General features: G+C 44.6%; 3 protein-coding genes and 1 long non-coding RNA gene across 4 annotated transcripts; 1 reads left to right on the top strand and 3 right to left on the bottom strand.

Moving 5' to 3' along the window:
* Window positions 1-12,818: 12,818 nt before the first annotated feature.
* On the bottom strand, window positions 12,819-14,049 carry LOC138674068 (uncharacterized). Its single transcript, XR_011320464.1, has 2 exons — window positions 14,004-14,049; window positions 12,819-13,231 (listed from the first exon to the last, which is right to left on the bottom strand). It is a non-coding gene; the product is annotated as an uncharacterized lncRNA (long non-coding RNA).
* A 14,217-nt stretch (window positions 14,050-28,266) lies between these two features.
* TBC1D15 (TBC1 domain family member 15) lies at window positions 28,267-216,393 on the bottom strand. The gene is made up of 17 exons (XM_069764594.1): window positions 216,281-216,393; window positions 205,823-205,921; window positions 205,229-205,303; window positions 196,776-196,914; window positions 167,950-168,160; window positions 155,008-155,110; window positions 117,219-117,419; window positions 90,672-90,800; window positions 78,614-78,717; window positions 48,722-48,816; window positions 44,980-45,096; window positions 38,504-38,604; window positions 36,915-37,014; window positions 36,034-36,131; window positions 35,608-35,724; window positions 35,064-35,150; window positions 28,267-31,987 (listed from the first exon to the last, which is right to left on the bottom strand). Exons 1-17 carry the CDS (start codon window positions 216,302-216,304, stop codon window positions 31,772-31,774), a joined length of 2,016 nt encoding a protein of 671 aa, XP_069620695.1. The 5' UTR covers window positions 216,305-216,393; the 3' UTR covers window positions 28,267-31,771.
* Window positions 216,394-234,973: 18,580 nt separating this feature from the next.
* Window positions 234,974-276,467, bottom strand: RAB21 (RAB21, member RAS oncogene family). Its single transcript, XM_069764597.1, has 7 exons — window positions 276,149-276,467; window positions 252,627-252,686; window positions 244,755-244,862; window positions 243,432-243,495; window positions 242,012-242,066; window positions 241,838-241,926; window positions 234,974-235,664 (listed from the first exon to the last, which is right to left on the bottom strand). The coding sequence occupies exons 1-7, from the start codon at window positions 276,299-276,301 to the stop codon at window positions 235,528-235,530; spliced, it is 666 nt and encodes a 221-aa protein (XP_069620698.1). The 5' UTR covers window positions 276,302-276,467; the 3' UTR covers window positions 234,974-235,527.
* Window positions 263,317-266,403, top strand: LOC138675924 (uncharacterized). Its single transcript, XM_069764595.1, has 2 exons — window positions 263,317-263,975; window positions 264,759-266,403. Exons 1-2 carry the CDS (start codon window positions 263,735-263,737, stop codon window positions 266,216-266,218), a joined length of 1,701 nt encoding a protein of 566 aa, XP_069620696.1. The 5' UTR covers window positions 263,317-263,734; the 3' UTR covers window positions 266,219-266,403.
* Window positions 276,468-288,358: the final 11,891 nt, after the last annotated feature.

Consider the following 288,358-nt stretch of genomic DNA (forward strand, 5'->3'; position numbering starts at 1 on the left):
GTAGATATTTCTGCTTCTAGTTCTTCCATCTTGTTTGTCAGGCTTCTGGCATTTGCGAGCATGCAGTTTAGAGGATTTTGTTTTGTTCCAATCTCCTCGCTGTGGATTGTTTTAGAAATGTTCTTACCTCCCTTCTGAGTATGTTTTCCTGGGTCTTCTTTGTTAATGTTTTTCTTCCCGTCCCCTCTTCTTCTAGTTTAATATGCAAATTAGAGGGTGCACTCCAGCTGTATATATCAGTATAGAGGGGGTGCAGGGCCAAGTCCAATAACAACTATAACCAGAAAAAAACCAGAAAAAAACAGAAAAAAAGACAGAAAGAATGGACTAAAACAGGCTCGCACAACCCCAAAATGTAGAAAAAATAAACACGTTTATTGAATCACCACAACATGATCTAAAAACACTTAAAACTCACAACAAGTGTGTACAAAACACCCCCATAACACAATAAAGTATCTATAGCAAATAAACATATATGTATGAGATATCATGCATAGCTGGACATGTGGTAAAATACATTACAGTGGGGTAATGATCATGACCATAAACCAGGGAAATGTATAAATGCATACAATCATTGCATACCCAACTGGTAACTAAATATCCCTAGTGGACCTAAACTACTCTGAAGATCCAAATGATGCCCACTGTGTGATGTAAATGTGGAAGAAAAAAGTCAAAATAGAGAGGTAAAACTCCTATGAAGCAAAAAACCAGACAGCATAACGCCAGAGATACTCAGCTGTGTCTAAGACGATATAGCCGGGAGCAACATGCTGCTGGGCTATAAATCGCTCCAAAGGTCCACATATCACACATACCCGGCAAGATCAAAAAAGAAGAAGAGGGGGTGTGAGGACAAGACCCCACGCGTATCGCCGCCGCAGCGGCTTCGTCAGGGGAAGTGGGTCATGTGGTAAAACACTCACGTATATATGGAGACCATAATCAATCAGGCGGAGAGGACACCGGTGTGTCGCCAGGACGCAGGGGAAATAGACCGGAAGTCGACCGCCGGCCGCGGTAGGAGGGAGACAGAGCAGAGTAGAGAAATCTCCATGGAGAAGAGCGCATGCGCAGACGCGGCTCAAACAATGAGCCGCACAGCGCAAGCGCCGGGCACAGGCAGAGCCCGCAGATGATAAAGAAAGCAGCGGTAAACTCCTGAGCTAAGCGATGTGAATTAAGAGACAGAATGCGGCTCGATACAGAAATAAATCAAGCCAAATAAAGTGTGGCCAGAGAGAACCTGTATAGGACATAAATGTATAGTTAATGCATATAAGATAAACAATACACATGTACAAAAATACACAGGTCTTGTCCTCACACCCCCTCTTCTTCTTTTTTGATCTTGCCGGGTATGTGTGATATGTGGACCTTTGGAGCGATTTATAGCCCAGCAGCATGTTGCTCCCGGCTATATCGTCTTAGACACAGCTGAGTATCTCTGGCGTTATGCTGTCTGGTTTTTTGCTCCATAGGAGTTTTACCTCTCTATTTTGACTTTTTTCTTCCACATTTATATCACACAGTGGGCATCATTTGGATCTTCAGAGTAGTTTAGGTCCACTAGGGATATTTAGTTACCAGTTGGGTATGCAATGATTGTATGCATTTATACATTTCCCTGGTTTATGGTCATGATCATTACCCCACTGTAATGTATTTTACCACATGTCCGGCTATGCATGATATCTCATACATATATGTTTATTTGCTATAGATACTTTATTGTGTTATGGGGGTGTTTTGTACACACTTGTTGTGAGTTTTAAGTGTTTTTAGATCATGTTGTGGTGATTCAATAAACGTGTTTATTTTTTCTACATTTTGGGGTTGTGCGAGCCTGTTTTAGTCCATTCTTTCTGTCTTTTTTTCTCTTCTTCTAGTTTAACGCCCTCCTGATGAGTGTAGCAAGTCTTCTGGCGAATGTGTGTTTCCCAGGTTTGTTGAGGTGTAGTCCGTCTCTGGCGAGGAGTCCATCGTACAAGTAATTCACACCGTGGTCCAGGAATCCGAAACCTTGTTGTCTGCACCATCGTCTTAGCCAGTTGTTCGCATCAAGGATCCTGTTCCATCTCATGGTGCCATGCCCGTCTACTGGAAGGATAGAAGAAAAAACTACCTGTGCATCAAGTTCCTTTACTTTCTTCCCCAACTCTTCAAAGTCCTTGCAGATTGTCGGTAGGTCCTTCCTTGCCGTGTCATTGGTGCCAACATGTATCAGAAGAAATGGGTGGACGTCCTTGGAGCTGAAGAGCTTTGGTATCCTATCGGTCACATCCTTGATCATCGCACCTGGAAGGCAGCATACTTCTCTTGCGGTTATGTCTGGTCTGCAGATGGCTGCTTCTGTGCCTCTCAGTAGTGAGTCTCCCACCACCACTATGTGAGGTAATGTGGTGGGGGGCGGGATTGTGTGTGGTGATGTGGTGGGAGGGCGGGATTGTGTGTGGTAATGTAGTGGGAGGGCGGGATTATGTGAGGTAATGTGGTGGGGGCGGGATTATGTGAGGTAATGTGGTGGGGGGGCGGGATTGTGTGTGGTAATGTGGTGGGGGGGTGGGATTATGTGTGGTAATGTGGTGGGGGATGGGATTATGTGTGGTAATGTGGTGGGGGACTATGTGTGGTAATGTGGTGGGGGGGCAGTGGGAGGGCGGGATTATGTGTGGTGATGAGGTGGGGAGGCGGGATTGTGTGTGATGTGGTGGGAGGGCGGGATTATGTGTGGTAATGTGGTGGGGGGCGAGATTGTGTGTGGCAATGTGGTGGGGGGATTATGTGTGGTAATGTGGTGGGGGGCGGGATTATGTGTGATGTGGTGGGGGTCAGGATTATGTGGTATTGAGGTGGGGGCGGGATTATGTGTGGTAATGTGGTGGGGGGCGGGATTGTGTGTGGTAATGTGGTGGGGGGCGGGATTGTGTGGTAATGTGGTGGGCGGCCGGATTATGTGTGGTAATGTGGTGGGGGGCGGGATTATGTGTGGTAATGTGGTGGGGGTGATTATATGTGGTAATGTGGTGGGGGGCAGGATTATGTGGTAATGAGGTGGGGGGGGCAGGATTATGTGTGGTAATGTGGTGGGGGGCGGGATTATGTGTGGTAATGTGGTGGGGGGATTATGTGTGGTAACGTGGTGGAGGCAGGATCCTGTGTGATGTGGTGGGGGGCAGGATTATGTGGTAATGTGGTGGGGGGCGCGATTATGTGTGGTAATGTGGTGGGGGCGGGATTATGTGTGGTAATGTGGTGGGGGGCGGGATTATGTGTGGTAATGTGGTGGAGGCAGGATCCTGTGTGATGTGGTGGGGGGCAGGATTATGTGGTAATGTGGTGGGGGGAGCGATTATGTGTGGTAATGTGGTGGGGGGCGGGATTATGTGTGGTAATGTGGTGGAGGGCGGGATTGTGTGGTAATGTGGTGGGGGGGCGGGATTGTGTGGTAATGTGGTGGGGGGTGGGATTGTGTGGTGGTGGCAGAGCTACTGTGCAGGGGGCGGGATTAGCGAGTGTGATGTGGGGGCGGGATTATGGGTGGTGATGGGGTGGGGGGCGGGATTATGGGTGGTGATGGGGTGGGGGGCGGGATTATGGGTGGTGATGGGGTGGGGGGGCGGTCTTTTGGGTGGTGATGGGGTTGGGGGCGGGCTTATGGGTGGTGATGGGGTGGGGGGGCAGGATTATGGGTGGTGATGGGGTGGAGGGCGGGATTATGGGTGGTGATGGGTTGGGGGTGCGGGATTATGGGTGGTGATGGGGTGGGGGGGAGGGATTATGGGTGGTGATGGGGTGGGGGGGCGGGATTATGGGTGGTGATGGGGTGGGGGGTGCTATTATGGGTGGTGATGGGTTGGGGGGCGGGATTGTGTGTGGTGAAGGGTTGGGGGGCGGGATTGTGTGGTGATGGGGTGGGGGGCAGGATTGTGTGTGGTAATGTGGTGGGATTATGTGTGGTGATGGGGTGGGATTGTGTGTGGTGACGGGGCGGGGGGGCGGTATTGTGTGGTGATGGGGTGGGGGGGTGTAATTATGTGTGGTGATGTGGTGGGGGTCGGGATTATGTGTGGTAATGGGGTGGGGGGCAGGATTATGTGTGGTAATATGGTGGGGGGCGGGATTATGTGAGGTAATGTGGTAGGGGGCGGGATTATGTGTGGTAATGTGGGGGGTGGGATCAGCGTCGGACTGGAGTACCTTGGGCCCACCAGAGAAAAATCATTCTTGGGGCCCACCATGCCGTGTAAAAATACCACACAGGATAGATCCTATATACTACACCACACAGGAGAGCTGACAGATCCTCTATATACTACACCACACAGGAGAGCGAAGAGATCCTCTATATACTACACCACACAGGAGAGCTGACAGATCCTCTATATACTACACCACACAGGAGAGCTGACAGATCCTCTATATACTACACCACACAGGAGAGCTGACAGATCCTCTATATGCTACACCACACGGGAGAGCTGACAGATCCTCTATATGCTACACCACACGGGAGAGCTGACAGATCCTCTATATCCTACACCACACGGGAGAGCTGACAGATCCTCTATATACTACACCACACAGGAGAGCTGACAGATCCTCTATATACTACACCACACAGTAGAGCTGACAGATCCTCTCTATACTACACCACACATGAGAGCTGACAGATCCTCTCTATACTACACCACACAGGAGAGCTGACAGATCCTCTATATACTACACCACACGGGAGAGCTGACAGATCCTCTATATACTACACCACACGGGAGAGCTGACAGATCCTCTATATACTACACCACACGGGAGAGCTGACAGATCCTCTATATACTACACCACACATGAGAGCTGACAGATCCTCTATATACTACACCACACAGGAGAGCTGACAGATCCTCTATATACTACACCACACGGGAGAGCTGACAGATCCCCTATATACTACACCACACAGGAGAGCTGACAGATCCTCTATATGCTACACCACACAGGAGAGCAGTAATGTAGGTCCAGTGTGTGTAGTAAAATACTTACCGGTGGCCATATTCCACTGCAATGAAGAAGACAGAAGCAACGACACAGCGGCAGAAGACGGCGACTGCTGCATATTTTATTACACACAGGGAAGGTTTCTGTTGGGGGCAAGACATTGTTTTCATTAGTATGATTTTGGGATAAATGTGATTTTTTTCATCACTTGTTATAGCTTTTTTTGTGGAATTGTGGCGACCCGAAAAAAGGACATTTGGAATTCTTGAGTTGTTTCTGTTTACGGTGTTTACTGATCGAGTTAATTGTTTTTATATTTTGATAGATCGGACGTTGTTTTTTTATTTTTTAAATATATTTATTTTCAATTGACTTAAAAGGGGTGATTTGAACTTTTAGGAATTTTTTAAATTTTGTTTTTACCTTTCACTGGTACAGATAGCCCCCTTAGAGGACATGAGGATGCGATCATCCGATCGCATGTGCTATAATATGCAGTGATACCACGGCATCACTGCAGATAGCAGAAATCACAGTCTCCTTTAATGCCTGGCCACAGGAAGAAGACCCCTGGCTGTCATTACAACCCATCGGCGACCCACGATCACATCATGGGCGCCAATGGGTGAGAGAATGATGCGCACGCATGTTGGCATGTGTTATATGCTGCTGTCAGAGATTGACACTGGCATTTAACACGCGCCATACATGTAAGGCTGATGTCGTAAAGGTGTTACCTGAGGACCCCCTTCACCACTGTGTCACCCAATATCCTGTGGGCCCCCTCCCCCACTGTGCTACCTCTATTTTCCTGTGGGCCCCCTCCCCCACTGTGTCACCTCTATTTTCCTGTGGGCCCCCTCTCCCACTGTGTCACCTCTATTTTCCTGTGGGCCCCCTCCCCCACTGTGTCACCTCTATTTTCCTGTGAGCCCCCTCCCCCACTGTGTCACCCAATATCCTGTGGGCCCCCTCCCCCACTGTGTCACCTCTATTTTCCTGTGAGCCCCCTCCCCCACTGTCACCCAATATCCTGTGGGCCCCCTCCCCCACTGTGCTACCTCTATTTTCCTGTGGGCCCCCTCCCCCACTGTGCTACCTCTATTTTCCTGTGGGCCCCCTCCCCCACTGTGTCACCTCTATTTTCCTGTGAGCCCCCTCCCCCACTGTGTCACCCAATATCCTGTGGGCCCCCTCCCCCACTGTGCTACCTCTATTTTCCTGTGGGCCCCCTCCCCCACTGTGCTACCTCTATTTTCCTGTGGGCCCCCTCCCCCACTGTGCTACCTCTATTTTCCTGTGGGCCCCCTCCCCCACTGTGCTACCTCTATTTTCCTGTGGGCCCCCTCCCCCACTGTGCTACCTCTATTTTCCTGTGGGCCCCCTCCCCCACTGTGCTACCTCTATTTTCCTGTGGGCCCCCTCCCCCACTGTGCTACCTCTATTTTCCTGTGGGCCCCCTCCCCCACTGTGCTACCTCTATTTTCGTGTGGGCCCCCTCCCCCACTGTGCTACCTCTATTTTCCTGTGGGCCCCCTCCCCCACTGTGCTACCTCTATTTTCCTGTGGGCCCCCTCCCCCACTGTGTCACCTCTATTTTCCTGTGAGCCCCCTCCCCCACTGTGTCACCCAATATCCTGTGGGCCCCCTCCCCCACTGTGCTACCTCTATTTTCCTGTGGGCCCCCTCCCCCACTGTGCTACCTCTATTTTCCTGTGGGCCCCCTTCCCCACTGTGTCACCTATTTTCCTGTGGGCCCCCTCCCCCACTGTGTCACCTCTATTTTCCTGTGAGCCCCCTCCCCCACTGTGTCACCCAATATCCTGTGGGCCCCCTCCCCCACTGTGTCACCTCTATTTTCCTGTGGGCCCCCTCCCCCACTGTGTCACCTCTATTTTCCTGTGTGTCCCCTCCCCCACTGTCACCTCTATTTTCCTGTGGGCCCCCTCCCCCACTGTCACCTCTATTTTCCTGTGGGCCCCCTCCCCCACTATGTCACCTCTATTTTCCTGTGGGCCCCCTCCCCCACTATGTCACCTCTGATTTCCTATGGGCCTAGTCAAAGAGGGAAAGGGGAGCCACAGTAAAATAGAGGTGGATGACACAATAGGGGATGGGACCCACAAGAAAATTAGAATATCGCTGTGGGCCCCCTCCCCTATGTCACCTTTAGGATGAATGGGACCCCCTCACCCTAACTGCCTGTGTGGCCGGAGATCTACTCAGGGTGCAGGCATCATAGACTTATTTACTTACAGTCACACTGACTGCAGCCATCAGACTCCCTCTGCTCCACTGCTGCTTGGGTAGGACTCCTGACCAATCACAGCACAGCTCCTTGCCTGAGCTGTGCTGTGAGCTCACACAAAGAAAACTAACGCTGACTGGCTGAATTGCAGCCAATCAGATTTACACTGCTGTCCAGGGCTTTATGGATTGTGGAAGAGGAGCAGAGATAGGCAGCACAGGAAACAGGTGACTATGGGTCGGCTGTGTGTGCTGTCTCCTCTCAGCCTCACAGTCAGCTGTTCTGACTGTGCTGGCTGAAGTGAGGGTCCGTGCACACAGCTCTCCTGGCAGAGTAATGACAGCGGCAGCAGGTGATGTGAAGGAGCTGCGCCTGCACTTCCCATCACCTGTGCAGTCTGCCAGCTGTGCCGTCTATACAATAAAGTGCGCACTGCTGTGCGCAAGCTATGAGCATGATGCAGAGCAGGCACAAATGAAGGAGGCAGGAGCTGGGGGCGGGGCCCACCGGAGAATTCTCCGGTGTCCCGGTGCCCCAGTCCGACCCTGGGTGGGATTATGTGTGGTAATGTGGTGGGGGGGTGGGATTGTGTGGTCATGTGTTGGGGGCGGGATTATGTGTGATAATGGGGTGGGGGCGGGATTGTGTGTGGTGATGTGTTGGGGGTGGGATTGTGTGTGGTGATGTGGGGGGCGGGCTACTGTTCAGGGGGCGGGATTAGCGAGTAATCACGATGCCATATATATATATATATATATATATATATATATATATATATATATATATATATATATATATAGATACCTTGACGATTGGTGGAGCAGCTTAGTATACATTTTTTTGCAAAAAAAGTATCAACTAAATACCCTGGTTTTATTCCATCTATTGACTAGCACTTGCTTATTACTGTGATCTTTTTACAACAGAGTATTTTTGACCTCACTGTGCCGTTTTGTGTCAAGTTTCTTGGTGGTGTGTGTGAACATGTTCTTACAGACTTGTTCAATGTGCAAGTAGCCCACGTGTTTCTGGTTCTATAATTGTTCTCTTGCTTCTACAAGACTGTGGAGTCCACCACTCCGTTGTGGGTTATTTGCACTTAAGCTGTTCCATTCAGCATGTCCACATGGATATTCACTCACTGAACCCTGCTTATACAGGTAGTATACAGATGATCAGGATTTTAAATACATCAGATAGAAATTATATACATTAGTTAGGACTGCGCTATATGGGTATACCTTGACGATTGGTGGAACAGCTTAGTAGACATTTTTTTGCAAAAAAAAAAAAGTATCAACTAAATACCCTTTTTTTATCCATCTTTTGACTAGCACTTCCTTATTACTGTGATTTTTTTTTTACAACAGAGTATTTTTGACCTCCCTGTGCTCTTTTGTGTCTTCAAGTCTTCAAATTTTTGCGATTTAGACGGAACTGTACACACGATGTTGATTTTATATCGCAGGCCCATGAACTCACAAATTGTTTCAAGCAAAGGGGATACCCTAAACGGGTGATATCATCAGTATTTCAAAGAGCACGGCAGGAAGATCAGGCATCACTTTTGTCCCCCAGACCACTGAACACGGACAAGTCTGCCAGATTCATCACGGACTTCAATACTAGTTGGCATCAGGAAACGCACATTATATCTAGGCATTGGACAATTTTAAGGACTGATGCCAAGACGGCGGAGGTTACAAGTGATAGGCCACTTCTTGCAGCAAGACGCGCCCCGAAATTACGAGATCTTCTGACAAATAGTCATTTTTCTAGGCCTACCACAAGACTAAACAGGGGTATTGGCGCAGCCCTGTAATGGCGCTGCCGACACGGAGTCCACCGCTTGTCTGTGGCCACAGACAGACAAGCGATGGACTCCGTGTCGGCAGCGCCATTACAGGGCTGCGCCCATACCTAACTTTATCGAACAGTGCCTTTACATTTTAGGGCTTTCCATACCACAAACTCTCTATTAGTGACAATACTCACGTCACCAGTAATCACTTTATGCAACTGATGAAGGTCAGACATCTATGACCGAAACGTTTTGCGATTGCTGTCACTGTATTTACGCTTGAAACTATTAAAAAGCTTCTTCATGCAAGTGGAGTGCCAGGTTCTTTTTATGCATCAGTATGGTTTTGGAACCTGCCTGGGCACCATCATATTGAGCAGTGCACACGTTTTTTGTCTATAAACAGGGGTATTGTCCTTAAAGGGTCATTCCCCTGTGGGGATTGCAATATATGTCCCCACATTATACCCACACGGAATACTTTTCTTAATCCAGTCGATTCAACCAGTCATCCTTTAAAACAGTATATCAACTGTAAGACCAGGGATGTGATTTATGTCTTAATTAGAGATGAGCGGTGTTCGAGTCGAACTGTTCGCCAATTTCAAATTCGAGCTGTTTTGGGCGGTGTTCGAGTCGTTCGACGAACTCGAACAATTTGCTTAAAACTCGACTGTTCGAGTTTCTGTTCGATAACTGTTCGTTTACCAAAAGCCTAACTTGATTTGCACATTAAAACTGTTTATCATTGTTAATAGACTGTTTCAGTGTATAGTGGGCGGGGGATAGATCTGTGCTGAAATAATGCCGATCTCCATTTTTTTTCTTTCCCGCATTTACAGTGGGGCGGTGCAGTCTCTCAGCCTATCAGCAGTGCACACACACACAGCGATGTGCATGTGATGAACACAAGCAAGGGCATGTGTCATTGGCTGTGTATGTCAGATGTCCTTGCCCTATAAGAACCAGCCATTTGCCCCGTCACCACCATTTCCTCACTGCTGCAGCTTAGTGTTAGATGGCACCGCTGCTGCTGTGGGCGCTATACAGTCTATGAATGTTTTTTGGAGCAAATTTTCAGAGAGATAGGTTTAGGGAGTTGGGACTAGTTGTAATATCAGCCCTTTTCAGGGTAGGTTACAGCAGTTCATAGCACTGTTTGCCAGGCAGGTCTGTGCCAGTGCTGTGCAAGTGTTTGTCACAGCATTTGGTGTAATCTAGCTCAGCCAATCCTTTTGGGCTAGTGTGATGAGGGAACAGCCGCCATCTTGGAACAGGCATACTTACAGATTGGCGTGACTCCATTTTGTCTCCTGGTCTCAGGTAGGCAGCTAGGAGCGCTCCTGGCCCCCACCTTTTCTATGAATAAGGTCCTATTAGTATGCTAACGGGCTGAGCTCAGTGTAAACTGTAGACGGTATTTCAAAGCTCCATGAGGAAACCACGCCACCAGGGGGCTTGGAAATGCTTGGGGGCTTAATTAAAACACGCATGCCAAGTGGCTACTGGATACACATCTATTATGGCAGCCCAGCCAAACCGTCTCCAACATGGAATTGTGAATTATGGACGCATCGTCCGAGGTACAGGCTCATAAAAAATATTCTCCTTACCCTAAAGAAATTGTGCATCCAACAGTGTGACTCCCGTGATGGTGGAAGGTCTGAAACCCGAGATATAGGGATCAGCCTCCCACAGGGACCGAATGGGTCCAGGTTTGATCCCAGTACGACCGGCAGAACAAACCACAGGCGCTGGTACTGCCCGTGTGCTGATCCGATCATCGTGAGGGAAGTTATCCCATTTATTAGAAATTGGAATAAATCTTGCAGGGAGACAGAGGGGGTGGAGATTGCTAAGCCCACCCAGCTGAAGGCAGGGGGGCTCAGCCAAGTATAAGAAGAAGCTGAGGTCACTGGGAGGCTCTCACTCCACAGAAGAACATGATGATGATATCTTAAGGAACAGGGTATGCCAGCCAGAGGGGAGCAAGCACATGCTTTCTGGGGGCTGCCCGGCAACTAAGATTTGGACCTGCGGAATGCTGCGCGCCCCCAGCTTCCACAAGCGACCTTCAACCTGGTAAATTGACCTCCAGCTTTATACCTTTAAGCCTTGTATTATTGTTGTTATATTGTACTCTGACTGTAACTCTTGATATATTGTGATTGTATATTTCTTGTAATTATCTAGTACGCCCTTAAGGCAATTAAATCATAAATTAATTTTGGGCTGATCCCTTTACTCTGATTGCGAATCCTAGAATACCCAGTGTGGGTAACAGGGCAGTCTCCCCGGCGGCCATTTGCTCTAGGTGCAGTTCCTTTACTGACCTGAGAGACAAAGGGGGCGCCGGAGAGCTGGGCCTGGGTAGTGACGTCACGGATTGGTGACGTGGTAGGAAGGGGTAATCCTTCACAGTAGCATTGTCTGATAGTCATCTGAGTAGCCCGCCAGTGAAGCTAGCCACACCGCCTGTGTATCTAAATTTTTACTGCATCTAACCCAGTAAATAGTTTTGGGCCTAGGAGCAGTGTCTGCATGCCTGTGTATCTAAATTTTTACTGCATCTAACCCAGTAAATAGTTTTGGGACTAGGAGCAGTGTCTGCACGCCTGTGTATCTCAATTTTTACTGCATCTAACCCAGTAAATAGTTTTGGAACTAGGAGCAGTGTCTGCATGCCTGTGTATCTCACTTTTTACTGCATCTAACCCAGTAAATAGTTTTGGGCCTAAGAGCAGTGTCTGCACGTCAGCGGAGTAGCCCGTCTCTGAAGCTAACTACACCGCCTGTGTATCTAAATTTTTACTGCATCTAACCCAGTAAATAGTTTTGAGCCTAGGAGCAGTGTCTGCACGTCAGCGGAGTAGCCCGCCTGTGAAGCCAACTACACCGCCTGTGTATTTAAATTTTTACTGCATCTAACCTAGTAACTAGTTTTGGGCCTAGGAGCAGTGTCTGCATGTCAGCGGAGTAGCCCGCCTGTGAAGCTAACTACACCGCCTGTGTATCTAAATTTTTACTGCATCTAACCCAGTAAATAGTTTTGGGCCTAGGAGCAGTGTCTGCACGCCTGAATTTTTGGAAAAAATGGAGACTCTTTTATTTAGTCCCCTTGCTGAGTTTTACATGACGTTGCCATCGTCAATTCCAGGTGGGTGGGGTCGTCTGCAGAGTTGTTTACTCATACTATGGCCTGGGATTCAGAGGTCTGCTCCAAAGCTTCAGTGTCTGCTAGTCAGCAGAGTAGCCCAGCCACCCACCGTCTGTTTACCTAAGTACTATTTTTAACGGCATCTAGCCCAGGAAATCCTTTTGGGCCTAGTAGAATTTGGTGCTACTCAGCAGCATACCCCACCCATGAAGCAAGCTACACCGACTGTTTACCTAAGTACTATTTTTTATCGACATATAGCCCAGGAAATCCTTTTGGGCCTAGTAGAATTTGGTGCTACTTAGCAGCGTACCCCACCCATGAAGCAAGCTACACCGACTGTTGATCTAATTACTAATTTTTAACTGCATCTAGCCCAGGAAATCGTTTTGTACCTAATAGCATTTTGTGCTACTCAGCAGAGTACCCCACCCATGAAGCAAGCTACACCGCCTGTTTACCTAAGTACTATTTTTTAATGGCATCTAGCCCAGGAAATCCTTTTGGGCCTAGTAGAATTTGGTGCTACTCAGCGGGGTGCTTCACCCATTGTAATAATTAGATGGGTACTACGGAATCTGATAGCATGGGATAAAGCCAGTCTGAGAAGAAAGTTGCAACAAAAGATGTATTTACTCAAAAACAGAACAGATATTTCTGCAATTGTAACGAGGTCCTCAGCTCTATATAGAAAATCACAGCAAACAGAGTAGCGGGTCGCGACCGCTAATGTGAACCAGTCCAGCTAGGAAATGATGTGGAAGCAAACAAGACACTTAAACGTGGAAGTCCAGTAAGGTTATTAGTGCAAATGCACACAGTACTTAAATGATTAAGTCCAGCAAAACTTGCTCACACGTGCGCACAGTACTTGTAAGTAAGAGTCCAATTGTTCACAGATGATGCGTCATGTGAATGACGTCCTGGAAAAGAGAGGACGAGGGGAGAAAGAGGGAGAGCGCTATCTAAGCGTAGTAGATGAGTAGATCTTTCTTGGAGAGAAAAGCACAGCTTGAATCTTGCTCACCTGGAGTGGATATACAAAGAGGCACAACACTGGGAAAAGTTTTGTAAACAAAGGAGATCCTTCCACTGGTGTGCTGCCGGTCCCAGCAGTTCCAGAGGCGAGATGTAGATGAATGGGGTGAGGCAGACTACTGAGTAGTGACCAGCAGAAGCAGGGAGTAAACCAGCAAACAGGCAGATGCTCAAGAGCCAGCAGCACAAAATACTCAGGCACAGGTGAACACAAGACCCGGACTTAAATGGTCAGGACAGACAGGAAGTTCCTTGACAGGGCGAGATCCAAGTCTCCATCTTGGATCAGGGCAAACAGACACCAGGAAAGTCCGGAATCCTTACACCCATGAAGCAAGCTACACCGCCTGTTTACCTAAGTACCGTATTTTTCCGACCATAAGACGCACCTTTTTTCCTCCAAATTTGGGAGGAAAGTGTGGGTGCGTCTTATGGTACGGATGTAACGTGTGGAGGGGGGACAGCAGCTCGTGAGATTGCACTGGGATCCCACTTTCAGGAGACAGAAAAATGTCCCTGCCCAGAATCAGTGCTGGAAAACCAGGTGGTCCCGATGATTATAGTGCAGTGAATATTCCTTAGCCGCTTCCCCGCCCACCTGTCAGCTGAGCAGTGAATGGGGAGCAGAAAATGAATACTCCACTTACATAGGGGCAGACATGGTTTCCCTAGCACTGGATTCCTGCAGCAGCTGGGAGATCTGTATCTGGTGGAGGAGGGGGGCAGGAGCAGGGGCCAGAGGGGACAAGATCGCTGCATACCTGGCTGGGGTGGACGCTGAGTGCTGAGGCATAAGGACCTGTGTGATGTCAGGAGTGGGCGGGCTGAAGCATCACATGACAGCACAGAGCCCTCCCTCTTTTGATGTCATCACAGGTCCTTCAGGCTCCCCACTAGGCTTCTTCTTATAACCTGTGCTGTAGAGAGGCAACAAGAGGGAGGACTCTGTGTGTGCAGTCATGAGATGCTTTTACCTCAGCACAGTGGCTGGCTGCCACAATTAAGAGGTTAGTCTTTCCAACACACAATAAAGCACTCTGCCACTCCTGTGGAGAACTATAACTCCCGGCATGTAATAGGATCTGCAGGACATGCCGGGAGTTATAGTTCTTCCAATGGGATCTTAAAGCAGCACTACAGTGTTATTTTGCAGTGCTGGAGTGGTGCTTTCAATATAAGCCCTGTGCCCACATTCTTATACTCACCCTCCAGCATCTTCATATAGTACTTAACAGACACCACACTGGTCCCGCAGCTTCCAACATAATAACATACTACTATATATAATAACACCACATATAATAGTATGTTATTTATGTTATTAAATATTTTACCACATGTTTTTGCTTCAAATATTTTTTTCCCTATTTTCCACCTCTAAAACCTGGATGCGTCTTATAGTCCGGTGCGTCTTATAGTCCGAAAAATACGGGTACTATTTTTTAAGGGCATCTGGCCCAGGAAATCCTTTTGGGCCTAGTAGCAATTTCTGCTACTCAGCAGAGTACCCCACCCATGAAGCAAGCTACACCGCTTTCTTTCTTTCTCAATCTAACCCCTGGGCTCTGGGGTGTCCACTCTCCCTCCAGCTCTCTCCTTCTCACAGGTGGATTACCGTGTGTATTCACACTGTGGCGAATATTTTGGGCCCAGGCATAAGAAGTTGTCGAGGTAACGGATAATATGTGCCGCCTTACAAAAGTCCATGACGACACATTCGAGGAAGCAACTAAACGCCTCAAATAGTGAGCAGGATATGGAGCACCCCATGGGCAAAGAGCGATCTATGTAGTATGCTCCTTTACAGAAGCAGCCCAATGGGAGGACACTATTCGGAGGCACAGGTAGTAACTGGAACGCCCCCTCAATGTCTGTTTTGGCAATTAGGGTGCCCCTTACCAACTTCTTGACCCGCCTGATTGCCTCGTCAAAGGAGGTACAGTACATAGTACTGTACTTGGTTCCGCATCAATGTTGTCATTTACTGACCTGCCCCTTGGATATGACAAATGGTGGATTAGTCTGAATGTATTGGGTTCCTTTTTTGGCACAACTCCCAACGGGGGTACCACTACGTCTTCTAAGGAAAGTGTTCTGAATGGACCCGCCGCCATTCTACCTAAAGATATTTCTTTTTTAATTTTTTTTCTCACGACGTCTGGGTGTTGGCAGGGTGATTTTAGATTTTTACTCCAGCCTTTCTTGATTTTAGAAGGGCATGACATGCCTATATCTGTGTCTCCTCCTCCTTTTACTCCACCTCTTTTCTTTTCGCATGACTATATGTAGTTGTGACTTTTCCAAGTGTTTGTTGTGTCTTCTGAACAGTTTGTCAGCTTTTGGACACCTTTTAAGGTGTTTTCTATGTGTTTGTGTTTGCCTGACATTGGTTTCAATGGGGTTCGACGGTGTTCGTCAAACATTCGACGAACACTCCTCGAACACGTCCCAGTTCCACGAACCGAACTCTAACACTAGGGAGTTGGCTCAACACTAGTCTTAATCTAGATGTCCATGTGGCTTAGCCATATGTAGGACAGACTTCTCAGGAGCTTAGAAGGAGAATTCAGAAGCATATGTCTACCATTCATTTGGCAGCCACAGACCAGAGGAAGGGCACGCCTCTTACCCCAGTAGCCGCGCATTTCTTAGCAGCTCATGGTGGATCCACCACCAACATTAAGATTGTGGGCTTGCAAAAGGTTCCTTATGGAGGTAGGGGTGGCAACCCACGTAAGCGACTTCTTCAGGTAGAATCTAGATGGATTTTTAACTTAAGGTCTGTGGACTGTAGTCCATGTGGACTAAACAAAGAACTTTTGTTCACAGGGTTTTTAGGGTGAGACATTGAGGGTGTCACCTTAATCATATCTCTTATGATATATTTTTTTTTTTTCTTTAACTCACAGGTGGCTTTGGACTCAATCATGTGGAGATTCCTCTCTAATGGTCTTCCTCTTTATTTTTGTTCAGGGGTCAGCTATTCTTCAGTGGAGCATGTGGACTTGTATGCTACACATGGTGACATCATCATTCAACTGCGACTGGATGGATACTTTCACAGACTACTCAGGAACCTGGAATACTATGGACTTGGACCTATGCCGCTTATGAATTGGGATTTTGCCTAAGGGAGCCTCTCTGCCTGGGGCCATTACTGGACCTCTTGTTAACTTTGTTTGACTCCCTCTTTTTCTGTACCCGGGGGTTACTCCCTGGGACTCATATATGGCTGGTATGTGGGACATTGATGATCAATGATAGGCAGTTTTGATATGATAGGCAGCTTTGGTTAGGCTACCGTTTGCCCTTTGTTACTCAGGACTTTATCCATTCAGGTCTTTATAAATGGGAGTTTATTGGGACCATGTAGTCATCATTAAACTCTACTGCCATTTTTGTATGTGCAGCATTAGATAACACTATTTATTCTGGGCCAAGAATATCCTGCAACTTTCTGCTTCTGGTCATATATGTGGCTGATTTTTTCCAGGCTGTACATTAGCCATAATATCCCTTTAATGTTCCTTCTGTGCGGTGTGACCTTTAGTAATGGCTGCCGCCATACAGTGCCGATAACTTGTTGTATTTGTGGGTTCATTGTTGGGGTGATGTTGTTATTTCGTCTTTCCTCCTTTGCGCTATACTTGCAGTTCACCCTTCATTTGGGGGTATCAGCGCTATGACATTACCGCTGTTTCCTATTTTGCTCGCTACATTAGACTTGCCTTACTTTGTACTATATTATATCTCTAACCAGTCATGTTCGTCACTGGCGCCTGTGCATTCCGCTCGTTACAGGGTTGCCGTTGCGCATGTGCTTGGGCACCATGACAACAGCAACACTTCCGGCTGTAGCCACACACGCCATGCTCTCTGCGGTGGCTCCGACAGGCACATGGCGCCATTACTTTGCACCGGTTCGTATTCATCTTGTTTATTGCTCTTATATAAGCCTAATCTATGACTAACAACCTTATTTCACCTGACGAAGCTGCAGTCGCAGCGATACGCATGGGGCTCTTGCCTCACCCCTTCTCTCTCTTTCTGGGTGGTCTTCAGCCCTGGGCACTTTCCGGCAGCTGATACTGTACCTCTCACTATAGATACATTTTTTGATCTCTCCCAATCTTGTGAGACCTTGGACCTTTCTACATAACTGGTATTATACCTTCCATCTTTTACAAGCGTATTTTTTCCTCTAGGCCTATAGACCTCCCTTTTGTAGAATTGTTATATTTCATTACATGGCCTCTTTTTTTCTTTATGTGTTATGCGTACTATACACATTGCTGTCTACAAGTTCCTAATATAGGACAGGGTTGGTGTAGGTCTTCTTTACATTCTACGAGGATAATGTGCATATATAAGGTCTATACTGTGGCACAAAATACCTGGATGCATGATGCTGTATATGCACTAGGACTTGAGCATGCTCAAATTATACTGTGATTTACTTTATGTATGGGGCCTCATATTTTCTATATTGGGTATTTGGTTTGTACTTTATTACATTTATGGGGTTATTTTCTTGACACATTTTGTACAACCATTCAGCTCCACTTGTGCTGTTTCCAGTATGCCATTATTGTATTCAGGTTTCAAGTTACGAAATCCATGAACTAGAGATATTTTATATTGTGCAACTTTATAACCAATTGTATTGTCTGTTTTTGACCTGTATCCACTATATATGCTTTGGTTATGATACTGTATATGGTATATGATTATTTAGGGGGTGATGGCTATTGGTCCTATATTTAGGTCTTTTTAAATGGTTTTATTACATGTTTGTCTTTTTGAGGTTTAAATAAAACTGTTCCATTTTTCTTACCTTCGGCTGGTGTACATACCATTATTAGTCTAGTCTTTACTGTGATTATAATTGACACATCTGCAGGTTCCTCTCAGCTCACAGGCAGACAGGACTGCAATATTCCTGCAATACAGCAGAGCTGAGAGAAACAACCAACATATGTAAAACCAAGGTTGTTTAAAAGGGAACCCATCACCAGTTTTATACCCTATAAACCATATCCATCACCTTTACAAGCATGCACACTGAGTTGCTACAGCCCTTTTATACCTTCATAGATGCTCCTCATTCCTCTGAAAAAGTGTTTTATTCATGTCCCGCACTGCATGCAAATTGTGTATTCCGTTCGGATGGACGAATCCAGATCGCGCTCGGTGCCGTTTAAGTCCTTTCAATCGCCGCCTCTTCTATTTTGATGGAAATGGATGATGTAGGAGATGTCCTCCACACAGTGCTCGAAGTCTCGCGCATACACAGTGGAATCAAGAGACCTGCACAGGCACGCCTCACACTGACCTATTGAACAGCGGCGCCTGCGCTGTAAGTTCGAAGGGCCCTTCGTGGCGATTTCAAGGTATGAGGGACAAATTTGATAAACGATTATTTCAGCAGTGCCAGGAACAAGAACTAAAAGAGCCGCCTTGTCAGAATGCAGCATTAGTGCAGCACAAGGTGGCTCTTTTAGTTACAAACGCCTGGGGGGTGACAGGTTCCCTTTAACTCCTTCACGACCTTGCCCTTTTCCGTTTTTGCATCCTCGTTTTTCACTCCCCTCCTTCCCAGAGCCATAACTTTATTTTTCCGTCAATTTGGCCATGTGAGGCCTTGTTTTTTGCAGGACAAGTTACACTTTTCAACGACATGATTGGTTTTAGCATGCCGTGTACTAGAAAACGGGAAAAAAACTCCAAGTCCGGTGAAATTGCAAAAAAAGTGAAATCCCACACTTGTTTTTTGTTTGGCTTTTATGCTAGGTTCACTAAATGCTAAACCTGACCTGCCATTGTGATTCTCCAGGTCATTACGAGTTCATAGACACCAAACATGTCTAGGTTACGTTTTATCTAAGTGGTACAAAAAAATTCCAAACTTTGCTAAAAAATAAAAAAAAAAAAATAAAAAAAAAAGCGCAATTTTCCGATACCCGTAGCGTCTCCATTTTTCTGGGGTCAGGTGAGGGCTTGTTTTTTTTGCGTGCCGAGCTGGTGTTTTTAATGATACCATTTCGATGCAGATACGTTCTTTTGATTGCCCGTTATTACAATTTAACCCCTTCCCGACCTGTGACACAGCGTATGCGTCATGAAAGTCGGTGCCAATCCGACCTGTGACGCATATGCTGTGTCACAGAAAGATCGCGTCCCTGCAGATCCGGTGAAAGGGTTAACTCCCATTTCACCCGGCCTGCAGGGACAGGGGGAGTGGTAGTTTAGCCCAGGGGGGGTGGCTTCACCCCCCCGTGGCTACGATTGCTCTGATTGGCTGTTGAAAGTGAAACTGTCAATCAGAGCGATTTGTAATATTTCACCTAAAAAACTGGTGAAATATTACAATCCAGCCATGGCCGATGCTGCAATATCATCGGCCATGGCTGGAAATACTAATGTGCCCCCACCCCACCGATCGCCCCCCCAGCCCCCCGATCTGTGCAGCGCTCCCCTCCGTCCTCCTGTTCGCTCCCCCCATGCTCCAGTCAACCCCCCCGCACTCCGATCACCCCCCCGTGCTCCGATCACCCCCCGCTGCACAGCGATCCCCCACCCCGTGCTCCAATCCACCCGCACTCACATCGAGCCCCCCCCCCCCCGTGCCCTGATCTCCCCCCCCTTATACTTACCGAGCCTGCCGGTGTCCGTCTTCTTTCCTGGGCGCCGCCATCTTCCAAAATGGCGGGCGCATGTGCAGTGCGCCCGCCGAATCTGCCGGCCGGCAGATTCATTCCAGAGTGAATTTTGATCACTGAGATATAACCTATCTCAGTGATCAAAATAAAAAAATAGTAAATGACCCCCCCCCCTTTGTCACCCCCATAGGTAGGGACAATAAAAAAAATAAAGAATTTTTTTTTTTTCACTAAGGTTGGAGTTAGAACTAGGGGTAGGGTTAGGGGTAGGGTTAGGGTTAGGGCTAGGGTTAGGGGTAGGGTTAGGGGTAGGGTTAGGGTTCGGGATATGCACACGTATTCTGGTCCTCTGCGGATTTTTCCGCAGAGGATTTGATAAATCCGCAGTGCTAAACCGCTGTGGATTTACCGCGGTTTTTCTGCGCATTTCACTGCGGTTTTACAACTGCGATTTTCTATTGGAGCAGTTGTAAAACCGCTGCGGAATCCGCAGAAAGAAGTGACATGCTGCAGAATGTAAACCGCTGCGTTTCCGTGCTGTTTTTCTGCAGCATGTGTACAGCGATTTTTGTTTCCCATAGGTTTACATTGAACTGTAGTGTGTAACATATAATCCCTTAAAAACATCAATTTATTAATATATATCTTAAAAAAAGGATCATGGCGCCTGCATCCATCCTATATGCCTCCTGATATCTCTGCCTCCTGAGGAACCGTTTTGCGGGGAAACGCGTCGGGGCGACTAACTGGCAGCTAAGTTGATCTGGCCTATGTCCTTCTCTAGCTGTATTATATATCTGAGTATACCAATATGCTGAGGCTGTTAATTGTTAACATAATGATCTGTTTTCAGTCTGGTGCCTAAACAATGAATGGACTTTTCTATTTGACAATGGTAGTGTCTTTCATGTCAGCTACATATGATTGCTATGTTATACTATCTGTCATCTACCATGGCACTATTGGCACATACTATCTCAGGCTGGTCTAATAGGGTCTGTTGGTAACAGTCTGCTGACATACACTGAATCAGGCTATTGTTAGGTTATTTTTCCTACCCCAGTTATCAGGATTATTTTTTGTAGCGTGTAACCTCTTTAGTGTTGGCTGGATTTATGTATTTCTAGTCTTCTTAGCCAGCCCACTATTAGTACAGCTCCTGTGTGATAGGATTTATGCTTGTATGCAGCACACATTAGTAGCTTTTGTTACTGGATGCTATAGTAATACTGGGGCTATTTATTTACTATTTGTGTCTTTTGTGCACCTTAGTTTATCTCTTCAGCCCTTCCTTCATTTCTTTTAATAGCTTATTGTTTTCCCACCTGTAGCTCACTAGACATTTATCAGGGTGAGTCTGGGTCAGCCGGCGTTGAGTGGGGGCGCCAAATCGTTCTATTAGGGTGCCAACCTCCACTGGTAGGTAGGGATAGTAGCTGAGTGCAGGGCTGTTTGACAGGGTAGGTGCACATTTGGATCCTGTTATTTATTTTTTGTTGTCCTTCACTGGGAAGTGTTTTTTTTTAAGATATATATTAATAAATTGATGTTTTTAAGGGATTATATGTTACACAATTGAGTCTTTTTCCCTAGTTGCTTATATTCTTTTTTGTATGTTTAGAATACATTGAACTGTACGCAGCGTTTTCCGCAGCGTGTGCACATACCTTTAGAATTAGGCTATGTGCACACGGTGGCTGAGGATTCACAGCGGATTGGCCGCTGCGGATTCGCAGCAGTGTTCCATCAGGTTTACAGTACCATGTAAACATATGGAAAACCAAATCCGCTGTGCCCATGGTGCAGAAAATACCGCGCGGAAACGCTGTGTTGTATTTTCCGCAGCATGTCAATTCTTTGTGCGGATTCCGCAGCGTTTTACACCTGTTCCTCAATAGGAATCCACAGGTGAAATCCGCACAAAAAACACTGGCAATCCGCGGTAAATCCGCAGGTAAAACGCAGTGCCTTTTACCCGCGCATTTTTCAAAAATGGTGCTGAAAAATCTCATACGAATCCGCAACGTTGGCACATAGCCTTAGGGTTGGGTTGGAATTAGGGTTGTGGTTAGGGGTGTGTTGGGGTTAGGGTTGTGATTAGGGTTATGGCTACAGTTGGGATAAGGTTTAGGGGTGTGTTGGAGTTAGAATTGAGGGGTTTCCACTGTTTAGGCACATCAGGGGGTCTCCAAACGCAACATGGCGCCACCATTGATTCCAGCCAATCTTGTATTCAAAAAGTCAAATGGTGCTCCCTCACTTCCGAGCCCCGACGTGTGCCCAAACAGTGGTTTACCCCCACATATGGGGTACCAGCATACTCAGGACAAACTGCGCAACAATTACTGGGGTCCAATTTCTCCTGTTACCCTTGAGAAAATAAAAAATTGCTTGCTGAAACATAATTTTTGAGGAAAGAAAAATGATTTTTTATTTTCACGGCTCTGCGTTGTAAACGTCTGTGAAGCACTTGGGGGTTCAAAGTGCTCAGCACATATCTAGATAAGTTCCTTGGGGGGTCTAGTTTCCAAAATGGGGTCACTTGTGGGGGGTTTCTACTGTTTAGGCACACCAGGGGCTCTGCAAACGCAACGTGACGTCCGCAGACAATTCCATCAAAGTCTGCATTTCTAAAGTCACTACTTCCCTTCTGAGCCCCGACGTGCGCCCAAACAGTGGTTTACCCCCACACATGGGGTATCGGCGTACTCAGGAGAAACTGGACAACAACTTTTGGGCTCCAATTTCTCCTGTAACCCTTGGGAAAATAAAAAATTCTGGGCTAAAAAATTATTTTTGAGGAGAGAAAACGTATTTATTATTTTCACGGCTCTGTGTTATGAACTTCTGTGAAGCACTTGGGGGTTGAAAGTGCTCACCACATATCTAGATAATTTCATTTCGGGGTCTAGTTTCCGAAATGGGGTGACTTGTGGGGGGTTTCTACTGTTTAGTCACATCAGGGGCTCTGCAAACGCAACGTGACACCCGTAGAGCATTCCATCAAAGTCTGTATTTCAAAACGTCACTACTTCACTTCCGAGCCCCAGCATGTGCCTAAACAGTGGTTTACCCCCACATATGGGGTATCAGCGTACTCAGGAGAAACTGGACAACAACTTTTGGGGTCAAATTTCTCCGGTTACCCTTGGGAAAATAAAAAATTGCGGGCTAAAAAATCATTTTTGAGAAAATAAATTTTTTATTTTATTTTCATGGCTCTGCGTTATAAACATCTGTGAAGCACTTGAGGGTTCAAAGTGCTCACCACACATCTAGATTAGTTCCTTTGGGGGTCTAGTATCCAAAATGGGGTCATTTGTGGGGGATCTCCAATGTTTAGGCACATAGGGGCTCTCCAAACGCGACATGGTGTCCGCTAATGATTGGAGCTAATTTTCCATTTAAAAAGCCAAATGGCGTGCCTTCCCTTCTGAGCCCTGCCGTGCGCCCAAACAGTGGTTTACCCCTACATATGGGGTATCTGCGTACTCAGGACAAACTGGACAACAACATTTGTGGTCCAATTTCTCCTATTACCATTGGCAAAATAGGAAATTCCAGGCTAAAAAATCATTTTTGAGAAAAGAAAAATTATTTTTTATTTTCATGGCTCTGCATTATAAACCTCTGTGAAGCACCTGGGGGTTCAAACTGCTCAGTATGCATCTAGATAAGTTCCTTGGGGGGTCTAGTTTCCAAAATGGGGTCACTTGTGGGGGAGCTTCAATGCATAGGCACACAGGGGCTCTCCAAATGCGACATGGTGTCCGCTAACAATTGGAGCTAATTTTCCATTCAAAAAGTCAAAAGGCGCGCCTTCCCTTCCGAGCCCTGCCGTGTGCCCAAACAGTGGTTTACCCCCACATATGAGGTATCGGCGTACTCGGGAGAAATTGCTCAACAAATTTTAGTATCCATTTTATCCTATTGCCCATGTGAAAATAAAAAAATTGAGGCGAAAAGAAATTTTTTGTGAAAAAAAAGTACTTTTTAATTTTTACGGATCAATTTGTGAAGCACCTGAGGGTTTAAAGTGCTCACTAGGCATCTAGATAAGTTCCTTGGGGGGTCCAGTTTCCAAAATGGGGTCACTTGTGGGGGAGCTCCAATGTTTAGGCACACAGGGTCTCTCCAAACGCGACATGGTGTCCGCTAACGATGGAGATAATTTTTCATTCAAAAAGTCAAATGGCGCTCCTTCCCTTCCAAGCCCTGCCGTGCGCCCAAACAGTGGTTTACCCCCACATATGAGGTATCAGCGTACTCAGGACAAATTGGACAACAACTTTCGTTGTTCAGTTTCTCCTTTTACCATTGGGAAAATAAAAAAATTGTTGCTGAAAAATCATTTTTGTGACTAAAAAGTTAAATGTTAATTTTTTCCTTCCATGTTGCTTCTGCTGCTGTGAAGCACCTGAAGGGTTAATAAACTTCTTGAATGTGGTTTTGTGCACCTTGAGGGGTGCAGTTTTTAGAATGGTGTCACTTTTGGGTATTTTCAGCCATATAGACCCCTCAAACTGAATTCAAATGTGAGATGGTCCCTAAAAAAAATGGTTTTGTAAATTTCGTTGTAAAAATGAGAAATCGCTGGTCAAATTTTAACCCTTATAACTTCCTAGCAAAAAAAAAATTTTGTTTCCAAAATTGTGCTGATGTAAAGTAGACGTGTGGGAAATGGTTTAACAGAATAAAATTTCAAAATGTGAAAATTGCGAAATTTTCAAAATTTTCGCCAAATTTCCGTTTTTATCACAAACACAGAATTTATTGACCTAAATTTACCACTAACATGAGGCCCAATATGTCACGAAAAAACAATCTCAGAACCGCTAGGATCCATTGAAGCGTTCCTGAGTTATTACCTCATAAAGGGACACTGGTCAGAATTGCAAAAAACGGCAAGGTCTTTAAGGTCAAAATAGGCTGGGTCATGAAGGGGTTAATGCAATGTCGCGGCGACCAAAAAACCGTAATTCTGGCGTTTCGAATTTTTTTCTCGATACGCCGTTTAGCGATCAGGTTAATCCTTTTTTTTTTAATGATAGATCGGGCGATTCTGAACACGGCGATTCCAAATATGTGTAGATTTGATTTTTTTTTAAATTGTTTTATTTTGAATGGGGCGAAAGGGGGGTGATTTAAACTTTTACATTTTTTTTTTCATATTTTTTAAACATTTTTGTTTTAACTTTTGCCATGCTTCAATAGCCTCCATGGGAGCCTAGAAGCTGGCACAACTGGATCGGCTCTGCTATATAGCAGCGATCATCAGATCGCTGCTATGTAGCTGAATTGCAGGCTTGCTATGAGCGCCGACCACAGGGTGGCGCTCACAGCAGGCCGGCATCAGTAACCATAGAGGTCTCAAGGACCTCTATGGTTACCATCCTGATGCATCGCCGACCCCCGATCATGTGCCGCGCGGCCGGAAGCGCCGGTTAAATGCCGCTGTCAGCATTTGACAGCGGCATTTAAATGGTTAATAGCGGCGGGTGAATCGCGATTTCACCCGCCGCTATTGCGGGCACATGTCAGCTGTTCAAAACAGCTGACATGTCCTGCTTTGAGGGGGGATCAGCGCCAGAGCCCACATCAAAGCAGGGGACCCGACCTCCGCTGTAATAGTACGGTGGAGGTCGGGAAGGACTCTGAATGGACTGGGGCAGCGCTGTGTGCAATCAGGATTCACCTGTTGGACTAGACAGAGCAATTTGCATGCAGAGCAGGACATGCATAAACCACTTTTTCGGAGGTATGCAGGGCCACCTATGTATAAAGGGTTTTGGAACACCGTTTACATGCTTTTAACCCTGCTGTGGAATGTGGAACCATGAAAAAAATCACTACTTTGGTACTATGGGGTCTTTATGACCCCAGGCTCAAAATCTTCATATTTCATTAAAATGAACATGCTGGCTGTTCTGTAATGATGACAGAATAAAACTTGATTATTCTGAACACAGTTATGAAATCAAACGTAACTTTGATGTGATTTATTTGTCATCATCAAACACAAACTGAAATTTATACCAAAATGCTTTACTAATAAGAAAGTATTCAAATTCAATAAAAAAAGCACAATAACTGCAACTGTGTGGATATTAGTAAAAACATAATGACAGCGAATGATCTGGCAATAAATGTAGCCCTTGCATTCACTGCACGTTCTGCCATGTTCTTCACAAATGAACTTCTTGCAGTCATTGCAAACAAATCTCATCTTTTTGTCCTTCGATCGAGGACAAACATAGCACCGTTTGCGCTGTCCTGCAACACTGCTGGTGTCACTTGGAAGGGACAAGCCATTGTTTATTTATAATTATATTACAAAGCCTGTGAATAAACAGAAAATATTTTAAAAAAAGTCAGATAAAGGTACTGTGGGATCAGGAGGGTCCCAAACACAGAAAACTGAAAATAACTTTGAAACAAAATTGGAAAACAAATGAAAAATATCATTAACGTAAGCAGAAATATGTTACTTGAAAATACAGTACATAGCAGGTCAATGTCTGAGATTGACCAGTTTTAGAAATATTTCAATTTATTCAGCGATGGGGTCTATATGACCCCATGGTTCCACAGCAAGGTTAAAGGTAATGGGCATAGTTTATAATGTTTAAGGCTATGTGCGCACGTTGCGGATTAGGCTTAGGAATTTCTGGTGCGGATTCTGCCTCTCCTGGCAGAAAACGCACCTGCGGATTTGTCGCGTTTTTTGTGCGGTTCCGCAGCATTTTTTGTGCGTTTTTGCTGCGGTTTTCTTGCGGATTTGCTGCGTTTTTTACCCCTGCGGTTTTCTATAATGGAATGGGTACAAAAACGCTGCAGATTCACAAAAAAGAAGTGACATGCTACTTCTTTTAAACCGCAGCGTTTCCGCAGCGGATTTTCCGCAAAGTGTGCTCAGCATTTTTTTCTCTCAATGATTTACATTGTACTGTAAATCAATTGCGGATCTGCAGCGTTTCTGCAAAGCAAAAAGCGCTGCGGATCCGCAGAGACTCCGCAACGTGTGCACATAGCCTAAAACCTGTGACAGATTGTCTTTAAAACCGTTCAGAGTCTTTAAACAACAAGTATGGAAAAAGCCTCAAGTAGATAAGAAAAGTTGCTTTGCAAGAATATGTAATGCCCTAAAAGATTAGACATACCGTATATACTAGAGTATAAGCCGAGATTTTCAGCCCATTTTTTTGGGCTGAAAGTCCCCCTCTCGGCTTATACTCGAGTCATACCCGGGGGTCGACAGGGGAGGGGGAGCGGGGGCTGTCTAATTATACTCACCTACTCCTGACGCGGTCCCTGCAGGTCCCTGGCGCTTCTTCCTGTACTGAGCGGTCACATGGTACCGCTCATTACAGCAATGAATATGCGGCTCCACCTCCCATAGGGGTGGAGCCGCATATTCATTACTGTAATGAGCGGTAACGGTGACCGCTCAATACAGGAAGAAGCTGCAGCGGCGCCGCTCCGTCTTCAGCGTCTTCTGCAGTGACGCTCAGGTCAGAGGGCGCGATGACATGGTTAGTGCGCGCCCTCTGCCTGAACGTCAGTGCAGAAGACGCCGAAGACTGAGCGGCATCGGAACGAGGAAAGGTGAATATTGCAAGTGCCGGGGGCCTGAGCAACGAGAGGGGAGTATTTGATTTTTTGTTTTATATCGCAGCAATAGCAAATGGGGCAAGTGTCTGTATGGAGCATCTGTGGGGCCATAATTAACGTTTGTGCAGCTTTGTATGGGGCAAATGTCTGCATGGAGTATCTTATGGGGCCATAACGTTTGTGCAGCATTATATGAGGCAAATGTCTGTATGGAGCATCTTATGGGGCCATAATCAAGGTTTGTGCAGCATTATATGGGGCAAATATCTCTATGGAGCATCTTATGAGGCCATTATTAACCTTTATATGCAGGACTATATGGGGCATATTTTAATATGGAGCATCTTATGGGGCCATCAAACTGTATGGAGCATTTTATGGGGCTCCTGATTCAATATGGATAGTCAAAAACACTTAACCTACTGATGTCTCAATTAATTTTACTTTTATTGGTATCTATTTTTACTTTTGACATTTACCAGTAGCTGCTGCATTTTCCACCCTAGGCTTATACTCGAGTCATTAAGTTTTCCCAGTTTTTTGTGGCAAAATTAGGGGGCTCGGCTTATACTCGAGTATATACGGTAATTGCTACAACAAAGCTGGTAATATGATTTACATGTATTTTATAAACTCAGTGAGACAATATTTTATAGGCCTCAGTTCCAATAATCAAGATGACTTCATACAGAGCAGAGATAATGAACAGATAATGCCGCACATGGAAAATAAATACTCTTAAATCGTTGCTGTAAACACTTTCAAGAAAAACTTTATTGCAAAGTACCAAACTGCTTGTAAAAGTGACAGTTGAAATAATTACACTGGAGATTTGATATTTACAATTTCCACTATACAATTAATACATGGATTTAGTTATGTACGACACATAACTAATAATCATGCAGCATGACATATGCGTCAGAAGGCTGACTATGACAAAAGGCAAGATGTATTTGAATGACTGTATAAGATGAAATTTAGTTACGGCATTGGAAAACCAACAATAATTGTATACATGGTATGGATAAGCAGGAACTGAGAACGGGCGTCAACTTTCACAGAATGAGCTCCGAAAAAAATGCACCGCAGTCATCAGAAAAGTAGCATCAATCAAAAGGTTTTGAGATCAAGTTTTAGAATTATTCTGCTTAATTTTTTAAAGAAATTCATCTCTGCAACACAATTTTATAAATAATATATACACACAGAAGTAATAATATAATATATGGGATTATGTGAATAATTCAAGATATAACTCAACTGATATAACCAAAGACAAGATTATAAAAACGAGAATTAAATTGCTTCTCTTCCTCAAGTTTGAAATCCGACAGAGCATATTTACTTAAGCCTTATTTCATTAACTTTCTGTGCCCTGATGGTGAAATGGCTGTCGTTCCTGCCTGTCCTGCTGATTCAGTAGAGGGATCCTTGCTGTATGGTACGTGTTAATAGGTTTCCAATCACGGGGTCTAACTTTACCTCGAGAATAAGGGTAAAATTAAGTTTATGGCATATTTAGTGTAAATCCACTCTGGGAAAAAACATAAAACACACAGTTACCTCTTTTTTAAGCGTTTTGGGGTACATCATAAGGAATCTTTTTAGGCTTTTATATGCAGTGGGGAAAATAAGTATTTGATACACTGATGATTCTACAAGCTTTCCCACCTACAAAGAATGGAGCGGTTTTATCATAGGTACACTACAACTGTGAGAGACAGTTAAAAAAAAAACCAAAAAACAGAAAATCACATTGTATAATTTTAAAATAATTAAATTGCATATTATTGCAAGAAATAAGTATTTGATCACCTACCAACCTGCAAGAATTCTGGCTCTCGCAGACCTGTTAGTTATTCTTTAAAAGTCCTCGTACTCTGCATTCATTACCTGTATTAATTGCACCGGTTTGAACTCGTTACCTGTATAAAAGATATCTGTCCACACAATCAGTCACACTCCAACCTCTTCAAAATGGCCAAGACCAAAGAGCTGTCTAAGGACACCAGAGATAAAATTGTAGACCTGCATAAGGCTGAGATGGGCTACAGGTCAATATGTAAGCAGCTTGGTGAGAAGGCAACAACTGTTGGCACAATTAGTAGAAAATGGAAGAAACGCAAGATGATTGTCAATCTTCCTTGGTCTGGGGCTGCATGGAAGATCTCGCCTCATGGGGTAAGGATGATTTTGAGAAAGGTCAGGAATCAGCCCAGAACTACAAGGGAGAACCTGGTCAATGACCTAAAGAAAGCTCGGGCCAAAGTCTCCAACATTACCGTTAGTAACACACTACGACGTCATGGATTAAAATCCTGCAGGCACACAAAGTCCCCTTGCGCACGCCGGCACATTTCCAGACTTGTTTAAAGCTTGCCAATGACCATCTAGATGATCCAGAGGAGGTATGGGAGAAGGTCATGTGGTCAGATGAAACCAAAATAGAAGGAGGAAGAAGGAGGAGTACAACCCCACGAACAGAGTTCCAACCGTGTAGCATGGTGGGGGAAACAGCATACTTTGATGGCGCTTTTCTGCAAAGGGGACAAGATGACTGCAAGGTATTGAAGGGAGGATGGATGGGGTCATGTGATGCGAGATTTTGTCCAACAACCTCCGGCTCTAAATAAAAGCATTAAAAATGGGTTGTGGCTGGGTCTTCGTGCATGACAAAGACCCAAATCACACAGCCAGGGCTACTAAGGAATGGCTCCGCAAGAAGCATTTCAAGTTCCTGGAGTGGCCTTGCCCGTCTCCAGACCTGAACCCCAAAAAATCTTTGGAGGAAGCTGAAACTCAATGTTGCCCAGCGACAGCCATGAAGCCTGAAAGATCTGGAGAAGATCTGTATGGAGGAGTTGGCCAAAATACATGCTGCACTGTGTGCAAACTTGGTGAAGAACTACGGGAAACATTTGACCTTTGAAATTGCAAACAAAGGTTTCTGTACCAAATATTAAGTTCGGTTTTCCTAAAGTATCAAATACTTATTTCATGCAATAAATGCAAATTAATTATGTAGAAATCATACAATGTGATTTTCTGGATTTTTTTTTTTTTTTAAAGATTTTGTCTCTCAAACCTGAAGTGTACCTATGATAAAAATTACAGACCTCTCCATTATCTGTAGGTGGTAAAACAGTCAAAATTGTATCAAATACTTTTTTCCCCACTGTATCTCTGTGTCAGGCTCTAGACAGGACACTGTACTGCCCACTAGCCCTCCAATACACAGCCTCAGATTTCTAATTCCCTCACATCTTATGAACATTTGTTCACTTCCTTAGGAGCAATATTTAACCCATTATCTACCAATGTCCTTTTTTTGGGACGACTAATCTTTAGCTTCTAGCAACTAAGATTTTATAATTTTTATAATTAGGTCCAATTTTTTGTGTTGTGTTTGTAAAATGAATGTTTTCAAAATAGGAAATCATGTCATTGTCATTTTTAAATGAATATTGGGACGCCCTTTTCTGAAAAATCCGTACTTGTAAAAATTTTAATTTGGCAAGTAATGGGTTAAGTAATGGTCTCAAAGACTGTGTATGTTTTGTCCAGAGTATCCCTTTAAATCATACAAACAAGTAAGTTATGTATAATTTTCCCGGAGGAAACCCACGCAAACACGGAGAGAACATACAAACTCCATGCAGATGTTGTCCAAGGTGGGATTTGAACCCAGGACTCCAGAACTGCAAGGCTGTGGTGCTATCCACTCTTTCTATGTACAGGATAATGCTGAATTTGCTATTTAGCTTTTCCCACTTTATTTATCAATGTGGCTGTGGTTATTGATGGTTGTTAATTATAATGAGAAAATAAAAAAGGCCCCTTTGTGACAGAAATATAAACTAGCTACACAGAATCTTGCAGTTCTCCCTTCCGCCAATATGCAGAACGAAGCATGAGTAATTGTGCAGCTTTAACAATCGTTAGTCCATACAGAATGGATCTTAGCATATGTAAAGCTACTCAACGCATTAGCGGATATGCTAGCAGGATGAAAAATAATAAACATGTCCCATATGCAAATTATTTCTACTTCCTTGCTTAAATATAGTGGAATGATCAGGACAAGCTGTTTGGGTTCAGCGTTGACTACAAAAATAATTACAAATCATTAGGGTTAGATCTTCTCTTAAAAGCTTTAATGCAAAGACAAAATATCTGGAGTTTTCCAAAATCTCCAAGATTACCAGCGGAATCACGTATTAAATCAAGTGTCTGTGAGCCCCTCGACAAGAGCAGCTTCACCAGGCTGAGGTTGGTGAGTGAACACTGTTTGGCAGACGTTTCAGGCTTGTATTACTTCTAGTCCCGTTTGGAGGAAGTGCAGGCACTGAGCGATTCGGAGATGAGGAGTTTTGGTAATGTTTTCGGAGAACACAATCTTCAGCCGGGTTCATAGCTGGTGGCAACATATTTTCTTTAAGTCCTAGCACCTCACAAACTGCTGGAGGTAAATCCTAGATGAGAGACACCAAATTGTATATTAAGCATATACGTTCATGCTTTGCTTCACAAAATACTCAAATACTTTGAATAAGAGCAGGCGATTGTCAGTGTGCTGAAATCTCTTCATGCTGCTTAGTTCTGACACCAGAGCCACAGAACTGGGAATGTGTCAGCTTAGGAGCAGACCAGAAGCCATCGGCTTGGCTCAATGGAGTGTTCAGGGTGGGTTACCATGTGCTCCTTTCCATCCTGTAGGATGACTAGTGTCAGAGGACATCTTAGGAGTAATACTTCTTTTATGGGAAGTAGTATGTAGTCATTTTTTCCTATATAGCTGGGTCAGTAACACAAGTCATTTAAACTTTGCAGTGATTGGCCACACACCTTACGAAACACTTGTTTGACAGACTGCAATCTCTCCTGTCCCCTCCCGCAAGCAAATGCATGCTGGACTAAGGTTGCATGTACACTGGAAAATTCTCAGGAATCTGATTATCAGGCAGTGTAGACTAATCACAAAACTGACCAAGCGAAACATTCGTTCGTAGGGTGAAATGATTTTTTTATACTTGACTGAACAGGACATGGGCTGCTGAGAACAAGGAAACTATGGGCACAGAACGATCATATTAGGCTAGTTTCACACTAGCGTTCGGCAGGGCTGCGGATGAAAGCCTTCTTCCTCCGTGATTACTCGCCCACTGCCGCGCCTCTTCCTTCAGTTCCGCCTACATCTGCATGCGTTCTGCGTACCCCATCTTTAATATTGGGTACACAGGCTATATGTATGTATGCAGATGCCTCCGCATGCGTCGTTTTGACACTGCTCTGACAGCAACAAAATGCAACATGTTGCGTTTGACGCAGTTCAGCATAGCGTCAAAACGACGCATGCGGAGGCATCTGCATACATACGTATGGCCTGTGTATCCATTGTTAAAGATAGAGTACTCAGGATGCATGTAGACGTAGGCAGAGCTGAAGGTAGAGGAGTGGCAGTGGGCGGGGCTTAACAGAGGAAGAAGGCTTTCGTCCGCAGCCCTACCGAACGCAAGTGTGAAACTAGCCTTAACCTTCTATCCAAAGAGGCTATTATTAAATTACCTCCACTGGGCTTTTGTGTTGTCTGTTTAACAGCACAATTGACCAGTGTAAATGAACTCTAAGTGCCTAATTTATTCAGACTAGCACTTTGCACAGTCTTAATGAAGGCAGAACTGTACTAAGATATACCTCCTTCATTAAGAGTCGACATGTGCCTCTACCAGAAATCAGGGTGTTTTAGAACCAGAAAACAGGTGAACACACCTTGATAAATCGAGACCGAACTGCGAGTTCTCAGCAGGGGAAAAAGCGACTGTGAGACTTCTCTAAGTTTATCTCCCTGAGAAAAAAGGGATCCATCAGTCCAAACCTTACCTCTCCCTAAATCTACCATGTGGAAGTTGTAATGTCCCCCTAATATTAAGTGATCCTTGAGTTTACATTTAGTATATGGCCAGCATATTATTACATGAGTCGCTATTTGCAGTAGTGTGTTAGGGAACGACACGGTCAGGTGACTTCATCGGAAATGGAGAAAGGCTACAGTTGGGTCTACATAATAGATCAGGTCCCTCCAACCTGGGCAGCAGTGCTGACGATAAGGTAGCTTTAGAGAGCAGTCCCCAGAACACTGGTTCCCAACTGAGAGAGGGGAGTAGGCTTCTGTCAGACACCTCTGGATATGTCTTAGCTCCATTGAGAACAAAGAAGGATAGTCATCTTGGACTTCAATATGGCTGATTCTATCTCCCACACATTTGCAATCAGGTGAAAGCTAGGAAACCCCCTACACATTGGATTAGTTGGTTCAGAAATGACTTTAGGGAACATGTAAGGGAGGGCAGGGCCTACAGGCTCTCATTTGTGCATTGCTTCCGAATGTTATTCTTGATTTATTTTAAAAGACGAGCTGTACTTTAACATTGAAAATTTGCTGGAAAGGTCTGCTAGAAAACTCTACTCTATGAGATGACATAGATTTTTGAGCATACATCTGCCACATTTGCGCCATGCTGTATAGTGGATGCACGAAAACCGAAAGAATCATATCAAACGCACCTTCGTTTTTGTAACTAAATCAACAGAACCAAAAAAAAAAAAACCTTCAATAAAAAATAAATTATAGTAAAACATCCCTGTCTGCTTTAAATAAAAGCACTTTACTTTAAAAGGAAGTAATATTCTGCTCTAAGAAAAGAATAGTTTCACAACAGTAGAAGTCCAAAACTATATGTGTAGTAAAGAACAGTCTTGTGGGATACAAATATAATAAATCCTTCGCCTTTTCCGTATTACATAACTACCTAGGAAGTCTTCTCTGCAACATATCCCCCATACGCAGGTTTGAAGAACCACATACTTGACACAGGCGACTACTTAAAGCGGTTGTTGACCCTTAAGGTACAGGTCTGCAGTCACACTTTGTGACTGCAGACTTGAAAATACTTACAACGAGCACTACGAGGATTCTCCGATGCAGATGCCGTAACCAGAAGTATATGATTTGCATACATGCGATCACATGCCGCCTAGATGGGCGCAGCCTCATTCAATGCAAGTGTATTGAGCGAAACTGGACAAGTCTAGTAGGAATGTGGCTGGGAGTATGCAAATCGAAAACTTGCAGTCACCTGACCACCAACCAGAGTGTGCGCAATGTCCGAATTGAAAAGTCTGCAGTCACATCGAATGACAGCAGACTTGTAACCCAAGGCTGGACAACCTCTTTAACATATAATACCAGGGATTGCCAAACCTGCTAGCTAGTGTCTTTATCCATGAGCACCAGCAGACACAAGTGTACAACTCTTGCCATCTGTATGATTGGTGCACAAGTCTGTCATTTTTGTAATTAATTAAAGACAGGTCGTTTTCTAAGGATCCATCAGTTCAGATACACCGTCACATAACCATAATATTAACCTTTACAGAGCAACTAATAGAATTGCCCTGTGGCTCCAGAGAGTTAAAATTTCCTTCTTTCTGCAGAATGAGATTGTAACACTGTTAAAACTGTAAAGGTCACAGACTACATTGTAATACCTTGCATTTCATCATCTGCAAGGAGATTGCTTCCGCTTTACAGAGAACATCATTTACGTCGAGCTTCATGGAAAGTTCATTGATGTGCTAAAAAACAAAATGAGAGTTAATGGTGGCTTTCAGATGAATCCCTTCTATGTGCCTGGTGTAACAAGTATGTAACATAGCAGAACTAGGGTCAGAGGAATCCCCGGCAACCTTATTTATGGTGCAATGGAGTCAAACAGAGGGGTTATCAGCTATTGAAAAACAGCAATATGGATATCTAGAATAGAAGAAAAAAAAAAGATAAGAGATCTGTAAAATAGAAAATGTGCAATGGGCAGATGAGGCAGAATGACTTGTGAAATGTCTCCGTACAGTATCAAGCTGCAAAGTGAGATGGATGGCTGAGTACTGATAGTCATACATTCGGAGGCAGTGAATGGAGGCAGCACAGTGTAAAGACATTACAGAGGACGTTTGAGCAGTTTAACCCAGGTATGATTCATACACTGTAATTCCATTTAATACTGTACACCGTGTCATTACAACATTGACATACCTTCAGAATCTCATTGAAGCCAAAGTCCCCATCCATTATGTTCTTTTTCTCAGACTCTAGTATAGCGCAGCAAATAAGCAGATGGAAATTCTGACACGGCAAGTCTGTCCACATTACCTATAAAATTGTTGAAAACAGTTTACAACCTTTCACTGGATGATGAGAATCCGGGAGTCATTTACATTCAAAATCTATGAATACAAATGAGCAGCTCAGACAGAGAGCAAGTCATTGGTCCTCTTCACCTTTTCATCTGTTGCGTTTTGCACAAAATGAAGCAGCTTATGATTAGTTCCACATCGCTTAACCATTTTGGAAGCCTGAGTTCGCCATATACAGACTCAACGCAGGGTCGTATTTTAGATAAAACTTGTTTGTTTTCTGATGCATGCTGCATATATTGGGTGAAAATCCACTGGAGCTTACCTCCCACACTCGGAGAATATCATGGAAACTGAATTCCCTTTTAAATCGGATCAGAAGCCACCGGAAACAGAAATACAGATAACCAGAGTCCTGAGATTCTAAATTAAAAAAAAAACAAACAAAACGATATCGGTATAAATGACAAAGTAGGTTTCTGGCATATTAGAGATAAAATGATAGCCAACCTAAGATTAGGGTGAAATGGACATATCCCTAAAGGTTAGCTGCGATCTAGGATGGTGCAGCGTATATCTGCCTGCTGAAACTAGAGGCCATATATTCGGCACATAAGCATTGTCATCCAATTCATAAAAGGGAAAGCATTTTCAGACACCCTTATCCACACCGCTTCAGCAATTTTATGGGTCATCAGAATAGAATATTGGATAGATGTACTCAAAGGGGAACAATTACCAAGACTTTACCTTCCAAAGTGCATAGGAGTAAAATGAGCCAAACGGGGCACATCTGGGCTGTTTCAAGACGAAAAATTACATCTACATAATATAAATTATATCTACAATCTGTTGAAACTATGTGGCTCCACCCCGTTTAATTATGGCTGACCAATTTTTGTGACTCCTCACAACCTGATCCACTTTTGAATAGTAGTGAAATGTGTGAAAAGTCACAAAAATGGGGGAAAAGAAAATGGTGGGAACAAAACTGCCTTCCTTTTTCATGAGAAAAATAAGTGTTAATACAGTATCCTAAAATTATAGAGAAAAATGGTAGGTAACAGATCTTTTCATTATGTTGTCCCGGCAAACCACTGCTCAGCACTTTGGACTACAGCGTAAATTCCAGTTCTACATATATGTTTCCAGCCATTGTTCTATGGTTCCTAATAAACAAACACAGTAACACTGATATATACATACCTAAATAAGTACAAAAGCCACTGTCCAGAAGCCGCAGCAAAGTACTCAACTGGACCAACTGCGTTTTCATTCCCTGCATTTGTTCTTCAAAGTTCTGATGCTGAGCAAAGAAAAAAATTCGAATACAATGTTGGTTAGTAACAAAACCCAACCCAACAGCCAGATCAGTAATCTCTGGCAGCAGGACAGGAGCCCGACAACATCCCAACATTCAGGTTCTTCATTTGATTAGAGAACATGGGGCAATGTCGTGGTTGTGGAATTATGCAAATATGACGTTGTGCCAGGACGGTTAATCAGAATAAGAACTGAGGCTATGTGCACACTTTGTGGATTTTGCTGCGGATCCGCAGCGGATTTGACCCTAATATATATATATATATATATATATATATATATTACTCTGTCCCACCACTTTACTTTACAGACTGCGCAAGCGCAAATGCCTGCGCAGTCTGTACCCCACAGAGTGACGCAGCCGAGAGGTGATCGCGGTATGCGTAAGCACTGAACGCATACCGCGATCTTCGACGGAGAAGCAGGGACGTGCCAGGAGGGTGAGCATGCTATATTCACCTGTCCCCATTCCACCGCTGCGTGCCACCATCTTCCGCGTTCTCTTCCTGTGACGTTCAGGTTAGAGGGCGCCATGACGCGATTAGTGCGCGCCGGCGCCGCCCTCTGGCTGAACAGTCACAGCCAGGCACCCGGAAGAAACAGCGCTGCGGTGGAACGGGGGACAGGTGAATGTAGCAAGTGCCGGGGGCCTGAGCCAGCGGATGGGAGGAGCACATGACAGAATGGGGGCGCAGGATGGAAGCACATGACAGAACTGGGGCAGGATGGGAGGAGTACATGACAGGACTGGGGCGAAGGATGGGAGCAGCACATGGCCGAAAGGGGATGCAGGATGGGAGCAGCACATTGCAGAATGGGGGCGCAGGATGGTGCAGCACATGACAGAATGGGGCGCAGGATGGGAGCAGCATATGACAGAACGGGGTCGCAGGATGAGGAGCAGCACATGAAAGGATGGGGTGTAGGATGGGAGCAGCACATGACAGCATGGGGGTGCAAGATGAGGAGCACCACATGATAGGATGGGGGCGCAGGATGAGAGCACCACATGACAGGATTGGGGTGCAGAATGGGAGCACATGACAGGATGAGGGCTCAGGAAGAGAGTAGCACATGACAAGATGGAGGTGCACATGAGAAGATGGAGGTGCACAAAACAAGATGGGGCTGCACATGACAGGATGGGGGTGCAAGAGGTTGCAGCACATGACAAGATTAGGGCGCAGGATGGAAGCACCACATACAAGGATGGAGACCATATACCAATATAAATCCTCGCCACCCTGGCGTAGAACGGGCTTAATAGAGTGTGTGTGTATATATATATATATATATATATATATATATATATATATATATATATATATATATATATATATATATACATATATACACACACACACACACATATATATATATATATATATATATATATATATATATATATAAAAAAAATAACAGCAAATAGTTTGCACATAAAATTGCCAATGTATCATTAGCTGTACTTTTACCATTTGATCCATGTACGATACAAAGCACCAAAAGGCATCAACTTCATTCTCCATAACGTACAAAACTGGTGAGAGTAAATCGCTCATCCCCTGAACATATCCTAAGATGGGTACAGAACATAAAAGGATGTTAACAACAAGATATGGTAAATATAAAGAGAATTGTATGATTATTAGGCGAACTCCACCCATTGGTCAAGCATATACAGTTGGGTCCAGAAGTATTTGGATGGTATCATAATTTGCCTCTTTACATCAGTATAGTAAATTTGGAAAAGACACAGAGATGTGAATAAAGTGTAGACATTAAGCTTTAATTGAAGGTGTTTTCGAAAAATTTGCATTATCCGATTAGGAATTACAGATATATTTGAAGCCGGGATCGCATGGGCAGCACCAGATACTCAGTTTCTTACTTGGAGATCCTTTGCCAGAGCGTCACTGCAGACATCTTCAGTTTCTGTTTGTGCACCTTTCTGCCTTAGGTTTGCCCACAGTAAAGATGCCTACACACTAGAGCATTATCAGCCAAGACGGATATATGGGCAGATCTGGCCAATTTTATTATATGTGTGGGGGTTATGGACTCTCCCTTGACAAAGTAATTTCAATACCCGATCCACAGGTAGCAGCTTCTTCCCCTCATCCCAATCAGAGCTCATGTATGAGCATGTGCATTTGAGCCAAGCATGCATGGGAGATGAAAATCTAACGGTTATCTAATATGTATGGACACCTTTCATTAAAGCCATGCTCGATCAGGTTCAGATTAGCGAACGTGACCCGGCCAATAAAAAATAATATTCGATAACTTTACCTTAAAGGGAACCTGTCACGTAAAAAAATGCTATTAACCTGCAGATATTGGGTTAATATGCAGATTAATATTGTTCTGAAGCTGTTCAGTGTGCACAATGAGAGCCCAGCTGCAGGCGAGAAATAAACTTAGTTCCTCCCGGCTGCCTTGGTCTTTCAGTCAGAGTCATCACTTTGTACATAGGCAATGACTGACAGCCAGCTCAGCAATAGAGCCCAGCTATATAGAGCCCAGCTATATTCCGCCAATCCATTGACAGCCATATTTTCCTGTTCAATAAAACAACTTTCACCATGATCGTCACCCGATGACCCTATGCTTTGGATCACAAGTCCTTCCTTCACTTTTTTCATATACTAAAAAGACTGGGATAGAAGTATATGTTAATCCTGGTTTTATCTGCCCATAGAACTTGTTCCAAAACTTTGTTTTTGTTTTCCAGCAATGTCCAATCTAGCCATTCTGTTCTTGAGGGTTACTATTGGTTTGCACCTTAAAAAGAGAATCTGTCGCAGGTTTTTGCTACCTCATCTGAGAGCAGCATGATATAGGTAAAGTGAAGCTGATTCCAATGATGTATTACTTATATTGCTGGGTGCAGCAGTTCTGACACAATCAAAACTTTTAGATTTAGAAGGCAGCAGAGCTGAGAAAGCTAACCACGCCCCTACCAGGCTCTCCATGTACAAAGTCAATAAACAGTGAGCTGCTTATCAAAGGAGGGAGTGTGGTCGGACTAGTGGAGTTTAGCAATGTTAATCTCTTAGTGATAAATCCTTAGTAAACAGAAGGCGCTTTGACAAGTGACATATCCCTGAATTCTGTATTTCAGCCTCTATTTCCTGCTGTCTTCAGATTACATGGCAGAAACACCTCCAGTCCCATTAGCTGCCATGAAATAATGAGGTCGATAGTCATGTCAGACAAAAAAATTGGCATATTAGTCAACTGCCTCATTATTTCGAGCCTGCAAAAATGGAGGTGCTGTGTAAAAAATGGTTGCAATTCTTAAACAGTTATTGCAATGTTTTTGTAAAACCCTTGAGTTAAAGCTGAAATTGTACATTTCAATCATTTTGATGGCTTTTTACAGATCCATTGTACTGATATGCAGAGGCTAAATTATGACAATTCTGTCACTGCCCCAAAACATCTGGCACCAACTGCATGTATTACATCTGCAGGTGGAGGGATATATGTGCATGTAAGTCACATGTCGGGAAGTGGTTGAAGCTTTAGGTCATGCATTCCAATATTTTCCAGAACGATGACCATCAAGAGGGTTTTCTGGGACTATAATATTGCTGCTCTATTCATACAATCCAAAAAATAAAAACGGAATCTGTCAGCAGGTTTTTGCCATGTAATCTAAAAGCTGCACTACTGCTGCAGAGACCCGGAATCCGGCGCTGTATCAATTACTGCGTTGCTTGCACACGTTCCAAAATATCTGTAAGGAAAAATATTTTTCACTAATTGAACTTGTTTTACATTTGTAACGTTTTATTTTGAGACCCAGCTATTACGAGAGTCAAAAGGATTCTTCCCGTTCTGTCCATTATCTATTATTCCGTCTTGTTGGTCAGTCATCATTACTGCTTCTTAGATGGGCGCTATATATGGCAATATTTGGCTGTTGTAACAGAGCTTGTTATGTACAAACTTAAAAATATTAATGAAAAAAATCAAACCGAATAATAGCATTACATGCATTATTATTTGATTTAAAAGATTGTGACTTTTAAATGAACGTAAATTGTATTTGTTTGGGCCGGCACCCACGTTTTCTGCCACAACCGAGGCAAAAACAAGAGAGAACATAGGTGTATAACACAACACCGTCACAGCCCAGCACTTTGTTACAAAGAGGAGGATTTGAATGTCGGCCTGATAATATCAAAACAATCAATTTCTCATTACAGCACAAGTGATCTGGATAAATCATCTCAGCATGGTATTTAACACTTCCACTGCTGAAAGGCCTGAGACACTCACCAGGACACTCTAAGTTAATCAGCCAATAAGCCCCCTCCAGCACCGAAAGGATTAACAGATGGAAATTGGATCAAAGGAAACATGAATAACATTTACGCTACTCCATCTTCTAAAGCTTTATACCAGGCACTAATTAAGTGTAACAACCACGTAAAAAACACACCTCAGGCACTAGTCCTTTATGTCAGTGCCTCAGGAGTAAACCGGTCCTAATAACAGTAGGGCTATCAATGAGGTTACCAAATCGCTGGGTTGGGTCTCATGTTGTAGCTTTATTAACGCTCAGGAGGATGAGTTATTACACCAGAAACCGTTGTGGAATGATAAACCTAAGACCATAAACAAGTGTACTTGGCTCATTGCACAACTCCCATAAACCTCGATTTAAGCACATACGAGTCCATCTTATGCCCCTTTACAGCAGTCACTAGGGGACAGTTGCCGTTCACATAAATATCAGGACTGACATGTTTGGGATCTAACATACGGTATATCTAATCATTATACCCGGTCTACACTGGGCTTAATATTTAGTAGGTCCCATTTGTTGTGTCAAAACAGTTTGAACCGCACAACTCATGGATTGTACAAGACCACTGGAGGTGTCCTGTGGAATCCTGATAATTGTCAAGTGGGACTTGTTTTACAACGTGTCCCACACATGCTGGATTGAGGTTGTGCGAACCTAAAGGCCAAGCCAACATCATTCCAGAACACTTTTTACAGTGTGGTGGGATGCAACTATCCTTCAGACAGAGACTACTGCCATTAGGGAATATTGCGAAATAAAGGGGTGCATTTGGTTTCCAACCATGTTTAATTAGGTGGCATATTTCAAAGCAGTGCTCTAATTAGATCGCCTTATGCCAGTGAGTTCAGTCTATATGCCAGGAACTTTCGCAATTTATATAGGGATCAAAGCCATAGGCCACTGGCAGAGGCTTAAATAGCGTTCTTGTTACCATATGGAAGCGTATTAGACTGGGCCACGACTTAAAGTATACTGCACTGTATATTGGTGACACAGTGACATATGCCAAGGAAGACTGCCGACTGGGTGTAACTTGATTGGCAGGACACAATCCAAGTGGCCAGGTCAGTAATATCCGGCTGTTGGATGGAAGCCCAAAGAACCGCCTCCTACATTCCAGGATCTGTGGCTCTTCATCTGCAATGGTGACATTTTGCCAGCCCGGCTAATCAAAACAAGAGCCCTGGCAGAAGCAGGAGGCAATTCTCAGGCTCTTGTTAAGTAGTCAGAAATGACTGATCTGAATGCTGGACTTGCTCCTGCCAGTCGATTTGCACCAACTCTAAAACTGAGGTATGCATCCGTCATAAAAAAGTGTATAGCGCCCAACATTCACATTAATGAATACCAAAAAGAAAATATGTGCATATAGCAAAAATGCTTAAGCATCCCATACTTATTAATGTCAGCTGAACCTGCTGATATTGACCATGTCAGACAACTGTCCAGTGTGTATTGGGACTTCAGACAACTGACCATTGTGGGAGTTAAGGTTCTGGCATATGAGATTTTGGATTGCTGATCCTTTTGTTTTCTTGAGATAAGCCCCCTGCCAGAGATGTCTGCTGGAAGCTCTATTAGGCTGCTTTCACACATCAGTTTTTGACATCAGTCACAATCCGGCGAATATTGAAAAAAAAACGGATCTGGAGAATGTTGCCGCCGGATCCGTTTTTTTTCTCATACACTTGTATTAGGGAGGATTTCGATAGTTGGCCTCACGTTTCATCTGTCGTTCGCCGGATCCGTGAAAAATTGTTTATCCGGCGGCCAGAGAAAACGGACATAGTAACGTTTTTGGTGTCCTTCGCCATCCATCGTTTGCTAGAATGGAAGCCGATGGCTGGTAACGGATTCCATTTTTTTTAACTGACAATGCTCCGATTTTTTTAGGATCCAATTAGCTGGATGAGCTAGTCGGATCCAATGGAAAAACGGATCCGTCCCATCAGTTTTTCACAATCTATGACAGATCCGATTTTTTCAACATTTGATGGATTGGGACTGATGGCAAAAAACTGATGTGTGAAAGCAGCCTTAGGCTACTTTCACTCTTGCGTCGGTACGGGTCCGTCACTAAGCGTCGGGCCGACGTACCGACGCATGTTGTGAAATTTGTGCACGAAGTGGGCAGCGGATGCAGTTTTTCAAACGCATCCGCTGCCCATTCTGAAGTCTGGGGAGGAAGGGGCGGAGTTTCGGACGCGACGGACAAAAAAATGTTACATTGAACTTTTTTGTGACGACGGTCCACCAAAACACGAAGGATCGCGATCCGTCGCTAATACAAGTCTATGGGCAAAAAACGCATCCTGAGAGCACATTTGCAGGATCCGTTTTTTGCCTAAAACGACGGATTGCGACGGATTGCTAAAAACACAAGTGTTAAAGTAGCCTTATAGAGAAGACTGGAGCGCATGGCAGAATGATCGCTCCTGTGTATAGGTGAGGAGGCCAAGATGGCTGAATGATCAGCAGAAGCATCGATCAGTCAACACCTATCTCATGCGTATGACCAGCTTTAGACTACAATTATGAATGCAAGATGCTTTATGTTACAGAACCCCCCAGCACCAAGAATGTTATGCAGTATATGTATGTATAATAGTTTCCATGTGAAATGCATCAGTCCACAGGCTGCGCCCCTGGACAAGATATTCTCTTTCTGACCTCCCCCCACCTTTGTAATTCCCACAGTAAATAGCGGCAGGCTCCGGCCCCCTGCGGCTATTGTAATGTATGTCTGGCCAGCTGGTTTCCTATTGGCCGGCCCTGTGTATCTGTGTTATATATTCTGTGTGCTGAAAATAAAGTGTGTTCTTTTAGACTGGAAATACGTGGAATAGAAGTCAGCTTTTATATGCTCTCAAGTAATCAAGGAATTCCAGCCTGAAAGACGGGGTGGTACTGAAAGAGGTACCCCAGCTTAGTAGACCCCGTTACACTTTATACACTTCTATTACTGTGACTTTTACTCATTTGCTTAAGTATTTTACATTTATCTGTCTGATACCTGTAAACAAGGCTGATCAACTCCTAAAAGAACAGCATTTGAGAAAAGGTGGTTTCATCTAGGCTGAAAGGAACTGGTCAAGCCCCACACAAAACTACACAGCCTAGCGGTCAGCTACACATTTCACAAGATAAAAGCGAAAGTCTGACATTGGGCATTCATCATCATGGGGCGTAACCATTATTAGATGGAAGCAATGTTCTTTTTCTATGGCTACGTGCAGAACATTGGTTTCAACGCCAGAAGAATGCTAGCTTCCACAGTCGTCAATACAAGCGTTATCATTTCTGATCTTATTTCGTTCTCCGGCGATCACATTTGTTGTCTGTCACTATAGTGAGAAATCAACATTCTGTCTCCTGTCCTGAGAGCCATAGAAATAACACATTTGCTGCTGAATTGTGACAGATGACAGAGTTTGGACAGAGCCTGCCAATTGTCACAGCCAGTCACCATGATGAGAAATGAGCCCTCTCCTTCCATCCACGTAAGATGCTGCAAACCAGAGAAATATAGAAAACTAATGGAAGATACACACAGACCAGACTGGCAGAGAGAAAGTTAGATTAGTTAATTAAAAGTAAAGACACTTTTTCCTAGAGTAATGAACATCCACTTACCAAGATCAAAATCGTACATACAATACGTCATCAAAATGTCATGGAGTAGAATTAATCCAGGATTATCTTGGCCTTCGTAAAATTTGTTTGTTCGGTCTGTGCGGTTCACATCTTTTTCTAACATGACGGATAAAGGAAATGACATTAAATATTTGAGAGATGAACTGCTCATTTACAGCAAACCCATATCTTCCACATGCAGAGTATTGGCACACTTATGTCGGAGAGCTTGGAATGACAGCAGAGAAAAATACATTACAGGGCACATCATTCCGAGGGCACTGCTACTTGAAGTCCACTAGACAAGTGCATAATACTCAGATAATGCTGATCAAATATTCCGTGATCTAAGCCACTTTAATGTGCAAGAGTTACATTTAAATAATCAGGAGAACTGCACCAAAATGGGAAAAGTAAAAGGGATAATATAAATATTTAACAGGCTGTCGAAATTGTGAATTTCATTACCATAAAAAAAAAGGTTTCACCGATGCGGTTTTGGAATGAATATTATGATTTTATCCAAACTATGAGGGTCTAGAAAACCGTTAACCCACCTCGAAGCAATTTCTACCAAGATCGTCCCTGTTCACAACATTTTTTTTCTCTACTGTCTTAATTAAAAGAAATGCAAATAGACAGACACACAGATTGGCATGAGAACATAGAACACGCTTCATTTGTTATTTTAGATGCACTGGGACAAAGATTAAAAAATGGCTAACAAGGTAAACATAGCTTTTAAAGTATTAAAACCCTTCTCCCAATTGCAGGCAGAGTTTGGTCTGAGGCCCACAGGGGAATATCAGTATGCGCAGATGAGACATGCTTTTGGGGCTCAAAACAAGAGTGCTGACATCGGGATTCAGGAGGACATAGTATTGGAGTATGTGTGTGGTGACGGGACTACAAGGGGAGTTATTTCCACCCTATATAAGGACCTTATGCACACGTATCTGCTAGATTTCCCTATAAAGGCAAGAGCTAAGTGGGAGAGGGACTTGGGCCCGGTGGAGAATGAAACCTGGGAATCGGTGCTGGAGTGGGTTCCGCGATTATCATTGAGTGAGCCGTACAGGCTGTTACAGCTCTACATTTTGCAGAGAGTATATAAATCTCCGGAAGTGTTACACAAAGCGGGGTTGCGTGCTAACTCTGAATTTCCGAGGTGTGGGAGTGAGAATGCAGGAATATATCATATGATGTGGACGTGTCCTAGACTGGCCGCTTTTTGGGTGGTGGTATTGAGTCGGGTGGAAGGAGCGTACAGATGTAGAGTCCTTAGAGATCCGATAATATGCTTGTTGGGATATGTGGATGAAATAGGAGTGGACAACACCTGGAAGATAGCAATCGCTAGGTTGCTATATATGGCTCGGAAAGTGATAGCACGAAATTGGATAAAGGTAGAACCACCTGCGAGGAGGGAATTTCTTCAATATGTACAACACGGTCTAAAGCTGGAAAAAGGGGTTTATAAGAGACGGGGGAAAATAGAAATGTTTAATAAAATGTGGTCTCCATGGCTTGAGTTAGGATAGGAGTAATAGAAGTTGGGAACTATAAGCTTCGGATAGGTGAGAATTACTTGAGGCATTGGCGACCTCAGGGGAGTATAGATTGGGGATGAGCTGTCCTATGGGGGGGGGGGGGGGGGAGGGTTGTTATGGGTATGTCGGGGTTTCTTTAAAATAAGAAAATGTATGTAACATATTGAAATGTGGATGAGAATGTGATGTTCTTCTTCATTTATTGCTAATAAAAACCTATTTAAATTAAAAAAAAAAAAAAGACATAGCTTTTAATGGTAAAAGAGAGGAAGAAGGAAGCACCTACTGATAATTTACATCTAGATGTCCAGCTATATGGGCAGTACTTCAGTCTTCTCAGAGCGTCACAGACAAAGAATGGAGGGATAGTGCACATGCATGATCACTGCTCCAGTCAATCTGGGGACACTGGACCTACATTCTTGTGATCATGGGGGTTCCAAGTGATGGGAACCACAATGATAATACCTTTATCACTTAGCCTGTAGGTTTTTTACATCAGAACCTGTACAGCAAGCTTAAATTATTATGTTATTTGTCCAATTGTATAATGGGGGTTTAGTAGAGTTGACCAAAAAGATTTGCAGAACCCTGATCTAGTGGCCACAGAGGTTGTCCACGACTACCGGACCAGAGCCCTTACCCCCCAGTATCCTGGTGCCCCTTCTGCTTTGTGGACATGGCATGTAGTCATCCTTGTAATGCATGCATGGGGTCATGTTAGTCCTACTTAGTTAGAAGAAGTTCCAGAAATGTTGGAAGGTAAGGCTACGTTCACATTTGTGTTGTTGGGCACAGCATCGGCGACACGATGCAACCAACAACGCATGTACACAACACAGCATTTTGCGACGCATGCGTTGTCATAAGATCCTACAGATCAGGAATTTCGGCACAGGGAAAACGCTACAAGTAGCATCCTCTGCGCCCTGTCTTGTGCGTCTATATGACGCATGCTTCATAAAACGCAGTACAACTCATACCGGCGCATGTCCATGCGCCCCCCATGTTAAGATAGGGGCGCATGACACATGCGTCGGTATGCGTCGAAGACGCTGCGCCCAACAACGCAAATGTGAACGTAGCCTAAGAGGATGTTCGCAGGGCTATGATCTAGAGGCCACAGTTTACCAATGTGGCCAATGCACTAGGGTCCTGCAAATCTGTTAAGCAAGCTTTTCAAGGGTTACTCCCAACATTGCAAGTTATGATGTATCCTTAGGATAGGTGATAACAAGTTATTGAGTGTCACTGCTCCATTTATTACTGTCTAAGGTCTGTCGGAGATACCAAAGTATGGTGCCAGGCATTCTACATCAGTCTCAGGGACGACGAATGCATTGCCACAACTCCAATCCTATGGAGTGTTCCACAGCCACATTCCAGGTACTGAGAGATCAAAGCAAGCAGCCAAAATCAGATTACAAAGTTTCCACTAGAAGTGCATTTATGCTGAATGATTGTAATGAACAAGTGGGTTCACGATTATCTTGCAATGTAACAGGCTGACGATTACTAGATGAATGTGCTTTTGTGCTGCACAACAAGAGTAAACAGGACTCGTGCTGCCGAAAACCATGCTTACGTGCAATGAGCGATCTAGTGTGCATCGCTAACAATCAGCGGTCATCTCATGCCGCAAATTAGGTAATGTAAACCAATAATGCTTTAAGGATGTCTGAAAATATGACTGTTACTGTTAAAGGGGTGGTGCGGTTTAAATGAAAAAGTCTGCAGTAGTCATTCTGTGTGACTGCAGACTTCGGAATTCCCCCAGCGCACGCACTGTTCACTGCGTGGATTCGCCGGTAACGGAGCCAGGAACGGCGATGGTGTATACAACATGCATTCTCCTGTACAAAAGCAGTCTAGTGGGTGCAGCCCGTTCGCGGCTCAGAAAATCATTGAATCCTTGCAGCACACAGCACATGCGTTGGTGGGGTTAAAAAATGGCAGAATTTTCATTTTAGACCGGACAACCCCTTTAAGTAACAGAACTATAAATTCAGCTCTGGACTAGAATACAGGTAATATTTCAGAATACTGGTGGTATCTCAGTGAAAATAAGTAATTTGATTTATCCAGAAAGTTGGTCAACTTTAAAAATAATCTGTAAAACTGAACTCAAAAGATGGACACGCCAATTATCTTAACGAGACAATATTTCTGTTATGTCACATGCCAGAAAATACCTATTAAACTCCTGTAATCTCTGAGCCTTGAATTGCGCTTTTCTTGCTCCTCACTTACGGATTTCCACTGCAGTTTCATTCGAAAATATTCATCTCTGAAAAGGGGAAAAAAATAGCAATTAAATTAATTACTGCAGAAATGCCATTGCAGACTATAACAATAACATTTCCAAAACACGTTGCTCAACTAAAGAATATCACATTAGGCCTCAATGCATTTATGGAAGATAAATCGTATTATCAGTTTACACTGTGCTCTCCTTGAAGATACTGAAAATAAAACAATAGACAATGCCATGAAATGGCACTTTAATTACAATGTGGAAGTCAGGCCTAATAAAAATGTCAAGAGAAAAAGATTACTCCCCATCCTTGTTATACAGCACCGATGACGAGAAAAAAAAGGTTAATGGAATTAAGTGAGAAAGTGGAGGTTTTATTTGACTTCAAATTACTTTCTCCTCTTCCCTATCTGATCAGTCTGCCCAATGCTGAATAAAACTATTGAATGTAATGAGCCATAAATGCAGAGTAGGTCCGTCTCCCCACAATCTGAAGAACATGCACTTACGATGTGAATGCAATGAATGCGTAATCCTTTATATTCATAAGCTACAACTGATAAACCAACACCTGCCCAGAATGAAGTGGCTAACTTTAATACACAAGCATTTACTTTATCTATCCAATTAACAACAGAATAATTAGGCATTTACAGGGAGTATCCTAATGTGAAACAATCAGAAAGAACGGTATGGTGTCATCTAAAATATAATGGAGGATTGTCCAGACAGATGTTTATATTTCTCTTTACTGGAGAATATTGAAGAATGTTGGAGAATGAGACTTTCAGGGACGCCATGATACCATATTCAATCACATGGAAGAGGGGCTAATTAAAACCAGATTGTAAACCAAGATTACATTATTTAGGGAGGGGCTAATTAAAACCAGATTGTAAACCAAAATACTTTATCTAAAAAACTAATTAAAGCTGCCAAAAAGGAAACAGAGAAGCACATTGCTAAGGAGAGTAAAACTAATCCCAAACTGTTCTTCAACTATATCAATAGTAAAAGAATAAAAACTGAAAATGTAGGCCCCTTAAAAAAATAGTGAGGAAAGAATGGTTGTAGATGACGAGGAAAAAGCTAACATATTAAACACCTTCTTCTCCACGGTATTCACGGTGGAAAATGAAATGCTAGGTGAAATCCCAAGAAACAATGAAAACCCTATATTAAGGGTCACCAATCTAACCCAAGAAGAGGTGCGAAACCGGCTAAATAAGATTAAAATAGATAAATCTCCGGGTCCGGATGGCATACACCCACGAGTACTAAGAGAACTAAGTAATGTAATAGATAAACCATTATTTCTTATTTTTAGTGACTCTATAGCGACAGGGTCTGTTCCGCAGGACTGGCGCATAGCAAATGTGGTGCCAATATTCAAAAAGGGCTCTAAAAGTGAACCTGGAAATTATAGGCCAGTAAGTCTAACCTCTATTGTTGGTAAAATATTTGAAGGGTTTCTGAGGGATGTTATTCTGGATTATCTCAATGAGAATAACTGTTTAACTCCATGTCAGCATGGGTTTATGAGAAATCGCTCCTGTCAAACCAATCTAATCAGTTTTTATGAAGAGGTAAGCTATAGGCTGGACCACGGTGAGTCATTGGACGTGGTATATCTCGATTTTTCCAAAGCGTTTGATACCGTGCCGCACAAGAGGTTGGTACACAAAATGAGAATGCTTGGTCTGGGGGAAAATGTGTGTAAATGGGTTAGTAACTGGCTTAGTGATAGAAAGCAGAGGGTGGTTATAAATGGTATAGTCTCTAACTGGGTCGCTGTGACCAGTGGGGTACCGCAGGGGTCAGTATTGGGACCTGTTCTCTTCAACATATTCATTAATGATCTGGTAGAAGGTTTACACAGTAAAATATCGATATTTGCAGATGATACAAAACTATGTAAAGCAGTTAATACAAGAGAAGATAGTATTCTGCTACAGATGGATCTGGATAAGTTGGAAACTTGGGCTGAAAGGTGGCAGATGAGGTTTAACAATGATAAATGTAAGGTTATACACATGGGAAGAAGGAATCAATATCACCATTACACACTGAACGGGAAACCACTGGGTAAATCTGACAGGGAGAAGGACTTGGGGATCCTAGTTAATGATAAACTTACCTGGAGCAGCCAGTGCCAGGCAGCAGCTGCCAAGGCAAACAGGATCATGGGGTGCATTAAAAGAGGTCTGGATACACATGATGAGAGCATTATACTGCCTCTGTACAAATCCCTAGTTAGACCGCACATGGAGTACTGTGTCCAGTTTTGGGCACCGGTGCTCAGGAAGGATATAATGGAACTAGAGAGAGTACAAAGGAGGGCAACAAAATTAATAAAGGGGATGGGAGAACTACAATACCCAGATAGATTAGCGAAATTAGGATTATTTAGTCTAGAAAAAAGACGACTGAGGGGCGATCTAATAACCATGTATAAGTATATAAGGGGACAATACAAATATCTCGCTGAGGATCTGTTTATACCAAGGAAGGTGACGGGCACAAGGGGGCATTCTTTGCGTCTGGAGGAGAGAAGGTTTTTCCACCAACATAGAAGAGGATTCTTTACTGTTAGGGCAGTGAGAATCTGGAATCGCTTGCCTGAGGAGGTGGTGATGGCGAACTCAGTCGAGGGGTTCAAGAGAGGCCTGGATGTCTTCCTGGAGCAGAACAATATTGTATCATACAATTATTAGGTTCTGTAGAAGGACGTAGATCTGGGTATTTATTATGATGGAATATAGGCTGAACTGGATGGACAAATGTCTTTTTTCGGCCTTACTATGTTACTATGTATTATATTATTTAGGGAGGGGCTAATTAGGACCAGGTAGTAAACCAAGATTACATTTTTTTAGGCAGGGGCTAACTAGGACCAGATTGTTAACCAAGATTACATTATTTAGGGAGGGGATAAGTAAAAACAGATTGTAAACCAAGATTATAGTATTTAGGGAGGGGCTAATTAGGAACAGATTCTAAACCAAAATTACATTATTTAGGGAGGGGCTAATTAGGACCAGATTCTAAACCAAAATTACATTATTTAGGGAGAGGCTAATTAGGACCAGATTCTAAACCAAGATTACATTATATAGGGAGGGGCTAATTAGGACCAAATTGTGAACCAAAATTACATTATTTAGGGATGGGCTAATTAGGACCAGATTGTAAACCAAAATTACATTATTTAGTGAGGGGCTAAGCAAATCCAGATTGTAAACCAAGATTACATTATTTAGGGAGGGGCTAATTAGGACCAGATTCAAAACCAAAATTACATTATTTAGGGAGAGGCTAATTAGGATCAGATTGCAAACCAAGATTACATTATTTAGGGAGGGGCTAATTAGGACCAGATTGTGAACCAAGATTACATTATTTAGGGAGGGGCTAAGCAAAACCAGATTGTAAACCAAGATTACATTATTTAGGGAGGGGCTAAGCAAAACCAGATTGTAAACCAAGATTACATTATTTAGGGAGGGGCTAATTAGGACCAGATTGCAAACCAAGATTACATTATTTAGGGAGGGGCTAATTAGGACCAGATTGCAAACCAAGATTACATTATTTAGGGAGGGGCTAATTAGGACCAGATTGTGAACCAAGATTACATTATTTAGGGAGGGGCTAATTAGGACCAGATTGCAAATCAAGATTACATTATTTAGGGAGGGGCTAATTAGGACCAGATTGTGAACCAAAATTACATTATTTAGGGAGGGGCTAAGCAAAACCAGATTGTAAACCAAGATTACATTATTTAGGGAGGGGCTAAGCAAAACCAGATTGTAAACCAAGATTACATTATTTAGGGAGGGGCTAATTAGGACCAGATTGCAAACCAAGGTTACATTATTTAGGGAGGGGCTAATTAGGACCAGATTGCAAACCAAGATTACATTATTTAGTGAGGGGCTAATTAGGACCAGATTGCAAACCAAGATTACATTATTTAGGGAGGGGCTAATTAGGACCAGATTGCAAACCAAGATAACATTATTTACGGAGGGGCTAATTAGGACCAGATTGTGAACCAAAATTACATTATTTAGGGATAGGCTAATTAGGACCAGATTGTAAACCAAAATTACATTATTTAGGGAGGGGCTAATTAGGACCAGAATCAAAACCAAAATTACATTATTTAGGGAGAGGCTAATTAGGACCAGATTCTAAACCAAAATTACATTATTTAGGGAGGGGCTAAGAAAAACCAGATTGTAAACCAAGATTACATTATTTAGGGAGGGGCTAAGTAAAACCAGATTGTAAACCAAGCTTACATTATTTAGGGAGGGGCTAATTAGGACCAGATTCTAAACCAAAATTACATTTAGGGAGGGGCTAAGTAAAACCATATTGTAAACTAAGCTTACATTACTTAGGCCAATTAGGACCAGATTTAAAACCAAAATTACATTATTTAGGGAGAGGCTAATTAGGACCAGATTGTTAACCAAGATTACATTATTTAGGGAGGGGCTAATTAGGACCAGATTGCAAACCAAGATTACATTATTTAGGGAGGGGCTAAGCAAAACCAGATTGTAAACCAAGATTACATTATGTAGGGAGGGGCTAATTAGGACCAGATTGCAAACCAAGATTACATTATTTAGGGAGGGGCTAATTAGGACCAGATTGCAAACCAAGATTACATTATTTAGGGAGGGCTAAGAAAAAACACTATCTAAACCAAAACTGCATTATTTAGGGAGGGGCTAAGCAAAACCAGATTGTAAACCAAGATTACATTATTTAGGGATGGGCTAATTAGGACCAGATTGCAAACCAAGATTATATTATTTAGGGAGGGGCTACGTAAGACCACATTCTAAACGAAAACTGCATTATTTAGGGAGGGGCTAATTAAAACCAGATTGTAAACCAAGATTACATTATTTAGGGAGGGGCTAATTAGGACCAGATTGCAAACCAAGATTACATTATTTAGGGAGGAGCTAATTAGGACCAGATTGCAAACCAAGATTACATTATTTAGGGAGGGCTAAGAAAAAACACATTCTAAACCAAAACTGCATTATTTAGGGAGGGGCTACTTAGGACCAGATTCTAAACCAAAATTACATTATTTAGGGAGGGGCTAATTAACCCCTTAATGACTGCCAATACGTCTTTTAACTGACCTGAGATATAAGAGAATAGCCTCCCCATACAGGTGACAATCCAGTAGCTGTTGGCTGCACACTATAGCTGACAACTTGCTGCATCAGCCACGATCAGTATTTGCACAGTCCAACTCTGTTTAACCCCTTAGATGCTGCTGTCAATAGTGACATCATTATAAACTTTTAACAGAGTGTGGGGGCTTCCTATTTAACCAAACTGGTGTTCTCAGATCTTGATTTTGTGGTCCTGATGTTTGCCATGGTAATTCATGACCAAATAGTGGCCTTAGAGTCTGATTGCTGTAATATTCTGTTCAGAAGTTAGAGACATTTAGGTGGTAAAAATGCACATTTTCATTCCTATCATGCCACTTTGCATTAATTCCTGTAAAGCACCTGAAGAGTTAATAAACTACCTGACTGCAGTTTTCAATATGTCTAGGGGTGCTGTTTTTAAAATGGTAATATATGAGACCCCTAAAGTCACTTCAAACATGGATAAGTCCCTAAAAAAATAAATTTTGTAAATTTCCTTGAAAAAATGAAAAATTACTGCTACATTTTTAATCCTCCTAAAATGCTAACAAAATAAAATAACATTTTACAAATGGTGCTGATGTAAAGCCGACATGTGGGAAATGTTATTTATTAATGGTTCGCCGTGGTATGGCCATCTGGACTAAAGGGATAATCATTCAAAGTTTGAAAATTGCTAATTTTTAAAACATTTTCTCAAATTTTTGATATTTTTTATAAATGAACACAAAACATATTGACCTAAATTTACCATTATCATAAAGTATAATGTGTCACAAAAAAACAATCTCAAAATCACTGGGATTTGTTGAAGCGTTGCAGAGTTATTACCACATAAAGTGACACTGGTCAGATTTCAAAATTTTGGCTCCGTCACTAAGGGGTTAAGACCAGACTCAAAACCAAAATTACATTATTTAGGGAGGGGATAAGTAAAAACAGATTGTAAACCAAAATAGCATTATTTAAAGAGGGGCTAATTAGGACCAGATTCTTAACCAAAATTACATTATTTAGGGAGGTGCTAATTAAAACCAGATTGTAAACCACGATTACATTATTCAGAAAGGGCTAAGAAAAAACACATTCTAAAACAAAATTGCATTATTTAGGGAGGGGCTAATTAAAACCAGATTGTAAACCACGATTACATTATTCAGAAAGGGCTAAGAAAAAACACATTCTAAAAAAAAATTGCATTATTTAGGGAGGGGCTAATTAAGACCAGATTCTAAATCAAAATTACATTAGTTACGGAGGGCTAAGTAAATCCAGATTTGAAACCAAAATTACATTATTTAGAGAGGGGCTAAGTAAGACCAGATTATAAACTTATAATAATTAATAAAGAGAGTGGCTTATTAGGTGCAGATTCCATCTATGTTTCGGATATAATGAAACATTAATGTTAAAAAGGGCAGCAAATGTCTTGGAGATTAATTCTCCAGTTAGATGGTAACAAGATTTGCCTTGGGGGTCTGTTTTTGTGGACTGACCAAAGGAACTAAACGTCCACTGATTAGTAAAGCTTTACCGATTTGCAGTCTTAACATCCTCTTTAGGGTAAGTTCACACTGAGCGTTTTTGCTGCATTTTTTTTTCTGCAGCAAAACTTGATTTCTTGACAGGAAAGAAGCTGAGGCAAAAACTCATGTTTTGGTGCATTTTTGGTTTGCATTTTTGTTGCCATCTTGTGTCTCTGTGCATGCTAATAAAGTTGAGTGCCCTTAGAGTAAAAAAAAACTACTTCCTGTAGAAACATACCTATAGATCAGGGGTGGGGAATCTTTTTTCTACCAAGGGCCCACAAAGTACATCCTGACTCTGGCATTGGTGTCAGGACATAATCTTTCATTGCATGCCCTTCAGTGTTCAGTAGTGAACTGCGTGTGTGTGTGCTAACAGAGCAAGAAGAAATTAATGAGCTGGTTATAATCAAAATACAGCTCCCTTCCCAAGAATGCGGTCCCTGAGAATCTGCTCGGAGGCCTGATAAAAGGTCATCAAGGGCGGTAAATGGCCCGGGGGCCTGAGGTTTCCCGCCCCTGCTCTAGATCCTTTGAAAAGCCACGTACAGCCACGTTTCATGTGCCGCGTACAGTAAAATCACACTGACAGGTTAGAATAGGATAGAATAGATATGTACACATACAATACATAGATGTATAGATGTCAGTGACAAACACACACAGATATTACATAGAAGAAAAGTCAGCAATTCATGTGCCGCATACAGTTTAATCACAGAGACTGTAGAATAGATATATACACATAGAATACATAGATACATAGATGTCAGTGACACAATACAATAGATAGATAGATAGATAGATAGATAGAAGAAAAGCCGGCAATTCAGAAGCCACGTAGTGTAAAATCACAGCAGGAGCAGACAGGATAGAATAGATGGATTACACACAGTAAATCCATATAGAATAGGTAGCTATACAGATGTCTGTGAAAAACACAATTAGCACAGTGTGTGCAGCTTACTGTACATGTATTTATTAAAAGATTATTTTTCTGAAAAAATGGCGTGGACTCCATGCAATTTCCTTAACCAGCAGAGGGAAACCCAACGGCAGGGGGCAGATGTTTATATCCTGGGAAGGGGGTAATACCCGTAGAGCTTCCCAACACAGCTGTATGCATAGCCTTTACTGGCTTTTAAAATGGGGACTCAAAAAAAACAAACAAAATTATGTAGGGTCCCCCTATAATAACCAGCAAAGGCTATGCAGGCAGCTGTGGGCTGATATTAATGGCCTAGGAAGGGGCCACGGATAATTGAAAGAATGACACAGACTCCTTTAATAATCTTAATTAAATCATACTTACAACCTCGCTTAATTCCACCGAAGCCCTCGTTCTCCTGCAATAAACCAAAAATAAAAAACAACATTCCTCACCTATCCGTTGTTCTGTCCCACGCCGTAATCCATGTCTGGGGGATAAATAGTTTTCAACCTGGACAGTGCCAACATGCGACCGTCCAGACTGAGCACCACTGGTCAATGAGCTGCTGGGTGTGCGGCGTCAGTGACCGGCGGTGACATCCTCGAGGTTACCTCCGGTCACGGAGGATCCGTTCCCAGCTGGGCTGAACTGTGGTGACATCAGTGAGCTGCCCCTGCTAGCACCATGAGAAAGTCGCACGGTGCAGAGGAGAGTTCACCGCAGTTCAGTCAGGCTAGCTCTTTGGTATTGGCCATGGTGGAGAGGCTGGAGTGTGATTGAGTGTTTGGATAGGTGTCTTTTATATAGGTATTGAGTTCAAACAGGTGCAATTAATACAGGTAATGAGCGCAGAGTAGGAGGGCTTCTTCAAGAAAAACAAACAGGTTCTTGGTGTTGGTGGCAACTGGAATTGCTCTGCTGCGGAGCTGTACAGCACAGCTCCATCAACCATATAGTGGCTGCGGCCAGGTACTATACATCCGTCAACTATTTAAATCAATAGGGGGTCGATGTGCAGTACCTTGCTGTGGTCATTATTCCATTGATTTAGCTGTGCAGCTCTGCAACTGAGCACTTCCAGCCGATGACGAAACCGTGAACAGGTGATCAACGCGGGTGCCTAGTTTCACACCCTCACCGATCAGACATTGATGACCTATAAAAAGGATAGACCATCAATGCTAAAGTCCTAGACAAGCCTTTTAAGGCCCAAATATACATTAGATGGCTGTCAGACGAATGATGCTTCGGCCAATTGCTCAGCCAACATCCATCTTGACCAGCTCTCCCATACATAGGCCAGCTCATCCGTATGCTCCTGTGTTCTCTTTGACAAAGCTGCTGACAAACACCTCAGCCGGCGGCTTATCTCTGGAAGAACAATGCGATATACAGGCGAAATCAGACATGCAGGAATCACATTCCACCCTAACACAATCAGTTGATCAACACCCCTACACACCGTGTCGGCGGAACACAGGTTCACAGCTCCCCAGACTAATGTATATGGGGGAGTTTATAGAAAGGATTAAGAAAAAGAATGGCAATCACTAGCGTGATGCTGGACAATCTAGAAGCAGGCGCTCTTTCAGGTCATTGTCCCTCATGACCAGCAGTAAAGGTACCTTCACACTAAACGACGCTGCAGCGATCCAGACAACGATCCGGATCGCTGCAGCGTCGCGGTTTGGTCGCTGGAGAGCTGTCACACAGACCGCTCTCCAGCGACCAACGATGCCGGTAACCAGGGTAAACATCGGGTTACTAAGCGCAGGGCCGTGCTTAGTAACCCGATGTTTACCCTGGTTACCATCCTAAAAGTAAAAAAAAACAAACGCTACATACTTACCTACCGCTGTCTGTCCCCGGCACTTTGCTTCTCTGCTCTGGCTGTGAGCGCCGGGCAGCCGGAAAGCAGAGCTGTGACGTCACCGCTCTGCTTTCCGGCCGCTGTGCTCACAGCCAGAGCAGAAAAGCAGAGCGCGGTAGGTAAGTATGTAGCGTTTGTTTTTTTTACTTTTAGGATGGTAACCAGGGTAAACATCGGGTTACTAAGCGCGGCCCTGCGCTTAGTAACCTGATGTTTACCCTGGTTACCAGCGAAGACATCGCTGAATCGGTGTCACACACGCCGATTCAGCGATGTCTGCGGGAGAGCCAGCGACCAAAGAAAGTTCTGGCCCTCTAGCCCGGACCAACGACATCACAGCAGGATTCTGATCGCTGCTGCCTGTCAAACTAAACGATATCGCTAGCCAGGACGCTGCAACGTCACAGATTGCTAGCGATATCGTTTAGTGTGAAGGTACCTTTACCTGTACACTGCTCCTCTATTTGACATTCATATGACCAGGGTCATCTCAGGAGCAGTCTGACAGCCATTCGATCCTTCCTTACAAAACTACCTTTTATATTTGAATGCGTCTGGTAAGGAATGATGTGAAGTCTGGTACATAAACAAGCGGGGCAGGAGAACAAGAGAAAAAAGGCTGAATGATAGCGGATATGTAATTTTCTATTCCAGCCATCATCACTCCAATAAAACAACTTTAAATGGTTGAAAAATACAGTAAAGTACTGAAAAGTATTGCATTTGTTGCCTTCATCTTACAATGGCCATCACTTCCAAAACACCGCTAGTGTTAATCGCACACTATTTTCTGTTTGCCATGTAAAAAAATATTTATAAGAGAAACATAGTCTTTTCAAGTCAGTAAAGGCGGCTAAATCAGACGTGATAAGCAGAAGAGATGAGAGTAATGGAGAGGGAGAAACACCGTAAGAAAGAAGGCAGCTCACAGGCCCAAAGCAAGCGCAGAATGCATGTACATCAAGAGGGGTAACGGATCCATCCCCCCATGACACACGGCTCCGAACATACATTACTAATATTGCGTTAGGGCAATCTGTTTAACGGATCCGTTAAACGGATGCGCTAAAAATGAGCCCAAATTGTCTTGTATTTTTGCCATCGCGTTCACGCACGTAGCTGCGCGTCTGCCTGCATTTGCAATACAGTTCTACGCAGAACGAACGATTCCGTTCGCCGTACAGGACCCGAAAACGTGGTAGTCTGTGTTGGAAGGTGCGTGACAAACTAACGGACCACTGCAAATGCATGCCGATTTTGACATGCGTTAGGATCCGTTACATTAATGTAAGTCTATGGGTGCGTTATCGTGTCCGTTACATTGCGCTAGTGCTGCCTACAAACGGATCCGTTAAACGGATTGCCCTAACGCAATGTGAACCTAGCCTAAGTGTACAGGGGAAAGACAGGACTAAAGGCTTAACTACAAAGAAAGGACACATCTTACCTTCCTATATTACAGCAAGGACTAGTTAAGAAAAGAGAGGTTATAAAGACCAGGAACAAAGAATGGAGCTCCTTGGATGGGGTCCACAAGTGTGACCAGCCTCATGCAGCACCCCTAAACTGAGAGCAGTATAAATAAGGGACAAAGACCCTGATTCTAGTGAGGCGTCACTTACTGAGCTGCTTAGTGTAGCTTTCATTAAATCAGTGTTTTATCAGCAGGAGGTTATCATAGTAAACCTGCCCCGATGCTCGAATCAGGGTCTCCGTCCCTTCATAATGCTACTCTCAGATAAAAAAACCAGGTGACAGATTCTTTTTAAATGGAATATGTCGCCTACTTTTTCGTATATAAGCTTCGGCCACCGCCATCAGGGGCATTCTGTAATGCTGTAGATATGCCCCTGATGTAAACTGAAAGAAAAACAAGTTAGATTATATTCACCCAGGTGCGGTGCGGTCCGATGGGTGTCACCTTACCACCTTGAGAAAGACACAGGATGTGTCGGAACGCGTGGGTCCAGTAATCTTGCCCGGACTGTAGCATTGTACTTAGGACCATGAGGACGGTAGTGGACTCTGAGACGTGTAGGGTGAAGTATTACCAAAACGCAAGTGAGGCATTGTACTACTAGTTTGCCACCCTCAAAATAGAGGGAAGCACATTTGTGCAAGTTTGTGCCCTAGGGCACTCTATATGAGAAATCACGGACGTGTCCATAACATTGGGGCTCACTATGTATACTAGGGCATTGGTTTCCAGCATCTCAATATTATAAAACTGAGTGTACCACACTCTGAGCTGTTGTCTCTTAGGTGGTTTTTGCGTACCCTATGGACCACTCTAGTCCACAATGAATGGTTTATATCTGTAACTAAGTGCACTGAATTAATAGGGAGTATAACATTGGGTTCTCCTGTATCCAATAATATTGTACAGTCGGGCATTGTTGTTAATATAACTATATACCATTATTCACTATATTTAAATGGTTTGGATCTAATCTATTGTTCAATGTGGATCAAGTTTTAAATGTTTTTAATAGTGTGTATTGTCTGGTCTTTTTTTGGTGTGCTAAATAAAATTTGAGAAAATTTTTTTTTGAAAATTACCTCTTTGTCTTGTGGTGATCCTACAATTATATGCATGTACCTGTCTCTTTTATGGTTTCTGTAGTAATTTTCTACATGCATGGTGGCGATCCCAGACAAGTATTAATAGAACATTATGTGATGGTGCCCACTTAAACTGCTTTTTTCGGTCCGGGTCCGGCACCTCCCATCTTCATACGATGACGTCCTTTTCTTTGCTTCCTGTCACGGCTCCTGCGCAGGCGTACTTTATCTGCCCTGTTGAGGGCAGCGCAAAGTACTGCAGTGCGCAGGCGCTGGGCTTCTCGGACCTTTCTCATAACCTGCGCACTGCAGTACTTTGCGCTGTTGTTTCATCAGACTCTATTCTGTGAGACATGCATTCAGCAGCATCTATGACTGCTAGACTGCCAAACGCTGATTTATAGTTTCTGGGAGGAAGGGATGAAAGAGCACATTCTAAGCAGAGATTTCACATGCTGTGCTCTCAAATCAAAAATAGGGATTTTTGTGTACTCACCGTAAAATCCTTTTCTCTGAGCCATTCATTGGGGGACACAGACCGTGGGTGTATGCTGCTGCCAATAGTAGGCTGACACTAAGTGATACAAAAAAAGTTAACTCATCCCCAGCAGTACACACCTTCCTGCTGGCTCTCAGCTAACCAGTTAGGTGCAAAAGCAGTAGGAGAGCAACAACAACATATGAGAGTATAGCATGCCAAATTATATATGAGAGTATAGCATGTCAATTTACAAAACAAGCAGAAGCTAATAACAGGGTGGGAGCTGTGTCCCCCAATGAATGGCTCGGAGAAAAGGATTTTACGGTGAGTACACAAAAATCCCTATTTCTCCTTGGCCTCATTGGGGGACAAAGACCGTGGGACGTCCCAAAGCAGTCCCTGGGTGGGACAACATTACATCAGGCCCTGTGTAACTGCTACTTACAATAGCGCCACCGCGGCCTGCAGAGTCTGCCTGCCCAGACTCATAACAGTAGAAGTCTGAGAATTATAGTGCTTCATGCGGACTGGACGAACCTGCAAGCTTGCAGGCGTGCTTTATTGACGCCCGGTGCCTAGAGCCCAAGAAACCTCGACAGAGTGGAGTGGAGTTAGGCTGATGTCTAATCCAGAAGGACTCCTGGATGGTGTAACGAATCCACCAGGCTAAGGCTAACATGACCGATGAAATGGCTAAACCCTTCCTGTAACCATCAGGAAGCATTCCTCTGACCGTCAGGAAGCCCAAGTAAGGTGTCCAACCTTCAGAAGGACGCCGAGCTCGATACGTACCTACTCAGAGCACTTACTTCGTCCAGAATATGGAGAACCCATCCCCCTTTTTGTGGACTGTTAACAAGGGACGGGGATGACCTGAGGACAACCTTGCCTTGATGGTAATAAGAAAAAAAGTCTGAAGAACAGAGCGGCTAGCTCCGAAGACTCATCAGGACGACGAGATCGCCGAGAAAAAAGAGGAGACCTTCCCTGATAGTAAAGTCTGCCCGGATCAAAAAAAGTCTACTGTAAGACTCCCAGGACCATTAAGGACCCAAAGATCTAATGGTATGCGAAAGGGAAGGACCACATGTGAAAACTCCCTGCGAGAAAGACCCTACTCGCAGTTTCGTTGGAATAAGACAGAAAAAGTCCTAGCTCCACAAACTAAAAAACCTAACGTGGTCCGTGTGGATCTCCAAAGACCACTGGGGCCCTTCCCACTTCCAAACAACTCTCGGAGGTAGTGGAAGGGGAGTTACGAAAACTGGTACCACGGAAGAACCAGAGCATTCACTGCAACGGTTTTTGGATCTTGAGGCCGCACTTTGAACTCAAGTACATTGGTGTTCAGTCTGGATGTCATCCGATCTACATCTGGAGTGCCTCAGAGAAGGCAGATCTGATAGAAGACTTCCGAGAGAGGTTCCCACTCACTTGAGGCGCGACCCTGACAGCTGAAGGAGTCTGCTGTCCAGAGGTCTACGCCTGGGATGTGTACTGCCGAAATCACCTAATGATAGATCTCGACCCATCAGAGAATGTGAGGCACCTCGTCCATGATGCCTGACCGTGGGTACCTGTTGGAAGATTGACGTACGGAACAGCCGTGGCATTATCTGATTGAATTCAGATGGGAGACCCACCAGAAAGCAGAGGACCTGAGGTAGGACTAGCCGTATCATTCGGATCCCCAGAACAACGATCGGGAGAAGAAGGCTGTCAACAGCAGTTACTAATAATCATTGAACTGGAAGGAACTCTCCTGGATGAGGAAGGAGCTCAGAGACTACCCTCTGAAAGCCTATTTGACCTACCGAAAACGAGCAAAGCGAAGGAAAACAGCTTCCATTGCAGTCACCATTTTTCCTCATGACCCTCCCAGCAATCGAATGGAATGAGGGAATGAGAGGTCAAGTAAGAGAGTTCCGAGTTGAAGAGCCACGGCCTTGTCTCAAGGGAGAATTACCAACCCCCTGGAAGTGTCCAGGATCATCCTTAAAAAGGATATCTGCTGGGCTGGAAAAGAGGAAAAACTTGTCTAGATGAAGCTGCCAATCCAGGTGAGAGGATAAAGCAATTGATATAGACGAATCAGCATAGTCTTGGAAGAGCGGCTAGAAAGTAGACCGGACAGGGCAGGACAACCACGCCTCTAGGGTGCAAGAGGAACATGACAGCCGTCATGACCCTTGCGAACACTCAGGGTGCAGTAGAAAGGCCGAAGGAGCAGGTGGTAACTTGAAAATGCAGTTTGCGAATGGAAAAGCGAAAAAGAGGGGAAAATAGGAACGTGAAAGTAAGCATCCCGAATGTTGGTGGATGCCAGAAACTCCACCCTTTTCCATTGAAGAAATAGGGATTTTTGTGTACTCACCGTAAAATCCTTTTCTCCGAGCCATTCATTGGGGGACACAGACCCTGGGTGTATGCTGCTGCCAATAGGAGGCTGACACTAAGTGATACAAAAAAAGTTAGCTCCTCCCCTGCAGTATATACCCTCCTGCTGGCTCTCAGCTAACCAGTTCGGTGCAAAAGCAGTAGGAGATCAATAACAATATATGAGCGTATAGCATGTCATATTCTAAAAAACAAGCATAAGCTAATAACAGGGTGGGAGCTGTGTCTCCCAATGATTGGCTCGGAGAAAAGGATTTTACGGTGAGTACACAAAAATCCCTATTTCTCCTTCGCCTCATTGGGGGACACAGACTGTGGGACGTCCCAAAGCAGTCCCTGGGTGGGGACAACAATAGATCAGGCCCTGTGTAACCGCTACTTACAAGTGCGCCACCGCAGCCTGCAGAGTCCGCCTGCCCAGACTCACATCTGTGGAAGTGTGGGAATTATAGTGCTTCAAGAATGCATGCGGACTGGACGAATCCGCAAGCTTGCAGGCGTGCCTTGCTGACGCCTGGGTGCCTAGAACCCTTGATAGACAGGGAGATAGGCTGACATCTAGCACGGAAGGACTCCTGGATGGTGAAAAGAATTCACCATGTTATCATGGTCGATGAAACGGCTAAACCCTTCCTGAAAATGTCAGGAAGCCTTCCTCTACCGTCAGGAAGCCCAAATAAAATGTCCAACCTTCAGAAGGACGCTGTCCTCAAGACGTACCTACTCAGAGCACTCACTTCGTCCAGAATATGGGGGATCTTATTCCATTTTGTGGACTGGAGCCAAAAGAGATGAGGGAAGAACTATGCCCTCATAACAGTGGTAATACAGTACCACCTTGGTAACAAGGGATGGAGATGGCCTGAGGACAACCTTGCTTTGAAGGTACCGTATATACTCGAGTATAAGCCGAGATTTTCAGCCCAAATTTTAGGGCTGAAAGTGCCCCCCTCGGCTTATACTCGAGTCACGGTAGCGGTGGGGTCGGCAGGTGAGGGGCTGAGGGCGCTGGGGTATACTCACCTAGTCCCAGCGATCCTCGCGCTGTCCCTGCCGTCCCACGGGCTTCGGCGCTGCAGCTTCTTCCTCTCTTCAGCGGTCACGTGGGACCGCTCATTACAGAAATGAATAAGCGGCTCCACCTCCCATAGGGGCGGAGCCGCTTATTCATTTCTCTAATCAGCGGTGCCGGTGACCGCTGATAGAGAAAGAAGCTGCAGCGCCGAAGACAGGAGGGGACAGCGCGAGGATCGCCAGGACTAGGTGAGTATGTTATATTCACCTGTCCTCGTTCCAGCCGCCGGGCGCCGATCCATCTTCCCGGCCGGCGCCTCCATCTTCCCGGCGTCTGCGCTCTCTGACTGATCAGGCAGAGGGCGCGATGACGCATACAGTGTGCGCGGCGCCCTCTGCCTGATCAGTCAGAGCAGAGACGCCGGGAAGATGGAGGCGCCGGAACGAGACGCTGGGAGCTGCAATCAAGGGAGGTGAGTATGTGGTTTTTTTTTTTATTGCAGCAGTAGCAGCGGCAGCACAGATTAATGTGGAGCATCTATGGGGCACAGTGAACGGTGCAGAACACCGTATAAGGCACAGCTAGGGGGCACAATGAACGGTGCAGAGCACCGTATATGGCACAGCTAGGGGGCACAATGAACGGTGCAGAGCACCGTATATGGCACAGCTAGGGGGCACAATGAACGGTGCAGAGCACCGTATATGGCACAGCTAGGGGGCACAATGAACGGTGCAGAGCACCGTATAAGGCACAGCTAGGGGGCACAGTGAACGGTGCAGAGCACCGTATAAGGCACAGCTAGGGGGCACAGTGAACGGTGCAGAGCACCGTATAAGGCACAGCTAGGGGGCACAATGAACGGTGCAGAGCACCGTATAAGGCACAGCTAGGGGGCACAATGAACGGTGCAGAGCACCGTATAAGGCACAGCTAGGGGGCACAATGAACGGTGCAGAGCACCGTATAAGGCACAGCTAGGGGGCACAGTGAACGGTGCAGAGCACCGTATATGGCACAGCTAGGGGGCACAATGAACGGTGCAGAGCACCGTATAAGGCACAGCTAGGGGGCACAATGAACGGTGCAGAGCACCGTATATGGCACAGCTAGGGGGCACAGTGAACGGTGCAGAGCACCGTATATGGCACAGCTAGGGGGCACAGTGAACGGTGCAGAGCACCGTATAAGGCACAGCTAGGGGGCACAATGAACGGTGCAGAGCACCGTATAAGGCACAGCTAGGGGGCACAGTGAACGGTGCAGAGCACCGTATATGGCACAGCGAGGGGGCACAATGAACGGTGCAGAGCACCGTATATGGCACAGCTATGGGGCACAGTGAACGGTGCAGAGCACTGTATATGGCACAGCTAGGGGGCACAATGAACGGTGCAGAGCACCGTATATGGCACATCTATGGGGCACAATGAACGGTGCAGAGCACTGTATATGGCACAGCTATGGGGAAATATGAATGGTGTAGAGCACTATATGGCACAGCTATGGGGAAATAATGATCTATTTTTATTTTTGAAATTCACCGGTAAATGCTGCATTTCCACCCTAGGCTTATACTCGAGTCAATAAGTTTTCCCAGTTTTTTGTGGCAAAATTAGGGGGGTCGGCTTATACTCGGGTCGGCTTATACTCGAGTATATACGGTAATAAGGGAAAAAAGTCTGAAAGAGCAGAGAAGCTAGCTCCGAAGACTCGTCAGAGTGAGAATATCGCAGAGGAGAACGGGACGACTTTCCCTGATAGTAAAGTCTGCCCGGATGAAAAAGGAATAATAAGGTCCCAATGATCTAACGGTATGCGATAGGGAAGAACTACGTGTGAAAACTCCCTGTGAGAAAGTCCCTACTTGCAGTTGTGCTGCGATAAGGCGAGAAGATACTAGCTCCGCAAACAAAAGACGGACGTGGTCAGTGCGGATCTCTGAGGATCATTGGGGCCCCTTTCTGCTTCCGAAAGGCTTTCAGAAGCAGTGGAAGGGGAGTTATGGAAACTGGTACCACGGCAGAACCAGAGCATGGAGAGCGATGGCTCTTGGATCTCGAGGCCGAACCACGAACTCGAGTACATTGGCCTTCAGTCTGGATGTCATCCCACCTACAACTGGAGAACTCCAGTAAGGACAGATCTGATGGAAGACTTCGGGGTGAAGTTCCCACTGACTTGAGGCGGAACCCTGACGGCTGAATTTGTTTGCCGTTCAGAGTTCTACTTCTGGGATATATACTGCCGAGATCACAGAATAATAGACTTTGGCCCATCAGAGAAAGTGAGGTACCTCGGTCATGGCGCCTGATCGTGGGTACCTGCTAGATGACTGACGTAAGGCACCGCCGTGGCATTATCCAATTGAATTCGGATAGGGAGACCCGCCAGAAGGCAGTGGACCTGATGTAAGACTACCGTTCGGATCTCCAGAACAATGATGGGGAGAAGAAGACTGGCATTGGTAGTTACTAATAACCATTGAACCGGGAGAAAGGCCCTGGATAAAGAAGGAGCTCAGAGACTATTGTCTGAAAGTCTATTTGACTTGCTGAAAACGAGCGGAGCGAAGGAAACCGCTTCCATTGTCGTCACCATTTTTCCTCAGAACTCTCTTAGCAAATCGAATGAAATGAGGGGGTGAGTAATCAAGTCCTCAGAACTCTCCTTGCGTGAGCTCCCTGTTGAAGGGCCATGACCTTGTCTCGAGGAAGAATTACCATCCTTCTAGAAGTGTGCAGGATCATCCTCAAAAAGGATATCTGCTGGGCTGGAAATGAGGAGAACTTGTCTAAGTGTAGCTGCCAGCCCAGGAGAGAAGGTATCGCAAGAGATATAGACGACTCAGCGTAGTCCTGGAAGGGCGGCTAGACAGACCAAACAGGGCAGGATGAGCACGCCTCTAGAGTGCAAGAGAAACACGACATCCGCCATGACCCGAGCGAACACTCTGGGAGCGGAAGCAAGGCCAAAGGACAAGGTTGTGACTTGAAAATGCTGTTGACGAATGGAAAGGCGAAGGAATTTTTGCAGAAGGCAAGCAACCCGAATGTCGATGGATGCCGGAAACTGCACCTTTTTCTGTTGAAGTAATGGCTGAGCGGAGGAACTCCATCCAAAGAAGGAGGACCATGTCAAAGGTTGTTAGAAGTTTGAGGTCCAGGGTCGATCTTACTTTTCGTTCCCCTGTTTGGAACCAAGATCCCTTAGATCTAGACTGTGCTGGACAATCCTTATACAATCCTTTGTCAGGCTCCCGCTCAAAGGATTTGATTGGCCAGTTGTTGCTGGTGTGAATCAAGGTAGTTAAGGTCTCCAGCCAGGAGACCATTGCTCTAGCAATCCATGCGGCCGCTAGGGAGGATAGAGCGCTGGACTCGAAGCCGCAAGACGGAATGAACCAGATTTGCTATCTGACAGTCCGTGGTATTTTTAATTGATGACCCATCAGGTAGGGATACTGGTAGGAATACCACAGGAGATTCTACCCGGTTAATCTGCCCCATGGCAGAATGTGCGGCTGCATCCAGCAGGTCAGTCTCTTGCCATCTCCTCTTTTCACGGTGCAGAGATAAAAATTAGGAACCCTCGATCCATCAACCTCTTAACAGGGAAGTGGAGAGGAATTGTCCGCCTTCTTGCATCATCCACTAAATAGTGGTGATGCAGAGGGGGGAGCTCGTACGCCAAAAAGGGTGCTTCTATATGTCCACAGAGTTCAGGTCTCCAGGTGGACAGGACAGGTTGTCTGGCGTTAGGCCTGGATGCAGAAGAGGAAACATGGAGGCGACACTCCGTGTGCTCGTCTGTTGATGGTGTGGGGAGATTGGTGCCCTTTAAAGGACCCGTCGCCCTTAAAAAACAGGCCAGGCATGGCATCCCACGTAGAGGCTTCTGTCCAGTGAATCGCTTATCCGAATTGAATGGCAAATGCTCTCGAGGGAGTTTAGTCTCTGAAGCTCTGGCAAGCTCAGGCAATATCCAATCCATATTCAGAGCCTTGTTGTCATCAAATTATTGGTTAGGGAGCAGGAAACGAAAAACTTCCGTTTTCTAGATGCCTGTATGTTTCTAGACGCCTGCACGTTTCTAGAATACTTGCGGCCCCTGCTAGCCGACGGCTCCCATGTAGGATAGGGACCATGTATATTGGTCCTGCGAGCACTCCAAACACAGAGGGTACACAGAGGGATTCAATCTCTTGGTCAGAGAACCATGGATTGGTCAGTGAAGAAGTCCACTGAGGGGAACTAGAGGATAAAGCTGGGGTCGGCGGCGGAGGGCTCCTCGGACTGATCAAGCGCCTTTAAGACCAGGAAATATTGGTCATACGCCTTTAAGACCAGGGAATACTGGTCATGCACCTTTAAGACCAGAGAATACTGGTCATGCACCTTTAAGACCAGAGAATACTGGTCATGCACCTTTAAGACCAGAGAATACTGGTCATGCACCTTTAAGACCAGAGAATACTGGTCATGCACCTTTAAGACCAGAGAATACTGGTCATGCACCTTTAAGACCAGAGCATACTGGTCATGCACCTTTAAGACCAGAGAATACTGGTCATGCACCTTTAAGACCAGAGAATACTGGTCATGCACCTTTAAGACCAGAGAATACTGGTCATGCACCTTTAAGACCAGGGAATACTGGTCCTGCACCTTTAAGACCAGAGAATACTGGTCCTGCACCTTTAAGACCAGAGAATACTGGTCATGCACCTTTAAGACCAGAGAATACTGGTCATGCACCTTTAAGACCAGAGAATGCTGGTCATGTGCCTTTAAGACCAGGTACTTCCTTACCCGGGTACTGATGTAGAGTAGATGTGCCCCTTTAATGCAAAAATACTGTCACCCCAGTGTGAGCCGGCCGGGTGAACCAAGATGGCCACCGGGAGCTGCAGAGTTGATAAAATCTCGCAGAGGGCGAGAAGCGCCAATTTGGGGGGCGGAGCCACAGACACGATGTTGAATAGGCCCAAGCCGGGGCCTAAATTTCTGTAGCCGGCGGGCGACACCAGCGGGGCGTTTCAGGCAAGACTTCCAGGATGCGGCCTACAAATCGGCCGAAGCCGGGGACTAAATTTTTGCAGCCATCCAGAGCGTTACCTCAGAGAGGTGGGCCACAGGGAAGTGGCTGAGGCTGCCTGTCAGCATGTGAATATCCCACTGAAGATGGATCCACTCACCATTGGTGCGCGTCCAGGCATGGAGCCGCCGCGGATGTGGGTTTCAGCGCTGTTCTGTGCAGCGTGGACGGTGCAGGGATAAGCCTCAATCCATCATCCGTTTGTTAGGGAGGTGGAGAGGACCCGTCCACCTCCTTGTGCCATCCGCTTTCACAGTGGGGGGACAGTGAGGGCTGCTCGGACGCCATAGAGAGGGGCCTCTGTACAGCCACGGAGCTCAGTCCGGGTGGACAGGGCCAGTTGTCCGGCATTAGGCCTGGCTCCAGGAGAGGATACATGGAGGCGACACTCCATGTGGTCGCCTGCTGCTGGTGTGGGGAGATCGGGACCATGAAAGGAACCGTCGCCCCTGAAGTGAGCTCAGGCATGGCTTCCCACGTCGCAGGAGAGGGTACGGGGAGGTATACTCGCCGTGCTCGCCTGTTGATGGTTCGGGGGAGATCGGAACCTTGAAAGGAACCGTCGCCCCCTTCACTCCGTTAATTAAAAAATAAAAATTTACAGAAAAGTAAACAATAAAATAAAAACGTTGGGGTCTGAAACAGACCGATGTGCCTCCTACAGACACTAAGCAAGAACTGGTTAGCTGAGAGCCAGCAGGAGGGTGTATACTGCAGGGGAGGAGATCACTTTTTTTGTATCACTTAGTGTCAGCCTCCTATTGGCAGCAGCATACACCCACGGTCTGTGTCCCCCAATGAGGCGAAGGAGAAATAGCTGAGCAGAGAAACTCCATCTGAAGGAGGACCTTGTCAAGCTTGGTAGAAGTTTGAGGTCCAGGATTAGTCTTACTTTTCGGTCCCTCTTTTTGGAACCAAGATCCCTTAGATCTAGACAGTCCTGGAAAACTCCACTGCTGGTTGTCTATAGGAAACATGTGATCCTAGGGAGTGATGTCAGAGGCGTTTTTGAACGCAGAGTACACTTCCATTCTCTCAGCTATAATGCCCTTCTGGATGTAATGGTATTTGCTGCTGATAGCGCAGCGCAACTAGCCACATCCGAGAGGCGTGAACCAGCTAGTTTCCTGCTCAAGAAATTTGATTGACCAGCTGTACTGTCTTCGGGAAAAGGTTACTGTTGGGAATCAAAGTAGTAAAGGTCTTCGACCAGGAGACCATTGCTCTAGCAACCCAAGGGGTGGTTAAGGAGAGCACTAAACCCGAGGCTGCAAGACGGAACGAATCAGATCTGCTATCTGATAGTCCGTAGTAATTTTAATTGATAACCCCTCGGGCAGGAATACTGGTAGGTATGCCACAGGAGATTATCCCCGGTTAATCTGCCAAGTGGCAGAATGACCGGCTGCATCCAGAAGGTCAGAAAAAGCCGTCTCTTGCAACCTCCGCTCTCTTTTGACAGTACGGAGTAAAAATGATGAACCCTTGATCCACCACCCTCTTAACAGGGAAGTGGAGAGGGATCGTCCGCCTTCTTGCCTCTTCTGCTAAATAGTGGTTATGCAGAGGGGAGTGCTTAGATGCCAAAAAAGGGGTGCCACTGTACATCCACAGAGTTCAGGTCTCCGGGTGGACAGGGCTGGTTCCGGTGTTAGGTCTGGCTGCAGAAGAGTATACATGGAGGAGACACTCCATGTGCTCGTCTATTGATGGTGTGGGGAGATCGGTGCCCTTTAACCCCTTCCCGACCTGTGACACAGCGTATGCGTCATGAAAGTCGGTGCCAATCCGACCTGTGACGCATATGCTGTGTCACAGAATGATCGCGTCCCTGCAGATCCGGTGAAAGGGTTAACTCCCATTTCACCCGATCTGCAGGGACAGGGGGAGTGGTAGAACAGCCCAGGGGGGGTGGCTTCACCCCCCCGTGGCTACGATCGCTCTGATTGGCTGTTGAAAGTGAAACTGCCAATCAGAGCGATTTGTAATATTTCACCTATTATAACTGGTGAAATATTACAATCCAGCTATGGCCGATGCTGCAATATCATCGGCCATGGCTGGAAACACTGATGTGCCCCCACCGCACCCCACCGATCGCCCCCCCAGCCCTCCGATCTGTCCGGTACACTGCTCCGCTCCCCTCCGTCCTCCTGTCCGCTCCCCCCGTGCTCTTGTCCGCTCACCCCCGTGCTCCAATCACCCCCCCCGTGCTCCAACCACCCCCCCTGCACTCCGATCCACCCCCCGATGTTCCAATGCACCCCCCCGTGCTCCGATTTACCCCCCATGCTCCGATCCACCCCCCCCTCCGTGCTCCCCCCCCCCCCCCCACCTCATCATACTTACCGAGCCTCCCGTGGTCCGTCCGTCTTCTCCATCTTCCAAAATGGCGGGCGCATTTTTTCCTTCCACTAAGGTTGGGGTAAGAACTAGGGTTAGGGTTAGGGTTTCGGTATGTGCACACATATTCTGGTCCTCTGCGGACTTTTCCGCTGCGGATTTGATAAATCCGCAGTGCTAAACCGCTGCGGATTTATGGCAGATTTACCGCGGTTTTTCTGCGCATTTCACTGCAGTTATACAACTGCGATTTTCTATTGGAGCAGTTGTAAAACCGCTGTGGAATCCGCAGAAAGAAGCGACATGCTGCGGAATGTAAACCGCTGCGTTTCCGTGCAGTTTTGCTGCAGCATGTGTGCAGCGATTTTTGTTTTCCATAGGTTTACATTGAACTGTAAACTCATGGGAAACTGCTGCGGATCCGCAGCATTTTCCGCAGCGTGTGCACATACCTTTAGAATTAGGCCATGTGCACACGGTGCGGATTTGGCTGCGGATCCGCAGCGGATTGGCCGCTGCAGATTCGCAGCAGTGTTCCATCAGGTTTACAGTACCATGTAAACCTATGGAAAACCAAATCCGCTGTGCCCATGGTGCGGAAAATACCGCGCGGAAACGCTGAGTCGTATTTTCCACAGCATGTCAATTCTTTGTGCGGATTCCGCGGCGTTTTACACCTGTTCCTCAATAGGAATTCGCAGGTGAAATCCGCACAAAAAACACTGGAAATCCACGGTAAATCCGCAGGTAAAACGCAGTGCCTTTTACCCGCGGATTTTTCAAAAATGATGCTGAAAAATCTCACATGAATCCGCAACGTGGGCACATAGCCTTAGGGTTAGGGTTGGGTTGGAATTAGGGTTGTGGTTAGGGTTAGGGGTATGTTGGGGTTAGGGTTGTGGTTAGGGGTGTGTTGCGGTTAGGGTTGTGATTAGGGTTATGGCTACAGTTGGGATTAGGGTTAGGGGTGTGTTGGGGTTAGTATTGGAGGTAGAATTGAGGGGTTTCCACTGTTTAGGCACATCAGGGGTCTCCAAACGCAACATGGTGCCACCATTGATTCCAGCCAATCTTGTATTCAAAAAGTCAAATGGTGCTCCCTCACTTCCGAGCCCCGACGTGTGCCCAAACAGTGGTTTACCCCCACATATGGGGTACCAGCATACTCAGGACAAACTGCGCAACAATTACTGGGGTCCAATTTCTCCTTTTACCCTTGTGAAAATAAAAAAAATGCTTGCTAAAACATCATTTTTGAGAAAAGAAAAATGATTTTTTATTTTCACGGCTCTGCGTTGTAAACGTCTGTGAAGCACTTGGGGGTTCAAAGTGCTCACCACATATCTAGATAAGTTCCTTGGGGGGTCTAGTTTCTAAAATGGGGTCACTTGTGGGGGGTTTCTACTGTTTAGGCACACCAGGGGCTCTGCAAATGCAACGTGACACCCGCAGACCATTCCATCAAAGTCTGCATTTCAAAAGTCACTACTTCCCTTCTGAGCCCCGACGTGTGCCCAAACAGTGGTTTACCCCCACACATGAGGTATCAGCGTACTCAGGAGAAACTGGACAATAAATATTGGGGTCAAATTTCTCCTGTAACCCTTGGGAAAATAAAAAATTCTGGGCTAAATAATTATTTTTGAGGAAAGATAACGTTATTTATTATTTTCACGGCTCTGCGTTATAAACTTCTGTGAAGCACTTGGGGGTTCAAAGTGCTCACCACACATCTAGATAAGTTCCTTTCGGGGTCTAGTTTCCAAAATGGGGTCACTTGTGGGGGGTTTCTACTGTTTAGCCACATCAAGGGCTCTGCAAACGCAACGTGACGCCCGCAGAGCATTCCATCAAAGTCTGCATTTCAAAACGTCACTACTTCACTTCCGAGCCGCGGCATGTGCCCAAACAGTAGTTTACCCCCACATATGGGGTATCACCGTACTCAGGAGAAACTGGACAACAACTTTTGGGGTCAAATTTCTCCTGTTACCCTTGGGAAAATAAAAAATTGCAGGCTAAAAGATCATTTTTGAGAAAATATATATATTTTTTTTCATGGCTCTGCGATATAAACTTCTGAAGCACTTGGGGGTTCAAAGTCCTCACCACACATCTAGATTAGTTCCTTTGGGGGTCTAGTTTCCAAAATGGGGTCATTTGTGGGGGATCTCCAATGTTTAGGCACACAAGGGCTCTCCAAACATGACATGGTGTCCGCTAATGATTGGAGCTAATTTTCCATTTAAAAAGCCAAATGGCGTGCCTTCCCTTCCGAGCCCTGCCGTGCGCCCAAACAGTGGTTTACCCCCACATATGGGGTATCAGCGTACTCAGGACAAACTGTACAACAACATTTGGGGTCCAATTTCTCCTAATACCCTTGGCAAAATAGGAAATTCCAGGCTAAAAAAATCATTTTTGAGGAAAGAAAAGTTATTTTTTATTTTCATGGCTCTGCGTTATTAACTTCTGTGAAGCACTTGGGGGTTTAAAGTGCTCAATATGCATCTAGATAAGTTCCTTGGGGGGTCTAGTTTCCAAAATGGGGTCACTTGTGGGGGAGCTCCAATGTTTAGGCACACAGGGGCCCTCCAAACGCGACATGGTGTCCGCTAACAATTGGAGCTAATTTTCCATTCAAAAAGTCAAATGGCGCGCCTTCCCTTCCGAGCCCTGCCGTGTGCCCAAACAGTGGTTTACCCCCACATATGAGGTATCGGCGTACTCGGGAGAAATTGCCCAACAAATTTTAGGATCCATTTTATCCTATTGCCCATGTAAAAATGAAAAAATTGAGGCGAAAAGAAATTTTTTGTGAAAAAAAAAGTACTTTTTCATTTTTACAGATCAATTTGTGAAGCACCTGAGGGTTTAAAGTGCTCAGTATGCATCTAGATAAGTTCCTTGGGGGGTCTAGTTTCCAAAATGGGGTCACTTGTGGGGGAGCTCCAATTTTTAGGCACACGGGGGCTCTCCAAACGTGACATGGTGTCCGCTAAAGAGTGGAGACAATTTTTCATTCAAAAAGTCAAATGGCGCTCCTTCCCTTCCAAGCCCTGCCGTGCACCCAAACAGTGGTTTACCCCTACATATGAGGTATCAGCGTACTCAGGACAAATTGGACAACAACTTTCGTGGTTCAGTTTCTCCTTTTACCATTGTGAAATCAAAAAAATTGTTAAAGATAAAGCTAAGCAAGCTAAAAGATAATTTTTGTGACTAAAAAGTTAAATGTTCATTTTTTCCTTCCATGTTGCTTCTGCTGCTGTGAAGCACCTGAAGGGTTAATAAACTTCTTGAATGTGGTTTTGTGCACCTTGAGGGGTGCAGTTTTTAGAATGGTGTCACTTTTGGGTATATTCAGCCATATAGACCCCGTAAACTGACTTCAAATGTGAGGTGGTCCCTAAAAAAAATGGTTTTGTAAATTTCATTGTAAAAATGAGAAATCGCGGGTCAAATTTTAACCCTTATAACTTCCTAGCAAAAAAAAATTTTGTTTCCAAAATTGTGCTGATGTAAAGTAGACATGTGGGAAATGTTATTTATTAACTATTTTGTGTCACATAACTCTCTGGTTTAACAGAATAAAAATTCAAATTGTGAAAATTGCGAAATTTTCGCCAAATTTCCGTTTTTATCACAAATAAACGCATAATTTATTGACCTAAATTTACCACTAACATGAAGCCCAATATGTCACAAAAAAACAATCTCGGAACCGCTAGGATCTGTTGAAGCGTTCCTGAGTTATTACCTCATAAAGGGATACTGGTCAGAATTGCAAAAAACGGCAAGGTCTTTAAGGTCAAAATAGGCTGGGTCATGAAGGGGTTAAAAGGGCCCGTCGCCCCTAAGAATCAGACCAGGCATGGCATCTCGCATCATAGGGAGGTATACGTGGAGGGGATACCCCATGTGTTTGCATATTGGCTGAAAAAAAAGCATATGTTGGTGTCAACCTGAGCCTGCCTCCAGATATTTGGCCGAAAATCTGTGGGACTTACATCTTCCTGATTTAGGCTGTTGTAACCGCGTTTTTCCCAATGGGTTGGCTCTGTAAGAGATCTGACGATCTCTGTCTTGATTAGGTCAACCTGGGCCAGCGGGGTTTGCCGCTATGGTCCACTCGAAAAGACTTAAAAGCGTGCCTGAAACTGGCGACGAAATGCTGCCTAAATGCTGACAAAAACAAAACTCTATGGGGCTGCTTAAAAGACACCTTATGACCGGAAGCCAAGCTGGATACGTCCTCTACTCCCAGGTTTTGGTTGACGGCTTGTATGAGGCTATCAACTGACTCTTAGTAATCAGGCGCCTCTAAATTGAGGGACCCTTCGGAATCGTACTCCGAACCATGTTCACTAATCTCCGCTGGTGAAGGTGAACGAAAGACAGAACTCAGGGATGCAGATGCACCTGACGGACCGGGGGACGTGGTGTGGGTTAGTTTCCCCCGTGTCTGCCTAGTGAGAGAGCGGCCCCTGCAGGCCGGAGGCTCCTGTGAGTCAGAGGACCTCTCCAGGACAGGCGAACCACTGCCTCTCGACCTAGATGGGGTCTGAAGGGACTCAATTGCCTTTGTTAGGGACGCCATAGATTGCGACAAAGACAAAGCCCATTCCGAGGGGAAGACCATGCTTTCTGCTCCTAACACACTGGGCTGAGTGGCATGGGAGGGCTCCTGAGCGCGCTCGGAACCGCAGGCCTCACAGAGACGATTACTCTGGGCAAGCGGAAAAGCGGACCGACAGGCCATACATGCGGCATATATAAAAACATGAGACTGGGTCCTTCTACCAATGCTGGACCTGCTGCTGTTATAATTAGAACTTGGATAAGCTGAAGGAATATATATTGCAGCTGCCAGGCTGGGGGGAGTAGCACTTACCCCAGTCTTGTGTCTCCAGCTGTCCTGTGGAACCCGTCACAGAAGGAAGCATTAGTGATGTCCCATATAAAAAATGTGCCCAATTGGTGGACAGTCCCATTGGAAATGGCGGAGTTTCGACTCGCGGCCTATCGGAGGCCGAAGCCGGGGGGCTACATTTTTCCCCAGCATCCGCCCAAGGATGAGGGGGCGGAGCCACCAGAAGATGATGCGGCTAAAAGGGGCGGGACTTCTGCCTGCGGCCTAACCGTGCCAGAAGCCGGGGACTAAATTATCTGAGGCCTGCCCGAGTATGGAGGGGACGGACCCGGAACAGGGAGGCAGGAACGGGATCTAGGCCCGCGGCCTGGCGCCGCCAGCAGCAGGGAACTCCCAGCACCCGCCCGAGAACACGGGCATGAGGCTGGAGCGAGGCTTCCTATCTTGAATGGCAGGGGAAAACTGTGCCGCAGCAGGAGCCCTCCCAGCCCCCACCTCACATGGCTCCAGAGAGTAAGGTTAGAGGGGCGCTGTATAAAGGACGGTGCAGGCACCCTAGCTCCATCCTCCCTTCAGTGGATGAGGAGACGGACCGTCCGCCTCCTTCCATCACCGTTGTCTGAGTATTGGTGAAGCAGTGGGGGCCGCACGGACTGTCCATATGCGCCTGTACAGCCTAGGGTTTCGTTACCTTAGGCGGAGTCCGGCATAATGTCCCACGTTGCGGGAGAGGATACGTGGAGGCGACACTCCACGTGCTCGCCCGTTGTTGGTTTGGGGAGATCGGAACCCTTCAAAAGGGTCCGTCGCCCCTGTCTCGTCTTCCATGGTGAAAAAGAAAAAAAAAAAAAACGGGAGGTCTGGAAACCCGACCTGTGCCTCCTAAGACACTAAGCATGAACTGGTTAGCTGAGAGCCAGCAGGAGGGTGTATACTGCTGCTGCGGAGCTAACTTTTTTTGTATCACTTAGTGTCAGCCTCCTATTGGCAGGAGCATACACCCACGGTCTGTGTCCCCCAATGAGGCGAAGGAGAAAATGTCCTCTCAGAATCAAGGAGCTCAGAACGCCTTACAAAGTATTTACGGTACTTCAATTTTTTTTTAATCAAGCGACGGGTTCTTTTTAAAATACAGCAGTAAAATGCATGAAGTTTATAATAGTAGCTCACGGTTGGGTTATAAATTTGGTGAATACCAGACACTTTTGTCTAACTTTACATCACCCATTAGTTGGCTTAATTTACCCGTGTAATTTGTGTAAAAATGTGGGCACAGTTTTGATGCAGTGATATATTTTAGACCACAACCTCTTCCTACCAAACCTTGCCTCTTGACCACCAAGTCAGAAAATTAAATCTGAACCCACAAATAAAATGGAGTGTGCGCCAAGTGTTGTCTAGTGCAAATAAAGCCAAAACTCATTGCCATTCTGTTTTGAAGCAAATTAAAAAAAAAAAAAAAAAAACAGCAAGTCAAGTGTCATTTATTCAATATGGAAGTCTGTATATTCACAATGAGAAACTTCCCGCATGCATGGTTACTTACGCTTTTCTTTTTTGCAGCTGAGCTCGTTCTTCTCTTGTGCTGCCCCAAGGAAAGTAATCCAGCAAATATTTCCATGCCTCCTTCCTCAAAGCATTGCAGAGTCCCTGCAGGAAACAGAATTATTTCCAGTAAGACTTTTTTTTCCCCAACCATAAAAATAAGGGGGCACATTTATCACTACTGTCAAATTCTTAGAAACTGCAAACTTAGACTAGCTTTAAAATGAGCCACTCATCACAATGCCTCTTGTCGTTGGATAAATCTCTATTTTTAAGGCCGAATTCACACATCTGTGTTAAAGGCGTTATAGCCTACTAGGACAACCCCTTCTCAATCCATATGTTTGCACCCAGTAAAATAAGAACACATACTCCCCTCCGGTGGAGTTCCAGCAGCGTCGGCACAGTCTCTCCTGGAGCTTGCTTGATATTATTCCCTCACGCGAGTCCTGTGGCAAATCAGTGGCCTCTTCCATCTCCTCGCCTATGGACTTATCACATATAGCCAGAGGAAGTGAGACAGCAACAGCACTAACTTCCTCCGGATGGAAGTAATTTGTATGAAGACTGCGCCAATTGGCTGCAGAGTTCCCATGACAATGTCAAGCATGCCTCAGGAGAGACCGTGCCGCCACCGGAGTAGAGTATAAGTGACACGGTTTTACTGGCGGGCAAACATATGGATTGAAAAGTTGTCCTATAGTGTTGTACCCCTTTAAAGAATGGGCTGCAATGCACAGACTGTCCATAAGTCTCCTCACCTGAATTCCTATATGAGGCTGTCAAGTTTGGGACACATGAAACCTGCGGCCAGTCTGTGATTTGTGACCAGAGTACAGTCACACGGATTTGTAAATTCGGTCTAACACGGTCTACCCTAATTTTACACCACCCATTAGCTGGCGGCTTACTTTGTGGGCCACATTTTGGCACTCTTTTTGACAAATGGATATAATCACAGAGCTGTGGTAGAGATCAGCGCAAAAAATAGGATCTTATCCGAGAGATATAACAGGTGGTATGATCAGATTAAACTTACCTGTTTGAAATATTTTGAAAGCATGTCATATGAAAAATCAGCTGCAGCAGATCCACGGGTCAGCAAATGACCAGCAGACAGCAAAGGGTGAAAACGGGGATAGTGTATGGTTTCCATACTTGCTGAAGTTTAATGAGACATATATCCCAGGAGGGAAAACGAAATGGTGGTTTATTCAATGCGTTTCAAAGAACAAATGGCTTCTTCATCAGGAAAGACCACTAAGTGGTCTTTCCTGATGAAGAAGTCATTTGTACTTTGAAACCACCATTTCGTTTTACCTCCTGGGATATATGCGTCTCATTAAACTATCACCAAGCACAAAAACTGTCCACAAGCCCAGTTTTCACCCTTTGATGACTTTTTCAGCGAGGCCATGTCATGTAGTTGGACAAGTCGTAAAAAGTGTCTAATACACTAATATGGTAAAGGTCGTGAAAGACCATGGTTTGGTGCAAATGATGGCAGAATTCTGATGCACTTAGCGCAATAAAGCTGCCCCACTGTTGGAATATAGAGTAAAATTCAGAATATAGTGAACAGCAGTTTTGCTTACACATCTTATAGCAATGTAATCCATAAAAGACTGCACTATAAGTATAGCACACATTTCAGGAGTGTACGTCTGTTCCCTTTTTAACTAGAATTTGATGCAGCGAGCATTTTGGAGAGATTACCGCTGCCTTGGATCCAAAGGCTGCAGCGCACATTGGAGTGTGCTCATGTCGGAGAGATTACAAGGAGTGCTTTGTGATAAAGGAGGTCAATGAGAAGAGGATTCTCGGTTTACGATTGACATTTTGGATGCAATAAAAGCACATCATTCTGTATTTGAAAAAGGACCAGATGGGTTTTAGGAAAAAACACATTTACCATCTTGAGTGATTAGGATTTCTTTATCACTATCAAATATAAAATCAACGAGCAGTTGTCAGATGCAAAGGCAACTATTCCCAGCAAACAGCAATGTACCAAGCAGTAGAGAAATTAAATGAAGACGAGGACCTAAGGTCAGGAAAATAAACATGCAGAGTGGCACAACAGACTTCGGAAAAGAAGAACAATGGAGTTCATAGATAAATCCCCGATGAGCATAACAAGTAATACCAGGGATTTCATTCACAGAGGGAACAATACTTTTTACTATGTAAAAGCTCTCATTCCCACAAAAATAAAATAAAATCACCTACTAAGATTTAAAAAGACTAAAATCAATCCAATGACTATAGAGGAAGAAAAAAAAATAAATTTTTTTTTCAAATGCACATAAACCTTAAAGTTTAACAATCATTTTAATTTTTATTTCATAAATCAATAGTGCATGTGAAAATAAGAAAATGTATAATATATCATATCAAAGAAATCTGCTTCTTTCTCTGCCAGGACCGATTATTCATTCACAAAAGTCTTAATTTACAGGTAAAACTTGTATTCAGTGAAGACAGAGGGTTACATTACTGAGATAGGAGATGGCAGTTACTGCTAATAAGATTCCATATAGGTGGATTGGGGGAGTAGGCGGAGCCTAGTATCCAGCTCCTCCCCCACCCACCTACAATCTTAGCAGTAGCACCTGCTATCTATCACAGTAACGTGAAAGTCTATCTTACAGCTCTTTTGCCCTCCTCTATTTCCCACCCTCCACCAGTCTTCCCTCTTCTTTAAGGGACCTCAATCTCCAACCCGAGGTATAGTGCAAGCATCATCACTTCCCAGGATGGTGTATGTACTGATGAAGAAGCCTGTTAGTGTCTGGCATGAGGTCTACAGTTTGCAGATGACGCCAGACCGTAACCATCTTCTTCAAAAGGACGACCAGCGTGGGAAGGAGAGCTGGAGTTAAGAAGACAGTCAATATCTGGCGTGATGTGAAAACTATGCAGATAGCGCAGGGAAGCAACAGTCTTCTTCATTGGAACCTTATTCACCGGCGCGTTGAATAATGGCGCATGCAACAGATCTTGGGTAGGACAGAAAAGGTCTCAGTGTCCTGTCAGTCACTGACAGGTGGTGGGCACTGAATAGGGAGGAGGCAGCAGTGCTGTAAGTGCAGTGGTCACCCAATTCACTACAGCTAATTTGCATAACAATTCTACAATAAATTTCTGCAAAATGTAAACTCAGATGTGTAAAGGAAAGGCATGGATGTAATCAGTGCCTTTACCTAGTTGCCAATCGTTTGAGGTATAAAACCTGATACAGGTTTCCTGTAATAGGCATCAAAATTTGAGTTTGTGGCTAAGTGTCTGAACCATGAGGAGTGCATAAGGGTAATTTCAAGTAAGTCTATGTCCATATGCACAAATCTTCACTATAACTGCACTCTTTAGAAATTAAATCGCAACACCAACAATCAATAGTGATGGATTTCTGGAAATCACAGAATCGATAGTCATGTTAAAGGGACACTGTCACCTGAATTTGGAGGGAACAATCTTGCCTTGCGCAGGCGTGTACTATGGAGGACAGAGAATGAACTTCAATCCAATATTGCAGCCAGCATGCAGCCAGCGGGTAAGGAAAAGGTGAATCAAACACCCAAAACCCCCGCCTCCATGGCTGAAGATTGTTCCCTCCGAATTCAGGTGACGGGGGGGCCTGGCTATGTAAGCTAGGAGAGAAGACGCACCTTATGGAAGCTCCGATCATCCTGACCTGAATCCGGCCATTAATCCCCCTGAACTGCAGCTTACACCGGCTGAGACGGTGCCCTGAGACCTCAGGAGACCGGCGACTCCTCGGGCAGCGACGGTGGAATCCTGGAGAGCCGGTATCTGTGGCGGCTTGGAAAAGCGGCAAAAATCCCTGAGCTGCGGCGGCCATCTTTGAGCGCGGCTCCGGCGGGCAGGACGCAGCGCCGGCCGAAGCCGGGTGGATCCCCTGGGAGTGCGACAGACATATGCATACAGCGGGGACGCTGTGGAACACCGGGGAGCAGGAGACAGGTGCCGGGTCGGGAGCGGCGGGCGGGCCCTGGGGGACGGCGGCCATTACTACAGCGCACTCTCCAGCAGTAAGGAGAGAGGCGCTATACAGAACGATCCCGGTGCAATTCAGGAGGTGAGCTACTGGCCTGAAATAATAAAGGGGGCAGAGCGGTGTGTGCCCTGGAAAATTGGGCCCTGCACCCCCCTTATCAAACAACCCCTGCTGGCACCATAACTTTGGAGGGATCATTCCCCCTCCTTGCTGTTCTGCCTAGGGAACTGTGGCTGCTCTGGGACACGGTGCCTGGGCAAATTCCTAAGTTGATACTTTTGCAAATATCTGAGATTCTTTGCCTGGCTCGCTGCCTCCTTGGGGTGCGTCCCGGTGTTTGGCCCTATCCAGTCTGCTGTTGGAGAATAGACTGCCATAATAAGAAGTTCGGTCCTTTGGTGGGGTGTTGTGAATTCTGTTATCGAGCTCCCTCCTGTGGTCATGAATGGTGCTTCGGTGAGTTCTGTCCATGGACTCCCTCTGGTGGCTGTGAGTGGAGTTGCTGGTTCTGAGGTTCCTTCCACAGGTGACCTAGGTTATTCTTAGGCTGGCTTCTCTATTTAACTCCACTCAGATCGTTACTCCATGCCAGCTGTCAATATTCCTGTACTGGTTCAGTTCGCTCTTGGATCTTTCTGGTGACCTGTCTCTTCCTGCAAGAAGCTAAGTCCCCGATTGTTATTTTCTGTTGATTGTTCTCTTGTCCAGCTTGCTTTCGTGATTTTGCTTTGCTAGCTGGAAGCTCTGGGATGCAGAGTGGTACCTCCGCACCGTGAGTCGGTGCGGGGATCTTTTTGCACACTCTGCGTGGTCTTTTGTAGTTTTTTGTGCTGACCGCAAAGATACCTTTCCTATCCTCGGTCTGTTTAGTTAGTCTGGCCTCCCTTTGCTAAAACCTGTTTCATTTCTGTGTTTGTGACTTTCATCTTAACTCAGTTAATATTTGTGGGGGGCTGCCTTTTCCTTTGGGGAAATTTCTCTGAGGCAAGGTAGGCTTTATTTTCTATCTCTAGGGCTAGCTAGTTCTTAGGCTGTGTCGAGGCGTCTAGGCCATGTCAGGTACGCTCCACGGCTATTTCTAGTTGTGTGATAGGATTAGGGATTGCGGTCAGCAGAGTTACCACTTCCCAGAGCTTGTCCTGTATCGGTTTAACCATCAGGTCATTTCGGGTGCTCCTAACCACCAGGTCCATAACAGTGGGGATCTTCTGTCAATCACCATGCATCATTCTAAAGGAGCGGGGGCTGCTGACAAGTTAAGGAAATATGCCAGAGAAGATGCCCCAGATAATACACGTACTCTCAGAAATAATCCCACGCAGAATCAACGCAAAATTGTCTTTCTGACAGCAATGAGGAGGGAGAACAAGACGAACTGACTCTTAAACAAGCATCTGAGCAGTTGATGCAGGCCATATCCCTCACCAGGTCTTCTCTCATTGAGAAAATAGAAGACGTACATACTGAAGTGGGCCGTCTGCGACATGATATCCAAGCTATGAGAGGGCGTATCTCAGAGGTTGAAACAAGGGTGTCTCAGATAGAGGACACCATTGCCCCAGTGGAGGCTAAGCTATCAAAGGCCACCGGCTCTGTTAACGCCTGGAAGCAAAAGGCAGATGACCTGGAAAACAGATTGCGTCGTAATAACATTCGAATTATTGGCCTACCAGAACGCTCGGAGGGTCAGCAGCCTGAGCAATTTCTAGAGGACTGGCTTAAAATCTCCCTGGGAGACGGATTCTCCTCAACATTTTCTGTGGAGAGGGCCCATAGGGTCCCAACGAGACCTCTTCCTCCCGGAGCTCCGCCCCGACCCTTTCTGGCACGTCTCCTCAACTGCAGGGACAGGGATACAATTCTTCGCTTGGCAAGGCAGAAGGCCCCTATTAAATTCAATAACGCCACTATATCAATCTTCCCGGATTTCTCTATGGAACTTCAAAAGCAGCGAGTTCGATTTATGGAAGTTAAAAAGCAGCTCAGGGATAAAAACATCATCTACTCCATGCTTTATCCAGCCCGACTCCGCATTGTCCATGAAGGCTCCTCCTTGTTCTTTACTGACCCGGCGGAGGTGGCCGAATGGTTGCGGTCATACAAGGGGCCTGGTATGCCGGGCTCTTGAGTAGCTCTCCTTGTCTGATGGCAACGCAATCTGGAGCTCTCCATGTGGGTGCTGAGTTTATCAACTATACCGGAAGCTGATTCCAGTGAGGGTATCCCCTTTTCTACCTGACTGTAGGAGTGTAGGATTATACTCCTCCACTGTTCAAATTTTGTTTTGTTTGGTTTTTTACACCAGTTCTGATTGTTTGTTATGTTTGTTAGTCGCCAGTGATAACTTTATGCTCTACGTGATGTTCCTGATTCCGCCCAGGCTGTGGTGTATATTATGCCTTTTCCCAAACGTAGATATGGGATCTGAGATTATATGTATGACGTGGAATATACGGGGTATTAAGACTCCTCGAAAGAAAATTAAGGTATTTTCACAAATTAAAAGGTATCATCCACATATTGTAGCACTTGTAGAGACACATTTGACCAGAGACACAGCTAAGTGCACACAAAAGCCGTGGGCGCAGTGGTCCCTTCACGCATTTCACACCAGTTACTCTAGAGGGGTCTCCCTGTTGGTACATAGGAATGTCAGGTGGGAGGCTAGAGAGACATGACGCGATCCCGAGAGTCGCTTTGTTTTTGTTAATGCTTTTATTAATATGCGGGAATATGTGATATTATGTGTTTATAACCCACCCCCGGCTGGCATGTCGGTTCTCCGCATGGCACTGGGTTTCTCCCTAAATTATCCTAATGCTAGTGTTATCTGTATGGGAGACTTTAATTTAGTCATGGACAATCTTAAAGACAGATTGAAACTAGACGGCGAGATGTCAAGGGGGCCCCTTTCTCAATCTCCCTCTCAATTGGCTTCATTTATGAACGGTAGCGGATGGTTAGACCTATGGAGAACACGTCACCCTGAGACAAAGGAATATACTTGTCATTCATCAACTAGACAGTCTCTATCCCGTATAGATTACATATTTGGATCTAGTGACCTAGCACTATGGGTGAATAGTGTCGAACATGGTAACAGGGGGATATCAGATCACAGTCCAGTTATTCTCAAACTTAAATACGGTCAGTCAAATAATAATATACCTTGGAAATTGAATCCCTTCTGGCTGAAACTGATAGATTCTAGTGATAGAACGGTTGATCAGTTAAAATGCTTTGTCTCTACTCACCTAGGCCCCTCGAATCTCAATCTGTTTTGGGACACTCTAAAGGCATATTTAAGGGGATGTCTGTCCTCTACAATTTCCTATATAAAAAAGGGTGATGGCGGGGGAGGATGACGAGATAGAGCAACTGCTGAAAGACTCAGAAGCCGCCTATGTGGCCAATCAAACTAACGGCAACAGGGTGGAGTGGCTCACTTCCCAAAGACTATACACTCAAAATATAGACACTAAATCGAAACGTAAATTATTCTTTACCCGTCAATCTTATTTTGAATTGGGGAATCAGGCCAGTACACTCCTAGCTTTTTTAGTACGTCAGCATAACACCTCTAATACGGTACTACAGATTCGGACACTTGATGGTTCGTTGGTATCCTCTACTGAGGAAATTCTTCGATGTTTTTGTAATTACTATAAGTCATTGTACAAATCGGGTAGTGGTCTTGGGGTCCCTGAATGTGCAGACTATTTATCGGACATAACATTTCCCTCACTGAGCCCAGCCCAGCAAGCTTTTATGGAGGCCGAGTTTACTCTGGAGGAAGTGGAACATGCTATAATGGACATGGCCACCGGGAAGGCCCCTGGACCTGACGGGTTTCCCATTGAGTTCTATAAAAAATATCGGGACCACCTGGCACCACTTTTATTGAAGGCGCTTCAGAATATATGGGAGGGAGAAATTATGCCTGAAACATTTTATGATGCAAATATCATTGTACTTAAAAAGGAGGGAAAGGACCCCTTGGAGTGTGGATCATATCGCCCCATATCATTGGTGAACGTAGATTATAAAATCTTCACTAAAATATTGACTACTAGACTAAATGCGATCATATTAGACCTTATACACCCAGATCAAACTGGCTTTATGCCCGGGAAAAGTACCTCCATTAATATTAGGTGGGTCCAATCAGTGATTCAATATAGCTCCCTAGAATTGGATAATAATTGGGCTCTGGCATCCCTAGACACAGCTAAAGCGTTTGACTCCCTCGAGTGGCCTTTCCTCTCCGCATGTCTACAGAAATACGGTTTTGGAGACAAATTTATTAGAGGGATAGATACACTATATAGGAATCCTAGGGCACGGGTAATTGTGAATAACTCTATCTTTTATTCCTTTACCTTGCATAGGGGAACCCGTCAGGGATGTCCTTTGTCCCCGGCTCTCTTTGCCCTCGCGATAGAAGCCTTGGCAATACGCATAAGGTCCTCCACGGATATTAAAGGAATAAATATTGCGGATCGTGTGGATACTATCGGTCTTTATGCTGATGATATGATCATATTTATGGATAAAATAGAAGAAACACTACCACGAGTAATAACGACTATTGATAATTTTAGTAAACTCTCTGGTCTCTATATAAATTGGGATAAGTCTGCTCTGATGCCTCTATCTCATGCTCCGATGCCCTGTCTCAAAAATCTCTCGTCACTACCTGTAATCTCCAGTTTCAAATATCTAGGAATTCATATGTCTCAATATAGTCAGCTGGACCTACGACTTAATATTTATCCATTATTAGACCTGGTCAAATCTAAATTTATAACCTGAAGCAAACTCCCTCTCTCCGTTGCAGGTCGCATTAATTTAATTAAAATGATATTGCTCCCCAAATCTAATTATTGTCTCCAACATAGTGCTGTGCCTATACCCAAGTCTTTCTTTGCAAATTTAAACTCCCTAACCACGTCCTTTATATGGGGGAAGACCAGACTCAAACTCAAACTATCTACTCTACAGAGACCGAAAAAGGGGGGTGGGGCAGCCCTACCAGACTTTTATCTATACTATCTTGCCGGGCAGGCTAGGGCGATAAGCAAGTGGATGCCTAGCAACTCCCTACCTAATTCAGAAAGTCATTTAATCCATTCTGCCCGGATTGACTGTCCATTGGGTTTTTTGGAAATGGAGAAAGTCAGTGCTCCCCGTTTGCTGCCATTGCTTCGACAAGCGAGATTAATATGGAGACAAATTAAAAAAGTTATTAAATTTGCAGATATAATAGCCGAAATGCCACTGTGGCATAATAGTTATTTCCCAGAATTACTGAATCACCCATCTACTGAGTTCTGGATCTCATATGGTGTTCTCTCGGTGGGCAATATATATGACCAGGAGGTTTTTGTATCCTTTGAACAATTACGGGATAATTGTTCCGTTATTTACAGCTAAGGTCAGCTTTCCAGTCACATATGCGAAATATGGGTGCAAGTCGAGCAATTTCATCTCTACCCCTTATAGGCATTCTCAAATCACAGGGTCCTCAGGGACTCATTTCCTCTTTATACACATATATATTATCCGTGGGAGATGGGCTCACTATTAACTCTTTAAAGAAGAAATGGGAGGGACTTCTTCCCGATACACTGGGAGAGGAGTGGGAAGATATCCTAGAATCTCCAACTAAAGTTTCTCCCTCAGTTAATAACAGGATGACCCAGCTATATATTATATATCAGACTTATTTGACCCCAACACGACTTTTTAAAATGGGTCACCTCCATACGTCAGACTGCCTACGATGTTACACACGTGGTGCGGATTTTATCCATATGATATGGAGGTGCCCGGTAATTTTTCACTATTGGAAAGAGGTCACGACATTGTTAACATCTTTATTGTCAATCCCTGTCCCACTTGAACCATTGACTTGCTTATTCGGGGTGTGGGATACAGAGACCTGGGATCACCATACTGGGATCTTCCTTCGAGAAACGCTCTTCTTAGCACGAAAGATACTGGCGTTAAGGTGGATGGGTAGCTCCTCCCCGTCTCTCGGAGCTTGGATTGACCTGGTGAACTCGGTTATCCCATATGAAAGAACACTGTACCATAATAGAGGATGCCCAGGTAAATTCGAAAAAATTTGGGGTAGATGGAACTCATCTTATCATACTCTGTAGTCTACGCTGATTAGATATGTACACGGGAGGGAGGGCATGTGGTTTTGGGACATCGTTGCGGAGCAAATTTAAATCTGTTTTTCTTTTGGCGACTTACTACTAATGGTTAAAGTTGTTTAAGTTGTATAGTAGGTATTTTGTAGGTACTAGTGATTCAACATGCACAGTTTATTACTTCTGTGAACTTTGGATATGATGATGTTCTGTAATCATTTGTATCTGACGGTATACTTGATAATGATAAATGTAAATGTGTGCATTGTTTGTTTACTCTGGAATTAATAAACAAATTAAAAAAAAAAAATTCAGGTGACAGTGTCCCTTTAAAGGGAACCTGTCACCCCCAAAATCGAAGGTGAGCTAAGCCCACCAGCATCAGGGGCTTATCTACAGCATTCTGGAATGCTGTAGATAAGCCCCCAATGTTACCTGAAAGATGAGAAAAAGAGGTTAGATTATACTCACCCAGGGGCGGTCCCGGTCCAGTTCTGGTCCGATGGGCGTCGCGGTCCAGGGGCCAGGATGTATCTTTCAGGATACATCGGGGGCTTATCTACAGCATTACAGAATGCTGTAGATAAGCTCCTGATGCTAGTGGGCTTAGCTCACCTTCGATTTTGGGGGTGACAGGTTCCCTTTAATAATATACAAATGACAAAAAAATAAAAACAAAATTTTCGATACATGGCGATTCAATTAGCATAGACTATGAGCGCCTCACACAAAAACACACGCACTTATACACCCTGGTTGCAATCCTTGAGATTATTGGTTGTCTGAGATATGTTTTGCCACACTGAGTGCACTTGAGCAAGCAAATCATCAAGGTCAGCTGCTGACAGCTGCCTTTGCAATTCCCGACCTTTGATGTCCCAGATGTGCTCACAATTTTCAAACTCATTGCTAAGAATTGACAACAATGACAATCAATTAACAATAATTTCCTAATCAAGGTGAAAAATATGCCTTCATTACGGCTCTTTGGTGTTGCAATTTCAATGTTGTGAAGCGGATATAGACAATAAAATCTCTAGAATATAGAGATTAGTAAACATTTCAGTAACTGAGACAACGATTATGTTATGATAATGACCAAGGGCTGATTAGATGCGCAACTGGTGATATGTTCACTAATGAAGTGGAACGCCCACCCAAATAAAAGAGCACATATCCAGATTGAAAAGAGGGGGCGATAACAGGAATGTACCTTGTCCTCTTAGATCATTGAAGGCTGTATGGTAAAAGGCTCTGCTCTTTTTTTCTAATGCCACATCTCCCTTACATACAGATCCAAGAGGTCAAAACTTTCATCCTGGTTCTATCAGACCAGTTCTGTGCCCCCGGTACTTCATCTGAATAGCCTGGTGTGAATTTAAGTCTAAGATTCTGTATGGATGATATGAAAAACTAGAAAACGGATTGGCCTCTCACGTTTGTGGGTTATTGCAAAGCCACAACAACTTTCAATAGGATGTTTGCTACAATCTCCAGGGAAGAGCCCTTTGGTGTTGGCAGAACATACTTCAGCGTAGACATAGTTGTGAAGAAAAGGGGAAAAAAAAATACTTGCAGTGTGAAATTGTCACAATTAGTTAAAGAAAATTTGATCCATACAATGATCACAAAATTAACCTGTATCGGGAAGCATTTCCCTTTCATAGTTCGTATCAGTTATAAAACCTTCGTGCCTTGAAAAAAGAAACTGCTTCCAAGTTTGTGTTACATTTGGAATCAATATATACAATAAAGATTCTTCCCCTACTTCTGTCAGTCATTCTCCTCAAAAGGCAAACGCTGTCTATGAATGCGCGCTCCTGTGTTCTGTTAGGAGAAATAAATAATTCATTTTAAAGGAGCGAGATGAAAAATAAATGTACCCCTTTGAAAATCATGAGCTTTAAGTGGTCCACATTACAAATTCTTCCTCCTGAATCCATGTGGCTGTCCCATTCAGCTGTTGAAACTGGATCTCTCCTGTGAACTTCTGGCCGTGTACCGACATCAATCTATAGCAAAGGTAACAAAATAAAGACACAACAATTAAAGAACTGCAGAACCGAACCTGGCAGTGGAAATGTGTGCTACAGTACACACATACATACAACATATTATATTTAACAATATAAATATTTTGGTTTCATTGGAAATCCTGCAAAAAACTTATTAAAACATTAGCCATCATTTCTCACTAATCTCCACAGCAAATGTAAAAACTGCTGAATGAATGGAAAACAGGGGAACATAGCATCGTAGACTTGCGGTGCTGTGCACCCTGCTGGCAAAAACTCACATGAACTGTAGCATGGGAATTTTTCTGAATATTTTCTCACGCTCGAGTTCATGAGTTTATGCCAGCAGGGGTCGCATCACCACAAGTCTACGATGCTACATTCCCCTGCATTCAATTCATTCCCCAGGTTTTTACAAGCAGGAGCAACAGCTGCATTAGCAGTGCTCCTGGTTGTAAAATTATTTAACCCCTTCAGATGGATTTACAGCGTGGGACATGACTGAGCATCGGAGAGGTATGGGATATTGTTGCTTTTTTCTTTTTTTTCTTTTACAGAACAAGAGTCTTCAGGTGAATTAAGCGTACAATAAAGATTTTACAACCTCATGTGTGTTTTTATTTCATTAAAACACTATTTTTCATGTGTGTGTATTATTAACCCTTTACTACTATTGGATTAATAATGGATAGGTGTCTTATTGACATCTCTCCATTATTAACCAGGCTTAATGTCACTAGCAAGGTGACATTAACCCTTTATTACCCCATATCGCACCGCTACAGGGGAGTGGGAAGAGAGAGGCTAAGTACCAGAATAGGCGCATCTTACAGATGTGCTTTTTCTGGGGTGGCTGGGGGTAGATGCTTTTAGCCGGGGGGGGGGGAGCAATATACATGGTCCCTCTCTAGGCTAATAATATCTGCCCTCAGTCACTGGCTTTCCCACTCTGGCGGAGAAAATTACGCAGGAGCCCACGCCAGTTTTCTCCGTGATTTAACCCTTTATTTTAACAGCTAGAGCCCCCAAATTTTGCACACACACTTTACTAACATCATTAGTGAGGAATATGTAAAAAAAAATAAGGGATATGAAATTGTTTTGTGTATGTAAACCATGTCTCATATCCTGTTGGGTTTGCTAAGGAGATAGCAAAAGCGGCAATTGAATTACCGGCCTCTATGCTATCTAGCTCTGCATTAAATATAAATATATATATATGTGTGTGTGTCTCAATGACATTATATATACATATATATATATATATATATATATATATATATATATGTATATATATATATATATATGTATATATATATATATATATATATATATATATATATATATATATATATATATATATATATACATACACATATATATATACACATATACATACACAGTACAGACCAAAAGCTTGGACGCACCTTCTCATTTAAATATTTTTCTGTATTTTCATGACTATGAAAATTGTACATTCACACTGAAGGCATCAGAAGTATGAATTAACACATGTGGAATTATATACTTAGCAAAAAAGTGTGAAACAACTGAAATTATGTCTTATATTCTAGGTTCTTCAAAGTAGCCACCTTTTGCTTTGATGACTGCTTTGCACACTCTTGGCATTCTCTTGATGAGCTTCAAGAGGTAGTCAATGGGAAAGGTCTTCCAACAATCTTGAAGGAGTTCCCAGAGGTGCTTAGCACTTGTTGGCCCTTTTGCCTTCACTCTGCGGTCCAGCTCACCCCAAACCATCTTGATTGGGTTCAGGTCTGGTGACTGTGGAGGCCAGGTCATCTGGCGCAGCACCCCATCACTCTCCTTCTTGGTCAAATAGCCCTTACACAGCCTGGAGGTGTGTTTCGGGTCATTGTCCTGTCGAAAAATAAATGATGGTCCAACTAAACGCAAACCGGATGGAATAGCATGCCGCTGCAAGATGCTGTGGTAGCCATGCTGGTTCAGTATGCCTTCAATTTTGAATAAATCCCCAACAGTGTCAACAGCAAAGCACCCCCACACCATCACACCTCCTCCTCCATGCTTCACGGTGGGAACCAGGCATGTAGAGTCTATCCGTTCACCTTTTCAGAGTCACACAAAGACACGGTGGTTGGAACCAAAGATTTCAAATTTGGACTCATCAGACCAAAGCACAGATTTCCACTGGTCTAATGTCCATTCCTTGTGTTCTTTAGCCCAAAGTAGTCTCTTCTGCTTGTTGTCTGTCCTTAGCAGTGGTTTCCTAGCAGCTATTTTACCATGAAGGCCTGCTGCACATAGTCTCCTCTTAACAGTTGTTGTAGAGATGTGCCTACTGCTAGAACACTGTGTGGCATTGACCTGATCTCTAATCTGAGCTGCTGTTAACCTGCGACTTCTGAGGCTGGTGACTCGGATAAATATATCCTCAAAAGCAGAGGTGACTCTTGGTCTTCCTTTCCTGGGGCGGTCCTCATGTGAGCCAGCTTCTTTGTAGCGCTTGATGGTTTTTGCCACTGCACTTTGGGACACTTTCAAAGTTTTCTCAATTTTTCGGACTGACCTTCATTTCTTAAAGTAATGATGGCCACTCGTTTTTCTTTACTTAGCTGCTTTTTTCTTGCCATAAAACAAATTCTAACAGTCTATTCAGTAGAACTATCAGCTGTGTATCCACCAGACTTCTGCACAACACAACTGATGATCCCAACCCCATTTCTAAGGCAAGAAATCCCACTTATTAAACCTGACAGAGCACACCTGTGAAGTGAAAACCATTCCCGGTGACTACCTCTTGAAGCTCATTAAAAGAATGCCAAGAGTGTGCAAAGCAGTCATCAAAGCAAAAGGTGGCTACTTTGAAGAACCTAGAATATAAGATATAATTTCAGTTGCTTCACACTTTTTCGTTTTAGTATATAATTCCACGTGTTAATTCATAATGCCTTCAGTGTGAATGTACAATTTTCATTGTCTTGAAAATACAGAAAAATCTTTAAGTGAGAAGTTGTGTCCAAACTTTTGGTCTGTACTGTGTGTGTGTGTGTATATATATATATATATATATATATATATATATATATATATATATATATATATATATATATATATATATATATATATATATAATTGTCTAAGGGGTACTTCCGTCTTTCTGTCCCGGAAATCCCACGTCGCTGAATGGTCTCGGCAGCTGCCTGTCATGGCTGCCGCGACCAATCAGCGACGGGCACAGTCCAATTAGTCCCTCCCCTGCAGTCAGTGCCCGCCACCCGCTCCAGAATCCCCTCCAGTCACCGCTCACACAGGGTAAATGGCAGCAGTAACGTGCCGCGGTGTAACGCACTCCTTTACCGCTGCTATTAACCCTGTGTGTCCCCAACTATTTACTATTGATGCTGCCTATGCAGCATCAATAGTAAAAATATGTCATGTTAAAAATAATTTTAAAAAAACAAAAACAAAAAACCTGCTATACTCACCATCCGCCGCCTTTCCCACTCCCCGGGACGCTCCGGTGATTTAGTACAGTAGGACTTCAACGGGCCTTCGGAAGGTGAGTACGGTATATGTTTATTTTATATTTTAAGTCTCTATACTACGTGGCTCTGTGCTGTATACTCCGCCGCTGTGCAATATACTACGTGGCAGGGCAATATACTACGTGACTGGCCAATATACTACGTGGCTGTGCAATATACTACGTGGCTCTGTGCTGTATACTCCGTCGCTGTGCAATATACTACGTGACTGGGCAATATACTACGTGGCTAGGCAATATAATACGTGACTGGGCAATATACTACGTGACTGGGCAATATACTACGTGACTGGGCAATATACTATGTGGCTCTGTGCTGTATACTCCGTGACTGGGCAATATACTACGTGACTGGGCAATATACTACGTGACTGGGCAATATACTACGTGGCTGGGCAATATACTACGTGGCTGTGCAATATACTACGTGGCTGGCCAATATACTACGTGGCTGGCCAACATACTCCACCCACTCCGTACAGGCCCGGCCAGAAGCGCTGTAAAGGGGACGGAGTCGGCCGGGACCATGGGCACTGTTGGGCCTACCGCGGCAAAACACCGGGAACTAAATTAGCGGCCGTGGCCAGCCAATACAGGCCCGGCCAGAAGCACTGCCAAGGGGGCGGAGTGGCCATGAGGAAGGCAGAGCCGCCCGGGACCATGGGCGCTGTTGGGCCTAATGCCGCCAAAAACCGGGGACTAAATTTGCGGCCGCGGTCAGTGATGACGGCCGCGGTTATTCATAACGGCTGCGACTGCAGGAAACAGCGCAGCACATGCGGCGGTGACAGCTGCGGACGGAAGGTGAGTATATACTCTGTGGCAGTGCTATATACTACATCGCTGTGCAATACACTACTTGGCTATTCAATATACTACGTGTCTGTGCTATATACTACGTGGGCTGTGCTGTATACTACGTGGCTCTGTGCTGTATACTATGTGGCTGGGCAATATACTACGTGGGCTGTGCAATATACTATGTGTCTGTGCTATATACTATGTGGCTCTGTGCTGTATACTACGTGGGTTGTGCAATATACTATGTGGACTTGCATATTCTAGAATACCCGATGCGTTAGAATCGGGCCACCATCAAGTGTGTATATATATATGTGTATATATACATATATATATATATATATATATATATATATATATATATATATATATATATATATACACACACACACACTGCGTGCAGAATTATTAGGCAAGTTGTATTTTAGAGGATTATTTTTATTATTGATCAACAACTATGTTCTCAATCAACCCAAAAGACTCGTAAATATCAAAGCTTAATATTTTTGGAAGTTGGAGTGGGTTATTTTAAGATTTGGCTATCTTAGGATGATATCTGTTTGTGCAGGTAACGATTACCGTGCAGAATTATTAGGCAACTTAATAAAAAACCAAATATATCCCCATCTCACTTGTTTATTTTCACCAGGTAAACCAATATAACTGCACAAAATTTAGAAATAAACATTTCTAACATGCAAAAACAAAACCCCAAAAAATTAGTGACCAAAATAGCCACCTTTATTTATGATGACACTAACAGCCTTCCATCCATAGAATCTTTCAGTTGCTTGATCTGTTTACGATCAACATTGCGTGCAGCAGCCACCACAGCCTCCCAGACACTGTTCCGAGAGGTGTACTGTTTTCCTTCAATGTAGATCTCACATTTTATGAGGGACCACAGGTTCTCTATGGGGTTGAGATTAGGTGAACAAGGGGGCCATGTCATTATTTTTTCTTCTTTGAGACCTTTACTGTCCAGCCACTCTGTGGAGTAGTTGGAGGCATCTGATGGAGCATTGTCCTGCATGAAAATCATGTTTTTTTTGAACGATACCGACTTCTTCCTGTACCACTGCTTGAAGAAGTCTTCCAGAAACTGACAGTAGGTCTGGGAGTTGAGCTTCACTCCATCCTCAACCCGAAAAGGTACCACAAGTTCATCTTTGATGAACCTGTCCCCTCCATACATCTGTGACCTCGCCTCCCGGTACTTTCCTGCAAGCAATCTCCGATCCTCACAAGATCTCCTTCTCTACTCCCCTCTTACCTCTCCTCTTCACACAATCGCATACAAGATTTCTCTCACGCATCACCCCTACTCTGGAACTCTCTACCACAACATATCAGACTCTCGCCTACCATCGAAACATTCAAAAGGAACCTGAAGACATACCTCTTCCGGCAAGCCTACAACCTGCAGTAACCACCGATCGACCAAGCCACTGCACGACCAGCTCTATCCTCACCTACTGTATCTTCACCCATCCCTTGTAGATTGTGAGCCCTCACGGGCAGGGTCCTCTCTCCTCCTGTACCAGTTGTGACTTGTATTGTTCAAGATTACAACATTATTGTACCTGTTTTTTTTATGTATACCCCTCCTCACATGTAAAGCGCCATAGAATAAATGGCGCTATAATAATAAATAATAATACCAGCCCATACCAGTACCCCACCTCCACCTTGCTGGCGTCTGAGTCGGAGTAGAGCTCTCTGCCCTTTACTGATCCAGGCTCTGGCACATCAAGAGTCACTCTCATTTCATCAGTCCATAAAACCTTTGAAAAGTCAGTCTTAAGGTATTTCTTTGCCCAGTCTTGACATTTTATCTTATGTTTCTTGTTCAAAGGTGGTCGTTTTTCAGCCTTCCTTACCTTGGCCATGTCCCTGAGTATGCACACCTTGTGCTTTTTGTTACTTCAGTAACGTTGCAGCTCTGAAATATGGCAAAACTGGTGGCAAATGACATCTTGGCAGCTTCACGCTTGATTTTCCTCAATTCATTGGCAGTTATTTTGTGCCTTTTTTGCCCAACACGCTTCTTGCGACCCTGTTGGCTATTTGCCATGAAACGCTTGATTGTTCGGTGATCACGCTTCAAAAGTTTGGCAATTTCAAGACTGCTGCATCCCTCTGCAAGACATCTGGACTTTTCAGAGCCTGTCAAATCTCTCTTCTGACCCATTTTGCCAAAGGAAAGGAAGTTGCCTAATAATTAAGCACACCTTACATAGGGTTTTGATGTCATTGGACAACACCTCTCCTCATTACAGAGATGCACATCACCTGATTTACTTAATTTGTAGTTGGCTCTCAAGGCTGAACAGCTTGGAGTAGGACAACATGTATAAAAAGTATCATGTGATCCAAAAAACAACTTGCCTAATAATACTGCACGCAGTGTGTGTATATATATATACACACATACACACACACACTAGATGGTGGCCTGACTCTAATGCATCGGGTATTCTAGAATATGTATGTATGCATATAGCAGCCACATAGTATATAGCACAGGACACGTACCAAACAGTATGTAACACAGCCCACGCAGTATATAACATTGCCCACATAGTATATAACACTGCCCACGTAGTATATAGCTGCCACGCAGAGCAAAGTATTGCACTGCGCAGGACCTCTTTGACCTTTCCCGGCGCCTGCGCACTGCAGTACTTTGCTCTGCCCTCAACAGGGCAGATAAAGTACGCCTGCGCAGGAGCTGCAACAGGAAGCAAGGAAGAGGACGTCATCGCATGAAGATGAGAGGCACTGGACCCGGACCGTGACGCCCATAGGACCCGGACCGGACCGCCCTTGGGTGAGTATAATCTAACTTGTTTTCCTTACCTTTCAGGTTACATTGGGGGTCTATCTACCTATTTTTGGCCGCAGCTTATAGGCCAAAAATAGGGTGAAAGATTCCCTTTCATTGGACAGGTCGTTACATCTATAGATATATATGGAATATATCTATAAAGATCATTATATAATATAAATATCTATACGGTATATATATATCTAGATATTTAAATAGGGAGGTGTACATACATACATTCATACACATATCTCCACTAGACGACGCCCCCAGCGGAGTGAGATATGATAGGCTGAAGTTTATGACCAACACAGAGGCAATTGATAGTCCTCTTAGTTACCATAGCAAGCATAGGAAGCTAGCGATCGCACTAGGGAAATGCCAATGGACTGACAGACAGAGCCATCTTTCTTTGTCAAACTCCACACTTGCCACTCTCACTACTGTCAGCACCCTATGAGGGGTTAAACTGTTGCGATCCGACCTATGTGTGGTCTATGTGGGAACCAGTTAGCAAAGCTTGGTCTCAACGCATAGAAGAGGGTCGGCCGGATTCGATGGTACCAAACCCGCCTCCCTGGGACCATCCACTAAAGAGTCAGGACCCATCTTCGGTTTTGGAGTTTTTAGCTGCTAGAGGCAAGGAAAAGGGATTTAGGTTCAGCCCAGCGGGCAGGAGGGGAGTGACCCAATGGCTAGTGTAAGGCCATGTGGCCTCTCTGTTATGCTTGCGGTTCACTTCGAAAGTGGGGACCACGTAGAGTAATGTGCTGTGAAGGAACTAGGAGCCAGCTGGCTGCCTATGCCCCCTCCGACCCAGCACACACAGTCGTACATCAAACTGTTAATTGACGTGATCCATCTGCTTATATCTTTTGCACTACAACTATTTGCATATCTAACCATTATATATGTATAACCATGATGTACATAGAGTATTGTCTAGTGTGCCCTTAAGTAGATTAAATATATCATTTAACCTTGGGCTGCTTTTTTCTCTCGATCCACAATTCTGTGTCTCAGTTTAACCTTCCACGCTACCGGGGTTGGTTTCTAATCCGATATAATCCTGTTTACGGACTGGCTTATATCTAACAAGGAACTGGTGGCAGTCCTATCAGGCTGACCAAGTGCTGTTTCACTGGTGCTAGTGAAAGGGGCATCTCGGCCTGTCAGGGTTGCGAGTGTCAGTGACAGTGTGGGCCACATCTGCTCACTCCCCATGCCTCCCTGGGTCCATGTATGCAAAACCAATACTTATAATTAGTGATGAGCAAATATACTAGTTACTCAAGATTTCCTAAGCACTCTCGGGTGACGACCGAGTATTTTTTAGTGCTCAGAGATTTAGTTTTCCTCACCTGAGCTGAATAATTTACATCTCTTAGCCAGCTTGATTACATGTGGGGATTCCCTAGCAACCAGGCAACCCCCACATGTACGTATGCTGGCAAACAGATGTAAATCATTCAGCTGCGGCGATGAAAACTAAATCTCAGAGCACTAAAAAAATACTCGGAGGTCACCCGAGCGTGCTCGGGAAATCTCGAGTAACGAGTATATTCGCTCATCACTAATTATACTGCAATATTCTAGCAGTGTCATTTGTTTCATGCCAGCTCTGTAGCAGCTCCCCAGTCTGACCACAAGTCCAAAACGTGTTCTCCTGTGACACAGGAAGTTTGTCACTGACTTTCATCAACTTGAGGATAACATCAACATTTAAAAAAAAAAATCCCCCCTGGCAGCAATCACGTTCACTCTTGTTCCTCTTCATTCCCCCCATGCACACAAAGATATAATTTCTGTATTTTTTTTTATATAAAGGGAACAGTGATATTGTAGAAGAGTCCATACAATGATTAGCTGCAGAAGTACAACACTCCACTTATTCATACTGCACATTTACAATATCTGAGTGGTGTATGTAGTATCTCCAGTAAATTGGATGCAGCTTCAGTCCATCTACCTTGCATGCAGCTTTTAAAAACAGACAAGGAGAAATCCATCACACCCAGGAGACAGGGAAGATAGCTGAGGATGCATCATATACAGGTCCTTCTCAAAAAATTAGCATATAGTGTTAAATTTCATTATTTACCATAATGTAATGATTACAATTAAACTTTCATATATTATAGATTCATTATCCACCAACTGAAATTTGTCAGGTCTTTTATTGTTTTAATACTGATGATTTTGGCATACAACTCCTGATAACCCAAAAAACCTGTCTCAATAAATTAGCATATTTCACCCATCCAATCAAATAAAAGTGTTTTTTAATAACAAACAAAAAAACCAACAAATAATAATGTTCAGTTATGCACTCAATACTTGGTCAGGAATCCTTTGGCAGAAATGACTGCTTCAATGCGGCGTGGCATGGAGGCAATCAGCATGTGACACTGCTGAGATGTTATGGAGGCCCAGGATGCTTCAATAGCGGCCTTAAGCTCATCCAGAGTGTTGGGTCTTGCGTCTCTCAACTTTCTCTTCACAATATCCCACAGATTCTCTATGGGGTTCAGGTCAGGAGAGTTGGCAGGCCAATTGAGCACAGTAATACCATGGTCAGTAAACCATTTACCAGTGGTTTTGGCACTGTGAGCAGGTGCCAGGTCGTGCTGAAAAATGAAATCTTCATCTCCATAAAGCATTTCAGCCGATGGAAGCATGAAGTGCTCCAAAATCTCCTGATAGCTAGCTGCATTGACCCTGCCCTTGATGAAACACAGTGGACCAACACCAGCAGCTGACATGGCACCCCACACCATCACTGACTGTGGGTACTTGACACTGGACTTCAGGCATTTTGGCATTTCCTTCTCCCCAGTCTTCCTCCAGACTCTGGCACCTTGATTTCCGAATGACATGCAAAATTTGCTTTCATCAGAAAAAAGTACTTGGGACCACTTAGCAACAGTCCAGTGCTGCTTCTCTGTAGCTCAAAAGTGGCTTTACCTGGGGAATGCGGCACCTGTAGCCCATTTCCTGCACATGCCTGTGCACGGTGGCTCTGGATGTTTCCACACCAGACTCAGTCCACTGCTTCCTCAGGTTCCCCAAGGTCTGGAATCGGCCCTTCTCCAAAATCTTCCTCAGGGTCCGGTCTCCTCTTCTCGTTGTACAGCGTTTTCTGCCACATTGTTTCCTTCCAACAGACTTACCATTGAGGTGCCTTGATACAGCACTCTGGGAACAGCCTATTTGTTGAGAAATTTCTTTCTGGGTCTTACCCTCTTGCTTGAGGGTGTCAATGATGGCCTTCTTGACATCTGTCAGGTCGCTAGTCTTACCCATGATGGGGGTTTTGAGTAATGAACCAGGCAGGGAGTTTATAAAAGCCTCAGGTATCTTTTGCATGTGTTTAGAGTTAATTAGTTGATTCAGAAGATTAGGGTAATAGGTCGTTTAAAGAACCTTTTCTTGATATGCTAATTTATTGAGACAGGTTTTTTGGGTTATCAGGAGTTGTATGCCAAAATCATCAGTATTAAAACAATAAAAGACCTGACAAATTTCAGTTGGTGGATAATGAATCTATAATATATGAAAGTTTAATTGTAATCATTACATTATGGTAAATAATGAAATTTAACACTATATGCTAATTTTTTGAGAAGGACCTGTAGAATCTATCACTGCCAGCCTTAGACAGAAGTCAGAATAAAACAAGTGCAATGTGAGGAGACTATGCCACATCTGCAAAGCCAAATGTATCCTGGAGAATGCAGTCTGTCTTAAGACCCTTAAACCCCTCAAGCCTGCTTTCACAATCATGACAAGGCCAAATTTTACAATTCTGACCAATGTCACTTTATGAGTTAATAACAGATGTAAATCATTCAGCTGCGGTAATAAAAACGAAATCTCCGAGCACTAAAAAATACTCGGAGGACCCCCGAACATGCTCGGGAAATCTCGAGTAACGAGTATATTCGCTCATCACTAGTTATAAGTGATTAGACAACTTTATTCTTTGGGTCGGTGTGATTACAGCGATAACAGATTTATATAGTTTTTTATGTTTGGATGCCCTCACACGAAAAAAATAATGCTTGTTATTGCGCATCACCATATTTAGAGAGCTATAATTTTCATATATGTCTGCTGACAGTCATGTGAGGGCTTGTTTTTGTGGCATGAGTTGACGTTTTTATTGGTACCATTTTCAGGCACATAACATGTTTGATTGCTATCTATTATGATTTTTGGCAGGCAGAAGAACAAAAAGCAGGAATTTTTCTTTTTGTTTTCTTATGCCGGTCCACCTGTGGTAAAATTGATAAGGCAGCTATATTCTTTGGGTCAGTATGATTACAGCGATACCACAGTTATAACATTTATTTTTTGGTGCTTCTACACAAAAACGGTTTAAAAAAAACTTTTTCCATAGCTTTACTCTGAGAGCTACAACTTTTTAATTTTTCAGCTGATTGAGCTATATGGCAGATTGATTCTTGCGGGACAAGATGACATTTTCAGCAACACCATTTTCGTTACAAATTTTTGGTTGCGTTTTATTTCACTTTTTGCTCAGCATATAATAAATACAATAATAAAGCATCGATGTTTGCCATGTTTTTTTTTACGGTGTTCACTGAGGGGATTAACTAGTGGGACAGTTTTATAGGCTGGGTCGTTCCGGACATGGCAATATCAAAATGTCCTTTTGTCTTTTGTTATTATTTTGGTACAATATATTTTAACTTTTTTTTTTATTATTTTGCGATTTCTTTTAAAACATTTTTACAACATTTTTTTCACTCAGCTATGGAACTTTAACTTTTTGCAGTCTGGTCGCTGTTACAAAGCATTGAAATGCAGGAGCATTGCAATGGTTTATAACCTGTGAGCCCTGCAGACACAAGTTAGTTAGATCATGCACTGCACATGATCTAACTATATGGCTAGCGCCTGGTGACCCAAATGTAGTCATGACAATATCAGGTTACCATGGCAACAATCAGGCCCCCGTGATAATGTTGCGAGGGTGCCAATAGGAGGGTAGAGTGTGCTCCCCCCTCTGCCTGCCTTCTAAACGCTGCGATCAATATGGATCGCAGCATTTAAGTGCAGAGAGCAGTGCGGGAACCACTCTTAGAACTGAGTGCCAGGTGTCAGCTGTCAGAATCAGTTGACACCCGGCGGCAATCGCGCGCACACAGCACCTGTGCGTGCAAAACCACCTGGACGTATCCATAAGTCCAAGGTGGGTAAGTACCTATTAACCTGGACGTATGGATATAGCCAAGGTCGTAAAGGGGTTATGGGTACCTACATCAGAGTGAACGGGGATGTAAGCAGCCAAAAAGGCAGACAAAGAAGTGGCACATCAAAGATAAATGAATAGACTTATGTATGTGATGTGTATACTAGAGATGAGCGAGCACTATAACTCGAACCGAGCAATTCCAAATACTCGAACATTAGTTTCGAGTAACGAGCTTAACTGGAGTAAATGGGAATTTCAAGCTTTTGTCCGGTAGATCCTACAAAGAGGTCTGGGAGACAGTGAAAATGTTCAAATGAATGGGGAAATCGCTGAATGGAAGGAGATCAGCATGGGGATGACACCTAGAAGCATCTCTGACAGCCAGATTGCTGCTAAGAACAATGGTGTCACACTTTTAGGCTGGTTTCACACTTGCGTTTCAAAACGCATGCGTTTTAAAAAAAAACGCATGGTGACAAAACGCATGTAAACGCGTGCAAACGCTGCGTTTTTTTGACGCATGCGTTTTTGCATGTGGTGAAAAAAAGCAGCGTTTTGACGCGTTTACATGCGTTTTTTCATGCGTTTGCGTTTTTTAAATGCATGCTGAGAAATGTGTGACAGCTGCCAATCATCAAAATAAAGTAAAAAACCCACTATAAACAGAAATAGTTAGGGTTAGGATTAGGGGTAGGGTTAGGGGTAGGGATCATAACCCTAACCCTAAGCCAAAAGGGATCCTAACCCTAACCCTACCTCTAAGCCTAAAGGGATCCTAACCCTAAAGGGGTTAGGGTTAGAATCCCTTTAGGCTTAGGGTTAGGGGTAGGGTTAGGATCCCTTTAGGGTTAGGGGTAGGGTTAGGATATCTTTAGGGTTAGGGTTAGGGATAGGGTTAGGATCCCTTTAGGGTTAGGGTTAGGATCCCTTTAGGGTTAGGGGTAGGGATAGGGTTAGGGATAGGGTAAGGATCCCTTTAGGGTTAGGGTTAGGATCCCTTTAGGGTTAGGGTTAGGATCCCTTTAGGGTTAGGGTTAGGATCCCTTTATCACCTTTATGGTGGGGGGTGGCATATCAGTGTGTTTTCTGCTTTTTTTTTTTTAAATAAAAACGCATGCGTTTTTAAAGCAAATAAACGCATGTGCTTAAAAACGCATGCGTTTCCATTGACTCCAATGTATTTTTTGACACAAAAAAAAACGCATGAAAACGCATGCGTTTTTATGTGTCAAAAAAAGCCTCTCAAAAATACTACAAGTTGCATTTCTGAAAAAGAATGCATGCAGCAAAAAAACGCATGCATTTCAAAATGCGACCAAACGCGTACAACAAAAAACGCATGCGTTTTCAATGTTAAATATAGGGGAAAAAAACTCATGCGTTTTTTGTGCAAAAAACGCTGCAGACAAAAACGCAAGTGTGAAACCACCCTTACTCCACTTTAAGGACTGATAATAAAGCATTAAAAATCGATGGGAAATGACTTGTTTACAAGGCAAAATTTTAAATGGATTTTAAAAAAATAAATAAATTTTAGTAAACCCAAATTGTTTTTTCCATAAAAAAATAATAATGGAGATTTCAGTTTAATTTATGAAGGAAGCAAGAACTGAGACACACTGATACACCTTTTATTAGACAAAGAAAAGCCTCATCTCAAACATTCTGTTCAAATTCTCATGTATTGGTACTCCTAGACTCAAAGGCTATGCACTAAGTGTAAATCATGCAAACCGGGTCATCCATACACCCTTGAAGGCATCAACTTTATTGCCTCATTCAAATATTGTGGACAAAGTGTAAACTCACAAAGGCTTTGCACAGAGTGCAAAGCCAGGAAAAAATCCTTAGACCCTAGAAGACCACAACTGGCGGGCCTCATTCAAATATAGAACATTAAAAACACTACGTACTGCCATCATCTGATGGTGTGTAAGAGTTGGGTCTTAAGCAGGTGCTGTTCATTGTTAGCAGAATGAGGCTGTCAGCACTTTCTGCGGACAGGTGAAAGCGTCTGTCTGTTATGACCCCACTATGGTACTCAAAATCGGCTCAAACAAGATGCTCGCGGAAGGCCAGGACAGTGCACGCCAGGTGTCCAGTTTTCAAACCCAATAGCTGAAGGTCGCAGAGGAATTAGTGAGTACGCCGATTTGGTCGGCCAGTCATTGCTTGACCAGCTTTTAAAACTTTTCCATCCTTGGCAAAAATACCCAGTCATGAGGGCATAGATGCTGGGAGGATGTCATGAAATTGGCCCAGACCTTTGACAGTGTACCCCTGCCTCTGTGGTACCTGGTGTGTCTCTCCCTCATCTCTACTTCTTGGTTGGGCCAGGATGTTTGCCCACTGTCACTAGTGTTGTCTGATAGGAATTTTTCCAACATATTTTCCACAATGGCCTTCTGATATAGCACCATTTTAGAAGACCTCTTCACCTCGGGAAAAAGATGCAAAGATTTCTTTGCAGCATGGGTCTAGCAGGGTGAACAACCAGTACTCTTTTTTGACCAAGATGAATGCAACGCAAGGGTCACGGTAAAGGCAGCTGTACATAAAGTCGGCCATATGTCACAAGCACCATACAGCCAACACTTCCCTATCTCCACCGTGATGACAACTCTCCATCTCCTCCTCCCTCTCTTCCTCCTCATTTCCAGCCCATCCACGTAGAAGAGACTGGACGAAGGTTGTGTGGCTACTAGCTTCTGCGGTGCTAGCCATCAGCTCCTGTTGCTCCTCATCCTCCCCCTCAGCGTCCACATCCTCATTGTTAACAAAACCACACTAAGCAGATGAGAGGAGGCTGGGCCAGCTAGAATCTCTGCTAGGTCTTCCTCCATACCTACCTGGTCCGCATGCAAAGCTTCATGTTAAATTGTCAGCAGCGACTGTTTGAGTAGGCACAGAAACAGGACTGCTGCATTGACTATGACGACTCAACAAAGATGGTGAGTGGTGATGACTCCCAAAGTCGAACCACTCAAATGTCAGACATCCATGCCCACTCTTCAGTTATGTGCAAAGGCTAACCAGAATACTGATGGGTGGGTTGGAGCTGGTACTGAACCACTGGCCTCTGCTGTTCAGAAAGCCTTGCCAGGATGTGCAGCGTGGAGGCAAAGTTTGTGGTGACGTCGTACACCAGTCAGTCAGTGAGCTGGCACTTGCAGGTGCTGCTGCTGCACTGCCAGAGCAGCAACAGCTGTAGCCAACTTGTGGAAATGGGCACTGACATGGTGTACCTTCACCAGAAGTTCTGGCAAATCTGGGTAGGTTTTCAGTAACTGCTGAACTAACAAGTTGAGCACATGTCAAGCACGGCATGTGTGTCAGCTTACCAAGCTTCACAGCCTCCACCAGGTTACGCCCATTATCACACACGATCATGCGCAGATGGAGGTTCAGCAGCAAAAAACACAAATCTATCGGTTATTCCTTTAACTATGGTGCAGTGTGCTGTTTGACTCCCAGTCAAATTAGATTCAGCAGACCCTGTTGCCACTTCGCTGAGGCTGTGTTACTGAGCTTTCAGCTTCTGGCTGATGTGAACGACGTGATCAGAGATAGCACAACACAGATGGAGGATGAGCAGGAGGTGGGTTAGTAACTGCTGTAAGAGAAGGAAACCCCGACTGAAATAGGGCCAGCAATCTTCGTAAAGGGAGCACATGAGCCAAACCAGGGTGTGACTCGGCCCCAGCCTCCACAATGTTCACCCAGTGTGCCGTCAGAGCAATGCAACGTCCCTGGCCACAAGCACTTGTCCACGTGTCGGTCGTTAAGCGTACAATCCAAGTGTGTTGGTAAGGGCACAGGTGATGTTCCTGGACACACTGAGTCAGGTGCTTAGATGACATGTGCCTGGTCATGCTGGTGGTGCTTAGGTTCTTATTGGTCGGGCCTCTGCTGCTCTTAGCATGGCTCAGGTTTCAAATGGCCATTTTGTTTGCCTTAGAACCCGCTTTAAAAAAAAGTCCCAGACTGGGTAACACCTAACTCTTTGACGGAGAAATTCAGGAGTGTCAGTGCTCTGCGGAACAGTTGAGCGCCTTCTTCCTGTGGTCACCCCACTGCCTCTTCCTCTCTGTTTCGGTGCTGCCAATACCTTCCCCTCAGCGCTGCTGGCCTCACTCTAAATGTCAGCTTCCCAGGTTGTTATTGAAATCCACCGCACTCCCTGTGTGGAATATCTTAGAAACAAGAGGATTTTTTTGAAACTTGCTAATTTATTCAAGTGAAAAACAGAAATCAATCAAATGTGACAGATCAAATAGTAGGTACAAGCGACTCAATCTGATGTGACGTTTCGACCCTCCCGGGTCTTACTCTAAAGTCACACTTAATCCAGGATTTATGATTGGCTCTTATGGTAAAGATGATGTTGTCCCTGTAGTGTCAGGGGGCAGGTTTAATGGATTTGCCAGTTCTGGATAAAGCCTTGTAGAGGGGTAACAGCGGCGCATCTGCGTCTTGCTGGTGGACATGTAGGCTTAATACCCTTAGTGGATGGGGGATAGCACTCCTGCTTCCTGGCAAATCCATTAAACCACATACAACTTACCAGCAATTTAAGGCTGATACGCTGGCACCTGCAAAAAAGGTCGTCTCCAGTGACATACCAACTCTCTATATAAATCGCATATGCAAACAGCAGCAAGACGCTGATGCACCACTGCTATTCCTCAACAAGGTCACACTAAAGGTACCTTCACACTAAACGACGCTGCAGCGATCCAGACAACGATCCGGATCGCTGCAGCGTCGCTGTTTGGTCGCTGGAGAGCTGTCACACAGACCGCTCTCCAGCGACCAACGATGCCGGTAACCAGGGTAAACATCGGGTTACTAAGCGCAGGGCCGCGCTTAGTAACCCGATGTTTACCCTGGTTACCATCCTAAAAGTAAAAAAAACAAACGCTACATACTTACCTTCAGCTGTCTGTCCTCGGCGCTCTGCTTCTCTGTACTGACTGTGAGCACAGCAGCCGGAAAGCAGAGCGGTGACGTCACCGCTCTGCTTTCTGGCCGCTGTGCTCACAGCCAGACCAGAGAAGCAGAGCGCCGAGGACAGACAGTGGTAGGTAAGTATGTAGCGTTTGTTTTTTTTACTTTTAGGATGGTAACCAGGGTAAACATCGGGTTACTAAGCGCGGCCCTGCGCTTAGTAACCCGATGTTTACCCTGGTTACCAGCGAAGACATCACTGAATCGGTGTCACACACGCCGATTCAGCGATGTCAGCCGGAGAGCCAGCGACCAAAGAAAGGTCTGGCCCTCTAGCCCCGACCAACGACATCACAGCAGGATTCTGATCGCTGCTGTGTGTCAAACTAAACGATATCGCTAGCGAGGACGCTGCAACGTCACGGATTGCTAGCGATATCGTTTAGTGTGAAGGTACCTTAAGAGAAAAATCAACTATTAGGCCATACTTGGTTTCAAAGGGACTGTACCTGCCCCCTGACACTACAGGGACAACATCCTCTTTACCATAAGAGCCACTCATAAATCCTGGATTAAGTGCGACTTTAGAGTAAGACCCGGGAGGGTCGAAACGTCACATCAGATTGAGTCGCTTGTACCTACTACTTGATCTGTCACATTTGATTGATTTCTGTTTTTCACTTGAATAAATTAGCAAGTTTCAAAAAAATCCTTTTGTTTCTAAGATATTCCACACAGGGAGTGCGGTGGATTTCAATAATACTGATACTAGACCTACGGTCTGTCTCACCAGCACCCCGATCTAAATTTAGAGTGCAGGCCAAATTATATATATTTAAGCTTCCCAGGTTGGGCCGGTCACTTCGTTGTCCACCACCACATCTTCCACCCCCACACCCTGGTCCTCCTGACTTCGTAACTTAACAAGACTAAGGCCGGTTTCACATTAGCGTTTACCTGATCTGCGGCGGGCTGCGGACTTCCTCCGTGAAGCCCCGCCCTCGGCCGCACCTCTGCCGCTAGCTCCACCTACTTCTGCATGCGGCCCGCGTACCTATCTTTAACATTAGGTACGCAGGTCGTGCGGCTGTATGCGGGCCGCATACAGAGGTAGGCGGAGCTAGCAGCGGAGGTGTGGCCGAGAGCGGGGCTTCACGGAGGAAGTCCGCAGCCCGCCGCAGATCAGGTAAACGCTAGTGTGAATCTAGCCTTAGCGGCAACTGTGTCCCATCATTATCTTCCTCCTTAGCCAAAATTTGCCATTTCCCACAGTCATCGTCTTATGGCCGTAGCTGCTCTAAGTTTTATGCATCCTAAACAACATGTCCTCCTGTCCCTCATGGAGCATGCAGATTGAGAGGCTGCTATCAAGAAATAATTTTGTAAAGAGCTCCTCAGAGTGTCCTAGTGAGGGATCACTAGTCTCCTGGGACTCAACATGAAGGGAGGAAAGTGGATCAGTGTATTAAGTGATCCAGACTTTAGGCTAGTGAGATTGGACTGTGCGGAAGACTGGACAATACTGCCAAGCCTGCTGGAAGCATTATCTGCTATCCAACCGACCATCTGTTCTCTCTGCTCTGGCTTCAGGAAGTGGTATACCGTGCCTTCCTGCAAAGTGGGACTGGAACCTGTGTGATGGGTGTGTGTCTTGTGATTCAGCAACAAGAGTAGTTGCACCTGCCCCATGTCCTCAGCATCTGCGTGCACCATCATCAGCACTTCCACTTTCCTGTCCCTTATCGCACGCCTTGCGCATTTTGTAATTACTAGGTCTCATGAAACCAAGTTTATTTTTAATAAAAGAAAAAAATTGGTCACCTGCAGAAGTCAAAGCAGTTTTTGAGAGTTTAATACCACCAAAACTTGACAGAGAGAACACAAAAAAAGTGTATGGATGACAATCAAATTCAATCCAGAAAAATGTTTCAATGCATTTTTCTAGTGTTATATGCCGCAGAAATGTACCACAAAGCACGTAATACTGTACGGGTGAGAAATTTAACCGGGCAAAAATTTAACGCTTTTTTTCAATTTTATAGATCACAGAAGTTTATCCCAGACCACAGAAAAGTGTACGGGTGAAAAATATAATCCAGCTAATTTGTTTTTACGCTTTTTGGGGGTGATCTATATCATAAAAATGTATTACATGACACTTGAAACTGTATGGTTGAGAAATGTAAGAATGCAAAAAATGTAACGTTTTTTACATTTATTTTTTTTTACCCCAGACCACGTAATACTGTATGGTAGACAAATTTAACTCTGCAAAATTTCAAATGCAGCTACAGGCAACAGACTGAACAGCCCCAATCCCTGTCTACAGACTGGATTCCGTCACTCTCCCTGCTGCTGCGGATCTGTCTCCCTCCCTACACTAAATGAAGAATGTATGTGATACAAACGATTAGCCCTTAGAAGGGCTGTTAGTATAATGGCTCAGCTTCAGCATCTACACTACAGGCTTTCTGATTCGTTATGTGTACACAGGCCTAGACAAGCACTCTCTCCCTCCAACACCAAGTGTCACAGTGCTGTGCAATGGCATCAGTGTGCCGAACCTGGCAGCGCCTGTTCTTTTATAACCCCTGATGATGTCACATGGCCAGCCAATCGCGGTAAAGCCACAACCAAGATGTCTATGCATTACAGTGACTCACAGGCAATCCCTGCATGCTTATTGGATGTGTAACAGGCGCCAAAAATGTGGTGCGGGGATTCGAGTTTTACATAGAGAACTGCCCAATACTTACCGAGTAACGAGTACATCCGGTTACCGTGATACTCGAGTGATAACAGTATCAGAGAGCATGTTTGCTCGTCCATAGTGTATACCTGCTGTAGTTGAAGAGAATCTGTCATCAGGTTTTTCCTATGTAATCTGATAGCATGTAGGGGCAGAGACACTGACTCCAGCAGTGGCACTTGTTGGACTCATATAGAAAAAGGAAAAATTCAGCTCACCCCTATAAGTACTTTCATAGTCCATGAAAGAGATCCGAGCATGGAAGGGCGTTTCTGCTTGACGCTGTAGACTGGTGCAAAGAGACAAAGGTTTCCAGCTCCGGAGGTAAAATCAAAATCTTTATTTCACAATGATAAAAAAGGAGAGAGATTAACTGCTGGACATAGACCGGTGTTTACCGGAGGAAAAATGCCGTTGCATTACTGAACGCGTTTCGAACACGTATAGTGTTCTTAGTCCTCAGTATCACAATGAGAAGTCAGATTCAGAATAAGAATACCTTAATCAGGGGAAAGTCATGCAAGATAATTAACAAACATAATGAAAAACAACACATGTGAATAACAGAAAAAAAGACAAAATGAAATGCATACAAAAGCAAAATAACTGAACAAAAAATAAGAAAATAATAAATGCATATAGTAATAGTGCAACATGATATCCTTTTTTAAATTTAACCCTAGGGGCACCCGAGTATTTAGTAAATAAATCCAATATGCCTCCCTGTCACGTAATTTTTTCTCCCTGTCCCCACCATGCAAGTGATTATAAATTTGTTCTATAGTGCATGATTTGTCTGTTATGAACTTTAATAAAATGATTTGAATGACATCGTATAAATGTTCTCTAATCCTCTTTCAATTTTCTGATGGTGGAACTTACATATAATAATTTGCATTCAAAGCAATCGATTATATACACTACATGATTAGACTTGCAGTTTAAAAAACTTTTTATTTTGAAATTCTTTTGGTTTTTTTGAACACGAAAAAGTTGATGTTTTTTTGGAACATAAGCCGGTCTTAGGCTTCTTTCACACTTCCGTCTTCCAAATCTGCACAGGATCCGTCAACACGTTGAAATGACGGATCCAGTGCAGATTGTGGAAAACGTGTGCACTGGGTCCGTCTTTCTGAAGGACCCATCAAGGCTATGTGCACCTGTTGGGTATACCTCTAAACGCATACACAACACAAACCAGGTTAAAGTTTTTTTTTTTTAAATCGCAGTATTCTCACCTACCGGCGTCCCGCGCAGCGATACTCCCAGCAGCTAGCGTTCCTAGTAATACATTGCGAAATCGCGTGAGAAGTCGCGGGAGCATTGGTGACGCTGCGCGGGACGTCGGTGGGTGAGAATATTGTGATTTTTAATTTTTTTTATTATTTTTAACATTATATCTTGTTACTACTGATGCTGCACAGGCAGCATCAATAGTAAGGCTAAGTGCACACATTGCAGAATTGCCGCGGAAATTTCCACGGCAATTCCGCAACTCCTGCCGCAGGTATATCGCATGTGGAAATGGCATGTGTATTCCCGCTAAACACTAGCGTTTTGCAAGCGTAATTAGCTTGCAGAATGCTAGCGTTTTCCAAGAGATCTATAGCATCGCTTGGAAAACTGATTGACAGGTTGGTCACACTTGTGAAGCATAGTGTTTGACAAGTGTGACCAACTTTTTACTATTGGTGCTGCCTACGCAGCATCAATAGTAAAAGATCTAATGTTAAAAATAAAAAAAATGTTAAAAAAAAATGGTTATTCTCACCTTCCGACGTCCTGATCTCCTCAGTGGTGCACGCGGCGGCTTCCGTTCCCATGGATGCTGTGTGCGAAGGACCTGCGATGATGTCACGGTGACGTGACCGCAACGTCATCGCAGGTCCTTCGCACACAGCATCCCGGGGAACTGAAGCCGCCGCGTGCACCGCTGAGAGGCGGGAGGACTCCGGGGGCCATCGGAAGGTGAGTATATCACGATTTTTTACTTTAATTCTTTTTTTTTAACAATTATATGGTTCCCAGGGCCTGAAGGAGAGTCTCTTCCCCTCCACCCTGGGTACCATCCGCACATGATCCGCTTACTTCCCGCATGGTGGGCATAGCCCCATGTGGGAAGTAAGCGGATCAATGCATTCCTATGTGTGCGGAATCCCCGCAATTCCGCAAATTAATGAACATGCTGCGCTTTTTTCCGGAATGCGTTTCCACACAGGAAAAAAACGCATCATGTGCATACAAAATGCGGATTGCATTCTATTAATAGGATGCTTGATGTGAGCGCTTTTTTCATGGTTTTATCGCGTTTTTAGGGCTAAAAAACGAGAAAAAAACGAGAAAAATCCGGAACGTGTGCACACAGCCTGGAAAGAGAAAGAGCGTGCGAGAATTTCCCTGACGGGAAATTCTTCCACGCATGCTTAGTTTGAAAAGACGGGACCCATCGCTGGATTCCTGCTTTTCACAGTCAGCGACCGATTTTCCGACGTGCAGAAAAAACGTTCCTCTGAACGTTTGCTCTGCCCGATGGACCGCTTTTTTACGCAGGATCCAGTGCACGACGGATGAAACAGATAGCCATCTGTCACAATCCGTCGCTAATACAAGTCTATAAGAAAATGCAGGATCCTGCAAATTTTTTTACAGGATCCTGCATTCTCAAAAATCGATGCATTGTGACGGGAGCTGAAAGACGGAAGTATGAAAGAGGCCTTACAGGGATGTTGTCCACATTTTTAAAAAAAAACCATAGTTGATAACCATTTGGAGGGATTCTTCATTTTATTTGGGTCATAAAGACTAGGGGACAAAGAATTACCCAAGGTTGGAGCTCGTCTACAAACTATTTTTATACAGTTTTTGAAAATTTTGTCCATGGTATCGTCATCCCTTAGGACATTTAAATTACGATACACAATGTCAGAAATCGATTTAACATATGGAATATACGTAAGAACCAATACTGGTTGTTCTTGAAAAGAGTTATTCTTCGTTTTACCTCGATTGCGGACAATATATTCATATTCAGGGGCGGAAGCCGCTGTAATAGGTTCCGACCTGTCTTTAGTAGCAGCGATGTTAATAGCAAGGTCTATACTCCAATTTGGATATTTCCTGTTTGTGAGACGCTTTCTAATATTTTTTCAAGGGTAAAAAATGCTTCATTGCCGCAATTCCTTTTAGCTCTGAGCATCTCACCCACAGGAATAGCAGGAATTGTGTGTTGCGGGTGAAAACTGTGCCCATGTAGTATTGTGTTCCCTGCGGTTTTCTTGCCGTATGTATTACTGCTGATGATCTCAGAGGATTTGCCTGTCAGATGCAAGTCCAAAAATTAATATTTTTCTTACCAAAAGTGTAAGTAAACTTCAAATTAAATGGATAATTATTTATATAGTACATAAATGAAGTTAATGAATCTGGATTGCCTTCCCACACTAGTAATAGATCGTCTATGTATCTGGTGTACCAAGGCAAGGCATGTAAAATTGGAATAATAGGATTCTCAACATACAAATACTGTATTCTGTTGCTTTTTGGTGAGAAAACCCAAACTTAAACCTTCACCTTTTTTATCGTTGTGAAATAAAGATTTTGATTTCAGCTCCGGAGCTAGAAAACTGTGTCTCTTTGTACTTGTTGGACTGCATGTTCTTATTTTGATACAATCACTGTTTTCTCAGCTCAGCATTGAGCACAGCTAGATCTGCAGCAATGCATGACCCCGCCGACACCACTGATTGCTGTGTACACTGTAAATTGACAGTAAGCTGCTAATCAATTGGGAGGGCGGGGTTATACAGAGGCAAAAGACACCTAGTCCTGTAGTGATAATCTCTTGCTGATAACACTGATTTTATTGAAACAGTAAAGGTACCGTCACACTAGATGATATCGCTAGCGATCCGTGACGTTGCAGCGTCCTGGCTAGCGATATCATCCAGTGTGACAGGCAGCAGCGATCAGGCCCCTGCTGTGATATCGCTGGTCGGGGCAGAAAGGCCAGAACTTTGTTTCGTCGCTGGATCTCCCGCAGACATCGCTGAATCGGCGTGTGTGACGCCGATTCAGCGATGTCTTCGCTGGTAACCAGGGTAAACATCGGGTTACTAAGCGCAGGGCCGCGCTTAGTAACCCGATGTTTACCCTGGTTACCATCGTTAAAGTAAAAAAAACAACCACTACATACTTACCTACCGCTGTCTATCCTCGGCGCTCTGCTTCTCTGCTCTGGCTGTGAGCGCCGGGCAGCCGGAAAGCAGAGCGGTGACGTCACTGCTCTGCTTTCCGGCCGCTGTGCTTACACAGGGCAGAGAAGCACAGCGCCGGGGACAGACAGCGGTAGGTAAGTATGTAGTGGTTGTTTTTTTTACTTTAACGATGGCAACCAGGGTAAACATCGGGTTACTAAGCGCGGCCCTGCGCTTAGTAACCCGATGTTTACCTGTCTACCGGCATCGTTGGTCGCTGGAGAGCTGTCTGTGTGACAGCTCTCCAGCGACCAAACAGCGACGCTGCAGCGATCCGGATCGTTGTCAGTATCGCTGCTGCGTTGCTCAGTGTGACGGTACCTTAACACACATTAAGGCTACTTTCATACATCAGGTTTTTGCTGTCTGGCACAATCCGGCAAATTTTGAAAAAAATGGATCCCTTTTTTTCTCATAGACTTGTATTAGCGCCGGATGGCCTCACATTTCATCCGTTTTTCGCTGGATCCCTCAAAAATAGTCGGTCCGGCGGCCGGACAAAACACAAAGAGGAACTTTTTTTGTGTCGTCCTAAAAAAACGGCCAGTAACGGATCCAGCGCCATGCGGCTTTTGTTATAATGGAAGCCTATGGCGCCGGATTCGTCAAATGAGTGAATCCGGCGACCGATTCCGTTTTTTTTTACATTGAGCATGTGCTGTAGTAGCTGAACTTTCTTTTCTGGATTGTTGTGTTGTCTCTCTCTCTCTCTCTCCTAGTGCCCGGATATCAGCTAGTTGGATCCGGTAAAAAAACACGGATCCTTTGCATCAGTTTTTCACAATTTGCAACAGATCTTTTTTTTTTTTTTCAAAAGTCGCCGGATTCAGCCCGATGGCGAAAACCTGATGTGTGAAAGTAGCCTAAATGATACATCATTGGAATCAGGCTCTTGGCTCCTACATCATGCTGCTCTCAGATTACATAAAAAAAAACAGCTGACATACTCCCTTTAGTAACAGCCATTTTTTTACAATATATAGGCAAAAAAAAGAAAAATAGAGGTAGCTGCTTAAAGTTTGGGCGCATCTACATTCCTTGGTGCAATTACGTTAGGAGGTCAGATAGGACATACTGGAATAAGACATAAAGTGAAAGTTGCTTCATTCTACCAGATTGTCATCATTTTATAATTCAGCTCAACCATCACTTGTGAAAATGACATCAGTAAATTTGTGGCGCACAACAAGGGATAAACAGTTAATGTTCCTATTATACAGACCCTTCAGAATCACTTTGCAGGATGCCGGTATATTCTGTTTATTGATACCATTAAATGGTAGATTACACAGAAGACGGAGGCTTAACAAAAGTGAAAACTAACATCTGATTTACAGCAGAGCAAGGCGATAAGTCAACATGAAGCGTGTTACTGCCTCCTCCAACAGATGAGATATTAAAGACATATACTATCTGCCTTGACAACCTGGAACAGCTCCTTGCTATTTAGGACTCTATGTACAATAGGTATTCACGGCACCAAATCCCAAATTACCTCCTCCCCTTCTCTAAATACAAAGCTGGCAGCCGCAGAGCCTTGAAGAAGAAAGCGTCTCATCATTTACCATGTAGACGAGCCATTTCATTAATTGAGAAGAAGCTATAATTGTTGATAAAGAAGTTACTTTCCGAATAAATAAACCCAGAAGCGTACTAAAAGTCACAGGAAAGAAAAAAAGTAATTCACAGAGTGTTTCTCCTCAGTGGCATAAATATATTACATGCGACTCTGTTCTTTAGAAAGTACATAAATCTTGGGAAAATAATCAAGTAAAATAATGCAACACATTCGTCTCAAGTTAAATAAGTGAAACTTGCAGCTGGCTAGAAAAGAAGTGGAGGCGAGAGAGGAGACTGTTTTATTGCCCAAGGAGCTGGAGAGAAATTGGCTGTCAATACTCAGTAAAGCCTCCTGGCAAGAGACTGGGCTAAATAACTCAACATCAGAGATGAAGAATGGATTCAGACAGTTCAGTGTCCTGAACTATCATGCTCAGCTCTACAATGGCAGTCCTGCTCATGTCTCGGGGCAGCATTACCGTCATCCTCCTGGATGGTCTGGACTATGGAAAAATTAAACACATCAATACTTACACGAGTTATGACTTCAAAGCCGGACTCTTCTTCTTGCTGACTCATTTCTAAACCGGGGATCACATCACTAAGGAAGTCCGCCATTTCCTGAGGTGGTCGCTGATGCGTCGAAGGGTCGGTGCCCCGTATGGTGTCATAAAGGAAATGTGTGACTTTGGAAAACTTATCCATGGTGGCAGTATATGGGGACTTCTTGAATTTCTGTAAATAAGGGAGCAATATGTAGTACATCAGGCAAAAAGTAATGTTACTTTATTATTATAGCATACAAAGCGCTATGTCTATTTACAGTGGCTTGCGAAAGTATTCATCCTCCCTCTGGCAACCACACAACCTGGAATTTCTGAGATTTTGTTGAGGGTTTGCATCAGTTCATGTAAAGAACATGCCTACAATTGTGAACATTTGGTTTTATTTTTATTAGGAAACAAACAACAAATAGGACAAAATAACGGAAAACTTCAATGTGCATAACTATTCACCCCCCTAAAGTCAGTACTTTGTAGAGCCTCGTTTTGCAGCTGCAAGTCGCTTTGGTTATCTCAAGGGCTGTCACATTGTAGAAGGATCATCTTTATTCTCATTTGCACAAGGAAAGACTTGAAGCAATGGGATGAAACTGAATGGGAGGAGACACGATTACCGTAGAAATTAGAAAAAACTTTTTGACAGTTAGGGTGATCAATGAGTGGAACAGGCTGCCACGAGAGGTGGTGAGTTCTCCCTCAATGGAAGTCTTCAAACAGAGGCTGGACAGACATCTGTCTGGGATGATTTAGTGAATCCTGCTTTGAGCAGGGGGATGGACCAGATGACCCAGGAGGTCCCTTCCAACTCTGACATTCTATGATTCGAAGTCTCTATGAGCTTTCCACATCTTGTCACTGGGATTTTTGCGCAATCCTCAAGGCAAAACTGCTCCAGCTCCTTCCAGTTAGATGGTCTCTGGTGAACAGCAAGTCTGCGGGCAGCATGTATCAGCGGTCAGGTTCTCTTTAAAGGGACACTGTCACCTGAATTTGGAGGGAACAATCTTCAGCCATGGAGGCGGGGTTTTTGGGTGTTTGATTCACCCTTTCCTTACCCGCTGGCTGCATGCTGGCTGCAATATTGGATTGAAGTTCATTCTCTGTCCTCCGTAATACATGCCTGCACACGGCAATCTTGCCTTGCGCAGGCATGTACTATGGAGGACAGAGAATAAACTTCAATCCAATATTGCAGCCAGCATGCAGCCAGCGGGTGAGGAAAGGGTGAATCAAAAACCCCAAAACCCCGCCTCCATGGCTGAAGATTGTTCCCTCCAAATTCAGGCGACAGTGTCCCTTTAAATATCATCCTTCTGTGCAGCATAGCATCCTGTGTAAACAATTGCTGCCGAAAACAAACAATGCTATTTTAGCTGCACAGAATGATTATGTGAGATCGTTCTGCACACATGAAAGAGCAGTCACATCCTGTCTAAACAGGCTATTAAGCAACAGCCAATTTGCTTTCATATAGCAGATTGGCGATCGTTATATAGGCGGCACTTGGCCAATGATATTGCACACTTAAATCTAGGTACCTTATAGTGACATCTTTTCTGATTGGAGTGCTTCTCATCCTTTATTCTTCATTTGCTTCTAACGCCATGATAAATTTTCACAATCACGGCTAGTCTTTGAAGACTTCCCTTCCCTATACTGAGCCTCCTCTTCACATTGTCCCTACCATGCTTCCCCCTTCTCCATAATAACCCCCCAACACTGGCCCAGCTCTATCCAGACACTCCTATAGTGTTCGGTCTTCATACAGAGCTCACTCATAATGCCCCATTTCTACACAGAGACCCCCCCCATAGTGCCCCGTCTCCATACGGAACCCACCCCTAGTGCACGTCTCCATATGGAGCCCCCATATGTAGCTCCTCCCCTATAGTTTACCATCTCCATACGGAGCTCCTCCTCCATAGTGCACCATCTGCATATGGAGCGACCCCCTATAGAACACGTCTCCATACGGAGCTCCTCCCCATAGTGCACAGTCTCCATATGCAGCCCCCGCCCCACCACTGTGCACCATCTCTATAGGAAGCTTCCTCCCTCCCATAGTGCCCCGACTTCATACAGAGCTCCCCACATACTGGCCCATCTCCATAAAAAGCCTCCCCGCAATACTGTTCCATCACCATACAAACCCTCCCCATACTGCTGTAGCTCAATACGGAACCACCCTGATTCTGCCCCATCTCCATAAAAAGCCTCCCCCCCATACCGCCACATCTCCATATAGAGCACCCCCATAATGTCCCATATCCAAACATAGCCTCCCTATTATAGAAACTTGATTTCAGCTCACCCAGTTGCTCTATGCTCATCCACCTGGGGCTCAGACATCGGCCTCGCCCTGGCCTCACATCAAAGAAAATAGAAAAAATTGGAGCCCGGCTCAACAGGACTGGATTTTCCTTTTCTTTTTCTTTTTCAAAAGAAAATATAGTGCATACAAAAGAAAACATTTTTTACCATGTAAAAAATTTTTTCTTTTGTATGCACTATATTTTCTTTTGAAAAAGAAAAAGAAAAGGAAAATCCAGTTCTGTTGAGCCGGACTCCAATTTTTTCTATAGCCTCCCTATACTGCCTCTTCTCCATTGTGGGCCACCATATATTGACTCATCTCCATACAGACCACCTCCTATACTGCCACTTCTCCATTCTGAGCCACTCTATACTGCTCCAAACAGTGCACCCACCATATGATGGCCCCTCTCCATACTAAGAACTTTTGTATGTCTAGAATAAGCCCTGTCTTCAGGGAGCGCTAGGGAGCGCTTACTGTATCCCAGCTGCCGCTGCAGAGTCCTCCCATTCTCTGCGACGCTCTGGAGTGACATCTACAACATGCTGAGATTACCTCATTGCGCTGCACACGTTGGGCCAGGAAGTAATCCCGGAAGTGACGACACTCATTCATGTGTATTCGTGTGCAAATACAATGAATGCAAAAATAAAATTTCCTACGTTGCCTCCTTGCCCCCACAAAGACGCCAAACCAGTGAAGGACGGAGAAGAATTTTTTTTAACACTTATTTGGCAAGCAAATGCTGCCCTACACAACCCTAGGTACTGGTCCTCCAGTGCCTCATGGAAAATAGGGCCCTGCACCCAGGACTTTTTCCCCATCTAAAAATGATTTAAACAACTGGCTGGAATGCCAACTTACTAGGCACTCATTATTAGCGCCCATCGATAAACATGATCACGTACCATACTAATATCTTCAGCAATAACAGTTCTCTGGCATCCAAGCAGGGCTTCATGTAGGCATGGATTTACCAAAATATGCAGCTTTTTAGGCTATGTTCACACCTTGCGTCGGGTCCCTGCGGGTTCTCCCGCAGCGGATTTGATAAATCTGCAGGGCAAAACAACTGCGGTTCTCCCTGCAGATTTATCGCGGTTTGTTCCGCGTTTTCCGCTGCGGGTTTCCGCCTATACTATTGATGCTGCATATGCAGCAATATGCAGCATCAATAGTAATGTTAAAAATAATAAAAATTGCTTATACTCACCCTCTGATGTCCGGATCTCCTGGGCGCTGCACCCGGCGGTCCGGTTCCTAAGATGCTGTGGGAGAAGGACCCTTCGTGACGTCACGGTCATGTGACCGCGACGTCACCGCAGGTCCTGGTCGCACAGCAACTCTGACCGGACAGCCGCGTGCAGCGCCCAGGAGCTCCGGACATCAGAGGGTGAGTATAACCAGATTTTTTATTTTTTAACCCCAAATATGGTTCCCAGGGCCTGGAGGAGAGTCTCCTCTCCTCCACCCCGGGTACCACCCGCACATTATCCGCTTACTTCCCGCAACGTGGGCACAGCCCCATGCGGGAAGTAAGCGGTTCAATGTATTCCTATGGGTGCAGAATCGCAGCGATTCTGCACAAAGAAGTGACATGCTGCGGGTTGTAAACCGCTGCGTTCCCGCGCGGTTTTTCCCGCAGCATGTGCACAGCGGTTTGCGGTTTCCATAGGGTTTACATGTTACTGTAAACGCTATGGAAACTGCTGCGGACCCGCAGCATCAAAATCGCGGCGGTTCCGCGGTAAAAACCGCTAAGTGTGAATATAGCCTAATACTTCACCACAAGGAAAAAGGATGCAAAGAACCATATGACCGCTGTAAAATAGACTATGCGGTATTATATATATATATATATATATATATATATATATATATATATATATATATATATATATATACACATACAGTACAGACCAAAAGTGTGGACACACCTCATTTAAAGATTTTTCTGTATTTTCATGGCTATGAAAATTGTACATTCACACTGAAGGCATTAAAGCTATGAATTAACACATGTGGAATTATATACTTAACAAAAAAGAGTGAAAGAACTGAAATTATGTCTTATATTCTAGGTTCTTCAAAGTAGCCACCTTTTGCTTTGATGACTGCTTTGCACACTCTTGGCATTCTCTTGATGAGCTTCAAGAGGTAGTCACCGGAAATGGTTTTCACTTCACAGGTGTGCCCTGTCAGGTTTAATAAGTGGGATTTCTTGCCTTATACAGTCATGCCCAAAAGTATTGACACCCCTGCAATTCTGTCAGATAATACTCAGTTTCTTCCTGAAAATGATTGGAATCACAAATTCTTTGGTATTATCTTCATTTAATTTGTCTTAAATGAAAAAAACACAAAAGAGAATGAAGCAAAAAGCAAAACATTGATCATTTCACACAAATCTCCAAAAATGGGCCAGACAAAAGTATTGGCATCCTCAGCCTAATACTTGGTTGCACAACCTTTAGCCAAAATAACTGCGACCAACCACTTCCGGTAACCATCAATGAGTTTCTTACAATGCTCTGCTGGAATTTTAGACCATTCTTCTTTGGCAAACTGCTCCAGGTCCCTGATATTTGAAGGGTGCCTTCTCCAAACTGCCATTTTTAGATCTCTCCAGAGGTGTTCTATGGGATTCAGGTCTGGGATCATTGCTGGCCACCTTAGAACTCTCCAGTGCTTTCTCTCAAACCATTTTCTAGTGCTTTTTGAAGTGTGTTTTGGGTCATTGTCCTGCTGGAAGACCCATGACCTCTGAGGGAGACCCAGCTTTTTCACACTGGACCCTACATTATGCTGCAAAAATTGTTGGTAGTCTTCAGACTTCATAATGTCATGCACACCTTCAAGCAGTCCAGTGCCAGAAGCAGCAAAGCAACCCCAAAACATCAAGGAACCTCCGCCATGTTTGACTGTAGGGACCGTGTTCTTTTCTTTGAATGCCTCTTTTTTTCTCCTGTAAACTCTATGTTGATGCCTTTGCCCAAAAAGCTCTACTTTTGTCTCATCTGACCAGAGAACATTCTTCCAAAACGTTTTAGGCTTTTTCAGGTAAGTTTTGGCAAACTCCAGCCTGGCTTTTTTATGTCTCAGGGTAAGAAGTGGGGTCTTCCTGGGTCTCCTACCATACAGTCCCTTTTCATTCAGACGCCGACGGAGAGTACGGCTTGACACTGTTGTACCCTCGGACTGCAGGGCAGCTTAAACTTGTTTGGATGTTAGTCTAGGTTCTTTATCCAACATCCGCACAATCTTGCGTTGAAATCTCTTGTCAATTTTTCTTTTCCGTCCACATCTAAGGAGGTTAGCCACAGTGCCATGGGCTTTAAACTTCTTGAGGACACTGCGCAGGGTGGACACAGGAACATTCAGGTCTTTGGAGATGGACTTGTAGCCTTGAGATTGCTCATGCTTCCTCACAATTTGGTTTCTCAAGTCCTCAGACAGTTCTTTGGTCTTCTTTCTTTTCTCCATGCTCAATGTGGTACACACAAAGACACAGGACAGAGGTTGAGTCAACTTTAATCCATGTCAACTGGCTGCAAGTGTGATTTAGTTATTGCCAACACCTGTTAGGTGCCACAGGTAAGTTACAGGTGCTGTTAATTACACAAATTAGAGAAGCATCACATGATTTTTCGAACAGTGCCAATACTTTTGTCCACCCCCTTTTTTATATTTGGTGTGGAATTATATCCAATTTGGCTTTAGGACAATTCTTTTTGTGTTTTTTCATTTAAGACAAATTAAATGAAGATAATAATACCAAAGAATTTGTGATTGCAATCATTTTCAGGAAGAAACTGAGTATTATCTGACAGAATTGCAGGGGTGTTATTACTTTTGGCCATGACTGTAAATGGGGTTGGGACCATCAGTTGTGTTGTGCAGAAGTCTGGTGGATACACAGCTGACAGTCCTACTGAATACACTGTTAGAATTTGTATTATGGCAAGAAAAAAGCAGCTAAGTAAAGAAAAACGAGTGGCCATCAATACTCTAAGGCTATGCGCACATGTCAGGATTTCTTGCAGAAATTTCCTGACAAAAAAACGGACATTTCTGACAGAAATCCGCATGCATTTTTTTTTTCGCTTTTATGCGTTTTTTACGCATTTTTTATGAGTTTTTTTCGCGTTTTTTCCCAATTCATTAAATAGCGGGAAAAACGTGAAAAATCCACAAAATTAATGAACATGCTGCTTTTTTTACAGCGATGTGCACAAAAATTGCAGAATGCAGTCTAAATGATAGGATGCATATATATGCATTTTAATGCGTTTTTATAACGTTTTTATCGCGAGAAAACCTGAACGTGTGCACATACCCTAAGAGTTGAAGGTCAGTCAGTCTGAAAAATTGGGCAAACTTTGAAAGTGTCCCCGAGTGAATGTGGCAACAACCATCAAGCGCTACAAAGAAACTGGCTCACATGAGGACCGCCCCAGGAAAGGAAGACCAAGTGTCACCTCTGCTTCTGAGGATAAGTTTATCCGAGTCACCAGCCTCAGAAATCGCAGGTTAACAGCAGCTCAGATTAAAGACCAGTCAATGCCACACAGAGTTCTAGCAGCAGGCACATCTCTACAACAACTGTTAAGAGGATACTTTGTGCAGCAGGCCTTCATGGTAAAATAGCTGCTAGGAAACCACTGCTAAGGACAGGCAACAAGCAGAAGAGACTATATTGGGCTAAAGAACACAAGGAATGAACATTAGACCAGTGGAAATCTGTGCTTTGGTCTGATGAGTCCAAATTTGAGATCTTTGGTTCCAACCACCGTGTCTTTGTGCGATGCAGAAAAGGTGCACGGATGGACTCTACATGCCTGGTTCCCACCGTGAAGCGTGGAGGAGGAGGTGTGATGGTGTGGGGGTGCTTTGCTGGTGACACTGTTGGGGATTTATTCAAAATTGAAGGCATACTGAACCAGCATGGCTGCCACAGCATCTTGCAGCGGCATGCTATTCCATCCGGTTTGCGTTTATTTGGGACCATCATTTATTTTTCAACAAGACAATGACCGCAAACACACCTCCAGGCTGTGTGAGGGTTATTTGACCAAGAAGGAGAGTGATGAGTGCTACGCCAGATGACCTGGTCTCCACAGTCACCAGACCTGAACCCAATCGAGATGGTTTGGGGTGAGCTGGACCGCAGAGTGAAGGCAAAAGGGCCAACAAGTGCTAAGCATCTTTGTGATCTCCTTCAAGATTGTTGGAAGACCATTCCCAGTGACTACCTCCTGAAGCTCATTAAGAGAATGCCAAGAGTGTGCAAAGCAGTCATCAAAGCAAAAGGTGGCTACTTTGAAGAACCTAGAATATAAGACATAATTTCAGTTCTTTCACTCTTTATTGTTAAGTATATAATTCCACATGTGTTAATTCATAGTTTTGAAAATACAGAAAAATCTTTAAATGAGAAGGTGTGCCCAAACTTTTGGTCTGTACTGGAGAGAGAGAGAGAGAGAAAGAGAGAGAGAGAGAGAGAGATTTTTTTTTTTAATACTGCATAGTCTAATCTATAAAGCTGAATGTGTGTGTGTGTGTATGTGTGTGTGTATGTCCGGGATTGGCATCTGCACCGTCGCAGCTACAGCCACAAAATTTTGCACAGTCACACGTCTGGACCCCGAGAGCGTCATAGGCTATGTTGTGAGGCGAAATGTTAACCCTGCGCGTTCCAATTCACCAAACAATTTCGCCCCTATCTACATAATGGGGAAAAAAGTGAAAGGAAAAGTGTTGGAAGCGTCGCAGCTACAGCAACAAAATTTTGCACAGTCACACGTCTGGACCCTGAGAGCGTCATAGGCTACGTTGTGAGGTGAAATTTTAACCCCGCGCTTTCCAATTCACCAAACAATTTTGCCCCTATCTGCATAATGGGGAAAAAAGTGAAATGAAAAGTGTTGGAGGCGTCGCAGCTACAGCTACAAAATTTTGCACAGTCACACGTCTGGACCCTGAGAGCGTCATAGGCTATGTTGTGAGGTGAAATTTTAACTCCACGCTTTCCAATTCACCAAACTATTTTTCCCCTATCTACATAATGGGGAAAAGTGAAAGGAAAAGTGTTGGAGGCAAATTGACAGCTGCCAGATGTGAACAAGGGGGACTTAAAGAATGAGAGCGATGGCGCCAAAGAGTATATACCGATCAGTTGCTAAGGTGGGGCCCCGACATGAGACACTCACCACACATGGGGATATGAACACACACACAAAATGCGCCTCACACTACCACGTGCTTGAACACATATACCACCCTCAGCACACATTTCACCACACATACACCAACCTCGCCACATAAAAGTCGAAACACAAAAGTCGCCGCTCAAAACTCACCACGCGCAAAACTCGCCACATGCAAAAACTAGGCTCACGCAAAACTAGCCACAAGTGCAAAACTCACCTCATGGAAAACTCGCCACACGCAAAACTTGCACATGCGGAAAAATTGCCACATGCACAAAATTTGCAGCACATGCAAAAGTTGCCTCACACAAAACTTGCACATACTCAAAAGGCACCAGACATAAAACTCACCACGCGCAAAACTCGCCATGCGCAAAACTTGCTGCACACAACTTGCTACACTAACCTGTCACATGCAACTCGACACACAAAAAGTTGCTACACGCATGTTGCCACACAAAACTCATCTCACAAAAGTCACTACATGCATGTCGCCACAAACAACTCAACACACACAACTTGACACATGAAACTCGCCCTAAAACACACACAAGTCTGGTATTAGCCTTCAAAAATAAAAATCTGATTAATAAGCAGACAAACTACAAGAGCAACAAATGTACCATATAGGAAATACAGCGGCTGTCAGTCACATGACCTGTCTATTATGTGTATGTGTGAGCTAATATATACTGCCAGGGGGAAGGCTTCCTGTTGGCTGGGGATTTATCAGGCTGCCAATTTATCTTACAAATACTGAGGTAAAAATACTGAGCAAATAACGTGTTAACGAGGTCTAATACATGAGATCACACAGGTATATACTATATACAGGGGAGATGACACACAGATATATACTATATACAGGAGAGATGACACACAGGTATATACTATATAGAGGAGGAGATGACATACAGGTACATACTATATACAGGAGGAGATGACATACAGGTATATACTATATACAGGAGGAGATGACACACAGGTATATACTATATACAGGAGCAGATTACCTACAGGTATATACTATATACAGGACGAGATGACATACAGGTATATACTATATACAGGAGGAGATGACACACAGGTATATACTATATACAGGAGGAGATGACATACAGGTATATACTATATATAGAAGGAGATGACATACAGGTATATACTATATATAGTAAGAGATGACATACAGGTATATACTATATACAGGGGAGATGACATACAGGTATATACTATATACAGGAGATGACATATAGGTGTATACTATATATAAGGGAGATGACAAACATGTATATACTGAGGTGAAAATGAGAGGTGTGAGGTGAAAATGAAAAGGTGTGAGTGCAAAATGAGAGGAGTGAGGGAAAATAGTGTAGTGATCGGAAAATGACAGATGTGAGGTCGAAATGACAAGTGTTAGGGGGGAATGAGAGGAGTGAGGGAGAAAATGAGAGGTGTGAGGGAGAAAATGAGAGATGTGAGGGGGAAAATTAAAGATGTGATTGGGAAAATGAGAGGCATGATGGGAAAATAAGAGAAGTGACGTGCTATAACTAACCACAGATATTTACTATGCCCAGGCAACGCCGGGCTCTTCAGCTAGTCTAATATATAAAGCTGAATGTGTGTGTGTGTATGTCCGGGATTGGCATCTGCACCGTCGCAGCTACAGCGACAAAATTTTGCACAGTCACACGTCTGAACCCCGAGAGCGTCATAGGCTATGTTGTGAGGCAAAATTTTAACCCCGCGCATTCCAATTCACCAAACAATTTTGCCCCTATCTACATAATGGGGAAAAAGTGAAAGGAAAAGTGTTGGAGGCAAATTGACAGCTGCCAGTTGTGAACAAGGGGACTTAAAGAATGAGAGCGATGGCGCCAAAGAGTATATACCGTACAGTTGCTAAGGTGGGGCCCCGACATGGGATACTCACCACACACAGGGATATGAACACACACACAAAATGCGCCACAAACTACCACGTGCTTGAACACATACCACCCTCAGCACACATTTCACCACACATACACCAACCTCGCCACATAAAAGTCGAAACACAAAAGTCGCCGCTCAAAACTCGCCACATGCAAAACCTAGGCTCACGCAAAACTCGCCACAAGTGCAAAACTCACCTCATGGAAAACTCGCCACACGCAAAACTTGCACATGCGGAAAAATTGCCACATGCACAAAAGTTGCAACACATGCAAAAGTTGCCTCACACAAAACTTGCACATACTCAAAAGGCACCACACATAAAACTCACCACGCGCAAAACTCGCCATGCGCAAAACTTGCTGCACACAACTTGCTACACTAACCTGTCACATGCAACTCGACACACAAAAAGTTGCTACACGCATGTTGCCACACAAAACTCATCTCACAAAAGTCACTACATGCATGTCGCCACATGCAACTCAACACACACAACTTGACACATGAAACTCGCCCTAAAACACACACAAGTCTGGTATTATCCTTCAAAAATAAAAATCTGATTAATAAGCAGACAAACTACAAGAGCAACAAATGTAACATATAGGAAATACGGCAGCTGTCAGTCACATGACCTGTCTATTATGTGTATGTGTGAGCTAATATATACTGCCAGGGGGAGGGCTTCCTGTTGGCTGGGGATTTATCAGGCTGCCAATTTAGCTTACAAATACTGAGGTAAAAATACTGAGCAAATAACATGTGAACGAGGTCTAATACAGGAGGAGATGACACACAGGTCTATACTATATACAGGGGGGATGACACACAGATATATATTATATACAGGAGAGATGACACACAGGCATATACTAAATAGAGGAGGAGATGACATACAGGTACATACTATATACAGGAGGAGATGACACACGGGTATATACTATATACAGGAGCAGATGACCTACAGGTATATACTATATACAGGAGGAGATGACATACAGGTATATGCTATATATAGAAGATGACATACAGGTATATACTATATACAGGAGGAGATGACACACAGATATATACTATATACAGGGGAGATGGCACACAGGTATATACTATATACAAGAGGAGATGACCTACAGGTATATACTATATATAGCAGGAGATGACATACAGGTATATACTATATACAAAGGAGATGACACACAGCAGGTATATGCTATATACAGGGGAGATGACATACAGGTATATACTATATGCAAGAGATGACATACAGGTGTATACTATATATAAGGGAGATGACAAACATGTATATACTGAGGTGAAAATGAGAGGTGTGAGGTGAAAATGAAAAGGTGTGAGTGCAAAATGGGAGGAGTGAGGGAAAATAGTGGAGTGATCGGAAAATGACAAGTGTTAGGGGGGAATGAGAGGAGTGAGGGAGAAAATGAGAGATGTGAGGGGGAAAATGAGAGGCGTGATGGGAAAATAAAAGAAGTGAGGTGCTATAACTAACCACAGATATTTACTATGCCCAGGCAACGCCGGGCTCTTCAGCTAGTTTCTTATAAATTTCAATCTTTTATGCAGTCGTGAAGTACTGATTAAAAGGGTTTTCCAGACTTGAGGGTAGGTCATCAATATCAGATTGCCAGAGCTGAAAACAGCTTGTCAATGGGAGAGTCGGGTGCCAGACCTTCACTTATCTGATATTGACAACCTATCCTACGGGAAAGACATCAAAATAGTAAGAGTGGAAAACCCATTTAATATTCTTTCAAGTAGAAAGAGATCTTTTTTTTTTAATCTATACCACAGACAGCAGCTGCTCCAATGTAAGCCACTGTATGGTTATACACTAGAACATGTCACCTATCGGAGTTCATTGGGGGAAAAAAAGAAATGTATAACGCACAGTATGTTTTTATCTTACTGCAACTGCGACGAATAAGGCTTCACTGATGCGCTTGATGTTGAGACTATTACATGATATTAATAAGACATTAAATTATTTCATATTAAAGAGAGTGATAAAGAAAACAGTGGGGCATATCTATCAAAACAGGCCCAGACGTCCATGTTTCATGAATAGCACTTGTACCTATTATGGGGCTGTTCTCATGTCTGATTTTTTACAGATCGAGTAGTCCATGCAAAAATTGCAGAGACGTGTGATAATGATCAGAGTGCTGGATCAAAAATACAAGTCTATGGCTCTGTGAAAATTTCAGACAGCACTTGGATGCCCGCTGTGTGCGGTCTGTTTTTTACAAACTGTTGAACAAAAGCTGGAGAATTTTTATTTTATTTTTTTTTTTTTAGCATCAATGAAAACTTGACCAAATGCTCTCTGACGACACCCTGATCAAAATGGCTGATTAAACTCAGTTTTTTAATCATGTCAGAGAAAAAAGGGGGCCAAATAGTGAATGCAAGAAAAATAAATAAATTGTCGCCATTTTCTGAGACTTGCAACTTTTTCTCATTTTTCTGTCGATGGAGCTACGGGGAGGACTTGTCTTTTGCACCTTGAGCTGTAGTTTTCACCGTTACCATTTCATTTTCGGATTTGGAGGAACTGCAGTGACTAAAAGAAAACGCAAATCTATCGTTTCTATTTTTTTTTTTTGTTTTGGAGTTCAGCCCATGTTTAAAAAGATGTCATGTTTTGATCACTGGACTTCCAGAGATGTCACAATAACAATTATGTTTATTTTAAAACGAGAAAAAAAGGGAGCAATTTAAACTTTAAATAAATAAAAAAAAATTGTTCACTTTTTAGGGGGACTTCATTTGCACACTGCAATTCCACAGCTCAGCATCAGATGAGTGCCAAGCAGGCCCCCAGCTGCCATAGAAACCCATTTGATCCCGACAATTGCACTTTTTAAATACCACCGTCAGTGATTGACAGCGGAATTTAATTTGCTGAATAACCGTGATTGGCGGTTTTGTTGATCGCTACTGTTGGCTATGGGACAGTTCTAATACCTATCCAGCCAGGCTCTGTGCCCGCTCCATACACGCACATCTTACCTGTGCCGTCCATGTATGGCAGGGTGTGTGAAGGGTTTACGGGTAAATGGATGATAAAATATGAAAAAACATCTTTTAGTATCAGCACTGAACAGACATCAGTCAAGCATCAGACATCAGGGTGGTACTAGGAATGGAAAATAGTAGAAAACGTAGGAATAAATCAGAACAGATTTTCACAGTAATGGAATATCCATTTGCAGCCTGTATGCTTGATCATGTCTTTTACTGCACTGCCAAGCAATGCAAGCGGCTTGGTCATGCTGAAAGGTTCCCTTTAAGCTCTTGGCACAAATGGACATAACTGAATGTATGTGCAGGGGGTCTGCATGTGTTGAGGAGGCTCAGGAGCTGACACAGCCGGCACCCACCCATACAGCAGCGACTGGAGCCACCTCAAATACTGACAACAGCATTAAAATGGCTGTGATGTACGATGAGGTCGCAGATTACCATGGCAGTCACAGGCTGGGCTTTATAGCAGGCAATAACTTTTACAATATACTGAAATATCTTAATATTATTCCAAAGTGAAGTACTCAAATAGGGTACCCAAATACAGCCGCATGTACTGAACTTCTAATACTAACAAAGACATCACAGGTATAAACAGGAATAAAGAAGTAGATAGAAAAAAGGAAGGGTCCCTAATAAAAATTCCAATTTTATTGAAAGTACGGTATATAAACATATGCATCATTGCACAAGATGCAATAAAACAGGACAGAACAGTTATGAAAAAACACAGTTAATGCCAACCCCACTAATAAAAAAAACTGCTAAGCAGAGTACCGTAAATATACCAGTGCAATAAGCAAATCAATCACCCCTTGACAAAGCAGGGCGAAACAAGCGTTGGGATGGAGGGACACCTGGCTGATCAGCAGCAACAGATGTAAGATCCACTGTGATTTATCGTCTTCTATTCTTCTTCTTTAGTATGTCCAATTAAAATATAAAATTGATTATCCTGTGCAACAAACACCATAAGAGGGAAAAATAGGGATTTTTGTGTGTACTCACCGAAAAATCCTTTTCTCCGAGCCAATCATTGGGGGACACACAGGACCATGGGTGTTATGCTGCCTGCCACTAGGAGGACACTAAGTTAACACAGAAAGATTAACTCCTCCCCTGCAGTATACACCCTCTCACTGGCCAATATACCACCAGTTCGGTAGTAAAGCAGTAGGAGTATTAAAAAAGAGACCATAAAACTATGTAAAAACCAAAGGAGTAATAACAAGTCAATAGGCTAATAGGGTGGGTGCTGTGTCCCCCAATGATTGGCTCGGAGAAAAGAATTTTACGGTGAGTACACAAAAATCCCTATTTCTCCTACGCCTCATTGGGGGACACAGGACCATGGGACATCCTAAAGCAGACCCTGGGTGGGGAGCAACATAGGCTTACAGCGAAGGTACTGCCGACTGTAGAATGCGCCTGCCATGGGCAGCGTCTGCAGAGGATAGAGAATGAATGTGGTAGTGTTTTGTAAACGTATGCAAGCTGGACCAAGTCACAGCTTTGCAGACCTGTTGTGCTGACGCTTGGTGCCGAATGGCCCAAGAGGCGCCCACCGACCGAGTAGAATGGGCCTTAATCCCTGCTGGGATAAGAGCACCCCTGACACGATAAGATTCCTGAATAGCCGATTGAATCCATTTGGCTTGAGTAGCCTTGGAAGCGGGCAAGCCCTTCCTTTGTCCCTCTGGAAGTACAAATAGGACATCTGACTTGCGGAAGGGAGCCGTCCGTGAGACATACCGTCGAAGGGCCCTAACCACATCGAGAGTATGCAGAACTTCCTCAACGCAATGGACTGGTGCCAGACAGAATGAAGGCAGAATAATCTCCTCATTGAGGTGGAAGGAGAAAATGACTTTGGGTAGAAAGGAAGGAGTGGTCCTCAAGACTGCCTTATCTGGGTGAAAAATCAGAAACGGGGGTCGGCAGGAAAGAGCCGCCAACTCCGAGATACACCTGATTGACGTAATAGCCACTAGAAAAACCACCTTCCAGGAAAGGAAGGTCAGAGAGACGTCCTGCAGTGGTTCGAAAGGGGCCTCCTGAAGAGCTCCAAGGACCAAATAAAGATCCCATGGATCAAAAGATATTTTATAGGGAGGCGCCACATGGGAAACTCCCTGAAAGAACGTCTTAACCGGTAATCTGGTAGAAATTTTTTGTTGGAACAGGATTGACAATGCTGACACCTGTTCCTTGAGAGAGCTAAGTGCGAGACCCGACTCTAGGCTTGACTGGAGAAATTCCAATATGGAAGGGATGGAGAACACCAGAGGAGATCGTCCATGGGCGTAGCACCATGCGAAGAAGATTCACCAGGTACGGTGATAAATGCGCATGGACACGGGCTTCCTAGCACTAATCATGGTGGAGGATACCTCAGGGGAGAATCCAGCTTGGGCTAGAATCCAGGATTCAACGGCCACGCCGTCAAAGACAGTGCCCCAGAGTTCTGGTGGTAAATCGAGCCCTGTGAGAGAAGATCCATGCGATCTGGAAGCCGCCAGGGGACGTCGGCGACCAGCTGAACCAGTTCCGCGTACCATGCCTGGTGCGGCCAGTCCGGCGCAACTAGGATCATCGGTACCCCTTCTGCCCTGATCTTCTTGATGACCCTTGGTAGCAGGGGAAGAGGGGAAAAATGTACGGGAGGCGGAATTGATGCCACGGCAGGACCAGAGCATCTGCTCCAAAGGCACGTGGATCGAGGGATCGGGCAATGAACTGAGGGACCTTGTTGTTTAGCCTGGAGGCCATGAGGTCCACATCCGGGGTCCCCCAGCGATGACAAATCTGCTGAAAAACTTCCGGGTGGAGGGACCACTCACCCGAGGTAAGCCCCTGGCGACTGATGAAGTACGCCGCCCAATTCTCCACACCTGGTATGTGGACCGCCGAGATGGGCGAATGGTTGCTCTCGGCCCAACGGAGGATGTGGGTCACTTCGAGCATGGCCGTCTTGCTGTGGGTTCCCCCTTGGCGGTTGATGTACGCCACTGCTGTGGCGTTGTCGGACTGGATTCTGATGGTGTGACCTGACAGGAAATGGTGAAAACTGAACAAGGCTAGTCTGATCGCTCGAATTTCCAGGATATTGATGGGGAGACGCGACTCTCGAGTGGACCACTGAACCTGTGCTGTGTGTTGGTTGAAGACCGCACCCCAGCCCAAAAGGCTGTCATCAGTGGTCACCACCAGCCAGCGCACTGGGAGAAAAAAGTCCTCCCTGTACCAGGGAAAGTTAAGTGTCTACCACATGAGGGTCTGCCTGACCTGCTGAGACAGACAGAGATGACGGTCGAGAGAGGACGGGTTCCCGTTCCATGCAGACAGCAGCGCATGTTGTAAGGGACGGAGGTGGAACTGCGCGAACGGAACCGCTTCCATGACTGCTACCATTTGTCCGAGAATGCGCATGCTGAAACTAATGGAGTGAGAGACTGGGTGGGAGAGAGTCCGTGCTCCCTGCTCCAAGGTCAAGGCCTTTTCTGGAGGGAGAATGACCAAGCCGCGGGAAGTGTCCAGGGTCATTCCTAAGAAGGAAATCCGCTGAGCCGGGACCGGAGAAGATTTGTCAAAGTTTATCTTCCAACGCAGGCGAGAAAGTGTATCCACCTTGATATCGACGGACTCCTCGCAGGCTGGATATGACGGGCCTTTTATCAGTAGGTCATCCAGGTATGGAAGTACCACCACTCTCCGAACATGAAGAATGGCCATGGCAGCTGTAATGACCTTGGTGAAAACTCTGGGAGCGGTGGCAAGGCTGAAGGGTAAGGCCACAAACTGGAAGTGTTCTTCGCGAAAGGGGAAGCGAAGGAACTGTTGATGAGGAGGGAAAATTGGGATGTGGAGGTAAGCATCCTTGATGTCTGTCTGTGGATGCTAGGAACTCTCCCTTTTCCATGGACGCAAGAACAGAATAGAGAGATTCGATTCTGAATTTTGACAAAGTTATTCAGAAGCTTTAGATCCAGTATTGGTCGCAGCGAACCGTCCTTTTTTGGGACCACGAATAGGTTCGAGTAAAACCCCGTGAACCTTTGGTCTTGGGGAACCGGAATGATAACTCCATCTCCTTGTAGTGCCCGTATGGCCTGGAGAAAGGCCCTTGTTTTTGTTTTGGGAGGACACGACTGGAAGAAGCGTGTCTTTAACTATTTTGTATCTGGAGGACACCAGTTCTCTGACCCACTCGTCGTGGGAGTCCAAGAGCCAGGCTTGGCGGAATGAAAGTAAACAGCCACCTACTTTGTCGATGTCCTCCGGATATTGCAACGACTCATTGATTGGAAGGTCTAAGGAATCTTGATCCCTTAGATCCGGATGACCTCGGTCTGGGTTTCCAGCTACGGTTGGGTCTGTATGAGACCTGGGAACCTCTGCCTCGGCGCGATACTCGACCTGATCCGGAGGATGGAGATGACCAATTAGGATTGTTGCGAAAGGGCCGGAATCGGCGTTGTTGTTGATACCGAAACAGACAGGCAGGTTTTTGTTGAGGGAGGAATTTACTCTTTCCTCCGGTAGCGTCGGAAATAATTTGGTCCAACTTTTCTCAGAATAAGCGACCAGATTAGTAGGGCAGAGATGTCAATGATTTTTTGGAAGCAGAATCTGCTCGCCAATCTCTGAGCCACAGGGCTCGTCTGATGGATATTGCATTTGTGGCTGCTTGTGCAGCGCAATTGGCAGCGTCTATTGAAGCATTAACCATGAAGTCCCCGGCTTGGGCTATCTGGTTAGCCAGATGATCGCCTCTGGAGGGAGATTACTGTCATGGATGGTTGTGGTCAGCACCTCAGCCCAAGCGAACATAGCCTTAGCCACCCAAGTAGCGGCGAAAGATGGAAAGAGAGACGCTCCTGTAGCCTCGAAAACAGAGCGAGCCAGGTAATCAATTTACGGTCAGTGGGGTTTTTGTCTGAAGAACCGTCAGACAAGGATAGGAGCGTTTTGGAGGCGAGACGTGATACGGCGGGATCCACTGAAGTAGACTGTAGCCAGTCCTTCATTAGTTCCAGAGCAAAAGGGTATTTGGACTCAATAGGCTTTTGACCCGTGAAACGTTTATCGGGCCGATCCCTGTGTTTCTCGACAATGTCGTTAAATTCAGGATGAGTGGCAAATACCATTTGGGCACGTTTAGTCTTTTTAAAAAAGACATCACGTGTTCCTGAGCGGACAAGGGTTCCCCATCCACCATCAGGATCTTGTTGACCGCCTCAATAAGAGAATCAAGCATTTCTTGAGAAGTCGAGGAATCCTGGACTAAAGATGCATCAGACTCGTATTCAGAGTCATGTGCGTTATGGTTCTCAGGAGAAGGGGTACGAGAAATTGAGCTCGTAGAAGCTGAAACACAAGCACGGCTGTGATCAGGGGACGCGACATGGGTCCGTTTTCTAGAACCCTGCGCCCTTAGTGACGGAGTGCGCCCTCTGCAGGTGGGTGGATCTGTACCGTCGACCAGAGTTCTCAGCATTCTGACTTAAAGAGAGACCCCGGAGGGAGTCTATTGCCTTGGCCAGGGAAGCCATAGATCGTGATAGGGAAGCGGCCCACTCAGGAGGACTAGGCTCAGCAGGGTCAGAGGCGGAGTTGGTGGTGGCAGGAGGTGGCTGCACACAGGCCAGATCACAATCCGAACATAACGGGGTATTGTGAGCTCGGGGCAAGGCAGTGTTGCAAGTGGCACATGAAGTAAAAAACACTGTGTGCTTTTTGTTAACCCTTTTGGCCTCTTTAGGGTGAGACATAGTGTGTCTTTAGAGATAGGCAGGGTAGGCGTGCAGAGGGGGTTAAGCTCTTCCTGGTACAGCTTACCCATGGTCCTGTGTCTGTGTCCCCAGGGAAAAATAGGACGGCAGACGGGATGTTCGGCGGCCCCGCAGCTGTCGGAGCTGTCAGTCAGCGTGGTGACACTGTGCGTCTGGTTTCCTCACAGGAGTGCGAGCAACATGGCCCCCGAGATTTTGCAGGGCGCCTCTCGTTCCAGACGAGAAGAGCCGAGAAAGTGGGCGGAGCTCCTGTGGTGGGTGGAGCTCCTGTGGTGGGTGGAGCAATGCAAACCGCGGCCTAGTCCGGCTAAAAAGCCGGGGACTAAATTTCTGGGGCCTGCCGGCGATGCGTGCCGGCGGCCCACGACGGAATGCTGGCTGACCGCTGCTGGCACCCGGCCAACAAGGCGTAGGAGAAAAAGAAAGAAAAAAGACAAAAAAAGCCAGAATTGCAGTTGCCATTTTTTTTAACCACTGAAATAGTAATAATAAATACATATCAATGGCACATTATTACCAGACGCCATGAAAATGAAACATAAAAACAATGGTGAAACAATTTTCAGTACATTATTTGGTAAAATAAATGGTGTAATAAAAAACTACAACTTGGCAATGTCGCAATGAAGGGAGGATGAATTCACCAATTGTTAAAGGTGTTACACAAACATTGTCACAGTCATGCACTCGGAATGGCAGCTACGGGGAAAAATCTAGGTTTACTGTGTGCTTATATTCTGCAATGTCTTGTATGTAGAAATGTAGTTCTCGAAAAGCAGATTTTGATGAGGCCGGCTCCTTGCACCGGGGGACAATGAAAGTCTACAAAGAAGCTCATGTCAGCGGTCCCTGTATGTGAATGTATCTAAAGCTTGCTGTAGATAAATGTCTGATCACTTATTTGTATAGTCCCAGGGAAACCCTCATGGTAGAGCGAGCAGTCCAGGTGTAGCCTACAGCATCAGGAGTGTGCCCCGGAGAAACATTTATTGTTATTACTCATATCTTCTCCACAATAAGAAATAAAGGCGATTTTTTTTTTATAGCTTATGACCTCCACCTGAGATATAACACATTGTTTTCTTTGGTTTTAAAAGATTCCTTTGTTTGCACTGGTTATTACATGCGACCTCGACTGATAAGACAGGAGATTGGTTAGACAGTTCTATAGACCAAATGAAAATCCAAAAATCCGTAAAAATTACTAAAATTTGCATTGAAGTTACAGAATGAAGAAGAATCAAAAGCTTTCAGCCACAAAAGACCTGAGATGTGACTGGCATGGAGACTAGTCTGATGCTGCTGAAAATCGGCTCCTGAAATGCTTTCATAACTTGGAAAATACAGGAGCATCAAATGTAGAAATAAAAGCAGTTATTGCCAATAGTTAATTCATGTAGGGGCACCATCAACTGCCCCTTAACCAGCCGTATTGTAACTGTGATTTGCCACCTAAGATCTGAAGAGCAGAGCGGCCAGTGGCATGAACGAATGTTAGTATGCCAAGTGAGCAACTCTCTAACGTGCTCTCTCATCTAGAACATATTAGGCCACATGGACGTCCAGAAAGAGGCAAGAGATGCAGAAGTAGAACACTCGCATTATTGCCCTCTATGTATTTTCAAGGTACTGTACCTACTGGTAGTATCCGGATTTAGTGCCCGTTTCTATTGTTTTCTTACTTTAGAGTGTCAAAAAGAAAAAGGACCCAGCCGTTCAATGGTCCCCTTAACCCCTTAATCCCATATGACGTACTATCCCGTCCAGGTGACCTGGGACTTAATTCCCAGTGACGGGATAGTATGTCATATGCGATCGGCCGCGCTCACGGGGGGAGCGCGGCCGATCGCGGCCGGGTGTCAGCTGCCTATCGCAGCTGACATCCGGCACTATGTGCCAGGAGTGGTCACGGACCGCTCCCGGCACATTAACCCCCGGCACACCGCGATCAAAGATGATCGCGATGTGCCGGCGGTGCAGGGAAGCATCGCGCAGGGAGGGGGCTCCCTGCGTGCTTCCCGGAGACGATCGGTACACGGTGATGTGCTCACCGTGTACCGAACGTCTTCTCCCTGCAGTCCCCGGATCCAAAATGGCCGCCGGGCTGCATCCGGGTCCTGCAGGGAGCACTTCCGGGTCAGGATCAGGCTGCAGCTGCAGCTCTAATCCTGCCCGGCTGTATGTCAGATCACCGATCTAACAGAGTGCTGTGCACACTGTCAGATCGGTGATCTGTGATGTCCCCCCCTGGGACAAAGTGAAAAAGTAAAAAAAAAAATTTCCACACGTGTAAAAAAAAAAAAAAAAAAAAAAAAAATTCCTAAATAAAGAAGAAAAAAAAAATATATTATTCCCATAAATACATTTCTTTATCTAAAAAAAAAAAAAAAAAAAAAAAACAATAAAAGTACACATATTTAGTATCGCCGCGTCCGTAACGACCCGACCTATAAAACTGGCCCACTAGTTAACCCCTTCAGTGAACACCGTAAGAAAAAAAAAAAAAAAACGAGCCAAAAAACAACGCTTTATTATCATAACGCTGAACAAAAAGTGGAATAACACGCGATCAAAAAGACGGATATAAATAACCATGGTACCGCTGAAAACGTCATCTTGTCCCGCAAAAAACGAGCCGCCATATAGCATCATAACCAAAAAAGTAAAAAAGTTATAGTCCTCAGAATAAAGCGATGCCAAAATAATTATTTTTTCTATAAAATAGCTTTTATCGTATAAAAGCGCCAAAACATAAAAAAAAAAAGATATAAATGAGGTATCCCTGTAATCGTACTGACCCGAAGAATAAAACTGCTTCATCAATTTTACCAAACGCGGAACGGTATAAACGCCTCCCCCAAAAGAAATTCATGAATAGCTGGTTTTTGGTCATTCTGCCTCACAAAAAATCGGAATAAAAAGCGATCAAAAACTGTCACGTGTCCGAAAATGTAACCGATAAAAACGTCAACTCGTCCCGCAAAAAACAAGACCTCACATGACTCTGTGGACCAAAATATGGAAAAATTATAGGTCTCAAAATGTGGAGATGCAAAAACTTTTTTGCTATAAAAAGCGTCTTTTAGTGTGTGACGGCTGCCAATCATAAAAATCCGATATAAAAAACGCTATAAAAGTAAATCAAACCCCCCTTCATCACCCCCTTAGTTAGGCTAGGTTCACATTGCGTTAATGGGTTAACGCTAACGGACAGCGTTGCACGGCGAAAATGTCACAATTAACGCCGTGCAACGGGTCCGTTAGCACACCCATTGACAGCAATGTGATTTTCGGGTGCAGCGCATCGCTAGAGCGTGCCATTTTCGGCTCGCGCTAGCAAGGTGCCGTTCTTTTGTGGTGCGCCTCGTACGCTGTTTGCAGCGTCCGCGGCGCGCCCGAGGTCCGATCCCCGATCTTCCAGAGCGGGGACGTTAACGCGACCACTAAACACGACACCTAAAAAGACATTGCGTTAGCGCAATCCGCTAGCGCTAAACAGATTTCCCTAACGCAATGTGAACCTAGCCTTAGGGAAAAATAATAAAATTTTAAAAAAAATGTATTTATTTCCATTTTCCCATTAGGGTTAGGGCTAGGGTTAGGGCTAGGGCTTGGATTACATTTACGGTTGGGATTAGGGTTGGGATTAGAATTAGGGGTGTGTCAGGGTTAGGTGTGTGGTTAGGGTTACAGTTGGGATTAGGGTTAGGGGTGTGTCTGGGTTAGAGGTGTGGTTAGGGTTACAGTTTGGATTAGGGTTAGGGGTGCGTTTGGATTAGGGTTTCAGTTATAATTGGGGGGTTTCCACTGTTTAGGCACATCAGGGGCTCTCCAAACGCGACATGGAGTCCGATCTCAATTCCAGCCAATTCTGCATTGAAAAAGTAAAACAGTGCTCCTTCACTTCCGAGCTCTCCCGTGCGCCCAAACAGGGGTTTACCCCAACATATGGGGTATCATCGTACTCGAGACAAATTGGACAACAACTTTTTGGGTCCAAGTTCTCTTGTTATCCTTGGGAAAATAAAAATTTGGGGGGCTAAAAATCATTTTTGTGGGGAAAAAAAAGGATTTTTTATTTTCACGGCTCTGCGTTGTAAACTGTAGTGAAACACTTAGGGGTTCAAAGTTCTCACAACACATCTAGATAAGTTCCTTGGGAGGTCTAGTTTCTAACATGGGGTCACTTGTGGGGGGTTTGTACTGTTTGGGTACATCAGGGGCTCTGCAAATGCAACGTGACTCCTGCAGACCAATCCATCTAAGTCTGCATTCCAAATGGCGCTCCTTCCCTTCCGAGCTCTGCCATGCGCCCAAACAGTGGTTCCCCCCCACATATTGGGTATCAGCGTACTCAGGACAAATTGGACAACAACTTTTGGGGTCCAATTTATTCTGTTACCCTTGTGAAAATACAAAACTGGGGGCTAAAAAATAATTTTTGTGAGAAAAAAAAAAATTATTTTAACGGCTCTGCATTATAAATTGTAGTGAAACACTTGGAGGTTCAAAGCTCTCAAAACACATCTAGATAAGTTCCTTAGGGGGTCTAGTTTCCAAAATGGTGTCACTTGTGGGGGGTTTTAATGTTTAGGCACATCAGGGGCTCTCCAAACCAGCATGGCGTCCCATCTTAATTCCAGTCAATTTTGCATTGAAAAGTCAAATGGCGCTCCTTCCCTTCCGAGCTCTGCTATGCGCCAAAAAGTGGTTTACCCCCACATATGGGGTATCGTCGCACTCAGGACAAATTGCACAACAACTTTTGTGGTCTAATTTCTTCTCTTACCCTTGGGAAAATAAAAAATTGGGGGCGAAAAGATCATTTTTGTGAAAAAATAAGATTTTTTATTTTTACGGCTCTGCATTATAAACTTCTGTGAAGCACTTGTTGGGTCAAAGTGCTCACCACACATCTAGATAAGTTCCTTAAGGGGTCTACGTTTCAAAATGGTGTCACTTGTGAGGGGTTCCAATGTTTAGGCACATCAGGGGCTCTCCAAACGCAACATGGCGTCCCATCTCAATTCCAGTCAATTTTGCATTGAAAAGTCAAATGGCGCTCCTTCCCTTCCGAGCTCTGTCATGCGCCCAAACAGTGGTTTACCCCCACATATGGGGTATCAGCGTACTCAGGACAAATTGCACAACAACTTTTGTGGTCTAATTTCTTCTCTTACCCTTGGTAAAATAAAAAATTGGTGGCGAAAAGATCATTTTTGTGAAAAAATATGATTTTTTATTTTTACGGCTCTGCATTATAAACTTCTGTGAAGCACTTGTTGGGTCAAAGTGCTCACCACACCTCTAGATAAGTTCCTTAAGGGGTCTACTTTCCAAAATGGTGTCACTTGTGGGGATTTCAATGTTTAGGCACTTCAGGGGCTCTCCAAACGCAACATGGCATCTCATCTCAATTCCAGTCAATTTTGCATTGAAAAGTCAAATGGCGCTCCTTTCCTTCCGAGCTCTGCCATGCGCCCAAACAGTGGTTTACCCCCACATATGGGGTATCAGCGTACTCAGTACAGATTGTACAACAACGTTTGGCATCCATTTTATCCTATTACCCTTGGTAAAATAAAACAAATTGGAGCTGAAATAAATTTTGTGTGAAAAAAAGTTAAATATTCATTTTTATTTAAACATTCCAAAAATTCCTGTGAAACCCCTGAAGGGTTAATCAACTTCTTGAATGTGGTTTTGAGCACCTTGAGGTGTGCAGTTTTTAGAATGGTGTCACACTTGGGTATTTTCTATCATATAGACCCCTCAAAATGACTTCAAATGAGATGTGGTCCCTAAAAAAAAATGGTGTTGTAAAAATGAGAAATTGCTGGTCAACTTTTAATCCTTATAACTCCCTAACAAAAAAAAATTTTGGTTCCAAAATTGTGCTGATGTAAAGTAGACATGTGGGAAATGTTACTTATTAAGTATTTTGCGTGACATATCTCTGTGATTTAAGGGCATAAAAATTTAAATTTGGAAAATTGCGAAATTTTCTAAATTTTCGCCAAATTTCCGTTTTTTTCACAAATAAACGCAAGTTATATCGAATAAATGTTACCACTAAAATGAAGTACAATATGTCATGAGAAAACAATGTCAGAATCGCCAAGATCCGTTGAAGCGTTCCAGAGTTATAACCTCATAAAGGGACAGTGGTCAGAATTGTAAAAATTGGCCCGGTCATTAACGTGCAAACCACCCTCGGGGCTTAAGGGGTTAAAGGAGTGTTCCTTAGGCTAGGTGTTAAATATCAGATTGTCACCTCTCATTGATTAGCTATTATCTTCTCCAGATGGGAGTAAACGGAGCAGAACAGCAAAGCTTTGCACACCATGCAGTGGCCATTTATGGGTAGTGCAGCTTAGCTATTAAACTTAATAGTGGCTGATCTGCAGTACCCAAGAATCGCCGCTACGTAACGCACAGAGCTGTGCTGTTCTGCCTCATTCACCGTTTTGTGCTTCAGATGGGAGTAAACAGTGAATGACGGAGAAGGGCATAGCTCTATACACTATGTAGTTGCCCTTCATTAATACAGCAGCTTAGCTATTAAAGTGAACAGTGACTGATCTCTAGTACCCAAGAATGGCCACTAGATTATTATTATTTATATATATATAGCACCATTAATTCCATGGTGCTGTACATGAGAAAGGGGTTACATCTACTATATAATTGTCTAAGGGTCACTTCTGTCTTTCTGTCCTTCTGTCTGTCACGGATATTCAATGGTTGCGGCCTCTGTCAAGGAAATCCAAGCCGCTGATTGGTCGCGGAAAAAAAGCCACGACCAATCAGCGACGGGCACAGTCTGGAAGAAAATGGCCGCTCCTTACTCCCCACAGTCACTGCCCGGCGCCCGCATACTCCCGTTCCACCACCGCTAACACAGGGTTAATGCCGGCGGTAACGGATCGCGTTATGCCGCGGGTAACGCACTCCGTTACCGCCACTATTAACCCTGTGTGTCCTCAACTTTTTACTATTGATGCTGCCTATGCGGCATCAATAGTAAAAAATCTAATGTTAAAAATAATAAAAAAACAAAAAACCTGCTATTCTCACCCTCCGTTGTCCACCGAGCTGCTTGTGCCTGCCGCCATCTTCCGTTCCCGGCAATGCATTGCGAAATTACCCATAAGACCTAGCGGCCTCGCGAGACCGCTAAGTCATCTGGGTAATTTCGCAATGCATCCTGGGAACTGAAGATGGCGGCAGCCGCGCGCTCATCGCCTGCGCCAGATTCGAAGGTGAGTATGTTACAACTACAAGGGGTCCTCGGATCCGAAGGTGAGTATGTTTATTTTTTATTTTTTAACCTGTGACATACGTAGCTGGGCAATATACTACGTGGCTGGGCAATATACTACGTGGCTGGGCAATATACTACGTGGCTGGGCAATATACTACGTAGCTGGGCAATATACTACGTGGCTGGGCAATATACTACGCGGCTGGGCAAATATACTACATCACTGGGCAATATACTACGTGACTGGGCAATATACTACGTGGCTGGGCAATATACTACGTGGCTGGGCAATATACTACGTAGCTGGGCAATATACCACGTGGCTGGGCAATATACCACGTGACTGGGCAATATACTACGTGGCTGGGCAAATATACTACGTCACTGGGCAAATATACTACGTGACTGGGCAATATACTACGTGACTGGGCAATATACTACGTGGCTGGGCAATATACTACATAGCTGGGCAATATACTACGTGACTGGGCAATATACTACGTGGCTGGGCAATATACTTTGTAGCTGGGCAATATACTAAGTGACTGGGCAATATACTACGTGGCTGGGCAATATACTACGTAGCTGGGCAATATACTACGTCACTGGGCAATATACTACGTAGCTGGGCAATATACTACGTGGCTCTGTGTTGTATACTACGTCACTGTGCAATATACTACGTCGCTGTTCAATATACTACGTGGCTCTGTGCTGTATACTATGTCACTGTACATTATACTACGTCACTGGGCAATATACTACATGGCTGGGCAATATACTACGTAGCTGGGCAATATACTACGTGGCTGGGCAATATACTACGTGGCTGGGCAATATACTACGTGACTGGGCAATATACTACGTGGCTCTGTGCTGTATACTACGTCGCTGTGCAATATACTACGTCACTGGGCAATATACTACATAGTAACATAGTAACATAGTTAGTAAGGCCGAAAAAAGACATTTGTCCATCCAGTTCAGCCTATATTCCATCATAATAAATCCCCAGATCTACGCCCTTCTACAGAACCTAATTGTATGATACAATATTGTTCTGCTCCAGGAAGACATCCAGGCCTCTCTTGAACCCCTCGACTGAGTTCGCCATCACCACCTCCTCAGGCAAGCAATTCCAGATTCTCACTGCCCTAACAGTAAAGAATCCTCTTCTATGTTGGTGGAAAAACCTTCTCTCCTCCAGACGCAAAGAATGCCCCCTTGTGCCCGTCACCTTCCTTGGTATAAACAGATCCTCAGTGAGATATTTGTATTGTCCCCTTATATACTTATACATGGTTATTAGATCGCCCCTCAGTCGTCTTTTTTCTAGACTAAATAATCCTAATTTCGCTAATCTATCTGGGTATTGTAGTTCTCCCATCCCCTTTATTAATTTTGTTGCCCTCCTTTGTACTCTCTCTAGTTCCATTATATCCTTCCTGAGCACCGGTGCCCAAAACTAGACACAGTACTCCATGTGCGGTCTAACTAGGGATTTGTACAGAGGCAGTATAATGCTCTCATCATGTGTATCCAGACCTCTTTTAATGCACCCCATGATCCTGTTTGCCTTGGCAGATGCTGCCTGGCACTGGCTGCTCCAGGTAAGTTTATCATTAACTAGGATCCCCAAGTCCTTCTCCCTGTCAGATTTACCCAGTGGTTTCCCATTCAGTGTGTAATGGTGACATTGATTCCTTCTTCCCATGTGTATAACCTTACATTTATCATTGTTAAACCTCATCTGCCACCTTTCAGCCCAAGTTTCCAACTTATCCAGATCCATCTGTAGCAGAATACTATCTTCTCTTGTATTAACTGCTTTACATAGTTTTGTATCATCTGCAAATATCGATATTTTACTGTGTAAACCTTCTACCAGATCATTAACCCCTTTACCCCCAAGGGTGGTTTGCACGTTAATGACCGGGCCAATTTTTACAATTCTGACCACTGTCCCTTTATGAGGTTATAACTCTGGAACGCTTCAATGGATCCTGGTGATTCTGACATTGTTTTCTCGTGACATATTGTACTTCATGACAATGGTAAAAATTATTTGATAGTACCTGCGTTTATTTGTGAAAAAAACGGAAATTTGGCGAAAATTATGAAAATTTCGCAATTTTCCAACTTTGAATTTTTATGCAATTAAATCACAAAGATATGTCACACAAAATACTTAATAAGTAACATTTCCCACATGTCTACTTTACATCAGCACAATTTTGGAACCAAAATTTTTTTTTGTTAGGGAGTTATAAGGGTTAAAAGTTGACCAGCAATTTCTCATTTCTACAACACCATTTTATTTTAGGGACCACATCTCATTTGAAGTCATTTTGAGGGGTCTATATGATAGAAAATACCCAAGTGTGACACCATTCTAAAAACTACACCCCTCAAGGTGCTCAAAACCATATTCAAGAAGTTTATTAACCCTTCTGGTGCTTCACAGGAATTTTTTGAATGTTTAAATAAAAATGAACATTTAACTTTTTTTCACAAAAAATGTAATTCAGCTCCAATTTGTTTTATTTTACCAAGGGTAACAGGAGAAAATGGACCCCAAACATTGTTGTACAATTTGTCCTGAGTATGCCAATACCCCACATGTGGGGGTAAACCACTGTTTGGGCGCATGGCAGAGCTCGGAAGCGAAGGAGTGCCATTTGACTTTTCAATGCAAAATTGACTGGAATTGAGATGGGACGCCATGTTTCGTTTGGAGAGCCCCTGATGTGGCTAAACATTGAAACCCCCCACAAGTGACACCATTTTGGAAAGTAGACCCCCTAAGGAACTTATCTAGAGGTGTGGTGAGCACTTTGACCCAACAAGTGCTTCACAGAAGTTTATAATGTAGAACCGTAAAAATAAAAAATCATATTTTTTCACAAAAATTATCTTTTCGCCCCCAATTTTTTATTTTCCCAAGGGTAAGAGAAGAAATTGGACCCCAAAAGTTGTTGTACAATTTGTCCTGAGTACGCTGATAGCCCATATGTGGGGGTAAACCACTGTTTGGGCGGATGGGAGAGCTCGGAAGGGAAGGAGCGCCGTTTGACTTTTCAATGCAAAATTGACAGGAATTGAGATGGGACGTCATGTTGCGTTTGAAGAGCCACTGATGTGCCTAAACATTGAAACCCCCCACAAGTGACACCATTTTGGAAAGTAGACCCCCTAAGGAACTTATCTAGAGGTGTGGTGAGCACTTTGACCCACCAAGTGCTTCACAGAAGTTTATAATGTAGAACCGTAAAAATAAAAAATCATATTTTTTCACAAAAATTATCTTTTTGCCCCCAATTTTTTATTTTCCCAAGGGTAAGAGAAGAAATTGGACCCCAAAAGTTGTTGTACAATTTGTCCTGAGTACGCGGATACCCCATATGTGGGGGTAAACCACTGTTTGGGTGGATGGGAGAGCTCGGAAGGGAAGGAGCGCCGTTTGACTTTTCAAAGCAAAATTGACAGGAATTGAGATGGGACGCCATGTTGCGTTTGAAGAGCCACTGATGTGCCTAAACATTGAAACCCCCCACAAGTGACACCATTTTGGAAAGTAGACCCCCTAAGGAACTTATCTAGAGGTGTGGTGAGCACTTTGACCCACCAAGTGCTTCACAGAAGTTTATAATGCAGAGCCGTAAAAATAAAACAAAATTTTTTTCCCACAAAAATTATTTTTTTAGCCCCCAGTTTTGTATTTTCCTGAGGGTAACAGGAGAAATTGGACCCCAAAATTTGTTGCCCAATTTGTCCTGAGTGCGATGATACACCATATGTGGGGGGAACCACTGTTTGGGCACATGGGAGGGCTCAGAAGGGAAGGAGTGCCATTTGAATGCAGACTTAGATGGAATGGTCTGCAGGTGTCACATTGCGTTTGCAGAGCCCCTAATGTACCTAAACAGTAGAAACCCCCCACAAGTGACACCATTTTGGAAAGTAGACCCCCTTAGGAACTTATCTAGATGTGTGCTGAGCGCTTTGACCCACCAAGGGCTTCACAGAAGTTTATAATGGAGAGCCGTAAAAATAAAACAAAAATTTTTTCCCACAAAAATTATTTTTTAGCCCCCAGTTTTGTATTTTCCCGAGGGTAAAAGGAGAAATTCGACCCCACAATTTGTTGTCCAATTTGTCCTGAGTGCGCTGATACCCCATATGTGGGGGGGAACCACTGTTTGGGCGCATGGGAGGGCTCGGAAGGGAAGGAGCTCCATTTGGAATGAGGACTTAGATGGAATGGTCTGCAGGTGTCACATTGCATTTGCAGAGCCCCTAATGTACCTAAACAGTAGAAACCTCCCACAAGTGACACCATTTTGGAAACTAGACCCCCTAAGGAACTCATCTAGATGTGTTGTGATAGCTTTGAACCCCCAAGTGTTTCACTACAGTTTGTAACGCAGAGCCGTGAAAATTTAAAAAAAAAATCTTTCCCCCCAAAATTATTTTTTAGCCCCCAGTTTTGTATTTTCCCGAGGGTAAGAGGAGAAATTCGACCCCAAAAGTTGTTGTCCAATTTGTCCTGAGTACGCTGATACCCCGTATGTTGGGGGAAACCAACGTTTGAGCGCATGGCAGAGCTCGGAAGGGAAGGAGCATCATTTGGAATGCAGACTTAGATGGAATGGTCTGCAGACGTCACATTGCGTTTGCAGAACCCCTAATGTACCTAAACAGTAGAAACCCCCCACAAGTGACCCCATATTGGAAACTAGACCCCCCAGGGAACTAATCTAGATGTGTTGTGAGAACTTTGAACCCCCAAGTGTTTCACTACAGTTTATAACGCAGAGCCGTGAAAATAAAAAATCTTTTTTTTTCCCACAAAAAATATGTTTTAGCCCCGAGTTTTGTATTTTCCCAAGGGTAGCAGGAGAAATTGGACCCCAAAAGTTGTTGTCCTATTTGTCCTGAGTACGCTGATACCCCATATGTTGGGGTAAACCCCTGTTTGGGCACACGGGAGAGCTCGGAAGGGAAGAAGCACTGTTTTACTTTTTCAACGCAGAATTGGCTGGAATTGAGATCGGACGCCATGTCGCGTTTGGAGAGCCCCTGATGTGCCTAAACAGTGGAAACCCCCCAATTATAACTGAAACCCTAATCCAAACACATCCCTAACCCTAATCCCAACAGTAACCCTAACCACACCTCTAACCCTGACACACCCCTAACCCTAATCCCAACCCTATTCCCAACCGTAAATGTAATCTAAACCCTAACTGTAACTTTAGCCCCAACCCAAACTGTAGCCCTAGCCCTAACCCTAGCCCTAACCCTAATCCTAACCCTAGCCCTAACCCTAACCCTAGCCCTAACCCTAGCCCTAACCCTAACCCTAGCCCTAACCCTAGCCCTAACCCTAGCCCTAACCCTAGCCCTAACCCTAGCCCTAACCCTAGCCCTAACTCTAACCCTAGCCCTAATGGGAAAATGGAAATAAATACATTTTTTTAATTTTTCCCTAACTAAGGGGGTGATGAAGGGGGGTTTGATTTACTTTTATAGCGGGTTTTTTAGCGGATTTTTATGATTGGCAGCCGTCACACACTGAAAGACGCTTTTTATTGCAAAAAATATTTTTTGCGTTACCACATTTTGAGAGCTATAATTTTTCTATATTCTGGTCCACAGAGTCATGTGAGGTCTTGTTTTTTGCGGGACGAGTTGATGTTTTTATTGGTAACATTTTCGGGCACGTGACATTTTTTGATCGCTTTTTATTCCGATTTTTGTGAGGCAGAATGACCAAAAACCAGCTATTCATGAATTTCTTTTGGGGGAGGCGTTTATACCGATCCGCGTTTGGTAAAATTGATGAAGCAGTTTTATTCTTCGGGTCAGTACGATTACAGCGACACCTCATTTATATCATTTTTTTATGTTTTGGCGCTTTTATACGATAAAAACTATTTTATAGAAAAAATAATTATTTTTGCATCGCTTTATTCTCAGGACTATAACTTTTTTATTTTTTTGCTGATGATGCTGTATGGCGGCTCGTTTTTTGCGGGACAAGATGACGTTTTCAGCGGTACCATGGTTAGTTATATCTGTCTTTTTGATCGCGTGTTATTCCACTTTTTGTTCGGCGGTATGATAATAAAGCGTTGTTTTTTGCCTCGTTTTTTTTTTTTTTTTCTTACGGTGTTTACTGAAGGGGTTAACTAGTGGGCCAGTTTTATAGGTCGGGCCGTTACGGACGCGGCGATACTAAATATGTGTACTTTTATTGTTTTTTTTTTTTTATTTAGATAAAGAAATAATTTATGGGAATAATATTTTTATTTTTTTTTTCATTATTTTGGAATATTTTTTTTTATTTTTTTTTACACATTTGAAATTTTTTTTTTTTACTTTTTTACTTTGTCCCAGGGGGGGACATCACAGATCAGTGATCTGACAGTTTGCACAGCACTCTGTCAGATCACTGATCTGATAGGAGTGCAGGCTGCTTCACAGTGCCTGCTCTGAGCAGGCTCTGTGAAGCCACCTCCCTCCCTGCAGGACCCGGATCCGCGGCCATCTTGGATCCGGGGCTGGAGGGAGCAGGGAGGGAGGTGAGACCCTCGCAGCAACGCGATCACATCGCGTTGCTGCGGGGGGCTCAGGGAAGCCCGCAGGGAGCCCCCTCCCTGCGCGGTGCTTCCCTGTACCGCCGGCACATCGCGATCATCTTTGATCGCGGTGTGCCGGGGGTTAATGTGCCGGGGGCGGTCCGTGACCGCTCCTGGCACATAGTGCCGGATGTCAGCTGCGATAAACAGCTGACACCCGGCCGCGATCGGCGGCGCTCCCCCCGTGAGCGCTGCCGATCGCATATGACGTACTATTGCGTCCTTGGGAAGTAAAGCCCACCCCACATGGACGCAATAGTACGTCTAATGGCAGAAAGGGGTTAATGAATATGTTGAAGAGAACAGGTCCCAATACTGACCCCTGCGGTACCCCACTGGTCACAGCGACCCAGTTAGAGACTATACCATTTATCACCACCCTCTGCTTTCTATCACTAAGCCAGTTACTAACCCATTTACACACATTTTCCCCCAGACCAAGCATTCTCATTTTGTGTACCAACCTCTTGTGCGGCACGGTATCAAACGCTTTGGAAAAATCGAGATATACCACGTCCAATGACTCACCGTGGTCCAGCCTATAGCTTACCTCTTCATAAAAACTGATTAGATTGGTTTGACAGGTTTGACTACGTAGCTGGGCAGTATAGTACGTGGCTGACTAATATACTACGTCACTGGGCAATATACTACGTGGCTCTGTGCTGGGCAATATACTACGTGGCTATGTGCTGTATACTATGTCGCTGTACAATATACTACGTCACTGGGCAATATACTACGTAGCTGGGTAATATACTACGTGGCTGGCCAATGTACTACATCACTGGGCAATATACTACGTGGCTGGGCAATATACTACGTGGCTGGCCAATGTACTACATCACTGGGCAATATACTACGTGGCTGGGCAATATACTACGTGGCTGGGCAATATACTACGTGGACATGCATATTCTAAAATACCCGATGCGTTAGAATCGGGCCACCATCTAGTACAGAAATATGGATATCATCTACAGTAAACAAATTTACAATGACAGACTAGTACAGAGGAGAGAGGACCCTGGCCTTGCAGAGTTACATTCTACGGGATAAAGGGGAAGAGACAGGAGGTCGGGGTGCAGCAGCTCTGGTGGTGGTGAAGCGGCAGCTCTGGTGGTGGTGAGGCGGCAGAGTGGTGATTGCAGGCTGTAGGCTTTCCTGAAGAGATGGGTTTTCAGGTTTCGTCTGAAGGATCCGAGGGTGGTGGATAGTCGGACGTGTTAAGGCGTGGACTTCCAGTGGATTGGGGATATTCGAGAGAAATCATGTGGAGGTGGTTGTGTGAGGAACGAATAGGTCTTGGGAGGATTGAAGATTACGTGAGGGAAGATATTGGGAGATGAGTTCAGAGACATATGGAGGGGACAGGATGTGGATGGCTTTGCAGATCAGTGTTAGTAGTTTGAACTGGATTCACTGGGGAATTGGGAGCCAGTGGAGGGATTTGCAAAGGGGACAAACAGGGGAGTAGCGAGGAGAGAGGTGGCTTAGCCGGGCAGCAAAGTTGAGGACAGACTGGAGTGGTGCAAGGGAGTTAGCGGGGAGGCCACATAGGAGGGTGTTGCAGTAATCGAGGAGGGAGATAATGAGGGCATGCACAAGAGTTTTAGTAGATTGAGGGGTGAGTAAGGGACGGATTCTGGCAATATTTTTGAGTTGGAGGTGACAGGAGGTGGCAAGAGTTTGGACGTACGGTCTGAAGGACAGGGCAGAGTCGAGAGTTACTCCGAGGCAGCGGATTTTAGGTGCGGGAGAGAGCATGATGCCGTTTACCATAATAGATGGATCGGATAGGGGAGATATGCGAGATGGAGGAAAGATGATGAGTTTGGTTTTGTCTACATTGAGTTTTAGGAAGCGAGAGTTGAAGAAGGAGGATATGGCTGATAGACACTCTGGGATTCTAGACAGCAGAGAGGTGACATCTGGGCCACAGAGGTAGATCTGAGTGTCATCAGCATATATACAGGTGGTACTAGTAGCCATGGAACTTTGAGTTGTCCTAGGCCAAGGATATGGATGGAAAAAAAAGTAGGGGCCCAGGACAGAGCCTTGAGGGACACCAACAGAGAGAAGGCGGGATGAGGAGGTAGTGTGGGAGTGGGAAACACTAAATGTGCGGTCGGAAAGGTATGAGGCAATCCAGGACAGGGTCTTTGATGCCAAGGAAAGAAAGAATCTTTAGCAGTAGGCAGTGGTCGACTGTGTCGAAGGCAGAGGACAGGTCGAGAAGGAGGAGGATGGAGAACTGTCTGTTAGCTTTGGATGTCAGTAAGTCATTAGTAATTTTTGTCAGGGCAGTTTCGGTGGAGTGGTGGGGGCGGAAGCCAGATTGGGGGTTGTCAAGGAGAGAGTTAGATGAGAGGTGGGAGGAAAGTTGGGCATGGACAGCTGGACATAGCAGTTGGGCCAAGGTTTATTTTTTGAGGATGCGTGTGATGGTGGCATATTGGAATGCAGAGGGGAAGGTACCAAAAGATAGTGATAGGTTGAAGAGATGGGTTAAAGCTGGAATGACAGCGTTGGTGAGGTTGGGAAGCAGGTGGGAAGGGATGGGGTCAAGTGCACAGGTGGTGAGGTGTGATTTGGAAAGGAGGTGAGTAAGCTCTCCTTCAGTGATGTTGGAGAGGGAGGTTATTAGGGAAAGGTAGAGGTCTGGTATATGGAGTGGTTGGGGTGGTGGAACAGTAAAGGTTTGCCTTGTTTGGTTGATCTTGTTTTTGAAGTAGGTGGCAAAGTCCTCGGAAGAGATGAGGGGAGTTGGAGGTGGCAGTAGTGGGTGGAGGAGAGAGTTAAATGTGCTGAACAGTTGTTTTGGGTTGTAGGATAATGATGATACAAGGTTTGTGAAATAGGTCTATTTAGCAGAGGTGAGTGCTAATTTGAAGGCAAGTGTATTTTGTTTGAAAGCAGTGAAGTCGTCTGGCAGGCTTTTCTTCCAACACCGCTCCACGACCCTGGATGCTTATCGCAGTTTTTTGCTGAGATTGTTGTGCCAGGGTTGCCTATTGATCCGTTGCACTTTGCCATGCATGAGAGGGGCGACTGAGTCTATGGCTGATGTGAGGGTGGCGTTATAGAAAGCGGTGGCGCTGTCCGTGTCGTGGAGTGAAGATATGGAGGACAGAGGTAGAAGAGAGTCTAAGAGTCTGTGAATGTCTAGGTGTGCGAGGTTTCTGTGAGGATATGGTAGTGGCTGGACGTAGGGGGGTGGGTAAGGAGGACATGGATGAGAAGGTGAGTAGACGGTGGTCAGATAGGGGGAAGGGAGAGATTGTTAGATTAGATATGGAACAGAGGCGGGTGAAGATGAGGTCTAGTGTATGGTCGTCTGTGTGGGTGGCTGTGGAGGACCTCTGAATAAGTCCAAAGGACGAAGTAAGGGACAGGAGTTTGGAGGCTGCTGGCTGGCGGGTGTTGTTAGGGATATTAAAGTCACCCATGAAGATGTCAGCAGAGAGAAAGTGAAGAAGCCAGGTGGATAATTGGTCAATGAAGGCAGTGGCTGAGCCCGATGGTAGGTACGGTATATGACAGCCATTTGAAGATTAGAGGGAGAGTAGATACTAGATAAGGCTGACCAAACGGACATACTGTATATGAGCTGTTCTAAGGATATCGCATCTTTTTATTATGCCCAGCAAACCTTTTAGGATATAGAAAACCTCACACAACTACCTGCTTTCTTGTGAAGGAGTCACTTTCGGCTTAAGCGTTAATGCCTCTGTATCACATTAGTCAACATTATAAGCTCAAAGAATTATAGTAACACCGCACAGTCATACACTCTTTCCCATACCCTGATGGCTATACATATTTATGTAATGGGGGCAAACTATATGGCATGATGAAATAATCAGATGGTCAGGACAGACTGATCTACTACAATGAAAGAATAAAGGTGGTTAATTAATGATGGCAAGCTGACATCTTAAAACGACAAGAAGCTGATAAAGAAGGAACACTGTATAATTTACCATGCAGCTTATTTGGAATGCCCTATGTATTATTATAATGGCTGGACCACACATGACAAGCACATTTGACCTATTGTGTCCCCCCTATTTCCTTATAGATTGTAAGCTTGTGAGCAGGAACCTCACTCCTCCTGTAACTGTTATGTTACTATGTATTATGTCTGTACATGTCGATAATTAATTGTAAAGTAGTGTGGAATATGTTGGTGCTATGCAAATACAATCATCATTATGCAGAACAACATAACAATAACCTTTACATAGTAAATCTGGAATACCCCTCTAAACCCACTAATGTAAAGTCCCTGGTATTCCATATCAATTAGGTAGAAGACAAGGGACATGTTACTTGCTGCTTCCCTTTATGAAGCCACAAACTGCCTACATGTGCAAAAGCCAACGAAGCATGAACTCTGCAAATATCAATCATCACTCGTAGTTCTGTCCAGAAAAATCAAACCTAATAACTGCAAGATGTCAATTCTTTGGATTGCAGATCTTACAGTTGGGCGACTTGCAGTTGGACTACATTCATATGAAACACAATATAATTGGGATTTGAGATGTGTGTACTAGCCTGTAGTAAAGAGTCCGTAGGTTCCTCATGAAGGTTTTCAAAAGACTGGCACAGACTCCGATTCTGACAGTCCACAAGAAGAATTCTGCCATCCTGTTCTGACCTACGATAAATAATAGAAAGACTAAGCAGTAGATCATAACAAAAATTACCTGAAGCAGTGAGAAACTACTTTATCAATCATTGATGCTAAAAATAATTCATACCTGCTCCTCGCTTTAACAGGAAATCTGTGAGCAGGATCCCCCCCCCCCAGCTATCTATATGGGTCATGTAGCAATCATTGTTTGAATTAATATGTAAATGAGGCTGTTGATCTGAAGCCTCTGTCACTCCAGCTCTATTCCCTGCTCACTGCCACCCTCTCCTTCTTGACCAACAGCTCCTTTGCCTAAAGTGACACAGCACAGAAGGAAGAGGTGGCGCTGGGGAGGGAACAAAGCTGGAGTGACAGAGGCCTCAGATCTACAGCCTAATTTGCATATCAAGTCAAATGCCGATTTCTTTCTGTGCAGACTGGAACAACAACAAGACCAGAATATAGGAGACATTGGGAGTCATAGATACATGGGTGAAAACTATACCCAGCATTCACTTAGATAAATGGAGAGATACAATGACATTTTATGAAATCCTCCATGTACTTCTGTATAGACACAGACTTACCTGTCCTACCACCAGAGTCGCTGTTTTTTTAAATATGCATATCAAATTTTGTGGGCCATTTTTGATTTGTATATAGAATTATAAACAAGACTATAAGTTTAATCTATTCCATGATAGTGGGGAAATCAGTGCACTTTAGGGACATAACTGTAATTTGCACACAATAGTAAGAACCTGAAAAGTGTGCCAAAAACAAACGAGTCAACAACTCCCAAAAGTCATAATTGCACACCTTCCCGTGTACTTATAGCATTCACTGTCAGGTAGTTAGTAAATCCTTTGTGGAATCATTTAAAAAATAAAAAAAAGCTGGAAAAATGAAGAAACAACAGAAGATCTGCTATAAAGATTTAATTTCTGGATAAGCCAAATACTCAGGGCCACCATGTGGAAGATTAGTGTCCAACTATATGGAGTTTCTGGGAGAAATGGGGCCAGCTTGACTTGCTAGTATGAAATTGGCCATCTTTTTGGGCATTGCCAGTACTTTGACAGCAAGTAACTTTTACAACACAGCTTAAAGCACAGCTACGGTTGTGAAGAGAGGTCATGACTCCAGGGCAAAAGTGACCAGTTTTTGGCGCTTCCCGAATATTCAGTTTTAACTTTTGTTTTTGTTTTTGGTTTTTTTAAATCCACTGTAGGGCTCCAGAGATTTTGGCCTTTTTAAAAGCTAATTTTTATGGTCTTCACCATAGGGCCATTGCTCAAAGAATAATAATGCAGAGCAGCTTTTAAAACATGCCCCCAGATGAGCGGAAGAAATAAAATAGGGGGATAAAACTGGTCAATTTACACCTGGTGACAGATTCTTTTTAAATATCTTTTCCAGAACATACATGTTCTGCAGATCTGCGGGGGTCAGGGGCCTGAGATCCCCAGTGTTCATCATGATCTAGAACATTTTTTACATTTGAGTGCTCAGCAGGCAGAAGTTCTGAGCACCTACAAGAGTGAGCACAGGGTACTGCATGGGCTCAATAGAAAATCCAGACACCGCTTGTACACTCACTTTTTTTCAGGAGCTCAGTAGTCAATACAGCATTTTTGGAGCGATCGTTGGGAGTGGCTGCCATGACATCCCTATGGTTCCCTGCAATAGCGTTACATAGGGCCAATGGGAGCCAGTGAGTCACAGCAGAATTTAAACGGAATCTGTCAACAGGATTCCCCCTCCAAGCTATTTGTCCACGTAGCTCTTTGAAACACAAGTCCAGCAATACCTTTACATGACCAGCCTGTTCCTTAGTGTCTGAGAAATCAGATTTGAACAGGTAGCTAAGTTAGGCTGCAGAACTATTTGTAGATCTGAAGCTTCTGTCACTCCAACTCTATTCCCCGCTCAGGGCTGCCTCCTCCTGCTTGATTGACAGCTACTTTGCCTGAAATCACACAGCACAGAGGCTGTCAGACAAGCAAGAATAGGAGGCGCTGGGAAGAGAATAGAGCTGGAGTGACAGAGGCTTCAGAGTAGGATTTCAGCCTCATTTGCATATGAATACAAACGTGGAATCCTCATTAACGGAGGAACAGTCTGGCCATGTAAAAGGTACTGATGGACATGTCTATGAAAGAGAACATTCACAAATAAAAAGTTTTTTGAGAGGTGAAATCCTTTTATACTGACTCCTACTCCAGAGCCCTGAATACAAAGCTTCCTATGAATAAGCTCTGTGTTCAGTTACATGGTGTTACCCTTCGGTCTCTACACCGTCGCACCACCCCGTGGCAAGTGTCCCAGGCCATGTACGTCTGCAGTATATTATATATCCTCCTATAAACGTGTATGTTGGCGGGTGCACACAAGCTCCACTTCTAAATGTAATCTGGACATGATGCTACAGAATACTGAGCAAAAATACTATGAAAGAAAAAAAAACTACAAAGGTTTTATTGTAACTTTTCTAATGCTGTGTTGTGTGAGGTAGCCACATTAGGACATGAACACAAGCCAGGTTTAATGGTGTGCATCTCTGATCATTCAGCTTGTGGCAGTGTCAGGAGAATAATGAATGAAGCTTCAGTGTCATTTGTAATAAAGACCGTCATCCCCTATGGAGAAGGCACAGAGTGTGAACACTGCATGCATTAGGAATGCTGATTACACCACCAACATGACACACTACAACAAGCAGCAGTCCTCTCATACATTTTACATTGTCAAATATCCATATCCTAACAGCTCAACAAAACCTTCCCTATAGAAAAATGCATTTAAACCATTTGCCTTTATGCCTGACCTTTTAGTTTTTCACTTTTCTATGGTCACATTCTAGGACATAACTTTTTTTTTTTTAACAAAAGTCATATAAAGGGCAATATTGGAATAGATATGACTTTTTGATCACTTTTTATTACTTTTTTTGAGCCAATATTAATAAAAATGGCAATTATGGCATAGACTTTTCGCATTCAGCGCACGGGCTTAAAACTGATACAGTTTTCTAAAATGTGCAGTTACATACACGGCAATAATAAATATTTGAAAATATTTGACTTTTTTTCTTTTGTTTTGTGTTTTTTTTTTTTGGACAGGTATACCATTTCTTTAATATTAAAAATGTGATTTTATGATTCTTATTTTTACTTTTTTTTTTTTTAACACACCTAAAAAGGAGGACATGCGACGCTTTGATTGCATTGATAACAGAATGAAGTACTTATGCATCGCAGCAAATTATTTTCCCCGTCAGTCTTTGACACTTAACAGGAACAGCCCCTGCAGGATCTGACTGGCTAGGGGACATGGAAGACAGGAGGGCTTGGTCATGCCACCCTGTTGCCATAGCAACTATCAATATGAAAAAACCCACCAATATGGGAAGGGTCGGGTAACTCTAATGTGTTTGGAGGTCTCTCCAATCTCCACAACAGAGGATGTCTGGGGAGAAAGGATCTGACACAATGGAGATCAGACAATGGATGCTTTTAAACGTTTTTTTTCTTCATTTCATGATTAGTGATGAGTGCAAGTGCTCGCTGACAAACACAGGCAATCCCTACATGTTTTGTGGCTGTCTAACAGCTGTGAAACATGTCGATGCGGAAACTCGAACATGTCACTCGAGCACCCATGATACTCGGCGCATACCTGCGCGTGCTAGGCAAACTCGAGAAACGAGCACTTGTGCTCAACCACTAACCATAATCTTTATTAAAAAACAAAGTTAGTAATCTTGCAGTTTTCCCACTGGCCACTAGGGCTTTTATAGACTGACACTTTTTGCACACTCGGGAAGAGTTGCCAGCAGGCTCCATACCATCAGAGGCAAGATTATAAATAACAGGTAGCATCTCTATGCTATACACAACTGATAACACTGGATCCACCAATCACAATGGAGGATGGCACACCTGACCCTTCACAATGACCTTTGCACATGCTCATTAGATGCTGCAATACAAAAGATTACCACTGCGGTTATTGTACATGTGGATTTCCTAAAAAACAAATAAACAGTGACCAGTGTGAAAATTGCAACATTTCTTTTTTTTTTTTCTTAATAAAGATTGATTATAGAAAAAAATGCACAAAAAAAAATAAAATTTAACCAGCCAGTCATTTTCAGATTCCCTTTAATGTATCTCCGTCTCACAGAGACTGAACAGTAAGCTATGACCAGACAACACTTACCGCAATCCTAGAAATATTACATTTTCTTTATGTTTCTCCAATTAAGCAAATGTTTTATTCTGATCCTTAATGTGATAAGTCCCAAAATAAAATAAAAAAAGCAGTGCCAGAACTACAAGGTCTAACTTTAAGTTTTCCTGTCCTTCGTACAATCTACAGTGCCCATCACAGCTTTTGGGAGGCTAGAAAAGAACATTAATAATATTACTGGCCCCAGAAAAAGCCAAGACATGACAGATAAGCGAGGCGGAGGAAGCCTCAGTAGGCGCCGGCATCAAACAATATGTTTATTCTGGTGCACAGCTCTATTCCAACAGCCACACATTACTCTCGTGAACTAAATGCAATCATACCGATATCATCAGCAATTGTTCTGCTAGGGGCAAGGAATGAATTTTCTGATTTCACTTGTTCTGGGACTACCTTGAGTGTTATTAAAGTGCGAGATAGGATCTTTAATAAGTTTTATCTCTTCATTTCCAAACACAACAGGAGCATGGGGTAGCATTAGGAGGTGAGAGGAAATCAAACACAACATTTCCATGCAAAGAGCGAGAGTCGTCACCACACAACTTTCTGCCGCAAAGACCTTTCAAGCACAGTTCTGCGCAATGACACAGACAAAGGCCGCGGACCTCCTGGGGAACTTCAGAGAGGAAAAGAAAGTCACTGGACTACTAAAGATTAATAAAGAAATAACAGACGTAGTTTAGAGGCTGACCGGTGGATACAGAATGCAGAAAGCAGCAGGATACGGCCTGGAATTTGGCCCGTCTTGGGGCTTAGTGTCACATCAGTGATTTTTTTCCCTTTTTTATTAGTCTGGTGGTCTAGTTTTCATCAGTTTTTGGCCCATATCCATTTTCACCTCCTGCTTTAACAGTGTACAGCGCTTCACACCGCAGCTCCATAGACTGTTTACTGGCTGACGAGGAGTACTGTAGATCAGATTTTGGTTTTCCAATAGTAGCTTATCGGTATTACCTGGCCGCGGCCACTAAACAGGGAATACAACTGTCCAGCTGCCCGCCACCGAAGGCGATAACAGCAGATCAGTGGGAATTCCTGATGTTGAACCACCACTGATCTGATATTGTAGATAGGTCTTCAAATATAAAAGTAGCTGAAAACCCCTTGAAGGCATTGGCTACTTGCCTCCGAAGATTTGTTTACCCCTTAGCATAGAGGACTGATTGGTGTACTGAAGGAATACAAGGAGCGTAAAAGGACATTTTGTGATTAAGAGCTCCAGTGTAAGCACTGAGCTACCAGAATCCAGCAATTTATTTAGGATGATAGAGCCAATATTGACAAGCTCACAAAAAAAAAATACCTATTGTTTAAATCAGGCTTTTGTGTTATATGTATTTAAAAAAAAAAATGGCAATTTCCACAATAATCTGTATTTGAAAAGAAAAAAAAAATAGAAATCTTGCCATTTTCATACTTCCCACTGAAGCCATTATAGCCTCTCACTTCCTGATCTTTATTGAACACTTTTCAGAAACCTCATTACCATCACAGGCAGGGCTACAGCGGCAGTTAAAGGGAATCTGACAGCGGATACATGCTTCCTGAATCTAATGGGAATGGGCAAAGATCATTGTAAAGAGAGGGAGAGCAGTGACTTTACTTATTGTAATTGGTGAATTCTGGGCAACCAGCTGTGCATAGAGGAGCTAGCGGGAACCTGACAGTGGATCCATGCTGCCTGCACCATGGGAAGCATGGAAGCGACATTGGCTGTATGACTCAACTGCTGCAGTATTTCACAAAAAACATACTTTAAAAGTCAAAGGAGACAAGCCACCCAGGAGAATAGCTAAAAGGCTGGTCTCCGTGGCTTCTAATGACTGACAGGTCTCTTCCTATACACGCTCGCAGGAAGAGACCCAGCAATTAAGGGCAGTGGGTGAGGAGACGTTGCTGGGTCCCCACCTTTTTCATTATTCTCCCGTGCGACTTGGCTCCCAGCATGCTTTTCTCTGAAAAGCCGCAGTGCTTCAGAGTCAAACATTCATGGCTGAAATCACCGAGCCAGAGGCAGCAGGTCAGGTTCCCTTTAACTCCTCTAAACACCGCTAATAACACAGATACCGCAGATTGCGACGTGACAAAGCAAAATAAAAAAAGATCACCAAATATTTATAGAAAATGCATTTAACCCCTATCTGACCTCGGACGGGATAGTACGTCCGAGGTCAGATCCCCTGCTTTGATGCAGGTCTCTGCGGTGAGCCCGCATCAAAGCCGGGACATGTCAGCTGTTTTGAACAGCTGAGATGTGCCCGTAATAGGCGCGGGCAGAATCGCGATCTGCCCGCACCTATTAACTAGTTAAATGCCGCTGTCAAACGCAGACAGCGGCATTTAACTACCGCTTCCGGCCGGGCGGCCGGAAATGACGTCATCGCCGACCCCTAGAGAGGTCCTAGAGACCTCTATGGTTACTGATCGCCGGTGGCTGTGAGCGCCACCCTGTGGTCGGCGCTCACAGCACACCTCCATTTCTGCTACATAGCAGCGATCAGCAGATCGCTGCTATGTAGCAGAGGCGATCGAGTTGTGCCTGCTTCTAGCCTCCCATGGAGGCTATTGAAGCATGGCAAAAGTAAAAAAAAAAAAAGTAAAAAAAAATGTGAAAAAAATTAAAAAAAATATAAAAGTTTAAATCACCCCCCTTTCGCCCCAATCAAATTAAATCAATAAAAAAAAAAATCAAATCTACACATATTTGGTATCGCCGCGCTCAGAATCGCCCGATCAATTAAAAAAAAGCATTAACCTGATCGTCAAACGGTGTAGCGAGAAAAAAATTTGAAACGCCAGAATTACGTTTTTTAGGTCGCCGCGACATTGCATTAAAATGCAATAACGGGCGATCAAAAGAACGTATCTGCACCAAAATGCTGTCATTGAAAACGCCAGCTCGGCACGCAAAAAATAAGCCTTCAAACGACCCCAGATCACGAAAAATGGAGACGCTACAAGTATCGGAAAATGGCGCAATTTTTTTTTTTTAGCAAAGTTTGGAGTTTTTTTTCACCACTTAGATAAAAAATAACCTAGTCATGTTAGATGTCTATGAACTCGTACTGACCTGGAGAATCATAATGGCAGGTCAGTTTTAGCATTTAGTGAACCTAGCAAAAAAGCCAAACAAAAAACAAGTGTGGGATTGCACTTTTTTTGCAATTTCACCGCACTTGGAATTTTTTTCCCGTTTTCTAGTACACGACATGGTAAAACCAATGGTGTCGTTCAAAAGTACAACTCGTCCCGCAAAAAATAAGCCCTCACATGGCCAAATTGACGGAAAAATAAAAAAGTTATGGCTCTGGGAAGGAGGGGAGTGAAAAACGAACACGGAAAAACGAAAAATCCCAAGGTCATGAAGGGGTTAACATAAAACCCCATTTAAATGATAGATAATCCTCTGATGATACATTCACTTCCAACATAATTGCTAAAAGGTGTTCTGAAAAACGAAGGCGTAAAAGGAAGTGAACACGTCTAGTTACGGTTTGTGATAGCAGTTTGTTCCATAAGGTTGACTAAGCATCTACCACAGGGGTGAGCCACCTCTGTGCCCAACACTGATCATCAGCACAGAAGCCCTTTCTGGAATCCCCTATTGCTCCGCTCATCAGCAGGCCTTACTGGGTTGTCTCCCATAACTGCTAGTGAGGAATATGAGGGAGTAGCGTATTATCACCCTCACCCTGGTTATTCTGATGGGAGACTTAGCTACCGGGGATGCTAGTAATCTTACATCTACACCCTATACTGTGGAAAAGTGACAAAAATGGTTTCTAGAAAAAAAAACTACTTAATAAACCCAAGCTTTTTTTTACATGACCTTCAGGTGAGAATTTTAGGAAATGCCTGCCCTTTAAAGACAGAATAATTAATAGAGAGCCAACTGATTAAGCCTCATTGAGGCGAGTGTGAAACACGGTCAGAGGAAGGGCAGGGATGCACGGACTGCAGGTCTCCGAGCACGAACGTCAGCTTTGGATAGGAAACCAGCAGTTGGCCTGCAGCCTGTACTCCGACCATGTTCTACAGACGTCTGACTGAGGCTTTAGTCATGTCGCTACAGATCGAAGATAACTCTTCTCTACGCACAACTAATCCTCATAAAATAAGCAAAGTTTCATCCTCTACCAGGAGACTTTTGGGAAGAAGTGGAAGATCATTCACATTCTCTCTTTGAGCAGCACAGTCAAGAAAGAAGAATGACGGCAGACGTCACATTGTGGATGTTCTACAAAGCCTGCAGATGTCTGTGTTGTCTGTGCTTTGTAAGGACACGGCTGCTGGATATTGCCAGAATTACTTCATTCACAACAACACTTTGATCCGGATATCAACAGAATATAAATTATTACTAAGGACCGAACATAAAAGGAATGTTGTTATATGTCTGAAAATTCGGAGAGAACAACAAACCACAGAGAACAGGTACCGAAGATACAAGAGATGAGCATGAAGAGACCAGTAGGGGGCACACATCGCTGTCAGTAACAATTAGAGGAATTAGTGCGGCACAATATATGTTCATCTGCAAAAAAAGGAAGACAAGTCGCTTTACTTCACCAGTCACAATCTGATTTACCAACGTGCGGTATCATGATATCACGGATCATTCCTTATAATGCTACACTGTAGTTCTTTCCACATCTACTGAATAAAACCTTATGACACAGACAATCACATATACACATGCTATGTATTAGCTGAGCAGTTTAAGACCCCTGTTAGATGCCAGGCAGCAGCAGTCAATGCGATGGATATGCCAATTAGGGATTGTCGCACAACACTAAAATGATTGATGACATACGTTGCTCACAGGCCAACAAATATCACCCATCATGAAGATATGTGATAAATGCTTCATCATTGGGGGTCCTACTCTAAAACCCACTGAACACTTTAGATAGCCAAGTCTGCCAAGTGATGGTTCGGCAATCCGCTATCTCGCCCGCCTCTCCCAAACACAGGAGCTCCTATGTGTCCTCCATGAGAGAGTCTCTGCCAGACAGCTCAGGCGGTAACTTCTCTCTTAGGCTACGTTCACAATAGCGTTGTGCGACGCAGCGTCGGGCGCCGCTGCGGCGACGCATGCGCCCCTATATTTAACATGGGGGGCGCATGGACATGCGTTGTGCTGCGTTTTGCGACACATGCGTTTTTTTTGCCGCAAGCGTAGGGCGCAGAGGACGCAGCAAGTTGCATTTTTTTTGCGTCTATTTTTCGGCAGAAAAGGACGCATGCGTCGCAAAACGCAGCGTTTTAGCGTGCGTTTTGTTGCGTTTTTGTTTGCATTGTGCGTTGCGTCTCCGACGCAACATCGCACAACGCAAATGTGAACGTAGCCTTAGAAAACAAAGTGATCGGCATGTCAATCCTAATCTTCCCCGACAACCATCTGTCAGGGTAGGCTCGGGGCCCTCACACACAAACTGCCGGCCAATGCTAGTCTAATGTGTATGAGGGCCTTAAAGAAGTTTGTCAGCTTCCCGGGACCCCAAACTGCCCCCATGTGTTTCTTCAGCCCTTAACATTTCTTCAAACGGTCCATTGCCATAAAATGGTATTTATAACTTTGTGTGTGAGATGCTAATTAGTGGGTGACTAGTTATGGGTTCATTTTTTCCCTTGGATTAATCATACCACTAACAACATTGTCCCACCCCTGTGACTGTCCATGATTTGCCGGAACACCATGTCTTTACTTACCTGACAATACGCTGTCAGCAAGGTGAAGGAAACCCTGGCTTCATCAGTGCACTGTGTATGCCAAGGGAGGCAGCACCGACACAGGACACCCAGCTGTGAGATTTGCAGACAGTGCTAACAGATGGCCGAGTCCTACATGATGGCTGCATGGGCAGTGCACTAACGAAGCCGGCGTGCTTATACATATTTATATGCATGGTCTAGGAGGCAGAAATGGGCAAATAAACGGTGGTGATGCTGCCCTTGCAAGTCATGGCTTTCACGCCTAGAGGGGCATGATAACATGATTAGTGGGATGACTAGTCTGGGGAGAAAAACGCCGTCACGACTAGTCACCCACTAATTATCATGCATAATAAAATGATTTTTTGGTGACACACAAAGTAATAAGCCACCAAAAATGGGCTCATATGATAGTGTATTAAGCATTAAATGCTTAAAGATATGAGGGTGATTTATGGGGCCTGGGGAAGCTGACAGGTTTCTATGTGTCCCGGATGAATGGAGTGATCGATCAAACACACAACTGCTTGGTGGACCAAAATAGCCAAGTACCAAAGACTCTGTCAGCCCCATATATTTTATAAGACTATCAGTGGAGTGCTAATGCGAAGGGGTCGCAGCTTCATTAAAGTGGGGGGACCCCAGTGATTATACATTTATCACCTATCCTGTACATAGGAGATTAATACTGATCTTGGCACAATGCCTTAAAACATATATACAGCTCTGGCAAAAATTAAGAGACCACTGCAAAATGTTCAGTTTGTCTGATTTTTCTCTTTATAGGTATATTTTTGAGTAAAATGTAAATTGTTCTTTTAGTCTATAAACGTCTGACAACATGTCTCCGAAGTTCCAAGCAATAAATTTTGCATTTTTTTCCGACAAAGAAAAATGGTCAAAATTTAAACAAAGCAAAAACAAAAAAACATGCTTTCAGACCTCAAATAATGCAAAAAACAAGTTCAGAATCATTTAGAAACAATACTAATGTTTTAACTCACGAAGAGTTCAGAAATCAATATTTTGTGGAATAACCATGATTTTTAATCACAGCTTTCATGCTTCTTGGCATGCTTGCCACCAGTCTTTCACACTGCTTTTGGGTGACCTTATGCCACTCCTCTTACAAAAATGTAAGCAGTTCTTCTTTGTTTGATGGCTTGTGACTATCCATCTTCCTCTTGATTACATTCCAGAGGTTTTCAATGCGGTTCAGGTCTGGAGATTGGGCTGGGCATGACAGGGATTTGATGTGATGGTCCATCATCCACACCTTGATTGACCTAGTTGTGTGGCATGGTGCATTGTCCTGCTGGAAAAAACAGTCCTCAGAGTTGGGGAACATTGCCTGAGCAGAAGGAACCAACAGTTTTTCCAGGATAACCTTGTATGCTGCTTGATTCATATGTCCTTCGCAAAGAACAACCTGCCAAATTCCAGCTCTTCTGAAGCATCCCCAGATCATCACCGGTCCTCCACCAAATGTCACAGTGGGTGCAAGACACTGTGGCTTGTATGTCTCTCCAGGTCTCCGTCTAACCATTAGTTGACCAGGTGTTGATCTGAAGATGCTTCAGCAAGACTGCAATTGGGCAGGTTAATCTTTGCGAAGGACGTATGAATCAAGCAGCATACAAAGGTTATCCTGGAAAAAATTGATTCCTTCTGCTCACGCAATGTTTACCCAGTCTGAGAACTGTTTTTTTCCAGCAGGACAATGCGCCATGTCACACAGCTAGGTCAATCAAGGTGTGGATGAAGGACCACCACATCAAATCCCTGTCATGGCCAGCTCACTCTCCTGACCTGAACCCCATTGAAAACCTCTGGAATGTAATCAAGAGGAAGATGGATAGTCACAAGCCATCAAACAAAGAAGAACTGCTTACATTTTTGTGCCAGGAGTGATATAAGTCACCTAAAAGCAGTGTGAAAGACTGGTGGAAAGCATGCCAAGACGCATGAAAGCTGTGATTAAAAATCATGGTTATTCCACAAAATATTGATTTCTGAACTCTTCCTGAGTTAAAATATTAGTATTGTTGTTTCTAAATGATCATGAAGGTGTTCTTTGCATTATTTGAGGTCTGAAAGCACTGTTTTTTTCAGTTTGACCATTTTTATTTTTCAGTAAAAAAAAAAATAAAAAATGTATTACTTCGATATTCGAAGACATGTTGTCAGAAATTGATAGAATAAAATGACAATGTACATTTTACTCACAAATATACCTATACAAGAGAAAAATCAGACAAACTGAACATTTTGCAGTGGTCTCTTAACACTTTTGCAAGAGCTGTAGCTATAATATATATATATATTCTACCACCATTAACCAAAAAAAGAATCGCTGACATATCCAGTTACAGCATTCATAGATATTTTAGATGAGCAATGGTAGATTATGAGTAGAAGCTACTAGTTCGGCCGACACAAAGAAATATTAACACTATATACATAGCCACGGTACTAGGTATAAAAAAAAAAAAGGTGGGAGACAGAAAACAGATGTGTTGCATGCCCACCCGCTCTTATTAACCATTCAATATCCTCAACGCTTTCTAAAAAGTTAGGCAAAGGAATTTAAAGGTTATGCAAAACTGAAGAGTAGGTTGCATTTTGGGCAGATTTACTGTTCGGCAATGCAGCGGAGACCATATACAAGTTACAAGAACTGATGAATGATTTACTAGACACAATTAGGTTATCACTTGGTCTTCTAGACGTTGATTTTTTAATGTACCCAGATGTGTCGTTATGCATAAAAAGTTGAGAACGTTTGAAGTACAGAAGAAAACTTTGTGCTGATAGTCATTGCTCTATAAATAGTTATATACGGTAGTTTGCGATTCAAAGAGAACAGGAAAAGGCCTAAAGCAGAATGTGATACTTACTCACACAGCACCACATATTTTTCAAGGCACTCAAGCAGAAGCTCGCTTCCTCCTTGATGGAAGTGGAGAGCTGGAAGGATAACATCATCCTTCAAGCAGAAAACAAAATAAGACCAGCCCATGCCTTCTTTGTTGTGTTTAATTGACTTGAGGTCGGTCAGGCTGAAGAGGAATGACCATTTGCTCTGGACATTTGTCGGACTTTGAACACCTAAGAGAAAGTTTGAAGAAACAAAAAGAAATTTATCAAAAACGGACTAACATGTCAGGCAGAAGGTCAGTGGGCCACAATAATGTCTAGATACAGTAAATATTATACAGTATTCTTCCATGGCTTGTTTAACGTCACTATCTAAGCAGAGAAAGGAAACAGGCTAAGCTGGGGGCAGCAATCTTCTACTGCTTTGTCTGCAATGGGAGACCAGAGAAACTATTTTCTATACAACAGAAAGTTTCAGGACGCTAAAAGACTAACCATAAGGTAAATGTTATTGTTTGTTACTTCATTTATTTCTAGGCTATTCAGTTAGTTATTACGGATTGAAATTAAGACGTTTCTCTCAATTACTGAAATCTTCTGATGCTCATCACATGGGTATGGGCTCCAGGGCCCACTCTGTAAAAGGAGCATGCAGTAGTAAAGAAAAACAGTAGGGCGACCACAGAACACCAACATGGCCTCTGAACCAGGGTAGTGTGAATCGTCTCGCCCCTCACTTTGTAGCAGCCTGGAATCCTGTAGATTTCTCGCTGCATTACTTGTCTGAAAATGGCTGACAAATCCGTCAGTGACATTCAAAGACCCCAAAAGAACGAAGGTGATCACTTGTCTCTGTGTTGTAATCAGCCTTCTAGAGGTTTGGCTATAATAAATGGTTAAAGGTACCTTCACACATAACGATATCGTTAACGATATTGTTGCAACGTCACGCTTTTTGTGACGTAGCCACGATCCCGCTAACGATCTCGTTATGTGTGACAGCGACCAACGATCAGGCCCCTGCTGGGAGATCGTTGGTCGTTGGGAAATGATCAGGACCATTTCTTGGTCGCTGATCACCCGCTGTCATCGCTGGATCGGCGTGTGTGACGCCAATCCAGCAATGTGTTCACTTGTAACCAGGGTAAATATCGGGTTACTAAGTGCAGGGCCGCGCTTAGTAACCCGATATTTACCCTGGTTACCATTGTAAAAGTAAAAAAAAAAAAAAAACACTACATACTCACATTCTGATGTCTGTCACGTCCCCCGCTGTCAGCTTCCCTGCACTGACTGTCAGCGCCGGCCATAAAGCAGAGCACAGCGGTGACGTCACCGCTGTTACTGCCGGCGCTGACACAGAAAGTGCAGGGAAGCTGACGGCGGGGGACGTGACAGACATCAGAATATGAGTATGTAGAGTTTTTTTTAACTTTTACAATGGTAACCAGGGTAAATATCGGGTTACTAAGCACGGCCCTGCACTTAGTAACCCGATGTTTACCCTGGTTACCCGGGTGCTGCAGGGGGACTTCGGCATCGTTGAAGACAGTTTCAACGATGCCGAAGTCGTTCCCCTGATAGTTGGTCGCTGGAGAGAGCTGTCTGTGTGACAGCTCCCCAGCGACCACACAACGACTTACCAACGATCACGGCCAGGTCGTATCGCTGGTCGTGATCGTTGGTAAGTTGCTTAGTGTAACGGTACCTTAAGGCCTCAGAATCTAAACCCCTAATAATGCTTACTTCTTACTTGTCTCTGTGATATATCAGAAGCATTTCCCAAATTGTCAATATATGTATTAAAATCTTTAGAAGAAAGTATCTTACAACTATAGTTGAGCACAGTGTTAAAGCCCTGATCTCATCTTGTACATTTATGGTATATTCACAGGGTATGCCACACATGTATAGGAGATAGGACCCCCATGAATCTGGAGAGCGATGCCACATCATGTGCAGCTCTCAGTGGAGAGGTGGTCAGAATTTCCATACAAATGAATGGATAGAATCAAACATGTATTGGTGGCACATGTCCCATCCATGTTCTCTGTGGGTATACAGAAATGTGTGAGATAGAAATACCCTTTTAAAGGTATTTTTACATGGCAATACTACTAAAAGTGAAAGGTAAGAGATACAAGTGCAATATCTGAAGGGGTAAAGGCGTCCACGTATCATCCCTTTGAGCAGCTGACAGTCAGGAGAAATAATGACAGTTAATCACAGTAAAGCCACCTTCATCCTCCTCCAAAACCATCATGTTTTCCCTACCTGAATGAAGCTGTGTTTTCTTGGGGGGAAAAAATGTGGTCAATTTAAGGAGCGCTATCGCTATAGAGCACACTGCAATAGATTAGTGGTAAACAGACCTTTTATTGAACCACTACGCGTTTCGGCAGTGGACAGCTACCTTCCTCAGGGGGATGGTAGCGCTCCTTAACCCCTTCCCGACCCATGACGCCACGTAGGCGTCATGAAAGTCGGTGCCAATCCGACCCATGACGCCTATGTGGCGTCATGGAAAGATCGCGTCCCTGCAGGCCGGGTGAAAGGGTTAACTCCCATTTCACCCGATCTGCAGGGACAGGGGGAGTGGTAGTTTAGCCCAGGGGGGGTGGCTTCACCCCCTCGTGGCTACGATCGCTCTGATTGGCTGTTGAAAGTGAAACTGCCAATCAGAGCGATTTGTAATATTTCACCCATTATAACGGGTGAAATATTACAATCCAGCCATGGCCGATGCTGCAATATCATCGGCCATGGCTGGAAATACTAGTGTGCCCCCACCCCACCGATCGCCCCCCCAGCCCCCCGATCTGGCCGGTACACTGCTCCGGCTCCCCTCCGTCCAGTGCTCCGCTCCCCCCCGTGCTCTTGTCCGCTCCCCCCGTGCTCCAATCACCCTCCCTGCACTCCGATCCACCCCCCCCCCCCCGTGCTCCGTTCCACCCCCCCGTGCTCCGTTCCACGCCTGCCGCGCTCCGATCCCCCCCCCCCGTGGTCCCCCCCCACCCCATCATACTTACCGATCCTGCCGGGGTCCCGTCCGTCTTATCCCTGGGCGCCGCCATCTTCCAAAATGGCGGGCGCATGCGCAGTGCGCCCGCCGAATCTGCCGGCCGGCAGATTCGTTCCAAAGTGCATTTTGATCACTGAGATATAATCTATCTCAGTGATCAAAATAAAAAAAATAATAAATGACCCCCCCCCCCCCCCTTTGTCACCCCCATAGGTAGGGACAATAAAAAAAATAAAGAATTTTTTTTTTCCACTAATGTTAGAATAGGGGTAGGGTTAGGGTTAGGGGTAGGGTTAGGGGTAGGGTTAGGGGTAGGGTTAGGGGTAGGGTTAGGGGTAGGGGTAGGGTTAGGGCTAGGGCTAGGGTTAGGGTTTCGGTATGTGCACACGTATTCTGGTCCTCTGCGGATTTTTCCGCTGCGGATTTGATAAATCCGCAGTGCTAAACCGCTGCGGATTTATGGCGGATTTACCGCGTTTTTTCTGCACATTTCACTGCGGTTTTACAATTGTGATTTTCTATTGGAGCAGTTGTAAAACCGCTGCGGAATCCGCACAAAGAAGTGACATGCTGCGGAATGTAAACCGCTGCGTTTCCGTGCAGTTTTTCCGCAGCATGTGTGCAGCGATTTTTGTTTCCCGTAGGTTTACATTGAACTGTAAGCTCATGGGAAACTGCTGCTTTTCCGCAGCATGTGCACATACCTTTAGAATTAGGCCATGTGCACACGGTGCGGATTTGGCTGCGGATCCGCAGCGGATTGGCCGCTGCGGATTCGCAGCAGTGTTCCATCAGGTGTACAGTACCATGTAAACATATGAAAAACCAAATCCGCTGTGCCCATGGTGCGGAAAATACCGCGCGGAAACGCTGCGTTGTATTTTCCGCAGCATGTCAATTCTTTGTGCGGATTCCGCAGCGTTTTACACCTGTTCCTCAATAGGAATCCGCAGGTGAAATCCGCACAAAAAACACTGGAAATCCGCGGAAAATCCGCAGGTAAAACGCAGTGCCTTTTACCCGCAGATTTTTCAAAAATGGTGCGGAAATATCTCACACGAATCCGCAACGTGGGCACATAGCCTTAGGGTTAGGGTTGGAATTAGGGTTGTGATTAGGGTTGTGATTAGGGTTATGGCTACAGTTGGGATTAGGGTTAGGGGTGTGGGGGGGTTAGTGTTGGAGGTAGAATTGAGGGGTTACCACTGTTTAGGCACATCAGGGGTCTCCAAACGCAACATGGCGCCACCATTGATTCCAGCCAATCTCGTATTCAAAAAGTCAAATGGTGCTCCCTCACTTCCGAGCCCTGACGTGTGCCCAAACAGTGGTTTACCCCCACATATGGGGTACCAGCATACTCAGGATAAACTGCGCAACAATTACTGGGGTCCAATTTCTCCTGTTACCCTTGTGAATCTAAAAAAATGCTTGCTAAAACAAAATTTTTGAGGAAAGAAAAATGATTTTTTATTTTCACGGCTCTGCGTTGTAAACGTCTGTGAAGCACTTGGGGCTTCAAAGTGCTCACCACATATCTAGATAAGTTCCTTGGGGGGTCTAGTTTCTAAAATGGGGTCACTTGTGGGGGGTTTCTACTGTTTAGGCACACCAGGGGCTCTGCAAACGCAATGTGACGCCCGCAGACCATTCCATCAAAGTCTGCATTTCAAAAGTCACTACTTCCCTTCTAAGCCCCGACGTGTGCCCAAACAGTGGTTTACCCCCACAAATGGGGTATCAGCGTACTCAGGAGAAACTGGACAACAACTTTTGGGGTCCAATTTCTCCTGTAACCCTTGGGAAAATAAAAAATTCTGGGCTAAATAATTATTTTTGAGGAAAGAAAACGTATTTATTATTTTCACGGCTCTGCATTATAAACTTCTATGAAGCACTTGGGGGTTCAAAGTGCTCACCACACATCTAGATAAGTTCCTTTCGGGGTCTAGTTTCCAAAATGGGGTCACTTGTGGGGGGTTTCTACTGTTTAGGCACATCAGGGGCTCTGCAAACGCAACGTGACACCCACAGAGCATTCCATCAAAGTCTGCATTTCAAAACGTCACTACTTCCCTTCTGAGCCCCGACGTGTGCCCAAACAGTGGTTTACCCCCACACATGGGGTATCAGCGTACTCAGGAGAAACTGGACAACAACTTTTGGGGTCAAATTTCTCCTGTTACCCTTGGGAAAATAAAAAATTGCAGGCTAAAAGATCATTTTTGAGAAAATAATTTTTTTTTTTTTTATTTTCATGGCTCTGCGTTATAAACTTCTGTGAAGCACTTGGGGGTTCAAAGTCCTCACCACACATCTAGATTAGTTCCTTTGGGCGTCTAGTTTCCAAAATGGGGTATCAGCCTACTCAGGACAAACTGGACAACAATATTTGGGGTCTAATTTCTCCTATTATCCTTGGCAAAATAGGAAATTCCAGGCTAAAAAATCATTTTTGAGGAAAGAAAAATTATTTTTTATTTTCATGGCTCTGCGTTATAAACTTCTGTGAAGCACCTGGGGGTTTAAAGTGCTCAATATGCATTTAGATAAGTTCCTTGGGGGGTCTAGTTTCCAAAATGGGGTCACTTGTGGGGGAGCTCCAATGTTTAGGCACACAGGGGCTCTCCAAACGCGACATGGTGTCCGCTAACAATTGGAGCTAATTTTCCATTCAAAAAGTCAAATGGCGCGCCTTCCCTTCCGAGCCCTGCCGAGTGCCCAAACAGTGGTTTACCCCCACATATGAGGTATCGGCGTACTCGGCAGAAATTGCCCAACAAATTTTATGATCCATTTTATCCTACTGCCCATGTGAAAATGAAAAAATTGAGGCGAAAAGAATTTTTTTGTGAAAAAAAAGTACTTTTTCATTTTTACAGATCAATTTGTGAAGCACCTGAGGGTTTAAAGTGCTCACTAGGCATCTAAATAAGTTCCTTGGGGGGTCTAGTTTCCAAAATGGGGTCACTTGTGGGGGAGCGCCAATGTTTAGGCACACAGGAGCTATCCAAACGCAACATGGTGTCCGCTAACGATGGAAATAATTTTTCATTCAAAAAGTCAAATGGCGCTCCTTCCCTTCCGAGCCTTACCATGTGCCCAAACAGTGGTTTACCCCCACATGTGAGGTATTGGTGTACTCAGGAGAAAATGCCCAACACATTTTAGGATCCATTTTATCCTGTTGCCCATGTGAAAATGAAAAAATTGAGGCTAAAAGAATTTTTTTGTGAAAAAAAAGTATTTTCATTTTTACGGATCAATTTGTGAAGCACCTGGGGGTTCAAAGTGCTCACTATGCATCTAGATAAGTTCCTTGGGGCGTCTTGTTTCCAAAATGGGGTCACTTGTGGGGGAGCTCCAATTTTTAGGCACACGGGGGCTCTCCAAACGTGACATGGTGTCCGCTAAAGAGTGGAGCCAATTTTTGATTCAAAAAGTCAAATGGCGCTCCTTCCCTTCCAACCCTGCCGTGTGCCCAAACAGTGGTTTACCCCCACATATGAGGTATCAGTGTACTCAGGACAAATTGGACAACAACTTTCGTGGTTCAGTTTCTCCTTTTACCATTGGGAAAATAAAAAAATTGTTGCTAAAAGATAATTTTTGTGACTAAAAAGTTAAATGTTCATTTTTTCCTTCCATGTTGCTTCTGCTGCTGTGAAGCACCTGAAGGGTTAATAAACTTCTTGAATGTGGTTTTGAGTACCTTGAGGGGTGCAGTTTTTAGAATGGTGTCACTTTTGGGTATTTTCAGCCATATAGACCCCTCAAACTGACTTCAAATGTGAGGTGGTCCCTAAAAAAAATGGTTTTGTAAATTTCGTTGTAAAAATGACAAATCGCTGGTCAAATTTTAACCCTTATAACTTCCTAACAAAAAAAAATTTTGTTTCCAAAATTGTGCTGATGTAAAGTAAACATGTGGGAAATGTTATTTATTAACTATTTTGTGTCATATATCTCTCTGGTTTAACAGAATAAAAATTCAAAATGTGAAAATTGCGAAATTTTCAAAATTTTCGCCAAATTTCCGTTTTTATCACAAATAAACGCAGAATTTATTGACCTAAATTTACCACTAACATGAAGCCCAATATGTCACGAAAAAACAATCTCAGAACCGCTAGGATCCGTTGAAGCGTTCCTGAGTTATTACCTCATAAAGGGACACTGGTCAGAATTGCAAAAAACGGCAAGGTCTTTAAGGTCAAAATAGGCTGGGTCATGAAGGGGTTAAATTGACCACATTTAAAAAAAAAAAAAAAAAAAAGTTTACATTCCCCTTGAGGGATTGTGGCTGGAGCAGCTTGGGCCCATAGAGCTCATCTCCAGGAAACAGGACCTGAAGTGAAGTCACATCCTGTGAAGTGGCATCACATGACTGGATCTTGGGCCCACGTGACCAGACCATGTGACCAGAAGCACAGCAGCGGTGCCGGAGCAAAAGAGCAGGAGTGCACAGAGAGGTCCGCTGCCGGAGTTGTGCAGGGCTGCACAATCCTTCCGTGTGAGAGGCTAATCCCCCCCCCCCCCCCACCTTCCATTGCAACATCCCAATCAAACCACCTGGTGCTTCTCATGCTGCGCTCTTCCATGTTTATTGCCTTGAATGAAGCTGTGGTCACGCACACTATCACTCCATTCATTGTTTATAGATTGCTAAACCCTGTATGTCCCAGCGACACAGTAACAGATGGGAACACTGGCAGACAGATGTTAATAAATCATAATACATTACTATGTTGAATAAAAAAACTTGGGGTGTGTCCTGGTAAGGCAAGGGGGCAACAGCACAGACTCATAGATCATGCAAAATTGCTGCTCTAGGGCCTAATACCTCACCAAATCTTGCTTTAGGTTATGTGCACACGTTGTAGATTTTGATGCGTTTCCGCGGCGTTTTTGGAAGCACGGAATTGCATCAAATCCGCAGTGTAGTGCACAAGCAATGTTAGTCTATGTGAAATTGAGAATTGTTGTGCACATGCTGTGGAAAAAATGCGCGGAATCGCAGCTTTTTTTTTCCAGCAGCATGTCAGTTCTTTTTGCGGATCTGCAGCGTTTCTGCACCCACTGACTTCTATTGTGTCAGGCCAATCCGCAGCAATCCCGCAGGATTAAAAAGATCTGCGGATTTGCTTGCGAGAAATGCTGCAGATCGGGAGGGGGAAGAGTGTGTGGGCGGAGTGTGGGCAGATACTGGGTGTGGGCAGAAACTATGTGTGAGCGGAGAAGAAGTGCGGAGCTGTGTGCAGGTGTTTGTGTGTATCTGTGGAGGTTTGCAGGGATGTGTGGCTCTGTGTGTGTGTGCGGGTGTTTGTGTATCTGTGGGGGTCTGCAGGCCTGAGTGTATCTGTGTGCGTGTGTGTGCACGGGGGTGTGCGGGGCTGTATGTGTGTATGTGTGGGGCTGTATGTGTCTGTGTGTGCGTGCGTGGGTGTGCAGGGATGTGTGTGCAGGCAGGCATCGTCCGATGGGACTGCTAGTCCCATCTGGCTATGCCTGCTACAGTGACAGGTAGCCAGACGATGGGACAGCCGTAGTCCCATCATCCGGCTACTGTGTTCAAGTGTAAAAAAAAAACAAAAACACATACAAACATATAGACATAAAGTACACACTCACCACACAGCAAATCCCCGAAGCCATCGATCACCTGTAAATAAAAAAAAATAATAAACCAACAATATACTCCCCGATTCCCAGTGATCCATGTAATAACGAGTGTCCCACGACCATCTCCCCTGGAGAGCTGTCACTTCGGCAGATGCGACCACTCTCTAGGGGCTCCGGCAATAAAATGATGGAAGGTATCCTTCCGCACTGTATCTTCTGCCGCTGGGAGTGCAGAGTTCATACTGTCACTTGCGGCACCACTGTGTGGGAAAATTCTCACGCAGCAGTGCAGTAAAGTGAGAGGCCATTGAAGCCTCAGTGATAACACTGCAGGAGCCATTGTCTCCTGTCACTATGTCACTGGAGGCCCTCTAGAGCGGTCACATCTCCTGATGTGACAGCTCTATAGGGGAGATCGTCATGGGACACTCGTTAATAAATGGACTGCGTCGGACCAGGGAGTATACCGTTGGTTTATTACTTTTTTTTCTCACTCTCAGAGGTTGGTGAGCACAGTGGACTGATTGTAACATAGTTATTAAGGTTGAAGGAAAACTAAGTCTATCTAGATCAACCCATAGCCTAACCTAACATGCTGTAACATGTTGATCCAGAGGAAGGCAAAAAAAAACATGTGGCAAAGCGTAAACTCTACATTGGGGAAAAAATTGTGTTGTTCTGGAGGTGCCAGACCACTCGAATAAGCCCCTGACAGGTAACTAGAAACCACGACCTTGCAGAGCGAAGAGGCATCAAAGGATGCAGCACTTTGAGGTAAACCAAGTCACCTTCTCCTTTGTTGTGGTTTCGAAAGACCTTTTCTCACAGACTTGATGGTGCTAGATTGTACAGCAGCAAGGTATCAGTATGACACTTGCAAGCAGTTCTGTGAAATAATCTACTTGCTGAATATCACAGGAGGAAATACTATTAGAAATAGAGAGGGCATAAAAGGCATTGAAAAAGACCTTCATTCTGCCTGTGGACTATACACCTAGCAAGGAAGATTGGTCACATCAGGCACAGCTGATAAACTAGCCAATTTTATGAGGATACCCGCTAAAAATAATTAACTACCCCCTGAAGGATATTGTAGATTGTAATGTTGGGGGAAGAGTATTGAGGGAGAAACAGATGAAGACTGTACTCTTGTATAGTCTGACCCCACGTCCTCTATTAATTTGGCACAAAAGCAAAGTAACCTCACTTACCAAAAGAACCCAAACCAAACCTAAAAATTCCAATTATTGTCACATAGTGCAATTCAGCTCTTTCTACCATGAACCTCCAAAGGGGGAATTAAATAGAAGAATTCTCCTTAGACAGGATATGAGGAAAATAAATTAACCCCTTAGTGATAGTCAATTTTGTACGTGATGACCAAGCCAATTTTTGTTTTTTAGTGACACATTGTACTTCGTTAGTGGTAAAATTTCTTCGATATCGACTTGCGTTTATTCATGGGTCATTCCATGTCAAGTGGACCCGTGGTCCCCACTCGACCTTCTCCAATGTTGCTGAAAAGTTATAAGGATGTACATGTATGTTTGAAAAGAGGTTCTGCAAATTTTTAGGGCCAGATCTCAAATACATTGGGCACTGTTGACCTTTCACTGGAGGTTCCACCAAGCCTTAGGGCTTCAGCTAAGAGGATTTTGCAAACTTTGGCACATAGCCATTAGAGTTCTATACTGGCTATGATGTTGAAATTTGGCATACTAGCTCAACTTTTGCTGCTAAACACGGTAAAATTATTACCGCTATGACAAAACAATATTTCGGCCGCAATTTTGTGTCAAGGTAGATTGAAAAACGCGTCGCATAAAATTTATGCCAAACTTTGCCCATATATAACTCAAGACCAAAAACCATTAGTAACTGGTGCTTTGCCCTGTACACCAAACATCTACATGACTTTGCATTGCTGCAATATCACGGTCAAAGCATATGCATTTGTGGAAATATTCACACCCACATATGATGAAAAACTTAAAAAGAATTTTACCTATTTTTAAGTCAAATTTCTCAAAAAGGGTACCCCTAAAATATATTAATTCTGATATCATTAGAAAGAGCACATTTTTCTCTACAAGGATCATTGTTTTTTTTTTTTGGAGTCTCTCAGTTTAAGAAATGAAAAATGCCACTGAACATGGTGTTATTTATACGCATAATGCATTGATTTTGTGTTTGATTTTCAGATTCTTATCACATGTTACAGAGTTGTATTGTTGCTAGCAATGTCTATTATAATCAAAAACCTATAAACCTATTTCTGAAAAGTTATTGACTATTGTTACATTTTAATGCATATAATATTTATTTTTTAGCGATGGAGAATGAAATTGATGAAGAATCGGCCCAGTGCTCTATCGGCCTTGCGAACAATTCGAAGTGCCACCAAGGATGAGTTGAAATTGTTTACAAGCTTTGGATTGGATGAAAAGAAATTGCTGCGTCGACGAGTGGGACTAAATTTTGACGAACATTCACAAATCTGTTTACACCATGAAGCTTCAATCTTGACCAAATATGAGCATTTGCAAAAATCGTGTTGCAATCCTTTTGGGAAGAAAGGTCATAACACCAAAAAGAATTTGCGAGCTATCAATTTGTTAGCAGCTGACCAGTTGAACGAATTTACAAAGAATGATGTGAAGCCTGGCCAGAAGATGTGTGCATCATGTCAAAAAGAATTTGCTAACAGGAAAAAAATCAGCTGATCCAGTTTCCTCTGAATCTGGTAAAAAAGACTATGTATCAGTGCGAATAGCAGGAGAAAAAAAAGCAGATGCAAAAGCGACTATTACTGAGCAATATGAGGGAAATGTTTGTTGCCTATCGGGATCGGAATGGCCCTGAAATTGGATTTTCCAAGTTTTGTGAGCTTCGATCAAAGTGGTGCGTAACCGTTGGATCTGCTGGAACACATTCCGTTTGTGTGTGTACCATTCACCAAAATGTCAAACTAATGCTTGCAGCATGCCCAATCAATGATGACTACAAAGAGTATGTATGTATGCAAAATGGTCTGTGGAATTGAATCCAAGGACTGTATGCTTGGCCGTTGTGATAAATGCCCGGGTCCTGAAGTTTTAAAAGAATTTCTAGTCAATGTGTTTGTCAACAGTGACCCTGAAGATATTATTGAGTTCAAACAATGGATTCACACTGATCGAGACACGCTTGATACCAAACAACTGACTATAGAAGATTTCATTGAAGAATTGGTTTTGAAAATTTCTAAACTTTGTAGCCATCATTACATCGCCAAGCATCAAAGTTGCTATCTGAAATCGCTGAAGGAAAATCTGAGACCTGGAGAGCTTGCGATCCTTATGGACTTTGCTGAAAATTACTCATTTATTGTTCAAGATGCCATTCAAGGTTTCCACTGGGAAAATAGTCAAGCTACAGTACACCCATTTGTAATTTACTTCAAGGAGTTAAAAGGTGAAGCTGCGCAGAACATCAGCTTGTGCATAATCAGTGATTGCTCACGACATGACACAGTTGCAGTACACACTTTCTTAACAGTAATTGTGGAGTATCTCAAGATTCTCATCTATGGGATTCGTCATATCCATTACTTCAGCGATGGATCTGCAGCCCAGTACAAAAATTTCAAAAATTTTCTCAACTTGTGCTACCACAATGCTGATTTCAATATCAGCGCTGAATGGAATTATTTTGGTACCAGTCATGGAAAGTCGCCCTGTGATGGGATTGGAGGGACAGCAAAGAGGTTGGCAGCTTGTGCCAGTCTCCAACGCCCAACTGAAAACCAAATACTGACCCCGGTGGATTTATTGAACTTTTGCAACGAGCAACTGCATGGAATCAAGTTTTTTTGTTCCAAAAGAAAAAAATGACGAAATATGGGTAGTTCAAGAGGAAAGGTTCAAAGATGGACATACAATTGCTGGAACAAGAGAAAATCACAAGTTTGTGCCAATTGATGACAAAAAGATTTGCATTTCGAGGGTGTCAAATGACCCATCATTTTTCATTGCCCATGTAGATAGATCTGTCAAATCAGAAATGCCTTTTGTGCCAATTGCAAACCTCCAGCCAGGGCAATACATTGCCTGCATTTACGATAGGAACTGGTGGATTGGAAATATTTCTGAAATTTCAGTCGACGAGCATGATGCATTAATAAATTTTATGCATCCTTATGGACCAGCTAGCTTCTTTCACTGGCCTGTGAGAAATGATACATGCTGGATTCCCGAGCAGTCAATCATTGCAATAATTCCAGTACCAGCTGCAACAGCAATGGGCCGACAATACAGCTTCTCTGAACCGATTATGTTGCAAATTCAGCAACAATTCCAGACCACTTAGACTGAACATTATGGCTTGGGAACCAACAAAAGATACCCAATATTAGGCTTGGGATCCTAGGGAAAGACACCCATCCTCAGGCTTCGGAACCTGCGATAAAGAGACCGCCCGAGGCTCGCCTTGCACGGCTATCGGCCATGGCTCCTAGGCGATGGGGCTGCCAATTCTCGAAAGACAGCATTATTACAATTCTTAATAGGATTATAACGCCAATTCTTAGGGAATTGATTGTGGTATAACCACCATGGACCAACGCAAGGGTTTGAATAGTGCAGTTACCATTCATTGCGTATTAATAAATAACACCATGTTCAGTGGCATTTTTCATTTCTTAAACTGAGAGACTCCAAAAAACAATGATCCTTGTAGAGAAAAATGTGCTCTTTCTAATGATATCAGAATTAATATATTTTAGGGGTACCCTTTTTGAGAAATTTGACCTAAAAATAGGTAAAATTCTTTTTTTTAAAGTTTTTCATCATATGTGGGTGTGAATATTTATACAAATACATATGCTTTGACCGTGATATTGCAGCAATGCAAAGTCATGTAGATGTTTGGTGTACAGGGCAAAGCACCAGTTACTATTGGTTTTTGGTCTTGAGTTATATATTGGCAAAGTTTGGCATAAATTTTAAGCGACGCGTTTTTCAAGCTACTTTGACACAAAATTGCGGCCGAAATATTGTTTTGTCATAGCCGGTAATAATTTTATCATGTTTAGCAGCAAAAGTTGAGCTAGTATGCCAAATTTCAGCATCATAGCCAGTATAGAACTCTAATGTCTATGTGCCAAAGTTTGCAAAATCCTCTTAGCTGAAGCCGCAGGCTTGGTGGAACCTCCAGTGAAAGGTCAACAGTGCCCAATGTATTTGAGATCTAAAAATTTACAGAACCTCTTTTCAAACATACATGTACATCCTTATAAATTTTCAGCAAAATCGGAGAAGGTCGAGTGGGGACGATTTTTAAAACTGGTCCACTTGATGTGGAATGACCCTCATGAAGAAACAAAAATTTGGCAAAAACTTTGAAAAATTTTCAAACTTTTAATTTTTGTACCCCTAAATCAGAGAGTCTCACAAAATAGTTAAATACAGTTATATGAAAAAGTTTGGGCACACCTATTAATCTTAAGCTTAATGTTTTATAAAAATTGTTTTTTTTTGCAACAGCTATTTCAGTTTCATATATCTAATAACTGTTGGACACAGTAATGTTTCTGCCTTGAAATTAAGTTTATTGTACTAACAGAAAATGTGCAATATGCATTCAAACAACATTTGACAGGTGCATAAGTATGGGCACCCTTATCATTTTCTTGTTTTAAATACTCCTACCTACTATTTACTGACTTACTAAAGCACTTTTTTTGGTTTTCTAACCTCATTGAGCTTTGAACTTCATAGCCAGGTGTATGCAATCATGAGAAAAGCTACTTAAAGTGGCCACTTGCAAGTTGTTCTCCTGTTTGAATCTCCTCTGAAGAGTGGCATCATGGGCTCCTCAAAACAACTGTTTTGTAAAAAATACCTTCATCCAGGATCTCATTAAAAGCTACAGGAAGCGACTAGAGGCTGTTATTTTTGCAAAAGGAGGATCTACTAAATATTAATGTCACTTTTCTGGTGGGGTGCCCATACTTATGCACCTGTCAAATTTTGTTTGAATGCAGATTGCACATTTTCTGTTAGTACAATAAACCTCATTTCAAGGTAGAAACATTACTGTGTCCAACAGTTATTAGAAATATGAAACTGAAATAGCTGTTGCAAAAAAAACTATTTTTATAAAACATTAAGCTTAAGATTAATAGGGGTGCCCAAACTTTTTCATATAACTGTAATTAACATTTCCCACACGTCTACTTTACATCAGCACAATTTTGAAAACATTTTTTTTTATGCTAGGAAGTTATAAAGGTTAAAAGTTGACCAGGGATTTCTCATTTCTTCAACAAAATTTACAAAATCTTTTTCTTGTTTTTTTTTTAGAGACCACCTCCCATATGAAGTGAGTTTTGGGAGGGTCAATATAACATAAAATACCCAAAAGTGACACCGTTCCAAAAACTGCACCCCTCAAGGTGCTCCAAAACACATTCAAGAAGTTTATTAACCCTTCAGGTGCTTCATGAGAGCTAAAGCAATGTGGAAGGGGAAAAATTAGCATTTTACTTTTTTCACAAAAAATTTACTCTGGAACCAAACTTTTTTATTTTCACAAGGGTATCAGGAGAAAATGGACCACAAAACCTATTGTGCAATTTCTCCTGAGTACGACGATATCCATATGTGGGGGAAAGCCACTGTTTGAATGCATGGCAGGGCTCAGAAGTTAAGGAGCACTGCTTGACTTTTTTAATACAAAACTGGCTGGAATCAATGGTGGGGTCCATGTAACGTTTGGAGACCTCCTGATGTACCTAAAAAGTGGAAACCCCCTCAATTCTAACTCCCAACCCTAACTCCAACACCACAACCCTAACCCCAGCCCCATCCCCAACCCTTACCTAACCAACCCCAGCTCTAACCCTACACCTTATATATAAAATTATATCTCCTTATTTTTCAGCGTCGTTAAAAAGTGTCGCTGAGGAATAAGTACCCTTAACTGCCGCCGTTAAAAGGCGTATCGGCGGTCATTAAGGGGTTAAAGCATGTCTGCAAAGAAAGGCCATATGATGGATATGAAAGATAAAAATACCTGTCTAGTATAGCGATTCCCACGGACATGATCAACTGGCAACTGCTGAAGTTGTCAAAACACATGACATGGAGAGTAGTCTTTGTAGAAACAACATCAGAATGGTAGGTGTTTCTGAGAAGATGGAGGAAAACTCAAGAACAATGGGAACTGAACTGTATCAGCATGTACAAGAGACATGTACCTGAAAAATTGCAGCAAAACCTGCTTTTTTATGCAGTTTATTTACTTGTCAAGAGAGCAGGTTTTGCCTGAAGAAACGCAGCAAAAACGCAATGTGTGAACATAGCCTTAAAGTGTTAGTGCAGACACCTTATTGCCACTGTACGTGGTTGAACGTGTTTTTCCTCCCATGCGCTTCCTCCAGGAGCCCTTCCAAGAACAGTGTTGCTTAAACTGCTCTATTTTAAAAAGGACAGAGACACTATTCTACGCTCTGTGAGAAATAAACCGGACATTTCCATTAATGGCCAGAAGGTGTCTTGACCAAAATGACTCTAGAGCGGTTATATCCCATCATGGCAGGAAACTGAGGAGTTGACAGCTACTTGAGAACTGTTTGTGTTCGTGGGTCTGCCCTACTTTATGGAGGCTACAGGGTTGCAAGCAACTGATTTGGTTGTCTAGTGTGTTCGAAATGGTTTTTTTTCCTATTTTTATTTTCTAGGTTTACTTCTGTCATATTCTAGATAAGGTTTCTGCAATTCTGGATTTCTTTTAACTATACATATTTATGGTATAGTTCCTTGTTCTGACATATTTTAAGTATCAGCAAACAAATACAATCACACACAGGAGCAGGAATGTTAGAGATCTGGAAAACTCAGATAAGGGTGTTTTAGTAATTAACCACATCCAGGGTAAAAGGGCCCTTGATCACTTGAATTCTGGAGATACACAGATAGGGATAGAACAAATAACCTCAATAGACCACGGATTGGGTATTATTTCTACTTAATTGGGTCTAATTATGCTCAGGGGTAGTGGACTTGTACATAGATCTCTACCATTGAGAGTCTGACCTGTAAAATAGACTAAAATGGATGTTAAATCTACCGTCATTGAAAATGGTTTTTTTCCAAGAATACATATTAATTTGCAGTGTATATTCACACCGATACCCATATAAAATTCTGTCATGAGGCAGGAAATGCTTATCTGGGGTATCTTCCTTCTCTAGCAGAAGCAGATAAAGACTCTCCTATATAGCTGGAGGAACTAGAAGAGGCATCAACTGCCATGGCAAATAATAAATCCTCAGTTTCAGAAAGAATACCAGTTAAATTGTATTAAAAAAAAAAAAAAATTTGAATATTTTCCAACAGAGGCTTTTAGAGCAATTCCAGGCAGCCACTAAGTTACATACATGACCTAATTCTATGCAAGAAGCCATTGTAAAGGCCATACAAAAACCAGGAAAGATCTCCTGATCATAAAATTAGTGGTCCTCACACTCACTAGTGTAATCTTGTCCATTATACCTACTGATTAATCAGGCTTTCTGCCCGCAAGATGCACTGATATGTCGATTGGCCTTGAAACTTACAAATTCCACATTGGGCAACTGCGAAGAGAAAGCCATTTGTTCAGGAGATGCTGCAAAAGTATTTGGACGTATAGAATGGGAATACCTTTGGAATGTGCTTCAGAAATGTGGTTTCGGTTCACAATTTATACCTTGGATACAATTGTAACATCTTAACCTCACAGCCAGTATTACCTCTCTAATTACTCTTGTTAGAAATCGGTACTAGACAGGGGTGCATGACCTTTTTTCACCTCTTCTTTTTGTATTTTCAATTGAACCCCTGGCAGTCATTACCATGAGACACGTGGAAATAACTGGTTTTAGGAGAGCTACAGTACTTTGAGTACACGGTGGCATTATATGATGACCAAGCTTTGTAGGTTTTTTTAGATGCTAGGGAGTTACTATTAATTACGATAGAGGTCATAGGAAAGTTTGGGTTATGTTCTGGTCTAGTTCTAAATGGGCCAAAATCAGTAATGATGCCCATATATATCAGGAATCATTTATAGGATAATATGGATTGTGACGCCTGGACTCCTAGAAGCGCCAGACGGGCACGAAACGGCTGTAGTCCACAAGCTCTCCTGCACCCTACATTCTCCTGCATACACTATGGATGGTCCAATGCGTTGAAAAATAAAGGACTTCCCATTATAAAAGGAGCTGTCAGTTGGGATGATTTGGGACAAAGTTCTCAGATGGTGGTTATTAAGCATTCTGCTAAATCCATCCATTTATCTATTTGAGGCCTCAAAAGGTAATCATTTCACAGATTCAACTAGTAACACTTCTATTACATGAATAAAGGGTGGTGGAAAGTTAGTGGCAATAAGGGTTCCTCTCAAGTCTAGAATGGGAAAATCCATAGTTACCTAAACTTTTTGAAATTTGAAGGGATTTGAGATGTGTAAGAAATTGGGACTTAGAAGCATAGTCCGGCTGGTGGATAAGGAGATCTTGAAATCCTATCAAAGACCAAACAGAATATCCCATAGCCTCAAAGATTTTTATGAATACTTAGTTACATCAAGCCCTTGCACCCGACTCACAGGGGTTTTTCCATGAACAAAGTACATTGTAATCAATAGATCTTGGAATACTAATAATTTCCACAAGTGGATGTGTTAATTAAAATGTTCCAGTGCTGAGGTAATCTTATACATATGCCCCTGCTGTGTACTGTGTAATGGCAGTGTCTGACGGTGCAGGACCATGGTCTGATCATACCACATCTGGGTGGGTGGGAAGGAAAAAAGACGATACAGACAGGACAGCAGAAGATCACAGCTGGTTCTTTCTGTGAAAATAATGAGCTGTCATCCCCTGCTGTAATGTCTGTATACTCTCTTTTGCTTCTTCCCCTGCCCAGGAGCTGTGGTATGATCTGACCTTATCCCTGCACCGTCAGACACATTTTATTTAAACAAATCCAATTATGGAAATTATTATTCCAAGATTTGTTTATTAAAATGCACTTGGTTTGTGGGGCAACCCCTTTAAGGAAGAGAGTGGGGAAGTCAGGAGGAGTAATATGCAAGTTACAACACTAATCTGGAATTCTATCCATGGTTTAGGAGTCTTTATTACTGTGCATGCTAAATAAATAGACTATCAAAAGCAAAGGGTGGATGGGGGGGTGAAATCAGTCCTATTGTGGAGGGGCAATGGCAGAAGATTCTGGGGAGAATTCAGTGATCTCTCGTGGAGGCACATAGGGTGTCACAACTATGCATAAAGTTTACAAGACCCCAAAATGTCAAAAGGAGATGGGAGTGAGAGATTATGCTTGCTATCCAAAGTGTAAGGCCGATTATATTACACTACTTCACATGATGTGACCTTGTCCAAGGTTGGAGATACATTAGAGAAGGGTTATGCACACAGTTCTCTTAGGGTATGTGCACACGTAGATTAGAACTTCTGTTTTGAGAAATCCGCAGGTAAAAAGCAATGCGTTTTACTGTGGAATTACCGCGGATTTTATGCGGTTTTTGTGCGGATTCCTATTATGGAGCAAGTGTAACCTGCAGCGGAATCCGCACAAAGAATGAACATGCTGCAGAATAAACAATGCAGCGTTTCCGCACGTTTTTTCCCGCACCATGTGCACTGCGGATTTTGTTTTCCATAGGTTTACATGATAATGTAAACTCAGGGAAAACAGCTGTGAATCCGCAGCGTCAAAACCGCTGCGGACCCGCAGCAAAATCCGCAACGTGTGCACATGCCCTAAATCTTTGAACATGAAATTGAGATGACTCCTCTGGATTGTGTGCTTGGCTGTGTAGAAGACAAGTAAAAGAGCCAGATAAAGTAACAAAGTTGTCAAAACGCTTTGTGTCGGGGAAGGGCAATACATTTTCCGAAGACACCACATGAAAGATTGTAAAAATTTTTTGAAACACAAAACAAGTGGTTTGAAATTAGTTCTGCTCGATAATATTAACATATTAATACATGAATTATAATAATTTTATATCACTTAACATTTAGCATAATTAAGTGAGCCGACACCCCCAACAACAGTATGAGCCCGCACACAGCCCCCTATATACAGTATGTGCCTCCACATGACCTCTCTATACACAATATGAGCCCTCACATAACCCCCTGTATACAGTACGAGCACCCATATAGCCTTCTACAGTATATACAGCATGAGCCCCACATAGCTTCCCATGTACAATATGTGCCCTTCATAGCCCCACATAGCCCCTTATGTATAACTAGATGGTGGCCCGATTCTAACACATCGGGTATTCTAGAATATGTATGTATGTACGTCGCGCTTAGCACAGTCACATAGTATACAGCACAGCTATATAGTATACGGCACAGCCACACAGTATATAGCACAGCCACACAGTATATAGCACAGCCACACAGTATATAGCACAGCCACACAGTATATAGCACAGCCACATAGTATATAGCACAGCCACATAGTAGATAGCACAGCCACATAGTAGATAGCACAGCCACATAGTAGATAGCACAGCCACATAGTATATCAGCCACGAAGTATATAGCAGCCACATAGTATATAACACAGCCCACGTAATATATAGCACAGCCCATGCTGTATATAACACAGGCCACGTAGTATATAACACAGCCCACACAGTATATAACACTGCCCACATAGTATATAGCAGCCAGGCAGTATATAACACAGCCCACGTATGTAGCACATCCCATGTAGTATATAACACGCATTGGGTATTCTAGAAAATGTATGTATGTATGTATGTATGTATGTATGTATGTATGTATGTATGTATGTATGAATGAATGAATGAATGAATGAATGTATGTATGTATGTATGCACGTCGCGCTTAGCATCCACGTAGTATATAGCACAGCCACGTAGTATATAGCACAGCCACGTAGTATATAGCACAGTCACGTAGTATATAGCAGTCATGTAGTATATAGCAGCCACATAGCATATAGCAGCCACATAGTATATAGCAGAGCCCACGTAATATATAGCACAGTCCACGCAGTATATAACACTGCCCACATAGTATATAGCAGCCAGGCAGCATATAACACAGCCCACGTAATATATAGCACAGCCCATGTAGTATATAACACGCATCGAGTATTCTAGAATATGTATGTATGTATGTATGTATGTATGTATGTCGCGCTTAGCACAGCCACGCAATATATAGCACAGCCACGTAGTATATAACACAGGCCATGTAGTATATAGCATAGCCACGCAGTATATAGCACAGCCCACGTAATACATAGCACAGCCCACGCAGTATATAACACTGACCAAGTAGTATATACCAGTCAGGCAGTATATAACACAGCCCACGTAGTATATAACACAGCCCTCGTAGTATATAACACAGGCCACGCAATATATAAAACTGCCCATGTATATAGCAGCCACATAGTATATAGCACAGCCACGAAGTATGTAGCAGCCACATAGTATATAACACAGCCCACGTAATATATAGCACAGCCCATGCAGTATATAACACAGGCCACGTAGTATATAACACAGCCCACACAGTATATAACACTGCCCACATAATATATAGCAGCCATGCAGTATATAACGCAGCCCACGTAATATATAGCAAATCCCATGTAGTATATAACACGCATTGGGTATTCTAGAAAATGTATGTATGTATGCATGTATGAATGTACGTCGCGCTTAGCACAGCCACGTAGTATATAGCACAGCCACATAGTATATAGCACAGCCACATAGTATATAGCACAGCCACATAGTATATAGCACAGCCACATAGTATATAGCACAGCCACATGTATATAGCGTATATAGCACAGTCACGTAGTATATAGCAGCCATAGTATACAGCAGCCACATAGTATATAGCAGAGCCCACGTAATATATAGCACAGCCCACACAGTATATAACACTGCCCACATAGTATATAGCAGCCAGGCAATATATAACACAGCCCACGTAATATATAGCACAGTCCATGTAGTATATAACACGCATCGGGTATTCTAGTGTATGTATGTATGTATGTATGTATGTATGTATGTATGTTGCGCTTAACACAGCCACATAGTATATAGCACAGCCACGTAGTATATAACACATGCCACGTAGTAAATAGCATAGCCACGCAGTATATAGCACAGCCCACGTAATATATAGTATAGCCCACGCAGTATATAACACAGGCCACGTAGTATATACCACAGGCCACGTAGTATATATCACAGCCCACACAGTATATAACACTGACCACGTGGTATATAACAGCCAGGCAGTATATAACACAGCCCACGTAATATATAGCACAGCCCACGTAGTATATAACACAGCCCACGTAGTATATAACACAGGCCACGCAGTATATAAAACTGCCCATGTAGTATAAAGCAGCCAGGCAGTATATAATACAGTCCACATAATACAGTTAGGGCCAGAAATATTTGGACAGTGACACAAGTTTTGTTATTTTAGCTGTTTACAAAAACATGTTCAGAAATAAAATTATATATGTAATATGGGCTGAAAGTGCACACTCCCAGCTGCAATATGATAGTTTCCACATCCAAATCGGAGAAAGGGTTTAGGAATCATAGCTCTGTAATGCATAGCGTCCTCTTTTTCAAGGGACCAAAAGTAATTGGACAATGGACTCTAAGGGCTGCAATTAACTCTGAAGGCGTCTCCCTCGTTAACCTGTAATCAATGAAGTAGTTAAAAGGTCAGGGGTGGATTCCAGGTGTGTGGTTTTGCATTTGGAAGCTGTTGCTGTGAGCAGACAACATGCGGTCAAAGGAACTCTCAATTGAGGTGAAGCAGAACATCCTGAGGCTGAAAAAAAAGAAAAAATCCATCAGAGAGATAGCAGACATGCTTGGAGTAGCAAAATCAACAGTTGGGTACATTCTGAGAAAAAAGGAATTGACTGGTGAGCTTGGGAACTCAAAAAGGCCCGGGCGTCCACGGATGACAACAGTGGTGGATGATCGCCGCATACTTAATTTGGTGAAGAAGAACCCGTTCACAACATCAACTGAAGTCCAGAACACTCTCAGTGAAGTAGGTGTATCTGTCTCTAAGTCAACAGTAAAGAGAAAACTCCATGACAGTAAATACAAAGGGTTCACATCTAGATGCAAACCATTCATCAATACCAAAAATAGACAGGCCAGAGTTAAATTTGCAGAAAAACACCTCAAGAAGCCAGCTCAGTTCTGGAAAAGTATTCTATGGACAGATGAGACAAAGATCAACCTGTACCAGAATGATGGGAAGAAAACAGTTTGGAGAAGAAAGGGAACGGCACATGATCCAAGGCACACCACATCCTCTGTAAAACATGGTGGAGGCAACGTGATGGCATGGCCATGCATGGCTTTCAATGGCACTGGGTCACTTGTGTTTATTGATGACATAAGAGCAGACAAGAGTAGCCGGATGAATTCTGAAGTGTACCGGGATATACTTTCAGCCCAGATTCAGCCAAATGCTGCAAAGTTGATTGGATGGCGCTTCATAGTACAGATGGACAATGACCCCAAGCATACAGCAAAGCTACCCAGGAGTTCATGAGTGCCAAAAAGTGGAACATTCTGCAATGGACAAGTCAATCTCCAGATCTAAACCCAATTGAGCATGCATTTCACTTGCTCAAATCCAGACTTAAGACGGAAAGACCCACAAACAAGCAAGACCTGAAGGCTGCGGCTGTAAAGGCCTGGCAAAGCATTAAGAAGGAGGAAACCCAGCGTTTGGTGATGTCCATGGGTTCCAGACTTAAGGCAGTGATTGCCTCCAAAGGATTTGCAACAAAATATTGAAAATAAAAATATTTTGTGTGGGTTATGTTTATTTGTCCAATTACTTTTGACCTCCTAAAATGTGGAGTGTTTGTAAAGAAATGTGTACAATTCCTACATTTTCTATCAGATATTTTTGTTCAACCCTTCAAATTAAACGTTACAATCTGCACTTGAATTCTGTTGTAGAGGTTTCATTTCAAATCCAATGTGGTGGCATGCAGAGCCCAACTCGCGAAAATTGTGTCACTGTCCAAATATTTCTGGCCCTAACTGTATATAGCACAGCCCACGTAGTATATAACACAACCCACGCAGTATATAACACAGCCCACGTAGTATATAACACAGCCCACGTACTATATAACACAGCCCACGTAGTATATAACACAGCCCACGCAGTATATAGCAGTATGGGCACCATATCCCTGTTAAAAAAAAAAAAGAATTACGGTAAAATGAAAAATAGTTATATACTCACAGCATCAATAGTAAAAAGTGGGTCCGGGATGGGGCGACACACTGGCGCTGACTGGAGGGGAGTAGGGAGGGGGCACTGACTGGAGGAGAGTAGGGAGGGGCCAATTTACGGCCAGACTAAGACTGTTGCTGATTGATCACGACCTAACGGCCGCGACCAATCAGCGACGGGATTTCCGTTACAGATAGACAAACAGACGGAAGTACCCCTTAGATGATTATAAAGATAGATATGAGTGCCTCATAGGCTCCCTACATACAGCATGAGCCCCACATAGCCTACTATATACTTGTAAACATTCCATACACATGAAAGGAAGAAAAAAAACAACACATTCACCTTGCTCCTGTTCCACCGATGCTCTGCTCTCTACGGTAAACCGACTCCCCGCAGTGCACAGCTGACAAGACTACACTGTGTGTGCAGAATTATTAGGCAAGTTGTATTTTGATCACATGATACTTTTTATACATGTTGTCCTACTCCAAGCTGTTCAGCCTTGAGAGCCAACTACCAATTAAGTAAATCAGGTGATGTGCATCTCTGTAATGAGGAGGGGTGTTGTCTAATGACATCAAAACCCTATATAAGGCTACGTTCACATTTGCGTTGCGTCGGGCGCAACTGCGGCGACGCATGCGTCATGCGCCCCTATATTTAACATAGGGGGCGCATGGATATGCGTTGCACTTGCGTTTTGTGACGCATGCGTCACTGCAGTGCATGCGTCTGGGCGCAGAGGACGCTGCATGATGCAGTTTTTTCTGCGCCAAAAACCATGGAAAAGTGAACGCATGCGTCACAAAACGTTGTGCGTTGCGTCGCCGACGCAGCACCGCACAACGCAAATGTGAACGTAGCCTACGGTGTGCGTAATTATTAAGCAACTTCCTTTCCTTTGGCAAAATGGGTCAGAATAGAGATTTGACGGGCTCTGAAAAGTCCAAAATTGTGAGATGTCTTGCAGAGGGATGCAGCAGTCTTGAAATTGCCAAACTTTTGAAGCGTGATCACTGAACAATCAAGCGTTTCATGGCAAATAGCCAACAGGGTCGCAAGAAGCGTGTTGGGCAAAAAAGGCGCAAAATAACTGTCCATGAATTGAGGAAACTCAAGCGTGAAGCTGCCAAGATGCCATTTGCCACCAGTTTTGCCATAATTCAGAGCTGCAACGTTACTGGAGTAACAAAAAGCACAAGGTGTGCGATACTCAGGGACATGGCCAATTTAAGGAAGGCTGAAAAACGACCATCTTTGAACAAGAAACAAAATAAAACGTCAAGACTGGGCAAAGAAATATCTTAAGACTGACTTTTCAAAGGTTTTATGGACTGATGAAATGAGAGGGACTCTTGATGGGCCAGAGGCTGGATCAGTAAAGGGCAGAGCGCTCCACTCCGACTCAGATGCCAGCAAGGTGAAGGTGGGGTACTGGTATGGGCTGGTATCATCAAAGATGAACTTGTGGGACCTTTTCGGGTTGAGGATGGAGTGAAGCTCAATTCCCAGACCTACTGCCAGTTTCTGGAAGACAACTTCTTCAAGCAGTGGTACAGGAAGAAGTCGGTATCGCTCAAGAAAAACATGATTTTCATGCAGGACAATGCTCCAATCACATGCCTCCAACTACTCCACAGCGTGGCTGGCCAGTAAAGATCTCAAAGAAGAAAAAATAATGACATGGCCCCCTTGTTCACCTGATCTGAACCCCATAGAGAACCTGTGGTCCCTCATAAAATGTGAGATCTACAGGGAGGGAAAACAGTACACCTCACGAAACAGTGTGTGGAAGGCTGTGGTGGCTGCTGCACGCAATGTTGATCGTAAACAGATCAAGCAACTGAAAGAATCTATGGATGGAAGGCTGTTAGTGTCATCATAAAAAAAGGTGGCTATATTGGTCACTAATTTTTGGGGGGGTTGTTTTTGCATGTCAGAAATGTTTATTTCTAAATTTTGTGCAGTGATATTGGTTTACCTGGTGAAAATAAACAAGTGAGATGGGAATATATTTGGTTTTTATTAAGTTGCCTAATAATTCTGCACAGTAAGGCTGCCGTCACACTAGCAGTATTTGGTCAGTATTTTACATCAGTATTTGTAGCCAAAACCAGGAGTGGAACAATTAGAGGAAAACTATAATAGAAACATATGCACCACTTCTGCATTTATCACCCACTCCTGGTTTTGGCTACAAATACTGATGAAAAATACAGACCAAATACTGATAGTGTGACCCCGGCCTAATAGTTACCTATTACTATGCGCGTTGTCCCGTTCCTCCGTCGCCTCCGGTGACGCTCTCTCACTGACACGCAGCCTTCTGGCTTGCGTGTCACTGAGCGTCAACAGGAAGTGAAGTGATTCGGAGGCGGGCGAATACTGAGGTAAGGCCCCTTTCCATACCTCTGATTCTATTGGATACCCGCAATATAAATGCATCTTTTCCCCCCACCCTGACACGCCCCCGGAAGAAGCTGGCGGCAAACTGCGCGTCAGGGTGAGGGGACGCTGGGAGAACTTCTGCAACAGATATATTGTTACACGTTTACAATTCTGTATATTTATTTGTGCCTCTGTGTTATTGCCTCGGTTAGGCATCACTGAAATACCTGGCACGGGTCTTTGGGCTTATTACAGCCTGGGGTTTTCGATTTTGGAAATAATTACCTTTTTGTGACCTATTATATCCGTTGTTATATTTATATGCCTGCAGAACGTTACCATCTTATATGTTCAGCGGCCAACTATGTACCACTGGCTTAGGATCTTTGGGTATCCATGCTATTCGTGATTGTTACTTATGAATATTATTTGTGGTTAATCGATGTGCCTTCATGCTGTGGTCATTTCCATTGGTCACCTGTCGTCCCCTATTACGGTTATTCCTGTTGTATTTCAATTGTTTTGAATTATTGTGAATAAAATATTGTTTTTAATTGTAATACACCTTGTGGGATCTCTTCTTTGTCTCATGCAGATTGACATGGGACTAGTTGTATAGTTGTATTGAAGTGCCCCTTCTTTTGATATTTCGGACATTTGGTGATTTAATAATTCTGCACAGTAATAGTTACCCGCACAAACAGATATCCTCCTAAGATAGCCAAATCTAAAAAAAAAACCCTCTCCAACTTCCAAAAATATTAAAGGGAACCTGTAAGATAAGCCCCTGATGCCGGTGGGCTTACCTCACCCGTGATTTTCGGGGTGACAGGTTCCCTTTAAGCTTTGATATTTATAAGTCTTTTGGGTTGATTGAGAATATAGTTGTTGATCAATAATAAAAATAATCCTCTAAAATACAAATAAAAGAGTGTAGATGATGTCATTGAACCTGTTGCCTCACATGCTGATTGGTGGAAGAAAGAGTCAGCGGCTTCGACCTCCACCAATGTATTCACTGCTGTCTGCATCCTAAAAATGCAGATAACAGCGACAGCAGGTGGTGGCGGGTGAGGGCATGGTCCGGCCTTTCCTACTGTCTTGGTCTGCGGACCGGGCTGGAACATCCAGAGGACTGGTAAACTGGTCCACAGTTTACCCAGGACTGCTGTATGTGGCCTGCAAACTTATTGCACAATACTGGATAGATGAAAAAAGCCCCAATACTCTAAAGTTCATAAATAAAATAATTTGGCTGTTAAACGATAAAAAAGTATATAAGAAAAAGGTAGCTAGCAACAAGTTTGACTCACTTAGGCCTCATGACTATATACTTTGGGTTTACCCTTTTGGGTTACAAAAGCCATTGATGGAATACATATTTTATTATTTTTCTTTACTGGCACATGTAACCAAAGATCATTGACACGTTTCTTTAATTACGGTGTATATGTTAAGCTAATCTGTATTTATCTCTGTCATTAATAAAATATGTACATTATAAGATAGTGACATTGATACTACTTTTTCAGATGGTAGGTTTATTATTCTTATAAAAAGCTTTTGACAAATATTTACCTATATGAACATGGTTGGGGGGTGGACGAGAACAAAAACGGAGGAGGGATATCTGGGTTTTTTGTGTTTTGTTTTGAAACTTGAAAACTGAACATTAAAAATCCAGAATAAAAAAAAAATATTAAAAACTATTAAACTTCAAAAAACAGATGAGGGAAAACTAACTTATTTCTGGCCATAATTTGCCTGTCTCAAGTTCATATCTTTAGAAGAGCACTGCTACTCTGCCTCCTGACTTTCTACTTGTCGAGTGGCGGTGCACTCCTGATCACTGACATGGCGGTTAGTGAAGGCAGCTAAACATATGACGCAACAAAGGAGCACAAGGGCTCTGAAGCTGGATGGATCCAGTGATCTGGACAGCTTTATACAGCCTGAAAGCATGAGCGAATCTTGCATAGAAAGGCAGCAATCTGTTTGCAGAGGTGGCGGGTAACCTTGACAACAAGTAGTAGACAATAGAATCTAAAATACCTCTGTTCTTGAGAACAGAGAGGATTTTTCATAAGTGGTGAACTGTAAAGTTACATGTTTTTACAAGTACTTTGCCATTTTATCAGAATAAGACGAAAATAACCTTTTAAAGCTCTGTGCTGTTATCTAATTGGAAGAGTCACTATCAGTATCAGCCCTGATAACATGAGGACTCATTCCAACTGACCAGTAGATAAGGGGCCATGATACACCCATGTGATCATTACAGGGCCATGACAGATGACCCTTCCCCCTCTCAATGACTAGATATAGAAATTAGGAAACCTACAAGCCAACAAAATATTTTAGAACATCACATATCTTTGCAATATAAAAAGTATAAATTTAATTGGAGGAAAAGGGACTGCCCCTTTAATGCACGCAATCTGAATCTATATACAGACCTCCGTTCGTAAATTGTTTCTTCTTAAAGGACACGGTGTTAATCACATCCCAATCTGCTTCATAGCTGTTCTGATGTTCGACACCTCTACTATTTCTTTCTTTTGGAGACTGATTCCACTCTACAACTGAACTGGAGTCCTATAAATAAAATCAACATAAATCGGTTAGAAATTATATGAGAATTAAATGGGGTTAGTGATTCGTATTTTTATTTTTTTCAACCTTAAAGGGAACCTGTCCGCAGATTTTGCCGCTATAAGATGCGGCCACTGCCTTTCGGGGCTTATCTACAGCATTCTGTAATGCTGTAGATAAGCCCACAATCCAACCTGCAAGTGAAGAAAAACAAGTTATATTATACTCACTCAGGGGCGGTGCGGTCTGGTCCGATGGGTGTCGCAGGTCCGGCACCTCCCATCTTCTTGCGACGCTACCCTCCTGCTTCTTCATCGCTCCCCGGCATCACGCTCCTGCGCAGGCGTGCTTATCTGTCCTGTGGAGGGCAGAGGAAAGTACTGCAGTGCGCAGGCACCGGGAAAGGGTGAGTATAATAGAACTTATTTTCTTCACTTGCAGGTCGGATCGGGGGCTTATCTATAGCACTATAGAATGCTGTAGATAAGCCCTGAAAGGCAGTGGTCGCACCTTATAGCGGCAAAATCTGCTGACAGGTTCCCTTTAAGGACGAATCTCAATTTTAAAGCTTGATTTAAAAGGAAATGTCTTACAGGTTGGTCTGGCTTAGTACATAGTCAATCATAGCCCACAGACTCCCAATAATCTACACTAGAAAGTGGCCACAACGCTGAAGTCAGACGAACTGCACCAGTCTGGGAGGAAAGTACTAACTTTTATGTATGGCACACCCTGGGAGCATTAATAAGGTTTGTCCCTGTACTACCACTGCCTCAAGAACCGCCTCCCCTGACCACAGCCACATATTCCTGCGTGTACTACTGCTGCCGCCTCACATTTGGTCCTAATTATCCATTTAACCTGACTATCCTCCTGAGAGATAATGAATGGTATTCTCCTCTCAGAAATTAGGGTCCTAGATGTGGAACCCATGTCTATGAGAAATTTATTCAATATCACTTAGATATGCAATCAATTTCTGAGATCAGGGAATAAATGCACAGCACTGCATGGTTGCCATGCAATGGTCTGATTTAGGGTAACCAATCCCCGAAATGTGCAATCTTAACACACTGTATGAATAAAATAGCAGGTTTTACCTCTGGGCTGATGCTACATTCTGTTGGAGTGACGGTGCCTATCTAGCATCTTTCTTCTACTACATATCTATCTGTGGCACCTACAATGGTGACCAAAAGTTTTGCATTATTTTATTTTTTATTCATTTTTTTTTTTTTAAGTGTCATTACTTCTTTTTTGTTGCTGTGTTGCCATTTTCCTGACGATGAACTGAAAGTGCATGAAGTTCTCATCATGCAAGACCTTAATTTTAACCATAGTACTTTAGAATATAGGTATGGTCATTTAAGTAAAGAAAACTGACTGCCAAAATTTTTTACATATACTATTTATTGATCATAACAGAGAGAGTAATTCATTGTTTACAATGCCATAACTTAGTAGTTTGTAGCATAACTTCTAGTTTTAATTACTGTACCACACTGACGGGCATTGAAGCCACTAGAATATTCAAGACATCTTGAGCGATCTGGCTCCATTCCATGTGCAGATCTGCAAATAATTCATCTTCATCACAACAACCAGACAGAAGTGATCACACTTTAAAGGTAATCTGTCACCCCCAAAACCGAAGGTGAGCTAATTCTGAGCATTCTGCAATGCTGTGGATAAGCCCCCAATGTATCCTTAAAGATGAGAAAAAGAGGTTATATTATACTCACCAGGGGCGATCCGGTCCAGTTCTGGTCCGATGGGCGGTGCGGTCCGGAGCCTCCCATCTTCTTACGATCACGTCCTCTTGTCTTCACGCTGCGGCTCTGGCGCAGGTGTACTTTATCTCCCTGTTGAGGGCAGAGCAAAGTACTGCAGTGCACAGGCGCCGGGAAAGGTCAGAGAGGCCCAGCACCTGTGCACTGCAGTACTTTGCTCTGCCCTCAACAGGGAGATAAAGTACACCTGCGCCAGAGCCGCAGCCTGAAGACAAGAAGAGGACGTCATCCTGTGAAGATCGGAGGCCCCAGACCAGACCGCGATGCCCATCTGACCGGACCAGCAGCGGGACCGCCCCTGGGGGAGTATAATCTAACCTCTTTTTCTCATCTTTCAGGATACATCGGGGGCTTATCTACAGCATTACAGAATGCGGTAGATAAGCCCCTAATACTGGTGGGCTTAGCTTACCTTTGATTTTGGGGGTGACAGGTTCCCTTTAAAAATAAAAATAACGCAAAACTGTATGTCAGCTTCACTATAGTGTTGTCACATGACATTGCAATGCTACCTGTGAGAATTAGATGACACATTTCTAATATATTGTTTTAAATAATTAAATAGAGACATAAAAACAGAAAATATTTTTTAGAAATATTAACCATATAGATTTTAAAAGCATTTTTAGAAAGCATTTTTTTTTTATAGTTTCAAAAACTGTTTTCTGTCTTTTCTGTATTTTTGGGTGGGGGGAGGGGGATGATTCTTCATTTCTATTGTATTTGTATATTTTGTTTTAACTTTTTATTTTTGTCCCAAGAGGAGAATTGTATTTAGCTCAATCGCCATTATGATACACTGGAGACTTGTGTGCGAGTATTACGCAGCTCAGCAAAACGCTGAAAGGTATTATTTTAAGACCATGCCTTTAGCCAAGTATAATAGGAGATGTAAGATGATAGCATTGAGGGCTATTGTTAGGGGCCCAGCTTCCATAGCTACCCACGAGTGCATCAATGGATAATAAATCCATTTATATTTCTAATCACCTAGATGCCACAGTCACTTTTGACCATGGTGTCTCGAGGGTTAGCCTGCCAGGATCTGCACTAGCACAGATCCAGGTTAGGCAAAAGCAGGGTTAAGTAATACAGTTCCACACCATTCGCTGTTATCATGGGTGGACCGAGCGCACCAGCAAGATCAGCCTGATGAAAATGTACATAGGAGACCAGGAACTGGTACCTGACTGCCACATACATTTTTTTTTTTTTGCTAGCTGGGATCTAATGAAAAGTATAGAACCATACCTGTGGAACAATTCCAAGCACACAAGCACAATTCATGGTGCAGCTCTCATTTGAGGTTTGTGAACAGAATCAAAGATTTTTCTTCACGATTCTGTGGGATGAAGAAGGCTGCAAGTAATGGCATGAAAAAAAAATAAGACGGCAGCCTGTTTTCTCTCTGCTGTGATATCAGGGGTTGATAGAATATATTTTGTAGATCCTCCCACAATGAGGTAGATGCCTAATCATACCATTTGTCGACAGAGAAGTACTAGCTTCTATTTTCAGAAAATGGGTATGGAGGGGATAATAGTTTATCTTTTCAATGCGGTATATTTGAGTATGTGAAAAGTGTAATAAGTGCAGCAGTCTGCCAATTACAGCTACCCTGGTGCTGAAGATCACATGACTACACCTTTTCTGTCCACATTGATTAAATGGATTTACACATCAAAATTAGTGATGAATGAAAGCCAAATGTAAAACTCGGGGTTCGTACCGAAGTCCTAGAGTCCGTGCATGGACCCCAAACAAAAACTTTTTACCGGAAGTCAGTCATAATGTTCAGGTTCGACAACCGAATAAAGCTTGTTGAATGGCTACGCAGCAGCCTTTCAACAAACTTTTAGGCAGTGGACACTTTCAGAGCTGGGGTTCCATGACCCATCCACCTGGCACTGCCCCATAAATAGAAGAAACTGAGTGCAAAGAAGCCCAACCACTCGTTCTGTTGGAGGATGAGTACGTAGTAGGGCCAGTGCACACAGTCAACCTACCACCACAGCACATCTCTGGGGATGAGGAAACAGGGGCTAACTGCTGCGACTTTCTGAAGTAGGCTGACCGTCAATAAGGCAGTGGTCGAAGGGCCTCATAGTTACGTGTGCTGTTCGGAGGAAGAGGAGGTGGTCATGCTTCCCAATCAGCACAGCAAAAGAGGGAGCAAGGTGGAAAAGCACAGTGGCCGGCCGAAAGCCAGTATGACGTCTGCTACTGCACCCAGTGCCAAGGGAATGAGCCCCCAAAATCCAACTCAAAGGGAACTCCCTGGCGTGGGACTTCTTCATCCAATGTAGTGAAGACAAGCAGCAGGTTGATTGCAAGCTGTGCCATCAGAGCCTCAAGTGAAATGTAAATATTCTAAACCTGAGCACCACCTGTATTATCAGGCATCTCAAATCCAAGCACGAGGTGCAGTAGAGAACACATCTTAAAAAGCATGACAAATTTGAGCCTCCTCCTGCTTTCGCTTTTGCTGTGCTCTCTGCCTAGTTCAACAGGGTTACCTGCTTCCCTGCAATACCACCACCACCAGCAGTGTCCCCTACCATGTCTACACCATCCAATGGAAGTTTTCAGCTCTTCATCCCACAAACCCTTGAGTGAAAGATGAAATTCTACCCTAATCACGCACTAGCCATGTGCCGAAATGTCAGCATTTCTACATTACTGGCGTTTGAAATGATGCCATTCTGGCTGGTGGAGACTAACTGAAAAACTTGATGTGAGTGACTATCCCGCAGTACGCTGTTATTAGCCACTACTACTTTGCCAGGCAGGCCACCCCTAAAAAACACATGTTTCTGACCAGATAAGATGTGCACTCTGCAACACCGTCAATGGCAAGATCTGTGTTACCACAGATACATGGGCGAGTAAGAATGGGCAGGGATGTTACAGCTCCATAATTGTCCTCTGAGCACATCTCCCTAATTGTCCGCTGGGTCAATGTAGTGGCGACTGGGACAGAGGCGGAAGGCGTTCCAGCGAATGTCCTACCTACCTACTCATTTGTTTGAGGGACTGATCCCACACCACACAGGAGCTGTGGACGGGGATCAAACAGCAGACAGATGAGTGGCTGGTGCCCGTGAACCTCAAGCCCCGGCCTAGTGGTTTACGATAACGGGGGAAATCTGGTAGCAGCTATGGGCCTAGCTGGATTGATTCACATCCCTAGCCTGGCGAATGTGATGAACCTCTGTGGTGCAGAGCTTCCTGAAGAAATACCCAAATATGTCCGATTTGCTGCTAAAAGTGCGTGCGCTCTTTTGACATTCTCATCTTGTTGCTGCTCGTCTATCTGCACTGCAGCATCACGTCTGCCTTCCAAGTCACCACTTCATATGGCGTCCAAACAAGGTAAAATTCCACTGTATATGCTGGAGAGACTGTGCTAGCAGCAGCAGGAAATAGTCGACTTTCAGCTGCAGAACACACAAGTCCCTCGGCGGAACACCAACTCACCACGAATGAGTTGGCTTACATGTGAAACATGTGTGCTGTGTTAACACTAGGACTACTGGTATAGTCATTTTGACTACTTACTTGCAGTAGTTCTTGTCAGGGTTCATGAGTCCAGTAGTCCTAGTGTTAAGCTGCTTTGAATATGCCATCAACATGGCCAGCGCTGATGACGCCCTTATTATTATCCCACTTTATGTCAGCTTGAAAAAAAGTTCAGGCGATGATGGATGAAGTGGTGACCCAGAAGGAAGAGGAGCAGGAGGACCCAGCAAAATTCACACCTTTATCAGGCCAGTCACCCATACATGGCTCGGAAGGTGGATTCCTGTTCACAAAGCAGCCTGGTATGCAATTGTCCAGCCAAGGGACAGTTTTGGAGGATAAGGATGACGTTTAGGAACAGTGCTTCCAGCATGGTGATACTCCATGCTGCTTAAGGGCATCACAGAAGCGTGGCTGGGAGCAGAGGACCTAGACCACCAAGGACAGTTTGTCGTTGGCTCAGGGCAGCCTGGCACACGATATAATAAATGTTGATGTGTCTACGCAATTTTAGCTGAGTTGCCCATATTATTACCAGTTCTGATTACTGGGCTTCCACCCAGCTACAAAGACAACGTATCATCCTTAAACCGGGATCGTAAAATACGGGAATACTAGTTCACACTGTTAGAGGCACTACTGGCTGCGTTCCCACTTGACAGGGACTCGGCGGAAGACCAAGGCAGAGGAAAAGTGAGTCACCAATGTAGATGGGTCTACAATGTAGCGGAGGTAGGGTTAGCATCACCGAACTATGTAAACACCCTCTCTGCACGCCACAACATCAGGCACCACCATACGGTCCATATCACCAGGAGGAGCAGTTCCACAACATGGTGGAAGAGTACCTGACCACACATCTACACTTTTAAATGGGGCAGATCCATTCATTATACTTTTGGGTCTCCAAATTGGACACATTGCCTGAGCTTGCCCTTTGTGCCTTGGAGGTGCAGGCCTGCCCTGCGGCAAGTGTTCTGTAGGAACGTGTGTTCAGCATGGGAGGGGGTGTGATCACAGACAGGAGCATCCGCCTGTCCACAGCCAATGTGGGCAAGCTCACATTCATTAAAATGAACAAGGTATGGATCACAAAGGACTTGTCCATACCTTTGGCAAACTAGACAACTATAACAGCTGCACCCAGCAATGGTTAAACTATTTCCCATTCGTTTAATTTTTGGGCCTCTCCACAAAAATAAAATTAAAAAAAGTGTTGGCTACCACCTCCTCCTCATCTGGGACCTCGGCCTCCTGGTTCAAGAAAAAAGTTTGGGCACCGCTATTAATCTTAAGCTTAATATTTTATAAAAATTGTTTTTTTGCAACAGCTATTTCAGTTTCATATATCTAATAACTGTTGGACACAGTAATGTTTCCGCCTTGAAATGAGGTTTATTGTACTAACAGAAAATGTGCAATCTGCATTCAAACAAAATTTGACAGGTGCATAAGTATGGGCACCCCACCAGAAAAGTGATATTAATATTTAGATCCTCCTTTTGCAAAAATAACAGCCTCTAGTCGCTTCCTGTAGCTTTTAATGAGTTCCTGGATCCTGGATGTAGGTATTTTTGACCATTCCTCTTTACAAAACAATTCCAGTTCAGTTAAGTTTGATGGTCGCCGAGCATGGACATCCCTCTTCAAATGATCCCACAGATGTTCAATGATATTCAGTTCTGGGGACTGGGATGGCCATTCCAGAACAGTGTAATTGTTCCTCTGCATGAATGCCTGAGTAGATTTGGAGCAGTGTTTTGGATCATTGTCTTGCTGAAAGATCCATCCCCTGCGTAACTTCAACTTTGTCACTGATTCATGAACATTATTGTCAAGAATCTGCTGATACTGAGAGGAATCCATGCGTCCCTCAACTTTAACAAGATTCCCGGTGCCGGCATTGGCCACACAGCCCCAAAGCATGATGGAACCTCCACTAAATTTTACTGTGGGTAGCAAGTGTTTTTCTTGGAATGCTGTGTTTTTTGGCCGCCATGCATAACGCCTTTTTGTATGACCAAACAACTCAATCTTGGTTTCATCAGTCCACTGGACCTTCTTCCAAAAAGAAATTGGCTTCTCCAAATGTGCTGTTGCATACCTCAGCCGACTCTGGTTGTGGCGTGCTTGCAGAAACGGCTTCTTTCGCATCACTCTCCCATACAGCTTCTCCTTGTGCAAAGTGCGTTGTATAGTTGACCGACGCACAGTGACATGCTGTGTGGGTGAAGTCTTTAAGCTTCTTCTGCGGGGGTACTGTGTCTCATGCTCTGGGGGTGAAATTTTTAACTGGACTGTTAAAATTTTTATATGTTATTCATTTACTTCCTATCCCTTTAAGTCATTTTCCTAGCCACATTTGTTTGCAGGGCAATAGTCCTCCTCTAACCCCCATTTTTCTTCCATTTGCACCCCCTGGCCCTTACTATGACTACTTTACAGCCATTTCACAGCTCTCAAGTTCGGGTCCCTATTGACTTTTATGGAGTTCAAAGAACGACGTCCAGTTCGCAACACGAACCGAACTTTAAAAAAAAAAAAAAGTCTGCACGAACCAGCTGAACACGGTTTCCCTCATTTCTAGTCAATATCTGAACACTAGCTTAAGCTTTTCTGGTCAATATCTGTTATATAGTTAAACCACAGATTAACAGATACAAGTAATACAAATATGGATTTTTCCTGTATACTGTACCACCCATGGAAGCAAAGACTGGGCGCTCGGTGTAATGTGTGATCCAAGAGAGTGGCAGCCAGGCGGCCGAAATGAGCCTGAAAACTTGTTAATAAAAGGAGCCGGAGCAATATTCAAACTGATTGCTAAGAAATGACTGCTATTAACAATCAATGAACAAAAACGTGCTAATCATATTGAAAGCTATGCCAACACCACTGCTATATCTCGTCCGCCAGGCGTCCGCTCCGTGGGACCGTGCCCTTAAATTGGCAGTCCGGTGCTTCAGGTGCGAATCCTTGAATTGATCCTCTCTGGACAGGTAACATACCTTTACAGCACAAAGTATATTGGCTGAGTCCAGCGTTTCTTCAAGAGGTCTCCAATCTACAATGACTTCCATATCCTTCAAGTCAAATAAAAGACAACAGAAATATGAGATTACATCCAGATACACAAAGAAAGGAAAACGAGCAAATAGCACAGTTCTGTCATAGTAAGTTACATGCTATACATGTAGGAAACTAATTCTGGAAGTGTGTCGCTCTCTGCTCCTACGTGTCCCATTAAGGCCACTTTGCACATACACAGAAAACATTTGGAGTGGCAGTACCCCTTGGAAATGTACTATGTGCTAATGAGTACACTTATCCTTCTGCAACGCAACAGACACATTACACACGTATGAGTGCACTTATCTCCGGCAAATGTACAATGCAAATGCATTACGTCACTATAAAATCACTTATGCCAATAAGGCGGTCACAGCCATCTTGTATGCTCAGCCGGTAACACATCTGAAGTGATGCTCATTATTCACTTGGAGCAATTCCAGTTCTAGACCGCTACATTAAAACCAATGACGTTACGCAACACTGTCCACCACATATAACCAATTATATACTTCGGATTGAGAAAATGATACCTTCTCTATAACATGCAGGATTCCAGGAATAAGGCTGTCTTGGTCTTCTAATTTCCCACATGATGAATGTATAAAAACCCCTTCCTGCTCATAGACCACCTGCAAAGTAAAAGAAAAGATTTCAATTCATAAGCAAAAAAATAAATCGGCTTTATCTATGAATACATCATGTTTATTGTGTCTGTAAAGTTTTAATGCTTGCAAAAGTATGGGTTAGGCTGGAGTCACACACAATGTAGAAAGAATCTGTCCGATTTTGTCTGCTGAGAATCGCACAAATGTTCTCCGTATGGTGATCCGTATCTCATCCGTGCGCAATGCCAGGATGCATTTTTTTCTAAAAAAAAAGTATCCGTATGTCATCCGTATAGTGAGATTTTCTCACGCACTTGCAAAATGAGCAAATAATGGCTGAACCTTTCCTGTCACCTGCCCAATGCCTGAGAATTTCTCGCAAGTCACACGCATGGTCCGTGTGCTGTGCGATTTTTTCTCGCACCCATAGACTTGCATTGGCGTTTCTCAGCTGAGATACGCGGACAATCACAGCATGCTGAGATTTCACTCGCATGCGTAATACGGACGAGAAAAAAAATGGATGATGGGAGCTGCCCCATAGATTAACATTGGTCCGAGTGCTATGCGATTTTTTATCGCTTAGCACTCGTCCGTATTACAGACTAGTGTGACTCCGGCCTTAGTCAGAAAGATATCATGTATGAATGCTCGGGGGCTATAATGGTAGTGTATGGAAGGTGGAAGGACTGCCTATATAGGCGCATTCTGATGCTGTATATCAATGCTGGAAATTAGCGCAAGCGCTGTTATACATGTCTCAACACCAGGCCCTGCACCCTGCTCCCGACGCCGGTCCCCGCACCCTGCTCCCGCCGGGCCCCGCACCCTTCTCCTGACGCCACCTCACTTTGCTGAAATTTACATTGGGTTTTCCAAGTAATCTAGCAAACTCATTTGACATCACCACCCAAACCTTTTTAAGGCCAACTAAGCCAGTTGTTTACTGACAGCAATCAGACAACTTTTCCAAACAGACTCCATTTAAACTACCAGGACATATGCAGTATGTCATATCTTTAAGTGTGCTTGCTATGGCTAGAATACTAGGGCTAGAATGTAGCCCAAAAACTTATACGTGTCACCTTGTACATGCAGTCAGATATGTGGACACCATGGCATGGAGGAAAAGCAGAGCACAATGATAGAGGGCACGACAGAGAGAGATGCAGATCCAATAACAGTTTTAACAGAATAGGTTTTCTTTAAAGGGAACCTGTCACCCCCAAAATCGAAGGTGACCTAAGCCCACCGGCATCAGGGGCTTATCTACAGCATTCTGTAATGCTGTAGATAAGCCTCCGATGTATCCTGAAAGATGAGAAAAAAAGAGGTTAGATTATACTCGCCTGGGCGGGCAGTCCGGGGCCTCCCATCTTCATACGATGACGTCCTCTTCTTGTCTTCACACTGCGGCTCCAGCGCAGGCGTACTTTATCTGCCCTGTTAAGCGCAGAGCAAAGAACTGCAGTGCGCAGGCACCGGAAAGGTCAGAGAGGCCAGGCGCCTGCGCACTGCAGTACTTCAATACGGCAGACAAAGTACGCCGGAGCCGCAGCGTGAACTATAGATTTATGTTTATAGCTACAGTATAATTCCACCATTCACCTCACTATCCAATAATCCAGAACGACTGACAATTTCACTCCCTTCTCAGTCCTAAAGTGCAGGCCCCGTCACCAACCTCAGACCCGTACACTTCTATAAAAGAAACAACTGACAATATCCAATAGGGAATGATCTCCCAATTCCCTAATACCCGGGGATGCACTTGCTTCCCGCACTTTATGTCATTCACTGGGCAGCACGGTGGCTCAGTGGATAGCCCTGCAGCGCTGGGGTCCTGGGTTCGAATCCCACCCAGGACAACATCTGCAAAGAGTTTGTATGTTCTCTCCATGTTTGTGTGGGTTTCCTCCGGGCACTCCGGTTTCCTCCCACATTCCAAAGACATACTGATAGGGAATCTAGATTGTGAGCCCCATCGGGGACAGTGATGATAATGTGTGCAAAACTGTAAAGCGCTGCGGAATATGTTAGCGCTATATAAAAATAAAGATTATTATTATTATTATTCACTTTCCGCCTATAAACTGGTCATAGAAGTTACTAGACTCTCCGCTCCTTTTGTTCCTACAACCGGCACCCCGTCCCTCCCCTGTCAGTACCTACCTAAAATACGTAACCTCTGTCTCTAATCTTTTCCTCTTCATTCAAACATACTGTAATTACCAGTTACCAAAAAAGATCCTTTTACCAGAATTACAGACCTGCCTCTAATCTCCCATTCATTGCTAAACTCCTGGAAACTCTCGGTTTACCTTCTCCAATATGTTATGTCTCTGATAACTCTCTTCTTCTCCCCTTACAATCCGGCATCCAGACTCTGGCTTCCACAGAAACTGCCCTTATTAATGTCTCTAATGATCTACTAACAGCTAAATCTAATGGTCACTACTACCGGATGATTCTCCTGGATCTCTCTGCAGCATTCGACACTGTGGATCACCAGCTCCTCATCACCATGCTCCGCTCCATCGGCCTCAAGGATTCAGCCCTCTTGGCTCTCCTTCTACCTCTAGGGCTGCTCCTATACTGTATCATATGCCAGCTCTTCTTCCACTGTCAAGGTTCCTCAAGGCTCAGATCTAGGCACCCTCCTCTTTTCTCTATACACCACCCCTATTAGACAAGCCATTTGGTTTTCAGTACAATCTCAATACTGAGTACACCCAATTATGCACTTCTTCTCCTGACATCCCCCTGCATTACTACAAAATACAAGGGATTGTCTTCCACTGTCTCTAACATCATGTTCTCACTATCTAAAACTGAATCGCTCCAACACTAAAACCTATTTACACCTGATATTTTAGTATGCCCGCTGTCTTAGGGTTACATTTTTGCATAGTTCATCCCCGCTCTACATCTCCTCACTCATCCACCCTATCTAGGCTCCCAGTTCTCCTAATGACCCAAAACTAACAAGCTCCATAATCTGAATCTCCCACCCACGTCTCCAAAACTTTTCCTGTGCTGTGCCAATTTTCTGGAATTTGCAACTTCAGACAATCTGGCTAATTGCCAAGATCCATAAGTTTAACCCTTTCCTGATGGGGAGATTTTCCATTTTCTCTCCTCTTCTTTAAGAGCCATAAAGTTTTTATTGTTCCATCCACTTAGCCGTATGAGGGATTTTTTTTTTTGCAGGACGAGTTGTACTATTGAATAACACCATTCATATTATCATGTGATGCACGTGGGAAAACCACTAAAACAACGAAATAGCGAACAAAGCGCAATGCTGCAATTGCTTTTTGGAGTTTATATTTACAGTAACATGTTCACGATTTGGTAAAACTGACCTGGCAATAAGATTCTCCAGGTCAGTACGATAATGCAGATATTGAACGTCTATAGTTTTTGCTTTTTTTTTTTATAATTTAAAGTGGTGAAAAAAAATTTGGGAATTTGTGTGTATGTATATATATATATAATATATATATATATATATATATATATATATATATATATATATATATATATATATATATAGATAGATTTAACTGTAGCTCTGTCAGTGATTCCAAGACATTGGAAAACAACCCACACTCCCCTAATATCGGAATGGTTTGCCGAGATAGTTAATATTTGTAGGACGGAAGAACTCACAGCCGAAAGCTCTGGACGCGGTGATAGCTTCAGGAGATTGTGGAGCGACTATTCCAATAGATGGGTCGTCCTCTCGTGAAGTGGTTCTGGTTTGTTGTCGTGTGCTTTACCTCAAGATTGTCACCTCATTTTCCTCATCTTTCCCTCCCTTTTTCCATACCCCTTCTCCATGTTACCCCCACCTTCTTTCATCCCTCTTCGCCCTTCTAATCCTCCCACCCTCTCTCTTTCTAACCTCTATGTTGGAATTTTAAGATTATTTCTTCATTTGTTGATATAGAAATTTAGGTTGTTTTTTTTTTGCACCTGCAATGTTGACAAGTTGTTAAGTCCTGTGTGACTTATTTGATCATAATATATTTGATCGAATGTTATGATTTTTGTATTTTCAATATTGCTTAATAAAAACAAATTGAACATAATTTACACGGACACTAAACTTCAGGAGGGCAAATTTCCAATGGATGAGAGATGATCTTGGTGCAATTAACTGGAACGATATCCTGAGACATAAAAATACACAAAGAAAATGAGAGACGTTTATTAGCATCCTGGATAGGACCTGTGCACAGTATATACCGTATGGGAATAAACATACTAGAAAAGGAGGAAACCACTATGGCTAAATAAAGCTGTGGAGCTTACTTTTTGCCCCATGGGTTTTTTTTGCCTTCCTCTGGATCAACATGTTAGGGCATGTTAGGTTAGGCTATGGGTTGAACTAGATGGACTTAAAGTCTTCCTTCAACCTAAATAACTATGTAACTATGTTTTCAATATCTAGTTGATGGGGCTATGTGGGTACTTATTTTTTGCACCCTGAGCTGATGTTTTTTATTAAAACCATTTTGAATGATGCAACCCCCAGCCAGAAAGCACTAAATGCCGTTGTCACACACTGACAGTGGCATTTAACAAGTTAACAGCAGCAGGCATAGCTCCAACCCAGCCACGACTGTTAAATGCAGATGATGGCTGAGTAGCACAGCCATCATCTGCCGGGAAAGATGTGGACTTGGCTTGCGAGCCTGCATATGATATAACAGTGCGTTATATGTTGGTAAGGGGTTATGAGTGCCCTGGACCATATACTACAAGCCTTTTTACTTTTTGTAGCACTCCCACTTCCTCATAGACTGTAAGCCAACGAGCGGGGCCCTCACACCTCTTGGCATCTGTAGAATTATGTGTTATTCTATAATGTCTGAGATTGTTTGTACGTGTCCCCTCTGAATTGTAAATATGTTGGCACTAAAGAAATAAAATTATTATTATTATTATTATTAACAAATATAAAGGATCAAAATGACAAACAATAAAAATAAAACCTGTTCTACTTTCCTAAATCTCCGAAACCCCAGGAGGTGTACGTTCAGGGAATTGTCAGGGGGAGGAAAGGAAAGCCTGGAAAAGCAAACTGCTAGCTCTAGCATGAAAGGAAGTAAGAAGTTATACACATTCAGTATCCAGCTACAATATTACCACCAGGCATGCCTGCCAGGAAGGTATACATAGAGGAGTGCCTAAAACCTGTTAGTCAACAATCAAGTTAGCTCCTGAAGTGGTAAACTAGTTCCTAACGTCTTAAGTGCTTTGTTGGTCCCTTGAATAACGCTGGTTGCATTGGCTCATACAGCAGTGCACATCTTTTTGGTCAACTGAAAATATGAATGAACGTTAATGGCTGCTGCACAAATGCTACATAGCTAATATATTCAGTCTACAAATGTGTGCACTTGGACAGCTTCCCCAGCAAACTGTAGGGGGGTTTTCATACTGGGGTGACGTATGGTGATCATAGCTATGACTGTGGTTTAAGTTTGGGGGGCATAATGTGATTGGGGATGAGGTTGTTCCTGTGTCAGATTTTTTCCCAGGAACAAAATTGCAAAGACATGCCAGATATTGGTCAGTGTCAGATCAAAATCTGCAATGAAAGTCTATGGGTCAGTGAACAATTCTGACAGCACTCAGACGACATCCATTTTTCACTGACTGATGGGTAAGAGAAGGTGGAAAAACTTTTTTTCTCAACAATGGAAAAAAAAAAAGAAAACTGATGAAAATCAATGATGAAAGTCGCTCCGTTGTTCTATGACAGGTACAGTAATGCATTGGGACTACTTCACCTTTTTAGGCTGAGTTTCTGCATCAATAACAAAAGACGCTGTGCAGATCTCAGCCCCACACCTCACAGAATGATTGCAGTCAGCAGTGCCCGCAGACCTAATGTGTATGGAGGTCTCCTGACTACCCCCCCACCGACCCTCCTCAGATTTATAGCACAGTATCAGGATCGGTATGCTGCACTCACATTACCTGTTAGTGGGGGTACCATAGACCCTTGTGTATGTACATTTTATAGCAGGGGCAGTCTCTGCTAATTAAATGGGTAAAAGTGATTGTAAAAAAAAATAAATAAAAACACGTTGCCATTTTAATGCACTTTATTTGAAGGGAAATGCCATAAATTTTATTGTTTACTGTTTGTTGCCTGAGTCACCGACCACCTCTGCACTCTATCAGTGGTGGCTGGTTACCAGCCAAAATATTGGATGCTTACAAAATCGTTTCAATAAAAAACTTATAAAAGCTCCTCTGAGGCTGACAGGCTTGGACTGTTCGTTTCTGATCCGAGATCGGAAAGGAGTGCACGGACTGGCCAGTGCCTATAGTGACACGAGCGTTACAGGTGCATAGATTTACAGTATATGAAGAGGTCAAGCTCCGGATAGGAGAGCTGACGACCTGTCTGTGCAGTCCGACTGAGCCCTAAGACAATTAAGGCTCATTCACATGACAGTTTTTCACATACGTATTCTATCTGATGTTTTCACATGTTTGTGTATTCGTGTCTACCCAGTGATCATTACAAAATCTCGAACACTTGTCAGATATTGATCAGAGTCACAGATCAAATGCAAATCTATGGGTCCGAGATTAACAATGGACAGCTCTTGAATGCCATCCATTTTTTACAGAATGGTAGGTGAAGCTTGACAAACCTCCATTGGGTTTTCTTTTATTATAGGCGAAAAACACAGGTGTCAGGTGATGGATACAGCCAGAGCCGCAGCAATGTGTACAGGTGTCAGGTGATGGATACAGCCGGAACCGCAGCATTGTGTACTGGTGTCAGGTGATGGATACAGCCGCAGCAATGTGTACAGGTGTCAGGTGACGGTTACAGCCAGAGCAATGTGTACAGGTGTCAGGTGATGGATACAGCCGCAGCAATGTGTACAGGTGTCAGGTGATGGATACAGCCGCAGCATTGTGTACTGGTGTCAGGTGACGGTTACAGCCAGAGCAATGTGTACAGGTGTCAGGTGATGGATACAGCCGCAGCAATGTGTACAGGTGTCAGGTGATGGATACAGCCGCAGCAATGTGTACAGGTGTCAGGTGATGGATACAGCCGCAGCAATGTGTACAGGTGTCAGGTGATGGATACAGCCGCAGCAATGTGTACAGGTGTCAGGTGATGGATACAGCCGCAGCAATGTGTACAGGTGTCAGGTGATGGATACAGCCGCAGCAATGTGTACAGGTGTCAGGTGATGGATACAGCCGCAGCAATGTGTACAGGTGTCAGGTGATGGATACAGCCGCAGCAATGTGTACAGGTGTCAGGTGATGGATGCAGCCGCAGCATTGTGTACAGGTGTCAGGTGATGGATACAGTTGCAGCAATGTGTACAGGTGTCAGGTGATGAATACAGCCGCAGCATTGTGTACAGGTGTCAGGTGATGGATACAGTTGCAGCAATGTGTACAGGTGTCAGGTGATGAATACAGCCGCAGCATTGTGTACAGGTGTCAGGTGATGGATACAGTTGCAGCAATGTGTACAGGTGTCAGGTGATGAATACAGCCGCAGCAATGTGTACAGGTGTCAGGTAATGAATACAGCCGCAGCAATGTGTACAGGTGTCAGGTGATGGATACAGCCGCAGGAATGTGTACAGGTGTCAGGTGATGGATGCAGCCGCAGCATTGTGTACAGGTGTCAGGTGATGGATACAGTTGCAGCAATGTGTACAGGTGTCAGGTGATGGATACAGGAGGAGCAATGTGTACAGGTGTCAGGTGATGGATACAGGCGGAGCAATGTGTACAGGTGTCAGGTGATGGATACAGGCGGAGCAATGTGTACAGGTGTCAGGTGATGGATACAGGCGGAGCAATGTGTACAGGTGTACGGTGATTGCTGCGGCTGTATCCATGTGTACAGATGTCAGGTGATGGATACAGCCGCAGAAATGTGTACAGGTGTCAGGTGATGGATACAGGCGGAGCAATGTGTACAGGTGTCAGGTGATGGATACAGCCGCAGCAATGTGTACAGATGTCAGGTGATGGATACAGCCGCAGCAATGTGTACAGGTGTCAGGTGATGGATACAGCCGCAGCATTGTGTACAGGTGTCAGGTGATGGATACAGCCGCAGCAATGTGTACAGGTGTCAGGTGATGGATACAGCCGCAGCAATGTGTACAGATGTCAGGTGATGGATACAGCCGCAGCAATGTGTACAGGTGTCAGGTGATGGATACAGGCGGAGCAATGTGTACAGGTGTCAGGTGATGGATACAGGCGGAGCAATGTGTACAGGTGTCAGGTGATGGATACAGGCGGAGCAATGTGTACAGGTGTCAGGTGATGGATACAGCCGCAGCAATGTGTACAGGTGTCAGGTGATGGATACAGCCGCAGCAATGTGTACAGGTGTCAGGTGATGGATACAGCCGCAGCAATGTGTACAGGTGTCAGGTGATGGATACAGCCGCAGCAATGTGTACAGGTGTCAGGTGATGGATACAGCCGCAGCAATGTGTACAGGTGTCAGGTGATGGATACAGCCGCAGCAATGTGTACAGATGTCAGGTGATGGATACAGCCGCAGCAATGTGTACAGGTGTCAGGTGATGGATACAGGTGTCAGGTGATGGATACAGCCGCAGCAATGTGTACAGGTGTCAGGTGATGGATACAGCCGCAGCAATGTGTACAGGTGTCAGGTGATGGATACAGCCGCAGCAATGTGTACAGATGTCAGGTGATGGATACAGCCGCAGCAATGTGTACAGGTGTCAGGTGATGGATACAGCCGCAGCAATGTGTACAGGTGTCAGGTGATGGATACAGCCGCAACAATGTGTACAGATGTCAGGTGATGGATACAGCCGCAGCAATGTGTACAGATGTCAGGTGATGGATACAGCCGCAGCAATGTGTACAGGTGTCAGGTGATGGATACAGGTGTCAGGTGATGGATACAGCCGCAGCAATGTGTACAGGTGTCAGGTGATGGATACAGCCGCAGCAATGTGTACAGATGTCAGGTGATGGATACAGCCGCAGCAATGTGTACAGGTGTCAGGTGATGGATACAGCCGCAGCAATGTGTACAGGTGTCAGGTGATGGATACAGCCGCAGCAATGTGTACAGATGTCAGGTGATGGATACAGCCGCAGCAATGTGTACAGATGTCAGGTGATGGATACAGCCGCAGCAATGTGTACAGATGTCAGGTGATGGATACAGCCGCAGCAATGTGTACAGGTGTCAGGTGATGGATACAGGAGGAGCAATGTGTACAGGTGTCAGGTGATGGATACAGGCGGAGCAATGTGTACAGGTGTCAGGTGATGGATACAGGCGGAGCAATGTGTACAGGTGTCAGGTGATGGATACAGGCGGAGCAATGTGTACAGATGTCAGGTGATGGATACAGCCGCAGCAATGTGTACAGGTGTCAGGTGATGGATACAGGCGGAGCAATGTGTACAGGTGTCAGGTGATGGATACAGGCGCAGCAATGTGTACAAGTGTCAGGTGATGGATACAGCCGCAGCAATGTGTACAGGTGTCAGGTGATGGATACAGCCGCAGCAATGTGTACAGGTGTCAGGTGATGGATACAGGAGGAGCAATGTGTACAGGTGTCAGGTGATGGATACAGGCGGAGCAATGTGTACAGGTTTCAGGTGATGGATACAGCCGCAGCAATGTGTACAGGTGTCAGGTGATGGATACAGCCGCAGCAATGTGTACAGGTGTCAGGTGATGGATACAGCCACAGCCATGTGTACAGATGTCAGGTGATGGATACAGCCGCAGCAATGTGTACAGGTGTCAGGTGATGGATACAGCCGCAGCATTGTGTGCAGGTGTCAGGTGATGGATACAGCCGCAGCAATGTGTACAGGTGTCAGGTGATGGATACAGCCACAGCCATGTGTACAGATGTCAGGTGATGGATACAGCCGCAGCAATGTGTACAGATGTCAGGTGATGGATACAGCCGCAGCAATGTGTACAGGTGTCAGGTGATGGATACAGCCGCAGCAATGTGTACAGATGTCAGGTGATGGATACAGCCGCAGCAATGTGTACAGATGTCAGGTGATGGATACAGCCGCAGCAATGTGTACAGGTGTCAGGCGCACAACATAACACCAGCACATTAGTTTGCACAAAGACCACCAGAGCCCAGTATGTCTTCTACCCCGGTTACTAGGCACACTGTCAGGGCAGCCACCATTGCACAGCTCCCAGCACAGACAGCTCATTGCAATGCGGCCAGCCAGTATTACTCGTCACTAGGAGTCCGTGTCTGCCCGCTATCACCCCGCATGCACACTACAGTTGAGGCTTGCAGCCGCTTCCGGGATCCCCCGACACAAGCAAACTTCATTTTCCGTTACCTTTCCGGTGCCAGGCGCCGCCATCTTGCCTACGAGTGTTTACGATGACGTCGCGCTCCTCACGTGTCCAGGAACAGACGTCCTGGAGGCAGTTGCGCACGCGCAGTGCTGTCTCTAACGTCACTAGGCGAGCACGTGATGTGTCACGGGCTGCTGACACTTGTCAGCTGATGGTGACGCTGGCGAGCTCCAGAATGACATTGTGAAGGGCGGGGCGGGGCGGGGCGGGGCGTGACGCTCAGTGCTCACTGTCTGTGCTGGGGAGGGAGCAATGCGATGTCGCCTCCCACTCTGCAGAGTCGGTTGCCTTGTATTGTAGCCATGGTAATTTGCAGGTCGCATTCACCATCACTGGTGGCTGTGTGTGGCTCATGCTGTATATGGGGCGGCTTTATTATTATTATTATTATTATTATTATTGGGAGACTGGGGCTCATGCTGTATATGGGGAGACTGTGGGGCTCATGCTGTATATGGGGAGACTGTGGGGCTCATGCTGTATATGGGGAGACTGTGGGGCTCATGCTCTATATGGGGAGACTGTGGGGCTCATGCTCTATATGGGGAGACTGTGGGGCTCATGCTGTATATGGGGCGGCTTTATTATTATTATTATTATTATTATTGGGAGACTGGGGCTCATGCTGTATATGGGGAGACTGTGGGGCTCATGCTCTATATGGGGAGACTGTGGGGCTCATGCTCTATATGGGGAGACTGTGGGGCTCATGCTGTATATGGGGCGGCTTTATTATTATTATTATTATTGGGAGACTGGGGCTCATGCTGTATATGGGGAGACTGTGGGGCTCATGCTGTATATGGGGAGACTGTGGGGCTCATGCTCTATATGGGGAGACTGTGGGGCTCATGCTGTATATGGGGAGACTGGGGCTCATGCTGTATATGGGGAGACTGTGGTGCTCATGCTGTATATGGGGAGACTGTGGGGCTCATGCTGTATATGGGGAGACTGTGGGGCTCATGCTGTATATGGGAAGACTATGGGGCTCATGCTGTATATGGGGAGACTGTGGGGCTCAAGCTGTATATGGGGAGACTGTGGGGCTCATGCTGTATATGGGGAGACTATGGGGCTCATGCTGTATATGGGAAGACTATGGGGCTCATGGTGTATATGGGGAGACTGTGGTGCTCATGCTGTATATGGGAAGACTGGGGCTCATGCTGTATATGGGGAGACTGTGGTGCTCATGCTGTATATGGGGAGACTGTGGGGCTCATGCTGTATATGGGGAGACTATGGGGCTCATGCTGTATATGGGGAGACTGGGGCTCATGCTGTATATGGGGAGACTGTGGGGCTCATGCTGTATGTGGGGAGACTGTGGGGCTCATGCTCTATATGGGGAGACTGTGGGGCTCATGCTCTATATGGGGAGACTGTGGGGCTCATGCTGTATATGGGGCGGCTTTATTATTATTATTATTATTATTATTGGGAGACTGGGGCTCATGCTCTATATGGGGAGACTGTGGGGCTCATGCTCTATATGGGGAGACTGTGGGGCTCATGCTCTATATGGGGAGACTGTGGGGCTCATGCTCTATATGGGGAGACTGTGGGGCTCATGCTGTATATGGGGCGGCTTTATTATTATTATTATTATTATTATTATTGGGAGACTGGGGCTCATGCTGTATATGGGGAGACTGTGGGGCTCATGCTGTATATGGGGAGACTGTGGGGCTCATGCTGTATATGGGGAGACTGTGGGGCTCATGCTCTATATGGGGAGACTGTGGGGCTCATGCTGTATATGGGGCGGCTTTATTATTATTATTATTATTATTGGGAGACTGGGGCTCATGCTGTATATGGGGAGACTGTGGGGCTCATGCTGTATATGGGGAGACTGTGGGGCTCATGCTCTATATGGGGAGACTGTGGGGCTCATGCTGTATATGGGGAGACTGGGGCTCATGCTGTATATGGGGAGACTGTGGTGCTCATGCTGTATATGGGGAGACTGTGGGGCTCATGCTGTATATGGGGAGACTGTGGGGCTCATGCTGTATATGGGAAGACTATGGGGCTCATGCTGTATATGGGGAGACTGTGGGGCTCATGCTGTATATGGGGAGACTGTGGGGCTCATGCTGTATATGGGGAGACTATGGGGCTCATGCTGTATATGGGAAGACTATGGGGCTCATGGTGTATATGGGGAGACTGTGGTGCTCATGCTGTATATGGGAAGACTGGGGCTCATGCTGTATATGGGGAGACTGTGGTGCTCATGCTGTATATGGGGAGACTGTGGGGCTCATGCTGTATATGGGGAGACTATGGGGCTCATGCTGTATATGGGGAGACTGGGGCTCATGCTGTATATGGGGAGACTGTGGGGCTCATGCTGTATATGGGGAGACTGTGGGGCTCATGCTGTATATGGGGAGACTGTGGGGCTCATGCTGTATATGGGGAGGCTGTGGGGCTCATGCTGTATATGGGGAGACTGTGGGGCTCATGCTGTATATGGGGAGACTGGGGCTCATTCTGTATATGGGGAGACTGTGGGGCTCATGCTGTATATGGGGAGACTGTGGGGCTCATGCTGTATATGGGGAGACTATGGGGCTCATGCTGTATATGGGGAGACTGGGGCTCATGCTGTATATGGGGAGACTGTGGTGCTCATGCTGTATATGGGGAGACTGTGGGGCTCATGGTGTATATGGGGAGACTGGGGCTCATGCTGTATATGGGGAGACTATGGGGCTCATGCTGTATATGGGGAGACTGGGGCTCATGCTGTATATGGGGAGACTGTGGGGCTCATGCTGTATATGGGGAGACTGTGGGGCTCATGCTGTATATGGGAAGACTGTGGGGCTCTTGCTGTATATGGGGAGACTGTGGGGCTCATGCTGTATGTGGGGAGACTGTGGGGCTCATGCTGTAGATGGGGAGACTATGGGGCTCATGCTCTATATGGGGAGACTGTGGGGCTCATGCTCTATATGGGGAGACTGGGGCTCATGCTTTATATGGGGAGACTATGGGGCTCATACTGTATATGGGGAGACTGTGGGGCTCATGCTGTATATGGGGAGACTATGGGGCTCATGCTGTATATGGGGAGACTATGGGGCTCATGCTTTATATGGGGAGACTATGGGGCTCATGCTGTATATGGGGAGACTGGGGCTCATGCTGTATATGGGGAGACTGTGGGGCTCATGCTGTATATGGGGAGACTGTGGGGCTCATGCTCTATATGGGGAGACTATGGGGCTCATACTGTATATGGGGAGACTGGGGCTCATGCTGTATATGGGGAGACTGTGGAGCTCATGCTGTATGTGGGGAGACTATGGGCCTCATGCTGTATATGGGGAGACTGTGGGGCTTATGCTGTATATGGGGAGACTGTGGGGCTCATGCTGTATATGGGGAGACTGTGGGGCTCATGCTGTATATGGGGAGACTGTGGGGCTCATGCTGTATATGGGGAGACTATGGGGCTCATGCTGTATATGGGGAGACTATGGGGCTCATACTGTATATGGGGAGACTATGGGGCTCATGCTGTATATGGGGAGACTATGGGGCTCATGCTGTATATGGGGAGACTGGGGTTCATGCTCTATATGGGGAGACTGTGGTGCTCATACTGTATATGGGAAGACTGTGGGGTTCATGCTGTATATGGGGAGACTGTGGGGCTCATGCTGTATATGGGGAGACTATGGGGCTCATGCTCTATATGGGGAGACTCTGGGGCTCATGCTGTATATGGGGAGACTATGGGGCTCATGCTCTATATGGGGAGACTGGTGCTCATACTGTATATGGGAAGACTGTGGGGTTCATGCTGTATATGGGGAGACTGTGGTGCTCATGCTCTATATAGGGAGACTGTGGTGCTCATACTGTATATGGGAAGACTGTGGGGTTCATGCTATATATGGGGAGACTATGGGGCTCATGCTCTCTATGGGGCTCATGCTGTATATGGGGAGACTGTGGGGCTCATGCTGTATATAGGGAGACTATGGGGCTCATGCTCTATATGGGGAGACTGTGGTGCTCATACTGTATATGGGAAGACTGTGGGGTTCATGCTGTATATGGGGAGACTGTGGGGCTCATACTCTATATGGGGAGACTGTGGTGCTCATACTGTATATGGGAAGACTGTGGGGTTCATGCTGTATATGGGGAGACTATGGGGCTTATGCTCTATATGGGGAGACTATGGGGCTCATGCTGTATATGGGGAGACTGTGGGGCTCATGCTCTATATGGGGAGACTGTGGGGCTCATGCTGTATATGGGGAGACTATGGGGCTCATGCTGTATATGGGGAGACTATGGGGCTCATGCTGTATATGGGGAGACTGTGGGGCTCATGCTGTATATGGGGAGACTGTGGGGCTCATGCTGTATATGGGGAGACTGTGGGGCTCATGCTGTATATGGGGAGACTGTGGGGCTCATGCTGTATATGGGGAGACTGTGGGGCTCATGCTGTATATGGGGAGACTGTGGGACTCATGCTGTATATGGGGAGACTGTGGGACTCATGCTGTATATGGGGAGACTGTGGGGCTCATGCTGTATATGGGGAGACTGTGGGGCTCATGCTGTATATGGGGAGACTGCGGGGCTCATGCTGTATATGGGGAGACTGGGGCTCATGCTGTATATGGGGAGACTGTGGTGCTCATGCTGTATATGGGAAGACTGGGGCTCATGCTGTATATGGGGAGACTGTGTTGCTCATGCTGTATATGGGGAGACTGTGGGGCTCATGCTGTATATGGGGAGACTGTGGGGCTCATGCTGTATATGGGGAGACTGGGGCTCATGCTGTATATGGGGAGACTGTGGGGCTCATGCTGTATATGGGGAGACTGTGGGGCTCATGCTGTATATGGGGAGACTGTGGGGCTCATGCTGTATATGGGGAGGCTGTGGGGCTCATGCTGTATATGGGGAGACTGTGGGGCTCATGCTGTATATGGGGAGACTGGGGCTCATGCTGTATATGGGGAGACTGTGGGGCTCATGCTGTATATGGGGAGACTGTGGGGCTCATGCTGTATATGGGGAGACTGTGGGGCTCATGCTGTATATGGGGAGACTGGGGCTCATGCTGTATATGGGGAGACTGTGGTGCTCATGCTGTATATGGGGAGACTGTGGTGCTCATGCTGTATATGGGGAGACTGTGGGGCTCATGGTGTATATGGGGAGACTGGGGCTCATGCTGTATATGGGGAGACTATGGGGCTCATGCTGTATATGGGGAGACTGGGGCTCATGCTGTATATGGGGAGACTGTGGGGCTCATGGTGTATATGGGGAGACTGGGGCTCATGCTGTATATGGGGAGACTATGGGGCTCATGCTGTATATGGGGAGACTGGGGCTCATGCTGTATATGGGGAGACTGTGGGGCTTATGCTGTATATGGGGAGACTGTGGGGCTCATGCTGTATATGGGGAGACTGTGGGGCTCATGCTGTATATGGGGAGACTGTGGGGCTCATGCTGTATATGGGGAGACTGTGGGGCTCATGCTGTATATGGGGAGACTATGGGGCTCATGCTGTATATGGGGAGACTGGGGTTCATGCTCTATATGGGGAGACTGTGGTGCTCATACTGTATATGGGAAGACTGTGGGGTTCATGCTGTATATGGGGAGACTGTGGGGCTCATGCTGTATATGGGGAGACTATGGGGCTCATGCTCTATATGGGGAGACTCGGGCTCATGCTGTATATGGGGAGACTATGGGGCTCATGCTCTATATGGGGAGACTGTGGTGCTCATACTGTATATGGGAAGACTGTGGGGTTCATGCTGTATATGGGGAGACTGTGGTGCTCATGCTCTATATAGGGAGACTGTGGTGCTCATACTGTATATGGGAAGACTGTGGGGTTCATGCTATATATGGGGAGACTATGGGGCTCATGCTCTCTATGGGGCTCATGCTGTATATGGGGAGACTGTGGGGCTCATGCTGTATATGGGGAGACTGTGGGGCTCATGCTGTATATGGGAAGACTTTGGGGTTCATGCTGTATATGGGGAGACTGTGGGGCTCATGCTCTATATGGGGAGACTGTGGGGCTCATGCTGTATATGGGTAGACTGTGGGGCTCATGCTGTATATGGGGAGACTGTGGGGCTCATGCTGTATATGGGGAGACTGTGGGGCTCATGCTGTATATGGGGAGACTGTGGGGCTCATGCTGTATATGGGGAGACTGTGGGGCTCATGCTGTATATGGGGAGACTGTGGGGCTCATGCTGTATATGGGGAGACTGTGGGGCTCATGCTGTATATGGGGAGACTGTGGGGCTCATGCTGTATATGGGGAGACTGTGGGGCTCATGCTGTATATGGGGAGACTATGGGGCTCATGCTGTATATGGGGAGACGGGCTCATGCTGTATATGGGGAGACTGTGGTGCTCATGCTGTATATGGGAAGACTGGGGCTCATGCTGTATATGGGGAGACTGTGGTGCTCATGCTGTATATGGGGAGACTGTGGGGCTCATGCTGTATATGGGGAGACTATGGGGCTCATGCTGTATATGGGGAGACTGGGGCTCATGCTGTATATGGGGAGACTGTGGGGCTCATGCTGTATATGGGGAGACTGTGGGGCTCATGCTGTATATGGGGAGACTGTGGGGCTCATGCTGTATATGGGGAGGCTGTGGGGCTCATGCTGTATATGGGGAGACTGTGGGGCTCATGCTGTATATGGGGAGACTGGGGCTCATTCTGTATATGGGGAGACTGTGGGGCTCATGCTGTATATGGGGAGACTGTGGGGCTCATGCTGTATATGGGGAGACTATGGGGCTCATGCTGTATATGGGGAGACTGGGGCTCATGCTGTATATGGGGAGACTGTGGTGCTCATGCTGTATATGGGGAGACTGTGGGGCTCATGGTGTATATGGGGAGACTGGGGCTCATGCTGTATATGGGGAGACTATGGGGCTCATGCTGTATATGGGGAGACTGGGGCTCATGCTGTATATGGGGAGACTGTGGGGCTCATGCTGTATATGGGGAGACTGTGGGGCTCATGCTGTATATGGGGAGACTGTGGGGCTCATGCTGTATATGGGAAGACTGTGGGGCTCTTGCTGTATATGGGGAGACTGTGGGGCTCATGCTGTATGTGGGGAGACTGTGGGGCTCATGCTGTAGATGGGGAGACTATGGGGCTCATGCTCTATATGGGGAGACTGTGGGGCTCATGCTCTATATGGGGAGACTGGGGCTCATGCTTTATATGGGGAGACTATGGGGCTCATACTGTATATGGGGAGACTGTGGGGCTCATGCTGTATATGGGGAGACTATGGGGCTCATGCTGTATATGGGGAGACTATGGGGCTCATGCTTTATATGGGGAGACTATGGGGCTCATGCTGTATATGGGGAGACTGGGGCTCATGCTGTATATGGGGAGACTGTGGGGCTCATGCTGTATATGGGGAGACTGTGGGGCTCATGCTCTATATGGGGAGACTATGGGGCTCATACTGTATATGGGGAGACTGGGGCTCATGCTGTATATGGGGAGACTGTGGAGCTCATGCTGTATGTGGGGAGACTATGGGCCTCATGCTGTATATGGGGAGACTGTGGGGCTTATGCTGTATATGGGGAGACTGTGGGGCTCATGCTGTATATGGGGAGACTGTGGGGCTCATGCTGTATATGGGGAGACTGTGGGGCTCATGCTGTATATGGGGAGACTATGGGGCTCATGCTGTATATGGGGAGACTATGGGGCTCATACTGTATATGGGGAGACTATGGGGCTCATGCTGTATATGGGGAGACTATGGGGCTCATGCTGTATATGGGGAGACTGGGGTTCATGCTCTATATGGGGAGACTGTGGTGCTCATACTGTATATGGGAAGACTGTGGGGTTCATGCTGTATATGGGGAGACTGTGGGGCTCATGCTGTATATGGGGAGACTATGGGGCTCATGCTCTATATGGGGAGACTCTGGGGCTCATGCTGTATATGGGGAGACTATGGGGCTCATGCTCTATATGGGGAGACTGGTGCTCATACTGTATATGGGAAGACTGTGGGGTTCATGCTGTATATGGGGAGACTGTGGTGCTCATGCTCTATATAGGGAGACTGTGGTGCTCATACTGTATATGGGAAGACTGTGGGGTTCATGCTATATATGGGGAGACTATGGGGCTCATGCTCTCTATGGGGCTCATGCTGTATATGGGGAGACTGTGGGGCTCATGCTGTATATAGGGAGACTATGGGGCTCATGCTCTATATGGGGAGACTGTGGTGCTCATACTGTATATGGGAAGACTGTGGGGTTCATGCTGTATATGGGGAGACTGTGGGGCTCATACTTTATATGGGGAGACTGTGGTGCTCATACTGTATATGGGAAGACTGTGGGGTTCATGCTGTATATGGGGAGACTATGGGGCTTATGCTCTATATGGGGAGACTATGGGGCTCATGCTGTATATGGGGAGACTGTGGGGCTCATGCTCTATATGGGGAGACTGTGGGGCTCATGCTGTATATGGGGAGACTATGGGGCTCATGCTGTATATGGGGAGACTATGGGGCTCATGCTGTATATGGGGAGACTGTGGGGCTCATGCTGTATATGGGGAGACTGTGGGGCTCATGCTGTATATGGGGAGACTGTGGGGCTCATGCTGTATATGGGGAGACTGTGGGGCTCATGCTGTATATGGGGAGACTGTGGGGCTCATGCTGTATATGGGGAGACTGTGGGACTCATGCTGTATATGGGGAGACTGTGGGACTCATGCTGTATATGGGGAGACTGTGGGGCTCATGCTGTATATGGGGAGACTGTGGGGCTCATGCTGTATATGGGGAGACTGCGGGGCTCATGCTGTATATGGGGAGACTGGGGCTCATGCTGTATATGGGGAGACTGTGGTGCTCATGCTGTATATGGGAAGACTGGGGCTCATGCTGTATATGGGGAGACTGTGTTGCTCATGCTGTATATGGGGAGACTGTGGGGCTCATGCTGTATATGGGGAGACTGTGGGGCTCATGCTGTATATGGGGAGACTGGGGCTCATGCTGTATATGGGGAGACTGTGGGGCTCATGCTGTATATGGGGAGACTGTGGGGCTCATGCTGTATATGGGGAGACTGTGGGGCTCATGCTGTATATGGGGAGGCTGTGGGGCTCATGCTGTATATGGGGAGACTGTGGGGCTCATGCTGTATATGGGGAGACTGGGGCTCATGCTGTATATGGGGAGACTGTGGGGCTCATGCTGTATATGGGGAGACTGTGGGGCTCATGCTGTATATGGGGAGACTGTGGGGCTCATGCTGTATATGGGGAGACTGGGGCTCATGCTGTATATGGGGAGACTGTGGTGCTCATGCTGTATATGGGGAGACTGTGGTGCTCATGCTGTATATGGGGAGACTGTGGGGCTCATGGTGTATATGGGGAGACTGGTGCTCATGCTGTATATGGGGAGACTATGGGGCTCATGCTGTATATGGGGAGACTGGGGCTCATGCTGTATATGGGGAGACTGTGGGGCTCATGCTGTATATGGGGAGACTGTGGGGCTCATGCTGTATATGGGAAGACTGTGGGGCTCTTGCTGTATATGGGGAGACTGTGGGGCTCATGCTGTATGTGGGGAGACTGTGGGGCTCATGCTGTAGATGGGGAGACTATGGGGCTCATGCTCTATATGGGGAGACTGTGGGGCTCATGCTCTATATGGGGAGACTGGGGCTCATGCTTTATATGGGGAGACTATGGGGCTCATACTGTATATGGGGAGACTGTGGGGCTCATGCTGTATATGGGGAGACTGTGGGGCTCATGCTGTATATGGGGAGACTATGGGGCTCATGCTTTATATGGGGAGACTATGGGGCTCATGCTGTATATGGGGAGACTGGGGCTCATGCTGTATATGGGGAGACTGTGGGGCTCATGCTCTATATGGGGAGACTATGGGGCTCATACTGTATATGGGGAGACTGGGGCTCATGCTGTATATGGGGAGACTGTGGAGCTCATGCTGTATGTGGGGAGACTATGGGCCTCATGCTGTATATGGGGAGACTGTGGGGCTTATGCTGTATATGGGGAGACTGTGGGGCTCATGCTGTATATGGGGAGACTGTGGGGCTCATGCTGTATATGGGGAGACTGTGGGGCTCATGCTGTATATGGGGAGACTGGGGCTCATGCTGTATATGGGGAGACTATGGGGCTCATACTGTATATGGGGAGACTATGGGGCTCATGCTGTATATGGGGAGACTATGGGGCTCATGCTGTATATGGGGAGACTGGGGTTCATGCTCTATATGGGGAGACTGTGGTGCTCATACTGTATATGGGAAGACTGTGGGGTTCATGCTGTATATGGGGAGACTGTGGGGCTCATGCTGTATATGGGGAGACTATGGGGCTCATGCTCTATATGGGGAGACTCTGGGGCTCATGCTGTATATGGGGAGACTATGGGGCTCATGCTCTATATGGGGAGACTGTGGTGCTCATACTGTATATGGGAAGACTGTGGGGTTCATGCTGTATATGGGGAGACTGTGGTGCTCATGCTCTATATAGGGAGACTGTGGTGCTCATACTGTATATGGGAAGACTGTGGGGTTCATGCTATATATGGGGAGACTATGGGGCTCATGCTCTCTATGGGGCTCATGCTGTATATGGGGAGACTGTGGGGCTCATGCTGTATATGGGGAGACTGTGGGGCTCATGCTGTATATGGGAAGACTTTGGGGTTCATGCTGTATATGGGGAGACTGTGGGGCTCATGCTCTATATGGGGAGACTGTGGGGCTCATGCTGTATATGGGGAGACTGTGGGGCTCATGCTGTATATGGGGAGACTGTGGGGCTCATGCTGTATATGGGGAGACTGTGGGGCTCATGCTGTATATGGGGAGACTGTGGGGCTCATGCTGTATATGGGGAGACTGTGGGGCTCATGCTGTATATGGGGAGACTGTGGGGCTCATGCTGTATATGGGGAGACTGTGGGGCTCATGCTGTATATGGGGAGACTGTGGGGCTCATGCTGTATATGGGGAGACTGTGGGGCTCATGCTGTATATGGGGAGACTGGGGCTCATGCTCTATATGGGGAGACTGTGGGGCTCATGCTCTATATGGGGAGACTATGGGGCTCATGCTCTATATGGGGAGACTGTGGTGCTCATACTGTATATGGGGAGACTGTGGGGTTCATGCTGTATATGGGGAGACTGTGGGTCTCATACTCTATATGGGGAGACTGTGGTGCTCATACTGTATATGGGAAGACTGTGGGGTTCATGCTGTATATGGGGAGACTATGGGGCTTATGCTCTATATGGGGAGACTATGGGGCTCATGCTGTATATGGGGAGACTGTGGGGCTCATGCTGTATATGGGGAGACTGTGGGGTTCATGCTGTATATGGGGAGACTGTGGGGCTCATGCTCTATATGGGGAGACTGTGGGGCTCATGCTGTATATGGGGAGACTGTGGGGCTCATGCTGTATATGGGGAGACTGTGGGGCTCATGCTGTATATGGGGAGACTGTGGGGCTCATGCTGTATATGGGGAGACTGTGGGGCTCATGCTGTATATGGGGAGACTGTGGGGCTCATGCTGTATATGGGGAGACTGGGGCTCATGCTCTATATGGGGAGACTGTGGGGCTCATGCTCTATATGGGGAGACTGTGTGGCTCATGCTCTATATGGGGAGACTGTGGGGCTCATGCTCTATATGGGGAGACTATGGGGCTCATGCTCTATATGGGGAGACTGGGGCTCATGTTGTATGTGTGGAGGCTCTTACAGTATATATAGGACTGTGTGGGGGGCTCATATGATATACACGTGGGCTGTACTCTGGTTCAAACGATATATAGTGGGATGTCAACATACTTAATTCTGCCCAATATTAAGTGATACAATTAATATTAATATAATTATCAATACAGGGTGGGCCATTTATATGGTACACTTGGGTGGGCCATTTATAAAGTTGCATCCAAAATGGCCGACTTCAAAATGGCCGCCATGGTCACCACACATGGTTTCCCCCCTCCCATATGCTAATGTGCCACAAACAGGAAGTTGATATCACCAACCATTCCCATTTTATTTAGGTGTAGCCATATAAATAGCCCACCCTGTATTATAATAATTATAATATATTGATATTAATATTGAGCAGAATTAACTTCAGCCTATTGGTTCGGCCCTCCACACGGTCTCTCATGTGGCCCCTGGGAAAATTAATTGCCCACTCCTTCCTTAGGGAATATATCGGAGCTACTAATGACACTATTGCAACTCTGTGTATCTATTATTTCTCTGATCAAAAACTGATATGTAACTTTACAGTCATCTCCGATGTGTCCACCAGGAATGCTACAGCTCCATGTACTAGGTGCATGTTGACTAGGATTTTCTCCATTGGGGTCTTGTCATTGAGCTGTTTCTCTATTTGTTGCAACCAAATCATAACAGCGTGGGTGGTACAGGTTCCAGCTATCTCCGGCTTCAGACCCCCTGCTGCTCTGCTGCTGCCTCCCAGGTGTGCTTAAGATATCTGTACGCTTTCTTGCTTAGCGGATTCCTGAGCACCCTGGAATCCTCAAAGGTTACGGTCGACCTTTTTTAAGGCTCAGCTACTGCTCCATCAATTTTGATCACAAACCTAAGGCTTGCGGCAAAGTCTGGGGTCTCTTCTCTGATTGTCTTTTGTATGCAGTCTGAACAGAGACTCTTCTGCAAGTACACTGCTAGCGGGGTCTTACATACTCTCTATTCGTGTTCTTAACCCTTCCTTTTCCAGGTTCCTAATTATTTAAACAAAGAACAAGGCTCTATTAAAAATGGTGACATTCCTGAAGATCACTCACCACCCGCTGTCACTTTAAGGGTGCCGGTTTTGGAGGCTGTTCAGGGATACTTGTGACATCCCCTACTGGACACTGAGGAGCCCTGTGAAACAACGTTGTTTATTCCGCAGCATGTTCATTCTTTGTGCGGATTCCGCAGCGGTTTCACCTGCTTCATAATAGGAATCCGCACAAAAACCACATAAAGTCCGCTGTAAATCCGCAGGTAAAACGCAGTTCTTTTTACCTGCGGATTTCTCAAAACAGGTGCGGAAAAATCCAGAGATTCCAACTACGTGTGCACATACCCTTAAAAAACAAGAAAAATAGGCAAATAAAGGTCAGAAAACCAAAAAGAACCTTATATCATATTGAATCTTTTTGAAGATAAAGCTTAATGATTATTTAATCACTTTAAAAACATTGTAACATACAGTTGTGGCCAAAAGTATTGACACCCCTGCAATTCTGTCAGATAATACTCCGTTTCTTCCTGAAAATGATTGCAATCACAAATTCTTTGGTATTATTATCTTCATTTAATTTGTCTTAAATGAAAAAACACAAAAGAGAATGAAGCAAAAAGCAAAACATTGATCATTTCACACAAAACTCCAAAAATGGGCCAGACAAAAGAATTGGCACCCTCAGCCTAATACAACCTTTAGCCAAAATAACTGCGACCAACCGCTTCCGGTAACCATCAATGAGTTTCTTACAATGCTCTGCTGGAATTTTAGACCATTCTTCTTTGGCAAACTGCTCCAGGTCCCTGATATTTGAAGGGTGCCTTCTCCATACTGCCATTTTTAGATCTCTCCACAGGTGTTCTATGGGATTCAGGTCTGGACTCATTGCTGGCCACCTTAGAAGTCTCCAGTGCTTTCTCTCAAACCATTTTCTAGTGCTTTTTAAAGTGTGTTTTGGGTCATTGTCCTGCTGGAAGACCCATGACCTCTGAGGGGAACCCAGCTTTCTCACACTGGGCCCTACATTATGCTGCAAAATTTGTTGGTAGTCTTTAGACTTCATAATGCCATGCACACGGTCAAGCAGTCCAGTGTCAGAGGCAGCAAAGCAACCCCAAAACATCAGGGAACCTCCGCCATGTTTGACTGTAGGGACCGTGTTCTTTTCTTTGAATGCCTCTTTTTTCTCCTGTAAACTTTATGTTGATGCCTTTGCCCCAAAAGCTCTACTTTTGTCTCATCTGACCAGAGAACATTCTTCCAAAACGTTTTAGGCTTTTTCAGGTAAGTTTTGGCAAACTCCAGCCTGGCTTTTTTGTCTCGGGGTAAGAAATGGTGTCTTCCTGGGTCTCCTACCATACAGTCCCTTTTCATTCAGACGCCGACAGATAGTACGGTTTAACACAGTTGTACCCTCGGACTGCAGGGCAGCTTGAACTTGTTTGCATGTTAGTCGAGGTTATTTATCCAACATCCGCACGATCTTGCATTGAAATCTCTTGTCAATTTTTATTTTCCGTCCACATCTAAGGAGGCCAACCACAGTGCCATGGGCTTTAAACTTCTTGATGACACTGCACACGGTAGACACAGGATTATTCAGGGCTTTGGAGATGGACTTGTAGCATTGAGATTGCTCATGCTTCTCACAATTTGGTTTCTCAAGTTCTCAGACAGTTCTTTGGTCTTCTTTCTTTTCTCCATGCTCAATGTGGTACAGTCAGTGAATATGGCGCCCCCGCTCCACGGCAGCTCACCCTAAGAAGAGCCCTGCACCAATAAGGAGAGAACACCTTCAAGCGATAGAGGTAAAACTCAAAGTGCACCAAATAGGGCCCAAAGCATGTCCTCAATATTGTATTTGATGCCCATTCTCTCCCCTATGATTTCCACTCATAGCATCATTTTCAAATGCGGGTTAATCATTGGTAGAGAATTGATATACAGATACCTGCATCGGCCTCCTGACCGGAAACGTGTCCGGTGTGCATTTGTTATACCCTTTGAATGTACCAATTTATCTCTAGGGTCTTAAGGTGAGCTGGCATGGAGCGGCGGCACCATCTGGGGATAATTAGTTTTCAACCTGGATGGTGCCAAGATGCGACTGCAGCATCAGTGACATCACTGAAGCGCCGTACCCAGCCAGGATGAACTGCGGTGATCTTGGCAAGGTCCCCGCTAGCACCGTGAGAAAGTCAAACAGTGCAGAGGAGAGTTCACCGAGAGAATTTCACTGCAGTGAACTTGGCCTTTCAGCCTCGACGGTCACATCTTGGCACAGTCCAGGTTGAAAGCTAATTATCCCCCAGACATGGATTACGGCGTGGCACAAAACAGACAGGTATGGTTTTTTTTTATTTAATGTTTCGTTTTTCACAAAATGAGGTAATTGGCGGAATTAGGCGAGGTCGTAAGTATGGTTCAACCAAGATTATTTAACCCCCAAGGGTGGTTTGCACGTTAATAACCGGACCAATTTTTACAATTCCGACCACTGTCCTTTTAATAAGTTATAAATCTGGAACGCTTCAATGGATCCTGATGATTCTGACATTGTTTTCTCATGACATATTGTATTTCATGATAGTGGAAAAATTTCTGTGATATTACCTGCATTTATTTGTGAAAAATAACGGAAATTTGGCAAAAATTCACATTTTCCAACGTTGAATTTTTATGCCCTTAAGTAACATTTCCCACATGTCTACTTTATATCAACACAATTTTGGAACCCAAGTTATTTTTTTTGTTAGGGAGTTATAAGGGTTCAAAGTTGACCAGCAATTTCTCATTTTTACACCACCATTTTTTTAGGGACCACATCACATTTTAAGTCACTTTGAGGGGTCTATATGATAGAAAATACCCAAGTGTGACACCATTTTAAAAACTGCACCCCTCAAGGTGCTCAAAACCACATTCAAGAAGTTTATTAACCCTTCAGGTGTTTCACAAGAATTTTTGGAATGTTTTAAAAGAAAAAATATATATGAACATTAACTTTTTTTTTTTTTTCCACAAAACATTTACTTAAGCTCCAATTTGTTTTATTTTACCAAAGGTAACAGGAGAAATTGGACCCCAAAAGTTTTTGGTTGTCCAATTTGTCCAGAGTACGCAGATACCCCATATGTGGGGGTAAACCACTGTTTGGGCGCATGGCAGAGCTCGGAAGGGAAGGAGTGCCATTTGACTTTTCAATGCAGAGTTGACTGGAATTGAGATCGGACGCCATGTCGCGTTTGGTGAGCCCCGGATGTGCCTAAACAGTGGAAACCCCCCCCAATTCTAACTGAAACCCTAACCCAAACACACCCCTAACCCTAATCCCAACCATAACCCCAACTGTAAATGTAATCCCAACCCTCACGGGAAAATGGAAACAAATACATTTTTGAAAATTTTTATTATTTTTCCCTAACTAAGGGGGTGATGATGGGGGTTTGATTTACTTTTATAGCGGGTTTTTTTATCAGATTTTTATGATTGGCAGCCGTCACACACTAAAAGACGTTTTTTTATTGCAAAAAATAGTTTTTGCATCTCCACATTTTGAGACCTATAATTTTTCCATATTTTGGTCCACAGAGTCATGTGATGTCTTTTTTTGCGGGACGAATTGACGTTTTTATTGGTACCATTTTTGGGCACGTGACATTTTTTGATCACTTTTTATTCCGATTTTTGTGAGGTAGAATGAACAAAAATCAGCTATTAATGAATTTCTTTTGGGGGGTCACATACCATTCCACGTTTGATAATATTGATAAAGCAGTTTTATTCTAGAGAACGATTACAGCGATACCTCAATATTTTTTATGTTTTGGCACTTTCATACGATAAAAACTATTTAATATAAAAAATTATTATTTTTGCATCGCTTTATTCTGAGGACTTATTTTTTCATTGATGACGCTGTATGGCGGCTCTTTTTTGCGGGACAAGAAGATGTTTTCAGCGGTACCATGGTTATTTATATCCGTCTTTATCGCATTATTCCACTTTTTGCTTGGCGGTATGATAAAGCGTTTTTTGCCTTTTACGGTGTTCACTGAAGGGGTTAACTAGTGATAGTTTTATAGGTGGGGTCGTTAGGGATGCGGCGATACTAAATGTGTATTTTTATTGTTTTTTATTTAAAGAAATGTATTTATTGGAACAATTTTTTCTTTTCTCCTTTTAGTTTTTTTTTTTTTTTTAACACATGCAAATATATATATATTTTTTTACATTGCCCCAGGGGGGACATGACTATATATGCACTTTGCTGTGCACTGTGTCAGATCAGCGATCTGACAGGCAGTGCAGGGAGGCTTCCCAGCACCTGCTCTGAGCAGGCACTTGAAAGCCACCTCCCAGCAGGACCCGGAAAGCCCCCAGTGGCCATTTTGGATCCGGGCCTGCAGAGAGGAGGTAGGAGACCCTTGGAGCAACGCGATTACATCGCATTGCTCTGACGGTCTCAGGGAAGCACGCAGGGAGCCGCCACCCTGCGTGGTGATTCCCTATACCGCTGGAACACTGCGATCATCTTTGTTCACAGTGTGCCGGGGGTTAATGTGCCAGGAGCGGTCCGTGACCGCTCCTGGCACATAGTACCGGACGTCAGCTGCGATAAGTCAGCTGACACCCAGCCGCGATCCCCCCCTTGAGCATGGCCAATCCACTATGACGTACTATTCAGTCACTGGGATTTAAGTCCCAGGTTACCTCGACGGGATAGTACGTCAATTGGGATAAAAGGGGTTAAGGAGTCTGTGTCATTTTTTCAATTAAAGTACTTTATTCTGGCCGTGTCTTTATTTACCATATAACTATAGGACTAGTAATGGAGAGGTTTCTTATAGTACTTTTTTGTGACAGGCCTAGAGGGGGGGGGGAAGAAAAAAAAGGCACGTAAGTAATCTGGCCAATGCTTTAGTAAATAAAGATGATCAGAGGGCAGAATAGTACAACACTATTTGTAGTGCTCCCACTAATGTTAGAAAATGGGTAAAATATCCCAACCAACTTGGTATTTCTGAACACTTGAAGTGGAAGAATCAGATGAGTCTTAAATATTCAAGTAACAAAAAGGCGCAAAGGGCAACAAAAAAAAAAAAAAAAAAAAGTCAAATAATTCCTATCTAGATCTTTGACCATTACCTTTACTGTTTTTGTGAATGAAAACAAATTGATGTCAAACATTAATTGTCGCCCCCTATTCAGCACAATCCCCCTGTATTTATCTACAAATATAGTGCAGGAAAGCCATCATACAAGTGAACAGACATATCCAATGAACCACAAAGGTTAATGATGACACTTAAGATCTACTTAACAGATTGTAAGGCTTCAGACATGTCAGGGTTAGAGTTTAGTGACTTGGAGAGGTGGGGGGGGGGGGGGGAAGGTGGTGGTGGGAGAAGAAATGTAGTAAGAAAAGAAAGAAAAAAAAGTTTTGAATAATTTCAAAGCTTTTGTCATAAAGATGGTTAGGCATAAATGACTTATTCTACAACGAATAATGGCAATTACACAGGAGGAGGACTGATAAGTATCAAATAAGTGCTGGTTCTATGTAGTCCTCCACAAGATGGATTTTTTCCCCCTCTAGATTTCAGTGTAATCTTATATTCTGGATTCTTTCGATTAGCGGGATTATATTCCAATGTGTATGTAATCACTGCAGTTAGAGCAAGTCGTAAGGACACGTGAGGAGTCCGGACAGCACAAAGGTCACTTGCAGAACAGTATGATGACAACCTGCCAGCTGCAATGTCATACAACGTTCTAGTACATATTTTGTACAGGAAAAAGCAGATAAAATATTTAATATGTAATGCACAGTGCACATTGACCAGATGTTTTTTTACAGAATGAAGTATAACCAAAATGAACAGTTAGTACATGTGCAAACCCTGCAAAAATCTGACTGGTATTTGCCGTGGGGACTGGGGAATGAACTTTAGAATACAATTAGATTTCCACAAAATACAAAGGGCAGCAAAGTGCATACCATCCTAACAATGTACATAAGTTATTAAATAAAGAACAGGTTTAAAAAGAATATAAATGAAGCTTTAAGTAGGTCTTTTCTACATGCATATTATTCTTCGGTAAAGAAAAACATGTAAAAAGGCCATTGGTAATTGCTCGGTTATCAGCTGTAGAAAATGCCAATTCTCTGGTCACGCACTCTGCTAGTTTACCACTTCCTGATGGATTTTGTTATTTTTTTTTAAATTTTATTTTCAATTAAACACTGTTATATTTTGTTATTCCAATGGTAAAAGAATAAGTGACTTGGAATATGGCAATCTTCCTGATCGGACAAGTATCTGCTCAGTTCACACATTATCCAGAACAACATCCGCCTGCGCTCTGTGCCTGTGGTTCATCATCTACAATCTGTACTCCTCTCCTTGCGGTTCCTGATTGGCTTGGCCCATTGCCTTTGGCTCTTTCATCTACTTGTGCAGTTTCTATCATTCCTATGGAAGCGAGAAGGAAAAAATATAGTTAGCCTTTAAATAGTTTAACAGACCCATTCATTAACCCCTTTACCCCCAAGGGTGGTTTGCACGTTAATGACCGGGCCAATTTTTACAATTCTGACCACTGTCCCTTTATGAGGTTATAACTCTGGAACGCTTCAATGGATCCTGGTGATTCTGACATTGTTTTCTCGTGACATATTGTACTTCATGACAATGGTAAAAATTATTTGATAGTACCTGCGTTTATTTGTGAAAAAAACGGAAATTTGGCGAAAATTATGAAAATTTCGCAATTTTCCAACTTTGAATTTTTATGCAATTAAATCACAGAGATATGTCACACAAAATACTTAATAAGTAACATTTCCCACATGTCTACTTTACATCAGCACAATTTTGGAACCAAAATTTTTTTTTGTTAGGCAGTTATAAGGGTTAAAAGTTGACCAGCAATTTCTCATTTCTACAACACCATTTTATTTTAGGGACCACATCTCATTTGAAGTCATTTTGAGGGGTCTATATGATAGAAAATACCCAAGTGTGACACCATTCTAAAAACTACACCCCTCAAGGTGCTCAAAACCATATTCAAGAAGTTTATTAACCCTTCTGGTGCTTCACAGGAATTTTTTGAATGTTTAAATAAAAATGAACATTTAACTTTTTTTCACAAAAAATTTAATTCAGCTCCAATTTGTTTTATTTTACCAAGGGTAACAGGAGAAAATGGACCCCAAACATTTGTTGTACAATTTGTCCTGAGTATGCCGATACCCGACATGTGGGGGTAAACCACTGTTTGGGCGCATGGCAGAGCTCGGAAGCGAAGGAGTGCCATTTGACTTTTCAATGCAGAATTGACTGGAATTGAGATGGGACACCATGTTTCGTTTGGAGAGCCCCTGATGTGGCTAAACATTGAAACCCCCCACAAGTGACACCATTTTGGAAAGTAGACCCCCTAAGGAACTTATCTAGAGGTGTGGTGAGCACTTTGACCCACCAAGTGCTTCACAGAAGTTTATAATGTAGAACCGTAAAAATAAAAAATCATATTTTTTCACAAAAATTATCTTTTCGCCCCCAATTTTTTATTTTCCCAAGGGTAAGAGAAGAAATTGGACCCCAAAAGTTGTTGTACAATTTGTCCTGAGTACGCGGATACCCCATATGTGGGGGTAAACCACTGTTTGGGTGGATGGGAGAGCTCGGAAGGGAAGGAGCGCCGTTTGACTTTTCAAAGCAAAATTGACAGGAATTGAGATGGGACGCCATGTTGCGTTTGAAGAGCCACTGATGTGCCTAAACATTGAAACCCCCCACAAATGACACCATTTTGGAAAGTAGACCCCCTAAGGAACTTATCTAGAGGTTTGGTGAGCACTTTGACCCACCAAGTGCTTCACAGAAGTTTATAATGCAGAGCCGTAAAAATAAAACAACATTTTTTTCCCACAAAAATTATTTTTTAGCCCCCAGTTTTGTATTTTCCCGAGGGTAAAAGGAGAAATTCGACCGCACAATTTGTTGTCCAATTTGTCCTGAGTACGCTGATACCCCGTATGTTGGGGGAAACCAACGTTTGAGCGCATGGCAGAGCTCGGAAGGGAAGGAGCGCCATTTGGAATGCAGACTTAGATGGAATGGTCTGCAGACGTCACATTGCATTTGCAGAACCCCTAATGTACCTAAACAGTAGAAACCCCCCACAAGTGACCCCATATTGGAAACTAGACCCCCCAGGGAACTAATCTAGATGTGTTGTGAGAACTTTGAACCCCCAAGTGTTTCACTACAGTTTATAACGCAGAGCCGTGAAAATAAAAAATCTTTTTTTTCCCACAAAAAATATGTTTTAGCCCCGAGTTTTGTATTTTCCCAAGGGTAGCAGGAGAAATTGGACCCCAAAATTTGTTGTCCTATTTGTCCTGAGTACGCTGATACCCCATATGTTGGGGTAAACCCCTGTTTGGGCACACGGGAGAGCTCGGAAGGGAAGAAGCACGGTTTTACTTTTTCAACGCAGAATTGGCTGGAATTGAGATCGGACGCCATGTCGCGTTTGGAGAGCCCCTGATGTGCCTACACAGTGGAAACCCCCCAATTATAACTGAAACCCTAATCCAAACACATCCCTAACCCTAATCCCAACAGTAACCCTAACCACACCTCTAACCCTGACACACCCCTAACCCTAATCCCAACCCTATTCCCAACCGTAAATGTAATCTAAACCCTAACTGTAACTTTAGCCCCAACCCAAACTGTAGCCCTAGCCCTAACCCTAATCCTAACCCTAGCCCTAACCCTAACCCTAGCCCTAGCCCTAATGGGAAAATGGAAATAAATACATTTTTTTAATTTTTCCCTAACTAAGGGGGTGATGAAGGGGGGTTTGATTTACTTTTATAGCTGGTTTTTTTAGCGGATTTTTATGATTGGCAGCCGTCACACACTGAAAGACGCTTTTTATTGCAAAAAATATTTTTTACATTTTGAGAGCTATAATTTTTCTATATTTTGGTCCACAGAGTCATGTGAGGTCTTGTTTTTTGCGGGACGAGTTGATGTTTTTATTGGTTACATTTTCGGGCACGTGACATTTTTTGATCGCTTTTTATTCCGATTTTTGTGAGGCAGAATGACCAAAAACCAGCTATTCATGAATTTCTTTTGGGGGAGGCGTTTATACCGTTCCGCGTTTGGTAAAATTGATGAAGCAGTTTTATTCTTCGGGTCAGTACGATTACAGCGACACCTCATTTATATCATTTTTTTATGTTTTGGCGCTTTTATACGATAAAAACTATTTTATAGAAAAAATAATTATTTTTGCATCGCTTTATTCTCAGGACTATAACTTTTTTATTTTTTTGCTGATGATGCTGTATGGCGGCTCGTTTTTTGCGGGACAAGATGACGTTTTCAGCGGTACCATAGTTAGTTATATCTGTCTTTTTGATCGCGTGTTATTCCACTTTTTGTTCGGCGGTATGATAATAAAGCGTTTTTTGCCTCGTTTTTTTTTTTTTTTTTTTACGGTGTTTACTGAAGGGGTTAACTAGTGGGCCAGTTTTATAGGTCGGGCCGTTACGGACGCGGCGATACTAAATATGTGTACTTTTATTGTTTTGGTTTTTTTATTTAGATAAAGAAATGTATTTATGGGAATAATATATATATTTTTTTTTCATTATTTTGGAATATTTTTTTTTATTTTTTTTTTTTTTTTACACATTTGAAATTTTTTTTTTTTTACTTTTTTACTTTGTCCCAGGGGGGGACATCACAGATCACTGATCTGACATGCAGCGCTGCAGCCTTCACAGTGCCTGCTCTGAGCAGGCTCTGTGAAGCCACCTCCCTCCCTGCAGGACCCGGATCCGCGGCCATATTGGATCCGGGGCTGGAGGGAGGGAGGTGAGACCCTCGCAGCAACGCGATCACATCGCGTTGCTGCGGGGGGCTCAGGGAAGCCCGCAGGGAGCCCCCTCCCTGCGCGATGCTTCCCTGTACCGCCGGCACATCGCGATCATCTTTGATCGCGGTGTGCCAGGGGTTAATGTGCCGGGGGCGGTCCGTGACCGCTCCTGGCACATAGTGCCGGATGTCAGCTGCGATAAACAGCTGACACCCGGCCGCGATCGGCGGCGCTCCCCCCGTGAGCGCTGCCGATCGCATATGACGTACTATTGCGTCCTTGGGAAGTAAAGCCCACCCCACATGGACGCAATAGTACGTCTGATGGCAGAAAGGGGTTAAAATATACGCTTTTTTTTTTTTTTTTTTTTTTTGAGTCTTGGATCCCACAAACCATTTTTTCGCTTGAATAGGAGAAAAAAAAAAATATCGGTCTCTAGACTTTGGGTAGGGTAAGAGGTGGCTACAATACGAGTTACTATCAGATTCTCTTGTACAGTGGGTACGTAAAGTATTCACACCCCTTTAAATTTTTCACCGTTTCATTGCAGCCATTTGGAAAATTAAAAAAAATTTCATTATTTTTTCACATTAATGTACACTCTGTACCCCATCTTGACTGAAAAAAGACATTTTTGAAAATTTATTAAAAAAGAAAAACTGAAATATCACATGGTCATAAGTATTCAGACCCTTTGCTCAGACACTCATATTTAAGTCACATGCTTTCCATTTCCTTGTGATCCTCCTCGAGATGGTTCTACTCCTTCATTTGAGTTCAGTTGTGCTTAATTAAACTGATAGGACTTTATTTGGAAAGGCACACACCTGTTTATATAAGACCTCACAGCTCACAGTGCATGTCAGACCAAATGAGAATCATGAGGTCAAAGGAATTGGCCATGGGCTCAGAGACAGAACTGTGGCCAGGTACAGATCTGCCAAGGTTACAACAGAATTTCTGCAGTACTCAAGGTTCTTAAGAACACAGTGGCCTCCATAATTCTTAAATGGAAGAAGTTTGGGACCACCAGAAGTCTTCGTAGACCTGGCTGTCCAACTAAACTGAGCAATCGTGGGAGAAGAGCCTTGGTGAGAGGTAAATTAGAACCCCAAGATCACTGAGGCTGAGCTCCAGAGATGCAGCAGGGAGATGGGAGAAAGTTCCACAAAGTCAACTATCACTGCAGCCCTCCACCTGTTGGGGGTTAATGGCAGAGTGGCCCGACGGAAGCCTCTCCTCAGTGCAAGACATATGAAAGCCCGCATAGAGTTTTATATATTTATATATAGCACCGCTCATCACCTGCCCAATACAATCCCAACAGTGAAACATGGTGGTGGCAGCATCATGCTATGGGCGTGTGTTTCAGCTGCAGGGACAGGAGGACTGGTTGCCATTGAAGCAAACATGAATGCAGCCAAGTACAGAGATATCCTGGATGAAAACCTCTTCCAGAGTGCTCTGGACCTCATACTTGGCTGAAGGTTCACCTTCCAACAAGACAAGGACCATAAACGCACAGCTAAAATAACAAAGGATTGGCTTCAGAGCAACTCTATGACCATTGTCGACTGGCCCATCCAGAGCCCTGACCTAAACCTAACTGAGCATCTCTGGAGAGACCTGGAAATGGCTGTCCACCAACGTTCACCATCCAACCTGATGGAACTGGAGAGGATCTGCAAGGAAGAATGGCAGAGGATCCCCAAATACAGGTGTGAAAAACTTGTTGCATCATTCCCAAGAAGACTCATGGCTGTACTAGCTCAAAAGGGTGCTTCTACTCAATACTGAGCAAAGGGTCTGAATACTTATGACCATGTGATACTTCAGTTTTTCTTTTTTAAATTAGCAAAAATTACATCTGTTTTTTTTTTCTCAGTATAATTATTATTTATATAGCAGCATTAATTCCATGGTGCTGCACATGAGAAGGGATTACATCAAAATACAAATATCACTTACAGTAAACAAAACTAACATTGACAGACTGGTACAAAGGGAAGAGGACCCTGCCCTTGCGGACTCACATTCTACAGTAAAGATGAGGTGCAGAGTACATTAATGAGGGAAAAAAAAATAGCTTTTTTGATTTTACCAAATGGCTGCAATGAAACTAATGAAAATACTTTCTGTACCCACTGTATCTGTGACTTATTACCAAGGATGGATTTACATGGACGTGCTAAAATTGACCCAGACATGTCAGCAAATTTCTGACATGTCTGACTGAGAAGGGAAGAGCAGCAATCCTGGGCAGTAACCACTAAATAGTGTACAAAGCCACTACCCAAAGTGATAATTGCTGCTTGGTGGGGGTACAGTAATTCATTGCTGCACTAATAAAACTAAAAAAAAAAATAAAAAAGCCGCAGATGCCAGGCAGTTGTTATGGCTCCTGTCTAGAGACCACCGATTAATGACCTGAACAATGAACGGTGTCCTGCAAGTCAACAGGCACCAAATCTTAAGTTTTAAAATTAAAAGTTTTAAAACATTAAGAACGCAGAGAATAGCTGCAAACACAGCTCAAACTGAACGTATTAGGCATTTATTTTAATGGGCCTTACATAGAGCTACCTGGCTGACCTGTCGCGTGCGATAGGGTGCGCGTGTGCCAAGGTGTGCGTGCATGCGTAAGTACGTGTGTGCGTGCGATAGGGTGTACGTGTGTGCACGTGCGTGTGTTAGGACTACACCAGTCACGACTTTCATTAGGAGAATCACCCCAAATACCTACTTTTACAGAGATCAAGGAATAACTCTTCAATGCCCTTATTTTGCTTGGCCGACGTATGATAGTGCTTTGCACCCACGGATTCTGCATACCTGAAAAAGTACAAAAGAAACTTAGAAAAAAAAATAATATTTTAAAAATGAAGTATTTGATTACTCGTAATGAAATGAACCATACGCTTCTGCTTCTTGAACAGAGACGTGTCTTTCTTTTTCCAAATCTAATTTGTTTCCTGTTCGAAAGAAAAAAAAAAAAAAAAAAAAATCATAAGAATTTAGTGTACTGTCATACTACAGGAACATCCAACTCTCCCAGTTACAGATAATGGAAAGCAGCCGAACCACGGGACGTATAGGAGGACATCACATCTGATCATCTATGCTCAGGGGGGAGAACAAGTGCACAGACATTACAGCGAGGATCGCAAAGGGTTTTTTTCTTTGAAGTATAAGGGCATGTGTCCACGTTCAGGATTGCATCAGGATTTGGTTAGGATTTTATGCAGGTAAAATCCTGACCAAATCTGCACCTGAGGTCACTGGCAGGTCACCTGCGTTGTTTCTGCAATGTAAGGACATGCTGCGTTCTGAAAAGACACGCCGCATGTGCATTTTCGCAGATATGCTGCATGCGTTTTTCCTGCATAGTGGAAACGCGATTTCATAAAATCCCCTCCACTATGCTGTAACATCTGGACGCTGCGGCTCAATGCAGCATCAAAAACGCAGCGTTTCCTGAACGTGGAAACATACCCTAACAGTTTAGAAACAGGCAGGGAGAGGTTTATCTCAGAGGAGGAAAAAAAAAAGTCAGCTGCGATCCCCTCCTGTAATGTCCATTTTCTCTTTCACTTTCTTCCCTGCCCAGGAGCTGTGGTATGATCAGACCGTGTTCCTGTACAGACACGGCCATTACACATTTATAAGGTTATCTCAGCACATGAACAATTAATTACACACATCCAATAGTGGAAATTATTATTATTATTACAAGATCTATTGATTAAAATATCAACTTTTGTTTGTGGGGAAAACCCCTAAAGGGGGTCGCTCACCCTGGTGTACAGCACAGAGGAGTGCAATGTCAGGTCTTGCATTGCACTCTGATCAGTGTTCTTCAATGAGACAGCAATTCTACAATGTATTTTTTCTCATGCAGATACGATTTGGCAGTGTATCTCGCATGGTACACATCTATTCAAGTCACCGGGTGAGTGCAAAATATCGGACTGCACTCAGATGACATCCAAGCACGCTCCAATAAATGCAGAGATGGGCAATGGAGTAGAGACACTAATCTCTCCCGTGGTCCAACTTGCTCGTGTGAGCGGATGGGAGCGCAGAGCACTGACACTGCTCACGCTGGCAGCAGAGTTTGAGCTGAGTGCCATTATCATACTGCATCCGATGCCCTCGCACTGGATGTTATATGGTCATGTGACCTGGCACTACAGCCCATTCTGGATAGCACAGTAGTAACATCACAGGTGTGTAGAATTCTGCAGGCGGGAATCTGAATCTGAGCAATGCGGATGCAGATTAGGGACACGAGTTCAATGCCGCAGATTCAATAACAGTCATGCAAGAATGACACCCACCTACTATACATAAACAGATTTCATTTCCCAGCATTTTCCGCAGTTCTTTCACCCAATTTTTTACCTAGGAAATAAAAATCAGAATAAAGCCAATGAAGAAAAATTGACAACTAAACGTGTGCTATTAACCCCTTCACGATGAGGCAAATTTCAGTTTTTTGTTTTTTCCCCCCTTTGCTTTCCTTGTTGTACTTTTGAATGACATTTTACCATAGCGTACTGGAAAAAAAAAATCCAAGTGGGAAAAATTGTGAGGAGAAAAAGAAAAAAAACCAAACCCCACAATTCTGACTTAATAGGGAATTTTTTTCAGTTTAAATGGTGTTAAAACTGACCATGCAATATGATCCTGCTTATCATAATTACGCATACCAAAATTATTTTAGTGGAGAAGAGAAGATACAAAAACTAGAAGTTTACTACAAAAAAAAAAAAAAAAAAAAAAAATTACAAAAATATATTCTTGGGTTGAGTTGCCATTTTTCCTGAGATCCGTAACGATTATATTTTATTATGGACCTGTGTGACTGCTTATTTTTTAACAGGACAAGATTACGATTTCATTGATACCATTAGCAGATAGATGTAAACTTTTGATCGTTAGTTACAGCATTTTTGTTGAATTGCAGAGACCAAAAAATATAATTTGAGATCTTAACATAGTAAAACCAATGGTGTTGTTCAAAAATACAACTTGTCCCGCAAAAAATAAGCCCTCACATAACCATATTGAGGAAAAAAAAAAAAAGTTATGGCTCTGGAAAAGGAGGGGAGAGAAATACAAAAACGCAAAACCAAAAAAAGCTCGGGGGAGTTAATGACCAAAAGCATCAATTTTCATCAACATTTAATGAATGTGTTTGGGCACCTTAAAGTTGTCGTAAGGGCTAGTGACAAGTCTGCAGTCACCAAGTGATTGCAGAATCATGACAGTATGCGATGCACACACTTCCACCATTCCCCATGCATTACATACTTGCAGTTCTGCGCCTACCAGGCTCCCCTTCTATTGAGAGAAGTGGATCAAGTTTAGCTGGTACTTGTCTACAAGTATGTAAAGTAGTATTCATGAGGCTATGTGACTTTCAACTAGCACAGGGGATGGCGTCAGATTCGGCAGACTTGTCCCAAGCCCGGAGAAGCCCTTTTATAAGTGGAAAGCTCGTATTGCACAAAATGGATTGGCTTATTCTACAGTGTTTGTTTGCATAAGCTGAATCATCACAAACATACTCAAAGCTCAGCAACAGGACAAAGTTTAGTTAGAATATATACAAAGTACATATGCAACAGCCCAGTTAGCCATCACAGGCTGGGCAATACCTTCTGGAACGAGTCCTCATCTGTTATATCATAGACTAATATAGCTCCATTAGAGTCTCTGTAGTAGATTGGACCAAGTGCATGGAATCGCTCTTGCCCAGCGGTGTCCTATACAAATAGAAAAAACACAGGATTAACACTGACCGTACAACAACAGTCTTGTTGCCAAGAACTCTTACCAATGGGTAAAAGCAACAACGTCAGCATTTCTGTCAGAGAGAAATTGGCTTTACACAGCATTGGAGCAATTCATGCCATTTATTTTATACTACCAGCTGGTATATCACACTCATTGGCAGAGGAGAACTGGACTATAATACAGAACTGCTCATTAAAAGGAAATCTGTCAGCAAGTTTTTGCTATGTAATAAGACAGCAGCATGAGGTAAGGACAGAGACCCTGATTCTAGGAATGTATCACTAAGGATAGGGTCCAACAGCCATAAATTTATAGAGCATTGGGTGGGCTATAAATAAATATAATATGCAAAATGCTATTATGATCAGAATAGGGTGATCCGATTCTCTCAGATGAGAAAGGCAAATCAGACTATGAAGAGATTGAGAACAAGATTTTTGTGTACTCAGCGTAAAATCCTTTTCTCCAAGCCAATCATTGGGGGACACAGGACCATGGGTGTTATGCTGCTGCCACTAGAAGGACACTAAGTAAACGAAGAATTAACTCCTCCTCTGCAGTATACATCCCTTGACTGGCCAGTAACGACCCAGTTCGGTAGTAAAGCAGTAGGAGTATAAGAAAAACCAAGACAAGTAAACCATGTCAAAAACTAAGGAACAGACCACAACAACCAGCCAATAGGCTAACAGGGTGGGTGCTGTGTCCCCCAATGATTGCCTCGGAGAAAAAGATTTTACGGTGAGTACACAAAAATCTCCTTTTCTCCTACGCCTCATTGGGGGGACACAGAACTATGGGACGTCCTAAAGCAGTCCCTGGGTGGGGAGCAGTTGCACTGCTAAAACCCTATGTTCCACTGGCTTACTGAGGTACCGCCGTCTGCAGAATACGCCTGCCGAAGCCTGGGTATGAACAGGATCGTGCTTTGTGAAGGTATGCAGACTGGACCAAGTTGCAGCTTTACAAAGCTTTTGTGCTTAATCCTGGTGCCGAATGGCCCAAGAAGCACTGACCGACCGAGTCGAACGCGCCTTAATCCTTGCTGGGACAGGGGTGTTCCTGACGCGGTAGGAATCCTGAATAGTGGAGCGAAGCCACTTGGCTAGAGTGGCCTTTGAAGCAGGTAGGCCTTTCCTATGTCCCTCCGGAATCATGAACAGGACATCCGACTTACGGAAGGGAGCCGTGCGAGATATGTACCGCCGAAGAGCTCTAACCACACCCAGAGTATGGAGAGCTTTCTCGATACGATGGGTTGGTGCCGGACAGAATGACGGCAAGACAATGTCCTCATTTAGATGAAAAGAGGAGACGACTTTAGGTAGGAAAGAGGGAGAGGTTCTCAAAACTACCTTGTCTGGGGGGGGGGGGGGGGGGTGAGAAATCAGAAAAGGGGGTCGGCAAGAGAGGGCCGCCAACTCAAACTCTCCTGATTAAAGTAAATCGCCACGAGAAAGACCACCTTCCATGAAAGGAGGGTGAGAGATGTCCTGCAATGGTTTGAAAGGGGCCTCCTGAAGAACTCCGAGAACCAAGTTAAGATCCCATGAAGCCAGAAGCATTCTATAGGGAGGTACCACCCGGGAGACTCCTTGGATGAATGTCTTACCCGGCAGTCTGGAAGAGATCTTTCGTTGGAATAGAACAGACAATGCGGACACTTGTCCCTTGAGCGAGCCTAGGGCAAGGCCTGACTCTAAACCTGATTGGATTAACTCCAGAATGGACGGAATGGAAAACACCAGAGGAGAATGTCCATGGGTATTGCACCATAAGAAGATGCGCCAGGTGCGATGATAAATGCGCATGGATACGGGGTTCCTAGTGCGAATCATGGTAGAAGAAACCCCTGGAGAGAATCCGGCTTGTGCTAAAATCCAGGATTCAACGGCCACGCCGTCAAAAACAGGGCCCCGGAGTTCTGGTGGCAAATCGGGCCCTGTGTGAGTAGATCCATGCGATCTGGAAGCCGCCAGGGGACCATTTGAACGAGTTCCGCGTACCATGCTCAGCGCAGCCAGTCCGGTGCGACGGGGATCACCGGTCTCCCCTCTGCCCTGATCTTCCTTTGCTCCCGAGGGTCATCAAGAGGTGGAAATATGTATGGCAGCTGGAACCGATGCCACGACAGGACTAGAGCATCTGCCCCTATGGCGCAAGGATCGCGGGATCAAGCAATAAACTGGGGAACCTGGTTGTTGAGCCTCGAGGCCATGAGATCCACATCCGGCGTCCCCCAGCGAAGACAAATCTGCTGGAAGACCACTGGATGGAGGTACCACTCGCCCAAGGCAAGACCTTGGTGACTGAGGAAGTCCGCTTCCCAATTCTCCAAACCCGGTATGTGGATCGCCGAGATGAGCGAGTGATTGGTCTCGGCCCAGCGCAGGATGTGGGAGACTTCGAGCATGGCTGCCCTTCTGTGGGTTCCCCCTTGCCGGTTGATATATGCCACGGCTGTGGCGTTGTCGGATTGGATTCTGATGGGATGGCCTGCGAGAAGGTGGTGAAAGTTGTGTAAGGCAAGTGTGATTGCTCGAATTTCCAAGATATTGATTGGAAGACATGATTCTCTTGCGGACCAATGACCTTGTGCCGTGTGGTGATTGAAAATTGCGCCCCAGCCCAAAAGGCTGGCATCGGTGGTCACCACTAACCAGCGCACTGGGAGAAAGGACTTCCCTTGGTTCAGGGAGGACTGTAGCGTCCACCACCTGAGGGTCTGCCTGACCTGTGGTGACAGGCGAAAACGACGGTGGAGGGAAAACGGACATCTGTCCCAGGCTAACAATAGCGCCTGTTGCAAGGGATGTAGATGGAACTGCACAAACGGAACGGCTTCCATCGCCGCAACCATTTTCCCCGAGGATGCGCATCACGATGCGAATGGAGTGAGGGACTGGGTGGGAGAGCTTGCGTGCTTCCCTGTTGTAAGGGCAAGACCTTCTCTGGAGGGAGAATGACTAACCCGCGGGAAGAGTCCAAAATCATGCCCAGGAAGCAGATTTGCTGAGCCGGCATGGGAGAGGATTTCTCGAAGTTGATTTTCCAACCCAGGCGAGAAAGAGAATCCACGGTGATACTTACAGACTCCTCGCAGGCAGAATGGGACGGACCCTTGATTAATAGGTCGTCCAGATACGGAAGAACTACCACTCCCCGAGCGTGAAGAATGGCCATGACGGCCGCCATGACCTTTGTGAAGACTCTGGGGGCGGTGGCGAGTCCAAAGGGCAAGGCCACAAACTGGAAGTGTTCTTCTTGGACTGCGAAGCGCAACTGCTGATGAGAGGGAAAAATTGGAATATGTACATAAGCATCCTTAATGTCTATGGATGCAAGGAACTCTCCTTTTTCCAGGGACGCAACAATGGAACGGAGTGAATCCATCCTGAAGTGTTGGACCCGTACGAACTTGTTTAGCAGCTTGAGGTCCAGTATGGGCAGCAGAGTCCCGTCCTTTGGGACCACGAATCGGTTGGAGTAAAACCCCTTGAACCTTTGGTCTCGAGGGACAGGAACGATGACACCGTCCCTTTGAAGTGCCTGTATGGCCTGAAAAAGATGTGACGCCCTTGATTTGGGGGGGGGGGGGGAGAAGACTGAAAAAAGCACGGGGGGGGGGGGCGGGGGAGAAATGGAAGAAAACTCGATTTTGTATCCGGAAGACAAGCTCTCTGACCCACTCGTCCTGAACAACCGAGAGCCAATTTTGACGGAACGAAAGAAGGCGTCCGTCTACTTTGTCGGTGTCCGCCGCACACTTCGACGAGTCATTGTGTAGAAGGTTTAAGGGATGTGGATGCCTTAGGGCCACAAGGTCTTGGTCTGGGTTTCCAGGAACGGTTTTGTCTGTATGACACCCGGGGATTTCTGTTTTCCCACTGTCCCGAACCAGGGGGAAGAGGAGGACCAACTGGAGTTGTTACGAAAGGACCAGAATCGAAACTGCTGTTGATTCCGAAAGGGGCGGGCAGGTTTTTGCTGAGGAAGGAATTTACTCTTCCCTCCGGTAGCGTCAGAAATTATTTGGTCTAGTTTCTCCCCAAATAAACGGCCAGTTTGGTAAGGTAAAGAAGTCAGCGACTTTAGAAGCAGAATCTGCTCGCCAATCACGGAGCCATAAGGCCCTCCTGATGGAGATTGTGCAGCGCAAGCGGCTGCAAATGCAATTAGCCGCATCTATGGAAGCGTTAACTACGAAATCTCCGGCCTGAGCTATCTGGTTAGCTAGTCTGGCCGCCTCTGGGGGAAGATTACTGTCGTGGACGGTAGAGGTTAACACCTCTGCCCAGGCAACCATTGCCTTAGCCACCCAGGTAGCGGCAAAAGATGGAAGGAGAGCTGCTCCTGAGGCCTTAAAGACTGAGCGAGCCAGGTAGTCAATTTGACGGTCAGAAGGATTTTTGACTGATGAACCGTCGGACAGAGATAAGACTGTTTTGGATGAGAGTCGCAATATGGCAGGATCTACAGAAGAAGAGAGAAGCCACTCCATCAGATCCTTGGAGAAAGGATATTTGGCTTCCGTGGCGTTTTGAGCCGTAAATCGCTTCTCCAGGTGTTCCTGTGTTTTTGGACAATGTCCTGAAACTCCGGGTGATTAGCAAATATATTTTGGACGTGTTTAGTCTTTTTAAAAGACACGACGTGTTCCTGGATGGATACAGATTCCTCGTCCACCATTAGTGTTTTGCTGACTCCCTTGTTGAGGCAGTCAAGTGTCTCCTGACCGATAGAGGAGTCTTTGGTTAAAGATTCCTCCGACTCGTATTCCGAGTCATGTATGCTGCGACCCTTGGGGGGCGAGAAGATGAGCTCACAGATGCTGAATCTTGAGCCTGGATGGGAGACGAGGGTAGGGTTTTTTTCTGGCACCCCGAGATTCCTGTAGTACGGTATGCCCCCTGTGGTTGGACGGCCCGGCACCGGCGCCAGATTCCCTCGCAGGCGAGTTCTGGCTTAAGGAGGACACCCGGAAAGATTCCAATGCTTTGACCAAGGAATCCATTGAACGTGGCAAGGACACAGCCCACTCAGGAGGGTTAGGCTCGACAGGGGTCGGTGGAGACATTGGAGGTGGAGGCAGAAGGCGGCTGCGCACAGGCCGGGTCACAGTTCTGGCACAAAGGGGTATTGTGGGCACGTGGCACAGAATTGCAAGTGGCACATGAAGTAAAAACAGTGTGCTTTTTATTGCCCCTTTTAGCCTCGTTAGATTGAGAAATAGTGTATGTCTATTCTCCAGTAACTGCTAATAGCAGGGCTATGGGTGCAGAGAAGGGGTTAAGCTTTTCCCTATGGAGTGGAGCAGCTTACCCAGGGTCCTGTGCTGGTGTCCCCAGGGAGGAAGAGAGGGAAGTAGCATTTTCGGCTGTATTTCCCTGCAGCAGTGGAGTCCCAAGATGGCGCCCGAGATTTGCAGGGCTCTTCTCGTTCAGAGCGAGAAGTGCCTGAGTAGTGGGCGGGGCTCTGGCGGTGGGCGGGATTTTTGAATTACGGCCTAGTCCGGCTGAAGAAGCAGGGGACTAAATTAGTGGAGCCGGCCGGTGGAGTGCGCCGGCGGCCGCGATGCTGCGCCTAACAATCGCCACCGGCATCTAGCCAGCAGTACCTCTCCCCGGGGACCGGCAGCGTGAGGAAGGGTAGTACTCACCGAGGAGGGAGCCACCTCCAGCTCAATCGATCCTCCCTATGCCGGGGGATGGAGAGCATCCTGATATGTGCCTGCCGCAAGGGGACTTACGGATGTGCCTGCCGCAAGGGGACTTACGGATGCTGTGGGGACTACATGACGCCGAGGTGAGGGCTTAATTACAGAGGAGCCCGGGCGTAGATTAGGCGTGCCCCAATCGTCGCAGGAGAGGTACGGGGAGGTATACTCGCCGTGCTCACCTGTTGATGGTTCGGGGGAGAGCGGACCCTGAAAAGGAATCCGTCGCCCCCTTCACTCCGTTAATTAAAAAAAATAAAAAAATTTACAGAAAAAAATAAAATAAGAAGCATTGGGGTCTAAGAACAGACCCAAGTGCCTCCTACAGACACTAAGCAAGAACTGGGTCATTACTGGCCAGTCAAGGGGTGTATACTGCAGAGGAGGAGTTAATTCTTTGTGTTTACTTAGTGTCCTCCTAGTGGCAGGCAGCATAACACCCATGGTCCTGTGTCCCCCAATGAGGCGTAGGAGAAATGTATCCATCTTCACCATTCTGTCAGTGGGCAGAAATCAGACTGTGCACCAAAGTCATCAAAGTGCAGTCCAATGATTTTCTCACCCACATTGACCTGCATGGTTGAGGGGCGAAGCGGGTGAGTGGTAAAAACAAAGACATAGCCCCCATATACTAACATTGGTCCGAGTGTGATGACACTTTGCAAGATCGCCCTTAAAGTCACTGTTCTCTTCTGCTGATCTAGTAGAGCTGTATATTGCCCTGCATAAACCACCGATTCTGTGTATGTCATATTGAGACAGCTGCTGGTCATTGCTGGGGGTGTAGATGGGCTAGGAGGCACAAGGCAGCTTGTCCAGGAGTGATAATCTCCTGCTAATAAAACACAGCCTAGTACGTGACATCACTTACAAATCTGACAGATTCAATTTAAAAAAAATAAATAAATATATATATTTTGTTAAAAGGGAAACTCACAAGAAAAAAAAAAAAAAAAAAATCAACATTAATCTGCAGATATGGGATTAATCTGCAGTTTAAATAGCATTATTAGGCCGCCCCGGCAACTGAAAAAAAAAAAAAAAAGAAAAAAAGAAAAAAAAAAATTCCCCCCTTGGCAGCTTTCCGTTTCAGTTATAGGGCAGTGCCAGCACTAGTTTAGTCACCCCTCTGAGTATACAGAGTGGATTCTGAAACCAAACCCCAAAGCAGAGTTCGTGTCAGTCAGGGCCAGTGCTGGTTCAGTCACCACTCCGAGACTATAGAGCGGCGGCTGGAACTGCGCCCCCAGCCCAGACTGACAGCCAGCCCTAAAGCTGGGGGCACAGTTACAGCTGACAGAACCGATGATGCCTCCGTGACTGAAATGGGAACGCTGCAGGTGGAATAAAAGTAATTTTCTCCAACATTCAGCTAAGTGCAGGCGCCCGGGCAGGATAAATGCCATTAACCCCTTGTCTGAAGGTTAATAGTGGTGTTTTTTTTTCTGGCGATAGGTTCCCTTTAAAAAGGTATTTAGCGAGATGGGAGTAAGCTATGCACAGTATGTACGATTGCTGGGGGGCAGGGACAATACCTGATGCCAAGAAAGGGGCCGGAGTCCCTTCCATAAATAAAGGAGTAACAACCATGCATCACTACCACCCCATTCACTTATGACTGATTTAGTATGTACTCCACTCAACCACTATTTCTGACTTACGGAACACCAGTTCACAGGATCAGTGGAGATTCCAGTTGTAGAACATAACTTATGTCTGGGTCACTGTCTGTTATGTACTTTAAAACTTTTTTTTTTTTCTTTTTCATGTATATCATTTTTATTTCAATAAAGAATGACTTTTGGGATAAATAAGTGGAAGGATCACTATGTCAGAGTTCTGTTTTCATTGGCTTTGAATATACCGTAATACAGGCTTTCCTAGGAATGAAATGCAGCACACAAGATTGTTTTAAATCCTCACCATCTAGGATCACAAGTCTAAAAACCATATAGGAGAACACGTATTGCAAAAACAGAGGAGAGAACACAGGATGGAGTGGGTAAGAAAGACATACCCAAATAGCAAGGTTTACCCTCTTGCCGCCGATGTTTAACTTCTTTGTAAGGAAGGATGCCTGAAAATAAAAAGGAACATATTGAGTGCACTTCATGCATGACAGAAGGAGGGAGGAAAGAAAGAAAATAAAATTCTCACATGATCAACAACTGCAGTCCAAACCGTGTACACCCTGACCCCACTGCCTCACTACTGAGCATGTACATACCCCAACCCCACAGCACTGCCTCACTACTGAGCATGTACATACCCCGACCCCAGAGCACTGCCTCACTACTGAGCATGTACATACCCCGACCCCAGAGCACTGCCTCACTACTGAGCATGTACTTACGACCCAACAGCACTGCCTCACTACTGAGCATGTACATACCCTGACCCCACAGCACTGCCTCACTACTGAGCATGTACATACCCCGACCCCAGAGCACTCCCTCACTACTAGGCATGTACATACCCCGACCCCACAGCACTGCCTCACTACTGATCATGTACATACCCCGACCCCAGAGCACTGCCTCACTACTGAACATGTACATACTCCAACCCCACAGAACTGCCTCACTACTGAGCATGTACATACCCCGACCCCACAGCACTGCCTCACTACTGAGCATGTACATACCCCGACCCCAGAGCACTCCCTCACTACTAGGCATGTACATACCCCGACCCCACAGCACTGCCTCACTACTGAGCATGTACATACCCCGACCCCACAGCTCTGCCTCACTACTGAGCATGTACATACCCTGACCCCACATCACTGCCTCACTACTGAGCATGTACATACCCCGACCCCAGAGCACTCCCTCACTACTAGGCATGTACATACCCCGACCCCACAGCACTGCCTCACTACTGAGCATGTACATACCCCGACCCCAGAGCACTCCCTCACTACTAGGCATGTACATACCCCGACCCCACAGCACTGCCTCACTACTGATCATGTACATACCCCGACCCCAGAGCACTGCCTCACTACTGAACATGTACATACTCCAACCCCACAGAACTGCCTCACTACTGAGCATGTACATACCCCGACCCCACAGCACTGCCTCACTACTGAGCATGTACATACCCCGACCCCACAGCACTGCCTCACTACTGAGCATGTACATACCCCGACCCCACAGCACTGCCTCACTCCTGAGCATGTACATACCCCGACCCCACAGCACTGCCTCACTACTGAGCATGTACATACCCCGACCCCACAGCACTGCCTCACTACTGAGCATGTACATACCCCGACCCCACAGCACTGCCTCACTACTGAGCATGTACATACCCCGACCCCACAGCACTGCCTCACTACTGAGCATGTACATACCCCGACCCCACAGCACTGCCTCACTACTGAGCATGTACATACCCCGACCCCACAGCACTGCCTCACTACTGAGCATGTACATACCCCGACCCCACAGCACTGCCTCACTACTGAGCATGTACATACCCCGACACCACAGCACTGCCTCACTACTGAGCATGTACATACCCCGACCCCACAGCACTGCCTCACTACTGAGCATGTACTTACGACCCAACAGCACTGCCTCACTACTGAGCATGTACATACCCTGACCCCACAGCACTGCCTCACTACTGAGCATGTACATACCCCGACCCCACAGCACTGCCTCACTACTGAACATGTACATACCCCGACCCCACAGCACTGCCTCACTACTGAGCATGTACATACCCTGACACCACAGCACTGCCTCACTACTGAACATGTACATACTCCAACCCCACAGAACTGCCTCACTACTGAGCATGTACATACCCTGACACCACAGCTCTGCCTCACTACTGAGCATGTACATACCCCGACCCCACAGCACTGGCTCACTACTGAGCATGTACAGTACATATCCCGACCCCACAGCTCTGCCTCACTACTGAGCATGTACATACCCCGACCCCACAGCACTGGCTCACTACTGAGCATGTACAGTACATATCCCGACCCCACAGCACTGCCTCACTACTGAGCATGTACTTACGACCCCACAGCACTGCCTCACTACTGAGCATGTACATACCATGACCCCACAGCACTGCCTCACTACTGAGCATGTACTTACGACCCCACAGCACTGCCTCACTACTGAGCATGTACATACCCCGACCCCACAGCACTGGCTCACTACTGAGCATGTCCATACCCCGACCCCACAGCACTGCCTCACTACTGAGCATGTACTTACGACCCCACAGCACTGCCTCACTACTGAGCATGTACATACCATGACCCCACAGCACTGCCTCACTACTGAGCATGTACTTACGACCCCACAGCACTGCCTCACTACTGAGCATGTACATACCCCGACCCCACAGCACTGGCTCACTACTGAGCATGTACAGTACATATCCCGACCCCACAGCACTGCCTCACTACTGAGCATGTACCTACCCCGACCCCACAGCACTGCCTCACTACTGAGTATAAATGCAGCATAGATTCATCTCCACTAAAAGCCAAGACACTAAGATGAGGAACAGAACAGACATTATAGGACATTTCAAACCTTTCCCAAATTCTGAAAACATTTACAGCACATATTGCATTGAACTACTGTACCCAATTTAGTATTTTAGGAGTCGATCCATTTTATACCAACTCCACCAAAATAGACAGACTTCACAGCCCTTCCTCTTACTGGATCAATGTCTGAGAAAACAATTCATATGCGAAAGAGGATGCTTCGGCACACGCTTGGTGTGGCCAAGAGTTTTGTGCAATGTTAGGGTATGTGCACACGTTGCGGATTGGCCTGCGGAATTTTACACACAGAATCTGCATCTCTTGGCAGAAAACACAGGCCAAAATGGTTGCTGATTTAATGCGGATTGTCTTGCGTTTTTTGATGTGCGGATTTGCCTTAATCAATGTATAGTCAATGGGTGCAGAAACACTGCGTTCCGCACAAAGAATTGACATGTTGAGGAAAATAAACCGCTGCGTTTCGGCGCGGAATTTTCCGCAGCATGTGCACGGCGGTTTTTGTTTTCCCATCGGTTTACATGTTACCGTACACAGCATGGAAAACTGCTGCCGATCCGCAACGTGTGCACATACCCTTAGGCCTCCTTTATTTGCACATTGACAGAGCAACGTCTGCCGGTGTGTGTGGCCACACGTTTTAATCTGAAACAGCCTGCTGCACTTCCAGGTGAAATAGTGCAGTGAGCATCAGAAGAAAAGAGACCGGAAAAAGAATGTTCGTGACCGCACTTATTCAGGGAAGCGGGACCTGTCAATCAGAAGTGGGGAAGGGGCTCTAATATGTATGTGATGGTACACCAGGCTCTTGAGCATGCTAAGGGTGCACCAAAGCCTCCTCATTCACCTATGAATCAAGTTATGTTCTCAAGCACTACAGCAGTAACCGGTCCACTGAAAATTCATTTTGGAGCCGACTGACTCCCTTTAACCATTTTGTGGAAAGAACTTCACACGTTTAACAAAGACAGATCAAACTTTAATCATAAAATATAAATGTATATATGTCTATTTTATTCTATTTTCTGAAATTAGACCCAGGCAATATAGCATGACAAAATCTGGCCCGCAGGGGGAGTATATTTTTCCTGCGACAGCCCAGTATCACAATTTAAACTATCAGCATCCTAGATGTTGACACAGTTGAAAGCAATGCTGGTGGAAAGAGCACGATGTGGGGGCCATGCTATACTGTACGGAAGACTATGTGGGGCCCATTCTATCGTATGGAGGGCTGTGTGGGGACTACAGTTGGAGGATCATACTGCCATGGGGGTGGGTCATTCTTTGTCGGGGAGGTACAGTAGGGTCACCATGTCACGTACGTGGAGGAATTTACTGTGGGGGCATCATATTGTGTTGGGCCACTTGTTTGCACTGTACTTTATCTGTATTATTCAAGGCTTTTGAATCCTTTGTTACATATTTAAAGTTAGGGTACCTTCACACTCAGCAACTTTACAACGAGAACGACAGCGACCCGTGACGTTGCAGCGTCCTGGATAGCGATCTCGTTGTGTTCGACACGCAGCAGCGATCAGGATCCCGCTGTGCCATCGCTGGTCGGAGCTAGAAGTCCAGAACTTTATTTGGTCGTCAGGTCGGCGTGTATCGTTGTGTTTGACATCAAAAGCAACGATGCCAGCAATGTTTGACATGGCGCTAACAACCAGCGAGAACGATAAGTGAGTCGCCGTTACGTCACTGGATCGCTCCTGCATCGTTCTGGAGTTGCTGTGTTTGACGTCTCTACAGCGACGCTCCAGCGATCGGCTCGTTGTCTATATCGCTGCAGCGTCGCTGAGTGTGACGGTGCCTTTAGGCTATATGCTTTTTACTGCCCTTATTTAGAACAAAATTTTAAAACCTGTAAAGATCTATTAAAATATAATTTGCTTTTGAGACAACATATTTAAGTTAGTTTCCATATGAAAAAGTTAAGTTATATTTGATAAGGAAAATACGTCCTCCATCGTAGACATTTCTTTTTAATAAATATCATTGGTGGCCGGTGACTTTCAAGCTGTGAATTTTGGCCCTTTGTATTGGAGTTTGACATCCCTGCTATATATTGTGACCATGTTATGTCAGACATAAGAGCCTTGATGCTATTTTATATTAGTGTTAGGCTTCTAAAAAAAAAAAAAAAAAACGTTTTGATAATGTTTGCACATTGCACCTTACTAGAGCAAAAAGTCACATGTTCTGCTAATACGTAGCAAATGTCAGGCATGCATAACACCCCCCACCTGCCCTAAAAAAAAAGAAAAAAAAAAAAAGCGCCCATACTGGACATAGATATAGAAACAGAGGGCTCCAGGGTTCATTCCTGTTATTTGGAGTTTACCATCTTGTCACTCCACACACTTAAAAAAAATTCTGAGAGAGAGACAGAGACCAGCCGACACTGTAACATGCCTATTAGCAGGACAGCATTGTGACCGACATGCAGAGGGGATTCTCCGTGGATTAGGACTTCTGCTTACAGAAATCTTCATACAAGGCTTTCAGCTGGGAACATAAAGGGATCATTCCCGCCATAAATATCCTCATGAAGTGTACTAACTAATAACTCAAACTACAACTGAGCGCCTAAGGTGCCCACAAACCAGATTCTTAGGCCATGTTCACACAGTGCGTTTTTTTTCAGCGGAACCGCAGGGTTTTTGCCGCTGCGGTTCCGCAGCTGTTTTCCATGCAGGGTACAGTGTACTGTACCCTATGGAAAACAGGAACCACTGTGCACATGATGCGGGAATCGGGAAAAAAAGCCGCGCTGAATAGCCGCGGTAAAAAAGAAGTACCATGTCACTTCTTTTTTCGGAGCCGCAGCGGTTCTGCACCCATTGACCTCCATTGTGAGGTCAAACCCGCAGATGAAAAAAATATCTGCGGGTTTTACTGTGGTTTGTGGTGCCGAACCGCTGCACCAGGAAGTGCGGGGAAGCGGGCGGAAGTGCGTGGACGGAGTGTAGCTGCCCCCCCGTGCTCCGATCCCGCCCCCCCGTGCTCCAATCCCACCGCCCCGTGCTCCGATGCCCCCCCCCCCCAGTGCTCCGATGCCCCCCCCTTATACTTACCCGGCGTCCCGGTGTCCGTCCGGCCGGCCGTCTTCTCCCTGGGCGCCGCCATCTTGCAAAATGGCGGGCGCATGCGCAGTGCGCCCGCCGAATCTGCCGGCTGGCAGATTCGTTCCAAAGTGCATTTTGATCACTGAGACATAACCTATCTCAGTGATCAAAATTAAAAAAAAAAAAAAAAATAGTAAATGACCCCCCCCCCCTTTGTCACCCCCATAGGTAGGGACAATAAAAAAAAAAAAATTAAGAATTTTTTTTTGGTTAGGGTATTTTCAGCCATTTTAACTGCATAGAAAACTGCATAAAAAAAAAAAAGGATCAAAAAAAAGGATCAAAAAAGGACCAAAAAAAGGACCTGCGTTTTCTGCCAAGAGCTGCAGTTTTTTAAAAAACAGTCCTGAAAAAAAAAAAAAAAAGGATGGAAATCAGGAACGTGTGAACATACCCTTATATAGGAAAAATCACATTTCAGCCAGACATACATATTACTATATATGAGGCAAAGAGGGAACAGGAAAAAAAAAATAAAGGAGTCTGGACCACATCACTGGTATCTAGCTATATAATTGTCTAAGGGGCACTTCCGTCTGTCTGTCCCGAATATTCAGTGGTCGAGGCCAGCCAGTGGGCGTATACAAAAGGGCAGGGGAGACCAGGAAGTATGCAGAGCGAGTCCCCGCCCACTCCGTACAGGCCCGGCCAGATGCGCTGTAGAGGGGGCGGAGTCGGCAGGGACCATGGCCGCTGTTGGGGCTACCATGGCAAAAAGCCGGGGACTAAATTAGTGGCCGCGGGTCGTGGCCAGCCAATACAGGCCCAGCCAGAAGCGCTGCAAAGGGGGCAGAGTCACGTGAGGAAGGCGGAGCCGCTCGGGACCATGGGCGCTGTTGGGCCTAACGCAGCCAAAAGCCGGGGACTAAGTTTGCGGCCGCAGTCAGTGATGACGGCCGCGGTTATTCATGACAGCTGCGACTGCAGGAAACAGCGCAGCACATGCGGCGGTGACCGCTGCGAATGGAAGGTGAGTATACACTACGTGGGCTGGGCAACATGCACTACGTGGGCTGGGCAACATGCACTACGTGGGCTGGGCAACATGCACTACGTGGGCTGGGCAACATGCACTACGTGGGCTGGGCAACATGCACTACGTGGGCTGGGCAACATGCACTACGTGGGCTGGGCAACATGCACTACGTGGGCTGGGCAACATGCACTACGTGGGCTGGGCAACATGCACTACGTGGGCTGGGCAACATGCACTACGTGGGCTGGGCAACATGCACTACGTGGGCTGGGCAACATACACTACGTGGGCTGGGCAACATACACTACGTGGGCATGCATATTCGAGAATACCCGATGCGTTAGAATCGGGCCACCATCTAGTTATCAGATAAACATCAGTACAATAAACTGACTACTTATGTGACAGTCAGTTGCTAATATACGGTATTACAAAGTGAAGTGCAACAAAAAGGTGAATATGAAACAGTCATTGATAATACTGTAGTCCAGTAGACCTATATTTCCGAATACATTATACTGTTCCCTTGTTTTACAGCCATGCCAATGCATACAGAGAACAATGAGGTGCTAGTGCAATTACGGAGGTAGGGGATTATAGCTAAAAACCTGTCATCAAGCATCTAGCTACTGCTTTCCCATGTTGTGTATAATGTGGGATCCACGCCATGCACCCACATGCACATTTTGCTATTGCTGCTTTTTCAATGGGATATACCCCTATTAAGATTAAAAGAAGTACTGTAATTTGAGGTCTGATTAAACATGTTGCAATTTGTTTTTTTTTTACATTCATACAGAAGAGAAAATAAAAGCCCCCAAGTCTATGTTACCCTATGTTCAGTGGAAATCTGGCATATACACAGACAGGGCCATTGACTATAATCATGCAGACTAAGTCACAGTGTGCCCTAGCATCCATCATTTCTGGCAATATGCATGTTTTGGGGAGGTGGGCAGCCAGACAGACTATGTCTTGCTGCCCGCCTCAACTAGGTTTATACAGCCCAATATGATGCACAACAATACACTGACTCCATCTGCATCATTATAGTCAGCAGCCCTGTCAGCGCATATGGCTGAACCCCATTTTGTGAGGGTTCAGATGTCAGCCTGACTGACTCAGCCACTGAACAGAGTTAAAGGTGATGTGAACATTCTCTAAATCGGAATTATCTGACGTGTCGGGGTGCCGCATCCCTTAGGAGGTCCTGCTCCTACGCTGGGTATGTGTTAACCATTATCACTGGTATAATTCTGCGGGTTATTGGACCCTCTATAACTCACTTGGCACAGCTGGCTATAATTAGTGTGTATTTGTGTGCATCCACATACTTCATCTTTGTTTCATAATGTACATGCATTATTACCTATGCAGCAGGCCTCCTGCCCTACTTCTGACACTTGTCAATTTTGTATAGAAGCTCAAAGAATCTGGCACTCTGAAGAGAAATAAATGAGACTTATTTCAGGGGTCCTTATAGATAGTGTATTATCAAACATACACACGTGTCAGGCCATGGAGTGGGAGAAGATATAAAGAAGGCGAGATATATACACAATATCTATAAGGACCACTGTGATAAGTCATTTTTTTCCCCACTATACTCACTTCAGAGTGCCGGATTCTTAGAGCCTCTACATTACAGATTGGGATCTTATCCAGTAGTGCCGCATTTCCTCTCTGATTTGTCAATTTTAGGTCATTCACACCCTTTTCCTTTTCTTTGTGTGTCCCCTCAGGTTTTCCTACTTAAGAGAGGGAAAAAAAAAAAAAAAGGATTTTTGGATGCTTACTGTAAAATCTGTTTCTCAGAGCCTTCACTGGGGGACACAGGAACCATGGGGTGTATGCTGCTGACACTATGCACAAAAAAAGTTAGCTCATCCTCTGCAGTGTACACCCCACCGACTGGCATTATACTCTTCAGTTCGTGAGAAAGCAGTAGGAGAAAAAACAGTAAGGTTGAAACATAACCACAAACATGAGAACTGTAAACGTGGAGAACAGTCATATAACAGAACAGAAAGTGAAAAACATGGGAGGGTGCCGCGTGTCCCCCAATGAAGGCTCCGAGAAACAGATTTTACGGTAAGCAACCAAAAATCCTGTTTTCTCTATCGTCTCATTGGGGGCACACAGAAACCATGGGACGTCCCAAAGCAGTCCCTGGGGTGGGAAAAACCAGACTTCCATCAAGTCAGAGGACTCACCACAGCTGCCTGCAAGATCCTTCTGCCCAGGCTGGCGTCCGCCGAAGCGTAGGTAAGGACCTAGTAAAATTTGGCTAACGTGTGGATGGAAGACCAGGTTGCCACTTTGCAAAGCTGTAGGGCGGAAGCCCTGTGGTGTACCGCCCACTGCCCGGGTAGAGTGAGCCTTTATCCCAGGAGGGGGCACTCTGTTCTTGACCCGGTAAGCCTCCAAAGTTGCCATTCTGATCCAGCGAGCAATAGTCGCCTTGGAAGTCGGCAGGCCTTTACGCGTGCCATCAGGAATGACGAAAAGAGAATCAACTTCCGGAAAGCGGACGTTCTAGCCAGGAAGATCCTCACGGACCTGACGAGGTCCAGCTTGTTCAACAATCGCTCCAGAGGATGAGTCAGAGCTGGACAAAAGGAAGGTAGAACAATGTCCTCGTTGAGGAGGGAAGGGAAGGGAAGGAAGGAAGCCTGAGGACCACTTTGTCCTGGTGGATAACCAAGAAAGGAGGATGGCAATAAAGGGCCGCCAACTAGGAAACGCGGCGGATAGAAGTGATGGCCACAAGAAAGGCCACCTTCCAAGATAGAACTGACAGGGAAACCTCCCTGAGAGGCTCAATGAGGGAACCCATCAGAACATCCAGCACAAGATTTAAATCCCATGAATCCACAGAGGCCCTGTACGGAGGGACAGCATAGGCTACTCCTTGAAGGAAGGTCTTAACCTGTGGCTGAGAAGATAACGTCTTCTGAAAGGATAGAGAGCGCAGAAACCTGGCCCTTAGGGAACTAAGAACAAGGCCCGAAACCAGTCCTGCTTGAAGGCCAAAATGAAAGGGAAAAAGAAATAGGTGAAACGCGGTTGGACTCGCACCAACGAAAGAAAGCCTTCCAGGCATGATAGTAGATCCTGGAAGACGAAGGCTTTCTAGCCTGGATCATGGTGTGAATCACCCGGCCCAAAAGGCCAGACGCTCTTAGAACTGCGGTCTCAACAGCCACGCCGTTAGACTGAGCGACTGAATTCGGGTGGCAGATCGGACCCTGAGACAGCCGATCGGGGCTGTCTGGAAGGCGCCAGTGGGCGTCCGCGAGAAGAATGACGATCTCTGCTAACCAAGATCTCCTGGGCTAATTCGGGGCGATCAGAATGACCGGCACCTCTTCCGCCTTGATCATTTCCAACAGCTTGGGAATCAAGGTAAAAGGGTGGAAACAGGTAGGGGAGCACGAACTGCGACCAAGGAATGGCCAGAGCGTCAAGCCCACTGCTAGAGGGTCGCAAGACCTGAAGACGAATGAGGGACCTTTCTGTTCATTTGGGACGCCGTGAGGTCCACGTCCGGAGTTCCCCCATCGACGATAAATCTGATAGAAGACCTCTTAATGCAAGGACCATTAACCTGCCGCGAGGCCCTCGCGGCTGATGAATTCGGTGGCCCAATTGTCCACGCCGGTGATATGCACCGCAGATATCACCGGAACCGTTGCCTCTGCCCAGAGGAGGATCTTGGATACCTCGGCCAAGGCGCTCCGAGTCCCCCCCTGATGGTTGACATATGCCACAGCCGTGGCATTGTCCGTCTGGATTCGGATTGGTAGACCCCCTGAAAAACCTTTCCCAGTGACAAAGGGACAGACAGATGGCCCGAGTCTCGAGGACGTTGATCGGCAGAGAAGACTCCTGCGCCGACCAACGACCCCGAACAGTCAGGTGACAAAACACCGCACCCCAGCCGAGAAGGCTGGCATCAGTCGATCAGGGTGGATTGATTTAAATCACGCCGATTTAAATCATGATTTAAATCACGATTTAAATCAAAAGATTTTTTTCTATTTAAATCGGATCGATTTAAATCATGATTTTAATCATGATTTAAATCACTGATTTAAATCAAAAGGTTTTTTTTAATATAAATCACGATTAAAATGAGAAGTGAGAGCAGTGCGCATGTGCGCCCATAGTTACACGGACGAAACTAGGGGCAACGATCTAACGCCAGGGTGAGGGGGGGACCCCAAAGTAAGTAAAAATCTTTTTTGTTTTACTATATGGCAATAGGTAGGTGTTTAAAAGCAGCATGTCTTAATTGTATAAACTATTAATAGCCTCCACATTTTGTTCATACTGCCCCTTTAATTCCACACTTCTAGCTTGGTTTCACTTTTGGTTTAGTTTCTTTTTCCATTCAGTTGACATGCCCAAACTTGTTGGATAGTCAGCAGTACTTGGCTGTAGTAACAATCAAACTTCATAAGTGATCTGTGTGAGCCATGGCAGGTCGTAAGAGAGACCCTATTTGGGTTCATTTTGTTGAGATGCCAGCAGCAGATCTTGGAAAGAAAGGTGCAAGAGCAAAGTGCAAATACTGTCAAAAGGATATCCAAGGACTTGTTTGCCGTTTGAAATCACATTATGAAAACTGCAACCAGAAGGGAAATGAAGATGTTGATAGTGATACAACTAATGTCAATGAACCCCCACAGCTTCTTATGCACCAGGAGCCTAGTACTAGTAAGTCTGGCAATTACAACCTATTTTTTTAACAGACATTTTACTGGGATGGTTAAAGTCTATGAAAAGAGAAATTTCTAGCACTAGTAGTTCTGGAGTATAGAATTTAAATTTATGTTAAGGCAATATTTCACAGAAAATTAACGCTAAAGGACATGTGCACCTTTATTTTTTTTAAGGTGCACATGTCCTCCCTCCCCCGCAGCGCTCTTACCTCCGATCCCCGCAGCGCTGAGATCCGTGGCTTCGTTTTGACCGTCCGCCTCCCGTCCTCCGGTTGCGGCCTACTCGCAGTGATCCAGCGGCGTGACGTCAGCGGGCCGCACGCTCCATTGAAATGAATGGAGGCGCGCTCGCGGACGGGCAGAACGAAGCCACGGATCCCCGCAGCGCTGACATCGGAGGTAAGAGAGCTGCGGGGGGAGGACATGTGCACACTGCACCTTAAAAAATAAAGGTGCACATGTCCTTTAAGTAAAAATAAAGTGTGTATACGCTTATTTTTTTTTTATTGTAGGCTGCAATTCACTTTTGAAGTCTGCCAAATTGACCATTTTTAAAAAAAAACATTTTTAAAACTTGTGACATAATTTTTTTCAGTTGCTCTGATATTAGTTACCAGTATTACAGCAACTTCACCGGAAAACTTGAGTAGCATAACTTTTGAGACAGCCCTTATAGGACGAGGACCATTACATTGTTCAAAAAGTTTGTTTCAAAATATTTTCGTTATATTTCTTCAAATACGCAGTCGATTTAAATTTTTAATTTCTGTGCTTTCAGGGTCAAATATGGCTTGTGCTGCACGTGACAATCAATATCTGGGTACAACTTCAACAAAGCAGCCCAAAAAAAAACTTTGCGTGCAAAGTGTAGAAAAATTCATCTTAAAGACTACGACGAGCCAGAAAGAACATTTTGATGAATTAATTGCTAAATTCATATTTGCAACCAATTCTTCTTTCCGACTAGTTGAGCACCCATTGTTTGTACAAATGATCGAAGGAATTAGACCAGGCTACAAACCACCAAGTAGATTTGAGGTCTCAGGAAAACATCTTCAGGCTGTATACGACATAGAAAGAGCGGCTTGTACAAAATATTTGAAAGACAAGGTTGTTAACATGAGCTTGGATGGTTGGAGCAACATCCACAACGACCCCATAATTTGCACTTGTGTCACAACAGAAGATGGTGAAACTTACCTTACAGACACAATCGACACATCTGGAAATTCACATACTGCTGAATATTTACTTGAAATTGCTAAGAACTCAATTCACCAATGCCAAGAACAGTTTGGATGTAAAGTAAGGAGCTTAGTTACTGATAACGCAAGCAATGTGGCAAAAATGCGAGCGGAACTGGCACATGAGGATGACACAAATGTCATTACATATGGTTGTTCTGCCCATTTGTTGCATCTTTTGGCAAAAGACCTGCATATTTCGGGTGTCAAGGAACATGTTGTAGAAATTGTTAAATATTTCCGCAATAATCATTTTGCACATGCAACCTACAAGGAAATGGGAGGACTGAAGTTGGTTCTACCACAAGATGTTAGATGGAATACCTTGGCTGACTGCTTGGAAATGTTTATTAACAACTGGTCAAAATTACTGTCCATTTGCGAAACACATCGGGATAAAATTGATGCTAATATACGAAGCAAAGTATTAAATCTTGGTGTGAAGAGAAATGCCGAGGACCTTTTGGAAAGGTTAAAGCCAATATCGATTGCGTTGGATAAAATGCAGAAAGATACTGCAACCATAGCTGATGCCACAGAAGTTTGGAAAGATTTAGAAGGTTCTCTAGATCGCTTGAACCTCTCAAACAATGTAAAGGTTGCAATACAGCACCGCAAGGACCAAGCATTAAAAGAAGAACACTATTTAGCCAATATCTTGCATCCCATCTACAGAGGGAAAAAATTATCTGAGGCGGAAAACAACTATGCAATGGAGTGGCTCGCCAATACTAACCATGACATTGTGGCAACTGTGCTGAAATTGAAGTGTGAATCTGCACCATTTCAAAAATACATGTTTGCAGATAACGTCGTTAATGAACTAAAACCACTGGACTGGTGGAAGTCGCAATCACTTGTTCTTCCAGCAAAGATAATAAATCTAGCTACTCAGCTACTGACTGCATCGGCTTCATCCGCAGGAGTAGAGAGATTGGTTTTCTTCATTTGGTTTTGTGCACACAACAGTCCGAAACCGCTTAGGAACTGCTAAAGCAGGACAACTGGTTTTCCTATTAAAAGTCCTAAATAAACAGTAGGCTTAAAGGACTGATGTATTCACTGAAGATGTTTGCTTACTTCAAACGTTAGAGATAGGCTATTGTTAAAAAGTACTTACTCTCTGTAGTTCAATTCTGAGTGTTTAATAGTGCAAATAAAAATTATTAGGTTTCATAATCAACTGTTTTAATATTTTTATTTGTGTAAAACAATTAGATTTGCAAAAAGACAAAGTTTTGCTTGTGTACAACTTGATTAAAAAATCTGATTTAAATCAAAAAAATCTGTTTTTGATTTTTTAAAAAAAATCAAGATTTTTATCCACCCGGTCAGTCGTCACCACCTGCCAGTCAACTGGAAGGAGCTGCCGTGGGAGATGAGAGGTGACGTCAGCCACCAGTTGAGAGACCGCTTGACCCGGGGAGAGAGTCGAACCGGACGATCCAGGGAGAAGACAGACATGTCCCACTGTGATAGGATGGCCTGCTGAAGGGGTCTTGAGTGAAATTGGGCAAACGGAATCACTTCCAAATGTTGCAACCATCCTTCCAAGAACCTTCATGGCCGATCGGAAGGAGGGATGCAGAGGACCATGGAGTAAGTGATCTTCCCGACGAAGGATGGATCTCTGCCTTCGGGAAGGAAGACTTTGGTCTGACGAGTGTCGAAGAGCATGCCCAGAAAAACAAGGCGCTGAGAAGGGACAAGACAGGATTTCTTCCTGTTGACAAGCCACCCGAAAGGGCTAGAGTGTCAAGGACGATGGGCAGGCTTTCGGGAGCCTGAGAAAACGACAGAGCCGTGATGAGGATGTCGTCGAGGTAGGGAAAAGGTACCAGGCCCCAGACCCTCAAGATGGCTATCAGATGCCATGATCCTCGTGAAAAACCCTGGGAGCGGTTGGGAGACCGAACGGCAGGGCGACAAACTGAAAATGCTCCTGAAGTGCTGCAAAACACAGGAATCGGTGGAGTCCCGGGAATATCAAAACATGGAGGTAGGAGTCCTGGATGTCCATGGAGCACAGAAATTCCCGAGCCTCCATTGAAGCAATTGCTGAACGAAAGGATTCAATCCTGAAGGGTCTCAGACGAACTCTCTTGTTCAGCAATTTGAGATCCAGAATGGAACGAACCTTGCCGTCTTTTTTCGGTACCACAAAAAGATTTGAATAGCAACCTGTGCACTGTTCTTTTTCTGGGACGGGAACGATTACCCCGGTTTTGAGGAGAGAAGCGATGGCTGCGGAGAAACCCGGAACTAGGGCGGGGACTCTTGGAGATCAGGATTCAAAGAAACAATCCTGGGATCGTGAAATGAACTTTATTTTGTATCCCGACAACTTCCCTGATCCATGCGTCCTCTACTGAGATCCAGACATCTCTGAAGAAGAGGAGACGGCCGTCCAGCCTGGGAAGTGGGCTGGGGACTTGTCGAGAGTCATGCCGAGGTGGGAGGACAGACCGGCGTTCCCGTCTGGACATTTTGCGGCCAATAACGGAAGGCTCGGATGAAGCCTCCTGCGACCCGCTGGCAACTACGGGGGTCTGCAGGGGCAACCTATCAAGCACGGATGTAAGAGTTGGAGACACCAGAGTTAGATCCGCTACGGATTGTGACAGAGAGGAAGCCCAGGCTGGGGTGGAGGCTTCGCTCTCAGGCGGAACAGCAGGTGGGTCCTGGGCAGTGGGCATAACGGGGTTGCTGCAGGCCTGACAGATCGGAGAGGACTGACCTGAGGGAAGTTTGTAGTTACAAGACGAACACACAAAGTGTTTGACTAAGGCAGAAGTAGGAGGGTGAAAGCGACCTCCCTTAGAATTCGACATGACAAACAAACGGGTCCCTGACGAATGGCAGAAGGTTAGGGACAGGGGAGCAGAGGAGAGTGTCAGACTGCAGAGCAGAGCTACTCATGGCTGCAAAGCGTTTTCCTGATGGAGGCTTTGAAGATGCTATCCCGGAACGGTAGTCCTTCACTACCGGCCATAAGAAGGGGCTTGTGAGACACTCTTCTGTTCAGTGCTGCAGGCCCGACAGGAGACCGCCAAGAATGAGGACGTCAGGCTCTGCGCTATTAGGAAGAGGCAGAGCAGATCGCTCCTGACGCCAAAAGGGAGACAACAGCGGCACAGGAGAAAGGGCTGGGCTAACCGCCAGGACAGTAGGGTCAAGATGGCGACGGTGGGCGGATCTCGCCGAGATAAACCTGTCGGGCGGGAGAAAAGCCCGCCCGAAGAAAAAAGGAAGTGGGCGGAGTCACGGCCGGAAGTAGGCCGTGGGAGAAGCTGGGGCCTAAATTAGAAGCCAGCGGCCGCCGAAGAGGACCGCGAGTCAGCTCCGAAAGGTACGGCCGCCGGGGAAAACGGTGCGGCTGCCTGTAGGGGGCCGCGCTGCACGGAGCAAGGATACGGCCACAGGCAAGGCAGTGCAACTGCCTGTAAAAGTGCGGCCGCCGTGGAGGAAGCAGTGCGGCCGGTCACAAGGGCTGCCGCGCAAACGAATCAGACTGTTGTCCAGGATACTGCGTGGGGTCTGTGCCAGGTAAAGTGCGGCCACAGTAACAGCTGCGCGGCTGCCTGTAGGGCACCGCATAGAGTAAAGATGCGGCCGCAGGATAGTAGTGTGGAAGTGCCCATATTTCTCCGCTCTTTTAGCAGAGAATCCACAGAGACACCCCCCCCCCCCCCCCCCCCCCGGAGAGATTGATGGGGAGAGAAAGGATAGGATACTCACCTAAACATCCCACACCGTCCGTTACTAACCTTAAAACGTGGAAGGTATTAGACATCCGTAGAGCTGGTGATGGACGTCCTCGTCTCCTCCAACCGACAGGCTCTGGTATGCGAGTGGGTGGGGGACGGAGCTAGGACCGAACTTCTGAGCACGCTTGTGTGCCAGGATCTTGGTCCTGCTGAGGGATCTATGAGGATACGGGGTGGCAGTACACGCCGTACTCCTAGTCCATATTGTGGGATTACAGATGTGACTGTACACCCTGTATTCCTCCGGAAAACCTAAAAGAAAACAAACACACATTGAGATAGATAAGGGTCTAATGAAAGACCCGTGTCCACCTCCTACTGACACTAAGTCAAACTGAAATGCATAATGTCAGTCGGTGGGGTGTACACTGCAGAGGAGGAGCTCACAGCAGCATACACCCCATGGTTCCTGTGTCTCCCAAATGAGAGGCGATAGAGAAATAGTCTTATTCCTTACTGCTTCATTGACTATCAGTTTTCTTGTGGCTTGTTTTCATTTACAAATTAAGCCTGAATTTTAAACCGATTTTAACCCCTTCACCATCTTGGGATTTTCCATTTGTTTTATGCTTCCCTTCTCAGAGCCACCGCTTTTTTCTGCCAATATAGCTAAGCGAGGGCTTGTTTTTTGCAGGATGAGTTGTACTTTTGAACACTAGGGTAAAACAAATGGAGTGTACTGGAAAACTTAAAATCCAAGTGTGGTGAGATGGCAAATCCACAATTGTTTGTTTTTTCCCACCAAGTTCACTAAATGCTAAGGCTATGTGCACACGTAGGAAAGGTCCTCTGCGGGTTCCCCCGCAGCAGATTTGATAAATCTGCAGGGCAAAACTGCTGCGGTTATCCCTGCAGATTTATCACGGTTTCCGCTGTGGGTTACTCCTGCACTTGTTTTACTATTGATGCAGCATATGCAACATCAATAGTAATGTTAAAAATAATTTTAAAAAATGGTTATACTCACCCCCCGATGTCCCAATCTCCTCGGGGCTGCATGCGGCGGTCCGGTTCCAAAGATGCTATGCGAGACGGACCTTCATGACGTCATGGTCATGTGACCGTGACGTCATCGCAGGCCCTGCTCGCATAGCAAACCTGCGAACGGACGGCCGCGTACAGCACTGAGAGGTGAGTAGATTATTTTTTATTTTAATTCTTTTTTTTTTTTTTACCACAAATATGGTTCCCAGGGCCTGGAGGAAAGTCTTCTCTTCTCCATCCTGGGTACCATCCGCACACGATCCGCTTACTTCCCGCAAGGTGGGCATAGCCCCATGCGGGAAGTAAGCAGATCAATGCATTCCTATGTGTGCAGAATCGCTGCGATTCTGCACAAAGAAGTGACATGCTGCGGATTGTAAACCGCTGCGTTCCCGCACGTTTTTTTCCACAGCATGTGCACAGCTTTTTCGGTTTCCCATAGGTTTACATTGAACTGTAAACTCATGGGAAACTGCTGCGGATCCGCAGCTGCAGCCACGTATATTGCCCAGCCACGTAGTATACAGCACAGAGCCACGTAGTATATTGGCCAGTCAGGTAGTATATTGCCCAGCCAGATTTGTTACAGGTTAAAAAATAAAAAATTAATATATACTCCCCTTGTAGTCCACGGCAGCTTCCGGTCCCAGGCTTGGTATGAGCGCAGGAACTGTGATGACGTCGCGGTCACATGACCGTGACGTCATGGCAGGTCTTTCTAGCGCAGGGCCTGTGATGACGTCGCATTCACATGACCGTGATGTCATGGCAGGTCCTTCTCCCATACCATCTTTGCCACCGGAACCTGCAACGGACGATGGCGGCCGGCGCAAGCGACTACTGAGGGTGAGTATAGCAGGTTTTTTTTTTATTATTATTTTTAACATTACATTTTTTACTATTGATGCCGCATAGGCAGGGTCAATAGTAAAAAGTTGGGGACACAAATGACTTATGGTTGGCAGTCTTTGAACTTCATAACAAGAGGTCTATCACACAGATCCAACCCTCAGCAAGCCTAGCATTACTGTCCCTATGTGATTTGTCGATTTCTCGGTTTAAGAGGGGCATCCTTAGACACTTTCTTACTGCAGTTAGGAACCTGATCCCACGCTTTTGGAAACAAGAAAAATTTCCTTCGCGAGCAGAGTTCGTGGCAGAACTCAATGACATTTATAGAATGGAGCAGTTAGGCTACGTTCACACTAGCGTTGCTAGTTTGCGTCGGGCGACGCAGCGGCGACGCATGCGTCATGCGCCCCTATATTTAACATGGGGGACGCATGCGTTTTTGTTTGTTGCGTTGTGCGACGCATGCGTCTTTTTTGCCGCAAGCGTCGGACCAAGAAAACGCAACAAGTTGCATTTTTCTTGCGTCCAAATTTCGGCAAAAAACGACGCATGCGTCGCAAACGCAGAGTTTTTGCATGCGTTTTGGTGCGTGCGTTGTGTCGCCGACGCAGCGGCGCACAACGCTAATGTGAACGTAGCCTTAAACCAATCTCCAGGCAATGTAGACAAAACTTATACTACATGGGCTCCTTGGATAGCTTTTAGGGAAACCCCTGATTTAGATCTCTGGATTTCTAGAACGTGATGCACTACGTAGCTCGCCATTGTTTATTACTAGACCATTTTTCAGTCCGCACCCTGGCTGCTGGGACGGGATGGCAGCCACACTTCTTCTCAACATACCCCATTACCCTACCCAATCCTCTCCTCTTTTTTCTACCCTCCTTCCTCTTCCTTATCTTACTTTCTTTGTTTGTCTTCCCCTCATTTAGTCTGAATAAACATTGTGATTACTGAATAATCATAAAGAGAATTAGTAATCGTTATAAACTATTTTAGCTGTTCTTTATTGTTATTTTATAATCCCAATCAGTAGTATTATCTATCAGAATGTCAAAGTGCAAGATGCATGGTGATGTCACAACGCATCTCTTAATTAACTTGTAACTCTGCCTAGTAGCCTGCCGATTTACTTGATTGTACCGTTTACCTTCATTCTTTTTGCTTTGATCAACAAACATGATTTATACAAAAAGTTGGGGGACACACAAGGTTAATAGCGGCGGTAACGGAGTGCGTTACCCGCGGCATAACGCGGTCCGTTACCGCTGGCATTAACCCTGTGTTAGCGGTGACCAGAGGGGAGTATGCGGGCGACAGGCACTGACTGTGGGGAGTAAGGAGCGGCCATTTTTCTTCCGTCGCTGATTGGTTGCGGCAGCCATGACAGCCAGCTGGCAAGACCAATCAGCGAACGAATAACCATGACAGAAGGACAGACAGACGGAGGTGACCCTTAGACAATTATATAGTAGATATTTAGATGAAGAAAGAATGAAAACTGGAGTAATCACAAACCTAAATAAAAATAGCAAGTTTTAGAAAAAAAAAAAGTTATTTTCATTAAAATTAGAATTATACATAGACCATGTACAAGATCAAGGTTTCGTAAGGGGGAAAACAAAAAAACATGCAAAGAAAGGCAAAATCCAATAATGGATCTGAGAACAACATGTGACATGCAACAGTGCATGAGAGAAAGAAAAAAAAAAGCAATCATTGCTGGTAAAGAATTTATGTAGTCAATAATGAGTACAAAGTACACAGTAAAGGTAACGTGCTTACCCATAGTATCCCTGGACCACAAAATCCCTTCTTGCTGCGATGTTTTGATTAAATACTATTGCAATGTTACAGTGACCAAAGAAAACGTAATTCTGGCATTAATTTTTTTTGCAGCAAAAACCATTATTTCCTATGAACAAAGGTGATGGGAGAGCATTGATGGCAGATCAGCATTGAGCGGGGTTTAGAACGCATGTCAGGCATGCTCGTGTTAAATACTGCAGTCAGTGATTGGCAGTGGCATTTAACATGTTAACAGCCGCTGATGGATCACGACTCCAACTACGAATGTTAGGGGCACATGATAGCTGATCAGATCAGCTGTGATGTCTTGATAGCTCACATCAAATACCGGTACAATACAACCTACGACATGACATATGTATATGTCTTAGGTTGTAAAGGGGTTTCAAAAAAGAAAAAAAAAAAAAAAAAAACACACAAACAGAAAATTAGATAAAAGTTTAAGAGGAATTGTCCGGTCTAAACTGATAAGTCCGCAATCAGTATGTAACTGCAAACTTATGAACATCCCTCTCTACGCTGCGGGTATTCGCCGATGTCTGGGCCAGGACTGGCAAGTACATGTGTTATACAAAGTCCCAGCTAGAAAGAGACCGGTGGGTGCAGCCTTGCTGAATACAACTGTATGGGACGAAGCCGCGCCAACTAGAAAGGCTCTGGCCAGGAGCATGAGTAAGGCTGGGTTCATACTGCGTTCTGGCACTGCGGCATAACACGGTGTAACGCAGTCCCTTAACGCTGCCATTAATCACTATTTCGGGTGCATCGCCAACACATGCCACAATGAGCGTGCGCTAGCGATGTGCCGTCATTGAGTGACGGACCCTGGGACGCGGGCTGCAGCGTTTCCGGGTCCGTCACCGCTAGCGCAGATAGAGCATCTGCTACCTCTATCTGCGTTAGCATTTCGGCACGTGCGTTAATGCAGTCTGTTTAACAGGCTGCTTTAATGCAATGTGAACTTAACCTTACGTACACGCACCTGACTGTCCCAGCTCAGAAATCCTTGCAGCACCATATTTTTATAAAACCATCAAAAACCTAGAAAGACCAAAATTACAGTTTTAGGCTTACATTCAAATCTGGCATGTCAATTTACAAATCCTCTAGGTTCTCAGACTTTTCATGGTGATGGACATTACTATTAATGCAAGGTTCGGGATTTTGTTTAAATCCTAACTAAAAGGTACTTCTCAAACTTCTGATATGTCTGTTAAATCAGACCCTATACAGAAGGAGTTGACATTTTCCTGTACATATCTATTAGAAAGCGTATACGGTAACTTAGTCATTTTTCGAGGAACTCAGAATTTTTCTATTGCCAAACTATTTGCAACGCTCATGAAGTATTACTCGAGAGGAAATCCCCTTTTCTGGGAAACCATACCCCACCGCAACACAACTTTTCAAGAGGTGTAGTAAATCGTTTTACCACAAATGTCTAAAATGAAATTACAAAAAAGGAGATTGATTTTCCCTACCCCAATAGGGTTTACTTATTACTAAACACACAATTGCCTGGGAGTTAGAAGTGATTTATTAATTTTAAAGTTTGAAAGGGTCATTTTTGTTCTAAATCATACGCTTGTATGATTAATGAGATGCTAAGGTCTTGAAGCGATTTTAACCTCAGAACAGAAACGCAGGTGGGCTCCTAATAGAGTGAGGACCATGGGCAATTAACCATCCCACCACAACAACAAAACACTATAGTAATGACTAACTAGGGCATAGAAGCCCAAAATACTTATACTAGGGATTATTTTTCGGGAAACATGGTTGGTGAGGTTTTAATTTGTTTGTAATGGATTTTACTAGAGAGTACAACATGCTAATTTCATAGTTCAGGGCTAAGTTCCCAAGAGGAGTCACAATTACAGGAAAGTGGATGGAATTATCAAAATCTCCTAGAAATCTCATGCCATGTTTTGTTTTTTTTTGCTCAGCGTAAATCGACCTGCGGTGCATTTGAAATCAGCAACATGTCAATTTCTAGTGCGAGTACACAGAGTTTTGTGGGCAGATTTTTCCCATAGACTGGCATTAGATGCATAAGAGGCCACATTCAGTGTCATTATCTGTAAGCCAAAACCAGGAGAGGAAAAGTATATTAGAAACACGTCACCACTTCTGTATTTATCACCCACTCCTGGTTTTGGCTACACATACTGATGTAAAATACTGACCAAATACTGCTAGTGTGACGACAGCCTAAGCCAAAACCAGGAGAGGAATTGTGAGAGGAAAGGTATAATAGAAACACGTCACCACTTCTGTATTTATCACCCACTCCTGGTTTGGGATTACAAATACTGATGAGAAATACTGACCGTGGCCCAATGTGCACAACATATAAATAATTGGGCACAAGATATCAATAAAGTCTACAAAGAAAAAAAAAAAAAGGCTGTTGTCGTAGCCTAGGTAATTGTGGACATGGTGACGGCAAACGTATTATTTACACTTTATTACTTGCTCACTAAGTGACATTCAAAGCCGGGTTCCCCCTCCCCCCCATAACTACATATTTTGTCGCTGACAGGGAGTTTATGGAGGCTAAAATATAACTTAATATATTTTGTGACATCTTGATCACTTTTTCAAGCCAAAAGAAATAAAAAGTAACTCATGTTTATTTCACTGCGGTTTTCCCCAGCAGACCTTAGTGATGAGCTAGCTTTAGGCTATGTGCACACGTAGTCTGGGTCCACTGAGGATTTTTCCGCAGCGGATTCCAGCAGATTTGATAAATCCGCTGTGGAAGACGGCTGCAGATTTACCGCGGTTTTCACTGCGGACTTACAACTGTGGTTTTCCATAAGGGCAGTTGTAAATTCGCTGCGGAAAACGCACAAAAGAAGTGACATGCTGTGGATTGTAAACCGCTGCGTTTCCACGCGTTTTTTTCTGCAGCATGGGCACAGCTTTTTGTTTCATACGTTTACATTGAACTGTAAACTCAGGGGAAACTGCTGCAGATCCGCAGCAAAATCTGCATCGTGTGCACATAGACTTATAGTTTGGGATGTTACATGCTAATTTTTGGGAGGGGGTGGAGGTGAATGTTCCCTCCCAATAATGGCCTAGGTGTGAGGGGGGTGTTAAATACCCCACACTGGCTGATGTCATCGTACACACCTATCCTTACAGGGAAAGGCCACAATCACACGCTCCGATCCTATGACAGTAACGGGCAGAACACCCCAAAAACCAAGTCAATGGCATGGTAACAGGGGGCTGAGCACTGGCCCACAGGTCCGGCTTCAGTCACAAATAATGAACACTCACCTCCTGCAGGGGCCTGTGCCAGAGATGACATGACCTGTGTCACATGACCGCTCCAGCCAATCAGCAGCTGAGGCATGACATGGGCAGTACACGGACAGTGCAGCAGTGAGACCCCCGATCCCCCACTCAGTGACAGGGGGCGCACAGACACAGCATCAGTGCCAGCCCCTTCTACTCTGCCCACGTGTGAGCACGGCTGGCACTAGTGGCCTCGGATGTCGCACCTGCAGGGTGGTGATGTGTTTGTCGTTGAACTTGTTCTCGCAGTAGCGCAGCACCAGCGACGTCTTGCCCACACAGCCCTCTCCGAGCAGCACCACCTTGAACGAGTACGTCTTGCTGCCCCCAGCTCCGCCTCCTGCTCCTCCAGCCGCCATGGACTCCACTGACGCGGGCACCCAGGAGCCTGTACCGAAGGCCAAGCGCGGCCCACACGGCAGGCGCACTGACCAGCGACCCCGCTCTGACAGGCCAAGGACTCCTGGCTCTGCTATCCGCCTCCCTCTAATGGCGACTTCTTCCTCTTACGTCACTGCTCTCATCACGTGGTGCCGGGGAGCCGCTAACAGAGGTGGCTATTTGGGGGTGTATCCTCGCCGTCCTAAGGCGGGGCCAAGGGAGGGGCGTGGCTCCGTGCGCTGTTTACTGGGGAGTCTGATTTCTGCCTCTGATGCTCTGCGCATGCGCGGTGTCAGCTGCTTTCTTTCTCCTGCTGTCACAAGGCTCAGAGGAATCGAAACTTCTGCGAAACAGTCAAAACCCCTAGGAAAGTCCTGACGACGAGCCTCCATGCTCCTAACCCAGAGGGAAGCTCACCCTGAGGCTGCCATCACACTATCAGTATTTGGTCAGTATTTTACCTCAGTATTTGTAAGCCAAAACCAGGAGAGGAACAATCAGAGGAAAAGTATAATATAAACATATGCACCACTTCTGTATTTATCCTGGTTTTGACTTCCAAATACTGAGGTAAAATACTGACCAAATACTGCTAGTGTGACGGCAGCCTTGGGCCGGCATCACATAGCGCTGGGAAATACGGTCCGTGTTTTACAGACCAAATACGCAGAAATGTTCCCTGAACATCCGTAGGCAGGGTGTGTCAGCGTACTTTGCGCATGTCATCCTCCATATGGCATCCGTACAGCGAGATTTTCTCGCCAGCTTGCAAAATGGACATAGAATGGATCCATGGGCTCAAATATTCGTGAAAACATATACAGTCTATATATATATATATATATATATATATATATATATATATATATATATATATGTGTATATAATTGTCTAAGGGTCACTTCTGTCTGTCTGTCACGGATATTCATTGATCGCGGCCTCTGTCTGTCATGGAATCCAAGTCGCTGATTGGTCATGGCAAGATGCCCACGACCATTGCCACGACCAATCAGCGACAGGCACAGTCCGGCAGCAATATGGCTGCTCCTTCCTCCCGCAGTCAGTCAGTGCCCGCTCCATACTCCCCTCCAGTCATCCAGTCAGCCTTCACACAGGGTTAATGCCAGCGTTACCGGAGCACGGGGTAACGCACTCCGGTTACGAAGCTATTAACCCTGTGTGACCAACTTTTTACTATTGATGATGCGTATGCAGCATCAATAGTAAAAAGATCTAATGTTAAAAGTAAGAATAATAAAAAAAAAAAGGTTATTCTCACCCTCCGACGTGCGTCCTCTCCTCGGCAGTGCAAGCGGCAGGTTCCGGGGCCAAGGATGGTATGCAAGCAGGGGTGGATTAAGGGTAGCCAGGGCCCCGGGCTGTTCAGACACTGTGGGCCCCCGCCCCCCCCCCCCCCCCGGTCATGTGACGGGGTCATGTGACGGGGGTCATGATATACCCAAACCAGATTATTCCAGAAAAATGGCCGGGCCCTACTCTACTGTAACCTATTAAATGTTTGTTAGAATCTGCAATACAATTTAGGTATATTTTGACCAATAATATCACATACAAGGAACAAATACCACCGCACCATGACCAGACCACAAATTACAACCACAGTGATCGAATAATATCACATACAAGGAACAAATACCACCGCACCATGTCAAGACCACATATTACCACCACTTGGTGACCAAATAGAACATACAAGGGACAAATACCACAACACCATTTCCAGACCACATATTACCACCACATAGTGACTGAATACTACAATACTGATCAGTAAAAAACAACAACACAATACTATCACCATAAGTGCCAGTATTCACAGGAGATCTGTACTTAGTATGCAGTGTCTGTGAAGAGGTAATACAGAGATCACTGGTGGTACTATACACAGGACCTCTATATAGTATACAGTGTATAGTGTCAGTGTATAGGTAACACTGACTCACCAGTGACGTCTCTAGGTGAAGTCCTTCATCTTTCATTCAGCACAGACCTCCATCATTTCCTCCAGCCAGGACTCATTTCTGCAGGAAATAACACAGTTATCTCGAGCTCCACTTGCAGAACACATTACTTAATTTTTCCCAACTTCTACATTACACCACGTTAAGAAAAAAAGGCGATATAGTGTCACTCTGCACAGTAACAGGACCGACCCCCATTTAAAACAGTATACTCAAAAAACATAATAAATACATCACTGCAGTAATAATATCCCTTAATTAGCCCCTATGGTAATAATATTCCACATCCTGGCCCCGTTTATCTCATTCCTGGCTCCAGCCATATGTTCTCATATCCTGCCCTCATGAGTATCCATTCTACCCCATATGATCTCCACATCCTGCCCCATATGTCTCCATCGTATCCATCCTGCCCCATGATCCAATCCTGCCCCATGTCTTTCATTCTGCCCCGTGTCTCCAATCATGCCCCGTGTCTACATTCTGCCCATTCCTCCAGTCCTGCCCCCAGTGTGTCCAGCAATCTGCCCCAGTATGTCCAGCATATTGCCCCAGTGTCCAGCAATCTGCCCCAGTGTCTCCAGCATATTGCCCCCAGTGTGTCCAGCATTGCCCCCAGACAGTGTGTCCAGCAATCTGCCCCAGTGTGTCCAGCAATCTGCCCCAGTGTGTCCAGCATATTACTCCCAGTGTGTCCAGCAATCTGCCCCAGTATGTCCAGCATATTGCCCCAGTGTGTCCAGCATATTGCCCCCAGACAGTGTGTCCAGCAATCTGCCCCAGTGCGTCCAGCATTGCCCCCAGACAGTGTGTCCAGAATATTACCACCAGTGTGTCCAGCAATCTGCCCCAGTATGTCCAGCATTTCCCCCAGTGTCTCCAGCAATCTGCCCCAGTGTCTCCAGCAATCTGCCCCAGTGTCTCCAGCAATCTGCCCCAGTGTCCTCCAGCATTGCCCCAGTGTCTCCAGCAATCTGCCTCAGTGTCCTCCAGCAATCTGCCCCAGTGTCCTCCAGCATTGCCCCAGTGTCCTCCAGCAATCTGCCCCAGTGTCCTCCAGCCATCTGCCCCTGTGTCCTCCAGCCATCTGCCCCAGTGTCCTCCAGCATTGCCCCAGTGTCCTCCAGCATTGCCCGTGTCCTCCAGCAATCTGCCCCAGTGTCCTCCAGCATTGCCCCAGTCTCCAGCAATCTGCCCCAGTGTCCTCCAGCATTGCCCCAGTGTCCTCCAGCCATCTGCCCCAGTGTCCTCCAGCCATCTGCCCCAGTGTCCTCCAGCCATCTGCCCCAGTGTCCTCCAGCCATCTGCCCTAGTGTCCTCCAGCAATCTGCCCCAGTGTCCTCCAGCAATCTGCCCCAGTCTCCTCCAGCAATCTGCCCCAGTGTCCTCCAGCATTGCCCCAGTGTCCTCCAGCATTGCCCCAGTGTCCTCCAGCATTGCCCGCATTGTGTCCACCGTTATAAAAAAAAAACAAAACAAAAAAAAACAAAGTCTCCTCACCTGTCCGCGCTCCAGCGGTGAGCTCCCTCCAACAGAGCACACTCGCCGGCGACTGACAATGACGTCAGACGCCGGCGACGTGTGCGCCTGCGGCCGACATCAGCCGCCAGCCTCCAATTGGCTGGCGGCTGTTGTTAACTATTGACGTGCGGGCGCGCGCCCGCCCGCACGTCAATAGGAAACCGCCGCAGCGCCGGAAGGGGCCCGGTGAGCAGATGAGAAGGGGCCCGATGCGGGCCCCCTCTCTCTGCCCACCGGGTACGGCAGGGGCACATAAATGCCGGCGGCGGCCGCCGGCATTCACAGATGATTATCAGAGGGTCAATCTGTGCGGTAGCCCAGGGCCCCCCCAGACCACTGGGCCCTGGGCTACCGCCCATATTGACCCTCTGATAATCCGCCCCTGTATGCAAGAAGGACCTTCCATGACGTCACGGTCATGTGACCGCGACGTCATCACAGGTCCTGCGCTCATACCAACCCTGGGACCGGCAGCTGCCGCATGCACCGCACACAGGCGAGAGGACTACAAGAGCTCCCACGGAAGGTGAGTATGTTTATTTTTTATTTTTTAACCTGTTACATACGTGGCTGGGCAATATACTACGTGACTGGCCAATATGCTACGTGTCTCTGCTGTATACTTTGTGGCTGTGCTGTATACTACGTGACTGGGCAATATACTACGTGGCTGGGCAATATACTACGTGGCTGGGCAATATACTACGTGACTGGGCAATATACTACGTGGCTGGGCAATATACTACATGACTGGGCAATATACTACGTGACTGGGCAATATACTACGTTGCTGGGCGATATACTGCGTGGCTGGGCGATATACTGCGTGACTGGGCGATATACTACGTGGCTGGGCAATATACTACGTGGCTGGGCAATATACTACATGACTGGGCAATATACTACGTGGCTGGGCAATATACTACGTGGCTGGGCGATATACTGCGTGACTGGGCGATATACTGCATGGCTGGGCAATATACTGCGTGGCTGGGCAATATACTACGTGACTGGGCAATATACTACGTGGCTGGGCAATATACTACGTGGCTGGGCAATATACTACGTGGCTGGGCAATATACTACGTGACTGGGCAATATACTACGTCGTGGGCCAATATACTACGTGGCTAGGCAATATACTACATGGGCTGTGCAATATACTACGTGGAACTTTCACTTGTGAATAAAACTTTACACTTGTTCAAGCAACTTCAATATACGAGTGCAGTGATTTCTTCATTCTATGGTTTATGGGACTTTTACGACCCGTTCACTAGCACCGTGACTCACAACTGTCGAGTGCTAGCTTTCGTTATTTACAATATACTACGTGGACATGCATATTCTAGAATACCCGATGCGTTAGAATCGGGCCACTATCTAGTATCACATAAAATCCCAATAAAATACACTTAAATTTGTGTGTAACTAATATATATACACAAGTGCTCATCACTAAATTCGAACATCATCAAAAAGTTTATTTCAGTTCTTCAATACAAAAAGTGAAACTCATATAGAGTCATGACAAACAGAGTGATCTATTTAAAGTGTTTATTTCTGTTAATGTTGAAGCTTATGGCTTACAGCCAATGATGTATGTAAACTTTTGAGCACAACTGTATATGTGTGTGCGTCATGTATATGTGTGTATAAGTGTGTGTAATGTACATGTATGTATAAATGTATGCCATATACAATTGTCGGTATGTGTGTGCCATGTGCATGCATGTGTGTATATAAGTGTGTGCCATGTACCTGTATGTATAAGTGTGTGCCATGTACATGTATGTATATATGTGTGTGTTGTACATGTATATATAAGTGTGCACTATGTACAGTGGTGCTCAAAAGTTTACATACCCCGGAAGAATTTTTGCTTTCTTGGCCTTTTTTCAGAGAATATGAATGATAACACTCCATGACTCACAATCCAGAAACGTCAGTGGCTGGATGAAAGATGCAAGAGTCTGTCTGGATCCCAGAAGCAAACAGGTCACAGGTGAGGATGTTACCTTTAGTAGCCATGCAAACCCATTTGTGTCAACTTCTGTGCATGTTATCAGGCCAAAATCACCAGGGTATGTGAACTTTTGATCAGGGTCATTTGGATGTTTTGGGTTGTCCTTATGATTTAAAAAGAGAAAACACAGTAGTTTGCCAATAAATGGCTTCACCCAACCAATAACCATGAGTGGAGAAAAAGTTTTGGTGTTATCATTCATATTTTCTGAAAAAAGGCAAAGTAAGCAAAGATGTTGCCGGGGTATGTATACTTTTGAGCACAACTGTATATACAGTGGGGCAAAAAAGTATTTAGTCAGTCAGCAATAGTGCAAGTTCCACCACTTAAAAAGATGAGAGGTGTCTGTAATTTACATCATAGGTAGACCTCAACTATGGGAGACAAACTGAGAAAAAAAAATCCAGAAAATCACATTGTCTGTTTTTTTATCATTTTTTTTGCATATTATGGTGGAAAATAAGTATTTGGTCAGAAACAAACAATCAAGATTTCTTTCTCTCACAGACCTGTAACTTCTTCTTTAAGAGTCTCCTCTTTCCTCCACTCATTACCTGTAGTAATGGCACCTGTTTAAACTTGTTATCAGTATAAAAAGACACCTGTGCACACCCTCAAACAGTCTGACTCCAAACTCCACTATGGTGAAGACCAAAGAGCTGTCAAAGGACACCAGAAACAAAATTGTAGCCCTGCACCAGGCTGGGAAGACTGAATCTGCAATAGCCAACCAGCTTGGAGTGAAGAAATCAACAGTGGGAGCAATAATTAGAAAATGGAAGACATACAAGACCACTGATAATCTCCCTCGATCTGGGGCTCCACGCAAAATCCCGCCCCGTGGGGTCAGAATGATCACAAGAACGGTGAGCAAAAATCCCAGAACCACGCGGGGGGACCTAGTGAATGAACTGCAGAGAGCTGGGACCAATGTAACAAGGACTACCATAAGTAACACACTATGCCAACATGGACTCAGATCCTGCAGTGCCAGACGTGTCCCACTGCTTAAGCCAGTACATGTCCGGGCCCGTCTGAAGTTTGCTAGAGAGCATTTGGATGATCCAGAGGAGTTTTGGGAGAATGTCCTATGGTCTGATGAAACCAAACTGGAACTGTTTGGTAGAAACACAACTTGTCGTGTTTGGAGGAAAAAGAATACTGAGTTGCATCCATCAAACACCATACCTACTGCAAAGCATGGTGGTGGAAACATCATGCTTTGGGGCAGTTTCTCTGCAAAGGGGCCAGGACGACTGATCCGGGTACATGAAAGAATGAATGGGGCCATGTATCGTGAGATTTTGAGTGCAAACCTCCTTCCATCAGCAAGGGCATTGAAGATGAAACGTGGCTGGGTCTTTCAACATGACAATGATCCAAAGCACACCGCCAGGGCAATGAAGGAGTGGCTTCGTAAGAAGCATTTCAAGGTCCTGGAGTGGCCTAGCCAGTCTCCAGATCTCAACCCTATAGAAAACCTTTGGAGTTAGTTGAAAGTCCGTGTTGCCAAGCGAAAAGCCAAAAACATCACTGCTCTAGAGGAGATCTGCATGGAGGAATGGGCCAACATACCAACAACAGTGTGTGGCAACCTTGTGAAGACTTACAGAAAACGTTTGACCTCTGTCATTGCCAACAAAGGATATATTACAAAGTATTGAGATGAAATTTTGTTTCTGACCAAATACTTATTTTCCACCATAATATGCAAATAAAATGTTAAAAAAACAGACAATGTGATTTTCTGGATTTTTTTTTCTCAGTTTGTCTCCCATAGTTGAGGTCTACCTATGATGTAAATTACAGACGCCTCTCATCTTTTTAAGTGGTGGAACTTGCACTATTGCTGACTGACTAAATACTTTTTTGCCCCACTGTATGTGTACATGTATACTATGTACAGCTCTGGCAAAAATTAAGAGACCACCACATCAAAACCCTGTCATGGGCAGCCCAATCTCCAGACCTGAACCCCATTGAAAACCTCTGGAATGTTATCAAGCGGAAGATGGATAGTCTCAAGCCATCAATCAAAGAAGAACTGCTTAAATGTTTGTACCAGGAGTGGCATAAGGTCACCCAGAAGCCGTGTGAAAGACTGGTGGAAAGCATGCCAAGAAGCATGAAAGATGTGATTAAAAATCATGGTTATTCCACAAAATATTGATTTCTGAACTCTTCATAAGTTAAAACATTAGTATTGTTGTCTCTAAATGCTTATGAACTTGTTTGTTTTCTTTGCATTATTTGAGGTCTGAAAGCATGGGTTTTTTAAAAAAATGTTTTGACCTTTTCTACTTTTCAGAAAAAAAAATACAAAATTTGTTGTTTGGAAATTCGGAAAGATGTTGTCAGAAGTTTATAGACTAAAAAAAACAATTTACATTTTACTTAAAAATCTAATATATAAAGCTGAATGTGTGTGTGTGTGTGTGTGTGTGTGTGTGTGTGTGTGTGTGTGTGTGTATGTCCGGGATTGGCATCTGCACCGTCACAAAATTTTGCACAGTCACACGTCTGGACCCCGAGAGCGTCATAGGTTATGTTGTGAGGCGAAATTTTAACCCCGCGTGTTCCAATTCACCAAATAATTTGCCCCTATCTACATAATGGGGAAAAAGTGAAAGGAAAAGTGTTGGAGGCAAATTGACAGCTGCCAGATGTGAACAAGGGGGACTTAAAAGAGTGAGAGCGATGGCGCCAAAGAGTATATACCGTACAGTTGCTAAGGTGGGGCCCCGACATGGGATACTCACCACACACGCAAAATGCGCCTCACACTACCACGTGCTTGAACACATATACCACCCTCAGCACATATTTCACCACACATACACTAACCTCGCCACATAAAAGTCGAAACACAAAAGTCGCCGCTCAAAACTCGCCACACGCAAAACTCGCCACATGCAAAACTAGGCTCACGCAAAACTCTCCACACGTGCAAAACTCACCTCATGGAAAACTCGCCACACGCAAAACTTGCACACGCAGAAAAATTGCCACATGCACAAAAGTTGCAACACATGCAAAAGTTGCCTCACACAAAACTTGCACATACTCAAAACGCACCACATATAAAACTCGCCATGCGCAAAACTTGCTACACACAACTTGCTAAACTAACCTGTCACATGCAACTCGACACACAAAAAGTTGCTACACGCATGTCGCCACACAAAACTCATCTCACAAAAGTCGCTACATGCATGTCGCCACATGCAACTCAACACACACAACTTGACACATGAAACTCGCCCTAAAACACACACAAGTCTGGTATTATCCTTCAAAAATTAAAATCTGATTAATAAGCAAACTACAAGAGCAACAAATGTACCATATAGGAAATATGGAACCTGTCAGTCACATGACCTGTCTATTATGTGTATGTGTGAGCTAATATATACTGCCAGGGGGAGGGCTTCCTCTTGGCTGGGGATTTATCAGGCTGCCAATTTAGCTTACAAATACTGAGGTAAAAATACTGACCAAATAACATGTGAACGCGGTCTAATACAGGAGATGACATACAGATATATACTATATACAGGGGAGATGACACACAGGTATATACTATAAACAGGAGGAGATAACATACAGGTATATACTATATACAGGAGGAGATGACACACTGGTATATACTATATGCAGGGGAGATGACATACAGGTACATACTATATACAGGGGAGATGACACAGGTATATACTATATACAGGGGAGATGACACACAGGTATATACTATATACAGGAGATGACATACAAGTATATACAGGAGGAGATGACACACACATATACTATATACAGGGGAGATGACACACGTATATACTATATACAGGGGAGATGACACAGGTATATACTATATACAGGAGATGACATACAGGTAAATACTACATACAGGAGATGATACACAGATATATACTATATACAGGAGATGACACACAGGTATATACTATATACACGAGATGACATACAAGTATATACTATATATAGGATGAGATGACATACAGGTATATAGTATATACCGAAGAGATGACATACAGGTATATACTATATACAGTACAGGAGGAGATGACACATAGGTATACACAGTACAATATACAGGAGGAGCTGACATACAGTAGGTATATACTATTTACAGGGGAGATGACATACAGGTATATACTATATACAGGAGATGACATACAGGTGTATACTACGTATAAGGGAGATGACAAACATGTATATACTGAGGGGAAAATGAGAGGTGTGAGGTGAAAATGAGGGGTGTGAGGTGAAAATGAAAAGGTGTGAGTGCAAAATGAGGAGTGAGGGAAAATAGTGGAGTGATCGGAAAATGACAGATGTGAGGTCGAAATGACAAGTGTTAGGGGGGAATGAGAGGAGTGAGGGGGAAAATAAGAGGAGTGAGGGGGAAAATGAGAGGTGTAAGGGAGAAAATGAGAGATGTGAGGGGGAAAATGAGAGGCGTGATGGGAAAATAAGAGAAGTGAGGTGCTATAACTATCCACAGATATTTACTATGCCCAGGCAATCAGACAAACTGAACATTTTGCAGTGGTCTCTTAATTTTTGCCAGAGCTATATATTAGTGTTTGCCATGTACATGTATGTATGTATTCGTGTGTACTATGTATATATTAGTGTTTGCCATGCACATGTATGTATACGTGTGTACTATGTATGGGGTGTACTAACTTCAGAAAGCCTATGTCCTCTGGCTACAGTTTGTTTAAAAAAAATAAAAAACAAAACAATCAAACTCTGCTATATCCATCTTCCCCAGGTCCGGCAATGAGTCTATATCACAGCTCCCAGTATGTTCTTGTGTGCAATGCTGATATCACAGCGACAGCCAATAATTGAGCTCAGTGACTCTAAGCCGCTCGTGTTGTCAATTTGGACAGAACCGCTGTGCTTACATCAGCTGTCAATGTGACTTCAGTACTACAGGGAGCAGCAGTGAAGGCTCAGCACTGGACCAGGGGAGGGTGAGCAAAGAAAACTTATTTTTTTTTAAACAAACTGCAGCCAGGGGACAGAGGTTTTCGAAATCCGGAACTTCTCTTTAAAGTACTGCACGATGCACTAAGCAATTGTTGCTTGTGCTATACAGACAAGGGCAGTACAGTGCCTGAAGGGGTTAGTTAGATGAGTTTTAGGCGTTTTTAATAACCTTATCTTCGGATTTTATGCATGCCAAATTGCATGAAATCACAAAATAGCGATCACATGTAATTGTGTAGTGAGAACTGGCATGTGATAAGTGGCTGATTCACTCGTCTTGTGATTGCTTGGACACATTGGTGCATATTTATCAATAAATCGCCTTCCAAATTATTATGCAAATGCTATTTTTCTCTGATTTTCCTAAATGGTTGATGCAAATTAATCAGTATAATGTTCAAATCACCAATCGTTAGAGTATAAATCACATTTTATTGGACAAACCTCCCAATGATAACAGTATTGTTTTCAAAAATACAAAAAAATCTCAAAATGCACAACAGAGTTTCCAGACATTTTATTGGTTGTAAAGAACTGAAAATGGTAATTTGTTGAATTTGCTGCATTAACAGGTTACATTTACATATTATCATAGGACCCTTTCTTTGATATCACCTTCACAATTCTTGCATCCATTAAACTTATGAGCTTTTGGAGAGTTTCTGCTTGAATTTTTTTGCAGAATGACACAATAGCCTCACAGAGCTGCTGTTTTGATGTGAACTGCCTCCCACCCTCATAGATCTTTTGCTTGAAGATACTCCATAGGTTCTCAATAGGGCTGAGGTCAAGAGATAGGGCTGAGGTCAAGAGAGGATGGTGGCCACACCATGAGTTTCTCTCCTTCTTATGCCCTTAGTATCCAATGACTCAGAGGTATTCTTTGCAGCATGAGATGGTGACTAGTCATACCTGAAGATGATTTTGCTATGGCTGGCAGTTCTTTTTTATATACTTTGCCGAGGTCATTTTCACACCTTCAGGGACCGTAAAGGGCCCTGCCTGCCTTTAATATTACTCTGTCACCTTCTTGCAGATATTGCTGTGACTTGTTCGTACACGGTGGTCATCCACTACTCAATCTAACTGGACCACCCAGGGTTCCGCGGGCCCCTTCATCAGTGTTATGAAGGTGGTGCAACAACTGCGCCGTGATCCGAGTAAAGCCTGGAGGGGTGTGACTAGGTGAACACCTGACTATTTGCTAGAGCCCCTTAATGGTGGGTTTAGACTTGACTCCAGATGGACACGGGTGTTACTCCAAGACAGACCTCGAACGCAAGGCTGCTGACCCCCAAAGGGGCAGGCAGATGGAACAGCTAAGACTAGATAAACTTGATAAGTACAGGCAGGCACGAAAGGAATACTAGGAAACACTGCAGGTGTAGACAGGTACGGCTGGTATACAGACTGGCATGGCAGGTGCAGGCTGGTATACAGATTGTCACAGCAGAAGCAGGCAGGTACAGCTGGTATACAGACTGGCTCGACAGGTG

The sequence above is a fragment of the Ranitomeya imitator genome, chromosome 4 (assembly GCF_032444005.1).
Source record: "Ranitomeya imitator isolate aRanImi1 chromosome 4, aRanImi1.pri, whole genome shotgun sequence".
In the NCBI taxonomy this organism is placed as follows: domain Eukaryota; kingdom Metazoa; phylum Chordata; class Amphibia; order Anura; family Dendrobatidae; genus Ranitomeya; species Ranitomeya imitator.

What these genes read in the sequence shown, in the direction of transcription:
- RAB21 (XM_069764597.1), bottom strand. Translation starts at nt 276,301, where the DNA reads ATGGCGGCTGGAGGAGCAGGAGGCGGAGCTGGGGGCAGCAAGACGTAC. An exon ending in ATGAGGACTCGTTCCAGAAG is followed by an intron (nt 243,496 to 244,754) that starts GTATTGCCCAGC and finishes TTTATTTCCTAG; the next exon opens with GTAAAAAATTGGGTGAAAGA. An exon ending in ATTCCTTGATCTCTGTAAAA is followed by an intron (nt 235,665 to 241,837) that starts GTAGGTATTTGG and finishes TCGCTTCCATAG; the next exon opens with GAATGATAGAAACTGCACAA.
- LOC138675924 (XM_069764595.1), top strand. Translation starts at nt 263,735, where the DNA reads ATGGCAGGTCGTAAGAGAGACCCTATTTGGGTTCATTTTGTTGAGATG. An exon ending in GCACCAGGAGCCTAGTACTA is followed by an intron (nt 263,976 to 264,758) that starts GTAAGTCTGGCA and finishes CTGTGCTTTCAG; the next exon opens with GGTCAAATATGGCTTGTGCT.
- TBC1D15 (XM_069764594.1), bottom strand. Translation starts at nt 216,304, where the DNA reads ATGGCGGCGCCTGGCACCGGAAAG. An exon ending in TCCTGCATGTTATAGAGAAG is followed by an intron (nt 205,304 to 205,822) that starts GTATCATTTTCT and finishes TTTGACTTGAAG; the next exon opens with GATATGGAAGTCATTGTAGA. An exon ending in CAGCTGCAAAAAAGAAAAGC is followed by an intron (nt 48,817 to 78,613) that starts GTAAGTAACCAT and finishes TCCCCTTTTCAG; the next exon opens with AGATGAATATTTTCGAATGA.